At 42.3% G+C, this 288,358-nt stretch overlaps 8 protein-coding genes across 16 annotated transcripts; 5 read left to right on the top strand and 3 right to left on the bottom strand.

Annotated features, from left to right (window-relative positions):
* Window positions 1-16,669: 16,669 nt before the first annotated feature.
* LOC124121681 (BTB/POZ domain-containing protein 6-like) lies at window positions 16,670-23,028 on the top strand. Its single transcript, XM_046484725.2, has 3 exons — window positions 16,670-16,785; window positions 19,761-20,040; window positions 20,698-23,028. The coding sequence occupies exons 2-3, from the start codon at window positions 19,769-19,771 to the stop codon at window positions 21,731-21,733; spliced, it is 1,308 nt and encodes a 435-aa protein (XP_046340681.2). The 5' UTR covers window positions 16,670-16,785; window positions 19,761-19,768; the 3' UTR covers window positions 21,734-23,028.
* Window positions 23,029-27,372: 4,344 nt separating this feature from the next.
* On the bottom strand, window positions 27,373-29,115 carry LOC124121687 (glycoprotein 3-alpha-L-fucosyltransferase A-like). The gene has a single exon (XM_046484738.2). The coding sequence runs from the start codon at window positions 28,933-28,935 to the stop codon at window positions 27,670-27,672; it is 1,266 nt and encodes a 421-aa protein (XP_046340694.2). The 5' UTR covers window positions 28,936-29,115; the 3' UTR covers window positions 27,373-27,669.
* An 11,183-nt stretch (window positions 29,116-40,298) lies between these two features.
* Window positions 40,299-45,208, top strand: LOC124121683 (BTB/POZ domain-containing protein 6-like). 2 transcript variants are annotated; one of them, XM_046484733.2, is made up of 3 exons: window positions 40,299-40,333; window positions 42,558-42,835; window positions 43,593-45,208. In XM_046484733.2, the coding sequence occupies exons 1-3, from the start codon at window positions 40,325-40,327 to the stop codon at window positions 44,647-44,649; spliced, it is 1,344 nt and encodes a 447-aa protein (XP_046340689.2). In that variant the 5' UTR covers window positions 40,299-40,324; the 3' UTR covers window positions 44,650-45,208. The 2 variants fall into 2 exon arrangements, with proteins under 2 accessions (XP_046340689.2, XP_046340688.2); XM_046484732.2 differs by having other exon boundaries at window positions 40,315-40,676.
* A 4,731-nt stretch (window positions 45,209-49,939) lies between these two features.
* LOC124121688 (BTB/POZ domain-containing protein 6-like) lies at window positions 49,940-54,416 on the top strand. The gene is made up of 3 exons (XM_046484739.2): window positions 49,940-50,015; window positions 52,223-52,500; window positions 53,382-54,416. Exons 2-3 carry the CDS (start codon window positions 52,232-52,234, stop codon window positions 54,400-54,402), a joined length of 1,290 nt encoding a protein of 429 aa, XP_046340695.2. The 5' UTR covers window positions 49,940-50,015; window positions 52,223-52,231; the 3' UTR covers window positions 54,403-54,416.
* A 1,079-nt stretch (window positions 54,417-55,495) lies between these two features.
* On the top strand, window positions 55,496-61,641 carry LOC124121684 (BTB/POZ domain-containing protein 6-like). 2 transcript variants are annotated; one of them, XM_048389456.1, is made up of 4 exons: window positions 55,550-55,580; window positions 58,970-59,049; window positions 59,254-59,531; window positions 59,974-61,641. In XM_048389456.1, the coding sequence occupies exons 2-4, from the start codon at window positions 59,011-59,013 to the stop codon at window positions 61,049-61,051; spliced, it is 1,395 nt and encodes a 464-aa protein (XP_048245413.1). In that variant the 5' UTR covers window positions 55,550-55,580; window positions 58,970-59,010; the 3' UTR covers window positions 61,052-61,641. The 2 variants fall into 2 exon arrangements, with proteins under 2 accessions (XP_046340690.2, XP_048245413.1); XM_046484734.2 differs by lacking the exon at window positions 58,970-59,049 and having other exon boundaries at window positions 55,496-55,580.
* Window positions 61,642-63,826: 2,185 nt separating this feature from the next.
* Window positions 63,827-71,291, bottom strand: LOC124121685. 3 transcript variants are annotated; one of them, XM_046484735.2, is made up of 2 exons: window positions 70,787-71,291; window positions 63,827-64,447 (listed from the first exon to the last, which is right to left on the bottom strand). In XM_046484735.2, exons 1-2 carry the CDS (start codon window positions 71,172-71,174, stop codon window positions 64,077-64,079), a joined length of 759 nt encoding a protein of 252 aa, XP_046340691.1. In that variant the 5' UTR covers window positions 71,175-71,291; the 3' UTR covers window positions 63,827-64,076. The 3 variants fall into 3 exon arrangements, with proteins under 3 accessions (XP_046340691.1, XP_048245553.1, XP_048245552.1); XM_048389596.1 differs by lacking the exon at window positions 70,787-71,291 and adding an exon at window positions 66,763-67,723; XM_048389595.1 differs by lacking the exon at window positions 70,787-71,291 and adding an exon at window positions 66,822-67,722.
* Window positions 71,292-77,428: 6,137 nt separating this feature from the next.
* On the top strand, window positions 77,429-160,732 carry LOC124121675 (nucleoporin NUP188-like). The gene is made up of 51 exons (XM_048389041.1): window positions 77,429-77,472; window positions 77,769-77,826; window positions 80,896-80,969; window positions 82,335-82,419; window positions 83,465-83,545; window positions 84,417-84,554; window positions 88,774-88,830; window positions 89,337-89,405; window positions 91,592-91,639; window positions 93,460-93,546; window positions 94,521-94,597; window positions 95,261-95,332; window positions 97,021-97,063; window positions 99,246-99,449; window positions 100,093-100,182; window positions 102,880-102,945; window positions 104,529-104,651; window positions 106,060-106,189; window positions 106,476-106,526; window positions 107,487-107,600; window positions 110,554-110,686; window positions 111,217-111,304; window positions 112,894-112,970; window positions 114,673-114,787; window positions 115,729-115,849; window positions 119,157-119,232; window positions 121,111-121,230; window positions 122,745-122,988; window positions 123,622-123,711; window positions 124,327-124,443; window positions 124,749-124,817; window positions 126,606-126,709; window positions 128,445-128,597; window positions 130,601-130,676; window positions 131,912-132,043; window positions 132,945-133,019; window positions 134,983-135,068; window positions 135,466-135,620; window positions 140,621-140,838; window positions 142,906-143,037; window positions 143,380-143,448; window positions 146,649-146,756; window positions 147,547-147,699; window positions 149,115-149,252; window positions 150,719-150,793; window positions 152,007-152,131; window positions 153,717-153,795; window positions 154,516-154,647; window positions 156,069-156,136; window positions 158,337-158,466; window positions 159,717-160,732. The coding sequence occupies exons 1-51, from the start codon at window positions 77,453-77,455 to the stop codon at window positions 159,921-159,923; spliced, it is 5,352 nt and encodes a 1,783-aa protein (XP_048244998.1). The 5' UTR covers window positions 77,429-77,452; the 3' UTR covers window positions 159,924-160,732.
* A 2,949-nt stretch (window positions 160,733-163,681) lies between these two features.
* LOC124121682 (influenza virus NS1A-binding protein homolog A-like) lies at window positions 163,682-232,980 on the bottom strand. 5 transcript variants are annotated; one of them, XM_046484731.2, is made up of 12 exons: window positions 232,873-232,980; window positions 188,843-189,184; window positions 184,694-184,818; window positions 179,575-179,703; window positions 178,223-178,341; window positions 177,620-177,736; window positions 176,200-176,335; window positions 173,041-173,280; window positions 171,208-171,453; window positions 170,238-170,363; window positions 169,589-169,762; window positions 163,682-168,378 (listed from the first exon to the last, which is right to left on the bottom strand). In XM_046484731.2, exons 2-12 carry the CDS (start codon window positions 189,160-189,162, stop codon window positions 167,936-167,938), a joined length of 2,175 nt encoding a protein of 724 aa, XP_046340687.2. In that variant the 5' UTR covers window positions 189,163-189,184; window positions 232,873-232,980; the 3' UTR covers window positions 163,682-167,935. The 5 variants fall into 5 exon arrangements, with proteins under 5 accessions (XP_046340687.2, XP_046340686.2, XP_046340683.2 ...); XM_046484730.2 differs by having other exon boundaries at window positions 232,770-232,914; XM_046484727.2 differs by lacking the exon at window positions 232,873-232,980 and adding an exon at window positions 217,201-217,257.
* Between the last annotated feature and the right edge of the window lie 55,378 nt (window positions 232,981-288,358).

Here is a 288,358-nt window from a genome sequence, read left to right on the forward strand (position 1 = left end):
ACTAATACTACCACCACTACTACTACTACCACTACTACTACTACTACTACAACTACTACTACGACCACTACTACTACTGCTGCTGTTGCTACTACTACTACTACTACTACTACTACTACTACTGCTGCTGCTAGTACTACTAATACTACCACCACTACTACTGCTACTACTACCACTACTACTACTGACCCGTGAAGATCCGGGGTAGAATAGGTATTCATCAACCCATGCTTGCCGTAAAAGACGACCATGATCGGGTGGTCAGGTTCGCTGACTTTGTTGATGCATGTCATCGTATCACGATTGCAATCTGGTCCAAACTCGATTATTTACAGACTGCCGTTATAAAGCTGGAATATTGCCGAATGCGGCGGAAACAAAAAACAAACTAACTACTACTACTACTACTACTGCTACTGCTGCTGCACGTCCTACTAATACTACCACTACTACTACAACTACTACTACTACTACTACTACTACGACTTCTACTACTACTTCCACCACTACAACTGCTAGGACGGTGGGGTAGCCTAGTGGTTGAAACGTTCGTTTGTCACGCGGAAGGCCCGTGTTCGATTCCCAAAATGATTACAATTTGTGGAGCTCTTTTCTAGTGGCCCCCGCAATGAAGGTGTTGGAATATTGCTAAAAGCGGCGTAAAACCATACACACGCACTACTAGTACTACAAGCACAGATTGTAGCTGCCGCCACTCGCCATTTGTGGCCGATAATTGTAAATATCCTTAAATCGAAATGCTTACCTACAATGGTTGAGAAAGAAATTCACTCGGAGGTAGTTATTACGAATAGAAACCCTTGTCGGGACACGATGACATACATCAACCAAGTCAGCGAGCCTGACCACCCGATCCCGTTAATCGCCTCTTACGACAAGCATGAGTTGCTTTTAGATTTGGGTGAATATTGGATGATGTTGCGTCAGTTGAACACACTTTGCTATTCACATCAGTGTAATAGTTTCTACGTAAGTCCAGCGGTAAATTAAGTTGTGCATCAGGATGAAGGTAGAGTTGTGTCCCTTGGACACGCCAGAAACCTATGAATGTGGGTTCGAATCCCGGTTCGCCCCGATTATGTTTCTAGTTTTGTCAGCACCATACCTGTGCTCGTGGGTTTCACCGAAGTGGTGAGACCTTCATCACTTCGGGCTTTGTTAAAAGCGGCGTTAAACCCAACTCACACACTCACACTGTATACATGGATTAATTAGGGGGTGGTGGTGGTGTTGACTAAAATAAAGGTTAAGGGTTTATCGTCGTTATCAGATATACTTTCAATGTAAACTTCCTGTATCAGAGAAATACTACTGGTTATACGACAACAACATGTTTATGAACGCGCAGACTTTTAAAACTCGGCGGGATACGAAACCGCATCCTCTTCATTTGCATCCACGCTACCACCTGTGCTGCGGAGACTGTGTCGTCAAAAGTGTCTCTTTTCCTAGTCAACATTAATCGAGCTAAGTTGTACATTTTCGTGTTAATATTGTACCAAGGTCTTTGTAAGTCCTGGGGCACGGGTGGCCCAGTCGTCTAAGGCGCCGCGATTCGCTGTGCAGAGTTGCGTCCCTTGGGCACGCCAGAAACCTATGATTGTGGGTTCGAATCCCGGTTCGCCCCGATTATGTTTCTAGGTTTGTCAGCACCATACCCGTGCTCGTGGGTTTCACCGAAGTGGTAAACGTCTTAGACCTGCATCACTTCGGGCTTTCCTCCTACATTAAGCTGACACGCCGCGATATAACTGGAATACTGTTAAAAGCGGCGTTAGACCAAACTCACACACAACTTTGTAAGTCCTGGTGGTATATGCGTTATGCAAGTGTTTGTCAATCTGATTCGCACATCAAATTTTAATATATATTAAACATCTTATCCATATTTGACTTAATGCCTAATGATATGCACTTTATTGAAAAAGGTTTAAATTCTAAACATGTTTCAACGTTTTTAAATTCTGAACATGTTTAGATTATGAGAATGTTATGTCTTGGTGGTGTTTAGGCTGTGAGACGAGCTCATTTCATGTGTTTAGACCTACATGTATTTAGATAGAACACACATGTGTATTCCGTGTAGGATTTAAACACATTACCTATCATGTTTAGATCTAAACATGTCTTGTGTTTACATTTTCAACACATTGTTTACAGTGTATTAAAATCACATCTTTTACCCCGATACGATACCTCTCTACGTGAAGATCTCACCTCCACATAGACAGACAGACATACATATATTTTATTTTCGTCTCACCCCGCTGTACACCATTATTACATTAAAATCACACATTTTAATTGAAATACATAGTCCATCCCTTATAGAATTATGAGAGACTGTAGTAAAAGATAATATACAACCCATATACAGGTACAGTAAACCTCGGTTATAACGAACACGCTTATAACGACCTGACGGATATAACGAACTAACTTTTTAGACCCGACTATTTGCTGTAGTTCTGGTGTAAATATGCTTATAACGAACTACGGTTATAACGAACTAAAAATAGTAGTCCCTTTGAGTTCGTTATAACCGTAGTTTACTGTACTATCATAACATCAGTGATAAAACATATTCTCCTTCGTTGTAAAACATAAAAACAGGTTTTGGCTAGATGTTGTTTTAGATTTTCACTGGACATTTAAAAGCATAGCTGCTCTCACTTTGTTTAATTTTAAATAAACCATTAAAATAACAGGCACGCTGCAAAAAATTAAAACGCAAGTCACCATAAACAGGCTAAGTCAATAAAACATGGACTTCGTCTTCTTTCACGCTGTTATCAGATAAGGGGCATGTCAATTTAGCAAAGGTGCTTCGGAACCTTCGGGGCATTAAAGATTTTATGTAGTTTTCCGTACCATATTTTTTCTTAAATAAACGATATGTTCTAAGTTTACCGGTGTTACTCAATAACCTTTCTGACCAAGAAACCACATGTCGATCAGCCTATATTTTCAATACATCAGTCACAATTGATTTCGGCAAACACACAAGAATATTACATCTTTTTTCTTATTTGATGATTTTAACAGAAAAGCCGCACGTGATAGTTCCAGTTTTTATTTTGGTTTTATTCTGCTCATGCAAATGTATACTTTTTTAATCTTGTGCCATTCATAATAGTAACTCCAATGACCACGGACACTTTTTGCAATATTGAATGGGTCCCAAATGGATCGCCATTTATCGCATCATTAGGTGTGTATTTACCAACACCAAGGAACGATCTACAGGCTTGATTCTGAACCTTATCAATAACAGTGTGCTCATTGGTACCCCAAATAGCAGCTCCATATGTTAAACCTGGCATAACCGGCGACATATATATATAACTTTGTAAAAACACCTACCGTTGCCTTGCTCTTAGCAATTAAGAGACCCAGCGCTCTGCTTGCCGACTGAGCTTCCGCCCTAGCAGTGATACTGTTGTCTAAATGCTGTTGTAATCGAAGGCCAAGATACGTATGTCTATCAACTGTATTTAACACAGTATTGCCACAAGCAAATACTTGACACGATCGGGGTATACCCTGAGTATGGAAGTGTATTACCTCAGATTTATCACCATAGTTTGCATGTCATTATTCGCACACCTGCTGTCAAGACAGTCAAGCAAGATTTGGAGATCTGACTCCGTTTCCGTCAAATGGTGAGGTGAGGTGAGGTGAAATTGGGTTTAACGTCGCGTCCAAGATTATTGCACTTATATAGCGACGTGCATGCACGTGTGTGTGTGGCTGCTTGTACTTGTCCGGACTGATGCCGATTTATAGTGCTAGCACACTGAGATACCATGCCGCAGTTTAACATGAATACCCCACTCAGACACAGTATACTGACTCCGAGCCGACCAGTCCTTGTTTTAGCCCCTTAATGCCGAGCGCCAGACAGGGTAACAACAAGTACCATCTTTTAACGTCTTTTGGTATGATTTTGGGATCGAACGCCGGACCTTCCGCTCTCCGGGCGGACGTTCTACCACTAGACCACGGAGGCGGTCTCCGTCAAATGAATAACATCACTTGAATATCGTAAAACGCACATGTACTCTCCGTACACCTTTACTCCAAACCTTAAAGCCCTAAGAGTAGGGGCTAAGTTGTTTATAGATAGGTTGATTAAGAGAGGCGGCATATGACCCAGAGAATAATTCGCGAACACCCAGTGTCATCATTACTATATAGCCATTTCCTTATACTAAACTCGGAATCGTACAATGGACTTTAATGTACTTATATTTAATTATAAAGTCCTCATTTCATTACCTGACTTCAAAAGCGGGTGGGGCGGTCGGGTAGCCTAGTGGTTAAAGCGTTTGCTCGTCACGCCGAAGACCCGGGTTCGATCCCCGACGTGGGTATATTGTGTGAAACCCATTTCTGGTGTCCCCCGCCGTGATACTGCTGGAATATTGCTTAAAGCGACGTAAAACCATACTCACTCACTCACTCACTCAAAAGCGGGTGGTGGTCTAAATACGCGCATTAACAAAACGTGAGAGATGGTTAAACGTTTACAAAGACAGGGCCTTGGCTTTAGCTATAGATACAAGGGAATATACAATATCAATTTTTCGGCATGGGTGGTTGATTTTTTATGACAATAACTTCAATGTGTGTGAAATTCCAAAGATACATGGAAGTTCGGAAAATATACAATAAAGACAAACAGATAGTGTACTCTTGCCCTGGTGCACAGTGTACTCATAAAACATGTCAACTTGTTTTTGAAATTCAACTTGAATATTTCTCAAAACAAATATTCACAAGCCTTTCTTCGGATCAAATTCAACATTGTTTTAAACTCATAAGTCTGGGCCAAACAATCAATTTTGTTTTACGACTGTGTCTCGTTTCAAGAAAATGTATAACGGTAAATTCTACTCTCTCCACAAGCCCCACGACCGGACTACCCTGGACGTGTTTGTTTCTGATAATCCTGGCAGAAGAGCATCACCTTTCATCTCTATCGTGATGTTACAGAGAGCTCCTGGGAACCCCAAGGTACAGCTAATAAAGTGCAGCGTGCGACATATCACCGCCTAGTGGACTCGGGACACACGGGGGAAATCGTCGACAACGCCAATCTCGTATAACACTCGTGCGATCTCCCTTCTGGTTGGTACGTCATAAAGATAGGCTCTACCAAATGTGTCGGAGCAAGATAAAAAACCTGATTACGTCTCCACAACCTAGATGACTATTACGATAGGGGCATGAAACGACAGTAAAACAATGATAAAACAACAATAAAACCTTAGAACATATACATTAACCAGAAAGTCTGTCATTCTTATTCACGGACAACTTCTTGTGGCGATTGGCAGATTTACACGCATAGAGCAATAATGCACGTTAATGCGATGCGGTGAGACGCGAGGTTCAGCCCTGCTTTGATCTGTAATTCTATCCATTGTGACATCAATCTTTAATTAAAGTGTGATTAATTCCGTAATGACGACATGGGCATGTATTCCACGTGCATATATTATGTCTTAGGATGTTCTAGTACAGAATTTATTGCCTACACTTGCTTTGATCACGGGCGTTTCAAACTGTAGGCATTTTATGAGGCAAAGCGCGAGAAAGGGAGGTAATCTGAGAACGTTATAGGCCTGAATGGCAATCGATTTCTTTTACAATACATGATCAGGAATAATAAATCGTGCATATCGACACATGAAAAAATAATGATCTAATCTCCAAAAATGCCGATGAAGGGTCTACTAAATGTGGAATATTTCATATTATTGTTTTGTAATGACTAACGGATAGTGCTGAGATATTCCAAAGGAAATACATTGTGTTTTTGTTGATATGGTTTATTGTCTTAATACAATTGTGGAACGTTTCATTTAGTTCCTTTTTGTACGGACGAGGCAGGATAACGGTATTTTTGGAAATTTAACATTTTGAAGTTGGGAAAGGCTCTGAAATATTGGTATGAAAGATCAGACGGGTTCAAGTGACTGACAACTTGCCTGTTTTATTTATTACACTTTCTGAAATAATCAAATACGTTTTGAATCTTCAAGAAAAGATCTCACCATGAGCAAGTCCGGTTCCCTAGATTACTCTGATTACCAGATCTTGATCTACATCTCCTAAGTAAGGCAGCTTGGTAAAAAACTTGCTCTTGTTCAAATCAGTCTTTGTGGCACATTGTAGACTTATCTGTCAATTCGGTGTTATTAGTACAAGTACAAAATAAGGTTTAAAATACAAATAAACAAAAATTTATTCATACGAACACACTGATAACTTTCAATGATCTGTAGTTTTCCTATATTTTTAATTATGCTTATTAGACACTTAGAGGTCGTTTAACGGCGTACTCAGCAATAGGTGAGGTGAGGTGAGGTCAAATGGGGTTAAACGTCGCGTCCAAGATAATTGTGCTTATATAGCGACGTGCATGCACGTGTATGTGTGTGTGTGTGGCTGCTTGTACTAGTCCGGACTGATGCCGATTTATAGTGCTAGCTCACTGAGATACCATGCCGCAGTTTAACATGAATACCCCACTCAGACACAGTATACTGACTCCGAGCCGACCAGTCCTTGTTTTAGCCCCTTAATGCCGAGCGCCAGACAGGGTAACAAGTACCATCTTTTAACATCCTTTGGTATGACGCGGCTGGGGATCGACCCCCGGACCTTCCGCTCTCCGGGCTGACGCTCTACCATTAGACCACGGAGGCGGTCGTACTCAGTAATAAGCTATTATGGTGATGATATATACCTTCGGAAGAAAGGTAAACTTCACCTGCTATTTTGGTAATGATATTTGAAACCTTTGCACTAGCTCTATATCAACAGCATACGAGATCGATGAAGTTAAGTCCGAGTTGTTTTCTAATCATCCAACCTCGAAATTTTACCTCGGAGCATTCCGAACGACAGTTACGTCTCTATGGCTGATTCTCTCGCTTGAATGGGATAAACATTTGAAACGGAAAAGACTTTCCATAGCCCGTGGGAAGTACTGCCATACAATCTCCGCAATCTATAAGAAATTCAAGAATTTTCTTTCGTTCATTTTCAAATTTTGAATCGAGAACTTTGTCCAAATATTTTTCAAAGGTTAGTCTGTAATAGAAGTTATTTCAAAACAATTGCCGTAAAGTTCGAGAAAAATGCTTTCTGATTGGCTAATGTCGACTTCCTGTTTGTAATTTCCTTGCTGGGATAATCAGTTGTGCAAGTAGTATTACCTTGCTGTCGAAACCTCTTGCGCATGCGCAAAGCGGGTAATCTCACTTTTTTCTAACATCAGCTATCAAGATGTAGATAATTGGGTGCGATTACTTCTGGCGTAACAGAGGAAGTACTCTCAGAATTTTTAACAATGATAACTGTTGTTTGATAATTCCGGCGAAAAACAAAACACGATGAGCTGCCATTGAACTACCGTTATATTTGCGTCCCGTCTCCCACTTGTGACGTCATACAATGACCTTTTCAGATGGACGTCCAGACTCGAAGTCAGTGACGTCACTTCCGGTTCTGATGGCATAACTTCTGATTATGTCGTCACATCCGGTTACGAGGACGGCACTTCCGACCATGATGTCACTTCCCGTGACTTTCACGCGTGACTCAGTCGTCAACCTATGACCTGCACTACTCCCAGTAGAGGATGTTTAACGAAAAGGTTAACTCGCAATTGACGCCAATAAGTAAAAGTCGGGCTAAATGCCACGTAAACAGCGGTAGCGAGCACTAAGATCTGGTGTTAAAGAGATTATTGCTAAAAAGGACCATCATTGCGCCAACACGACTTCCTGTTACGATTGTAAGTAGTTTGTATAGCCACCATGGGCCTGGATAACCGCCTTAAAACCTCCACCCCATGCTTCCAATGGGACGTATGATGCGTTCCTGGACTAAGTTTTGCCATTCTCTCTACAATGCTTATGACAGTTCCTGTAGAATGGTTAATGGTGGGACCGACTTCTGTATCTTGCGCTCCAAAATATGTCCCGGCGGGTTGAGATCTGGAATCATGGCTGGCCAAGTGATGGTCGTGATGGCGTTCTGCTGGAGGATCTCTATCTTCTGAAACGATGTAGTTTAGCGCTGTTGTCCACGTAGACGTGTCTGGTAGCAAGATGGATGTCATCAAAATGTACCACGATCGGATCCCGGATGTGACGTCTGAACCTGTCACCCGTCAGATCCCCATGCATAGTGATAATATCCAGTTTTCAGACATAGGATAGACAACCTCATATCATGACTGATCCTTCGTCAAATGGGACTGCGGGACGAATGTTCCGGGGGTGTTTCTTTGTCTCCAGACTCGAGCGAGCTCATTTATGACACACAACAAGAACGTACTTTTATTCGACCAATGGATCTTCCTTTCTCCCTGACTTCAGGTTCCAGCCACGCCCCGACAAACAACGAGGCGAGACAAGACAGACGGTCCTTGCGATGACGATCTGACAGCAAAGAAAGCTTGATGACCCTCCTTGGCTGCAAACCTGCTGATTTGAGTCGATTCCTCAATAGCCGTTGCGACAATTGCCTGTGGTGAACCAGTTCTCCTTAAGACAGGTGCATTGGGTAAAGGGTCCTCACCTAACAGAAGGTCGCGATCGTCGCATGCCGACGTTACAGGAGGCCATCTAGACCCTGGCTGCTTCTTTACCTTATTACGTTGCCGATGTTTCTATGCTAATCTGCTTATAACCGCATGGCAGGAAGCGATTTGACGACCATCAGCTTTGTATGACATTCCTGCATTAATCATGCCTCGTATTCGCTATTTTTCGCCATCAGATAATCTCCTACGAGCCATGTCGAACAAGAATTAAGACTACAGTTCAAAATAAGTTGATATTGAGCCTGGATTTAGCGTCGACTGAGTGCAAGTTAAACATGTCGAGAGGGGCTTGTTGCACGTGCTTTACGCTTCAGAATCGCCAGATAACATTTACGTTTTATCTACGGATAACTCTCATTTCCGAAATGATTTTACCAATCACGTTCACGGTCGCGATAGTGATCAACCTTTTCAGTGGGCGCATAGCATTTCCCCAGGTGTATGTATGAGCATATTTAGTCCTATACTCTATTTCGTGTCTTGTACGTAGTTTTACCGAATTGAGTGTTTAGCTTTAAAGAAACCCCGAAGAGCAGAAAGACTTGGACCACAGACGCTGCACACGACCAATCTAATGAAGAAATACATATAGAGAAATTTACAGGTTGGCACGTATAAGGTGCCGACGAAAGTGAGCGTCCACCTCTGCATCCCACCCCCGCAAATCAAGCGACAGCAGTATAAATTGAAGGTTATTCAGGTGATTTAAGCTCAATAAATCGGAACCAAAATGTTTTCTGACAGGAATATGCATGGGTTATGATTTCCATTTCTGGCTTGGTATCATTTAAATATTGCGAAATATAACACAGCTACACGATAATTCTGGGCCATACAATCCAGTGATCGATATTGTGAGCAAAGATCCACGCTGCGGGTACGATGACACGCAATCAACCAAGTCAGCGAGCCTGACCACCGCATCCCTTTTGTTGCCTCTTACGGCCAGCATAGGGGGGGACCTGTTCTCGTGTAAATAGTGACTCTTGTTAATCCGTCAATATTCTTGATAATAGTAGTGTCGACAGTGCAGTATATTCAGCTGATACCTCACACCCAACCTTCCACTTCCTGTTTGTAGTTCTGCACACTCAACCACATCCACTGATAGTCACACAGTATACAGGACAACACTATATATTTTTCCTTTTTATGCCGGGGAGGTGGAGTAGCCTAGTGGTTAAAGTGTCAGCTCGTCACGCGGAAGGTCCGGGTTCGATTCCCAACATGGGTACAGTGTGTGAAGCATATTTCTGGTGCCCCCCCTCCAGCTGTGATATTGCTGTATTCCTAAGAGCGGCGCAAAACCATACTCACTCATGTCGGCTAATGTAATGACTTATCAGTCATCAATCAGTTTTAATTCGGATAGGTAACTGTCAAAAATAATGCTAAATTCAAAAATGCACTTTAATCTGGAAAACAAAAAGTAAAGGCTGAAAGAGAAGTTTACTAATTGCACCCATTTCATTCATGGTATTTAGTGCATCCATTATTGTGGTATGAACTACATGTTTTACAAAGAGAAATACCGTGGCAATACGTTCCTGGTGTAGCAGGTGATTCCCCATTCTACAGGAATCGATAAAGAGTTATGTAACTCAGTGCGTGATGAGGTTGTCGAGGACAACGTTGATGTTTAGGTCGTTGTTGTCGATGTTATCTTCAAAGTACTTAATGGCTGACGGAAGATAGGGTTGTGCAGCGTTCGCGACAGAGCATCGTCACGCTTGGGTAGACTCTGACACGGTTGAATGGTATGATGCACGTTGCACTCTGTCACGTAAACAATCTCCGCTGTGTACTGCGTGACCTCCGACGAAATGATATCAGAGACATATATCACTTATATAATCAAAGATATATATCATAAACATAATCATGTCACATACGAATGTATAGACAAATATATAGACAAACCACAGCCATATGTCATAGATACATATCAAAGACGCATACATCACAGACAAACATATATCATACACAGGTCACAGACATTTGTCATAGACACACACACACACACACACATATATAATAGGTATATTCATTGTCATATCATATCACAGACATATTCGTAGACATAATCCGAGATATATCTTAAATTCGTATCACAGGCATACATCATAGGCATAACTACTGACATATATCAAAGGTATTTACACAGGTATGAATAATGATTGGCTAACCATGAATCGTAAAATAGGCCACGCCCAATATCGGACTACTTTATGATGACTGACTGATAATTGAATGTGCGGGGCTTGCGTTGTATTAGTGCGCTGAAGGATGTCACAACATTCTTGACCAACTCGTGTTATTCCGGGTCCGTACTAGTATAAGCAGCAACACACACACAACACACACAACACACACACGCAACATAACACCTCAACTCATCTGACCTCACATAAACCGAGAGTACAATGGTTAAGCGAACATTGAGTTCGGAGGACTGTGGCATCTACGACTCCGGTTTTTCCCGATGGTGACCGAGTGTCGTTGTGACCACCTGATCCTCACTTCGCCAATTACAACCACAGCACCCAGGGGACCTGTTCCCCGTGACTCACCCCCAGGGCGGCGTGGAACTGTAAACAAGGTAACTTGACACCAGCTCGGCTCAATAACGCAAGTCAACGGAACAACTTCGTGGAATCATTAGGTAATAAATCCATATAAGACAGACGTAAGTGTGAACGGGCGACCCCGCACCCAGACCAGCGTCATTTTGTTTGTGGTTATTTATGATATACGGGGAACTAGGGCGCGCTCCTTGTCATTGGGCCTCTTTAAATAACGTTCGTTATACTGCTTCCTTCACGACTCTCTCTGAGCTTATTATACAGTGACTATACGGCGCCAGATGCCAATTGTAAGGACATAATGCCAAGATTAATGTGAATCTAGTGTCCCCCGAGGTTTCAATATTCAGGTGTTAGGGAAGACGTGTATAGTTAGTGTTTCAGCATTCCCAGGCTTGACGGGGTGCATTTACTGTTAATAAAAGTGTCACTGACGCCGTGGGTTTAAAACTGGGATTGATTCGTTTATTGGTCCCTATAATTTAACTTGAATATGTATATATGCACATTAGTTATTATGCAATAGAAGATCGAAGTATAGATTTGTAAAGTTATTATTGACATTATAGAGTCTCGTCTTATGGGCACAATAGTATTTATAGTGTGTGCGTGAGTGTGTGTGCGTGAGTGTGAGTACGTGCGTGCGTGCGTGTATGTGTTCTTGTCTATATTATCCACAGAAATCTGTAATTTTGATCAGATTTAAAATCAAAATAAAATTAATGTCTAACACCCTCTCAATGTCAAACTATTTATATATAAACATATAAAAACTACAAAATCATTTCCCACCAGCATAATCAGAACGTCAGACTACTGTGCTATATCTTTACTTTGATCGCTAGCATGGAATGAAGTCGCTGTCTTGTTTGATCAAACATTTATTTGATTTAAAAGTACTGCATACGCTCTTCGTTTACAGTTGTATGGACATTAACGCAATATACAGTTGTAGGGACATTAACGCAATATACAGTTGTATGTACATTAACGCAATATACAGTTGTATGGACAATAACGCAATATACAGTTGTAGGGACAATAACGCAATATACAGTTGCAGGGACAATAACGCAATATACAGTTGTATGGATATTAACGCAATATACAGTTGTAGGGACAATAACGCAATATACAGTTGTAGGGACATTAACGCAATATACAGTTGTAGGGACATTAACGCAATATACAGTTGTAGGGACATTAACGCAATATACAGTTGTATGGACATTAACGCTATATACAGTTGTATAGACATTAATGCAATATACAGTTGTAGGGACAATAACGCAATATACAGTTGTAGGGACATTAACGCAATATAAATTTGTAGGGAGATAAACGCAATATACAGTTGTACAGACATTAACGCAATATACAGTTGTATAGACATTAACGCAATATACAGTTGTAGGGACATAACGCAATATACAGTTGTAGAGACATTAACGCAATGTACAGCTGTGTGGACATTAACGCAATATTCAGTTTTATGGACATTAACGCAATATACAGCTGTATGGACATTAACACAATATACAGTTGTATGGACATTAACGCAATATACAGTTGTAGGGACATTAACGCAATATACAGTTGTAGGGACATTAACGCAGTATACAGTTGTATGGACATTAACGAAATATACAGTTGTATGGACATTAATGCAATATACAGTTGTATGGACATTAACGCAATATACAGTTGTATGGACATTAACGCAATATACAGTTGTATGGACATTAACGCAATATACAGTTGTAGAGACATTAACGCAATATACAGTTGTAGAGACATTAACGCAATATACAGCTGTATGAACAATAATGCAATATACAGTTGTAGGCACATTAATGCAATATACAGTTTTAGGGACATTAACGCAATATACAGATGTAGAGACATTAACGCAATATACATTTTTATGGACATTAACGCAATATACAGTTGCATGGACATTAACACAATATAAAGTTGTATAGACATTGACGCAATATACAGTTGTATGGATATTAACACAATATACATTTGTATTGACATTGACGCAATATACAGATGTAGGGACATTAACGCAATATACAGCTGTAGGGGCATAAACGCAATATACAGTTGTATGGACATTAACACAATATACAGTTGTAGGGGCATTAACGCAATATACAGCTGTATGAACATTAATGCAATATACAGTTGTAGGCACATTAATGCAATATACAGTTTATGGACATTAACACAATAGACAGTTGTAGGGACATTAACGCAATATACAGTTGTAGGGGCATTAACGCAGTATACAGTTGCAGGGACAATAACACAATATAAAGTTGTAAGGACATTAACGCAATATACAGTTGTATGGACATTAACGCAATATACAGTTGTAGGGACATTAACGCAATATACAGTTGTAGGGGCATTAACACAATATACAGATGTAGAGACATTAACGCAATATACATTTTTATGGACATTAACGCAATATACAGTTGCATGGACATTAAGACAATATAAATTTGTATAGACATTGACGCAATATACAGTTGTATGGATATTAACACAATATACATTTGTATTGACATTGACGCAATATACAGATGTAGGGACATTAACGCAATATACAGCTGTAGGGGCATAAACGCAATATACAGTTGTATGGACATTAACACAATATACAGTTGTAGGGGCATTAACGCAATATACAGCTGTATGAACATTAATGCAATATACAGTTGTAGGCACATTAATGCAATATACAGTTTATGGACATTAACACAATAGACAGTTGTAGGGACATTAACGCAATATACAGTTGTAGGGGCATTAACGCAGTATACAGTTGCAGGGACAATAACACAATATAAAGTTGTAAGGACATTAACGCAATATACAGTTGTATGGACATTAACGCAATATACAGTTGTAGGGACATTAACGCAATATACAGTTGTAGGGGCATTAACACAATATACAGTTGTATAGACATTAACGCAATATAAAGTTGTATGGACATTAACGCAATATACAGTTTATGGACATAAACGCAATATACAGCTATAGAGACATTAACGCAATATACAGTTGTATGGACATTGACACAATATACAATTGCAGGGACATTAACGCAATATACTGATGTAGGGACAATAACACAATAGACAGTTGTATGGACATTAACGCAATATACAGATGTAGGGACAATAACGCAATATACAGATGTATGGACATTAACGCTATATACAGTTGTATAGACATTAATGCAATATACAGTTGCAGGGACATTAACGCAATATACAGTTGTATGGACATTAGCGCAATATACAGTTGCAGGGACAATAACACAATATAAAGTTGTATGGACATTAACGCAATGTACAGTTTATGGACATAAACGCAATATACAGCTATAGAGACATTAACGCAATATAGAGTTGTAGAGACATTAACGCAATATTCAGTTTTATGGACATTAACGCAATATACAGTTTTATGGACTTTAACGCAATATACAGTTTATGGACATTAACGCAATAGACAATTGTAGGGACATTAACGCAATATACAGTTGTAGGGGCATTAACGCAATATACAGTTGCAGGGACAATAACACAATATAAAGTTGTATGGACATTAACGCAATATACAGTTGTATGGACATTAACGCAATATATAGTTGCAGGGACAATAACACAATATAAAGTTGTATGGACATTAACGCAATGTACAGTTTATGGACATAAACGCAATATACAGCTATAGAGACATTAACGGAATATACAGTTGTAGAGATATTGACACAATATACAGTTTTATGGACATTGACACAATACACAGTTGTGGGAACATTAATTTAAACATGGTTCAGCAAAAACTCTCATATATCTCACATGTATGATCGTTTTCGGAAAGACAATTCTGATCACGATCTCATGTTTTAACGCTACCTGCCTTCACGCATAAATCGCGAGGCACGGGGGACATTTTATGTCAGCTTCCATCGCTTTCCGATACGGGAATGGGTCAATATCGCATGAGGTTGGAAAATAGTACCTTATTATTCGTCATATAAAATAACTGTTTCTCACCCATTGAAGATACCACTGTTTGATAAATATTTATCTGTTTTGCCCACTGTGGTATAACATCACGCGCGGGTCGCTGCCAGGATGTGTACACAACGCTAACCTTGATTCCACAGTTTCTATGAGTTTGTCAAGTTCGTAATGTTTGGAGGCAGCCTTTGATCGAGGGCAGGACGCGCTAACAGATAAACTCTCCAAAATGTGTAGGTGATCACGCTGAAATATGAATGTTATGATAATAATAAAAATAATTCTTATCATGCGCTAACTTCCACGCAACAAAGCATACTCAAAACGCTGACAACACAGATACATATGTTAACAAGGGTTAAATGGCTGAGTTATCAAACCACACTGCCAGAGTAAGGCACCTAACCGCCAGCACAGAAACTCAGCGATCTAACCCACTCAGCCACCGAGGCTTCCACAAGCATGAAAGTCCGACAACTGGTAGTCTAGATCAAGTACTTTGTGTACCCCTCTGACAAGTGTAAAATTATGGTTTACACCTTCCACTTCCTGGTTTATCATCAATACTTTCCTTCACAAAATTTCAAAATGCCAAACAACTATATCACGGCGGCCTGTTGTCAGCAATATTACAGCTATATCACGGCGGCCTGTAGTCAGCAATATTACAGCTATATCACGGCGGCCTGTTGTCAGCAATATTACAGCTATATCACGGCGGCCTGTTGTCAGCAATGTTACAGCTATATCACGGAGGCCTGTTGTCAGCAATATTCAAGCTATATCACGGAGGCCTGTTTTCAGCAATATTACAGCTATGTCACGGAGGCCTGTACTCAGCAATATTACAGCTACATCACGGAGGCCTGATGTCACCATTTTAACAGCTATATCACGGCGGCCTGTTGTCAGCAATATTACAGCTATATCACGGAGGCCTGTTGTCAGCAGTATTACAGCTATATCACGGAGGCCTGTTGTCAGCAATATTACAGCTATATCACGGAGACCTGTAGTCAGCAGTATTACAGCTATATCACGGCGGCCGGTAGTCAGCAATATTACAGCTGAGTTATGGCGGCCTGTAGTCAGCAATATTACAGCTGAAATACGGCGGCCTGTAGTCAGCAATATTACAGCTGAATCACGGCGAGCTGTAGTCAGCAATAGTGAAGCTGAATCACGGCGATCTGTAGTCAGCAACAGTAAAGCTGAATCCCGGCGAGCTGTAGTCAGCAATAGTAAAGCTGAATCAAGGCGAGCTGTAGTCAGCAATAGTAAAGCTGAATCCCGGCGAGCTGTAGTCAGCAATAGTAAAGCTGAATCATGGCGAGCTGTGGTCAGCAATAGTAAAGCTGAATCACGGCGAGCTGTAGTCAGCAATAGTAAAGCTGAATCATGTCAGCCTGCGGCCAGTAGTATTACGCTACATGTACAAGGAAACAAAAACGCGAAAGTCACACCCTTCCTTGGTTGCTATATATCTCCAACACAGCCGGCCACCAGGGATAAGGTAAGGACTCTTACATGTGTGTCTGATGTCCATAATCACCAGTACAATTTACCCAACAGAGGGGCGTCGTAATACTACATGGACGTGCAGTGTATACAATCGGTAATACTGAAATATAATCAGATGTCCGAGTCGAATGTCGCATGGGGGAACAGTATTTCCTCACCAGTACAATGTGGACACACATACATTTCGACGACATATATGTGTCAAACATCGTGATCTCGACGACCGTCGAATATATGTCGAGTTGTCTTAGTTCGAGACAAGGGAGTACGGATATTAGACGGCAGGTTTCTGCCGGGATCATGCTGTTATATCGTCCTTAACGATATATAGATGATCGATTTCGAGGTTATGATGCTTCAGCCTATTTGAGTGAAAGAGCTTGGGTTTAACGCGCTTTAAACAGTGTTTAGTTGTATCACAGCGTGTCAGCTTCACGTGGGAGGAAAACACGAGGTGGTGAGGGTATTAGACGTTTACCAATAAAGTGAAACTCACGCCTAAGGGACGCAACTCTGCAAATCGAATTGGCTTAGACAATTTGGCCACACGTTAAGAAACAAGGCAACACATTTCTGAGTGTGCGAGTGAGTACGGGTTTTCGCCGTTTTTAGCAATATTTCAGAATTTCGCGGCAGGGGACTCCAGAAATGGGCTTCACACATTGTATCCATGTGGGAATCGAACCCGGGCCTTCGGCGTGACGAGCGAAACTACTTAACCACTAGGCTACCCAACCGTCCCACACGGTCCTGAGGCTGGGTGGAGTCACCTCGGGTGTTGATGTTTGGTAGCTTGGTGTATGAGATGAAACGCTTGTGCCGTTAGCATCAATACAATTACACGGAACCAAAAGCATTGTGTGAATGACAGGATATGTTTTCCCCGAAACAGGATGACTTTACTTCCGTAAGTAATTATCTTACCACAAACAGCTGTGCGTGAGTCACGGATAATCTATATATAATACCACTGCATGTATATATTTGTGTCTGGACAGGAAGCCCGATGACTGAGAGCACTGACACATATTCACGACACAAAGTAGCTAGGATTTTATCGAATATCGAATGTCGAAATAAATAAATTGTACCCGAAAATTCTTGAAAGAGATAATTATGCTTCAGATTGTTGTACAAAACGAAATTGCCTGCCACAAAATTGACATTGTTGCAAAGTGTTCACTTTTTAAAAAAAATTCAGGCTCATAGTTTAAAATATAAACATTTTTGGGTTTTTCAGCTGTAGCTGAAAGAAATTCTAGTCTAGATATAAAAAAAAGGCATGAAAATTATCACTCATATTCAAATGACTGAAAGCCAGCCTAGTTTTCTTTCTTACACATAATTGAGTACATGTATGACTAAAATGCGTGGATTTGGTTTTGAACCAACATGGGAAGATCTATCTTTGAGCAAGCCATTGAACCAACATGGGAAGATCTATCTTTGAGCAAGCCATTGAACCAACATGGGAAGATCTATCTTTGAGCAAGCCATTGAACCAACATGGGAAGATCTATCTTTGAGCAAGCCATTGAACCAACATGGGAAGATCTATCTTTAAGAAAGCCATTGAACCAACATGGGAAGATGTATCTTTGAGGAAGCCATTGAACCAACATGGGAAGATCTATCTTTAAGAAAGCCATTGAACCAACATGGGAAGATGTATCTTTGAGGAAGCCATTGAACCAACATGGGAAGATCTATCTTTGAGCAAGCCATTGAACCAACATGGGAAGATCTATCTTTGAGCAAGCCATTGAACCAACATGGGAAGATCTATCTTTGAGCAAGCCATTGAACCAACATGGGAAGATCTATCTTTGAGCAAGCCATTGAACCAACATGGGAAGGTCTTACACTTGACGGTAGGACCCCATCGCAACTCTCGGCTATGGATTGTCTGGTCCAGACTCAAATATTTACGGGCCGCCGTTATACAGCTGGTATATTGCTGAGTGCGGCGTTAAACAACAAACAAACAAACAAATCATGTGTCGCACATATGCACTGCGTTCCATGTGGTACACAGAAACAAGCGTCACTCCATAAACAGCTGCAAATGCCAAAAGAAGTTTGTTGGCGTGTTGAACTAAGGGAAGTAACTCTTTGGTGATTCGTTCTAGGCGGTAGAGCGCTCGCCAGCTGTTTTGAACCATCTGTGGGCGTTGGTGGAGATACGGAGCTGTTACATATTGTCTGTAACTGAAGATTTTACGCCTGTGTAAAGGATTGTCAGTCGTTTATGGCTACACCGTTACGCTCTTCCTTTCTGCTAGTGGATGGACGGGCGGCTGGTGTTGACATGAATGGGTTGTTTTCGGATATCGGGTATCGGGTACCGACAAGCGAGTTGTAGTATTTCTTAACTGAATTGGCGTTAGGTCGGTCCATATCGACTTAACATGGCCAAATCACCTTTACAAACTTGAAATATTGGACACATTATGCAATTTGGTAATTATTACGCTCCATACCGCTCCATACCTTTTTCAGGTGAATAATTGACTTGCCTTTGCATGTGTTTGCTTGCCTTTGCATGTGTTTGTGAAAGTGTCACAGGTGTGGCAGGATATGCTCACCTTTCGCGAATATCTGGTATCATAATTATCTGATAAAATTTAAAAAGAAATGCTCATGATATACAGTAAACTACGGTTATAACGAACACGCTTATAACGAACTGACGGATATAACGAACTTACTTTTGGGTCCCGACTATTTGCTGTTGTTATACTGTATATATGCTTATAACGAACTACGGTTATAACGAACTAAAACTAGTAGTCCCTTTGAGTTCGTTATAACCGTACTTTACTGTAGTCGGAATCGTACAATACATGTGAAGGTACAAGAGGTGATTTTGGAAAGAGTTTGTCATTTTTATGTATTTATTTTTTGTTGTACTTCTATCCGAAAATGTAGCTGTTGTTTACTTGCTCAGTTTACATCGTTTACTTCCAGCTTAGAAAATGTCGAGCGAGGGACGAAAGTCGTTGCTGGTGGACAACTGGCAGTCAGGCAAGACCATCACAGAGTGCAATCTGCGCATGCTCAACACTGGCGATTTTAGTGACGTCACTTTTCGTGTGGGGTCAGACAAACAGGTGGTCGGAGCTCACCGCTACATTCTAGTCAGCCGATGCTGCGTGTTTCATGCCATGTTCTGTGGCCATCTGGCGGCAGAGAAAGGGGAGATAACTATCCCTGATATCGAGCCGAATGTTTTCAGAGAGTTTCTGAGGTAAGAACCTTACTTTAAAGTATGAACTGCTCAAATACATTCTTTTTTACGTCTCCCTAATCCAGTTTGTAAATTAAATATCTTCAAAAAAATTAAGGCTTGAAGACACCCAATAAGCTATTTCTTGAAACTCGAAAATGACATCTAGTTCTAAATCTTACATTGTATTCTATATTTCTATGAAAGTTTGAGGTGAGGTGAGGTGAAATGGGGTTTAACGTCGCGTCCAAGATTATTGCACTTATATAGCGACGTGCATGTACGTGTATGTGTTTGTGTGGCTGCTTGTACTAGTCCGGACTGATGCCGATTTATAGTGCTAGCTCACTGAGATACCATGCCGCAGTTTAACATGAATACCCCACTCAGACACAGTATACTGACTCCGAGCCGACCAGTCCTTGTTTTAGCCCCTTAATGCCGAGCGCCAGACAGGGTAACAACAAGTACCCTCTTTTAACGTCTTTTGGTATGACGCGGTCGGGGATCGAACCCCGGACCTTCCGCTCTCCGGGCGGACGCTCTACCACTAGACCACGGAGGCGGCCCCTATGAAAGTTTGAGGTTTGATGAGGGATAATGTACATAACATGATATTTTTGACTGCAATAGTGAGGTTTCTTCGTGACGAAGCTAATGTGTTCGTCTTTTTTATAGATACCTGTACACAGACGTGGCTCATATCACCAGTAAAACTGTCATTGGATTAATGTACACGTCTCGGAAATATTACTCGGATGAATTGTTCAACCTGTGTCAAACATTCCTGGAGACATCCCTGTCTGAGGACAATGCCTGTGATATCCTGGAGCGGTGTCATGGTAACGGGGAGCTGGACCTGGAACTGAAGGCCCTCAAGATCCTGACAGAAGGAGGGAAGAGAGTCATCAGATCTCCAGGATTTGTGGATATTTGCTCTCATTGCCTGGAGAAGTTCCTAAAGTCAGAAACCCTCAAGTTGAAGGAAGGAGATATCTTCGAGGCAGCTCTGTCATGGACTAAGGCAAGATGCAAGAAGGAAGGTGTGGTTGACACTCCTGAGAACAGACGGAGACTCCTGGGAGAAATGCGGTATGAAATTCGGTTTACCAGCCTGTCCCTGGAGTACCTTCTGAATGTTGTAGGTCCTTCTGGTGTTCTAACAGACACTGAGAGAATTCGTATGGTTGAAAAAAATGTCACCTCAAACACAGACATCTCTCCGTTCAAACTAGAGCAGAGGAAGTCAGTCGAGGAGGATACCAGGTATAGATACGTGCGGAGACTGGTGCACTACGATGACTACATCCAGACAGCGTCTGGGACTCATGCTATCTCCTTCTCTGTCAGTCAGGACATAGATCTACTTGGATGTCAGCTCTATGGCCCGTATGATGATAAAGTGTACACTCTCAGTATCAGGCTGTTTGACCAGAAGAACAAGGTGGTGGCCGAACCATTACAGAAGGCGAAGCGGAAGTTTCAAGGTCGTGGGCAGGTCACGGACATTTTCTTTCCTGCATCCGTGCCCCTGCAGCCAGAGTCTGTCTATACCATCTGCTTAGACATGAATGGGGCTTACAGTTTCTGGGGGTCCGGGGGAAAGACGTCAGTTACTGCTGCTGATGTGACCTTCACCTTCTCAGATTCCAAGAAGAGCACGACGGGAACCTCAAAACATGGAGGCCAACTCCCTGCTCTAATTTTCAAGTAAACTGAAAAAAATGTATCACCATGTTGTCGTCTAATCAATGATTAGTCCCAATTTGTACATAACAGATATGTGTCGTTTCAATTACCAGGGCGGTCGGGTAGGCTGGTAGTTAAAGCGTTCGCTCGTCACGCCGAAACCCCGGGTTCGATTCCCGACATGGGTACAATGTGTGAAGCCCATTTCTGGTGTCCTTCGCCGTGATATTGCTGGAATATTGCTATGGACGAATACCTCTATTCTGTGATCGAGGGTTCGTCCTCATTGTGGTTATTGGCGTGTCAGTATGTCATACCGTAGACAATACAGTAAGGGCACCTAGCATGTAACAAAATCAAAATGCCATATATGTAGGGGTCGATTATTAAAATTTCGCAGTGGGCTGTTGCCTTTGAACAGAAAGTTATTGCTATAATAAGAGAAACAACAAATGAAGTTTTACTTTGAATGAACACCTGATATGGGGTTTTACTTTGAATAAACACCTGATGTAGGGTTTTGCTTTAAAGTAAACCTGTGATATGGAGTTTTACTTTAAAGAAAACTCTGACATGGGGTTTCACTTCAAATAAAACTCTGCAATGGGGTTTCACTTTGAAAAAACCCCACTGATATGGGGGTTCACTTGGAAGAAAACTCTGACATGGGGTTTCACTTTGAAAACCCCCCACTGATATGGGGGTTCACTTGGAAGAAAAACCTGATGGGGGGTTTTACTGTGAATAAAAACCAATTGTGGTGGTGTCTCCTTGGACAAGAGATTTTGTTCGGAATGTCTCTGTCGACCCAGTAGTGAATGGATGCCTGGTAGGGTGGAATAGTATTGTAACTGTTAACCTTTTGGTGCCTCATAAGGCACGTTGGACTGTATACTTCCCAGGGAGCTGAGAATGAAATTCGAGTACACACTGGCCTATTGATCGGGGTAATAATGTGGCGCTTTTCATTGCCCATATTGTCAGAAGGCTCTATTCCAGGCAGCAAACCCCGGTACTCTCCCGATGTCAGTCAACAGCGATATATTCCGTAAGCGAGCTCCGCATATTTGCCATGTTTTTCCTCAATTTTGTCAATCAGATTTGTGTCAAAAGCACTGCAAAAATATATACAAGCTTTTATATGCTTTGGATAAATGATATATCCAAATTTTAGATAGATGATATATCCAAAAATATACAATTTTGTATATATGATATATCCACAATTGTTTTTCTTTGTGTACATTGGTAAAGGGATATAACTGCTATATATTCGTATATAATTATTATGTATGTACAAAATGCAGTGTTTCAAGTTGATCATTGTGTTTCCTTGTCTGTGTTGGTAAAGTGGGATAATTGCTATATATTGTTATATTATTGTTCTGTATTGGCAAAATGCAGTTTTTTTAAGTCGATTAAAATTATAAGCAAGTTTCAAATAAAACTGATATAGTGGCGTGTAACATTACTGAAATGTTTAATTAGTACTTCACGCTGTGCTTCGGTAACAGGCAGCTTGGGTTGTATACTCCCCAGGGAGCTGAGAATGATTGTTGAGTGCACATTTATCCACTGAACGGGGTAATAAATGTCTAAGCGCTTAGAGCATGCTTATGCATGGAGTACAGCGCCATATAAATGGACTAGTCTTATGGACCAGTAAGTACTCTCCTTGCAATGATATTGACAGGTAAGCGATTGAGACGTCTGGTGCTTTTCCTGGCGCGGTGCTTGGTTCACATTATGGTCAAACGCACACAGCGGTTTAGCAGGCGGAAATGATTGCACTGGCGGTGACTTCTATATGATAATTACTCGAAAGTGTTAAAATCGATTTGTGCTGAGCTGTCGGTTTAATTGTCGGTTATTTATTGCATGTAAATAGGCATCATGGTGGAATTTCGCTTATTATCAGCTATATTAAAATCAAGTTGAATTCAGCTTAATATCGTTTGCAAAGTCAACAGACAACGACTGAAAATGTATTGTACAACAGAGGCAAGAAAATTTAAAAAAATTAAAAATACAAATTATTAACAATATGAATACTAATACCTGTGCGATATACAGGTACACGTGCGCGTAATTTAATGATAGAGACCGATTCGTCTTTCATTGCGTAACGTCTGGCTGAATATCTCACATTCTAACGAAATCTCGAAATAATTATTTTATTATCTGAGATGTCGAACTGACCAACGGGAATTATGTTTGAGGCCGATTGAGAAAAACTTGAGTTAATATTGTGACACGAAAGCAACTTTAAAATGCATTGCCACTTGTGGTATGTAAAATGGGAACAGTTCAGAAAAACAACAACAGCCTTCTTATGATAATTCCCTTATTCTCATCTCACAAGAACGTTATATCTACACTCTTCAAAAAAGGAAACGCACTGGGAGACTTTTAGTAAATTTATTGTACCCAATAAAGACGATATATACTATTAAAAAAAAAGAACCCGTATTTGCTGGGAAAATGTTGTATATTCAAACATGAATAACTTGGTGGGAAATGAACTTGAGTAAATGAAATTTTACATCCGTTTAGGAGAGATCAATGTTTATACAATGATGTCCATAACTTGAGGTAAGGCATTCACAATATTTCTCAAACGTGAATGGAGTATCAATATCTGTTGTGCCCACCACGTGCACGAATAACAGTTCTCACACGCCTTGTCATGGACTGGATGAGACGCTGGATAACGGCCTGGGGATGCCTCCGCCACTCCTCCTGCAGAAATGCAGCTAGTGCCTGGAGAGTTTGTGGTTGATGTTGACGCTGACGGAGACGGCGATCAAGTTCATCCCACAGGTGCGCTATTGGGTTAAGATCCGGGGAACGGGACGGCCAGGGGAGCACGTTGACATTGTTAGCAGCGAGAAAGGTCATTGTGACACGTGCCGTGTGGTGCCGGGCGTTGTCTTGCTGGAAAATATCACGTTGGACGTCAATGGCTATCAGGAGGTGTTGTACATGTAGCAGGATGGTGTCTCTGTAGCGTACAGCCGTCAGGTTTCCCTGGAAAGATCGGTACGATCAGTGTAGGATATAGCCGCCCACATCATCACGATCCCTCCATCAAATCTGTCCACTTGACGCACGCAGTTAGGGGTATAACGTTCATGAACACCACTGTAGGCCCGGTTCCTACCATCACGTCTCTGCAACAGGAATCTGGACTCATCGCTAAACCAAATGCGTCGCCAGTTGCGAAGGTTCCAGGCAGTCACGTTGTTACACCAACGGAGACGATGAGCACGATGGTGACGACGTAGCACGTTCCCGACGTAGGGTCTCCTGGCTCTCAATCCATGTTCTCCCTGCCTGGCCTGATATCCTCCTAAGTCCTGGCACCCTGGCTGCAGTGCTCTCACCCGTAGCAGTACGGTCACGAAAATGGAGGACCCGGATGTAGCGATCCTGGCCGGTTGTGGTGACTCTAGGTCTTCCAGTGCGGGGACGGTCATTTGTTGTGCCTGTTTGGTTGTAGCGAGCTGCAAGCCGTAATATTGTGCTTTGGCTAACATTCAGACGTCGGGCAACAGAAGATTGGGACTCTCCAGCCTGCAGTCTTCCAATGGCGATGTTCCTTGTGGCAGCATCAAGACGTGGCATGTTCATTTGGCTTGGAAACACCTTCTGAACGAATGCCTATTTCCGAAAGCAAGCTTGCTTTGGATTGCCAAACACTGCATGCTTTTCCTGCCCAATTTTAACGTGCAAGATGCCACTTGTTGCGTTGGGCGATGCATTTCTTACTCATTCTCAAAAAATCACATCAAAGTCAACATTTTCAAACAAAATCGATTTGTTGCAAACGGAAGTGTGTCAATTGATGCTCTTATCAATATTGATACATACTTTGACGATAATATGAATACAATAGGTATTATTTTCGTTTTGACATATCAGTAACACCTATGCGTTTCTTTTTTTGGATAGTATATTTAATTTAATATCAAAGATACAAATATGAAATTTTGGAACTCGATAGTCTAATGTTATCGTTGTACAGTGGCATTGGAAACTGTTTATTGTCATGTCACATAAGGCCACAAGGTTGTGCTGAACTCAATATCTCGTATCTCCTCGGCACTGACCGGATAAGGGGCGGTCGGGTAGCCTAGTGGTTAAAGCGTTCGCTCGTCACGCCGAAGACCCGGGTTCGATTCCCGACATGGGCACAATGTGTGAAGCCCATTTCTGGTGTCCCCCGTCGTGATATTGCTGGAATATTGCTAAAAGCGGCGTAAAACCATACTCACTCACTCACTGACCGGACAAGTGTACGAATTCTGTCCTGCGCCATTCTGCTTGTAACGCGTTGGCCAGTTGTGGGAGTGTCTGCGGCGTGTTCTGACGTTGACGTACACGTCGATCGAGTTCATCCCAGAAGTGTTCGATTGAGTTGAGATCTGGAGGTCTCGACGGCGAGGGCAAGTCGATGATGTTGGCTTTATGAAGGCAGTCTACCGTGACACGAGCTGTGTGCGGTGAAGCATTGTCCTGTTGAAACAGCTTCCTCCGGCGATCAGTGATTGGAAGAAGGTGAGGTTGAAGAATTTGGTTCATGTAGCGATTTGCTGTAAAATTTCCCTGAACCACAACCAAGTCAGATCTCGTGATGTAGGATATGGCCCCCAACACCATGACACTACCACCACCTAATTTGTCGAATTCACGTACACAATGTGGGGCAAAACGCACATTTCGACGACGATAAACACGTTGTCTTCCCATCTTACCGGTGAAGAAGTATTCGTGATTTATCGCAAAACCACACTCGTCTTCAGGTTCTCTAATTCCAAGGCTGTAAGGTATGGCACCAACGCAAGCGTCGCTGTCGATGGATCTGTTGCAAGCCTCCAGCCTCGCGAAGATGGTTCCTGACGGTCTGGTCCGATATCCTCCTCAAACCAGGAATGCGTCCTGCAGTCTCCGTAGCTGTGGCATTGCGATGACGTTGGTGGAACAGTCGAATGTAGTGATCCTGTGCAGGGGTGGTAACGGTTCTAGGACGGTCTGCAGTGGAATTGAACTGTGTGTATCGGTCCCAAAGGCGGCAAATGGTGCTGTGGTGGACGTTGAAGAGGCGTGCAACAGAAGACTGCGATTCCCCTCTTTGGATACGTCCTATGGCGATGTTCCGATCGCCAGCGCTGAGTGCGATATCATACTCAAACCATGATGCTAGCATTGTATTGTGATTTTGAACATCCGGGTGCGGAAATAACATGTAATACATGTATATGTCCTCTCTGAACACATCACGCTGTGTAATTTATCAAACACGCGCATAGTTGGGTGCAAACCCAATTCAGTTTATTTCTCACAAATTAAACCACCAGCGGCGGTACAGGAGCATATGTCCAATGTCATACAATACAGAATAAGCAACTTAAAGATATGTACAATACATCTTGCTACCTGTTTTTAATCTATAATCGACCCGTGAAGATCCCGGGGTAGAATAGATCTTCAGTAACCCATACTTGTCGTAAAAGGCGACTAACGGGATCGGGTGTTCAGGCTCGCTGACTTGGTTGATGCATGTCATCAATAGCTTGGATCGATGCTCAATGATGTCAATCACTGGATTGTCTGGTCCAGACTCAATTATTTTACAGACCGCCGTCATATAGCTGGAATATTGCTGAGTGCGGCGTTAAACCAAAAAAACAAAACAAAAAAAAACTAATCAATAATCTTTTCGGAAGATAATAGTGGAAAATTCTGGAAATGGCAGAACCCGAGTCAACCTGACGTATTTTACATTTTACATTAAAAATGACAGGGACATGAATTACATCATTAAAAGATAAAATAATCTACACACTGAAATTCAGTGATTACAGCAGGGTAGGCATGTTCCGCCCACACAATTTGCATATACAGTAAATGACACCGTATATGACACCGTACAGCAAGCGTTACTTCTTTTGGCAACGTTATTTATGAAGATAAATCATTTGGTTGAAAACAAATCCCTTTATCAAACCACTTCTCAATATCCGTGTAGAATGTCCTGTACTTGTCAACATGCCACAATCTGTCACATAGTTCACACATAGGCATCGCCTCGTAGTGATAGGTCATATATACAATATGTCCATCTCTAACGATAGGGTGCTCCTCCCAAACGGACTGATACAGGTCTTTCAGGCGTAGAATATTGACATAGTCTCTTTCACTGTCAGCCAGCTCGGCCAACCGCTGTGCAAGGCGCTGAGGTGAAACGAAGTCAGCTGTGTTGATGAAGGTTCCTGAGGGCGCAACGGCAGTGTAGTTACCACCACCCCTGGTCACAAGGATCATATCTGAGTTAAAATAACGGAAAAACTTCTCCGTTATGTAGTCTTTACAAAACGCATTTTCAAAGGCTAGGTAGAATTTATATTTCTTCGAAATATGTTTTAGACATGATTCGTCATCAGACCTGGGGCATTTTATATTACCACAACGACCGTATATATCAACCTGGATATATTTACTCAGTTCCAGAACATATTCCATTCTTCTACTAATGGTTTTGCAGTTGCTAACCATCCATGCAACCGTTCCCTTCTTCGATGACCAGATTTGTGTGTAGTTTCTTGGTGGTTGTTCGCGTTTACGAAATTTTCCATTATTCGTTCGGAAGATTGCGTATGGGGCCCTGATATCGGAGTCTGCTCTGTAGTCCATCGTCCAGTTGAACCTTGAGCTCCAGTGTCCGTTGTACAAATGTATCTCCTTCTTCGACCATCGTGGAGATTCATGATTATGTAATACCCACACTTGGTTTACAAGTTTCTCTGGTGGCGCCTTGTCTAAGAGCTGTGCTGTAAACACGAGGGCTTCACTCTGCTCATAAAAGGCTCTGTTTGTCGTGACTCGACATCGGGATTCTGGACATCCACGCAAGGGATGTAATCTCGATAATACTGGATGATATCTCGTCGGAGAATACCAGAGGATAACCTTCGTGTCAGTTGTCACTAGATCAGTCGCTGGCTCAATAACACCTCTTCTTAAAAGCACTTCAAGGCTTTTGTTCTGTCCTCTTGGAATGACTATGTTTGGCATATGTCGATGTACTTGTTGAAGCGTTCTCACAGCAGTGTGACCCCAGGAGGAGGTCCTTAGTTCTCTTGTTTTTTGGTAATCGTAGGTTTTTGTTTTTTCATTAAATTTGTCGAGGTTGGAAGAATTCAAGTTTGACGAGTCTCCACTAAGCATGAACAGTCTGTTCCAGTGGAGGGTGTCTCCATTATCAGTCAACAGTGTCTTGGTCAAGTATTCATGGAGCGATTTTCTTGCGTCCCTTCGATACAGAAGCTTGGGGGACAAGCTATATAGCAGGCAAAGAGTGGCCAAGACGAATACTACTTTGAAAAGACAAGACCTTTTCAAAAGGTGCCGAAATCTGAAATGAGAAGAACTGGGTAATGGTTTTGTGATCTCATTACAATGCTAGAATGATTATCATTTATTATTTCAGTTAGAACTACTTGTCCTTAAACAAGTATCTGATGAAATTGAATTAAGTAGATGCCTGCCAACAGTGACCAACCATTAAATACTTTGACACACCCTGTTTACTGATACCCATTCCGATGTTGTTGTTGTTGATATTAGTCTCAATGCCCTAATGTCTTTATTTGAGACATAATAAACAAATTTAAGTCAGCGCTTACAGACATACAATTCTTTATCTGAAAAGAGACGCGAAACAACCTATTTTCCAGAGGGCAAACTATATTTATCACTCCACCAACCCACACCATACATTGACAGAAATAGTGTGTAAAGTTTACTAACTTAGTTAGTTGATGTCACTGTCCACTCATACACTAACATGTTAGTGGACTTTACTAATCAGTTAGTACTTTTTTTACTCGGTGGCCTATTGTCACTAATTGAAAAAAAGGTTAAGTCGTAATCAACTTCTTTGATATCTAATCCGTCACGTTACCACCTGTGCTGTGGAGACAAGTGTCGTCACAAGTGTCAATTCTGTTACAGGTCGATTTCCAAATTGAAACAATACGTTAATCCGGAAAGTTGTACGTAAAAGAACTTAGTTTGAAACCAACAAACAACCAACAAGTGGTATACAATTAACAAATGTAAAATTAACTAGATTTACAAATTAACACAAATTACTGCACAGCAATTACAATGGCAGTACACAATAGAGTGGTAGTACAATATTCAATGGTAGTATATAATAGAGTGGTAGTACAATATTCAATGGTAGTACACAATAGAGTGGTAGTACAATATTCAATGGCAGTACACAATAGAGTGGTAGTACAATATTCAATGGTAGTACACAATAGAGTGGTAGTACAATATTCAATGGTAGTACACAATAGAGTGGTAGTACAATATTCAATGGTAGTATATAATAGAGTGGTAGTACAATATTCAATGGTAGTATATAATAGAGTGGTAGTACAATATTCAATGGTAGTATATAATAGAGTGGTAGTACAATATTCAATGGTAGTACACAATAGAGTGGTAGTACAATATTCAATGGTAGTATATAATAGAGTGGTAGTACAATATTCAATGGTAGTATATAATAGAGTGGTAGTACAATATTCAATGGTAGTACACAATAGAGTGGTAGTACAATATTCAATGGCAGTACACAATAGAGTGGTAGTACAATATTCAATGGTAGTACACAATAGAGTGGTAGTACAATATTCAATGGTAGTACACAATAGAGTGGTAGTACAATATTCAATGGTAGTATATAATAGAGTGGTAGTACAATATTCAATGGTAGTATATAATAGAGTGGTAGTACAATATTCAATGGTAGTATATAATAGAGTGGTAGTACAATATTCAATGGTAGTATATAATAGAGTGGTAGTACACAATAGAGTGGTAGTACACAATAGAGTGGTAGTACAATATTCAATGGCAGTATATAACATGATGGCAGGGGTCAGTATCAAACATAAAAACACAGTGGTGATAGCAAACGTCTGTGATAATAATATATTCACCCAACGGCGACTGTGGTCAAACTACCGATAAAGGCCTAGGCAAGGAATCAGGGGTGATGAGTGATCCTAACACGAAAGCTGGTCTTGATGTAATGAAATGTGTGAGAGATAGCATAGGCACGCTCTTGTCCCTTTATATACAGTCTAACTGGCTTCCAGAACACCACACAATATGCCATACCAGTACACCGGAAGTTTACAAACCACACTAATGTCTAAATATGGTAACTTCCTGACGACTGCCCAGATTAAATGGTACCCAAAATACAATGCATTGAACATCTACCGAATCTCCACAGAACGATGTAACAGTTAAAACCACTGTTAAACAACAAAATACACTGCCATATGGCAATTCCTAGTCACCATTGGCTTGTTGTTTTTTACATTTTTATGTTACGATTGTACAAAGTTCATTGTACGTCCTGGTCGTATGTGTGTTATGTAAGTGCCTGTGAATCTGATTTGCACACCTAATTTCAATATATACTGGTGGAAATTAATAAGGGAACACAGTAAAATGATTTGCCATCATGGGTTCCCAGGCTCGTCTACAAACACAAACTGACGGCATAAAGAAACTTTACCATAGTTTAAATTCACTCTAGTTTAAAAACCAGATAAAAAAATAGATGCATGACATAAAATGTATTGAAATATTCAAAATTTCAACGAAATCAACATTCAGAATTGAAGCTATATAGCTTCCAATATTGGCGTGACAGATGCCCAAATTGAGGTTGGGTAGCAAAAACATGCTTTCAACGAAATGGACAAAGGGCACACACATCTGAAATTGCTCAAGTTCAAAGACACTAGCGTGTAAGACCACCCCCTGCTACAAGATACGCAAAAACATTCCGGCATACAGAAAAAGTCAGTCATGTGATGACGTCACGTGGGATACGTCGCCATTCTTCATGGAGGGCCTGGATCAGTTCTTGTCAGTTGGCTGGAGGATGTGGTCGCTCTACGATTCATGACATCCCAGAGGTGTTCTATGAAGGACATATCTAGGGAGCGTGCAGGCCACGGCAACACGTTGACGTTGTTGGCTGCAAGGAAGTTCTGTACGATTCGGGCTGTGTGGGATCTGGCGTTGTCGTGCTGATGTGGATTTTCTCCAGCTCACAAATTCCTCCCCACCCCATAAGGCCACCTCCATATGGTACGACCTCCTGAACTTGCCGCCGTTCCTTCTCCCTTTCGGCGGTAAACACGTTGTCTTCCATCAGGTCTGAACAAACCCGGCTTTCATCACTGATGAGGACCCTCTGCCAGTCACGTCGCTGCCAACGACGTACAGTCCCGGCCCATCTCAATCCGAGACAACGTTATTGTGCTGTCCTCTGTAAGGTCTGGGGCGGTGGGGTAGCCTAGTGGTTAAAGTGTTCGTTTGTCGTGCTGAAGACCCGGGTTCGATTCCCCACATGGGCACAATGTGTGAAGCCCATTTCTGGTGTCCCCCGCCGTGATATTGCTGGAATATTGCTAAAAGCGGCGTAAAACCATACTCACTCACTCACTCACTGCAAGGTCTGCAAGTCCTAATTCCTTGAGCCATGAGTCGCCTGGCCACTGTCTGTCGCCTAAGGCAGTTGCCCTAAGGCAGTTGTGTCTGATGATGTCACAGTCAGGAATCGATTCCGGAGATGCACAGTACGCAAGTACCTGTCATCACAAGTCGTAGGGGGCACGGGTGGCCCAGTCGTCTAAGGCGCCGCGATTCTCTGTTGCGTTCCTTGAACACGCCAGAAACCTATGATTGTGGGTTCGAATCCCGGTTCGCCCCGATTATGTTTCTAGATTTGTCAGCACCATACCCGTGCTCGTGGGTTTCACCGAAGTGGTAAACGTCTGAGACCTGCATCACTTCGAGCTTTCCTCCCACATTAAGCTGACACGTCGCGATATAACTGGAATACTGTTAAAAGCGGCGTTAAACCCAACTCACTCACTCCATCAATCAAGGCATTGCCTAAAAGTCGGGCCGGGCCGGGCCAAGACGGGCCAAAGTGTTATTGGCTAATTACTTCATTATCGGCGATCATACCTACATATTATTGATGCAACATACACACATGACATTAATGAACAATCACCAACCAAAAACGTGAAACATAATTAGGTATTTCGGAGTAAATCGTTTGAAATCCAGAAAGTGGAGCTGTGTGTAAGCGTCGCTGATCTAGGTAACATGTAAAAGAGCAATCGTTAAACGAAATAAGATTTGAAACGTATCAAATACTTCTAACTATCGCGATACCAATTTCCATCTGTCGGCATAGCGTTTATATTTATAGGATAGTACTATATCTATGTAAATACCACTTAATAATGTCACTGTTCATCGTGTATAAAGCAGACACGTTGGTTAAAGTAGACCTCTTCTCCCCATACTCTCAACAGTCTCACAAGTGTTCGGTTGACTTGGCTCGGGCTGTCAAAATCAACTTAAACCTCACAGATGTAACATGAAATGGATTCACACCTATAGATTAGTATTATATCTACCTAAATATCTCTTTATAGTGTCTCAGATCGCGGTTTTTAAAGAAAACTTGGTGCTCAAAGTGAAGCCCTTTCCCCTCTACATTCTCAACATAGTCTCTATCAAAAGTGTTTGGCTTGTGGTGGGTCTGACTTGGCCCGGGCTGTCAAAATACGTTTTTACTTCATTAAATAAACATTCACTCATTGAACATCTCCAACAGTTTTGTCCACGTTGAGATCCACTGAAATGGTTAGTTCACTTGTTACATTTATATAGAACAGAACGATATTTGTCATTAAATATGATTGTGGATACATTTGGCTATATTTTAAAATTCAACAATAGCTTGCGTGTGGTATAAAATCAAATATTGTTTGTAAAAACAATTTGTGTGTGTTAATATATATGTTTTTTAAAGGAAGAGGTGTTTGAATAAATAATTATTTGTGTGTTCACAAACCCCTATCATGTAATTATATTTTCCTGAATAACATGTTGTTTGCATGTAAAATAAATGTCCCTGTTTACCTATGTAGAAAGTCAATGAGCGAAATAAAACTGTGTAACAGACTGTGTATTATAGATCCATAGAAATACGATTGCAAATACGATCAATTCAGAATACAACAGGTGTTAGGTTTGGCTAATTGATCAAATGTATCTCGATGACAAATTGAAATGTATTTCGCAGGTAATAGTCAATAAACATTGTGACAGAAAAACAAGTGAAGGATTGAGTTGAATTTTAGTTTTGCGAAAAAGGTCCGTGGTTTCTGTGGATGAAACTAAGTTTGACAATGTTGCAAATGATCACTTTCTTTGACTTAATTACGGATTCCTCAACCTTTATCGAGGAGAATTGTTTACAGTTAAGTAAAATTCTAATTAAGATTTCTTAAAGCTGTCACGGTGGCAAATTCAAACTTCGATATCATGGTACACAGTTCTATTGTAACGTCAGATTGGGAGTTCGAGATGGCGCTGTGTATTTTTATCTCGAATTTGAAATAAGCGGTTAAATTTATATGTTTTGTTTGTTTGTCTGTTTGTTTAACGCCACACTCAGCAATATGCCAGCTATATAACGGAGGTCATGCAAATAATCAAGTCTGGACCTGACAATCCAGTGATTGACATCACGAGCATCAATCCACACAGTTGGGATAAGATGACATGCATCAAATCAACCAAGTCAGCGAGCCTGACAACCAACCCGATCCCGTTAGTCGCCTCTAACGACAACCATAGTCACTTTTTAATACAAGCATTGGTTGCTGAAGATCTGTTCTAACCCTGATCTTCACAGGTCCAAATCTATATGTATTTTTATGGTTAGGCGGTCGTGATCGGAGAATAGGTTCGAGAGTTCGGTACACACATTCGTGGTCAATATCTCTCATGTTGTGGATGATAGGGATTTTGTCATGTTTTGAAGAAATGTCATCACTGACATGCTTTTGATGGTACACAAAACGTAAGCTTTACCTCGAACATGCTAGTTCCGGTCACAAAATTTATACTTTATCTTTTACTGATTTTTGTATTAATAACATTACAACGTTTCTCAAGGTTACAGACTCCAAGGATTCATTAAAGTGCATTTTAAGCATCTAAAATTGACAACTAACACCCTGATGGCAAAAATCCTAACGATTTTTACTAAAAATAGATACGAAAACTTTTGCTGAACCCGAGATTTGAATGACTGACAAATACGTACTTTCTTGTGTTCTCATACATAAAACAGCAGTGTAAACATGATCTAACATGGCTTAATGTGGAATGTGTCTAGGATTGTAAACTGTCCATATTATTCCAAATTGTATGCATACACGTGTCATGTCTTTATTTGGTTTTGTGTCTCTACCCGCAAACATGTGTGGCAAGATACACCTCCCAGGATAGTGGACGATGTGGACACTGACGAAAATTTCTACAACATGTCCAAACATTCCCAAACAGACAGAATCATATGCTTTCTGAGAGTCAATCCAGCACATCGTTGTTGTCGTTGTCGTTTTTGTCGTCTACGTCATCATTATCCTTCAAGGATAGTGGACGGTATGGACACTGGAATATTTCGAATATTTGGAAATGTGTGCATTTTAATTAATATAAACACTATTTTAAGCGTCAGGAAACGGGATTGTTCTTGTCATGAATGGCGAGTATAACAACTTGGGAAGCTAGCTTGACATTTCGATAGTACGGTCTTCATACTGTCTTTGCCTTGTTTCTCCTGAATCTCAATAGTTTCAAAAGAAACAGATAAATCGGTCATACAATGCTTTCATTGGATTAATCAAAAAGGACCATATCAGGTTTGTTCGCTTGGATACGTCTGACTCTGTATGTGGGCGTATTCCAAAGAATTTGATATGTAATTATCATTTCCCACGACGCCCTCTGCATATTCTGGGTCGTACCATTGATGGTCTCGGAGTCAAAACCATACATTACGGTAACAAGAGGATCGAACCATGCCAAAGATACTGTGTTTGTGTCAAGCTGGACATCAACTTTGACACAAAATCACACATTGACGTTTTCGAGTGGCAAGTGACTGGTTCTGGGTCGATTTGATATGACACTTCGCTTGATAGACACTCATTTCTGTACCGTCCAGCACCATCAACAAAATAAACATTAACATTGATATTCAGTACTGCATCAATGGGTCGTTTAGGAAAATCCATTGAATGACTTGTTTTCAGTCTTGACATGCTTCACAAGAGGATCTTCAGATCAATAAATATGTGCAAAAGTGCACGATTAAATTCAATCATGAAAGGCCTCCTTGTTAATCACACCATAGACGTTAAAATATGGTGATGATCCTCATCATAAACAACTATTATCATCATTATCATTATAATGTTTATGTTCCCGTCACAGTACATCGTATTTAAAGAAAACAAGGTATAGATATAAACAAATTTGATAATACATCCGTGAGTTTAAAGTTGATTTTGACAACCCGGGCCAAGTCGGACCGAACACTTCTAACAGGGATTTTCTTAAGAAAATACAGTAAAAATGCTTCACTTTGAGCCCCTTGTTTTCTTTAAATACGATGTACCGTGACATTATAAAGTGGTATATAGGTAGATTTAATACTAATCTATACGTGTAAACACATTTTAAAATACATCTGTGCGTTTAAAGTAGATTTTGACAGCCCGGGCCAAGTCGTACCCAACACAAGCCAAACACTTCTGATAGAGACTATGTTGAGAGTGTAGAGGGAAAAGGGCTTCACTTTGAGCCCCTTGTTTTCTATAAATACTGCGATCTGTGACATTATAAAGTGGTGTATAGGTACATATAACACTAATCTATAGATGTAAACACATGTGATGATACATCTGTGTGTTTAAAGTAGATTTTGACCGCCCGGGCCAAGGCCGTCCCAACACAAGCGAAACACTTCTGATAGAGACTATGTTGAGAATGTAGAGGGAAAAGGGCTTCACTTTGAGCCCCTTGTTTTCTTTTAATACGATGTACCGTGACATTATAAAATGGTATATAGGTAGATTTAATATTAATCTATAGATGTAAACACATTTGAAGATAGATTTTTGTGTTTATAGAAGATTTTGACAGCCCGGACCAAGTCGGACCTAACACAAGCCAAACACTTCTGATAGAGACTATGTCTAGGATGAAGAGGGAAAAGGGCTTCACTTTGAGCCCCTTGTTTTCTTTAAAGACGATGTACTGATACATTATAAAGTGGTGTATAGGTAGATATAACACAAATCTATAGATGTAAACACATTTGATGAATCATATGTGTGTTTAAAGTAGATTTTGACCGCCCGGGCCAAGTCCGTCCCAACACAAGCCAAACACTTTTTATAGTGACTATGTTGAGAATGTAGAGGGAAAAGGGCTTCACTTTGAGCACCTTGTTTTCTTTAAATACAGCGACTTGAGACACTATAAAGTTGTATATAGGTAGATGTAATGCTAGTCTATAGATTTAAAGACATGTGATGATACATTTGTGTGTTCAAAGTGCATTTTGACAGCCCGGGCCAAGTCGGCCCAAACACAAGCCAAACACTTCTGATAGAGACTATGTTGAGAATGTAGAGGAAAAAGGGCTTCACTTTGAGCCCCTTGTTTTCTTTAAGTACAGCGATCTGAGACACTATAATGTGGTATTTAGGTAGATATAATACTAATCTATAGATGTGAATCCATTTGATGATCCATCTATGAGGTTTAAGTTGATTTTGACAGCCCGGGCCATGTCGGACCGAACACTTCTAACAGGGATTTTCTTAAGAAAATACAGTAAAAATGCTTCACTTTGAGCCCCTTGTTTTCTTTAAATACGATGTACCGTGACATTATAAAGTGGTATATAGGTAGATTTAATACTAATCTATACGTGTAAACACATTTTAAAATACATCTGTGCGTTTAAAGTAGATTTTGACAGCCCGGGCCAAGTCGTACCCAACACAAGCCAAACACTTTTTATAGTGACTATGTTGAGAATGTAGAGGGAAAAGGGCTTCACTTTGAGCACCTTGTTTTCTTTAAATACAGCGACTTGAGACACTATAAAGTTGTATATAGGTAGATGTAATGCTAGTCTATAGATTTAAAGACATGTGATGATACATTTGTGTGTTTAAAGAGCATTTTGACAGCCCGGGCCAAGTCGGACCCAATTCAAGCCAAACACTTTTGATAGAGACTATGTTGAGAATGTAGAGTGTAAAAGGCTTCGCTTTGAGCTCTGTGTTTTCTTTAACTACTGAAATATGAGACAATAAAGTGGTATATAATTAGATATAATACTAATCTTTAGATATAAAGAATGTTAGGAACTTTAGAAGTGCTTGGACAGTTATTAACATGTGTCGTGTCAGTCCTTTGACATTCGCGAATATCCACTTCCAGAAAGCATCCTGTGTTGGTTCAACACGAATTAGTAAAGGTTAATTAGGGATGCCCAACACGTTAATTAATGAAAGAAGAGTAGTCAAAACACTGTCGTTTCCTGCCCAGGACATCACACGCCAAAGTCGGTGAGAAGCATTCTAATCAAAGAATACTCACAGTCAAGACACTGACTTTTCTACGAGACTCACGGTATGTAGTCATAATCATCAGTATATAACATTGTTGAAGGTGCATTTTTATTCAAACTCAATTAAATGAGCAAAACTATACGTTTGTGGACATTTGAGATCTGCCTAGATATGCGCGTTTCGTTTTATTATTCTGCAATCCATTTTTAGTATTACCCACTGGCCCGGCCCGGCCCGACTTTTCTTGGCCCGACTTTTCTTGGCCCGACTTTTAGGCAATCCCCTCAATCAACGGGTGTTTGACAATTGTAAGCTGTCTGTGTTTTGAATATACACATTTGGTGTTTAACACACGACTTAATCAGCCTGGTATCAATTTGCAGTTTTTAACATTGGATAATTGAAGATTTGCCAACATATTTAGGTTATGACTAATTGCCACAGTAAGGTTTCGTAATCAAGCCAACAGCGGAGTACAACCCGTTTCACCATTTAAGTATTCGGTTGTCCTTGAGGGAAATCTGCGTGAGACGAGGAAACAAATACGTTAAACAGAAACAATCTCTTACCTTGCTATGCCCATGTCAAAATGTCAAACATGAGATATCTGCAGCAACACACAGAGCGATAGTGAGTTAAGTTACAGCGATAAATGATTTAACATCTGGTACAACATGTCGCCCGATACAGGAATTGATCATTTGATCATTTCATTTGAACTTGAAACATAGCTTTTCGCAATATTAACAATCATGCACTCCGAGCATCTGAAAGAGTGATCTCGTGTGAGAGATAATGATATATTGCAATATCACTGATACTCCCGCGTGCGAGGTTTTTAAGGGTATGAGTATGAGTATCTCCGCTTGTGTGTGAGACCTCTGTGTTCTAAACAAAAACACAAGATGTCCTGCTATACACAAATTTGATGTATAATTAATTTGATCAGGTACGAAATGTGGTAATGTATGTTTATGAGGCTGTGCAATTTAGGACAAATATATTGTCAGAACAATACACGCACTAATGTGACTGCTGCCAACTTTGACGTACCATGGGCCGAAGGCCGGTGTCTGTGCTGAAACTGTTGTTATAAAGTGATAGTGAGTGAGTGAGTTTGGTTTTACGCCGCTATTAGCAATATTCCAGCAATTTCACGGCGGGGGACACCAGAAATGAGATTCACACATTGTACCCATGTCGGGAATCGAACCCGGATCTTCGGCGTGACGAGCTAACGCTTTAACCACTAGGCTACCCGAACGCCCCTATAAAGTGATAGTTTTGGATCAGCTCGCTTAGCAGAGGTACTACTGAACAAGACCTACCCACACAACAACAGACCTGAGTGAATAAACAGTCTGTTTATTAGATAGCCAGAGTATGATCTGTGACTGTCTGTCGTCCGTATTTATACCCAGAGTTCCAGGAAACACTTTGAGCAATTTTACTCGAAGGTTTCTGGTTTATTTGGGTTATTACATTTTTCATTGGGTAATCAATATTGTTTCTCTTATCTATTCAACACTCTAGAATGTTTTTCCCAAAGTGAGTAAACATTATGATATTTTAAAAAATGAAATGTTTTAGATGTATGTAACAGTTCTTAATATAGACTTGACTCGGAAAGTAAATAGCTCGTAATTGTGTTTCGGAAATTAGCTCCGTTGTACGCATGCTGCAAAAAACTTCATTAGGTATTAACGCGTGCTGTTTTGTACGTTTGAGGTTGTCATTACTGTACGCAAGTAAATTGGGTTTTGAATATTTTTGGGGAAGTATCTTACACAAATACGCAGCTTATCTGTAGCTATGTATGCCTATTCCAGATACTACAGATACTCACATTTTCTGTTAATGTCAACGTTAGTGGCGCTATCTTGACAGAATCATATTATTTAGTTTGACCGAGGCGTTGGTGTTAAAGGCGTTTATTAATGAAATTTAGTATGAAGAATAATAGCAGATGACGTAGGAGTTCTCTCTCTTGTCATGTAGAAACTGAAAAAGCGTACATAAAATACATAACTGGAAAGCGGAAGTGGTTTCAAAACGCGACTATGGCCGAGGTAGGTTCTATACTGTTGGTGTTAGCTAACTGTGTTGAGTGGCAGTGTATTGAGCGTTGGTTACATGCCTGGATCATGTAGATTCACGGGGCACATGTCAAGATATGTGTCTGACCTCGCGACAAAAGAAATGCGTGCCATGTAGGCCCAGATCTGTGTCGAGACTAGAAGGGGAAGGCATGGAAACAAGAATGCTAGCACCCTTGATGATTTTTCTTTGGGAAGCGTGTTATCGCGGATATCCAGTCTGTGACATCAGGTCACAGCAAGAGGAGAATGGTTTCCCTAGAAGCGCACTTTCTTCGTGGACAGTGTTATGAAACTAGCACACTGTCGACTAACGGTATGTCATAAGCTGGCCATGTGTTATTTATTCTAGAAATATATTGTGTAAAGACTGTGGGATGAAGTAAGAAATATTGTGAACTGATACACCGAGAACATGTACGGCTGTAGCAGTTATGTTGTTTAAAGTGGGCACCGGCTCCGTGCAGATTTGTGGAGGCTGACACTGTACAGCACAGCCTCGACGGAGTTGTGTCCCTTTATTAATATGGTTTTCGTCCACCGCACAGTCCCATTCGTCACAACTCGCCCCTTTCCGTGACCTGCAAAAAGACTCGCCCCTCTATCGGTGAATGTTATGTGCGAAAATACGACAAACCAATCAGAATGCGCGTTTGATTTCGAGTTCTTTGTCAAATAATCCCTTAGAAATAATTTTTGATTTTACATATGTCTTGCATCTAAAAATATATCGAAGACACAGTTAAATGTGGTCAATCATACTGTATAATTCCGCATGTCCCGATGTGCTTTAAATTGCATCTGAAATATATATAATATATGGGGAACTATATGTAAACAATTACGCAACGAGTTGTCAATTGTTTTAGATATGTCCGTTTGCGCTAAGACGGAACCCAGTCGCAAAAATGGCCATGAGAGGGGCACTAGTCGCTATTCGGCTTGTCCCGGAATAACACGAGTTGGTCACGAATGAGTCCAACTGGTACCATGTAACGATAAACACATTCGTTCGATCGTTCGACATGCAATGACTCGCGACTTTGTGGCGTTTTGTTTAGATGGTTACTGACAAACAGTTTACTTATGTCTGTCCCGCCGTCATATAGATGGAATATTGCTAAGTGCGGCGTAAAACAAAACAAAATTTATGTGTGTCATGGGAGTGTTGAGTGCTACTGCACCCCCACTTCTCGATCAACCAATCCACGCCCAAATACTGAATGCATGCTAATCTGCAGCTGATGTTTTGTTATCATTCTATGTACCGGCATGCGTGTAAAAAAACAGGTAATTAAGCAGATAAGGTAAGTAAGCTTCTTTGTAGTGAGTGGGGGCACGGGTGGCCCAGTCGTCTAAGGCGCCGCGATTTTCTGTGCAGCTTAATGTGGGAGGAAAGCCCTAAGTGATGCAGGTCTCAGACGTTTACCTCCCCACGAGCACGGGTATTGTGCTGACAAACCTAGAAACATAAACGGGGCCAACCGGGATTCGAACCCACAATAGAGGTTTCTGGCGTGCCCAAGGGACGCAACTCTGCACAGCGAATCAATTGATGATGAAATGTATACCAGTCATATTTCACGTGATTTGATGGGGCGGCCGGGTAGCCTAGTAGTTAAAGCGTTCGCTCGTCACGCCGAGGACCCGGGTTCAATTCCTTACATGGGTACAATGTGTGAAGCCCATTTCTGGTGTCCCCCGCCGTGATATTGCTGGAATATTGCTAAAGCGGCGAAAAACCGAACTCACTTACTCACTCTCGTAATTTGGTAATCTGCATGAGCAGGTACACGGTGGTTGAACCCGGCCGCACCTCCTTATGAAAAATATGTTTTAGCCCAGCCATAACACAAATCTTGAAAGAAATTCTGAACCTGTGGTAAAAGAAAAAAACAAACGCATTCATTGTGACTCAGTAGCCAAATTTTGCCGAACGTTCGTCTGACGCCAGATGCCAAAGCTTCACGTAGAGGAGGCTGGTTGTTTGTTGTTAACGTCGCACTCAGCAATTTTCCAGCTATATGACGGCGGTCTTTAAATAATCGAGTCTGGACCAGACAATCCAGTGATTGACATCATGAGCATCATTCCCCGCAATTGGAATATGATGACATGTATCAAACAAGTCAGCGAGCCTGACCACCTGATCAGATTCAAATATGAAACCATTGTATGATAAATTGCTGTTATCCAGATAAAGACAATGTCAAGTGAGCACGAAGAGTCTGGATATGTGGACAACTGGCAATCAGGGAAGTCTGTCACAGAGTGTAATCTGCGCATGCTCGACACTGAAGACTTCAGTGACGTCACCTTCCGGGTAGGATCAGAGAAACAGGTGGTCCGAGCTCACCGATACGTTCTTGTCAGTCGCAGCTGTGTCTTCCATGCCATGTTCTGTGGCCCCCTGGCGGAGAAAGGGGAGGTAACCATCCCTGATATTGAAGCGGATATCTTTAGGGAGTTCTTGAGGTAAGGTCCTTGTTTGGTTGTATAAACTTCCGAACAATAAGACTGAGTTTTGCTCAATAGTGTCTCGACTGAAAGGATATTAATATTTTATCCACAGCAAACATTATAAAATATTTCTCTTGATGTGAACTTTTTATCTTACATGTATAGTGTAAGACATATAAGGGATATTACTTTGTTTATAACAGAAATAGATGGTTGTGATTATTCTTCTATCTATAAAGGATGGAAATATTCATGAAATTGTCTGCCACAAAAAATACATTGTTGCAAGATTGTTGTAGTAATTAAAAAATATCTAGTTTGACAAATGTTGCTGAAAATATATATAGTCTCCGAACACTACCCCCTTCCTCCAAATGACACGTGAAGATACCGGGGTAGAATAGGTCTTCAGCAACCCATGCTTGCCTTAAAAGGTGACTATGCTTGTCGTAAAAGGCGACTAACGGGATCGGGTGGTCAGGCTCGCTGACTTGGTTGATGCATGTCATCGATCCCAATTGCGTGGATCGATGCTCATGATATTGATCACTGGATTGTCTGGTCCAGACTGGATTATTTACAGACCGCCGTCATATAGCTGGAATATTGCCGAATGCGGCGTTAAGCAACAAACCAACCAACCAACCAACCAACCAAATGGATCGTTGGTCCCTTAAGCTTTGTATTCTCCACCTGAACTTAGCTGTATGAACACATAATTCGTTAGATTCGCCATAGCCATGTCATCATTTCTTTTCACACCTTATTGTAGGTATGTGTACACAGACAAGGCAACCATCAACACTGACACAGTCATGGGACTAATGTACACATCAAGGAAGTACTCTGTAGATGCGTTGTTCGGTCTTTGTGTAACGTTCCTGGAGACGTCCCTCTCAGAGGACAATGTCTGCCAGATCCTGGAGGAGTGTCATGGTTACGGGGAGCTGGAGTTGGAACAGAAGGCACTGAAAATCCTGACTGAAGGAGGGGAAGGAGTAATCCAGTCTCCAGGATTTGTGGGTCTTTGCTCAGACTGTCTCGAGAAGTGCTTAAAATCTGATACTATGAAAGCAAAAGAGGAAGACTTATTTGAAGCAGTGTTTACTTGGATAAAGGCAAGATGCCAGAAGGAAGGTGTGAGTGACACACCAGAGAACAAACGGAGACTCCTGGGAGAGATGAGATATGAGATCCGGTTTACCAGCATGCCCCTGGAGTTCCTGGTGAACGTTGTTGGTCCTTCAGCAGTGCTGACAGATAGTGAGAGAGTTCGTATAATTGACAGAAAAGTAAACTCAGCTGTTGATATATCTCCATTTAACCAATCACAGAGGAGGATATCAGACATCGCAGACAGAGATGTGTCTAAAACTTACAGATATGTAAACAGGTTTCTAAACGTATCCTATTTTCGAAGCTCAACCCCAGGAAGATACTCCATCTCATTTTCATCATCTCAGAGCATTGTACTAGAAGGATGTCAGCTGTATGGTGGACCCTTCGGTAAAGTGCACATGCTGAATATCAGAGTGTATGACTCCAATGACGTGGTGATATCTGAGCCGTTACTGAACACGAGGGTGAAACTTGAAAGCTGCTTTCAGGGGAATGACGTCTTGTTTCACAGGTGGGTTTCCCTCACAGCTGGTGTGACCTACACTCTGTGTGTGGACATGGATGGGGGTCCCACTGCCTGGGGTGAGGTAGGGCAGGACACGGTGACAGTGGATGGAGTACAGTTCTCCTTCAAAGACTCTCCCATGTGTACTATGGGAACATCAACAAAAGGTGGACAAATACCTGGCTTAATATTCAATCTTGCGTGATGAATTGTGTTGATGTCGGACGTCACAAAATCTGATGTCATTACATTTAAGATACAATCTTCAATTGGGTAATATAAGTTTCAAACCGATACAGTCCCTCTAAATCAAGCATCTCCACGGGCATCAAAAACGTGTTCTAAAGTTTCGAACATTAGATCATAAAGACTAAGACTGGCCGATGGTGTGGTGTACCTAGAAAACGCACGCACGCACGCATGCGCCGTTAAACCCCATTTCGACCCCCCTCGCCTCACTACTAACACAGAATCTGATGTCAAATTGATCTTCAGTTTAATTACCAGTACAGTCCTTCAATAACAGGCGTTGCTTTGCGACCAGAGATGAAAAAGGTTTAATAACGAGTATCAATTTCATTCAAGGTTTAATAACGAGTATCAATTTCATTTTCACAATATTAGACTGACACAAACAGCTGTTAATTCATTGTGAGTGAGAGAGCGAACGGTACTGAAAAGCAACACACGCGTGTTAGCATGACATCACCAGGCGAGGTATTCTGCAGTTTAAACTGAAGTAAATAAAAGAAAATCCACACGTATTTGTACACTCGTTTATTGTAGGCCGGTGAACGAACAGTAATGAAACCCCACTCCACATATGTTTCAATATCAGAATACAATATCGTCTTTATCCCCATGAAGATCCGGGTTAAAATAGGCCTTTAGCCGCCCATGTTTACGTTAAAAGCGACTATACTTGTTGTAAGATGCGACTAAAGGGATTGGATGGTCAGGCTCGCTGACTTGGTTGACGCATGTCATCGTATCCCCATTGTGTGGATCGATACTCATGATGTCAAACACCAGACTCGATTATTTCCAGACCTCCGTCATAAAGCTGGTGTTAAAGAACAGACAAACAAATAAAAACAATACCGTCTTAACACATCTGTATTAACACTGTAAGACTCTCACAACATTGCTCATCGGGATTTTAGTCCGTTTATTTATAGACATTACACTGTTTCCACCCTTGACGAACTAGGCTGGAATTTCTGGGCTCGATCGTAGCGCCACCAATGATTATTACGAGTTATGTCCCTTCGTTGTACCTCCTATTGACCAATAGGATTCCAGCTCTTATATCACTTGCGTTTGCTTCAAACAAAATGGCGGCGCCCAGTGAAGACGATCTCGGTCCACTTGCACAGAACAATCTTAGCGCTACAATTATTGTAAATCCTTAAGATCGCGATGTTAGGCACGGCAGTTTACGAACCTGATGTCGATTTCGATATACGATGTTGATTGGACTATGCAAAGACTCGTTAGTGAGTGAGTGAGTGAGTTTGGTTTTACGCCGCTTTTAGCAATATTCCAGCAATATCACGGCGGGGGACACCAGAAATGGGCTTCACACATTGTACCCATGTCGGGATTCGAATGACTCGTCAGTCCGGCCAAAATATAACTCCATTATTGCAGCCTAGTTCGGCAAGGGTGGAAACTGGACTTACATAGTCAGTTAACTCCCTTGACTCGGGAAGATGAACAATGCTCCACAATACAATTCATGATATCCAAAATGAGTGAATTGTGCAGTGCTCGAGTATACATAGTATTCTTAGCCTTCACATACTGGAAGATGATAAAACCTTTGTTTATCATGAGTGAGTGAGTGAGTGAGTGGGTTTAACGCCTTTTTTTAACAGTAATACAGTTATATCGCGGCGTGCCAGTTTTATGTGGGAGGAAAGCCCGAAGTGATACAGGTTTCAGACGTTTACCACTTCGGTGCATTCCACGAGCACCGGTATGGTGCTGACAAACCTAGAAACATAATCGGGGCGAACCGGGATTCGAACCCACAATCAGAGGTTTCTGGCGCGCCCAAGGGACTCAACTCTGCACAGCGAATCGCGGCGCCTTAGACGACTGGGCCACCCGTGCCCCCTTGTTTATCATGAATGTCTTACTCAAGCGGATATTTGTAGATCGTTTTATGGAGATGTTATACAGTTGCTCTCGTAGTCAACATCTTCCACAAGCGGGTGGACAAACTGATAATTTACAGTGTCACATTTGATTGCACATGTCATTGTCTTTAAGATTTGACAATGGGCGGGGGATAACGATGACTTCTTGTTGCTATTTTCTTTGATACCTTAAACCTCCAGTGTCAGTGAGTCAGTAATTACAATGTGTATATGTCACGCAAATAGTCCGGACTCCGTGTGGGTTAGAACAGGCTCCCGATGTCTCATGCTTGTCGTAAAACCCATCTGGCTGACGGCGTGTCATCGTGCCTCTACAGTTGCTCATGCTATCAACCACTGGTGTGACTGACTCAGATTCGAGTATTTAAAGGCCGTCTAAACAGGTCAATGAGCACCTTTCACACAATAGTTTGTTCGATCAGGTCCTGAATGTAAGACGATTCTCTCTGGGAGATTGAAGTCAATCAGTTTCTATATTCTGATCTTATGGAAAAAAGAACTGGCATTGTCCGAGAAAATTTAGAGCTAATTGAGGAGGATTTCGCCAAATTCAAAAAGAGATTAGTAAAGGGTCTACCACTATGTATCCCGATTCATAACGTCAATCCATGGAATGGCACCATTCCTCTTCTCCGGCACCAAAGAAATTCAAGATCAGTGAAGAACGTTATGGCCACTGTATTCTTGGATGCAAAGGGTGTGATCCTTGTTGATTAAAAAAATTCAAAAGACAAAAACCGGTGTCTACTATGGTGATTTGCTTCATCGCCTGAGAGATTCTATCGAAAAAAGCGTCGAGGACGCTGGAATTCTACTTTTTCATGACAATGCCTCTTCTCACACCTCTCGAGTTGCAAAGGCTGCTGTGCGACAATGTTGGTTCGAAGAGCTTCCTCAACCCCCATACTCGCCAGACCTTGCACAAAGTGATTTCCACCTGTTTCCTGAACTGAAAGAACGTCTTCGTGAATGTTTTGTTCAGGGTGGCTTCAGAAAACTTCTTCCTGACTGGAATTGAAAAGCTTCACTGTCGATGTGACAAGTGGTTTGAAAAGCAGGGAGATTATGTTGAAAAATAAAATTGAAAACACTTTCATATTTGTTGGTTTTGTTTGTTAGGCTTAGAACTTTTTTGACCAGCCTCCTATTGAGTTCGGTTTGTACGTCGTCTAAACCAACTTCTTTCATCATCACTGGCTCCGAGAGTCTGAGCGCTGCTACATCGCCATCCATGATAACAATAATTTCAGAATTTGGCAGAGGGCCTATTGTCTTAGTTACCTTATCTCTATAACGATGAACAGGCTATATAATATAACGAATTTACGTATACGGGAGAGGTTAATTTCATATCATGTATGTCGACATGTTGGTTTATTTGAAATTTCAAGCCACGCAGTTACCGAAACGAAACATAAAATCATGTGCGTGAAATGTTGATCCTATTCTTTTCCAGCAATAAGAGATACTTCAAAATCGTCTTCATGTAGTTAATTGATGCATCTGACCGTTTCTGGTCATTAGCTTACATTATTAAACCATTCGTGTGTAATCCGATGTCCTTCTTTTCACAAGGACTAATTTTCTGATTTGCACGGTGTATACAAAAGAAGAACTGTACTCCGGACATCGTAAATAACATCATAATATAAAATATGTTCTGAATATGCTTATTCAAGAACAACGACGACATCCCAAATTATATGTAATGCGGCTGTATTCCACAATCTACATATCACACTTTTGATCGTTTGGATGCTCATATTCACTGTAAATATTTGGATTGTTATATTTCGTATTTTGAATTAACCCAGTCCCCGGTGTTTTTTAATCAGTGCACCGCACATAGCCACATGGGAAACGTTTGGTAGCAAAGTCAAAGCCTGTTCTAACCCAGTAGTGTGTCGGCGAATTTTCATAGAGCCTGTAGTATTTTTCAACCGTTTAATGGAATTCAATGCACAGCCGTAGCGTTGGTCGCTATCATAGATTTTGTGTGCAAGGGCTCAAATCTATTTGCGTCTATACCATATCATATGAGTGAGTGAGTGATTTGGGTTTAACGCCGCTTTTAACAGTATTCCAGTTATATCACGGCGTGTCAGCTTAATGTGGGAGGAAAGCCCGAAGTGATGCAGGTCTCAGACGTTTACCACTTCGGTGAAACCCACGAGCACGGGTATGGTGCTGACAAACCTAGAAACATAATCGTGGCGAACCGGGATTCGAACCCACAATCATAGGTTTCTGGAGTCCCAAGGGACGCAACTCTGCACAGCGAATCGCGGCGCCTTAGACGACTGGGCCACCCGTGCCCCCCCATATCATATGAACTCACACCAATCATTGTTACAAGTAAACCACATTCCACAACAGTTACTGACACTGGACAAAAAAAAACAGTACATAGAAAAAGACCAAGTAACTCAACTCATCATGATCATAATTTCTATTTTTTGAAAGAAAGAAATACAAAAAGAAACTGACCAAAAACGTATAACACGAGACGAGGAATCTCCGTTATTGATTCGTTCTGGTTTTGAGATGTTCTCCACTTCAAATGACATACATCAACATGGTCTTCATTCTACAGGCACCTCCTCCATGGCTACAGCTGGTGATGTTCGCACAGATTTTGGAACATTCGTAAATGTTCCAGCTTGGTTCCCTGGGTATGCTGCGCTGGCGCTACAGTGTAGCGCAAGCGCAGCATGCCCAGGGAACCAGGCTGATATATGTTCATGAAAAATATAACAGGAACTGTCGCATACGTCAAAAATGCTTTGAATGACTTATTAGATAGATCTTCAGCAATCCATGCTTGCCGTAAGAGGCGACGAACAGGATTGGGTAGTCAGGCTCGCTGATTTGGTTGATGCATGCCATCATATTCCAATTGCGTAGTTCGGTGCTCTTGATGTCAATCATTGGATTGTCTGGTCAAGACTCGATTATTTACAGTCCATCATCAAATAGCTGGAATAATGCTGAGTACGCGTTAAACAAGAAAACTGTTTTTAAATAGACCTAACCTATGCAAATGTATAAACTGTATTGCCCAATGCTCAAAATAAATAATATTCTTTCCACAACAGCGTTGTCTTATTTGTGGTTAATATAATTATGCTCCTTCATGCCTTTCAGTAACATCATAATTATGCGTTTGTGAGGCATCACATATGGCGGGGAACTTTGATGCTCTGCATCAATGTTTTCTTGTAACTTATTTACACACTGATATAAGTTTGACACCGGGGAAGAACCCCATGTGACGAATGAGTTCTCTCCCTTGTCATGTAGAAATTGAGAAATGCGCACATAAAATACCAAATTGGAAAGCGGAAGTTTGAAAACGAAACTTGTGTCTTCAGGTGTAAACACCCACATTCGCTAGGCTCGTCACACCAAGGTAGGTTCTAAACTGTCGGTGTAGTATGTGGGAATGTGTTGAGCGTTATATATCCGGATCACATATCCACATCATGTAGATCAACGTGTTTTGGGGAACATTTTCATTTATTCGACATTGACAGATACAGAATCAGTGATTGCACTGCTTTGGGGGGTGGGGTGGGGAGGGGGGAGGGGTGGGGTGGAGGGTAATTGCTGATATCCCGTGTGACATCCACACAGTTAACGTGCAACGATACCTCATACCTCGTGATCATACAAATGTGTTAATGTTCCTCTTTGGGGAGCGTGTTATCGCGGATATCCTGTGTGTGATATCAACTCTGTGACATCACAGCAAGAGGTGAATGGTTTCCCTAGAAGCGCACTGTCTTCGTGGACAGTGTTATGAAACTAGAACACTGCCGACTGACGATATGTCATCAGCTGGTCATGTGTTATTATCCTAGAAATATATGTCGCATATAATGTGTCAATACTATGAGATGAAGAGATACATGTTGAGATAAACATGTACAGTTGTAGCAGTTTTATTGTTTATGTTGGTATACCATCTGTAAGTGAGCTTTATACAGCTTTGTTGAACTTGGCACTATCTAACACAAGCTCGACAGAGTTGCGTCCCTTTAATGATATGGTTGTTCAGGCTGACTGGTATGATGATATTTATGAGTGTCACCATCATCACAACTTGTTGAAATTTGTGTAACGAAGTGTTACCTGTTGCGCTCCCTCCCTGCTTCATAAAATGGGATGTGTTGAAAACATGCTATCTTAATTCATTTAAGAAATATACGACTCTAGGTCGTTGTGTATCGTACAATAAAACACTGCAGGGAGAATAATCCACGATGAGTGCAGCCCCAAGTAGTTTATACTCTCTGCAGTGTTTTATTGTACGATACACAACGACCACAATCACTGGATTGTCTGGTCCAGACTCGATTATTTACAGACCGCCGTCATATAGCTGGAATATTGCTGAGTGCGGCGTTACACAACCAACCAACCAACCAACCAACTACCCATGTCCTTAGAGCGTGTTTGAGTCATGAAGTGACGCCCTGTGTCAGAGGTCAGATCTTCACGCAGAGAGGTATCATGTCAGAGTAAAGGGCGAGTATCTGAGTGAGGTTTTACGCCGTTTTAAGCAATATTCCAGCAATATCACGGCGGGGGACACCAGAAATGGGCTTCACACATTGTGCCAATATGGGGAATCGAACCCGGATCTTCGGCGTGACGAGTGAACGCGTTAAGCACTAGGCTACCCCACCGCCCCCCAGAGTAAGGGATATGACTTTAAAAATGAACTTGTTCATCAAATTACATTTAATTTATAACCTGGCTTTTTCAAAGTGTTATTAAACTCCTCTCAATCAAACGCCGTGATACGACTGGAATACTGTTAAAAGCGGCGTTAAACACAACTCACTCACTCATTCATCTCACTCAACTAGGTATCCGATTCTATCCACAGTGAGGATTGAAACGATCACTTTAACTAGTATATTTTAGAGTGAGTGAGTGAGTTGTGTTTAACGCCACATTTAACAGTATTCCAGTTATATCGCGGCGTGTCAGCTTAATGTGGGAGGAAAGCCCGAAGTGATGCAGGTCTCAGACGTTTACCAAATCGGTGAAACTCACGAGCACGGGTATGGTGCTGACAAACCTAGAAACATAATCGGGGCGAACCGGGATTCGAACCCACAATCATAGGTTTCTAGCGTGCCCAAGGGACGCAATTCTGCACAGCGAATCGCGGCGCCTCAGACCACTGGGCCACCTGTGCCCCCAACTAGAATGTTACGTGTCATGTTACTTTATGTGCAAATAAGTAACAATATAACGTCAAATACTGAATTGAATAAACAATATTTTTTTTAAAAGAGAGAAAAGTTTGAAACCTGCATGCTAATTATCAGAATGATCTGGGCCCCGTTCCACAAAGCGATCTTAGCGCTACGATTGTCGTAAGTCAGTGTTAAAGAACGGGAGTTACGATCGACTTAGAGCTAAGATCACTTTGTGGAACGGGGCCCTGGCAGTTTAAAACGAGGGCGATATACGTCAATCAATCTCTCGATCTCTTTACACGTTTATGTTCAAGTGAAACAATATCTTTCAAAGACGCATGTGAAATAGGTTGTTATATTCAACAATAGATGTTCAACAATTGTATGATATGATTCCGTTTTCTAGATTAAGCCAATGTCGCACGTAAGCCGAGAATCTGGATATGTGGACAACTGGCAGTCAGGGAAGACTGTCACTGAGTGTAATCTGCGCATGCTCGACACTGAAGACGTCAGTGACGTCACCTTCCGGGTGGGGTCAGAGAAACAGGTGGTCCGAGCTCACCGCTACGTTCTTGTCAGTCGCAGCTGTGTCTTCCATGCTATGTTTTGTGGCCCCCTGGCGGAGACAGGGGAGGTAACCATCCCTGACATTGAAGCAGACGTCTTTAATGAGTTCTTGAGGTAAAACCGTTGTTTGGAATGTTTCTAAAACAGTATGTAGATTGAATGGAATAGATCCGACCAACACAAACAAATATGTCTTTTGACTTCAGGTTACTATTCAAAACGGATCATACAATATTAACATACTGAGTGTGAGTGAGTTAGGGTTAACACCGCTTTTAACAGTGTTCCAGTTATATCACGGCGTATCAGTGAGTGAGTGAGAGAGTTGGGTTTAACTCCGCTTTTAACAGTATTCCAGTCATATCACGGCGTATCAGTGAGTGAGTGAGAGAGTTGGGTTTAACGCCGCTTTTAACAGTATTCCAGTTATATCACGACGTATCAGTGAGTGAGTGAGAGAGTTTGGTTTAACTCAGCTTTTAACAGTATTCCAGTCATATCACGGCGTATCAGTGAGTGAGTGAGAGAGTTGGGTTTAACGCCGCTTTAAACAGTATTCCAGTTATATCACGGCGTGTCAGCTTAATGTGGGAGAAAAGCCCGATGTGATGCAGGTCTCAGACGTTTACCACTTCGGTGAAACCCACGAGCACGGGTATGGTGCTAACAAACCTAGAAACATAATCGGGGCGAACCGAGATTCGAACCCACGATCATAGGTTTCTGGCATGTCCAAGGGACGCAACTCTGCACAGCGAATTGCGGCGCCTTAGACAACTGGGCCACCCGTGCTCCCATTAACGTACTGACTATGACTAAGTTCATATTAGCCCTGGATGTGGGATTATAATATAATTCTATAATAAAAGGGTCTATTCAAGAAATCTAGAATTAAAAGACAAACTAAATGCATTGACTTTTCTGAAAGTTAAAAACCTATATCTAGACATATCAGCTCATATCAGAAAACATTTCATGCTTTGTGTTTATTGTAGGTATGTGTACACAGACAAGACAACCATCAACGCTGACACTGTCACCGGGTTAATGTACACATCAAGGAAGTATTCTGTAGATGCATTGTACGATCTGTGTCTAACGTTCCTGGAGACGTCCCTGTCAGAGGACAACGTCTGTCAGATCCTGGAGCAGTGTCATGGTTACGGGGAGATGGACCTGGAACAGAAGGCCCTGAAGATCCTGACAGAAGGAGGGGAGAGAGTCATCAAGTCTCCAGGGTTTATCAATCTGTGTTCTGATTGTCTGAGGATGTTTTTGAAGTCTGACAATAGAAAAGCGAAAGAGGAAGAAGTTTTCGAGGCAACACTGTCTTGGGCTAAAGAATGTTGTAAGATGAACAGTGTCTATGACACGCCTGAGAATATACGACGAGTCCTGGGAGAGATGAGGTATGAGATCCGGTTTACAGCCTTCACCTTGGAGTATCTTGTGAAGGTGGTAGGCCCATCTGGGGTGCTGACAGACAGCGAGAGAGTACGAATTATGGACAAAAAAGTCGACACTGCAGTTAATATATCTCCGTTCAAACAACCACAGGGTAAACAAATCAAGAGGAATTTGCTTAGATATGTCAACAGGTTATGCAAAACAGAGTACAGTCTTATCAAAGCAGGAAGACAGGCCATCACGATTAATCTTAGTAAGAGTATTGATCTGCGTGGATGTCAAGTGTATGGCGGATACGGTGGTGATATGTACAAACTGAGTGCCAGAGTGTTCGGCCTGAACTATGTTCTGATTGCCGAACCCCTGCTGAACACCAGGATGAAACTTTCTGGCCAAGGGCAGCTGAACGATATTCTGTTTCCTGAATCAGTTCTACTGACAGCAGGCAACACCTATAACCTGTGTGTGGACATGGTTGGACCTGACACTTACTACAGTTGCAGTGGAATAAACAGTATCACCGTCGATGGAGTGAGATTTTTGTTCAAAACGTCTTCATACGCCAATAGGGGGCAGATTCCTGGGTTGATATTCCACCTCGAGTCATAGACTGTTTCAGCAGCTGACATTGGACCCAAGATGGATATACAGTAAACTACGGTTATAACAAACTCAAAGGGGCCATTCATTTTTATTCGTTATAACCGTAGTTCGTTAAAAGGTTATATACAGGATATGCACAGCAAATGCCCGAGAGTTGCCCGGGACCAAAAACAGTACGTTATATCCGTCAGTTCGTTATAAGCGTGTTCGTTATTAATGCAGTTTACTGTAGTTGCCTGAGCAATATGCAGTTATGTGGGAGGGTCATGTTTCGGCTTCAATTGCATTTGATTCTGTGGCAAGGAAACCACTGGTTGATAGCAACAGCACTTACGCACACGTATCCTGAGCACAACGCACACGTATCCTGAGCACAACGCACACGTATCCTGAGCACAACGCACACGTATCCTGAGCACGACGCACACGTATCGCACAACAATGCGATCACAAGACCACCATTTAAGTTGGTTTAATTCATGCAGACATGTTTCTCACATACTCAAAGAGCACTTAAATACATACAAAAATACAGGATTGAGATTATGTAAATATTCAAGCAGCTCACATACCACAAGGCAAAGGGCACTTAAACACATACAAAAATACAGGATTGAGATTATGTAAATATTCAAGCAGCTCACATACCACAAGGCAAAGGGCACTTAAACTTCATACAAGAACACAGGATTCAGATTATGTAAATATTCAAGCATCTCACATGCTACAAGGTCAAGAGTATTTTATTCTCAATCCCAAATTTGAAAAATGTGACATTCGGCTTGTTGACATGGATACCACCTTAACTAAATATAGAAAATGTGACATGTGGCTTGTTGACATGGATACCACCTTAACTAAATATAAAATTGCGAAATGTAAACCCCAAAGGCTGGAGCTGCTGGAATATTGCTCGACATGAAGGGAAAGTTGAAGTCATCCCTCTTAAATTTGGATAAAATGTTACTCAATCAAAATTGGCAAATTCTGTAATTTAAGCACCTGGTTTAAAACGTGCAGTCCCATTACGCACTGACAAGCTTGATACGCGAGAGCTCCAGGTGGAGTTATCTCCCTTGCTATGTAGAAACTGAGAAAAGCACACATAAAATATCAAACTTTCAAGCGGAAGTCGTAACGCAACCATTGTAAACATTCACATTCGCTGGTCTCGTCACACGAAGGTAGGTTGTAAATTGTTGGTGTAAGCTAATAGCGTTGTGGGGCAATGTTTTAAGTGCAGATTACATATATTCACAGCATGTGGATCCACAATGCACATGTAACGATATATCCTACCTCACAAAAACAGAAATGTGTACCTTATATTTTGTCGAGAGCGCGAGATGAAGATGTGAATCAATCGAATGCGAGAAAAACCCTTGATGATTTTGTTTGGGGAGTGAGTTATCGCGGATATGTGTGTGATATCAAGTCCCAGCAAGAGGTGGATCTTGTCTGTATCAATGCCCTCTCTTAGTGGACAACGTCTATACAATCGGGCTAGCGCCGGAACCCAGCGAAGTCAAGAAACGAGCACGCTGTAGACTGACAATATGTCATGTGTTATTATTCTAGAAATAGGTGTCGCATGTGTTGTGTCAAGATGGAGAGACACATCCCGTGAACTACAAGACCATGTACAGTAGCAGCAGTTATTGATTGAAGTGAAGCACGTCCTTTTTTATCATATAGATTCTAGCTTTGTTGACCCTGGCAGTAGATGACACAGCCTCGATCAGAGTTGGTCCCTTTAGTGATATTTTTAAAATTTGTATGTGAAGTTTTTTGTCACTCTGAATTTTTATGCTTAGATCTAAATATTAAACAGATGATGCGGTTTACTGGTCTCTTGTATTTCTAGTGATAATGTTGTCGTACACAGTACGGGATGACTGCTGCGATATATATCAGTCAGCAGCATCACATCTTGTTTGAATTCGTGTTCCCTATATATCAGTCCCTGCGAAGTGTTACGAAAACCCAACAATTGCAGGAAACCAAAGTGGAGTGCGCCCCACTCCCTGCTTCATAAAATGTCCATACTCCATATTGCAGTAATACACCTACCCTATCAATGCATATATATACACTCACTATCTGCTCACTATGGAATAAACTTGTAAACTGTACAGCTAACAATTTCGTTTTCCTAAACCCCATTTCTGCATCCACAAGCACTGTATATGTGGTTGCTAATCTAATGTTCCCTTTGGAGGCGGTTGGGGTCTTACTTGCATTTTCCTCATTTCTGGTTGGTTCGTTCGTTTAAAGCCGCACTCAGCACTATTCCAGCTGTATGACGGCGGTCTGTAAATAATGGAGTCTGGACCAGACAGTCCAGTGATTGACATTATGAGCATCGATCCACGCAATTGGGATCGATGACATGCATCAACCAAGTCAGCGAGCCTTACCACCCGATCCCGTTAGTCGCCTCTTGCGACAAGCATAGTCGCCTTTTACGGCAAGCATGGGTTGCTGAAGACGTATTCTACCCCGGATCTTCACGGGTCTCATAATTCTGGAAGACACGATGTACTAACCCTTATCACAAATTGAATTACGTCATAATAGTCATTCATGCGATACCTAATGTGTTTGAATAAGTTAGTGCAGAAATGTTTTCATATTGACCAAATCGCAAGGCCCTGACACAACCTAGTACTTTGACGACATTGCGAAGGTAAAATACAAACGGTAATTCATGCGACCTTAAAGAGTTTATGAGATTAGTGGTTGAGGGTGGACGTAATTGTTGGAGACTCCAGGTTAATATAGTTATATAGTTATGTCTTTGGTTATATATGGATGAACCGTGTTAAGTTTTGTATACTCACAATTTTCGGCGATTATCTTCACAATTTCTCACAATACCGATTGTCATATCTCTGACAATTGTAGGTGCGATCGTTCGGCCATTGCGTTCATCTGCTTTCTACAGCTACATCTGTGAGGAACAACTCACTCTAGACACTTCCCTCTCAAGATTAACGTCGTCCAATATATATACGACGTCATCAATTTGCGAGCGTATGTTCGAATCTCCATACAGGACGTCATGACAACAATGTTTTATCGTGAAATAAACCACGCTTCGGTCCTCATTATTCTTTGCGATTTGTCGCGTACCTATCTTATCTTGTATAATGGGCCGGTGGTTCCTTTGCAGAAATAAACACTTTCTCACTCTGGTACGATACCTCTCTTCATAAACATCACTGAAGCCCTACATAGCATCTAAGTCGCGACAAGTGAACTTCCTAATTCGTCAGACAGTGCCGATGCTTCTAACTTCTTAGTACGAGTGAATAAAGCATTCAGGTCAGCAAATCAGATTTCCGAATCTCAAAAATGAACATATTTCCGAATGGAAATAGTAACAGCCGTTCTTATTACACACTCGGGAGGCTCGGGTGGCCCGGTCGTCTTAGGTGCCGCGATTCGCTTTGCAGAGTTGCGTCCCTTGGACACGCCAGAAACCTTTGGTTGTGGGTTCGAATCCCGGTTTCCCCCCGATTATGTTTCTAGGTTTGTCAGCACCATACCCGTGCTCATGGGTTTCACCGAAGTGGCAAACGTCTGAGACCTGATTCACTACCGGCTTTCCTCCCACAGTAAGCTGACACGCCGCGATATAACTGTAATACTGTTCAAAGCGGCGTTAAACCCAACTCACTATTTATACATATTGTCGTTTCTTGGCTATGACATGTGTGCCAAAAAGAGAGTGAGTGAGTGAGTATGGTTTTACGCCGCTTTTAGCAATATTCCAGCAATATCACGGCGGGGGCCACCAGAAATGGGCTTCACACATTGTACCCATGTCGGGAATCGAACCCGGGTCTTCGGCGTGACGGGCGAACGCTTTACCACTAGGCTACCCCACCGCCCCGCCAAAAAGGGAGTGCTATTGAAGCAAAACGTATATTCTATGTGGGTTTTATGTTCAAATCGAGACGAAAAATGAAACCGAGTTTAGATACCCGACATCATTCTGTTGGTTGAAAAACACCAACATCCTTCAGTGTAACCTATCTCACTTTTGTGCTCAGGTACTTGATTTTATCCCCAGTGAAATTTGAAACGATCTGTCTACTGGGTATAAGAATCTTTTGACAGTTTAAAATGAAGTTGATCAACGTCAATCAAACGCACAATCTCTTTCCACATGAGGTTCAAGTAAATATTAAATGGCTCTCAATATTTCATATTGATTCTGGGGGCACGAGTGGCCCAGTCGTCTAAGGCGCCGCGATTCGCTGTGCAGAGTTGCGTCCCTTGGTCACGCAAGAAACCTATGATTGTGGGTTCGAATCCCGGTTCGCCCCGATTGTGTTTCTAGGTTTGTCAGCACCATACCCTTGCTCGTGGGTTTCACCGAAGTGGTAAACATCTGAGACCTGCATCACTTCGGGCTTTCCTCCCACATTAAGCTGACACGCCACGATATAACTGGAATACTGTTAAAAGCGACGTTAAACCAAACTCACTCACTCACTCACTCATATTTATTCTCGCATACAGCATGTCTAAAATAGGATGATGTATTTTCTTGTTTGTCGCATTGCAGGTGTTCTGCTGTGCCGTGTCAGGCAACAGACACACTTTTTTATGCAGATTGTGCGAGCAGCGGGTGCACCGGATGGGCAGGTCATTCTTACACTTTTTACACGTGGTGTCCTCCCTGATTTTCAGGGATCCATACCCATAATTTTTGCAGCTATTTTGTTATCTGTTTCGTCTGATAATCGAGATAGGCTATTCTCTGGCGTTGAAGTTTTATTATTAAGATGGTGCGTATAATTTGCTACAGCATGTTCAAATATTAAACCATCGTATGTTGCCGTTTTCTAGATTGAGAAAATGTCAAGTGAGAGCCGAAAGTCTGGCTATGTGGACGACTGGCAGGCAGGGAAGTCCGTCACAGAATGTAATCTGCGCATGCTCGACACAGAAGACTTCAGTGACGTCACCTTCCGGGTAGGATCAGAGAAGCAGATGGTCCGAGCTCACCGCTACGTTCTTGTCAGTCGCAGCTGTGTCTTCCATGCTATGTTCTGTGGCCCTCTGGCGGAGACAGAGGAGGTGACAATCCCGGATATTGAACCAGACGTCTTCAGGGAGTTCTTAAGGTAAGGTCCTTGCTTTGTTGTATAATTTGTTTGTTTGTTTGTTGTTTAAGGCCGCACTCAGCAGTATTTCAGCTATATGACGGCGGTCTGTAAATAATCGAGTCTGGAGCAGATAGTCCAGTGATTGACGTCATGAGCATCGAACCGCGTAATTGGGACTTATTCTACCCCAGATCTTCACGGGTCCTTTGTTGTGTAAACTGACGAACATAGAGACAGGCCGACATACTGGAGTGGATAGCTACATTGGATCCACGAATATTATTTCGTTCATATTAGCCCTAGATGATTTTTTTCCGTAACAGGTGAAGTATTCAAGAAATCCTATCCAGTTAATTGAATAACTAAACTGCCTTGTGTTCCTTAGGATGTTATTATCTAGCCCTATCAACCTATTTCATTTGGTTCGTCATATCTATTTCATGCTTTGTGTTTATTGTAGGTATGTGTACACAGACAAGGCAACCATCAAAGCAGATACAGTTGCCGGACTTTTGTACACATCCAGGAAGTATTTTATAGATTCGTTGTACAGTCTTTGTGTAACATTCCTGGAGAAGTCCCTGTCAGAACACAGTGTCTGCCAGATCCTGGAGCAGTGTCATGGTTACGGGGAGCTGGGCTTGGAACAGAAGGCCCTGAAGATCCTGACAGAAGGAGGGGAGAGAGTCATCAAATCTCAAGGATTTGTGGATCTTTGTTCAGACTGTCTCGAAAAGTGCCTAAAATCAGATAGTATGAAAGCAAAAGAGGAGGATATTTTTGACGCAGTGTTTACTTGGACAAAGGCAAGATGCCAGGATGAAGCTGTGGTTGACACACCAGAGAACAGACGGAGACTCCTGGGAGAGATGAGGTATGAGATCCGGTTTACCAGCATGCCCCTGGAGTTCCTGGTGAACGTTGTTGGTCCTTCCGGAGTGCTGACCGATGATGAAAAAGTTCGAATAATGGACAGAAAAATAAACTCAGCTGTTGATATTTCTCCATTTAACCATTCTCAGAGAATATTACACACGTCCCACAGAGATTATGTGTCTAAAACATACAGATATGTAAACAGGTTTCGGTATTATTCAAATTTGATTAGTTCGAATGCAGGTAGACACTCCATCTCGTTTTCATCATCTCAGAGCATTCTCCTAGAAGGGTGTCAGGTATATGGTGGACCCGATGGTGAAGTGTATACACTGAGTATCAGGGTGTATAACTCCAATAACACGGCGATTGCTGAGCCGTTTCTGAACACCAGGATGAAACATGGAGGCAGTTATCAGTTGAATGACGTCATGTTCCCCGAGGGTGTTTCCCTTACAGCAGGGACATCCTATACTCTGTGTGTGGACATGGATGGGAGTCCCACTGCAAGTGGTCGGGAAGGACCAGATACAGTAACAGAAGATGGAGTAGTGTTCACCTTCACACACTCTTCAATGTGTACGACAGGTACATCAACAAAAAGTGGACAAATACCTGGCTTGATATGGAACTTTTATCAAAATGCGGTAAAACGGAAATGAAGATAAATTGCTAACAATAGTGAAAAACATGCACAGTATTATGAAATCAGTGGAACAAGCAAGTAATATATTGTCAGATTACTTTCCAAATATTTCACAGGTGTCAGACAGGGAGGGCATTTATCAGTCCTGTTATTTTAAAGCGACGTTTAACCCTACCTTACATCTATGGGCTGTCGAGGGGTTAAGATTAATATTTCGGCTGTTTATGAATATTTTATTTTGGCTTCAGCTTCGAGTTCATCCTTATGCTGATGACGGTGTTCTTTTCGACGAAACGCCCCAAAGATTGCAAAATACTATTTGAGGAAAATTTTCTTGAAATTGTTGTACGTATAGATGTGCGTGATTGCGTGCGTGCGTGCGTTCATGCCTTTGAGTTGCATTTAGAAGTGATACACATCAGGAAGAGAATTTATGGATGTCACCTTCTTTATTATGAGGAACACAGCGTGTCGGGGTACATACTTTCTCCTTTATCAGGTGAATGAAAGGTGAAGGATTCTGACATCCATTAATTCCCCTCCTTATGTGCAATATTGTCTGTAACACCGTGTATTAACAGTGTAATAAAACACGACAAAGTTGAAGGGGTTTGTAGTCTGTTTATTCCCAGAGATTACTCTGTTTTACGATACGGCTGGTCATCCTCGTCCTGAGTCTTGACGCTGATGAGCGAGTCTACCACCACCTGGACCACTCACCACTCACATCACCACTCAGGCGGAACTATCAACAAGGACTCGAATTTGTCGTCACTGAGTTTTGAATCTCCACCATGTCGTAACTGCGTTTGGGGTTAACTGAGCCCTACTACGGTTACCTATTTTATTGTCGTTCCATGTCGTTATAGGCAAGGTAAGCCATGACTTGGCAACTCGCTTGGTCAGAATCGGGTCATCATAGTCAAGGGGTTATTGGTTTATCGACTCTTAGTCCGAACTGTATCCATCAACATTCATGTGCTGCCCCTTGCGTACAAGGACTGAACAAAACACACGGGTCATACTCACATACTTTTAATAACGCTCCAGTCCATCTTCAAATGCAACTTCTAAACAAAACAGGCTACTCGTCATAGACTGGACACACAGAGTGGTATCGATCTGCCTCAGTCACTACCAGAACCGCGCCACCCTTCTAGTCTATCTTTTTAAAGGGGTTGAATCTGACCTTTCTTTGTCACATGTCACAATACCTCAGTTTGATTATAAAGCGAGTGCCAGATTGAGCATCTCTCTATTGATTTTGTGACTCACTGCGGATTCTACAAATGAGTGAGTGAGTGAGTATGGTTTTACGCCGCTTTTAGCAATATTCCAGCAATATCACGGCGGGGGCCACCAGAAATGGGCTTCACACATTGTACCCATGTCGGGAATCGAACCCGGGTCTTCGGCGTGACGAGCGAACGCTTTAACCACTAGGCTACACGACCGCCCCTCTACAATTTAAAAGTATCTTACCTCGCTGCTTGATTCATTAACTAATCGACGATAACATGGAACCAATCCAATGATAAATATGAAATGTCCAGAATACTCTTGTGAAATGTCTTTTGCTCTATTAATTCCTTTCGAACTAAAAGTTCTCTGTCACGAATTTTGTATACCTAATGCAACTCATCATTGCAGCTATAAACGGTTTAATTTGTTACAATAATGTTTTTGAGACGCGTTTTAACCTTTTAACAAAATCGCCTTGTATTAAATTGCATCTAAGTTTCCTGTTTGTGTATGGTCTCTTTAACTCTGGATGAAACCGTAACTGTTCCTGGCACTGGGATTGTACGGGGACACGGGGGGCCCAGAGTTGCGTCCCTTGGGCACGCCAGAAACCTATGATTATGGGTTCGAATCCCGGTTCGCCCCGATTATGTTTCTAGGTTTGTCAGCGCCGTGCTCGTGGGTTTCACCGAAGTGGTAAACGTCTTAGACCTGCATCACTTCGGGCTTTCCTCCCACATTAAGCTGACACGCCGCGATATAACGGGAATACTGTTAAAAGCGGCGTTAAACCCAACTCACTCACTCACTGAGATTGTACAGAGGACGCTGTCAACACAACGTCAAATCACAGGAACTCGATGATAGCGTGTTTAGCATAATATATTCGTATAGGAAAAAAATCACACACCTCTATATACATACAGAAAAAGGTGTCCGGCAATTACGGCGCTACACGGGCTTGAACAAATCTTGATGGTGGAGATCTGCTGCATGACATCGTAACCTTCCCCGAAACTGTGGTCTGAGGCCGGATGAATCTCGATGGCTCGAGATCTGCCAAACGACATCGTGTTCCCCAGGGTTGTCTCCCTTCCAGCGGGTGCGATCAACACTGTGTGTGTGGACATGTATGGGCCTGACACTGTCTCTGGGGAGGCAGAACACAAGACTACCAGAGTGAATGGAGTAGTGTTCACCTTCAGACACTCTACAATGTCTAGTACAAGAACATCACTCCACTGGGGGAAAATACCTGGCATGATATTCAATCGTTCATGATAATAAACTGCATTAAACTGCATTTTACTGTCATAACGTATTGTCAATTCCTTGTAATTCGGGGATTTACACAGGCGTTAGACAATGCACCAGTTTGCGAGCAGAGATGAATATTAATGTCATATTTAAAATATTAGACTGAGATATCACTGTAGGTTATGTGGAGAGTGAGAGAGCGAATTGTGTTCAAAAGCAGCACACACGTGTGTCATCATGAGATCACATGGCTAGATATTCTGGAGTTTTTACTGGAGTAAATAAAAATAAATCTTGTCATATGTTTATTCAAATTCAATCAAATATAGTGGGCAGATGACCACACTGACAGCCCACTTCAACCCATCCCCACTCACTGTATCTTAGTTGTCAGGGCAACACCAGCGTGTTCTAATGAATGTGCGTCTTATATATTTCAATATTAAAAAATATACATAATATTGTGTCATTAACACGTGTATTGACAGTGTAAGAAAACACGACATGGCCGATGGGGTTTGCAGTCTGTTTATTCCCAGAGATTACTCTGTTTTACGATACGGCTGGTCATCCTCGTCCTGAGTCTTGACGCTGATGAGCGAGTCTATCACCACCTGGGCCATCTTCCTCACACGGGATGCGATGTTCTCACTCAGTGTCGGACCCACATCCGTCACACCACCAGAGTCAGGCGGAACTCTCAACAAGGGCTCGAACTCCTCCTTTAATGAAGGTATCGAATCTTCCTGTCTGTGTGTTGTCTTCAACTCGAGATGAAATAGTTCCTGGCACTGAGATTCAACAGAGGACTTTTCTTGTTCGTTTGACGCTGTCAACACAACTTCCGATAGATGTTCTGGGTGAAAAGTCGATACGGTTTTTAGAACTGCAGCTATGTCTCCGGCTTCTGTATCTAGAAGTACAAAACATAAAGTTATTGACAGATTTGTAATGTGTCGTGTGCACATAGCTCCATTCCAGCCAACGTTGCTAGATTTTACATACTCACCGCCGAAAGAAATGCACACCATAGAACATATAGAGAAGTATGTACGTTAAGAAAAGATGTTTCAAATGTGTACCACTTAATGACCAAACCAACAATCAGTCAAGTGTCTCCACAGTGTCTTTATTCTTATCACGATATGCTGCACGTGATTTCCAACTGTACACGCTAATCCTGCACGAGACAAATGGAGCATCTCGTGTCATGGGTCTATGACGTCACATGTGATGCGTTCATGAGCATCGGTTCACACAACATACCAGTTTGTTCGTTTGTGCACCAAACCAATCTAATATCTCTTTAATAGGAGTAATTCTTCATATATTAACCAAAATATATGGTGTTCGCGTTTCTTTTGTTTTTTAAAAAACAAACAAAATCATTTACTCATTTTTGGTTTATCTATTTCAATGTGTTCAGCCTTGACATCGCGAAAGGTCACGTGGCACCCTTTAATGAAGAAGTGAAAATCAACACGCTCTCATGCTTGCATGTCAGGGACAGCTGCGAACGAAGGGCTAGGTCACCACCGGAATAAGAAAAGACAACCGTGATCTACCCAGCGTTTTACTCTAAAGATAGAGAATGTTATTGTTCACCTTTGGGATATTTTGGGTCACATAATCAGAAATCAGGCACACTTCTACGGAGTTTTCGAATGATTTGTATCGGAAATGTTCACTGTGAGTGATCTGGTCGTGCAGTCGTGAACAAACAACTCCCGAAACAGTGCCACAAAATACACTTCGAAGAGGACACTGATGGCACACCCGGATCATCCCAAGTAAGTCTAGATATCTGTCCAGATAGTTTAAACTGACTTCATTTCACCACGCTTATCCTTTTACGTTAAATCAAATTGGAAGTTGCGAAAGTAGTCGGGTGCGTCACGCTCATTGGGACCCTCGATCTATTGAACGGTACTCGAACATTGTAAATGGATATAGCTCGATTACATAATGTCTGTGGAAGCTCAATGCATAACTTATATAGGATGCAAACCGAACTTGATGCGTGTGACTATCTTGTTTGGTTTAATAAAGTGTTTGTTAATATCCCTCGCTCACACGAGATTGCTTCAGTTCTGCCTTGTAGGGTTTTTTTATGAATGAAAAAAGTAGTCCCGGTGTGACAGAGGTCACGGTTATCCAATCAAAACGAATAAAACAAGGTCAACCCTGTACGACACACGGATTTAGTATCTTACCACTTGTATCTTCACCACGTGGGTAATAAAATGATATATTTCATGTCCGTGCCTGGAACGCGGTTCTCCCGGGGAAATATAAGTCCACCTAAACACTCATGGTTGCCACGATCTGCTCAACGTGAGGTCATACAAGTCACTTACTCGTGCACTGTCGTGATTCCGGGTTAGACTATGTAAACTATGCTTGTCGCAAGAGGTTGAAGTGGGCTGATAGTGTGCTTCTTTAAAGTAATTCGCTCATCTGCCCACAATGAATTAACATTTGATTTTTGATTGAATTTGAATAATCATATGACAATATTTATTTTTATTTACTCCAGTAAAAACTCCAGAATATCTAGCCATGTGATCTCATGATGACACACGTGTGTGTTGCCTTTAAACACCATTCGCTCTCTCACTCACAAAGAATCTACAGTGGCATCTCTTCACCTCTTCTATTATAAAGCTGGAATATTGTGGCGTAAAACAACTTTCGTTTACTCTCTGTATATATCACTGACACGGCAAATGTCATGCCTGTATCAACACATCCATCAACGCCCCAGCAATCAATCAACCAATACAAGAAAGGCAAGAAAGGAGACGCCGATATAAATACATCTTCACTTCTCTCACAATCATCAGTCAATCAGTCAGACAACATGAAATCCAGACAATCGAAGGTCGCAGACACAGATTCATTATATAACCCGAGGGGATTCTGGGTAATAATATACACGCAGGTAGGTCCCCAGCAACCCATGTCTGTCACACGAGGAGACTAAATGGATCAGGCTGACAGCTTCGGTGACTTGGCTGATGCATATCATCGTATTCCATTTATTGGTGCTCATGATATCAATCACTGGATTGTCTGGTCCACACTCGATTATTTACAGTGTTAGATCACACACACATACACACACACACACACGTTCCAGTATTCAGGAGGTGGACTAATAGAATATCTTGTGAAAAATGGTTATAGGATATGTGTGATGACTATATAAAGTAATAAACCTGTACTTACATGACAGTTTGCCGTATCGCCAGCAGATGTTCATAATAAGCAATGTCTTACGAACTCACCTGAGAATTCGACCGTCATTTTGGAACACGCCTCACTGTGTTGGCCGGAAGGTGACGTCACAAGTCCCGTAAACATCGATACATTGACACCCTTTCTACTGGATTCTAGCTTTGCAATATTTGTTTTTTTCATACTGTTGAAGTGTTGAGTACCAAGAGGTGGACGACACGTCTATGATCTCAAGCAAATATATATATTATTAATAGACGAATAAAAATGGCGCACAAGCTTTTTCACCAGCGACGAAATACGGTTGCAACGAGCCAATTTCAACACTCCCGGGAAAATTTGCCCTGTCCTGTGCGAACACTGCGGACGATAACTACACGATAGATAACGATACAAACACGTTGTCCACGGTGTCGGCTTAACGGGACTGTTTAATGAGTGATTTCGGTAATTCGTTGCAAATTAGGTGTGTCGGATTCGGAGTGCGAGATTAACGGATTAACGGGTCTAAATAGCTCTGATTTAATCGGTTCCCATCATTAGTTTTGGATAAAGCCGATTGTCGGATTAACGAGACTTGGCTGCATAGAAATACGTCACTTCCCATCAGGAAGATACCGCCAGGAGATGTCAAAGTTTAAAAGGCTGAATTGCAGCGCGTGACCTATTAGCAAGAGACCAGATTTCACGGTGCACTTAGGAAGATCAGTGTTTTAAAAAAAGTGTAAAGAGATGACTTGTGACGCACGTAAACAAAGTTTGGTCGATGTGCCTTGGTCATGACCTGAGATGTAACCCATAAAACGTGTACGCCGTGAAAAATATTTCTCTTTCAGAATACGCAGCACAACATTAATATCAAAGATGTTCATATGTGATATGCAAAATCAGCATTTATTTCTATGGCGACTTTGTTTGTTGGTTTTTTATTTCTGAGTGCGGCGTTAAACAACAAAGAAAACAAAGAAAGAAATGCTGATTTTGCATATTAAATATGAACATATATGATAGAAATACGATCATCGTAACTCCCGTACACTAACATGATGCTGTATTATAGGACCGATGCATGTCACCGTATCCTAATAGCGTGGATCGATGCTCATGATGTCAATGACTGGATTGTCTGGTCCAGACTCGTATATTTACAGACCGCCTTCATATAGCTGGAATATTGCTGAGTGCGGCGTTAAACAACAAACAACCAAACTATAGGACCGAGATTCTTTTTAGTAGAAGTGAGTGAGTGAGTAACGCCGCTTTTAACAGTATCAAGTTATATCACGGCGTGATGCAGGTCTTTGACGTTTACCACTTCGGTGACACCCACGAGCACGGGTACGGTGCTGACAAATCTAGAAACATAATCAGGGCGAACCGGGATTCGAACCTACAATCATAGGTTTTTGGCGTGCCCAAGGGACGCAACTCTGCACAGTGAATCGCAGCGCCTCAGACGACTTGGCCACCCGTGCCCCCTTTTAGTAGAAGGGGTCATTAAAACACAGATGTGTTAATCGGAAGTTCCGTCTTCATATTTCCTGCTATATTCTGTCACTGTATAGTGGGACGGTTGGGGGTTGTTAAAAAGGTGAGGAAAGCCATTATTGAAAAAAAATCAATCAAAAACATATACATACACACATACACTCATACACACGCACACATACATACATACACACACATAATCGCATGCACGCACTCATGCACACACATACACGCGCGCAAACATACACATAAACGCACGCACAAACACATACACGTACACACAGACACACTCAAACATACATACACACACATAAACGCACGCACAAACACATACACGTACACACAGACACACTTACACACACATAAACGCACGCACAAACACATACACGCGCGCACACAAATACAAACATACACATAAACGCACGCACAAACACATACACGTACACACAGATACACTCACACATACATAAACGCACGCACAAACACATACACACGCGCATACAAATACAAACATACACATAAACGCACGCACAAACACATACACGTACACACAGACACACACACACACGCACCACCCATGCACACCGAAAACTCCCCGCGACATTACATATAGACAGTAAACGACGTTTATAACGAACACTCTTATAACGAACTAACGGATACAACGAACTTGTTTTGTTGTTCCCGGCCATTTGTGGATTTATGCTGTATATGCTTATAACGAACTAAAATTCGTGGTCCCTTTGAGTTCGTTATAACCGTAGTTTAGTGTACGTATAATTATATACACTCCCTGGCTATACATTAGCGCACGGTATTACTGTAACACAATAGTCACAGATTGACTTACACAGTTACTATGCAGTCCACACAGGAACTGCAATCCGATTATACACTCGTCACGACTCGGCTGTTTTCGGAAAATGGGTCATCAGAGTCGTTTTGACTTTTGTATTAACATTCCGGTCGGGTTTTTTAGGTTGACCGAACACGAAGGCCGAGAGATGGGTATGTGTGGAGACTGGTCCAGATAGAACATGTCACTGAGAGGCGCATTGCTGTGCGTATACTACTGTGTACATAGCTATAAAACTTGCATGGAGACATTGCGAGTGTGGGTTTCTAGGTCGGCAATTCGTATTAAAGACATGGGGTGTATATCAGGGATCGCTTCTTCACCAGCGTATATTAGACTATAAATCACCCCCGCACAATTACACTTACACAATTACAAAATAGGGATGGGCAAATAGGCACTAGCCCGATTGTCTAAATAATATTGTTTGGCTGTTTTTGTTTGTTTGTTTGTTGTTTAACGCCGCACTCAACAGTATTCCAGTTAAATGACGGTGGCCTGTAAATAATCGAGTCTGGACCAGACAATCCAGTGAGTGACATCATGACCATCGCAATTGAGATACGATGACACGCATCAACCAAGTCAGCGAGCCTGACCACCCGGATCCGTTAGTCGCCTCTTACGACAAAGCATGGGTTGCTGAAAACCTATTCAACCCGGAATCTTCACGGGACCTAAATATTGTTAATGAGGGCTGGTACAATGTTAGTCTTTTTAGGGATCTACATACGTTATCAATATTCGGTTATACACTATTTCGGGTTATATACAGCCCTGCTAAAGTATTACATGATAGGCATTTGTATAGTAGAATGCATATCTACATGTTCTACCTGGAACTCCTGAACTGGAGAAATACAAATGTATAACACACGAAGCTCTCTCGCTCTTTGGTAAGGAATGCGTTCACTGCATGTCAGATCAAACAGTGAGGAGCGCTATGTAAACCTGCCTTCCATATGCTTCTATCAATACAGGGTCAATAAGACAAGGTATTACCAGCACACGGGGAAAGCGTGACATAAACCTTCAACAATACACATTGCCTAGGAAACATATTGATTACCAACTTACGTTCCATCCACACAGGATCAACAATAACAAATCATACATCTACTCGCTCTCATTGATAAGGGCGAGCGAGTATTGTTTTACGCTGCTTTTAGCAATACCCCAGCAATATCACGGCGGAGGACAAGAAATGAGCTTCACATATTGTGGGGAATCGAACCCGGGCCTTCGGCGTGACGACAAACGCTTTACCCAGTAGGCTACCCAATCGTCCCTTATTCATAAAGTGTGCGTTTACTAAAAATGATCAGATAGTTATTTTATTATGAAAACTTAACAATGTTAATTACTTTACTATTTATATTCCACCCACACAGGACCTGAATCAACAATAACAAATACATTCTATAATTAGCCTATATCGCTGTAATTGCTTTGGTATCAATAGTCACTGCATACTGCAGACTATAGTATAGCATATGATCAGATAGTGTTACTATTATGAAGTCGTAACGATGTTTATTACTTAAGTTACTTCCCCTCCCCACAAGACCAAATTTATCAATAACAGTAAGTAATGCTAAACATGGATATAACATGGTATAACATGGTATAACATGGTATATCATGAACGGGAAATATATGTGTTTGCCTTACCTGCTTCACTCATTGCAATGGCTAATGTCGGCACTTGCATGACCTCAGCCTGTTGTAGAATACTCTGGCACTCTGAGGCAACGTCCACCCCTCCGTCACAGATCACGTCATCGCAGATACTAAACTCCCCTTCGTGAACGTTGTTCAGTCTCGGCTGACCGCTGTCCAGTCTCGAACACACATACCTCTTCAATATAAAACCACACAGCCGATGTCCTGCACGGCAACCTCGATATAACGCCAAACTCGGGGACCCGTCTTCCACCGGGTCGCCTGTCCTATAACGAGGCGATTCAACTTTCACTGATACTTTCAAACCGTGGGGAGATTCGAGTGCCACAGTTTCGTCATACATGGATGATAGCGAGTGTTTCCGTGACAAAAACATAACTTCAGCGTATCCCCTGTAAGGAGTTAGTCACAGCTGCTTACGCCCCGTCTCTTCACACATACGTACCTATACAGGTCAAGTAGGTATAAAACTCGAGTCAACAGCCAAATGGAGGTCATATATCCAGATTCACGACAGCAATTTAAATATGACACTGACCCCTCTTGCGTGGTCTTTCATTGTATCATATGTCAGGAAACAGTCTTTATATATATCTATATATATCTGAAGCGTGCCTTGCATCTTATCTCACAACTTAACGTGAGATAGTAAATAAACATCCATGTCCAGGGCCTGTATAAGACTCTGGTCAGCCCTTACTGGGTGTATTTATCATTTAAGGCTGATCCTACTTAAGCCTACGTTTGGAATATGCACACTGTATAAAATGTTTTTAGATCCTAAACACTAAACTAAGTGGTACCTTGTCCCATTATTTTGACGCTTTTGGGATCTAAATATGTTTAGGATTGTGTTTAGTAGCTAAATAGCTAGTGTCTAAATAGTGGTAAAGACCCGTAACCATCCCCCATCCCCCAATTTAATTTTTCATGATTTTATAGTGTTTAATGAGGATGTAGTGTTAATCCGTTTTAGACTTGATCATTTTTCTGAACATGTTTCGATCGAAAACATATCTTGTGTGTATTTACGTTCTGATACATCATTTCCACAGTGCAGTGACGCTATCCTGGCGATTCAGTGTGTTGACGGTAACCATAACACATCATTCAATGAAGTGGTCAACTATGTATCTGGAAGGTAATTTAAGGTACCGACGTTTACTACAATATCTGAAAAAACTATTGGACCTACTCCGGTCAAAGTTGGTATGAGATTATTAAACAGTCATACATAACTGAATATTACATTTAAAGACAATCGGTGCCTGAATAAAAAATCTGTCTATTTAGCTATCACTATATTTCATCAACAACCAGACCTGTTCGGTGTTAGGTGTTGGGCGTTGGGCGTCTCAACGTGCGTGATTCCCGTGCACCCTTTCGAGTTGAGTTGATTGGTTCAACTGTGTCATATGGCCCTGTGACGCAGGGGTAGCATCATGCAGATGGCTGTTACAAAGAATGCTCGTTCCACCCGTGACGAACAGGTCTGGTTGTTGATGAAATATAGTGATAGCTAAATAGACAGATCTTTTCATTCATGCACCGATTGTCTTTAAATGTAATATCCAGTTATGTATGACTGTTTAATAATCTCATACCAACTTTGACTGGAGTAGGTCCAATAGTTTTTCAGATATTGTAGTAAACGTCGGTACCTTAAATTACCTTCCAGACTATGCACCTGGAAAAAAGTTAAGCATCACCCCTTGTATATGTTCCCATGCACATACCGAACTTCCGTGTATATTTTGGAAAGGTCTACATGTGGTATTGATCTTACTTTACAAAAGTCCAATATAGCACCGGTATCTCCTGTTTGTTTGTTTGTTGTTTACTCAGCAATATTCCGGCTATATGACGGCGGTCTGAAAATAATCGAGTCTGGACCAGACTATCCAGTCATTGACTTCATGAGCATCGATCCATGCAATTGGGATATGATAACATGCATCATTCAAGTCAGCGAGCCTGACCACCCGATCCTGTTAGTCGCCTCTTACGACAAGCATGGGTTACTGAAGACCTATTCTACCCCGGATCTGCCACGGGTTCCGGTACCCCCTGGACAAATGGTACAAGAGCACGTGTTCCTCGAGGTGTTCTCAAGGACGGGACCGCCCCCGTGGTCTAGAGGTAGAGCGTCCGCCCGGAGAGCGGAAGGCCAGGGGTTCGATCCCCGGCCGCGCCATACCAAAAGACGTTAAAAGATCGTACTTGTTGTTACCCTGTCTGGCGCTCGACATCAAGGGGCTTAAACAAGGACTGGTCGGCTCGGAGTCTGTGTCTGAATGGGGTATTCACGTTAAACTGCGGCATGGTATCTCATCAGTCAGTCCTGACAAGTACAAGCAGCCACCACATAGACACACACGTGCATGCAAGTCGCTGGATAAGAGCAATAATCTTGGACACGACGTTAAACCCAATTTCACCTCACCTCAAGGACGGAGTCATATCACGTGATCCAAAGTGAATGAGTGAGTTGGGTTTAACAATATTCCAGTTATATCAGAGCGTGTCAGCTTGATGTGGGAGGAAAGCCCGACGTTATGCAGGTCTTAGACGTTTACCAATTTGGTGAAACCCACGAGAACGGGTTGGGTGGGGACAAATCTGGAAACAATCGAGGCGAACTGGGATTCGAACCCACATCATAGCGTTTCTGGCGTACCCAAGGATGGTCAAATATTTATTGCCGTGGTGCAGTTACAAAACATATCATTAGACAATGGAGTCTGATTTTTGCCCTCTAAAACAGCAGATCGCTTTGTAAATCAAAACATACGTGTTCTGTCATAAAATTTAGAACATGTTACGATCTTCTTTAAAAATGCCTATTTATACAAGCGGAAAAATGTAACTGTGTTTCATATACTGTTACATCAACATATATATATATTCTGAGATTAAATAATGCATCTTTCAATACATATTCATGAAAACATCACATTGACTTTCTGTCGCGATTCACAGTTTGCATGTGCATGTTCATGCACGGCGCACAATTGGGATGTTTGCGTGTTTGTTGGATCATGATACTCACTCATGTGTTCTTTTGAATGCGAGCAGCACACAATGGTCAGGTGCTCATCAAGAAACTCTTGTTTAACCGTCACGTCAACAAGACAGCCACATTCGGCTGGTGCATCTACGGAATCGATACCAAACTGCCACATTAACAGCTCGGACAAAAAGTATTCCTGGGTCGCAAATGGTTGAGGGAGCCCAGCATCTAGCACCGACGTCCAGCGATACGCCCAATTTTGCCTCCACGTCACCGTCAGGCACGCCTAGCTTGATGTACACAGCATCTAATGTTCAAAAGGCAAGACTCACACAGATGAGTCCAGATGAGTCATCTGGCTCGCTCTAATGGTCGTGCAATGTTCTACAGGCGTCAGGAGAACGTTCGAGTGACGCTTGCGTCACTGAAAGGTCGTCAGTTTGGGGTGGAAGTGTACTGTATGGGGTGGCATCTAAACTCAAGGGACACAGCACTCATCATTGTTGATGGCAATTTGAATTGCGTACGCTACCGGAACGACATCGTTCAAGATCATGTTCTACCCTTTGTGCAAATGCAGGAATGTAACGTCACATTGCAGCAGAATAAAGTACGCCCATGTGTTAGAACAGACGTTTGAGGCAGCATAACACTGCTGTACGTACTACCATGGCCGGGACCCGTGAAGATCCGGGAGAGAATAGGTCTTCAGCAACCCATGCTTGCCGTGAATTGCGACTATGCTTGTTGTGAAAGGCGACTAACGGGATCGGGTTGTCAGGCTCGCGGACTTGGTTGATGCATGTCATTGTATCCCGAATGTGTGGATCGATGCTCATGATGTCATTCACTGGATTGTCTGGTCCAGACTCGATTATTTACAGACTGTCATATTGCTGGAATATTGCTGCGGGCGGCGTTAAACAACAAACAACCAAACTATAGGACCGAGATTTAGTAGAAGTGAGTGAGTGAGTGAGTGAGTGAGTAACGCCGCTTTTAACAGTATCAAGTTATATCACGGCGTGTCAGTGATGCAGGTCTTTGACGTTTACCACTTCGGTGACACCCACGAGCACGGGTACGGTGCTGACAAATCTAGAAACATAATCAGGGCGAACCGGGATTCGAACCCACAATCATAGGAAACAACAAGGAAACAAAGAAACAAAAACACAGCTGCATCATGTTATCATTTAGTTTTGGTCCAGGGCACAAAAAGGTGGAACGTGGATATATGCAAGTGGGAATGTCTACGGCCCTAATGAATGGGAAATATAATGGACATGCATTACTGATAGTGTTATTTCGGAGCCTTAAGAATTGTTTATCTTCTTTGGGTTATTTAATTCTGCAAACACGGATACAGCCTTTTGTAAAGGAGGGATGCGTTTAAAAATATCCAAACTATCCTAATTCAGCTGCTTGTCCAGTGTAAAATCAATGTCCAGTTGAAAAGAGGCGGTTACACAAGTGCAACTTCCGCTTGGCATGTGCAGCGCTTATCCCTTGTCAATAGAAGCGAACTCTGGGTAACGCGCACGGGTACATATATAGGACAAATGACACATTTCCTATGTCAAGGGGGTCATTTAAAAATTTCAAAACCATATTCCGACAGAGCTCACTGCCTTCATTTCCGGTTACGAGGTATGTGGGCTGCCATCTTACAGGAAGTTCGTTACAGCAGAGACCATAAAGTAGATCTCTGGTTTTAGTAATGACGGACAACCCATTTTCTGATTGGTTAAAATGAAATTCGCTGATATTGACTGGAAATATTTTGAGGAAAATTCTGATTGTATTTCAAACGAGCCAACGCTCAACTATTATGCTGCCAGACGTCGCGTCCGAAGGTACCAAAAATGGGAATTTAAGTGGGAATTCAAGTATCTCGAATATCATCGCAACGTGACTATAACTATTCATTCTGATTGACATGTGCCAATGGTAAGTTCCATATATTTTAATCGTTTCCCTACATTCAGAAAACAGAAAGGCGTTCTAATGTTGCACGCACGTTTTTAAGCTTGATTACTCTTTAATAGTTCTAAGAACTTTCATCAGGAGTTGAAAACCATCCTGATTTGAAACTGGAGTTAAGCATTCGTGAATCAAATACCCTCTGGCGTTCCATTTCCAAACATCTGACTGCCTGATGCGCACGTAAAAGTGTTACGTCTATCCGTGCTTGACTTCACGGTCAAAAGTGTCCGGACGGTCAAGCTAAAACTTTGTTTGTGTTTTGTTTCTTTTATCATTTTCGCAAATTATTGATACACCGTTTGGACAATCAGCAGCTACAAATACAACACTTTATAGTAAGAAAACCAATACGTATGAAACGAGTTATTTACATTTGGAGAAAAAACAGAGTGATCTAGTCTGACAATGATAACACAATTTGTGACGAAAGTGTGCGTGTGCGTGCGTGCGTGCGTGCGTGCGTGCGTGCGTGCGTGCGTGTAATCTTTGCAAGGTTGCTGTACATACAAGTACCATAAATCCATTTTGTCAATAAACGTTATATATTATGTAAACATCAAAGCAATACATATCCTGCATTTACAAACTTTACAGCATTCTTTAATGACAACAACATCCCCTTCGAATTTGACTTGTCGTTAAAGGCAACTAACGTGGATCTAACGTGGCAACTAACGTGGATCTAACGTGGCAACTAACGTGGATAAATATAATTGCGTGGATCGATGCTCATGATAACAATCACTGGATTGTCTGGTCCAGACTCGATTATTTACAGACTGTCGTCATATAGCTGGAATAATGCTGGGTGCGGCGTAAAACAACAAACCAACCAATTGAATGGGTCCCCAGTAATTAACGACTTAATGGATCGGATGGTTAGTATCGCTCACCTGATGTTGATTGCGTGTCACCGTACCCCGACCACGTGGGACTTATAATAATAATCAACTGTTTGTCTACTCGATTACTTTTACAGGCCACCGCCATATAGGTACAATATTGCTGCGTAACAAATGTTAGAGTTGGGAGTTCTTTTGGGGGTTGAGTCCGACCCGGGATTCGAACCCACAATCCCAGAGAGGGGCGCCTAATCAGCACATAAAGTCAGCGATCTAACCCAATCAGCCACCGAAGCTTCCACTGAAATGAAAGTCCGACAACTGATAGTCTAGATCACGTACTATTGCCAAGTTTGGGCAAACAAGTTGAGGCAAGAAAACAAACCATATAGACTAAAACTATATTCTTATTACCATTTTTGGTAGGATGGATTATTATCGTCATGTTCTTGTGGATGTGTTTTAAAGAAACCATCAATAATTGAACATAGTAAACTATTTAATGAATATATTGCTGAGAGAGTTGACAGCATGCCTATTGTACTGCAACCGAGAGTGAACGGGAGAATAATAACAAGACGAAAAACAATGTCAAGCATTTAGTTTTCAGTATCTTTTGACAAATATATCAGGTCCCAAACAGCAAGATTTTAAACATCTGCATTAAAAGGTACGATTTCACAATCGTATTCGCTTAAGGGACGCGAAAATATCTCTTACGACGAGGTTTAGCAGTCATATTCTCCTTACAGCGTTATTGGGAAGCGCTTTTAAATACTACTTGAGTTTAGCGTTGTTTAGAGCCATTATTGAATAATGGCGGGAGGCGTGGAGAGGTAACGTTGGAAATCATTTGAATATAAATGTTGTTTTTGCGGAAGTATTGATAACGATATTATTACTGATAATACCACGTTTACATTTGAGCGTCAGGGAGTAATAGATTCGATCGTTAAGTGCTTCTGGTGTCACGTTTAGGTAATATCTCAAAAGAAAACAAGTACTTCAGTTTTCGTGCAGTGAGTGTTTTGGAAGACTCCGACGAGAATGTGATGCCTCATCTTGGGTAGTGAATACTACGGAGGATATTTTTACCACTGGATATGTAATGTGACATTTCAATGTTATCTAGTTTCAACAATCGAGCATTATGGCAGTTCATCAGTGGAGCAGGCGTGCAGCGGCCAAAGGTAAGAGGAAATCAGTTTCACTTTCATCTGGAGATCTGTCCCATCATCTAGCACAGACCGTGTGTATATTGTCTCTGATGAGTATGAAACAGACCTCCAGATATTACATGTTTCATTGGGTAATCAATGTCTTTTCACTCATCTATTCATCACTCTTGGGTTTTTCCCAAAATTAGTGAACATTTCAATATTTAAAAAATGAAATAATGTTTTAGATGTATGTAACTGTTCTATATATATATAGGCTTTGTACCAATGCTGAAAAAGCTTCATTGGGTATTTACTTGTGCTGTTTTTATACATTTGAGCTTTTCATTTAATACATACGTTTCTGTTTAAGTTAATTGAAAGTAACGGGGTTTCAAATATATTTTTGGTGGGTATTTTATCATGTTTATGCAAATACCCTGCTTACATAGCTCTGTGATATGTACTGATTCATTCGACATCCATTATATATACTCTGTGGTAGTAAATGAAGTCAGTTGTGAATATTAGTAACAATATCATTTTTGATGGCAATCAATCAGTGTCTGAATGATGTTAATTCTTGTAAATCACGGCAGTGATACAGAGATGTAAATGGACACAGGAATTAGATACAATAGGAGAAAACATGTCAGTGGAACATTTCCATACATGATCTTATATAACTCGCCAGTTTTAATAGAATTGGCTTATAAGTAATGGACATCAAATGAGAGAATTTTACGACAGAAGGATACATACAGTAGTATGGAGGCAAAATCTTGTTTCTAATTTCTGAGAGTTTTGGACATTCTAATAAAAAGTGCATTTCATCACATATCAAATTTTTACACAATGTACATTTTCTTTCCTCTCTCACAATATTATACCATCTTCCTGTGTCAAGATCTTGAAAATCGTATACTATATCTTAAATGGAAACAACACTCCAAGTTTGAAAGTCTTAAAATATGGATTGGGTTTTTCTTCGCTGATCCTTTCAACAAAGTATGTTGTTTTTACATAGACACTTCACGCCCAGATGTAGGTGTATTCCATCTGCTTTAGTAAATCTACATATATAAACTCTTGATCCCCAGCCGTGTCATACAAAAAGATGTTACAAGATGGTACTTGTTGTTACCCTGTCTGGCGCTCGGCATTAAGGGGCTTAAACAAGGACTGGTCGGCTCGGAGTCAGTATACTGTGTCTGAGTGGGGTATTCATGTTAAACTGCGGCATGGTATCTCAGTGAGCTAGCACTATAAATCGGCATCAGGCCGGACTAGTACAAGCAGCCACACACACACATACACGTGCATGCACGTCGCTATATAAGTGCAATAATCTTGGACGCGACGTTAAACCCAATTTCACCTCACCTCACCTCTGATGAATATGATACAGAGCTCCAGATATTACATGGTTCATTGGGTAACCACTTTTCACTCATCTATTCATCACTCTATTTTGTTTTTCTCCAAATTAGTGAACATTTAAGGGGCTAAAACAAGGACTGATCGGGTTGGAGTCAGTATACTGTGTCTGAGTGGGGTGTTCATGTTAAACTTCGGCATGGTATCTCAGTGTGCTAGCACTATAAACATGATAAATCGGCATCAGTCTGGGCTAGTACAAGCAAACACACACACACACATACACTCACATGTGCATGCACGTCGCAATATAAGTGCAATAATCTTGGACACGACGTTAATCCCAATTTCACCTCACCTTACCATAAACACTTGACAAATCCACTGTGCAAGACAACAGTGATTAATCAATCAATGTATTATCGCTTAGTCCTTTAATCGATGTTTTTAGCAACTCAACTCATTCCTTTCTTGCTGGGCTGCCACATGCATATTACATAACATGTAATACATTCACCACAGCAGACCTGGATTTATTACCCAATCTTAGATTGAATAATTACCCCAGACACAAGAAATGCCAAATGCAAACAACTGACTCCCATATATCCAGTGGCAGGGACCGCCTCCGTGGTCTAGTGGTAGAGCGGAAGGTCCGGGGTTCGATCCCCTGCCGCGTCATACTAAAAGATGGTACAAGTTGTTACCCTGTCTGGCGCTCGGCATTAAGGGGCTACAACAAGGACTGGTCGGCTCGGAGTCAGTATACTATGTCTGAGTGGGGTATTCATGTTAAAACTGCGGCATGGTATCTCAGTGAGCTAGCACTATAAATCGGCATCAGTCCGGACTAGTACAAGCAGCCACACAAACACACACACGTACATGCACATCGCTATATAAGTGCAATAATCTTGGACGCGACGTTAAACCCCATTTCACCTCACCCAGTGGCAAAGGTGACTGTTATTGAGTTATTTTAGTGGTACCAGACTCTCATAGGCTGTCGTCACAAAAATGTTGCTGAGAGGCGTTAAACAACAAACAACCTTTCTGAAGCTGATGAAATCTGACCTTTCAGAAATCTCATTAAAATCAGATCTTAGTTATCCCTATCGCAAAACAAAGATCTGAGGACATCCCATTATGGGTCACGTCAGAACGACCTTTCATCTGACCAATCAAAACATCACTTACCAAATCAGGATAGTGATAGTATGAATGTGTTTTCTAATCATGCAACCTCGAAAACGTTAACACAGTGTATTCCGAACGACAGTTTGACCCGTACGACTGATTCCGTCAAAATAATCGTCTATCTCTCGCTTCCGAAGGATAAACATTTGAACGAAGTACAGTACATGGGAAGCACTGCCATACAATAGCAACCATATATTAGACATTCCGGAATGTTCGTTTGTTCAGTTTTTCAAATTTTAATCGAGAACTGTGTCAACATATTTTTCAAGCGTGCTCTGAAATGGAAGTCGCCAGGTTGAAACAAGTAAAGCTCGAGAAAGCTGCTTTATAATTGGGTGATGTCGACTTCTTGTTAGCATGGTTAGTTCGTGTAAGGTCGTTCTGACGTGACCCGTAATGGGGTGTCCTCAGATCTTTGTTTAGCGGCAGCGAGAACTTAGATCTGATTTTAATGAGATTGACCTTTTGGCTTCTTGCCTAGATGTATATTTTGCGTTTACAAGATTTTGCTCTTTTTCATTTTAGGAGCTGATTGCAATAGAATTGAAGAAAAACAAGACAAAGGTTTTAGAAGGCCTTACCTTCTATAGAAAACAAACGTGAGTACAACCAGTGTCTCCACAGAAATGTTTATTTTGTTAGTTACGTTAGTGGAATCGAAGCATTAGTCATATAAACAGCAGTAAACAAATGTCATGTTGTTAACAAAAATACGGGAAAATATGGCAGGGTCCTGGAGTCATTGAGATTTGCAGATATGAGAATCCAGGGACTGCTGGGATAGACATGGCCACTTGTCATCCGAGGCTAGTAACAATCAAGACAGACCAGTTGTTTAGGCCAAAATCGAGTTATTTTTAACATAGCCACTAATCAGTCTTATTAAAATCAGATCTTTGTTCTAGCTACCGCTAAGCAAAGATCTGAGGACATCCCATTATTGGTCACATCAGAACGACCTTTCATCCGACCAATCAGAGCATTACTTACCATATCGGGAAAGTGACAGTTGGAATTTGTTTTATAATCATGAAACCTTGAAAAGGTTAACACGAGTATTCTGAACAACGGTTACAGACTGTATGACAGAATCTGTCATGATCATCGTCTATCTCTCGCCTTCAATAGGATAAACATTTGAACGGAAAAGACTTTCCATTTACCCATATAAAGAACTGCCATACAATATCAGCCATCTGTTTCACATACCAGAATGTACTTTTGTTCAAACTTTGTCAAAATATTTTCCAAAATGTAGTCTGGAATAAGAGTTGCCAGTTTGAGTGTGGAATACTGATGCAATAGTCTGGAATACTGATGCAATAGTCTGGACTACTGATGCAATAGTGTGGACTACTGTTGCAATAGTGTGGACTACTGTTGCAATAGTGTGGACTACTGTTGCAATAGTCTGGACTACTGATGCAATAGTCTGGACTACTGTTGCAATAGTCTGGACTACTGTTGCAATAGTGTGGACTACTGTTGCAATAGTCTGGACTACTGATGCAAAAGTGTGGACTACTGATGCAGTAGTGTGGACTACTGTTGCAATAGTGTGGACTACTGTTGCAATAGTGTGGACTACTGATGCAATAGTCTGGACTACTGTTGCAATAGTGTGGACTACTGTTGCAATAGTGTGGACTACTGTTGCAATAGTCTGGACTACTGATGCAATAGTCTGGACTACTGTTGCAATAGTGTGGACTACTGTTGCAATAGTGTGGACTACTGTTGCAATAGTCTGGACTACTGATGCAATAGTCTGGACTACTGTTGCAATAGTGTGGACTACTGTTGCAATAGTGTGGACTACTGTTGCAATAGTGTGGACTGCTGTTGCAATAGTCTGGACTACTGTTGCAATAGAATCACAAAAGTGAAAATATCCCCAGTAGTCACACTAACACATTAATCTTTCTTGTCCCACTGTGCTGTAACCATGGTAACTGGTGTTGCAGGAGCCCCACAGGAGAACAGCTGAAGAAGGAGAGGAAGGTGTCGGAGGCTCGACTCGAGTTCACACAGAAACTCAGCCGCTTCCTGGTGTGTATCCCACTGTTAGGGCAGACACACAGGGACTCACCTGGGTCTGTGTATTGACCAGCTCAGGCCACTCTCAGTTCCAATGTTGGGGGGTCACAGACATGAACATGATGAACATGGGTCTCTGATAACATGTGGCACAATATCTTACATTAACTATTGTGATGAAATAGAGTGTTAAGTTACCGAAGCAGACTTATTTTTCTCCTCTCTCAAAGACGGAAAGCAACTGATTTTGTTATATCTTAAATGTCCACAAAGTAATCCTTGCATAAATTTGTCACAACTCACCAGTGATGTGAAATATGATGTTTTGTCTCTTGAGTTTTTTTTATATTTGCTGAAAGTTACTTCTCCGATATTTTTCTATAATTGATCGTTATTTAGTTAAAGATTATCGATCTCTAAGATCTATATCGATAGCCAGCGCTATTTTACTGATGTACTTTTGAACATGCATAGAAGCCTTAAAGGACAACAACACTGCAACTTTGAAAGTATTGAAATATGGATGGCTGTTTTTTGTGTGAATTCAAACTTTGCTCATTATTGACTAGTCTCGACTGGTTTGACTTGTGTCCAGTGCTAACTGGCGTCCGGTGATTACCCTGGCTAATTAAAGCGGCAACGTCAAGACATAGAGTTGGAGTATTGTGGCCCTTTAAGCCTATTGTAGATGGTTATTTCAAAGTTTTATGAAAATCAACTATTGATACAGACTGTTCCACACCAATTAAAATCAGATGTTTTACACTGATATGACACTTCTCTGCGTGAGGGGTGGTGGGGTAGCATAGTGGTTAAAGTGTTCGCTCATCACATTGAAGACTCGGGTTCGTTTCCCCACATGGGTACAATGGGTGAAGCCCATTTCTGGTGTCCCCTGCCATGATTTAACTGGAATGTTGCTAAAAGCGGCGTAAAACAATACTCACTCACTTTCTGCGTGAAGCTCTGACAGTACTGGTTTAGGGGTGGAAATCATGCAGATGTTTAATGTTTGAGTCTAGAAGACCTCGACCACTGATGTGTCTGTTGTTTCCAGGGCCTGGATGAGGTTCAGAGCTATGACCTCCTCATTTCCTTCCTTGCCAACGACTTCCGCGGCTCCAAGAAAAACCTGCAGGTGACCACAGCGTAATTCTTGCACTCCCTAATTATGTGGTAGAGTAGTTTAGTCCAATCCAGTCACCTCTGGATTTAACAAAGATGAATGAAAAGTAGACCTCAGTGTTTTCATTAACAACTTGCAAAGCCATGTATGACTCCCAGCGTAGTGCCTGCTGTCACACTATCAAGTGTCTGGGAGCCAGATGAAACAATACAGACACAGAGGAAAACTCGCGAGTGCACAGACACAGACACAGACGCACACACACAGACGCACACACACACACACACAGACGCACACACACACACACACACACACACACTTAGCGCACACACACACATACAGAGAGATGCACACAGCTGCACACTAAACACGCACACAAAACACACAATTAAGCACATGCACTAAGCACACACACATACAGAGAGATGCACACAGCTACACACTAAACACACACAAAACACACTTAGCACACACACATACAGAGAGAAGCACGCAGCTACGCACATACACAAACACACCACACACACAAATAGTGCTAGTTTTATGCTTCTCTCTAAAGGTATAGATAGAACTACGTAGTATTTTGAATGCCTTTACAGAAAATAAAGGAGTTGTTATCCATAAATTGTGTCAACTTTGTCAACCGTCAGCTTCTAAGTAATACATGTGTCAGTTGGCATGCTGGTAGCACTTTGTGTATTAATGCCACAGTGTACATTAATGGTGTGAGGCCACAGCAGTCTTCACATTCATGGGCACAGAGCAGTTGGAACTCTTCACTTTTATCTATTGGTGCGATTGGAAAGATAATCATGTTGCCAAGAGGATGGATAAATATTGATGTCGCAGAATGTAACTTTGTTTCATCCCTGAACTCTTGCAGCAAGTATTTGGTCATGAGCGCCACGCCCAGGCGCTGATCATGAAGATCCGAGACTACTACTTCACGGAGAGGCTGTACCTTCTGAAGTGTCTCCACCAGGTCCTCAACTTCTGGCCCGACACACAACACCCGTACAAGGTGAGTCATGTGTCCACAACACCCGTACAAGGTGTGAGTCATGTGTCAACAACACCCGTACAAGGTGAGTCATGTGTCCACAACACCCATACAAGGTGTGAGTCATGTGTCCACAACACCCGTACAAGGTGTGAGTCATGTGTCCACAACACCCGTACAAGGTGTGAGTCATGTGTCCACAACACCCATACAAGGTGTGAGTCATGTGTCCACAACACCCGTACAAGGTGAGTCATGTGTCCACAACACCCGTACAAGGTGTGAGTCATGTGTCCACAACACCCGTACAAGGTGTGAGTCATGTGTCCACAACACCCGTACAAGGTGTGAGTCATGTGTCCACAACACCCATACAAGGTGTGAGTCATGTGTCCACAACACCCGTACAAGGTGAGTCATGTGTCCACAACACCCGTACAAGGTGTGAGTCATGTGTCCACAACACCCGTACAAGGTGTGAGTCATGTGTCCACAACACCCGTACAAGGTGTGAGTCATGTGTCCACAACACCCATACAAGGTGTGAGTCATGTGTCCCCAACACCCGTACAAGGTGAGTCATGTGTCCACAACACCCGTACAAGGTGTGAGTCATGTGTCCACAACACCCGTACAAGGTGTGAGTCATGTGTCCACAACACCCATACAAGGTGTGAGTCATGTGTCCACAACACCCGTACAAGGTGAGTCATGTGTCCACAACACCCGTACAAGGTGTGAGTCATGTGTCCACAACACCCGTACAAGGTGTGAGTCATGTGTCCACAACACCCGTACAAGGTGTGAGTCATGTGTCCACAACACCCGTACAAGGTGAGTCATGTGTCCACAACACCCATACAAGGTGTGAGTCATGTGTCCACAACACCCGTACAAGGTGTGAGTCATGTGTCAACAACACCCGTACAAGGTGTGAGTCATGTGTCCACAACACCCGTACAAGGTGTGAGTCATGTGTCCACAACACCCGTACAAGGTGTGAGTCATGTGTCCACAACACCCGTACAAGGTGTGAGTCATGTGTCCACAACACCCGTACAAGGTGTGAGTCATGTGTCCACAGCACCTGTCCAAGGTGTCATGTGTCGACACAGCACCTGTACAAGGTGAGTCATGTGTTGAGACAACACCTGTACAAGGTGAGTCATGTGTCGACACGACACCCATACAAGGTGAGTCACCTGTGAGACAACACCTGTACAAGGTGAGTCATGTGTCGACACAACACCCGTACAAGGTGAGTCATGTGTCCACAACACCCGTACAAGGTGTGAGTCATGTGTCCACAACACCCGTACAAGGTGTGAGTCATGTATCCACAACACCCATACAAGGTGTGAGTCATGTGTCCACAACACCCGTACAAGGTGTGAGTCATGTGTCCACAACACCCGTACAAGGTGTGAGTCATGTGTCCACAACACCCGTACAAGGTGTGAGTCATGTGTCCACAACACCCATACAAGGTGTGAGTCATGTGTCCACAACACCCGTACAAGGTGAGTCATGTGTCCACAACACCCGTACAAGGTGTGAGTCATGTGTCCCCAACACCCGTACAAGGTGTGAGTCATGTGTCCACAACACCCGTACAAGGTGTGAGTCATGTGTCCACAACACCCGTACAAGGTGAGTCATGTGTCCACAACACCCATACAAGGTGTGAGTCATGTGTCCACAACACCCGTACAAGGTGTGAGTCATGTTTCCACAACACCCGTACAAGGTGTGAGTCATGTGTCCACAACACCCGTACAAGGTGTGAGTCATGTGTCCACAACACCCGTACAAGGTGTGAGTCATGTGTCCACAACACCCGTACAAGGTGTGAGTCATGTGTCCACAACACCCGTACAAGGTGTGAGTCATGTGTCCACAACACCCGTACAAGGTGTGAGTCATGTGTCCACAACACCCGTACAAGGTGTGAGTCATGTGTCCACAACACCTGTCCAAGGTGTCATGTGTCGACACAGCACCTGTACAAGGTGAGTCATGTGTCGACACGACACCGATACAAGGTGAGTCACCTGTGAGACAACACCTGTACAAGGTGTGAGTCATGTGTTGAGACAACACCTGTACAAGGTGTGAGTCATGTGTCCACAACACCTGTCCAAGGTGTCATGTGTCGACACAACACCCATACAAGGTGCGAGTCATGTGTCGACAACACCTGTACAAAGTACATTGCCTGTAAAAGTTTTGTTTGTGACAAAATGAATTAAGATATTGAGAAATATCATTTATTGGATAAAACCAGCTGATAAACTTGGTGTCACGATTGTCCCGGGAATGTTTTGTTCATTCAACTCTGTGTTTACATCTTGTCTTACTTGCCCTGTGTTTACATCTTGACTTACTTGTCCTGTGTTTACATATTGATTTACGTGCCCTGTGTTTACATCTTGAGTTACTTGCCCTGTGTTTACATCTTGACTTACATTCCCTGTGTTTACATCTTGACTTACATTCCCTGTGTTTACATCTTGTCTTACTTGCCCTGTGTTTACATCTTGAGTTACTTCCTCTGTGTTTATGTCTTGAGTTACTTGCCCTGTGTTTACATCTTGACTTACTTGCCCTGTGTTTACGTCTTGTCTTACTTTTCCTGTGTTTACATCTTGAGTTACTTGCACAACTGTGTACAAGGTGTGCCGGTGTCACGATTGTCCCGGGAATGTTTTGTTCATTCAACTCTGTGTTTACATCTTGTCTTACTTGCCCTGTGTTTACATCTTGACTTACTTGTCCTGTGTTTACATATTGATTTACGTGCCCTGTGTTTACATCTTGAGTTACTTGCCCTGTGTTTACATCTTGACTTACATTCCCTGTGTTTACATCTTGACTTACATTCCCTGTGTTTACATCTTGTCTTACTTTTCCTGTGTTTACATCTTGAGTTACTTCCTCTGTGTTTATGTCTTGAGTTACTTGCCCTGTGTTTACATCTTGACTTACTTGCCCTGTGTTTACATCTTGTCTTACTTTTCCTGTGTTTACATCTTGAGTTACTTGCCCTGTGTTTACATCTTGTCTTACTTGCCCTGTGTTTACATCTTGACATACTTGCCCTGTGTTTACATCTTGACTTACTTGCCCTGTGTTTACATCTTGACTGACTTGCCCTGTGTTTACATCTTGTCTTACTTGCCCTGTGTTTACATCTTGACTTACTTGACCTCTGTTTTCATCTTGACGTACTTGCCCAGTGTTTACTTATTGATTTACTTGCCCTGTGTTTACATATTGATTTACTTGCCCTGTGTTTACATCTTGACTTACTTGACCTGTGTTTACATCTTGAGTTACTTGCCCTGTGTTTACATCTGGACTTACTTGCCCTGTGTTTACATCTTGACTTACATTCCCTGTGTTTACATCTTGTCTTACTTTTCCTGTGTTTACATCTTGAGTTACTTGCCCTGTGTTTACATCTGGACTTACTTACCCTGTGTTTGCATATTGATTTACTTGCCCTGTGTTTACATCTTGTCTTACTTGCCCTGTGTTTACATATTGAGTTACTTGCCCTGTGTTTTCATCTTGACTTACATTCCCTGTGTTTACATCTTGAGTTACTTGCCCTGTGTTTACATCTTGACTTACTTGCCCTGTGTTTACATCTTGAGTTACTTGCCCTGTGTTTACATCTTGACGTACTTGCCCAGTGTTTACATATTGATTTACTTGCCCTGTGTTTACATCTTGTCTTACTTGCCCTGTGTTTACATATTGATTTACGTGCCCTGTGTTTACATCTTGTCTTACTTTCCCTGTTTACATATTGATTCACTTGCCCTGTGTTTACATCTTGACTTACTTTCCCTGTTTACATATTGATTTACTTGCCCTGTGTTTACATCTTGACTTACTTGCCCTGTGTTTACATCTTGACTTACTTGCCCTGTGTTTACATCTTGACGTACTTGCCCAGTGTTTACATATTGATTTACTTGCCCTGTGTTTACATCTTGACTTACTTGCCCTGTGTTTACATCTTGACGTACTTGCCCTGTGTGTACATCTTGACTTACTTGCCCTGTGTGTACATCTTGACTTACTTGCCCTGTGTTTACATCTTGACTTACTTGCCCTGTGTTTACATCTTGACTTACTTGCCCTGTGTTTACATCTTGACTTACTTTCTCTGTGTTTACATCTTGTTTTACTTTCCCTGTTTACATCTTGACATACTTGCCCTGTGTTGCTGCAGGAGGCGTACAGCCAGTTCCTGAATGACCTGCTGGACAACTACCAGCTCACAGAGAAGGTGAGAGTTGTGGCCCTTGGTTGTGCCAGTATCCACTGATCCAAGATTTGGCTCGTAATATTGGGCGAATAACAGGGAGTGTCCCTGTCTTCCATACCTTGTAAACCATAATGCAAATCTTCAACAATATGTATTGTGGTTCAATCTATATTGCGAAAATACTATGTAAGAGTATTTCTTGGGTTATATCAGTAATGAAATACATTAAATCTACCTAGTACAGCAGATGTTGGCTGAATAAGTACATATTGCTATTTGTCACTGTGTTACCTTCCTTGGTTACGTTACAATTAGCATCACAATGGTTACAAATGGCAGACAGGCCAGATGAGATACGAGATCGTTCCCATCAAAAAGTGTCGCAATATATCATGTATATTGCAATTACAAAATTGAAGCACATACACTGTTCTACCTGTTACATATGCACTATACTCTCTTTCTTTATCGGGACTATTCTGAAGTTTGTGTGTAACACGTCTCTCAGGTTTGCCTTTTCATTTCAGCTGTTGTCTCAGTTCTCCGATGTGTGTAAAGCTCAGATGCCGACCTGGGAGACTCACGGACCCCTGATGGTGAGTTGTAGTCATTCTGCTTCAACGGACCACTGATGGTGAGTTGTAGTCATTCTGCTTCAACGGACCACTGATGGTGAGTTGTAGTCATTCTGCTTCAACGGACCACTGATGGTGAGTTGTAGTCATTCTGCTTCAACGGACCCCTGATGGTGAGTTGTAGTCATTCTGCTTCAACAGACCACTGATGGTGAGTTGTAGTCATTCTGCTTCAACGGACCACTGATGGTGAGTTGTAGTCATTCTGCTTCAACTGACCACTGATGGTGAGTTGTAGTCATTCTGCTTCAACGGACCACTGATGGTGAGTTGTAGTCATTCTGCTTCAACTGACCACTGATGGTGAGTTGTAGTCATTCTGCTTCAACTGACCACTGATGGTGAGTTGTAGTCATTCTGCTTCAACTGACCACTGATGGTGAGTTGTAGTCATTCTGCTTGATGGACACGCCTACCAATAAAAAACAGCAGAGAGCATCCAAACTAGGGCTGGGATGAGTCCAAATTTACTACCCGGGTACCTTATCCCCTATTACCCGACCCTACACGAGTACCTGCTATAGGTCACATGAGATAGGTACAAAATGTCCGATTGGGAAACGTTTAACTATACTCCTGTCAAAATGTTTTTGGATACACGTATAAACCGATCCTGTCATGCATACGCTGAAGTTGACTGAAGTTTTATCTTTATGCAAAATATAACGTTAGAAGGAATGTGTGCACAGGCATAAAGAAATGTGAACCTGGGTCACTTATAGTGTTGCCACAGAGTTCTAGATAATTTTTGCCATTAAACAATATAATGACGTGACTAACCATGGGTCCGGGTTGTCCTGTGGGTACCCAGGTCCTGCTGAGTACCCACCCGAGTTACCCGTCCCAGTCCTCATCCAAAATAGGGAGGTGCACACTTTGAATGGAAATAGCCACAAAAATTCCAAACAAGACACAATCGCCATAACGTGTGCCTCATAATGATTATAACCTGCCACATTTTCAATGGAGACAGGGGGCACGAGTGGCCCAGTCGTCTAAGGCGCCGCGATTCGCTATGCAGAGTTGCATCCCTTGGGCACGCCAGAAACCTGTGATTGTGGGTTCGAATCCCGGTTCGACCCAATTATGTTTCTAGGTTTGTCAGCACCATACCAATGCTTGTGGGTTTCACCGAAGTGGTAAACGCCTGAGACCTGCATCACTTCGGGCTTTCCACCTACATTAAGCTGACACGCCGTGATATAACTGGAATACTGTTAAAAGCGGCGTTAATCCCAACTCACTCACTCACTCAATGGAGACCGCAACAAACGGAATGCGTGCACACGAGGTTTGCTGTGGTCAACATGATGTACTGTGTTTGGTGCCAGTGAAAATATGGCAGTTTTTAGTCATTATGATGCACACTTTATGGAATATGGAATAATGTGTCTGTTTCTATTTAAAGTGTCTACAAATTCCATAGTTTGGCTGCTCTCTGCTGGTTTTTATTGGTTGGCATGAAGTAGTGGGTTGTTTATGGCAGGATTTTGTCAAAATTGTGCACTTTGGGTTAAACATGTTAAAGGCACCAAACTTGGCACACTTATACACTGAACCACTCCGATCATTTCTGGATATGGATCCACCTCAGCAGCGCCCCTGGTGATAGACAATCCAAGATGGCCGCCGACATTGCTGAAATCTCTATGATGACAATCTTTACATAATATATCATAAACATATGGTCAATCTTAGTAATTTATTCAGGATTAGTTGATGAATGGAAAAAAATTATGTGATTCATAAAGCCATTTTCATTTTGCATTTCTTTATGTCCACTGTGTCCTGATCATTGCTGATTTGTTACCAACATTCTCTGAATCATGCATCAGCAACCAATACTTACTGTAAGAGGCGACTGCTGGTAGTAAGATGCGACTGACGGGATCGGGTGGTCAGGCTCGCTGACTTGGTTGATGCATGTCATTGTATCCCAATTGTGTGGTCCGATTCTCATGATGTCAATCACTGTATTGTCTGGTCCAGACTCGATTATTTACAGATCGCCATCATTTAGCTGGAATATTCCTGAGTCCGGCGTTAAACAACAAACAAACAAACAAACAAACAAACAAACAAACAAACACTGAATCATGTGCTAAGTCTCTGTTGAATCAAGTGCAAGCTGTTGAATCTTGTTTCAGACGGACCATCAATCTCAGGCATGGGTACACCAGAATCTGAAAGAACAGGTGGGTGACCTTGGGAACAGAAGGTCAGGCAGTCAGACGTGAAACATCAGGACCGCCAGTGTTGCACTGTTTAAGTTGTGCCCAAATTTCACTACTGAAAAACTACAGTGGAAAAGCTTGGAGTTTTAAATTTTTTCATGGCTTATTTTGGTAAATCGCTTCCACTGGCGAGAAGTATTTGTTCAAAAATCCAAAAGGATGGGTGGTGATTTCGGGTTAGAATGATGGTCGTAAGAAGTGATTTCATGGATCAGGTGTGACTTTGTGAGTTAATGGTGTGTCAACGTTACCCTGACGGCCTGGATTGTTACTAAAATCATGATAATATCAATCACTGGATTGTCTTGTCCAGACACGATTGTTCACAGGCGCCATCATGTAACTGGAATACAGCTGAGTTTGGAGTTAAACAACAGATGTGTGCAAAAGGACAAAGTAGTGTAGTCATATTTGCTCTGTCTGCCTATGATGTACAAAACTCAAATTATGTGTCATGTTGCATATTTTTGGAGTTTTTCAAGGCAAATTAATATCTGTGATAAAGTCGGGTGTACTGGTTACCTCCCAGGAATGTTCATTAACATTATTACCATGGTTACAGTGGTCAAAATCTCATTTACTAGTTCTTGGGACCTTCAAAAGATTTTGAGTTATCCAAAGTTTTGTGTTAAGCATAAATTACATCATAAAGCCCAGAATAATTTTGTAGGCGTCATAAGGCTAAAAAAAATAATAGACTTGTCTTCTCAGGCACCACCCGCATCATCATAAAGTCTGCTGCATGTTTCGTTTTTGTTTCTATTTCTCCTCTCTCTCTCTTCCCCCCAAAAATCTTTAAGTATATTTGATGTCTCTAACACACAACCCTGGCAGTTAAATAGAGAATCTCACCCAAGTGTCTTTTGATATCAAATATATCAACACGAGTTAATAAAAGTGGGAAAACTCTGAGGCTTTCCGAGGATTTTTTCCACTTTTATCAACAAGTGTTGATATATTTGATATCAAAAGACACGAGGGTGAGATTTTATTTATCATCCAACATCATTCTTCCAACTTTTTCAGTTTGTAGAAAGTTATAAGCAGTGTCTTAAGTGTAAAAAGCACTACTAACAGCTTCAGTAGCAGAGCCATTAGTGATGTCATTTGATTGTGACGTCATGGTAACCAATGATGTCACAATGGTCTGCAAAGCATTGTGATGCAATTTCATTGCAGCGATATCTACAGTATAGATATCGCTTGATCTCACCCAAGCGATATCTCCTGTGGGAGCCAGTTTTGGATGATAAATACTACAATACTCCAGAACAACATGATTTCCCCGAAATTATTGTAAACAAAATTTGGTTACTTACTAGCTTGAACAAAATAAAAAGCAAAAACACTGCCTGCCCGCGCAATAATTTCAATTCCTTTGCCTGAGCCACCCGTGAAGATTCTAGGGTAGAATAGGTCTTCAGCAACCCATGCTTGTTGTACAAGGCGACTAACGGGATCGGTTGGTCAGGCTCGCTGACTTGGTGGATGCACGTCATCAATCCCAATTGCGTGGATTGATGCTCATGATATTAACCACTGGATTGTCTGGTCCAGACTCGATTATTTACAGACCGCCGTCATATAGCTGGAATATAGCTGAGTGCGGCGTTAAACAACAAACCAACCAACCAACCATTGCCTGAGCGCCAATTCTATTATTTTTTTGAAGCCTAAGCAAGATTGTCCTTACGATAAATGGTGTTGTGAAAGGCATCTGCTGAGATATCTGCTGACAGATTACACCGTGAGGCCAATGATAATTATTATTTGTGTTTCAGTGTGAACTGCTTGAGCTGCTGCTACTTTACTTCAAAGACTTTGAGACGAATGAAAAAGGTTTTGTGGATCTCCTGGAGAAATTCAAGGTTTGCATCATTACATGCTGCATCCGACTTTAGCCACTTGTCCAAGTCTGAGTTTAGTCATATTATTGTCTCTCTAGTAAGCTCAGCTAATAATAATCTGACTTGTGAAGATTCGGGGTAGAATAGATCTTCAGCAACCCATGCTTGCCATAAAAAGCGACTATGCTTGTCGTAAGAGGCGACTAACGGGATCGGGTGGTCAGGCTCGCTGACTTGGTTGATGCTTGTCATCGATTCCAGTTGTGTGGATCAACGGTCATGATGTCAATCACTGGATTGTCTGGTCCAGACTCGATTGTTTACAGAGTGCCGTCATATAGCTGGAATATTGCTGAGTGTCGCGTTAAACAACAAAGAAATAATAATAATAATCTACATAATAACACTTAAGAGTCAAGTTCGGGCTAGTTGTCTCAAACGTTTTTGGCACCAACACACGATTGTTCTTTGTGGGCTTTGTGTGATGGAAGTGGACACAGCTGGTCCAGTCACCCAAGCCACCGCAATGTGCTGTTCAGAGTTGTGTCCCGAAAGCCCATCTGAACCTTATGATCAGGAGTTTGAATCCCAGATTCGCCACGATCTGGATTCATGGTGTTTCAACACCAAGGCCATGCTCGTGGGTTTCACCAAGGTCAATGACCTGCATAACTTTCCACCCGAATTGTACTGATACTAGTCTGCACCATGAGCTACTAGTTTGAAGCCTGTGTCTAGTAAGGTGCTGTTCGGTCTATTAAGCTAATAATAGTCCGCATAATAACTCTAAATTTGTACTGAAAATGATGCAGAGAGCCAAGTTCAGGCAAGTAGTCTCAAATGTTTTTGAGACTGAAAAACTACTCTCACTCACTCACTCACTCACTCACTCACTCACTCACTCACTCACTCACTCACTCATCTCACTAATCTGGGCCAGTTACTCACTCACTCACTCACTCACTCTTGTCTCATTTCTAGTCTGTCTGTTTCAGGGTCATGGGTTCGGGTACCTGCAGAGCTACAAACATGCACTGGGGAAAGCTGATGAGAAAATAGTCAAAAGAATAGGGTAAGATATCTTCCCTTTTTGTATGTGGTCGTTGCAGGCCTCGAGTCACGGTAGTTTGCGCATCTAGTGTCATTTGTTTGTGAATGTTTGAAATTAACGTGATTAAGCGCCAGTATTTTGAGGTCCCTTACTTATGTTAATGTTATGTAACAGTAAATCTAGGTGTTTTAGCCTGTTCGAAAGATTTAAATCGGCCATGTCTGCTACAAAATTCCCAATTTTTTCAAATATATGAATGATTGCTGTTATTATTACATTTCAACTTATTTCAACTTGTTAAAACATTGCAATTTTGAACCAAAAAAATTTTTCTTTCAATTTGACTGCCAACAAAGCCAAGGGCCCAATTGCGTGGATCGATGCTCATGATGTCAATCACTGGGTTGTCTGGTCCACACTCAATTATTTACAGACTGCCGTCATATCACTGGAATATTGCTGAGTGTGGCGTTTGACAACAAACAAACTTAGTTTGGAATCCCAGAAAAATTCCTGAAACCTTCCTAATTTTATGCATATTTATTATATGTTGCTGTTTTATATGACCATCACCTTGTTGCTGATGTCCCCTCGTGTTTAGACATTGGTCATCAAGCGGGCTGTTTAACGTCTCCTAGTGTGCAGTCATCATGTATGGGTAAATGTCTGTCCACTATTGTCCAGATACCTGGAGATGCTCATCCTGCTGGACCTCATGGACTTCACCACCGCCGCCAAGTGTCGGGAGGACAACAAGTGAGTCATCCGTTACCATGGCAACCCAACAGGATTTTAGTGAAAACGATTGTCCTTCTCTTGTGCTCTTCAACTCCCCCCCCCCCATCTGTAAACTGTGTATGATCATAAGAAATGTCCTGCTCAAACCCTTTACAACCCATGGGTAATTATTACACTCTAAGGAGATGGGGAAAGATGTGCGACCTGGTAGACTTAAGAGTTTTTACTACACACTGCTGTTCAGGAGTCAAAATGTGTTTGTGTGAAGCTTTGAATCAGAAAACTGTTGAGGTTTCTTCTCAATCTAGCTATCGCTACACAAGATCAGAGGATATCCCATTTCAGGTCACGCCAGCAAGACCTTTCATTCAAATAATCATTGCGTCATTTACAAGAAAACGTAAGTCTGAATGTGTTTTCTTATCATGCAAAGGTTAACACGGGGCATTTTGTACGACGGTTCCGGGTTGAGCGACTGATTCTAAATGCTGAACAAGTGGCATTTTCTTTTTCTCGCTACAATGGGATACACATTTGAAATGGAAGACTTTCCATAGCTTGTGGAAATTGCTGACATACCATCTTGGTCAAAAGAATTTTCTTCAGTTCAGTTTTCAAAATTTGTCAAAATATTTTTCAGATGTGTGGAATGGAACTCCATATTGAAACTAGTGTCGTAAAGCTCGAGATAGCTGCTTTCTTATTGGCTAATGTTGTCTTCCAGTTAGTCATTTCATTGGTCGGTCAAAGTTCGCGAATGTAATTCTGTCGTGACATGCAATGGGACGTCATGAGATCTTTGTTAAGTGGGAGTGAGATCTGATTTAATGAGATTGGGTATTCAACTCTGTTTGAAATTTCTAGTAAACATTCAGTTGGTTTATCTCAATGCAGTGGTCCCTCCTTATTGCGCTCTTCGATGTAGCGCTAACTCAATACTAGCATGTCAGTGTCAATGTAAGCGTGAAGTCTTCAGTAATACCAGAACTGTGTTCCCACTGTCTCTTGAAACTGACAGTCCTGGGCCCACTTGCACAAAGCGATCTTAACGCTAAGATGATCGTAACTCCCATACTTTAACATAGGCTTACAATAGTCGTAGCGCTAAGATCGCTTTATGCAAGTGGGCCCTGGTGGACTGTCAATTCTAAAAATGACCGACCAATGAAATGACTGACAAGAAATCGGCATTGGCCAATCAGAAGGCAGCTTTCTCGAGCTTTACGACACTTGTTTCAAACTGGCGACTACGCTTCGAAACATATTTTGACGTATTCTCGATTAAAAAATTTAAAACAGATAAGAAGAACATTCAGGAATGGCTTATAGATGGCACAGATTGCAGGGATATAATCATAAAACCTGTAACTGTCGTTCGGAATACCCCGTGTTAAATATATCGTGGTTTCATGATAAGAAAAAACATTCCGACTGTCACTTTCATGATCTGGTAAGTGACGCTCTGATTGGTTGGTGAAAGGTCGTTCTGACGTGACCCCTAATGGGATGTCCTCAGATCTTTGTTTGGCGATAGCGAGAACTAAGATCTGATTTTAATGAGATTGAAATCTGAAATCAGTGATGTTATGTATGATTAGACTGAAGGGTTGGAATGGTGTTAAGAATCAAGCCCATCCCGTCAACACAAACCAAACAGGTCTATATGAAACCACTGATCTCACTTATCAGTTATATTTTTCTTTCAGCTTTGATGAGCACCTTCTCCTCAGTAAGAAAGACACTTTTAACGTGAGTTTCTCCTGTTATTTGATATGCTGCTAGTTTTTAATTTTCATTTCGTGAACATACAGTAATAAAGTAGACAGACACAGGTTCTTCATGTACACTTGTATTCATCATACACCTCCTGCACTCACACGTCTTGTCACTCAACTGCAATCTGAAGCAAACCAAGATGGCTGCCGTAAAGTCATTCCCAAGGCGTAGAGGGCAGTTTCGTATTCAAGGGGAAATTTCGTATCCACATATTATAAACCTATTCATTGGGATCGCTATTAAGTAAGAGACTTCTTTCTATAGGCATTAAAACCTATTGTGAGGTTTTACTTTCCAGTCAGGTTAAATCTCATAAACAGGGACGTTGTAATGTCCCTGGGATTTTATATAATATCCCAGGGATTTTATATAATGTCCTGGGTATTTTATTAATATAACTTCCGTTCAGATTGTAACATGTAATGAAATGTAAAATCAAATGACAAATGTTTTCTTTATATTCCCGAGGATCGAACTCGCAACCTTCATATCTGTAGCCCGGTGAGTGTACCACGAGGCTACAGAGGTGTTGATAAGCCTCACTGGTTTTTAGAATGTCCTTTTCAAGATCCGTACGCCAGCAACAGATATTTTACGCACGTTTCCTAAGGTTCATGGAAAGTATGATCGAAACATAAAAATGTTGATAAATGTTGTTTTAAGTTTCTTTTATCGGTTTATAAGCATGGAAAAACACTTTCCCTCGGATTTGGTAGACAGAGAATGGCTTCGCCCCCTTGGTTTTTCCCTCTCCCCAGGGCATGCTCTTTCTACCAAAACCCCGTGAGCATGTTTTCTCCAATACTTAACATACATAAGGCGAGAAGGTAACAGAATGTTCCGACTTTATACAAAGAAGATCGGCCATGTCTTTGGTTTCTCTCACCGCTGTTAATATTTCTAAAGAGTTTCTAGGGCTTCGGTCTTGCCCCACACTGAAGCACATGTAACACATGTGTCGTCGCCTTGGACTTTGTTCGAAATGTACCTCTGTTCACCAAGCAGTGACTAGGTACCGGTACCCGATAGGATTATATGGCAACGTGGCTGTTAACCTTCTAGCACCTAAAAGGCAGCTTAGCGTGTATACTCCCCTGAGAGATGAGAATGTTTCTTGAGTAATAATAGCGCTTTGAGCATGCCCCTGAGTAATGTGGAAATACGCGCAAATTAAATGACCTATTATTATTATTATTATTATTATTATTATTATTATTATTATTTTATTATTATTAACACAGCTTCAGAGACAGGGAACTCAATCTTTGCACGTTCACAGGTTCTTTGACAAAGTACATTTTCAGTCAATAGATAAATGGTTTGGGAGCAAGGGGTATTGTTACGAATTGATTTCCAAATTAAAACGCAAAGGTTAAATCAGAAATCTGTTCTTACAGAAAATATGTAGTGAAATGAGTAAATTCCAACTCAAGAATAATGAGTTATAAAATGTCCAAGATGTTTCCTGATTTGCATTCTAACAGGGCTTTTGAAGCCAGTGTAAAATCAGCATCAGATTCTAATTATTATAGGAGTGAGTCGTAGCTATCACCAAGAGAACCATAGACACATATAGAGAAGTATATACGTTAAGAAGAGATGTTTCCAAAGTGTACCAATCAATGATAAAATTAACAATCAGTCAAGTGTTACCACAGTGTGTCTTTATTCTTATCAGACTGCCCTGTGGTCTAGTGGTTGAGCATCTGCCCGGAGAGCGGAAGGAACATGGTTCGATCCCCGGCCACGTCATACCAAAAGACGTTAAAAGATGGTACTTGTTGTTACCCTGTCTGGCGCTCGGCATTAATGGGCTTAAACAAGGACTGGTCGGCTCGGAGTCAGTATACTGTGTCTGAGTGGGGTATTCATGTTAAACTGCGGCATGGTATCTCAGTGAGCTAGCACTATAAATCGGCATCAGTCCGGACTAGTACAAGCAGCCACACACGCACAATCTTTGACGCGACGTTAAACCCAATTTCACCTCACCTTCACCTCTTGAATATGAGTAATTCTTCATATATTAACCAATACGTATGATATTCGCGTATCTTTTGTCGTTGAGTATAGTAGCAGCCCATAGATGATGGAGAGGAAAAGCTGAGAAGAACATCAGATAGAGCTAACTGGTACCCTTGTTTTTTGTGTGTAGAAAGTCAACAAGATATTTGAGCATCTGGGTTGCGAGCGGCAGGTGGCGCCACTGTTGTTAGGATGGGCCGTTCTCCGCCAGTTGTATGTTGACGAAGATGAAGGCGCCATGGCAACCAGGAAGTTGGGCAACATGGCGTTGCAGTTGGGTGTGTTTGACTATACACTCGACCTACTGAAAGTGGAGCCGTTCAATGGCAGCATGGTACGTTGTAGTGGTATTGTGTTCTGTTCGAATCGAAATGTCCAAGCAATACAAGATATTTCCATCTAACACAAACAAGTTTGCCCCTATGCTAATTGAATATTTGTCTGGGTGCCATTGTACAAAACAACCTTAGCTCTACGACTGTCGTAAGTCTATGTAAAGGTGTGGGAGTTGCGTTCACCTTAGTGCTAAGATCGCTCTGTACACGGCACGGCACCCTGGACAGTAAGATCGATCTTGTGACTGCTGTCGGCCCTCCCAACATGCTTCTTGCAAGACAGTGACTGACCAATCAGATAGCTAGAGACCCGTGAAGATCCGGTTAGAATATGTCTTCAGCAACCCATTCTTGCCGTAAAGGCAACTGTGCTTGTCGTAAGAGGCGACCAATGGAATCGGGTGGTCAGGTTCCCTGTCTTGGTTGATGCATGTCATTGTATTCCAATTGCGTGGATGGATGCTCATGATGTAAATCACAGGATTGTCTGGTCCAGACATGATTATTTTCAGACCGCCCTCATAGAGCTGGAATATTGCTGAGTGGGGCGTTAAACAACAAATAAACAAACAAACAGAATGCTAGATCCTTCGCATGTAAAGATAAAGTGTAAATGTTTATGTGTTGATGCTGATGTTGCAGATTATCGCCTCCTTCGCGCGTCTCATCGTCTACTCCCTGATGTTTGTCACGCTCAGTTTGTTTGATGAGGAGACACTGGGGAACCCTGAGGTATTGATGTTACTTGCTGTGTAGAGTTACAGCCCTTTGTATCTAGCATGTCTAGGTCACAGTTTCAAATCCCATATTTGCCCTGATTATGTTTGTTGTCTCTCTGCACCATCCATCCCGATGCTCATTGGTTTGCCAAAGTACTACACACCTAGGAGTTGTGTCACTCTTACACCTGTCACAATTCACCCACATGACTGTATCCCAATTGCGTGGATCGATGCTCATGATAATTAAGGGCATGCTACGGAGACAGGGGTACCCTACTTAAGGGCATGCTACGGAGACAGGGGTACCCTACTTAAGGGCATGCTACGGAGACAGGGGTACCCTACTTAAGGGCATGCTACATAGACAGGGGTACCCTACGTAGACAGGGGTACCCTACTTAAGGGCATGCTACGGAGACAGGGGTACCCTACTTAAGGGCATGCTACGGAGACAGGGGTACCCTACTTAAGGGCATGCTACGGAGACATGGGTACCCTACTTAAGGGCATGCTACATAGACAGGGGTACCCTACTTAAGGGCATGCTACGGAGACAGGGTACCCTACTTAAGGGCATGCTACATAGACAGGGGTACCCTACTTAAGGGCATGCTACATAGACAGGGGTACCCTACGTAGACAGGGGTACCCTACTTAAGGGCATGCTACGTAGACAGGGATACCCTACTTAAGGGCATGCTACATAGACATGGGTACCCTACTTAAGGGCATGCTACATAGACAGGGATACCCTACTTAAGGGCATGCTACGGAGACAGGGGTACCCTACTTAAGGGCATGCTACGGAGACAGGGGTACCCTACTTAAGGGCATGCTACGGAGACATGGGTACCCTACTTAAGGGCATGCTACATAGACAGGGGTACCCTACTTAAGGGCATGCTACGGAGACAGGGTACCCTACTTAAGGGCATGCTACATAGACAGGGGTACCCTACTTAAGGGCATGCTACATAGACAGGGGTACCCTACGTAGACAGGGGTACCCTACTTAAGGGCATGCTACGTAGACAGGGATACCCTACTTAAGGGCATGCTACATAGACATGGGTACCCTACTTAAGGGCATGCTACATAGACAGGGATACCCTACTTAAGGGCATGCTACGGAGACATGGGTACGCTACTTAAGGGCTTGCTACGGAGACAGGGGTACCCTACTTAAGGGCTTGCTACGGAGACAGGGGTACCCTACTTAAGGGCATGCTACGGAGACAGGGGTACCCTACTTAAGGGCTTGCTACGGAGACATGGGTACCCTACTTAAGGGCATGCTACATAGACAGGGATACCCTACTTAAGGGCATGCTACGGAGACATGGGTACGCTACTTAAGGGCTTGCTACGGAGACAGGAGTACCGTACGTTGACAGGGGTACCGTACGTAGACAGAGGTACTGTACGTAGACGGGTACGCTAATTAAGGGCATGCTACAGAGACAGGGGTGCCCTAAGTAGACGGGGGTATGGTACTTAGGGGCATGCAACCTCGACAGGGGTACCCTTGGTAGATTGAAGTACGCCATGTAGACGGGGGTACTCTACATAGACGGGTACCCTAAGTAGATGGGGGTACCTTACATAGACAGGGACCCTTGAAGATTCGGGGAAGAATAGGTCTACAGCAACCCATGCTTGCCGTAAGAGGTGACTAGGCTTGTTGTAAGAGGCGACTAAATATAACGGGATCGGGTGGTCAGACTCGCTGACTTGGCTGATGAATGTCATCATATCCCAATTGCGTGGATCGATGCGCATGATGTCAGTCACTGGATTGTCTGGTCCAGACTCGATTATTTACAGACCGCCTTCATATAGCTGGAATATTGCTGAGTGTGGCATTAAACAACAAAGAAACAAAAGAAACAAACATGATTGTCACATGAGCCTACTATGGGAGTGTTGTTTCAAGCTTGTTGCAGAGAAGCCAACCATTATGATTTTGTGTAATAATTACGATTTTAAGTCTAAAATTATGGTCTTACAATTGTACTCCCCTAAATTACATTTTTTATCATTTTCTTCACAAATTATCTAGATACATAAAGTATCGTAGAGAACAAATTGTTAGTGCACCTGTGACATTAAGCATTCTATATCGAGACAGTGCTGACCAATGAGAGCCATGCTTTCAATTTACGGAATTTAAACAAAGTCAAGTCATCATAACGTTCGATCTTTGGGGGTGCAGACAGTGACAGTTTTTCACTTATGTGCAGGCCTTACGAAAATGTCGAAGAGAAAATCTGCTCTTTTTCTCATGAAATAACTCTTTTTTTACCCCCATGCACCTGTGAATATCTGGGTTAGAATAGGTCCTCAGCAACCCATGCTTGCCATAAGATTAAGCTTCTCGAAAGAGGCAACTAACAGGCTCACTGACATGGTTGATGCATGTCATCATATCCCAGTTGCATAGATCTATGCTCATGATGTCAATCACTGCGTTGTCTGATCCAAACTTGATTATTTACAGACCGCCGTCATTAGCTAGAACATTACTGAGTGCAGTGTTAAACAACAAACAAACACTTTTATCCCACTGATCATCCAAAGGTTCAATTAGGATGGGCACTTCCATGGTTGTTGGTCATATTTGCATGCTTCAAACACCGGCTTGCCTGCCCTAGACTAAATTATCAGTTGGCACTATGATGTATCTGTACAACCCACTCCTGTATTTCAGGCGCTGTATGAGGTTGCTGCCTTGGTGCTGAAAGCGGACTTCAACGCGGAATACATGTGGCAGAAGGTTGGCAGGCTGTTACCTCTACTGTCTACCTTGTCATTGCCCTAATGGTGAAAGTTAAAGATTTAAGGGTCCTAAGATTCAAGTAATATTGGAGCAAATCTCAGACGCCAGGACTTAATTTTGAACACTGACTGTTATTCTAGCCACTGTTAGTTTGAGATTTCATGAAGAAATTTACTGGATTAATGTGATGAATGAAGGTCACAGTTAATTTTAGATGCAATGATTAGATTAGACATCTGTCACATCAGCTGTTATGCTGTAAAGTTTGTTCTCTAAGAATGGTCCCTAGCAACCTTTGCTAGTTTCCCTGTGGAGATTCTAGGTTAGAACAGGTCCCCATCAACCTGTGCTGGTCTCCCTGTGGATTCTAGGTCTGAACAGGACCCTAGCAACCTGTGCTGGTCTCCCTGTAGAGATTCTAGGTCTGAACAGGACCCTAGCAACCTGTGCTGGTCTCCCTTTGGGGATTCTGGGTCCCTAGCAACCTGTGCTGGTCTCCCTGTGGATTCTAGGTCTGAACAGGACCCTAGCAACCTGTGCTGGTCTCCCTGTGGAGATTCTGGGCTAGAACAGGACCCTAGCAACCTGTGCTGGTCTCCCTTTGGGGATTCTGGGTCCCTAGCAACCTGTGCTGGTCTCCCTGTGGAGATTCTAGGTCTGAACAGGTCGATAGCAATCTGTGCTGGTCCCCCTGTGGAGATTCTGGGCTATTACAGGACCCTAGAAACCTGTGCTGGTCTCCCTGTGGAGATTCTAGGTCTGAACAGGTCCCTAGCAACCTGTGCTGGTCTCCCTGTGGAGATTCTAGGTTAGAACAGGTCCCTAGCAATCTGTGCTGGTCTCCCTGTGGAGATTCTAGGTCTGAACAGGACCCTAGCAACCTGTGCTTGTCTCCCTGTAGAGATTCTGGGCTAGAACAGGACCCTTGCAACCTGTGCTGGTCTCCCTGTGGAGATTCTGGGTTAGAAAAGGACCCTAGCAACCTGTGCTGGTCTCCCGAAGGGGATTCTGGGTCCCTAGCAACCTGTGCTGGTCTCCCTGTGGGGATTCTGGGCTAGAACAGGACCCTAGCAACCTGTGCTGGTCTCCCTGTGGGGATTCTGGGCTATTACAGGACCCTAGCAGCCTGTGCTGGTCTCCCTGTAGAGATTCTGGGCTAGAACAGGACCCTAGCAACCAGGTGTCCCTGACTGTGATATTGCAAGAATAATGCTAAAAGCAGCGTAAAACCAAACTCACTCACTCATAGGGTTAGGTCTGGTGTTGATGGTACAGCTTGGAGGACATGTTCCCGAGCCTTGGCCCTTGAGTAATGTTATCTCTGAGTCAATCATGCTCGGTGTTATTGTATTTGGGTTGTGGCAGTCATGGGACTCACTCGTAGCGGAGATGTAATACAGAAACAAGGTACTTGGTAGATAGCTCATTTTCAGTTCCAGGTTCCAATCTTTGGAACTCAATTCATGGACGTCTCAAAGGTGCCAAAATAGGTGGATCTTTGCAGTCTTTTCAAAAATTATCTTTACATTAATCCATTATTGTTGTTGTTGTTGTTGTAGTTACATGTTTGTGTGTGGCAGGGTCTGGAGGAGGGCCTTGGGTGTCTGTACAGTTCCGCCATTGCCTGCTTCCCACTTGACTTCCCCAAGCTGATGAAGCTCAACACATCTTTGTCATCAGCAGGCCCAGACAGTGCCAAGAGGGTACGTTGAGTACTGGATACTTGAGGGTTGAGTACTGGATACTTAAGGGTTCAATACTGGATACTTGAGGGTTGAGTACTGGATACTTGAGGGTTGAGTACTGGATACTTGAGGGTTGAGTACTGGAGTGAGTGAGTGAATATTGCTTAACGCCGCATCAGCAATTTTGCAGCTATTCGCGGCGATGAGTACTGGATACTTGAGGGTTCAATACTGGGTACTTGAGGGTTCAATACTGGATACTTGAGGGTTGGGTACTGGATACTTGAGGGTTGAGTACTGGAAACTTGAGGGTTGAGTACTGGATACTTGAGGGTTGAGTACTGGATACTTGAAGGTTGAGTTATGGATACTTGAGGGTTCAATACTGGATACTTGAGGGTTCAATACTGGGTACTTGAGGGTTCAATACTGGGTACTTGAGGGTTCAATACTGGATACTTGAGGGTTCAATACTGGATACTTGAGGGTTCAATACTGGATACTAGAGGGTTGGGTACTGGATACTTGAGGGTTGAGTACTGGATACTTGAGGGTTGAGTACTGGATACTTGAGGGTTCAATGCTGGATACTTGAGGGTTGAGAACTGGATACTTGAGGGTTGAGTACTGGATACTTGAGGGTTGAGAACTGGATACTTGAGGGTTGAGTACTGGATACTTGAGGGTTGAGTACTGGATAATTGAGGGTTGAGTACTGGATACTTGAGGGTTGAGTACTGGATACTTGAGGGTTTAATACTGGGTACTTGAGGGGTCAATACTGGGTACTTGAGGGTTGAGTACTGGATACTTGAGGGTTCAATACTGGATACTAGAGGGTTGAGTACTGGATACTTGAGGGTTGAGTACTGGATACTTGAGGGTTGAGTGCTGGATACTTGAGGGTTCAATACTGGTTACTTGAGGGTTCAATACTGGATACTTGAGGGTTGAGTACTGGATGCTTGAGGGTTCAATACCGGATACTTGGGGGTTCAATACTGGGTACTTGAGGGTTCAATGCTGGATACTTGAGGGTTCAATACTGGATACTTGAGGGTTGAGTACTGGATACTTGAGGGTTGAAAAACTGGATACTTGAGGGTTCAATACTGGGTACTTGAGGGTTCAATACTTGATACTTGAGGGTTGAGTACTGGATACTTGAGGGTTCAATACTGGATACTTGAGGGTTCAATACTGGCTACTTCAATACTTGATACTGAGGGTATGGTAGGTAATAATTACAGTGGAATGTTTGCTGAGGATATTTTTTTCACAGCCAGTATCTTACACTAGAATATTTTCCCATATGAATATTCTTTCCTCTGGAAACTTGAGGGTCAGTACTGGATACTTCAAGGTCAAATAGTTGTGGTGCATGTTGTTGTACAAGTTGAAATATGTGTAGTTGTACGTGTTGCAGGTGAAAATGTCGATGCAGGAGTTGAAGCTGTACACAGAGTACTTCGACACCAACAGCTCTCAGGATATCATACCCACACAACAGAGCTCTCTCTTCAAACTGGCCAGGCCTAAACTCCCCTACATCGCTGGTACGTCCATACCTTGCATGTGCACACACACACGCGCACGCACGCATGTACACACACACACACACACACACACACAACAGAGCACGCACGCACGCAAAAACAGAGCTCTCCCTTCAGACTGGCCAGGCCTAAACTCCCCTACATTGCTAGTACGTCCATACATTCCTTGCACACACACACACTATCTCACTATATAATAAATGGCTAGTCCTTAATTTTGTTGACAAAAAAATGTCTGAGGAGGCCAAATTCCAGCCCAAACATGAACCATGTTGTTATTTTGCAGGGGACCTGGTCATACCGAGAGGCACGCTGGGACAACTCTCCGGCATCAATGGTAAGACAATTTGCTGTCATTAATATGAAAATAATATGAAGATGTTGATGTCACATTTAATGTGATCTGTGGGAGGTGTGTTGCTATGCAGCTGGCTCTGGATTCCTATGTATGTCAGTGCTGTGAGAGTGGAGGGTACACCAGATAGGAGTATCAATGTACGGTGATGAAGCAAGAGTTTGGTGTCATGATCTTCTCTGAATATATTATTGAATATTGTTTACGTCATCAGTAGATGTCTTACTACCCTGGCAAGACCACACTACTTTGATGTCTCTTTGAAACGTGTACAACATGTACGAGTGGAGTAAAATTGCTCGTGATTTCAGTGACTATTTTGTTTGTTCTGACTTCATTTTGTACAGGCAACCCTAAAATATCCAACTTGTCCTGCAGGGCAAGTAGATATTATTTTGTGCTCGTCCTGCAATATTTTCATTTGCCCTGCAATATTTTCACTTGCCCGATTAAATTTTATACCGTTTTTTGCTCTCAGTTAATATTCTCATTTTCTGTAATCAATCTAGAGTTGAGGGTATTTCTGACAGACAGTACAAACAAATTCAGTGACTTCCTCCCTCTAAAAAATAGTTTCGAGACCTGCTACGTAAACACACTTTTGTTTATTTCGTCAACTGACAGTTGCAAAATATGCCTATTTATGATATGAGCGACATGTATTTTGTCCTTATTACAACAAATTGCGAGAAATGAAAACGTATTTTAGGTTCGAAATTATTCTCCTTATATTATTGAAAATTATTAGAGATCAATTGATATGATTGAAATAAATGTACTCCCGGGTAGGACGACTGTTTCTTCTCTTCTTTCTCGCACTGCGCATGCTACAACTCGTCAGTATGAGCGGACCAGTGGATTTATCGAGCCCTGATATCTATTGTTGTAAACTGTGGCTAAACTCACTCACTCATGAACTGAACAGAGGCATGTTTGTTGCAGCTCAGGCAGCGAAGCGGAGCAGCCCCGTCATCCAGTGGGAGCTGGTGTACAACGGCTGGCAGCTCATGATGTGCGAGGTGCAGGAGCTGCTGCACCAGATAGCCCAGGGTGGAGGTGAGTCAGTAACATACACGGAGAATACTACACTCATTCTCGTTAGAAACCATTTTTACAAAACAAGTGGACTTTCTGTGGTACCTGACCAATTGAAAGCGAGATCTGCATGAACCATTTAATGAGCGAAATGCTGCACCAGATAGCCAAGGGTGGAGGTGAGTCAGTAACATACACGGAGAATACTACACTCATTCTCGTTAGATACCATTTTTACGAAATGAGTGGACTGTCTGTGGTACCTGACCGTGGAAAGCGAGCTCTGCATGAACCATTTAATGAGCGAAATGCTGCACCAGATAGCCAAGGGTGGAGGTGAGTCAGTAACATACGTATTGTCACACCAAGTCTTAAGTCAAAGTAGACACAATTTATGGATAGCAACTTCTTTAATAACTGTGAAGGCGATGTTTCGGTATAGATCCTCATACCGTTGTCAAGCAAGACTGAATGATGAACATTGTACAGAATATATATAGTAGGTAGAGGATTAACAGTAACAACAATTGCATACATGTGTTGGATAACCACGAACCAATCCGATTCCATCACTTGCATTTGTTTCAAACAAAATGGCGGCGCCCAGTCAAGACGATCTGATTGATAATCAAGATCTATATTGTGATAAGACGGGTCTTTCATCGCAGGGTGCGTCAAATCACGCGAGCACCTTGATTAAAAACATGAAAAGGTTTGGAAAATATTTGTTGACAACGAGTTGGCGGTGCACATGCTTTGCAAATCCTGCAATCGACCGAAATCTGCATAGCATGGATTTCGATTTCATTGCGAGATTTTGATTTGACAATGCATAGACTCGTTAGTCCAGCCCAAATGTTACTCCATAATACAAGCCTAGTTCGGCAAGGTTGGAAACTGGACTTTTATAGTAAGTTTACTCTCTTGCCTCGGGAAGATGAACTGGCATTACCATCACAACATTAAACACATGTACATGACCTCACAATCAAGAAGGACATATACGTACCATAACTAAGGATGCATGATACATTCTACACTGTGTGAGATCCAAAGATCCTTATGTGACGCTATTTTGCATAGTGGTAGGATTGGGCTCGAGGTTTACTTACTCCCCTTCATAAGAAAGGCAGCAAATTTGATGTTAACAATTATAGGGGTATTACACTAAGAAATGTATTGGGTAAAATATTTACTTTTATTCTTAATAAACGGCTTACTATGTTTTGTGACATTTACGATAAGATACCAGAGTCTCAGGCAGGTTTTAGGGCTGGATACAGCACCATTGATAATATATTTGTGTTGCAAAGTCTAATACAGAAATACTTATCTAAAGCTAATGGCAGATTTTACTGTTTATTTGTTGATTTTAGAAAAGCCTTTGATTGTGTAAATAGAAAATTGTTGTGGTATGTCATGTTAAATAAGGGTATACATGGAAAGTTATTTTATGTCATTAAAGATATGTATTTAAAAGTGAAATCGGCTGTAAAGTTATCAAATAGCACAGCAACTTGCTACTTTGAAACGCTAAGTGGTGTACGCCAAGGCTGCACCCTTAGCCCTATATTGTTCTCTTTGCTTATTGTTGAATTAGAATCAATGTTGCACTCCTCCGGCGAGAGGGGAATATTTGTGAGTCAAGAATCTCTAGACATTTTGTTGTTATTATATGCCGATGATTTGTGCATAATTGATGATACTGTAGTTGGTCTCCAACGAAAACTTAATATCCTTAAATCTTTCTGTACTAAATGGGGTTTAGAAGTTAACCATAGTAAGACTGAAATTTTAGTTTTCAGAAATGGTGGAAAACTTAGGAGTACTGAGAAATGGAGGTTTGGAGATGTTAATGTTAATGTATCTACCTATTATAATTATCTAGGTTTGTTATTTTCAAATCGGCTGTGTTGGACGACTGGTATCAACTCTCTTGTTCAGAAGGCAAATAAGGCTCTGTTCGTCGTTAAGAAATTACAGCATTGTTTGAAGAACATACCCGTACATATACTTTTTAAAATATTTGACATTCAAATTAAGCCTGTATTATTATACACTTCAGAAATATAGGGCTATTAAAAAATAGCAGCAATTGAAAAATTTCAGATTAAATTCTGTAAATTTACTATTGGAAGTCATGTTACAAATGTTGCTGCCCTTGGCGAATGTGGTAGATATGGCTTATTTATTGATTATCACAAGAGATGTATTAAATATTGGTTGAAATTGTTATCTTTACCCAGTTATAGATACCCTAAGCAATCTTATTTAATGCTAAAATCTTTAGATGAAGTTAATCGCACTACATGGGTAACTTGTGTCAAAAGACTATTATTCAGTTATGGATTTGGCCACGTGTGGATTTCGCAGGAAGTTGGTAATGAGACCCTCTTTATTAATGCATTTATTCAAAGGTTAAAAGACTGTAACCAACAGGACTGGTATTGTAAAGTTTGTGAAATACGTAAATTATCAATGTATACATGGTATAAGGAATATAAGTCATTGCTAACAGTTGAAAAGTATCTCTGTGAAATCACCAGCCGTCATTATAGACGTATGTTTTGTTTGATAAGAATTGGCGAGTTGCCATTGATGGTAAATTTAGGTAGAAGATGCAGTATAGAGTACTGTAATAGGCAGTGCAGATATTGTTATTTACAGGAAATTGAAGATGAGTTTCATTTTATGCTTGTCTGCCCATGTTACAGATATTTAAGAAATAAGTATTTACCTATTTATTACTCTTCCAATCCTACCTTATTTAAATATAATACTCTATTATCTTGTAACCGCACTAGTATTGTAACTAATTGTGTTAAGTATATACTGGAAGCACTTGCAATCCGAAATACTGTCACTTAATACCCTCTGTCATCTGCCTCATACTGTATTTTTCAAAGAGTATTTGTACGTGGGCCTATGGCCTTTATACTGAAATAAAGAATTGAATATGTGACCTCTGTTCCAGGAATGGTGTCTCCGCTGCAGATATCCAGGGTGACACAGGTCATGCAGCTCGTGCGCCAGGTCATGACCTCTGACCCTGACTCTGTGGAAGAGTTCAGTGAGATCGTGAGTCTAGGATTCCAAGTCATTCAAAGGTTTGAACCTCACATATTTTCTGTTGAATATTTTACTCGAATATTTAAAAAAAATGCAGATCTACAGATAAGCAGTGTATTTGCATAAAATACCCCCCAAAAAATATTCAAAATTTCAATTAACTTGCGTACAAAAATACATGCATTAAATGAAAAACCCAAATGTATTAAAACAGCATGCGTAAATACCCAATGAAGCTTCTTCAGCATGCATACAAAGGAGCTTATTTCCAAAACACAATTACGAGCTAATTTACTTTCCTAGTCAAGCCTATATATTTAGAACAGTTATATACATCTAAAACATTATTTCATTTTTTTTAAATCTTAAAATGTTCACTCATTTTGGGAAAAACCCAATATAGTGATGAATACATGGGTGAAAAAATATTGTATACCCAATGAAAAATGTAATAACCCAATTAAAATAGAAAATCTAGAGTTAAAATTCAATTGCTCAAAAAGTTATCTGGTGCTCAAAAAACGTGACTAAAAGATTCAGCAGGTCTGACTCCTTGTTTGTGTTTTAGATTCAGTGCTGTGTCCCCTCCTCCCCTGGACCTCCTGGCACACACCCTGGAGTGCATCACGTGCAGTGTGAAACACAACGCCAAGCAGGTGCGTCTGACAGCCCCCACACAGATGGGGGAGATCCCACGTAGACATGGGAACCCCACTTGAGACCTGATGTAGACAGTGGGGCTTTACCAGACAGGCATACTACATAGACAGGGATACCCTACTTAAGGGCATGTTACGGAGACAGGGGTACCCTACTTAAGGGCATGCTACATAGACAGGGGTACCGTACTTAAGGGCATGCTACATAGACAGGGGTACCCTACTTAAGGACATGCTACATAGACAGGGGTACCCTACTTAAGGGCATGCTACATAGACAGGGATACCCTACTTAAGGGCATGCTTCGGAGACAGGGGTACCCTACTTAAGGGCATGCTACGGAGACAGGGGTACCCTACTTAAGGGTATGCTTCGGAGACAGGGGTACCCTACTTAAGGGCATGCTACATAGACAGGGGTACCCTACTTAAGGGCATGCTTCAGAGACAGGGGTACCCTACTTAAGGGCATGCTACATAGACAGGGGTACCCTACTTAAGGGGATGCTACATAGACATGGGTACGCTACTTAAGGGCTTGCTACGGAGACAGGGGTACCATACGTAGACGGGTACCGTACGTAGACAAGGGTACGCTACTTAAGGGCTTGCTACAGAGACAGGGGTACCCTAGGTAGATTGGGGTACGCCATGCAGACTGGGTTCCTTACCTAGACAGGGACCCTTGAAGATCCGGGGAAGAATAGGTCTACAGCAACCCATGCTTGCTGTAAGGGGTGACTAGGCTTGTCGTAAGAGGCGACTAAATATAACGGGATCGGGTGGTCAGGCTTGCTGACTTGGTTGATGCATGTCATCGTATCCCAATTGCGTGGATCGATGTTCATGATGTCAATCACTTGATTATCTGGTCCAGACTTGATTATTTACAGACCGCCATCATATAGCTGGAATATTGCTGAGTGCAGCGTTAAACAACAAATAAACAAACAAACAAATTACGTAGACAAGAAAACCCTACCTAGACAGATAGGGGGGACCCTTGGTAGACAAGTGGATCCTACATAGATGGGGCCACTTCTTAGATGGGTTTCCTTAAGATGCTAGTTTGACAATTTTATTGCTTTATTGTGAAGTTGTCTAGTGGCTACCTCATGTCAATACCTATTGGCAACTACAGTGTTAGGATATTCCTTGGAGGTTGGCAGAGCCTCAAATACCATGCATGCATACCATTCACCCTTCCATAATATGAAGTCTGTTTTCAAATATTTTCGATGTTTTGACTTTGGTTGTGTTGGGGGCACGGGTGGCCCAGTCGTCTAAGGCGCTGCGATTCACTGTGCAGAGTTGCGTCCCTTTGGTACGCCAGAAACCTATGATTGTGGGTTCGAATCCCGGTTCGCCCCGATTATCTTTCTAGGTTTGTCAGCACCATAGACCTGCATCACTTCGGGCTTTCCTCCCACATTAAGCTGACACGCCGTGATATAACTGGAATACTGTTAAAAGTGGCGTTAAACCCAACTCACTCACTCACTCACTCACTCACTCACTCACTCATTTTGTGTTTGTTAGTTTTCCTTTTTCTGAAGCCCTGTGAACCATGTTTTCTGTTTTCTCAGATATGGCACAACATGAAACTTACAGGGTTACTTCCCTTCCTCACAGAGAACGTAGATAACCTTGGCGAGGTGTTGAGGTGAGTCTATGCTGACAGGGTTACCTCCCTTCCTCACAGAGAACGTAGATAACCTAGGCGAGGTGTTGAGGTGAGTCTATGCTGACAGGGTTACCTCCCTTCCTCACAGAGAACGTAGATAACCTAGGCGAGGTGTTGAGCTGAGTCTATGCTGACAGGGTTACCTCCCTTCCTCACAGAGAATGTAGATAACCTTGGCGAGGTGTTGAGTTGAGTCTAAGCTGACAGGATTACCTCCCTTCTTATCAGAGAACGTACATTACGTAGGCGAGGTGTTGAGGTGAGTCTAAGCTGACAGGATTACCTCCCTTCCTCTCAGAGAAGGTAGATAACCTAGGCGAGGTGTTGAGATGTTTTTACTAACAGGGTTACCTCCCTTCCTCACAGAATGTACATTACGTAGGCGAGGTGTTGAGGTGAGTCTAAGCTGACAGGGTTACCTCCCTTCCTCACAGAGAATGTACATAACCTAGGCAATGTGTTGAGATGTTTTTACTGACAGGGTTACCTCCCTTCCTCACAGAGAACTACATAACCAAGGCAATGTGTTGAGATGTTTTTGCTGACAGGGTTACCTCCCTTCCTCACAGGGAACTACATAACCTAGGCAATGTGTTGAGATGTTTTTACTGACAGGGTTACCTCCCTTCCTCACAGGGAACTACATAACCTAGGCAATGTGTTGAGATGTTTTTGCTGACAGGGTTACCTCCCTTCCTCACCGCGAACGTACATAACCTAGGCAATGTGTTGAGATGTTTTTGCTGACAGGGTTACCTCCCTTCCTCACAGGGAACTACATAACCTAGGCAATGTGTTGAGATGTTTTTGCTGACAGGGTTACCTCCCTTCCTCACAGGGAACTACATAACCTAGGCAATGTGTTGAGATGTTTTTGCTGACAGGGTTACCTCCCTTCCTCACAGGGAACTACATAACCTAGGCAATGTGTTGAGATGTTTTTGCTGACAGGATTACCTCCCTTCCTCACAGAGAACGTACATAACCTAGACAATGTGTTGAGATGTTTTTGCTGACAGGGTTACCCCCCTTTCTCACAGTGAATGTATATAACCTAGACAATGTGTTGAGATGTTTTTGCTGACAGGATTACCTCCCTTCCTCACAGAGAACTACATAACCTAGGCAATGTGTTGAGATGTTTTTGCTGACAGGGTTACCTCCCTTCCTCACAGAGAACGTACATAACCTAGGCCATGTGTTGAGATGTTTTTGCTGACAGGGTTACCTCCCTTCCTCACAGAGAACTACATAACCTAGGCAATGTGTTGAGATGTTTTTGCTGACAGGGTTACCTCCCTTCCTCACAGAGAACGTACATAACCTAGGCAATGTGTTGAGATGTTTTTGCTGACAGGGTTACCTCCCTTCCTCACAAAATGTACATAACCTAGACAATGGGTTAAGATGTTTTTGCTGACAGGGTTACCTCCCTTCCTCACAGAGAACGTACATAACCTAGGCAATGTGTTGAGATGTTTTTGCTGACAGGGTTACCTCCCTTCTTCACAAAACGTACATAACACTGGGCAAGGTGTTTATTCTGACAACCATTGAGTGTGCCTGTTACCTAACAAGCTGATGTTATGCGTACGTCCAATTATTTCAGAAGGTGCAGGTGAGCTACAGAGCCTCAGGGCCACATGTCCCATCTGTATGTGTGTGTCTGTGTTTGTTCCAGTGGGCGTGGTCTCAGTTCGGGACTGTATGGGACCATCTTAGCCAGCACAGAAGCCACCCAGGGCAGATACCCCCTGACCCTCGCAGTCCTCGGCTTCCTTACAGAGTTGATTGAGGTAATGGTAACTTTCACACCAGCTGATACTTGGACTGGGCTCATGTCTACCTAGGGGAGGTGGGATAGCCTAGCCGTTTAAGCGTTGGCTTGTCATGCCGACGACCTGCGTTCAATTCTCCACATGGGTAACATTTGGAATCCCATTTCTGGTGTCCCCTGCCGTCATATTGCTGGAATATTACTAAAAGTGGTGTACAACCATACTCACGCACTCCTATCTACTTAAACTAGTAGACAGCCGGCAGATGATGTGTCGTAGGCTGTGATTGGACAACACTGAACAGAGCATTTGTTGGTCCTATATTGGTTGATATTGTCTGTTTGTACCGATTGGCCACATCTGAGGTTGATATTGATTGTTTGTATCTGATTGGCCAGATCTGATGTTGATATTGTCCGAATGTTTCTGATTGGCCACATGTGATGTTGATATTGATTGTTTGTATCTGATTGGCCAGATCTGATGTTGATATTGTCTGAATGTTTCTGATTGGCCACATCTGAAGTTGATATTGAATGTTTGTATCTGATTGGCCAGATCTGATGTTGATATTGTCTGAATGTTTCTGATTGGCCACATCTGATGTTGATATTGAATGTTTGTATCTGATTGGCCACACCTGATGTTGATAGTGAATGTTTGTATCTGATTGGCTAGATCTGATGTTGATATTTTTCTGAATGTTTCTGATTGGCCACATCTGATGTTGATATTGATTGTTTGTATCTGATTGGCCAGATCTGATTTTGATATTGTCTGAATGTTTCTGATTGGCCACATCTGAAGTTGATATTGAATGTTTGTATCTGATTGGCCAGATCTGATGTTGATATTGTCTGAATGTTTCTGATTGGCCACATCTGATGTTGATATTGAATGTTTGTATCTGATTGGCCAGATCTGATGTTGATATTGTCTGAATGTTTCTGATTGGCCAGCCACTGTCGAAGGCGGAGAGAGAGGAGGAGCTTCAGCCAGTGATGATGTACGTCCTGCGAGAAATCTTCCCCGTGTATCATAAATGGAGATACTACGACATCACCAGGAGGGAGACTATAGGTAGGTGATTTGAGGGGTCATAGTCTGGAATAGCACTCCAAGGAACAAACCAGTTGATATACTGGAAATGAGGCCAGGAGTTTTGTTTAAAAAAATACTTTCTTTTAGCATGTTTAGAAATACCTGGAAAGATTTTTTCCTCAGGATTTAGACACAGGATTTACAATGTTCCCTATGTTTAATTAGGCCACAAGTGCTTGCTGGTATTAGTGACAATGTTTACTGTGTGTTTGTTTAGGCCACAAGTGCTTGCAGGTGTTAATGACAATGTTCATTCTGTATGTTTAGTCCACAAGAGCTTGCAGGTGTTAATGACAATATTCATTCTGTGTTTGTTTAGGCCACAAGAGCTTGCAGGTGTTAATGACAGTATTCATTCTGTCTGTTTAGGACACAACTGCTTGCTGGTGTTAATGACAATGTTCCCTCTGTTTGTTTAGGCCACAAGAGCTTGCAGGTGTTAATGACAATATTCATTCTGTCTTAGTTTAGGCCACAAGTGCTTGCAGGTGTTAATGACAGTATTCATTCTGTGTTTGTTTAGGCCACAAGTGCTTGCAGGTGTTAATGACAATGTTCATTCTGTTTGTTTAGGCCACAAGTGCTTGCTGGTGTTAATGACGATGTTCATTCTGTCTGTTTAGGACACAAGAGCTTGCTGGTGTTAATGACAATGTTCATTCTGTGTCTGTTTAGGCAACAAGTGCTTGCTGGTGTTAATGACGATGTTCATTCTGTCTGTTTAGGACACAAGAGCTTGCAGGTGTTAATGACAATGTTCATTCTGTGTTTGTTTAGGCCACAAGTGCTTGCTGGTGTTAATGACAATGTTCATTCTGTCTGTTTAGGCAACAAGTGCTTGCTGGTGTTAATGACAATGTTCATTCTGTCTGTTTAGGCAACAAGTGCTTGCTGGTGTTAATGACAATGTTCATTCTGTCTGTTTAGGCCACAAGAGCTTGCAGGTGTTAATGACAATGTTCATTCTGTCTGTTTAGGCAACAAGTGCTTGCTGGTGTTAATGACAATGTTCATTCTGTCTGTTTAGGCAACAAGTGCTTGCTGGTGTTAATGACGATGTTCATTCTGTCTGTTTAGGACACAAGAGCTTGCTGGTGTTAATGACAATGTTCATTCTGTGTTTGTGTAGGCCACAGGTGCTTGCTGGTGTTAATGACGATGTTCATTCTGTCTGTTTAGGCAACAAGTGCTTGCTGGTGTTAATGACGATGTTCATTCTGTGTTTGTGTAGGCCACAAGTGCTTACAGGTGTTAATGACAATGTTCATTCTGTGTTTGTGTAGGCCACAAGTGCTTGCTGATGTTAATGACAATGTTCATTCTGTGTCTGTTTAGGCCACAAGTGCTTGCTGGTGTTAATGACAATGTTCATTCTGTGTCTGTTTAGGCCACAAGTGCTTGCTGGTGTTAATGACAATGTTCATTCTGTGTCTGTTTAGGCCACAAGTGCTTGCAGGTGTTAATGACGATGTTCATTCTGTGTTTGTGTAGGCCACAGGTGCTTGCTGGTGTTAATGACAATGTTCATTCTGTCTGTTTAGGCCACAAGTGCTTGCTGGTGTTAATGACAATGTTCATTCTGTGTCTGTTTAGGCCACAAGTGCTTGCAGGTGTTAATGACAATGTTCATTCTGTGTTTGTTTAGGCCACAGGTGCTTGCTGGTGTTAATGACAATGTTCATTCTGTCTGTTTAGGCCACAAGTGCTTGCTGGTGTTAATGACAATGTTCATTCTGTGTCTGTTTAGGCCACAAGTGCTTGCAGGTGTTAATGACAATGTTCATTCTGTGTTTGTGTAGGCCACAGGTGCTTGCTGGTGTTAATGACAATGTTCATTCTGTGTTTGTTTAGGCCACAGGTGCTTGCTGGTGTTAATGACGATGTTCATTCTGTGTTTGTTTGGGCCACAGGTGCTTGCCGGTTTTAATGACGATGTTCATTCTGTCTGTTTAGGCCACAGGTGCTTGCAGGTGTTAATGACAATGTTCATTCTGTGTCTGTTTAGGCCACAGGTGCTTGCTGGTGTTAATGACAATGTTCATTCTGTCTGTTTAGGCCACAAGTGCTTGCTGGTGTTAATGACAATGTTCATTCTGTGTCTGTTTAGGCCACAAGTGCTTGCAGGTGTTAATGACAATGTTCATTCTGTGTTTGTGTAGGCCACAGGTGCTTGCTGGTGTTAATGACAATGTTCATTCTGTGTTTGTTTAGGCCACAGGTGCTTGCTGGTGTTAATGACAATGTTCATTCTGTGTTTGTGTAGGCCACAGGTGCTTGCTGGTGTTAATGGCAATGTTCATTCTGTGTTTGTTTAGGCCACAAGTGCTTGCAGGTGTTAATGACGATGTTCATTCTGTGTTTGTTTAGGCCACAAGTGCTTGCCGGTGTTAATGACGATGTTCATTCTGTCTGTTTAGGCCACAGGTGCTTGCAGGTGTTAATGACAATGTTCATTCTGTGTTTGTTTAGGCCACAAGTGCTTGCTGGTGTTAATGACGATGTTCATTCTGTCTGTTTAGGCCACAGGTGCTTGCTGGTGTTAATGACGATGTTCATTCTGTGTTTGTTTAGGCCACAAGTGCTTGCTGGTGTTAATGACGATGTTCATTCTGTGTTTGTTTAGGCCACAAGTGCTTGCTGGTGTTAATGACGATGTTCATTCTGTCTGTTTAGGCCACAGGTGCTTGCTGGTGTTAATGACGATGTTCATTCTGTGTTTGTTTAGGCCACAGGTGCTTGCTGGTGTTAATGACAATGTTCATTCTGTCTGTTTAGGCCACAGGTGCTTGCCGGTGTTAATGACGATGTTCATTCTGTCTGTTTAGGCCACAGGTGCTTGCAGGTGTTAATGACAATGTTCATTCTGTGTTTGTTTAGGCCACAGGTGCTTGCCGGTGTTAATGACGATGTTCCTTCTGTCTGTTTAGGCCACAAGTGCTTGCTGGTGTTAATGACGATGTTCATTCTGTGTTTGTTTAGGCCACAAGTGCTTGCCGGTGTTAATGACAATGTTCATTCTGTGTCTGTTTAGGCCACAGGTGCTTGCAGGTGTTAATGACGATGTTCATTCTGTGTTTGTTTAGGCCACAAGTGCTTGCTGGTGTTAATGACAATATTCCCTCTGTTTGTTTAGGCCACAAGTGCTTGCAGGTTTAATGACAGTATTCATTCTGTGTTTGTTTAGGCCACAGGTGCTTGCTGGTGTTAATGACAATGTTCATTCTGTCTGTTTAGGCCACAAGTGCTTGCTGGTGTTAATGACGATGTTCATTCTGTGTTTGTTTAGGCCACAAGTGCTTGCAGGTGTTCCATAAGATCCTCAACCTGATGACATTGCACAAGAAGAAATCCAAAAGTAAAAGGTCAGCCATGTCAACAATCTTATCCCCATTTGCCAAACTACAGTACACTACGTTCATAACGACCACGCTTATAACGAACTGACCGATGTAACAAACTTATGTTTTAGTCCCGGCCATTTGTTGTATATTTGCTGTAAATCTGCTGATAACAAACTACAGTTATTTCAAACAAAAATAAGTGGTCCCTTTGAGTTTGTTATAACCCTAGTTTGCTGTAATTTCAAAGTTAGCCTAGTGGTTCAAGCGTTTGCTTGTTAAGACCTTGGTTTGATTCCCCACATGGGTACAATGTGTGAAGCCCATTTCTGGTGTCCCCGTCTGTGATATTGCTAGAGCGTTTGCTTGTCACACCTAAGACCTGGGTTCGATTCCCCACATGGGTACAATGTGTGAAACCCATTTCTGGTGTCCCCGTCTCGGATATTGCTGGAGCGTTTGCTTGTCACGCCTAAGACCTGGGTTCGATTCCCCACATGGGTACAATGTGTGAAACCCCTTTCTGGTGTCCCTGTCTCGGATATTGCTGGAGTGTTTGCTTGTCACGCCTAAGACCTGGGTTCGATTCCCCACATGGGTACAATGTGTGAAGCCCATTTCTGGTGTCCCCGTCTCGGATATTGCAGGAGCGTTTGCTTGTCACGCCTAAGACCTGGGTTCGATTCCCCACATGGGTACAATGTGTGAAGCCCATTTCTGGTGTCCCTGTCTCGGATATTGCTGGAGCGTTTGCTTGTCATGCCTAAGACCTGGGTTCGATTCCCCACATGGGTACAATGTGTGAAACCCCTTTCTGGTGTCCGAGTCTCGGATATTGCTGGAATATAGCTAACAGTAGCGTAAAGCCGTACTCACTTACTTCTGTAACTCAAAGATCTGACCGCCTCCGTGGTCTCGTGGATAGAGTGTCTGCCTGGAGAGAGAACATTCAGTAGTTTGATCCCTGGCCGCATCATACCAAATTACGTTGAAAGATGGTACTTGTTTCCCTGCCTGGCACCAGGCATTAAGGGGAAAACAAAGCAAGGCGTCAGTAAACTGGGTCTGTTGAGGGTATCCATAAACAAACATGGTAGCTTCACTAGCTTGTCTCCTCAATGTTAATGTTTTATTGTAAATTGTTGTGTGACAATATCAGAAAACTACATTATCAGTCATTGGGAAAGGGAGGTCACCTTGTTTTCGTATTTTCATTAGTCAGGCTCCATGTTGATGTTGGCCAAACTACTTATTCACCATCAAATCACCAACAGTATTCTAAATCAAACGTTTGAATATATTTTTATTTTCATTTTTCCATTTGTAACTTGAAGCAAATTAAAAATGGTTCTTGTCAATGAAATTAATAAATCATAAATAATAATTTTCCAAAAATGTGGGCCCAGGTAATTTGGGGGAATAGAGTGAGTGAGTGAGTGAGTATGGTTTTACGCCGCTTTTAGCAATATTCCAGCAATATCACGGCGGGTGACACCAGAAATGGGCTTCACACATTGTACCCATGTCGGGAATCGAACCCGGGTCTTCGGCGTGACGAGCGAATGCTTTAACCACTAGACTACCCAACCGCCTCTTGGGGGAATAGAGATGGTTGCATGTGAACCTGATATAGACTTGAGCAGTCTCCATTGTATTATGATGTGTAAATAATATGTCAACAATGTCTTTAAGAAACGTAACAAAATACAATCAAAGAAAAAAAAAAGTTGAAATACTGTGTACATATGCATTCAGAACACATCAGGGACAAGGAAAAACTATATTTAACTGTATTTTTTAAAGTCATATTGAAAACGGGCACTGCTTTAAGTCTAATCGTGAAAAAGTACTGTCCCTTCTCTATTTTTCAGACAATGACTAACTTCCTCCTTATGTTCCTAGGCCTCGACTGCAGGAGGTGTGTGTGTACAGTCTTCTGTTTACTGAGGCTGGACGGGCTCTTCTGGACATCCTCGCCACTGGTGTAGACAGTGTTGAGCAGGCCGTCGCATCTCAGGGGAGGTAAGCTGTGTATACTATATACAGTGTCTAACATGCAGTCAGTTGCCTCTCAGAGCAGGTGAGATATGTTCAGCAGTCATTAAGATGTGCCCCCTGTTTTTCTATCAACAGCTATATGTGCTGTTGAATACTTTGTTTACCCATCAAAGGCTTGACTGTGTGCTGTAGGTATTACCAGTTTGCTGCAATACGCTTTTCAAACATGCATATTGCAATATTTTCTTCTGGTTATATCCCCATCACACCAAACAAGTTCTCAATATGGTCGTGAAAATGTCGTTGAACGGGCTCCAACTGTGTATGATTGGTTCGGTTGGTTTGTTGTTTTACGCCGCACTCAGCAATATTCCAGCTATATGACGGCGGTCTGTAAAAAAATCGAGTCTGGACCAGACAATCCAGTGATAAATATCATGAGCATCGATCCACGCAATTGGCATTGATGACATGCATCAACCAAGTCAGCGAGCCTGACCACCCGATCAGTCGCCTTTTACGACAAGCATAGTCGCCTTTTATGGCAAGCATGGGTTGCTGAAGACCTATTTTACCCCGGATCTTCACGGGTCCAACTGTGTATGAACGTAGTGGGCGTAGTAGCGACTATTGACAGTCTTTTTACGAACTTCATGGACAGGCTCGGACAGGGAGGTGCTCTAGAACTTTAAGTCTGCTCAAAATTTTATCCCGTCTATCCCGTTCTGCAATTAGTCAGATTGACAACGTACTTAAAACGAGAAAGGCGTATTGCAAATGGAATTGCCGTACTTCGAACCTACTAGGGACATGTTACGACGTGGTGCAGTCAGCCATAAATTTCAGTATGTGTGCACACTGACCGCGTCCTTTTGTTGCTCGTTCATGATGTGTACAGCTCGGAGCCCTGAACTTGAATGAAGACTGGCTACGACGCGTTCAACTGGTTAAGAACGGGTTGAGAACGGCTACGGACGTGCTCGAACTGCTTCGAAACGTCGGCATGAGGTGAATGGGCACTTTTACATGATCTGAACTGGATACACACGGACTGCAGACTTGCTAAGAACGAAATAGACGTATATAGGACTGCTTATGAAGGAACTAGCATCATATTTTACGCCAAACTACACGTTCTACTGTGATCACAGCCCGTTCTAGTATTTTTTTTAGAACAGGGTAGAACGAGATAGAACTACTTTGGTGTGATGGTAGCATTAAAATAAATATAACAAGTTTCGTTGTCGTTAACAAATCTTCACAGAAATTCATTTCGCAAATGAGTGAATTTTTTCTCACGCTGTTATCTCCCCTGTATCCATGACTACAAAATGGCTGCAACTGACCAGCTAAGTAATATTTACTTCAGCATGAAGAAAATAGGAATTACTTGTACAATCAGTGTCCATCACTGTCAAACACTTTACACCCAAATAAGATATTTGACTGGAATACGTATACTTGTGTCGCAAAATATTGGAACACAATTATTTTTTCAATACACAGCCCTAACTGTAGGTTCTCACATTGTCTTCCAGCAATGCCGAAGGAGTCGGCATAGACCTCATCCAACTCATCCAACTTTCGTTCTCCGTCCTCAACCGCCTTCTCCTACTGAGGTCGCCTGACCTCCCCGTGTCACCGACTGAGCACGCCCTCTCGTCGCAGCCGGCGGGGCATCAGCATCAGCACATCGTGGCCACCATCGCCCAGTACATCTACCACCGCCACGACCCTCGGCTCCCTACCCTGGCTGCAGTGCTGCTCAAGAGACTGGCGCTGGTGGGTACCGGTAGTTGGTTCACACTGTCGAACTTGCTGGGACTTCCGATCTGCCTGCGTCTGATCCCTGTTTATTATCCCGCTCCATTCGTCCATCCAACTCCAAAGGGGACAAGGTTTTGGGGAAACCACTGTGAATACAAAGTTGCCTTCTTTTTTAAGTATTAATATAAGGACCAAAGGACCAAGGTGAGCTTATGCCATACTGTCGTGTCCGTCGTCCGTTGTCCGTATGTCAACAATTTTTTCAAACTACTTCTTCTGAACCACTAATTGGAAATTAATGAAATTTGACTGGAAGCATCCCGAGGTGGTGGGGATTAAAATTGTACAAATGGTGGGGCTGACCCCCCAGGGGACTGAGGGGCGGGGCCAAATAGGGGTAATTTGGCTATATTGCTGTAAATGACTTCTCTGGAACTAAGAGATAGATATCAACCATATATGGTTGGAAGCATTCTCCGTTGGTGGGGATTCAAAATTGTACTAATGGTGGGGCTGACTCCCCAAGTGGCTGAAATAGTTTTTTTTTGGCTATATTGCTTTAAATGACTTCTTCTCTGGAACTTAGAGATAGATATCATGGGATTTATTAAATTGACTGTTTTCTTGACGTTTATTTGACATTTCCAGGTGTCTCCGATGTCTATCCTGGCCTGCCTTGGCAATGATGCGGAGCCAATCCGAGACATGTTCCTCACCAGACTGCAGGCCCTGTCGGAGGTAGGCAGAACACTGGGTGTTGCCCAACACCACATAGAAACAAGGTATCATTGTCATTGTGCCCTTGGAGATTGGAGGCTGAATATGTCTCAGTGCCCTGTGCTTGTCTCCCTCTGGGAATTCCAGGACAGAATAGGTCCCCAGTATCCTTCTCTCTTCTCTCTATTGGAATTCCAGGGGAGCATAGGTCCCCATTGGCCCAGGTTTTCTCCCTGTGGGGATTCTTGGGCATAACAGGTGCCAGTGTTCTTTTCTTGCCTCCCTATGGGAAAACCAGGGAATAATATGTCACCATTAACCCACCACTGTACCACACCGCACCGCACTGCATCCGCACACACTTTGCTATTTAAGTGCCTGAGTGTTGAAAGCCTTGCCTAATGTGTTATTATTCCTGACAGGCTGTAAAGAACTGGTGGACTGTCCCAGGTTTGCCATGACATAGCAGGAATATTGCTGACTGTAGCGTAACAAATATTCACTCACTGTGATGTTTGAAGATTTAGTTATCCTGATGGTAGAACTCCATGTCCCAGGACAAGTTTCAGTACTCCAGGTGTAGACATGCAGACATGTAGACTGTGTGTACTGACAACAGGTGCTTGTTTCTGGCAGGATCTACGGCTGAAGGTGATGATCCTGGAGCTGCTGTCTGAGTGTGTGGAGACTCAGCCGGGACTCATCGAGGTCTTCCTCAACGTGCAGATGGTGGACTCCTCCGATGGCAAACGGGTAGGGAGGACTGGGTCGGATGGAACGATGGATGGATCGATAGTTGTGTATTTGAGAGATGGATGTGTGTTGGCAAGATACACGAGTGTGTGTTCATGAGAAGGACGTGTGAGATGGATGTGCATGCTGGTGAGATGGATGTGTGTTAGATGGATTAGCTGTCAGTATAGCCAGAATAGAGAGAATGGACTGCTGAAGGATAAGATGTTGCTAATAATGTCAGATGTTCCATCAACTGGAACTCCCAACAACAAACCCCCAACCCATCATGTTTGAGCTGCATGTGTGACTCCTGTATGTTGCAGCATGACCTGAGTTTGGGGAAGAGCTCCTGTCTGCAGACCGTCCTTGGACTCATGGACATCAAGAAACAGGTGAACCAACTTCTCCATGTTACACCGGTGTACTCCTGGGAATCAGAGTTAGAAATTAATAAGATTGCTGCCATCAGGACCCAGAGGCCCTGACTCTTCAGGCATTCATCTAAAAATCTGCGGCTTATTGTGACAAATATATCAACACGTAAATTTACTGCAGGCCATAAGACCCATATAGATTTGAAACTACGGCCCCGACAATAGGTCTACCTGCGACGGGACCACTGGCAGGCATTCAAACACTGATGGGAATCATTCCTATAGTTGTTTTAGGTCCAAGGGAAATATCCTGTACAGTTGCCCATATACAGTCGTGCCCCATGAGGGGATTCCAAACATATTTTATTATAAGTTGTAGCAGTGTCACGCAGGGTAGATGTGGTTTTATGCGTCCCGCGTGTACCTTGAGTTTACATGTGTACTCTGAGTGATACTGCTACAACAAATATATCTTAATGACATGTTTAAATCTGCAAATATAAAAGAATTTAAACAAATTAAACATTGATATAAAACAGCTGTTTGATTGAGCTGATGTTAACTTGTACTGTGTCACGTGACTTTCATTGACTGCGGCGTTTTGCTTCAAAATGGGGTATAAGGGATTTATTCTCCCGCTCAGAAATCTATGTGCTGCCTGTTTCCTTCATGGCGGGATTTTAGGGATTTATTCTTGTGCTCAGAAATGAATTTGCCTCCTAGGCAGAATACATGGTATCGTATCAAGACCACGTGAACCGATCATATTTCAACATTCTGCCATGGTGGTATTTTAAAGTTCTGTGTATCTCATGTTTGTCATAAGAGCTAACCGTAGAGCCTTGGTGGTCAGCCTCTTGTGGTCAGCCTTGGGTGGTCAGGCTCGGGTGGTCAGCCTCTGGTGGTCAGCCTTGGGTGGTCAGGCTCGGGAGGTCAGGCTTGGGAGGTCAGGCTCGGGAGGTCAGGCTTGGGAGGTCAGGCTCGGGTGGTCAGCCTCTGGTGGTCAGCCTTGGGTGGTCAGGCCATGGTGGTCAGGCTCGGGTGATTGTTATCGTGCCCATGAATGGCTGTCAAGACTTGATTTTTTATTGGCGCCAGTAGTGTGGCTGGAATTATTTGTCTAAATATTCCAACTATTATCAGTGGTAATTGTTTTGGATCACATGTTTTGGGTCATTTACGAACATGTGATCATTTTAGGGATTATGAGTAAGTGGACTCTTAGATGTAATATATATGAATTATAAATTCTACATGTGAAGTCAACGTCCAGTCAATCCACAAATGTTGGTTGTTGTCATTCAGAGTGGCATCATTGCCGCACGCTTTTCTCTTATATCCCTGCACCAGAAGTGTTGAAGGGCGGTCAGGTAGCCTAGTGGTTAAAGCGTTCACTTGTCATGCTGAAGACATGGGATCCATTCCCAACATGGGTACAATGTGTTAAGCCCATTTCTGTCCTCTTCTGTAACATTGCTGGAAAATTGCTAAAATCGGCATTAAGCCTCACTCAATCACTCACTCACTCACTCAGAAGTGTTGATTGCACATGCTTAAGAACTGGCAGTCCTATCTGTTTCCAGTTTAGATTTGTAATATGCTTATCAATAACTGACACGTTAACACAACGCAAAGGCATTATATCTCAAAGAGAGATTAAATGCTCTTCAGTCTGTACCCATTTTCAGTTGATCTCATGGGATAGTCCTATGTTGTTTGCTTCGGGAAAGTTTGGATTGGGAGATGAACAGGGTGTTTTTCACATTACTCCTTGGTGTTTGTTATGACTTGTTATTTTGTTCCCAGAGTAGCTACCAGTGTCCCCCAGACTTGCTGTGTGCGTCCGCTGACTTCATCCACTCCTTGTGGCGCGGACTCCGGGAGACGGCCATGGAGGTGCTCCGCACTAAGTAAGTCTGCCCACACTAAGTAGACGGGCCCTGCAAAAACAGACGTGCCCTGCACTAAGTAGACGTGTCCTGCACTAAGTAGACGTGTCCTGCACTAAGTAGACGTGCCCTGCACTAAGTAGACGTGTCCTGCACTAAGTAGATGTGTCCTGCACTCAGTAGACGTGTCCTGGACTAAGTAGACGTATCCTGCACTAAGTAGACGTGCCCTGCTCTAAGTAGACGTGTCCTGGACTAAGGAGACGTGTCCTGCACTAAGCAGGCGGGTCCTGCACTAAGCAGACATGCCCTGCACTAAGTAGACGTGCCCTGCACTAAGTAGACGTGTCCTGCACTAAGTAGACGTGCCCTGCACTAAGTAAACGTGCCCTGCACTAAGTAGACGTGCCCTGCACTAAGCAGACATGTCCTGCACTAAGCAGACGTGCACTAAGTAGACGTGTCCTGCACTAAGCAGACGTGCCCTGCACTAAGCAGACATGTCCTGCACTAAGTAGACTTGCCCTGCACTAAGTAGACGTGTCCTGCACTAAGTAGACATGCCCTGCACTAAGTAGACGTGTCCTGCACTAAGTAGACGTGCCCTGCCATAGGTAGACGTGTCCTGCACTAAGTAGACGTGTCCTGCACTAAGTGCACATGCCCTGCACTAAGTAGACATGCCCTGCACTAAGTAGACATGCCCTGCACTAAGCAGACGTGTCCTGCACTAAGCAGACGTGTCCTGCACTAAGTAGACATGCCCTGCACTAAGCAGACGTGTCCTGCACTAAGCAGACGTGTCCTGCACTAAGTAGACGTGTCCTGCACTAAGTAGACATGCCCTGCACTAAGTAGACATGCCCTGCACTAAGTAGACTTGCCCTGCACTAAGTAGACATGCCCTGCACTAAGTAGACTTGCCCTGCACTAAGTAGACATGCCCTGCACTAAGTAGACATGTCCTGCACTAAGTAGACATGCCCTGCACTAAGTAGACATGCCCTGCACTAAGTAGACATGCCCTGCCATAAGTGGATGTGCCCTGCACTAAGTAGACATGCCCTGCCATACGTAGACGTGTCCTACACTAAGTAGACGTGCCCTGCACTAAGAAGACGTGTCCTGCACTAAGTAAACGTGCCCTGCACTAAGTAGACATGCCCTGCACTAAGTAGACGTGTCCTGCACTAAGTAGACATGCCCTGCACTAAGTAGACGTGCCCTGCACTAAGCCGACGTGCTGTGCCCTGCAAAAAGTAGACGTGCTCTGCACTTAGTAGAAGTGTCTTACCATAAGTAAGTAAGACTGCCCCACACTAAGTAGACATGTCTTACCATAAGTAAGTAAGACTACTGCGTCTTGCCGTAAGTAAGTAAGACTGCCCAACACTAAGTAGACATGTCTTACCATAAGTAAGTAAGACTACTGCGTCTTGCCGTAAGTAAGTAAGCGTGCCCACACTAAGTAGAAGTGTCTTACCGTAAGTAAGTGAGACTGCCCCACACTAAGTAGACGTGTCTTGCCGTAAGTAAGTAAGCGTGCCCACACTAAGTAGACGTGTCTTGCCGTAAGTAAGTAAGCGTGCCCACACTAAGTAGACGTGTCTTGCCGTAAGTAAGTAAGCGTGCCCACACTAAGTAGACGTGTCTTGCCGTAAGTAAGTAAGCGTGCCCACACTAAGTAGACGTGTCTTGCCGTAAGTAAGTAAGCGTGCCCACACTAAGTAAGTCTGCATGCCGCTGTGTGTTTCAGGGACGCCTTCTGGCCGAGCGTGTTTGCTCCACTGACACGGAACCTGCCAGACCCGGCCTCCGACCTGAATGATCAACACTCCCTCAAGTTTGAGATGAAAACTGTGGCATTTGTCTTCAAGATCCTGGCCCAGGAACTCTACATAATCCACAGGTACAGACAGCCAGCCAGCCTTTACAGACTCACCCCGAAACAGTGCTTCTAGAGACAAGCTCACTCCCATGGCCAATGTTTGGCTTCTATCTGTTGAATTATTGCTATCTAGTGATGTTAAATGTTAGCTGACAGAAACTGTTGACTGCTGAGTCTTTGAGTAGGCTGGAAGTAAAGAAGCATTTCATGCAGCGAGGAAGTGTGGATGCACAAACTTGTTATACCCCCGACTTTTAGGTCGGGGGTATATAGTTATACCAAGGTTCCGTCTGTCCGTCCATCTGTCTGTCTGAAACTTTGTCCACGCGATTTCTCTTAAACTATTCAGTGGATTCATCTCAAACGTAGTACATATAATCTGTGTCATATGGAGGGGTGCAGTCAAAAGAAAAAAATTGTTTTTAATAATTTTCCATTTTTTTATTAATTTTTTAAACCCTAGCGTCTGTCCGAAAACTTTGTCCACGCGCTTTCTCTGAAACTATTCAGTGGATTCATCTCAAACATAGTACATGTAATCTGTGTCATATGGAGGGGTGCAGTCAAAAGAAAAAAAATGTTTTTATTGATTTTCCTAGCTATTTAATTTGAAACTACTGACACACAAGGCGGGTCGGGGCTATTAGTGAGCCACGTTCACTTTTTTTTTTCTTGTTTGTATTGAGTGGGGTATTCATGTTAAACTGGCATGGTATCTGAGTGGGCTAGCACTATAAAATCAGCATCAATCCGGACTGGTACAAGCAGCCATACATACACGTACATCGCTATATAAGTGCAATAATCTTGGGATGTGATGTTTAACCCAATTTCACCTCGCCACATTTCTTAAAAACGACATATAGCCTGGTCAAAATCAGAATACAGACATGTACCTTAGCTTTCCACTGAATAGCATTGAAGCAGCTGTACAGTCCAGTCAAAGGGGCATGAAAGGGTTGGTGGGTTCACTTGTAATGTGAAGACTCACATCATACTAGATTGTTAGCAAATGACAACTGTTGTGACGAAATATAATTGATGAGTTTATTTAAACAGCAAAAGTGAATGAAAACTGAGTCGACAGGTTCTCTTCCTGAAGCTCTGTTTGTTGGAAATGGTTTTAAACATCGTTATAAGTCCAGCTGGTCTAGTGCATTGTTGTTGCTTGCTAGGTCAACCTCTGTATTCTTGTTTGTTTGTTTGTTGTTTAACGCTGCACTCAGCAATATTCCAGCTGGATGATGGCAGTCTGCAAATAATCAAGAGTGGACCAGACAGTCCAGTGCTTGACATCATGAGCATCGATCAATGCAACTGGGATACGATGACATGCATCAACCAGTCGAGGCTGACCACCCAATCCCGTTAGTCGCCTCTTACGATAAGCATGTGTATTCTTGTTTTGGCCAGGGTACATTTCTGTAGTACCCAACATGGCAATGACTCCTTCAGTGGCGGCATCAGCAGTCCCCCTTTGGGATTCTGTGTTAACACCGGTCCCCTGCAACCTGTGTTGGTCGTAAGAGGTGGCTTAAGGATGGGGTTGTCTCACTCAGGGCCTTTTTTGATAGTGTGTGTTCCAATGTTGGTTTGGATCGTTGCTCATAACATCAATCACTGGATTGTCTAGTCCAGACTCGATCATTTACAGACTGTTGTCATATAACTGGATTATTGTTGATTGCAACAACAAACTGAACAACCAAACATCAGCACTGGTTTGCCTGAGCCAGACTTGATTTTTGTAATTTGTTTTCTGATTGTGGTGTAAGACATAAAGAAAACTAACAGTAACACCTGACAGCCATTTCCTGACTCTCTCATCTCTGTGTCTGCAGGGATGGTCGGGTAGCCTAGTGGTTGAAGCGTTCGCTCGTCACGCCGAAGACCCGGGTTTGATTCCCGACATGGGTACAATGTGTGAAGCCCATTTCTGGTGTCCCCCGCTATGATATTGCTGGAATATCGCTAAAACCGGCGTAAAATCTTACTCACTCACTCTCTCATCTCTGTGTCTGCAGCTCCAAGCTGGATGACAAGCTGAAGAAGTCGCTGCAGATGATCTCCAAGGACAAACGACTCAACACCTGGACTGAGGTAGGTGGTGGGGTCTGGGTGTAGCGATGCCCAGGACTGCATCCATTGTCAAGTGGGTAGAGGTCTGTCCGGAGAGCGGGCGGTTGGGTAGCCTAGTTGTTAAAGCGTTCGATCATCACGCCGAAGACCCGGGTTCGATTCCCGACATGGGTACAATGTGTGAAGCCCATTTCTGGTGTCCCCCGCCGTGATATTGCTGGAATATTGCTAAAAGCGGCGTAAAACCATATTCACTCACTCACTCACTGTCCGGAGAGCAGAATCTTTTGGAGTGATCCCTGGCTGAATCGTACCAAAAGATGTTAGAAGATGGTACTTGTTGTTAGGACTGGTCGGCTGGGAGTCTGGAGTGTGTGCTCCACTTCTATGTATATCATGCATACTGCCGTGGTATAACTGTCATTACTCACTGCAGCATGGAATCTCCATCCCAACTGTGCCCTGGCTAACTTGGTGTAGCATCACACGTAATGACAAAAGGCATGCTCACACTATTGACCATCTGGTTGGCTGGGAGTGTGGATTGTGTGCACCACTTCTATGTATATCATGCATACTGCCGTGGTATAACTGTCATTACTCACTGCAGCATGGAATCTCCATCCTAACTGTGCCCTGGCTAACTTGGTGTAGCATCACACGTAATGACATAGAGCCATGCTCACATTATTGACCATCTGGTTGGCTGGGAGTGTGGAGTGTGTGCACCACATCTATGTATATCATGCATACTGCCGTGGTATAACCACCATTACTCACTGCAGCATGGAATCTCCATCCCAACTGTGCCCTGGCTAACTTGGTGTAGCATCACACGTAATGACATAGAGGCATGCTCACACTATTGACCATCTGGTCGGCTGGGAGTGTGGAGTGTGGAGTGTGTGCACCACATCTATGTATATCATGCATACTGCCGTGGTATAACTGTCATTACTCACTGTAGCATGGAATCTCCATCCTAACTGTGTCCTGGCGAACTTAGTGTAGCATCACACGTAATGACATAGAGGCATGCTCACACTATTGACCACCGGTTGGTGTGCTCCAGTGCTGAGTATCCCATGTATGCTGCATGTAGGGTTAGAAATTGACTGGTATTTTAACTCGTCTGCAAATATGAATTGCTATATAGCTGCCCTCTAACCTAATGGTATAAGTGACAGTCCAGAAGGAAATGAGTGAGTGAGTTTAGTTTTGTGCCACTTTTAGGATTTTTTACTGTTGTGTTCCAGTTCTTGAGACGCTGTCTGGTGGCAGAGGGGGAGAACGCTGAAGTTGGGAGTGATGAAGAGCTGAAGGAGAATGCAACACTACAGCTCCTGTTGGCCTGGAAGAACTTCCTCGTTACATCATCTAAGTTCAAGGTCAGTAGTAATTAATGTTTAGTGATTGTTTGGTTCAATACTTGTGTCATTTGAGCCTCATTCACAGCTATCTGAGCACTAAGACTTTGAAAGTTCTGAACATGATTGAACTTGATTTACCTGCTCCATTTACCTGCATATTGACTTGAAAAGGTAGTTGCACCAGACTAAACCAGGTTGCACCCAGGTCTCAAAAATCAAGTTGAAACACAGATGGATAAGTTAGTATAAGTAAGTAAAATGTCAGATCTCTGAATGTAATGGATTACACATGAGGTGTCTCACTCAGTAACACCTTGAGTCTGTCCTTGTGTCTCACTCAGTAACACCTTGAGTCTGTCCTTGTGTCTCACTCAGTAACACCTTGAGCCTGTCCTTGTGTCTCACTCAGTAACACCTTGAGTGTCTCCTTATGTCTCACCCAGTAACACCTTGAGTCTGTCCTTGTGTCTCACTCAGTAACACCTTGAGTCTGTCCTTGTGTCTCAGTTACACCTTGAGTCTGTCCTTGAGACTCACTCAGTAACACCTTGAGTGTCTCCTTATGTCTCACCCAGTAACACCTTGAGTCTGTCCTTGTGTCTCAGTTACACCTTGAGTCTGTCCTTGAGACTCACTCAGTAACACCTTGAGTCTGTCCTTGTGTCTCCCTCAGTAACACCTTGAGTCTCTCCTTCTGTCTCAGTAACACCTTGAGTCTCTCCTTCTGTCTCAGTAACACCTTGAGTCTGTCCTTCTGTCTCAGTAACACCTTGAGTTTGTCCTTGTGTCTCACACAGTAACACTTTGAGTCTGTCCTTGTGTCTCAGTAACACCTTGAGTCTGTCCTTGTGTCTCAGTAACACTTTGAGTCTGTCCTTGTGTCTCACACAGTAACACTTTGAGTCTGTCTTGTTTCCAGGTGGATGATCTGACGCTGCCCGAGAAGATGAAGGAGAAGATCATCACAGATCTGCTCTGCGGGATACAGGCCCAGGTGAGATTGTCGTCACTACATCTCAAGGTGGAAACAAATAGAGCTGTAAGACTGTGCCAACAGCTTGTTTTTAGGCATTTGATATTAGTGTTAGTATATGGACTGGCTAAAGCTGATTTTACTTGACCGTAAAGCATATTACTAGACATGGGCTTCAGCCCAGCAGCTAAAGCAGAGATGCCAACCATTACGCTTTTGACGTAATTATTACGCTTTTGAGCCTAAAATTATGCTCTTTAGCCTGTCATCCCCAAATTATGATTTTAGACATTTTTTCCACAAATTATTTACATGTATAAAATATCACAAAGAGCAAATTGTTAATGCACCGGTCACATGAAGCATTCTACAGGGAGCTAATTGCATGTACACCGGTACTTCTTAGGAACTCAAAACACCACATTGTCTTTCTGACAATACAGTTAATATTGTCACATGAAGAATTTTATGAATGTGTGGAACCTTGACTATGTGTTTTGGCATGAATACAGTGTTTCCGACGCAATTCGTTATCGCCTCGCTAAAATAACAGGTTTGGGGGGGGCTTGCTCCCATGGAACAGCTTCAATTAAATTGAACAGCTTGAATTCAATGCTTTCGTAAGTGATTCATAATTTATAACTAAGGTGTTATACAAAATACAGGTCTGTTTGAAATGTTAGGTCACTGCTGAGGTTGCCTCATGCTGTTATGGAACTTCTATTTTCGAGTACTTTTTCGATGTTGATGTGCAAGTTTTTCAATGTTTATTGATTGATATTCAATTTTAAGATTTAGTCATGTATAACCATACAAACACAAGGAGATTAATTTTTCTACTTATTATGAGCTTTATCGCCCCGTTTTTTTAAATATTGTGATTGCTTGTGTGGCTACATTACTAGCGTCAATGCACGTGTACACGTGCTTCATGTACATATAGGCCTAACGAAAATGACGAAGCAAAGACCAGCATCCTGGCATGTTACTCTTAACATTACTCTTTTCATATGGAAGTATTCATTTTTACGCTACTGATTACTCCAAAGCTTCAATTAGGGTTGGCATCCTGCTAAAGTTGCAGACTGAGCTGGTTTAAACCTCCTTTCATACAGACCTATGAGATTGTGGGTTAGAATTTGTGGTTAAAGCGTTAGCTCGTCACGCCAAAGACCCGGGTTCGATTCCCGACATGGGTACAATGTGTGAAGCCCATTTCTGGTGTCCCCCGCCTAGATATTGCTGGAATATTGCTAAAAGCGGCGTAAAACCAAACTCACTCCTACCCCATACATACCCCTAAGCAACCTACGCTTTTCGAAAGAGGTGACTAAATGGATCGTGATCTCTAGCTCGGTGGCTTGGATGATTAAACGTGTTGATTCTGGGTTTGAATAGCTCACCAGCAATCTACGCTTGTCATAAGAGGTGACATGGTTGATTACATGTCATTGGTTCCCAGTTGCATGGATCGAGGATCCTTGATGATCACTGGATTGTCTGGTCCAGACTCGATTATTTACATACCAGCATTATATAGCTGGAATATTGCTGAAAGTTAAGCAACAAACAAACAAACAAACCATTCAATCAGTTATGGTAACAGGCGAGCCAGTTGCAAATGGCAACTCCATTTACTGTGCAGAGTAGCGTCCCTTATTAACAGCAGGATGATGATGTCCGTTGTCTGTCAACATCATCCCTGACTAAATCTCAATCAACAAACACTTGCTATACATACCTTTGGATAACTAGATTGTAGATTCACAGGGGACAAGTTGTGCCATCTTCTGTGAAGCCTTCTTGTTGGATTAAAAACATTGCTTTTTTTCATATTCCAAATGAAGCTGGCATCAGTAAAACACTGGACGAGAAAGGAATTGTCTCTTATAATATGTATAATCAAACTATATGTTGAGATGAAGATAAACAATGCTCCGTTATATTTATTTGATTTCAATTATTTTTGTTATGTTGTTTTCAGTTTAAAGGAAGTCTTACGGCTCTGAACATGAAGCTAGCATCAGTAGCCAGCGCTCTGCTCTTCACACTAGTCAAACACTGGACAAGGTAGGTAACTCTGTCAGGAACATGAAGCTAGCATCATTAGCCATAGCTCTGCTCTTCACACTGGTCAAACACTGGACAAGGTAGGTAACTCTGTCAGGAACATGAAGCTAGCATCAGTAGCCATAGCTCTGCTCTTCACACTGGTCAAACACTGGACAAGGTAGGTAACTCTGTCAGGAACATGAAGCTAGCATCATTAGCCATAGCTCTGCTCTTCACACTGGTCAAACACTGGACAAGGTTCAGGCAGTTAGGTAGCCTCGTGGTTAAAACCATGGCCACGTAAAGTCACTCACTCACTCTTAACAAGGTAGGTAACTCCATCAGCAACTGATTCAGTTTTATTTTTCTTATTCCCATGTGAAGTGAAGAAAATATATGTTTGCCTTGTTTTCAGTTGCATCAGCAAGCCCTCCGCCATGATGGTGACATTGCGGGAGGCTGTCGGGGAGACATGTGCCAACAGCGAGACCCTCATCCCCTCCGTACAGATCGGCCTCCTGGGATGTCTCACCATACTTCTACAGCACAGCAGGCAGGAGAACACTGTCGGTGAGTTCAACATTTAATGTGTTGTAGCTCTGGTTGCATGTGGGAGATCAGGAGGTACATTGGAGCTCTTTAGTGTGTTGTAGCTCTGGTTGCATGTGAGAGATCAAGAGGTACATTGTAGCTCTTTAGTGTGTTGTAGCTCTGGTTGCATGTGGGAGATCAGGAGGTACATTGTAGCTCTTTAGTTTGTTGTAGCTCTGGTTGCATGTGGGAGATCAGGAGGTACATTGTAGCTCTTTATTGTGTTGTAGCTCTGGTTGCATGTGAGAGATCAAGAGGTACATTGTAGCCATTTAGTGTGTTGTAGCTCTGGTTGCATGAGGGAGATCAAGAGGTACATTGTAGCTCTTTAGTGTGTTGTAGCTCTGGTTGCATGTGAGAGATCAAGAGGTACATTGTAGCTCTTTACTGTGTTGTAGCTCTGGTTGCATGTGGGAGATCAGGAGGTACATTGTAGCTCTCTAGTGTGTTGTAGCTCTGGTTGCATGAGGGAGATCAAGAGGTACATTGTAGCTCTTTAGTGTGTTGTAGCTCTGGTTGCATGAGGGAGATCAGGAGGTACATTGTAGCTCTTTATTGTGTTGTAGCTCTGGTTGCATGTGGGAGATCAGGAGGTACATTGTAGCTCTTTAGTGTGTTGTAGCTCTGGTTGCATGAGGGAGATCAAGAGGTACATTGTAGCCATTTAGTGTGTTGTAGCTCTGGTTGCATGTGGGAGATCAGGAGGTACATTGTAGCTCTTTAGTGTGTTGTAGCTCTGGTTGCATGTGGGAGATCAGGAGGTACATTGTAGCTCTTTAGTGTGTTGTAGCTCTGGTTGCATATGGGAGATCAAGAGGTACATTGTAGCTCTTTAGTGTGTTGTAGCTCTGGTTGCATGTGGGAGATCAAGAGGTACATTGTAGCTCTTTAGTGTGTTGTAGCTCTGGTTGCATGTGAGAGATCAAGAGGTACATTGTAGCTCTTTAGTGTGTTGTAGCTCTGGTTGCATGTGGGAGATCAGGAGGTACATTGTAGCTCTTTAGTGTGTTGTAGCTCTGGTTGCATATGGGAGATCAAGAGGTACATTGTAGCTCTTTAGTGTGTTGTAGCTCTGGTTGCATGTGGGAGATCAAGAGGTACATTGTAGCTCTTTAGTGTGTTGTAGCTCTGGTTGCATGAGGGAGATCAAGAGGTACATTGTAGCCATTTAGTGTGTTGTAGCTCTGGTTGCATGAGGGAGATCAAGAGGTACATTGTAGCTCTTTAGTGTGTTGTAGCTCTGGTTGCATGTGGGAGATCAAGAGGTACATTGTAGCTCTTTAGTGTGTTGTAGTTCTTTAGTGTGTTGTAGCTCTGGTTGCATATGGGAGATCAAGAGGTACATTGTAGCTCTTTAGTGTGTTGTAGCTTTGGTTGCATGAGGGAGATCAGGAGGTACATTGTAGCTCTTTAGTGTGTTGTAGCTCTGGTTGCATGTGGGAGATCAAGAGGTACATTGTAGCCATTTAGTGTGTTGTAGCTCTGGTTGCATGTGGGAGATCAGGAGGTACATTGTAGCTCTTTAGTGTGTTGTAGCTCTGGTTGCATGTGGGAGATCAGGAGATACATTGTAGCTCTTTAGTGTGTTGTAGCTCTGGTTGCATGAGGGAGATCAAGAGGTACATTGTAGCTCTTTAGGGTGTTGTAGCTCTGGTTGCATGTGGGAGATCAGGAGGTACATTGTAGCTCTTTAGTGTGTTGTAGCTCTGGTTGCATGTGAGAGATCAGGAGGTACATTGGAGCTCTTTAGTGTGTTGTAGCTCTGGTTGCATGTGGGAGATCAAGAGGTACATTGTAGCTCTTTAGTTTGTTGTAGCTCTGGTTGCATGTGAGAGATCAAGAGGTACAGTGTAGCTCTTTAGTGTGTTGTAGCTCTGGTTGCATGAGGGAGATCAGGAGGTACATTGTAGCCATTTAATGTGTTGTAGCTCTGGTTGCATGTGAGAGATCAAGAGGTACATTGTAGCTCTTTACTGTGTTGTAGCTCTGGTTGCATGTGAGAGATCAAGAGGTACATTGTAGCTCTTTAGTTTGTTGTAGCTCTGGTTGCATGTGGGAGATCAAGAGGTACATTGTAGCTCTTTATTGTGTTGTAGCTCTGGTTGCATGAGGGAGATCAGGAGGTACATTGTAGCTCTTTAGTGTGTTGTAGCTCTGGTTGCATGTGGGAGATCAAGAGGTACATTGTAGCTCTTTAGTGTGTTGTAGCTCTGGTTGCATGAGGGAGATCAGGAGGTACATTGTAGCTCTTTAGTGACTTGTAGCTCTGGTTGCATGTGGGAGATCAAGAGGTACATTGTAGCTCTTTAGTGTGTTGTAGCTCTGGTTGCATGAGGGAGATCAGGAGGTACATTGTAGCTCTTTAGTGTGTTGTAGCTCTGGTTGCATGTGAGAGATCAAGAGGTACATTGTAGCCATTTAATGTGTTGTAGCTCTGGTTGCATGTGGGAGATCAAGAGGTACATTGTAGCTCTTTACTGTGTTGTAGCTCTGGTTGCATGTGAGAGATCAGGAGGTACATTGGAGCTCTTTAGTGTGTTGTAGCTCTGGTTGCATGTGAGAGATCAAGAGGTACATTGTAGCTCTTTACTGTGTTGTAGCTCTGGTTGCATGTGGGAGATCAAGAGGTACATTGTAGCTCTTTAGTGTGTTGTAGCTCTGGTTGCATGTGGGAGATCAAGAGGTACATTGTAGCCATTAAGTGTGTTGTAGCTCTGGTTGCATGAGGGAGATCAAGAGGTACATTGTAGCCATTTAGTGTGTTGTTGCTCTGGTTGCATGTGGGAGATCAAGAGGTACATTGTAGCTCTTTAGTGTGTTGTAGCTCTGGTTGCATGTGGGAGATCAAGAGCTACATTGTAGCCATTTAGTGTGTTGTAGCTCTGGTTGCATGTGGGAGATCAAGAGGTACATTGTAGCTCTTTACTGTGTTGTAGCTCTGGTTGCATGTGAGAGATCAAGAGGTACATTGTAGCTCTTTAGTTTGTTGTAGCTCTGGTTGCATGTGGGAGATCAAGAGGTACATTGTAGCTCTTTAGTGTGTTGTAGCTCTGGTTGCATGAGGGAGATCAGGAGCTACATTGTAGCTCTTTAGTGTGTTGTAGCTCTGGTTGCATGTGGGAGATCAAGAGGTACATTGTAGCTCTTTAGTGTGTTGTAGCTCTGGTTGCATGAGGGAGATCAGGAGGTACATTGTAGCTCTTTAGTGTGTTGTAGCTCTGGTTGCATGTGGGAGATCAAGAGCTACATTGTAGCCATTTAGTGTGTTGTAGCTCTGGTTGCATGAGGGAGATCAAGAGGTACATTGTAGCTCTTTACTGTGTTGTAGCTCTGGTTGCATGTGAGAGATCAAGAGGTACATTGTAGCTCTTTAGTTTGTTGTAGCTCTGGTTGCATGTGGGAGATCAAGAGGTACATTGTAGCTCTTAAGTGTGTTGTAGCTCTGGTTGCATGAGGGAGATCAAGAGGTACATTGTAGCCATTTAGTGTGTTGTAGCTCTGGTTGCATGTGAGAGATCAAGAGGTACATTGTAGCTCTTTAGTTCGTTGTAGCTCTGGTTGCATGTGGGAGATCAAGAGGTACATTGTAGCTCTTTAGGGTGTTGTAGCTCTGGTTGCATGAGGGAGATCAGGAGGTACATTGTAGCTCTTTAGTGTGTTGTAGCTCTGGTTGCATGTGGGAGATCAAGAGGTACATTGTAGCTCTTTAGTGTGTTGTAGCTCTGGTTGCATGTGGGAGATCAAGGGGTACATTGTAGCTCTTTAGTGTGTTGTAGCTCTGGTTGCATGTGAGAGATCAAGAGGTACATTGTAGCCATTTAATGTGTTGTAGCTCTGGTTGCATGAGGGAGATCAAGAGGTACATTGTAGCTCTTTAGTGTGTTGTAGCTCTGGTTGCATGTGAGAGATCAGGAGGTACATTGTAGCTCTTTACTGTGTTGAAGCTCTGGTTGCATGAGGGAGATCAAGAGGTACATTGTAGCTCTTTAGTGTGTTGTAGCTCTGGTTGCATGTGGGAGATCAAGAGGTACATTGTAGCTCTTTAGTGTGTTGTAGCTCTGGTTGCATGAGGGAGATCAAGAGGTACATTGTAGCTCTTTAGTGTGTTGTAGCTCTGGTTGCATGTGGGAGATCAGGAGGTACATTGTAGCTCTTTAGTTTGTTGTAGCTCTGGTTGCATGTGGGAGATCAAGAGGTACATTGTAGCTCTTTAGTGTGTTGTAGCTCTGGTTGCATGTGAGAGATCAAGAGGTACATTGTAGCTCTTTAGTGTGTTGTAGCTCTGGTTGCATGTGGGAGATCAAGAGGTACATTGTAGCTCTTTAGTTTGTTGTAGCTCTGGTTGCATGTGGGAGATCAGGAGGTACATTGTAGCTCTTTAGTGTGTTGTAGCTCTGGTTGCATGTGGGAGATCAGGAGGTACATTGTAGCTCTTTAGTGTGTTGTAGCTCTGGTTGCATGTGGGAGATCAAGAGGTACATTGTAGCTCTTTAGTGTGTTGTAGCTCTGGTTGCATGTGGGAGATCAGGAGGTACATTGTAGCTCTTTAGTGTGTTGTAGCTCTGGATGCATGTGGGAGATCAGGAGGTACATTGTAGCTCTTTAGTGTGTTGTAGCTCTGGTTGCATGAGGGAGATCAGGAGGTACATTGTAGCTCTTTAGTGTGTTGTAGCTCTGGTTGCATGAGGGAGATCAAGAGGTACATTGTAGCTCTTTAGTGTGTTGTAGCTCTGGTTGCATGAGGGAGATCAAGAGGTACATTGTAGCTCTTTAGTGTGTTGTAGCTCTGGTTGCATGAGGGAGATCAAGAGGTACATTGTAGCTCTTTAGTGTGTTGTAGCTCTGGTTGCATGAGGGAGATCAAGAGGTACATTGTAGCTCTTTAGTGTGTTGTAGCTCTGGTTGCATGAGGGAGATCAAGAGGTACATTGCTGGTGCCATGTTGTATGTCTTGCTGACGTGGATGGTACTTTTTGTAGCTCTGGACACTGACAAGTTGACGGACCTGCTGCCCAACGTCTGCTCGGTGCTGATCCAGAGTTCCCGCCAGCTCCCGGGGCCCAGGGGGATGCGGGACCCAGGCAGCACCCAGCCGCCGACCGGGGAGACGAGGGACGTAGGGAGCATGCAGTTGACACAGGGGGAGGCCAGGGATACAGGCAGTAAAGAGGGGGAGACTGTAGATGCTAAACTCAAAGTGAGTGGGTGGATTGAGAACTCTGGAAGTTTGAAATTTTGTAATGAAATGTATTCCTTCAAATAGTGACATGTTCTATGTATTATGTGCATCACAGGTTCAAGTTATGATTAGACCTCCTCCGTGGTAGAGTCTGCACCCAGAGAACGGAAGGTCCGGGGTTCGATCCACATCATAAAAAAAATATGTTACTTGTTGTTACCCTGTCTGGCGCTCGGCATTAAGGGGCTAAAACAAGGACTGGTCGGCTCGGAGTCAGTATACTGTGTCTGAGTGGGGTATTCATGTTAAATTGCGGCATGGTATCACAGTGGACTGGCACTATAAAATCAGTCCAGACTAGTACAAGCAGCCACACACACACACGGGCATGCACATTGCTATATAAGTGCAATAATCTTGCTCGTCAAACCCTGTTTCGCCTCACTTCAAGTTATGATTTGGGGTGTGGCTGTCCCAGGCCTCATGGACAGGGGTTTTCATTCCTAGAGTCGTGCCAATTACGATGATAGGTTGTCAACACCTACCAGTTCTTGTTGGTTAAGATCTAAGATCGGTTTCTCTACAGGTCTTTCCAGACTAGTGGTCTAGTGGAAAAGGTATGTCTACCAGGAGAGCAGAAGGTTTGTGGTTCAATCCCCAGTCGTGTCAAACCAAAAGACATTAAAAGATCGAGTTTTTCCCTGACTGGCCGGGTCAGATTCAGTATGCTGCGTTTGTGAGAGGTATCCATCTTTAATGGATGTTAAACCCCATTTCACCACAGGCTTTCCTCCCACATTAAGCTGATACGCCATGATATAACTATGATGGTATTCAAAGAATAACACGCAACTCACAAACACTGGAAGTGAGCTGCAGTCTACTGGGAGATACGAGCAGCGGTGACCAGGACTAGTGTCTGTCTGAGCTGATTGGCTCTGTATGCCATGAGACCAACAGTCGTGTAGGGTACCTGAACTTTCTGCTTGTAAAATCCTGTCCATCGATACTCGAGCATGTGAAGAATATATTATTACAAGCTCACAAGTTACAAAACTAATGTTCGGTAAAATATTTTGTGTGACATTTAGATATACCTTGTGCCCGACCTCCTACTCTCGCTATGTAACCCAACATGCATTGGGATGTGAGAAGCAAGGGACATCACATAGGTAGCTATGACATCATGATGTCTGTACAGACTATTCATCTGATTTGTTTGGGTTATCACAAGACAATGACTGGCCAATAGGATTGCTCTATTTGTTTACGTGTAATATTTGTCTATAATGCGTGTTTTGTGACTCACAGCTTCAGATTGTCATCTGTGGTCTGCTGGAGGAACTGATCGAGGTGATCGGGGACGACCAGGTGTGGAGTCAGTGTGTAGTTCATTATACATGTGTTGTGTGACTCACAGCTTCAGATTGTCACCTGTAGTCTGCTGGAGGAACTGATCGAGGTGATCGGGGACGACCAGGTGTGGAGTCAGTGTGTGGTTAATTATACATGTGTTGTGTGACTCACAGCTTCAGATTGTCACCTGTAGTCTGCTTGAGGAACTGATCGAGGTGATCGGGGACGACCAGGTGTGGTGTCAGTGTGTGGTTCATTATACATGTGTTGTGTGACTCACAGCTTCAGATTGTCACCTGTAGTCTGCTTGAGGAACTGATCGAGGTGATCGGGGACGACCAGGTGTGGAGTCAGTGTGTGGTTCATTATACATGTGTTGTGTGACTCACAGCTTCAGATTGTCACCTGTAGTCTGCTTGAGGAACTGATCGAGGTGATCGGGGACGACCAGGTGTGGAGTCAGTGTGTAGTTCATTATACATGTGTTGTGTGACTCACAGCTTCAGATTGTCACCTGTAGTCGCTGAAGGAACTGATCGAGGTGGTCGGGGAAGACCAGGTGTGGTGTCAGTGTGTAGTTCATTATACAGTTCATTATACATGTGTTGTGTGACTCACAGCTTCAGATTGTCACCTGTAGTCTGCTGGGGGAACTGATCGAGGTGATCGGGGAAGACCAGGTGTTGAGTCAGTGTGTAGTTCATTATACATGTGTTGTGTGACTCACAGCTTCAGATTGTCACCTGTAGTCTGCTGGAGGAACTGATCGAGGTGATCGGGGACGACCAGGTGTGGATGCCCATCCTGCAGCAGCACTCCATCCTGCAGACTCTGCTCATCTCGGTGGAGTCCTTCATGAAGGTAGGCACTGCAATGTCACACTGTACAAGAAGGCAGTGTTATAACATCTTGATGGCCAATCCAGCAACCATAATAATGATAATTAAAAAATAATTTTTAAATAAACTTTTATCTTTATATGCTGCATATTAATAAATAAATAAATGAATAAATAATAATAACAACAACAACAACGGTAATAATGATAATATTCTTTTCCCTAATTATTCAGGAACAATAATAATCTCTGTATATTTAACTACAAACTGTTAGTATGAAAAGAGAATGGGTACAAAGATTTTGAAATATAAAAACTAATACAACAACTTTGATAACATATCAATGACTGTTTTGTGCCTGCAGGCCAAGCGAGGACTGCCGTATGTGCATGCTGTGTTCCTGCTGCTGCTCAGCGTGGCGCGGTCAGAAAGGGTAGGTGCACCTCCTGGTGTTGCTGTTAGGATTTACCCTAGGTTCACTTAAAGAAATGTGTGTGTACAGTCAAGGTAAACGTGTATACAGTCATGGTAAACGTGTGAACAGACATGGTAAACGTGTATGCAGTCAAGGTAAACGTGTATACAGTCAAGGTAAACGTGTATACAGTCATGGTAAACGTGTATACAGTCAAGGTAAACGTGTGTACAGTCAACGCAAACGTGTATACAGTCATGGTAAACGTGTGTACAGTCAACGTAAACATGTGTACAGTCAAGGTAAACGTGTATACAGTCAAGGTAAACGTGTATACAGTCATGGTTAACGTGTGTACAGTCAACGTAAACGTGTGTACAGTCAACGCAAACGTGTATACAATCATGGTAAATGTGTGAACAGTCAACGTAAACGTGTGTTTAGTCATGGTAAACGTGTGTACAGTCAACGTAAACGACTGTACAGTCAACGTAAACGTGTGTACAGTCAACGTAAACGTGTGTACAGTCAACGTAAACGTGTGTACAGTCATGGTAAACGTGTGCACAGTCAATGTAAACGTGTGTACAGTCATGGTTAACGTGTGTACAGTCATCGCAAACGTGTATACAGTCATGGTAAACGTGTGTACAGTCAAGGTAAACGTGTGTACAGTCAAGGTAAATGTGTGTATAGTCAATGTAAACGTGTGTACTGTCATGGTAAACGTGTGTACAGTCAAGGTAAACGTGTGTACAGTCAATGTAAATGTGTGTACAGTCAACGTTATCGTATATACAGTCATGGTAAACGTGTGTACAGTCATGGTAAACGTGTGTACAGTCAACGTAAACCTGTGTACAGTCAATGTAAATTTGTGTACAGTCAACGTTATCGTATATACAGTCAGGGTAAACGTATATACAGTCAGGGTAAATTTGTTTACAGTCAAGGTAAACGTGTGTACAGTCAAGGTAAACGTGTGTACTGTCAATGTAAATGTGTGTACAGTCAACGTAAACGTGTGTACAGTCAATGTAAACGTGTGTACAGTCAACGTAAACGTGTGTAGTCATGGTTAACGTGTGTACAGTCAAAGTAAACGTGTGTACAGTCAAGGTAAATGTATGTACAGTCAACGTAAACCTGTGTACAGTCAGGGTAAACGTATGTACAGTCAGGGTAAATGTATGTACAGTCAAGGTAAACGTGTGTACAGTCAGGGTAAACGTGTGTACAGTCAGGGTAAACGTATGTACAGTCAAGGTAAATGTGTGTACAGTCAGGGTAAACGTATGTACAGTCAAGGTAAATGTGTGTACAGTCAACGTTAACATATATACAGTCAAGGTAAACGTATGTACAGTCAGGGTAAACGTATGTACAGTCAAGGTAAATGTGTGTACAGTCAGGGTAAACGTATGTACAGTCAAGGTAAATGTGTGTACAGTCAGGGTAAATGTATGTACAGTCAAGGTAAATGTGTTTACAGTCAGGGTAAATGTATGTACAGTCAAGGTAAATGTGTGTACAGTCAGGGTAAACGTATGTACAGTCAAGGTAAATGTGTGTACAGTCAGGGTAAACGTGTGTACAGTCAAGGTAAACGTGTGTACAGTCAAGGTAAACGTGTGTACTGTCAATGTAAATGTGTGTACAGTCAACGTAAACGTGTGTACAGTCAATGTAAACGTGTGTACAGTCAACGTAAACGTGTGTAGTCATGGTTAACGTGTGTACAGTCAAAGTAAACGTGTGTACAGTCAAGGTAAATGTATGTACAGTCAACGTAAACCTGTGTACAGTCAGGGTAAACGTATGTACAGTCAAGGTAAATGTGTGTACAGTCAGGGTAAATGTATGTACAGTCAAGGTAAATGTGTTTACAGTCAGGGTAAATGTATGTACAGTCAAGGTAAATGTGTGTACAGTCAGGGTAAACGTGTGTACAGTCAGGATAAACGTATGTACAGTCAGGGTAAACGTATGTACAGTCAAGGTAAATGTATGTACAGTCAACGTAAACCTGTGTACAGTCAGGGTAAACGTATGTACAGTCAGGGTAAATGTATGTACAGTCAAGGTAAACGTGTGTACAGTCAGGGTAAACGTGTGTACAGTCAGGGTAAACGTATGTACAGTCAAGGTAAATGTGTGTACAGTCAGGGTAAACGTATGTACAGTCAAGGTAAATGTGTGTACAGTCAGGGTAAACGTGTGTACAGTCAAGGTAAACGTATGTACAGTCAGGGTAAACGTATGTACAGTCAAGGTAAATGTGTGTACAGTCAGGGTAAACGTATGTACAGTCAAGGTAAATGTGTGTACAGTCAGGGTAAATGTATGTACAGTCAAGGTAAATGTGTTTACAGTCAGGGTAAATGTATGTACAGTCAAGGTAAATGTGTGTACAGTCAGGGTAAACGTGTGTACAGTCAGGATAAACGTATGTACAGTCAGGGTAAACGTATGTACAGTCAAGGTAAATGTATGTACAGTCAAGGTAAACGTATGTACAGTCAAGGTAAATGTGTGTACAGTCAGGGTAAACGTATGTACAGTCAAGGTAAATGTGTGAACAGTCAGGGTAAACGTATGTACAGTCAAGGTAAATGTGTGTACAGTCAACGTAAACGTGTGTACATTCAAGTTAAATATGTATACAGTCATGGTAAACGTGTGTACAGTCAACGTAAACATGTGTACAGTCAAGGTAAATGTGTGTATAGTCAGGGTAAACGTGTGTACAGTCAAGGTAAACGTGTGTACATTCAAGGTAAACGTGTGTACAGTCAAGGTAGATGTGTGTACAGTCAAGGTAAACGTGTGTACTGTCAATGTAAATGTGTGTACAGTCAACGTTAACATATATACAGTCAATGTAAACGTGTGTACAGTCAACGTAAACGTGTGTACAGTCAAGGTAGATGTGTACAGTCAAAGTAAACGTATATACAGTCTTGGTAAATGTGTACAGTCAACGTAAACGTGTGTACAGTCAAGGTAGATGTGTACAGTCAAGGTAAACGTATATACAGTCTTGGTAAATGTGTACAGTCAACGTAAACGTGTGTACAGTCAAGGTAGATGTGTACAGTCAAGGTAAACATATATACAGTCTTGGTAAATGTGTGCAGTCAACGTAAACGTGTGTACAGTCAAGGTAGATGTGCATGTAATGTAGGTGCAGCGTTGGCTAACTGTGTGTTGTGTTGCAGGGGTCAGCGGCCCTGTCCCTGGCGGACCTGACCCCCCACACCTGTCTGGTGGTCACCAACTGCTACACCAACGAGGACATCTACTCCAGGCCAGCCGTGCCCCTCAAGGTAGGGGCGATATAACCATTGTTTTGTTTGTTTGTTGTTTAACGACGCACTCAGCAATTATTTAGCTCTATGACGGCACTCTGTGAATAATCGAGCCTGGACCAGACAATCCAGTGATTGACATAAGCCTAGATCTACGCAATAAGGATATGATGACATGCATCAACCAAGTCAGCGAGCCTGACCACCCGATCCCATTAGTCACCTTTTACGACAAGCATTGGTTGCGGAAGGCCTATACTAGCCCAGATCTTCACGGAGGATGTATATATATATATATAGTCTGAAACGATGTGATGTTGACCGCCTACGTGGTCTAGTGGAAAGGGTGGCATCCCAGACAAAGCAGGTCAGTAATTCGTTTTCCTGCTGTGTCTCACCAAAAGGCCTTAAATGATGGTAATTGTTACCCTGCATGGCACTCAGCAGTAAAACAAGGACTGGTCAGCTTGGAGTCAGTATACTATGTCTGAATGGGGTCTGAGTGGGGTATTCATGTTAAACTGTGGCCTGGTGTCTCAGTGGGCTAGCTAGCATTATAAGACTGGCACAAGTCCAGACTAGTACCAGCATCCACACACACACATGCATGCACGTCACTATAGAAATGACATAACTTTTTATGTTGCACCCCAGTTCTCTTTGCCTCGCAACGCCTCACTCTCTTTCCAAACATTCTTTTTGATTGCAGTGACCTCCTTAAGTAGTCACACATGTGGTAACTATTATCTTATAACTGTTTGGGAAGATGAGTATGTTTGTTGTTTACGCTGATGTCATCTGTTTTCAGTCTGGCAGTTTCTTCGTGCCCATGGTCCAGTCGTGGCACAACGTGTACTGCCTGTGCATGGAGGTGTACTCCACAGTGCTGGCCGCACTCCGACACTCCTTCCTGGAGGACGCTCTCAGCTTCGCCGGGGCACATCAGGACAGGATAACACAGGTGGGCGGGGCACATAAACATGTAAAAACACAGTGGGTGGGGCACATAAAGATGTCATAACAATGTGGGGGGAGCACACCAAAATGTGATAACACAGTGGGTGGAGCACATAAACATGTGATAACAGGTGGGTGGAGCACATAAACATGTGATAACAGGTGGGTGGAGCAAATAAAGATGTGATAACACAGGTGGGTGGAGCACATAAACTTGGATGACAGGTGGGTGGAGCAAATGAAGATGTGATAACACAGGTGGGTGGAGTACATAAACATGTGATAACAGGTTGGTGAAGCAAATATAGATGTGATAACACAGGTGGGTGGAGCACATTAAGATCTGATAACAGGTGGGTGGAGCAAATATAGATGGGATAACATAGTGGGTGGAGCAAATAAAGATGTCATAACACAGGTGGGTGGAGCACATAAACTTGGTGGGTCACAGTGTATTGATATAACACGGGGGTGGGCCACATTTTATAATTTAACACTGGTAGGTGGGCCACAATTTATAATGTTAAACATGTAGGTGGGCCACAGTTTGTGATATAACACAGGCAGGTGGGTCACATTTTATAATGTAACACAGGTAGGTGGGCCACAGGTTATAATGTAAAACATGAAGATGGGCCACAGTTTGATATAACACAGGTAGGTGGGTCACATTTTATTATGTAACAGGTAGGTGGGCCACAGGTTATAATGTAAAACATGAAGATGGGCCACAGTTTGATATAACACAGGTAGGTGGGTCACATTTTATTATGTAACAGGTAGGTGGGCCACAGTTTATAATGTTAAACATGTAGGTGGGCCACAGTTTATGATATAACACAGGTAGGTGGGCCACAGGTTATGATATAACACAGGTAGGTGGGCCACAGGTTATGATATAACACAGGTAGGTGAGCCACATTTTATAATGTAACACAGGTAGGTGGGCCACAGTTTATAATGTAAAACATGTAGGTGGGCCACAGTTTATGATATAACACAGGTAGATGGTCCATATTTTAAAATATAACACAGGTTGGTAGGAATATTGTGATATTATAACACAGATAGGTGGGCCACATTTTATGACAACAGGTAGGTTGGACACATTTTATAATAAAACAGGTGGGTGGGCCACATTTTTATTATAAGACACAGGTAGGTGGGCCACATTTTATGATAACACACGTGGATGGGCCAGTTTTTAAAATATAATACAGGTAGGTAGGAATATTGTGATAATATGACAAAGGTAGGTGGGCCACATTTTAAGACAACACGTGTAGCTGGGCCAAGTTTTAAAATATAATACAGGGAGGTAGGAATATTGTGATAATATGACAGAGGTGTAAGGGATAATGCAACAGGTAGGGAGTCATGAGGTTGACCAGTATGTAACATCGGCTCCTGTTTACCCAGTCGATGGAGATCGCCCGCATCAGCCTCCTGGACACGGCACTCAGGGAGGCGGAGTCGTCATGTGACTTCATCTGTCAGCTGTCCGCCTTCAGCCGGGAGTGGCGCCTACATCTGCCGGACGTGCTCGACAAGTTCCTGGTTAGTTACCTAGTTGTTAGGGACACAACAGACGCTAGTCATTGAGCCGATTACTATCGTTACTCTCTGGGGTTTTGTAATCGTTGCTGTTGTGGAAGTTAACACTGATTGGTTACCGATCTTGGTTTATACCCTAAAACTGGCTTAATAATAATAATCTTAATAATAATAATTCCATTGTGATGTTATCTGTGACCATGACATCACAATCAAATGATATCTGTTTGTTTGTTTGTTTGTTGTTTAACGCCACAGTCAGCAATATTTCAGCTATATGACGGCAGTCTGTAAATAATCGTGTCTGGACAAGACAATCCAGTGTTTGACATCATGAGCATTGATCCACGTAATTGGGAAATGATGACATGCATCAACCAAGTCAGCGAGCCTGACCACCCGATCCCGTTAGTCGCCTTTTACGACAAGCATGGGTTGCTGAAGACCTGTTCTATCACAGATCTTCACGGGTCAAATGACATCCCTTATCTCTCTATGACTGAAGCTGGTTGGCTGTATACTGTTTACATTTTCACACTGGTTATTACTGTTTACAAAGTGAAAAATGTAGGAAGAATGATTTTGGGTGATCAATAGAATCTCCTCCTCTCCAAGCCTCGGAGGGTTAAACTTTCATTGACCCGTGCTGATATATTTGATTTCTAAAGACACTCAGGGCAGGATTCTCGATTAGGCTGCTGTGATATCACATACCTGGCAAACCATTATGACCTTTGATGTTATGCAAATATTGGACAGCAAGTCACATTTGGTTATGCAGCTATCTTCACCATTGGTAGTTTTGACTTTAACTTGGGGGAAATCTGCAGATAATTTTTGTCATGTAATTAGCTAAGATGAAGATAATTTTTGGGATTTTATTTATGGGTATTATTGATGAAGAGGCAGGCAGCAAATTGAAACAATAATTAGAATGTTATCATAGTTGATTTTGAGATTAATTCCCTACTGAAAGTTCATAAATGACATTGAACAAAACGAATTGACAAAAATATATTTTCAATCAATCACAGAATCTAAAAACAGTTTTAATTTTATATAATTTTTGTGTATGTCCATGTTTAAAACAAAATTATAGTTTTGTCTGAATTGTTTGATAGGCATTACTTAGAAGTTGTCGGATGACAAAGTAGACACAAGTTATGGATAACAACTTCTTAAATAACTGTAAAGGCGACGTTTAGTCTTGCTTGACAACAGTTAAGGGTCTATACCGAAACGTCGCCTTTACAGTTATTAAAGATTTTGTTATTCATAAATTGTGTCTTCTTTGTCATAGTTTTGTCTGCCTTTAAGTGCTTTTCCTAGGACAGATACTAGTGGATGTATTTTGACGTGGATTAAGTTTTTCTCAGAGCACACTTGGGAAAAAGTGACACATATGGACAGTTGATTTTCAGACTTGAGGAAACACAGGATGCTGTATTTTCACACGTGTTGTGTTTCAGACCTCCATGGTGTACATGAACCAGACCTTCATAGCACTACTCATCAGACCTCGATATCTGCTGTACGTCCTCGAGGTCAGTGAGAGTAGTCTCTCTTAGGTTCACACTCGGTGCAGTGGTGACTTAGCGTAACACCACTGCCACAGGCTAATTTGCATATCATGTGACCGAACTTTACTCTTGTTTGTAAACAAACATGCTTATTCTGAAATGAAAACAGATTGGCCTAATGCAAGTATTTTGGGGGGGCTTTACATATTCTTTTTTATAAGTATTTAGATATTCTACTAGAACTGCGAAAGTGAGGTGCGTGACAATATATATTTAAACATCTAAGTGACCATATCGCTACTCTTCGTAGAGCTTCGATGACAGCATGTGGAGCCGCACAGCCAATGTAAACAAAGGATAACTACGCAAATGGAAATAGATTTTCACATTTTAGGATATTTTCTGAAACCATTCTATGACATGTTTATCTAGATGTGTAGACTTGTCAAAAATGAAACAGATGAAAAACACATGCAATATCTTGAATGGACTGTGTAAGATGTGACGAATCATCACATGGCACTGGCCTGTGGCAGAGGTATTATGCTGGCTGCATGGAACCCTGGGTAGGAGTGTGACATTGGTTGATCTCCACCTGCTAGAAAAGGGTCTGTAAGTCCCCAGCAAACTTAGGGTAACAGGTAGCTTGTCACAGTTGTCTCCCTTGGGTAAAGGTCTCCACCTGCTGGTACAAGTTGCATGCCTGAATAATGTGGAGGCCTACATTTGAATAATTTTTAAAGAAATATCTTAAATGAACATTTTTTTATCTCTTGCATTTTATTGTTGGCCTACTGTTGAAAGTGTTGATTCTGTCTGGGAACTTTCAGTACAGAATAAAGAAAAACTTCAAGTCATTTTGGGTATTTTTTTTCAGGGCCCTGTTCCACAAAGCGATCGTAGTACTATGACTGTCGTAAGTCTATGTCAATATATGGGGGTTAAGATCACCTTAGTGCTATGACTGTCATAAGTCTATGTTAAAATATAGGAGTTACGATCACCTTAGTGCTACGATCACTTTGTGGAACGGGCCCTGGGTTTATAACAAATTACAGATGAAAGAACACATACAGTATATACATTTATACATTTATAATTTTTTACATTATATTTCAATTAAAAAACAAGGCCAATATCCATCACAATTTGAATGTATACATCATACCACGTTCTCCAGTGGCTTTAGTAAACCAACATGGCTTCCTCCTAAAGGTTGTAACATCTGACATTGCAGCAACAACGTGGCCAGGACCGAGTTAGCAAGAAGGACTCCTTCCACTCATCCCCCATGCTGCAGCACCAGGCATCCACTGAAGACCTGGAGCAACCCACCACACAGCTGGTCTGTGTCCAACTCAGGTAGGGAATACGGTTCTAGAATAACATGCTGAATGACAGGTAGGGAATACGGTTCTAGAATAACATGCTGAATGACAGGTGGGGAATACGGTTCTAGAATAACATGCTGAATGACAGGTAGGGAATACGGTTCTAGAATAACATGCTGTATGACAGGTAGGGAATACGGTTCTAGAATAACATGCTGAATGACAGGTAGGGAATACGGTTCTAGAATAACATGCTGAATGACAGGTAGGGAATACGGTTCTAGAATAACATGCTGAATGACAGGTAGGGAATACGGTTCTAGAATAACATGCTGAATGACAGGTGGGGGATACGGTTCTAGAATAACATGCTGAATGACAGGTAGGGAATACGGTTCTAGAATAACATGCTGTATGACAGGTAGGGAATACGGTTCTAGAATAACATGCTGAATGACAGGTAGGGAATACGGTTCTAGAATAACATGCTGAATGACAGGTAGGGAATACGGTTCTAGAATAACATGCTGAATGACAGGAAGGGAATACGGTTCTAGAATAACATGCTGTATGACAGGTAGGGAATACGGTTCTAGAATAACATGCTGAATGACAGGTAGGGAATACGGTTCTAGAATAACATGCTGTATGACAGGTGGGGAAAACGGTTCTAGAATAACATGCTGTATGACAGGTAGGGAATACGGTTCTAGAATAACATGCTGAATGACAGGTAGGGAATACGGTTCTAGAATAACATGCTGAATGACAGGTAGGGAATACGGTTCTAGAATAACATGCTGTATGACAGGTAGGGAATACGGTTCTAGAATAACATGCTGTATGACAGGTGGGGAATACGGTTCTAGAATAACATGCTGAATGACAGGTAGGGAATACGGTTCTAGAATAACATGCTGAATGACAGGTAGGGAACACAGTTCTAGAATAACATGCTGAATGACAGGTAGGGAATACGGTTCTAGAATAACATGCCCGAATGACAGGTAGGGAACACGGTTCTAGAATAACATGCTGAATGACAGGTAGGGAACACGGTTCTAGAATAACATGCTGAATGACAGGTAGGGAATACGGTTCTAGAATAACATGCTGTATGACAGGTAGGGAATACGGTTCTAGAATAACATGCTGAATGACAGGTAGGGAATACGGTTCTAGAATAACATGCTGAATGACAGGTAGGGAATACGGTTCTAGAATAACATGCTGAATGACAGGTGGGGAATATGGTTCTAGAATAACATGCTGAATGACAGGTAGGGAATACGGTTCTAGAATAACATGCTGAATGACAGGTAGGGAATACGGTTCTAGAATAACATGCTGAATGACAGGCAGGGAATACGGTTCTAGAATAACATGCTGAATGACAGGTAGGGAATACGGTTCTAGAATAACATGCTGTATGACAGGTAGGGAATACGGTTCTAGAATAACATGCTGAATGACAGGTAGGACTCACTTGTACAGACCAGCGTCATATAACTGGAATAATGCTGCAGGGTTAAACAACAAACAACTGGACACAACTTATCATAGCCTGGTCATGGAACTACACCCAGCTGCATGTTGTTTGGACTTTATGTTTTCAGAATGTTGAGTATTTTGTCTCGGAGTCTGACGGCGCTGAAACATTTCACCCCCGACCTGTGCGAAGTCCTCCTGGACCAGGTAAACACAGCATGTTGCTATTCCTCTATTAATAATCTTGCAATTTCATTTGTTATTCTGTATCACGTGACAAATATGCATTTCAATATAGACCCAGAAATCATGTGACTGACACTGACCTTCTGACTCATCACATGATCAGTATTGACCTGTCACGTGATGAATATTGACTTGTCTGCTAAGAAAAACAAGATGACATCTCGTCCTTGGTGCTGTCCATCTGAATGTCCATACTTCCGTCCATCTGTCGGTCCGTCACATTTCGTTTCTGGAGCAGAACTCAAAAAACATTAGAGATATCTTAACCAAACGTGGCACATAGATAGGTCTAGTGGTGAACTGGTGCCTTTTCATTTTTTTAAAATGTATTTTAATGAGTTTCCATAGCAACAATTTTGACTTAGACTGAAAATGGCGGTAGTGCTCGTTTCTGGAGCAGATCTTGAAAAAACGTACCATATTTCCTCGCCAAACTTGGCTGATAGATAGGTCTAGTGATGAACTGTTGCCTTTCTATGGTTTGGGGTGTTGATTGTTTTTGCAAAAAAAAATATTTTGAGTTTGAAAGATGGAAGTAGTGGAAGAAGTCAGGAAGCGTGATGGGGAAAACAGAACTAAGAAATAATTGAAAAAAAAAGACAAAGAGTAAGCATTTTGTGGCCATGTTACATTGTCAGGTTCTAGTGTGTTAGTATCCCTGAATTGCTTGTCTCACCTCAGAGCATGGACATCAGTGAGTTTGACTGTTTCCTGGGCCTGGGGTTCAGCACTCCGTCAGTAGACCAGGAGACACAGCCCACCTTCGGCACCTTCATCTCCTGTGTGACCACCTGCTACAGGATACTCAGCAAGGTGAGTCTAGTGCCCAGCAGGTTTAATCCCTGGTTGTATCACACAAATCGAGTGCCTAGTCGGTGCAATCCTTGGGCCTCGTTCCACAAAACAGCAGTCGTAGAACTAAGGCCACTGTGTGGAATAGGGCCCTGGTCATGTCATACCAAATGAAGTTAAGATGTGGTACTTGTTGTTACCCTGCCTGGTGCTCGGCATTTAGGGGATAAAAGGACTGGTCAGGTCAGAATAGGTCTTCAGCAGCCCAAGCTTGCCATAGGCAACTAAACACAAAATGGCAACATGTGCTGGAGTTACACACGCGACCAATCATTGTAGAAAAAACAATGCAAGATAAACATATTTTTATTGCATATATAAGGTTTGTGTGCGCACTTGTGATGTGCTTCATTCCACATATGTGTCCTATATGTGGGGTCGCTTTAAACACAGCCATATACGGTATGCTTGTTGTAAGAAGCGACCAACAAGATCGGGTGGTCAGGCTCGCTGTCTTGGTTGATGCATGTCATCGTATCCCAATTGCATTGACCGGTGCTCATGATGCCAATCACTGGACTGTCTGGTCCAGACTCGATTATTTACAGACCACCATCATATAGCTGGAATAGTGCACTAGGGCACATGAAACAGGTGTTGTGACTAGCCTCAGAGACCAGATAGTCATCAGGGCCTTGTGTTGGAGTGGGGTCTGTCTTCAGCACACAGGTGACCGCCTCCGTGGTCTAGTGGTAGAGCGTCCGCCCGGTTCGATCCCCGGCCGCGTCATACCAAAAGACGTTAAAAGATGGTACTTGTTGTTACCCTGTCTGGCGCTCGGCATTAAGGGGCTAAAACAAGGACTGGTCGGCTCGGAGTCAGTATACTGTGTCTGAGTGGGATATTCATGTTAAACTGTGCGGCATGGTATCTCAGTGAGCTAGCACTATAAATCGGCATCTGTCCGGACTAGTTCAAGGAGCCACACAAACACACACACGTACATGCAAGTCGCTATAAAAGTGTAATAATCTTGGACGCGACGTTAAACCCCATTTCACCTCACCTCACCTCAGCGCACAGGCCACAAATCAGGCTGACTATGTTCGACAGCTTGACTTCTGAGAGTTTTGGTCCTGCCCCACACTGAAACACATGGAGCACATGTGGTGTCCTCTTAGGAGAGTAACTTTGCTTGAAATATCTCTCTGTTCACCAAGCAGTTTATGAGTACTTGGTAGAATGAGGTGGTAATGAGATTACTAACCTTCTAGCGCCTAGGAGGCAGCTTGGGCTGTATACTCCCAAGGGAGCTGAGAATGGATATGACGTGCACACTGATTCCTTGACCGGGAATAATAATGTAGCGCCACGAGCTTTCACTTGGAGGCGCATTATACCGGTAATGGATTTGACATTCATAAGACCATTGGTGTTTGCAGCTGGACCCAAGAGGGACGGGGTCGCCACATCGGTCACCAGAAGCAGCCACAAGTCAGCATATACCGAAGTGAGTGCTTCAAACCCTGGTTTGTAGTGTTGTATATTGGCAAAAGATGTGTATTGCAAGATGTTGCGTAAGTGATTGACAGGGAGATCCTATTTACTACATACTGAAGTAGACCCGTGAAGATCCGGGGTAAAATAGGTCTCCAGCAACCCATGCTTGCCGTAATTGGCGACTATGCTTGTCGTAAGAGGCGACTAACGGGATCGGGTGGTCAGGCTTGCTGACTTGGTTGATGCATGTCATCGTTTCCCAATTGCGTGGATCGAAGCTCATGATGTCAATCACTGGATTGTCTAGTCCAGACTCGATTATTTACAGACCGCCGTCATAGAGCTGGAATATTGCTGAGTGCGGCGTTAAACAAACAAACAAAACATACTGAAGAAAATAGTACTCATGGTCAGTCGCTGCCATTTTGTAGTCATGGATACAGGGGAGATAACAATGTGAGAAATAAATCGCTTCCATATTCCCGCATTTTGACAAACAATTTCGAAGGGAACATCATTTGTGAAAGAATTTGTGTTGATTTTGAGTTAAATGTGACAAATAATAACAACACATGTCATATATTTTTTTAATCCAAAATACTAGAACACAGAAAAATATTACAACATGACGCACAAATGTGTGTCCAGTGAGCACAAATCTTGAGATTGGACGCAGAAAAAGAATATACTGCGTCCCTCGGGATACACAGTAACATTCATGGTACCTCCAGCGCATCAAGAGCAGCTATGGGTGTCTGTCAGTTCATCCATCAATCGATTCATGACCACTGTCCACATGATCATTCATTCATTCCAAGCTCTAAAGTAATTGTCAAAATGTACAGTGTACTACAAACATTTCATTACTTTAGAGGACCCCATATTGCTTGTGAAGATTCCGGGGTAGAATAGGTCTTCAGCAACCCATGCTTGCCGTAAAAGGCGACTATGCTTGTCGTAAAAGGCGACTAACGGGATCGGGTGGTCAGGCTCGCTGACTTGGTTGATGCATGTCATCGATCCCAATTGCGTGGATCGATGCTCATGATATCAATCACTGGATTGTCTGGTCCAGACTCGATTATTTACAGACCACTGTCATATAGCTGGAATATTGCTGAGTGCGGCGTAAAACAACAAACCAACCAACCAATTGTAAGGACCCGGGGCGGTGGGGTAGTTTAGTAGTTAAAGCGTTCACTCATCACGCAGAAGGCCCTGGTTTGATTCCCCACATGGGTAGTGTGTGAAGCCCATTTCTAGTGTTCCCCGCCATGATATTGCTGAACCATTGCTAAAAGTGGCATAAAACCATACCCAATTGTAAGGACCCTTAAAATAAATTCTTGGGGGTGCCCTGGACCCCCACTTTTGTAAGTCAAGGTAAAACCTTGATTGCAATACATATCTTTTCTAAAGCGTATTGCACTATACCGGTATTACCGTGCAATCCTACTGGCCATGTGAGCTAATACCGGTGCTGTAAATCTTGAAATTAATGCGTCTCCAAATTAATACGACTGCTGACCCCTCTCAAAATCAATGCCACTCACCCACCCCATCCCCAGTGGAATGATACATATCCTTACCTTAATCCAATCAAACAGCAAATAGTACTGCTTATTAGCACTGAGAAAAACACTTCTGTCAAGCTAGTAATGTTACATAAGCTACTAGTCCAAAATGATCCCTGGACTAGTTACGTATGACCAGTGGTGTCTACCCGTGACGTGCATTACCTGACTAGATTTACATGCCATTGTGATATTGCCAACATAGTTAGAAGATGTAGGTTATTTGCCTAAACTGGATAATTATATGAATTTCTATGTCACAAATAGATGATTGTGACAGTTGGTAGCCATCTTGAACTTTGACAGCCATCTTGGATTTAGGATGGCTGACAAATTTTTTCCCTGTGTACACAATATGTGAAAAATGCTTTTGCTCTTTGCGTCATTCATGTACAATTTAGCATTACTATTGCAGACTGTACCAGTATATATACTGAGAAAAATATGTTAGCTATCCAAAAATCCAAGATGTCTGTCAAAGTTCAAGATGGCTACCAACTGTTAATATCGGTACATGTTGGAATATTGATGTAAAGTTTTATGCTTGTATAATCGTTTGAACAATTCCCATATATTCTTCACCTGATCTGCTGCGCTGTGCTCCGCTGTAATGTGTATTGATGTGGCTGTTGTCAGAAGCCTCGTGCTGTACGTGATGGAGAACTCGCTGTACATCATCATGTCCCAGGCCTGTCACTACCTCCGCACACCCGGACTCTCGTCACGAGAAAAACAGTTCCTCAAGCGAGAACTTGGAGCTGAACTGGTGAGAACTGGCTGTTCATCTTCAGTAATCAGGGGTTATGGCGGGACATGTACAGATTTTTCTTGCTTTTTAGCTTCTTCAATCTAAATAAGATTGGTGTGGTACAGTTGCTTAAAGCACAGCAATTCATTGTGAAGAGTTGCGTGACTTGGGCACACAAGAAACTTATGATCCTGGTTCGGATTCTGGTTAACCCTGATTATGTTTGTAGGTTTGTCAGCACCATACCCCTGCTCGTGGGTTTCACCAAAGTGGTAAACGTCAATCCTGCATCACTTTGGGCTTTCCTCCCACATTAAACTGACACGCTGTGATATAACTGGAATACTGTTCAAAGCAGCGTTAAACCCAACTCACTCACTGTAATGTAAGGGGGCGGTGGTGTAGCCTAGTGGTTAAAGCATTGGCTCATCATGCCGAAGACGAGGGTTCGATTCCCAGCATGGGCACAATGTGTGAACCCCGCTGTGAATTTCTGGAATATTGCTAAAAGCAGCATAAAACCATACTCACGCATTGTAAAGTTGATACTTTTTCACCCCATGGTGGATGTTAGGGCTTAATGACTGGGTGACCAGGTGTATTGCATCATATTGTTACACATATGTGCGAGATCAAATTCCAGGTCCGTGATTGGCTACTCCATGCTGATGACCTGAGTTCAGATTGTGATGGACTACTTTCCTGATTGTAATTCATTGATAAGCTACTCGTGCTTCAGTCAAGTCCTTCTGTGTTGAAACTTTATGGTGTTGATAAGTGATCTCTGATCTTATCTAGTTTGTATTATCATCACACTAGGTATGAGAGGCAAGCAGTCAGCCAGATAACGTCACTCATGACTGTTGTGTTATGTATTAATGCACCACTGTGATCATGAGAATAGACAAAATATGCATCGAATCGATGCTAAAATTGTGATTTTAGAGTGTATAAGAAACAGATTAATTGTTTAAAAACGTAACATTCATTTGCTCGCTTTGAAACATCTCCTCCTAAGATAAATGGTATCTGACAGACACTTGGAATTTTTTAATGTTGTTTAAAGCCGCACTCAGCAATATTCAAGCTATATGATGGCAGCCTGTCTAGACCAGACAATCCAGTGATAGATAATGAGCATCGATTCACACCATGACACACAAGCAGCCAAGTCAGAGCTCTCAATCCGTTTCAGTTGCCTCTTACGAGCAGCAACTGTTTCTTGGGAGTTATTGTATTTTCAGCCTGAGTTGTTTTGTGTGTTTCAGAACTCTTTCCTGTCCAGTATGTTACGGTACATGCGGCGTGGGGGCGGGGGCCCCACGTCCCCGGGGACACTCCAAGCCAGCCCCCAGAGCGGCTCCAGCAGCACCTCCCAGCTCAGTCGCTCCGTGTCCCAGACAGCATTCACAAACACACAGGACCAGGCCTTCTTCAAGCTGGTGCACGACTTCGTCAGCAAAGTTCTCAGATGAGGACCAACTTGTGGACTGTGAACATGGCAACAATGTCAAAATCAATCACGACTTCGTCAGCTAAGTTCTCAGATGGGGGCCAACTTGTGGACCGTGAACATGGCAACAATGTCAAAATCAATCACGACTTCGTCAGCTAAGTTCTCAGATGGGGGCCAACTTGTGAACATGGCAACAACGTTAAAATCAATCTCGACTTCGTCAGCTAAGTTCTCAGATGGGTTCCAACTTGTGAACATGGCAACAACGTTAAAATCAATCTCGACTTTGTCAGCAAAGTTCTCAAGTGGGGGCCAATTTGTGGACAGTGAACACAGCTGGAAGGTTGACATCCTTCTTGCGTAACTTCCATGTGGTACAAGATACAAAAGACAGGTTGGCCGATATGGATTTGCTGACACCTGTACACAAGGAGTCCAGACAACAATAAAGGGCTGACAGAATGACGTCGAAATATGTATTAAGTTTATCAGACAATTTTCTTTCTTGCATTTGCATTTTGGGAAAGAAGCAAAGATGGATTGTGAAAAAAACTGAGCAAAGCCAAGAATAATGTTTTGTTTGACTCAAGCTGGTTTTATTAAGTGTATGATGATAAAACAGTTCAAAATTAGATCTCAAAATCAAAACTTTATGTTGTCCAAGGTTCTGCTAATTTCTTATATTATCTCCTGTGGGCCTTCATGAATCTTTTTCATACCTTGGCTCATTTGGAAGCTATGCAATGAAACATTTTAGACTTCAGCGTGGTGAAATTATGTGATGTGTAAATATATGTACATGTGGACACAATAAAATTGTGACAACTCCCATTGTCTTTCCTTACGTCCAGGAATAACATCCAACTCCAGCCATACATTTACAGATCCCCCAGTGAAGATCCAGGTTAGAATTGGTTGTTAAGAGGCGACTAACGGCATGGGGTCGTCAGGCTCACTGACTTGGTTCATGCATGTCATCAGTTGCGTAGATCGATGATCATGATGTCAATCACTGGCTTACTTACAGAGCGCCGTTAAATGTTGTGGCGTTCAACAAACATTCACTGACCACTCCAACTGGGGGATATTTTCTGTAAACAAAGGAAGGCTAAATACTGTAAATCTTGAAATTAAGGCGAGCGTGAATTAAATGCCAAAAATTAGAGTGTTATTTGCTTGCATTATTAAACATCGCATTTATATCAACAATAAGACATTTTGGATAGCAGAAATACCAACTTAGACATGCTGAAAACAAACAACTATGTATTCCACATAACTGTTTATTGAGCAGCACTTGTCACAAGTATATAAACAATGTCATATCCTGTGAATTGTCACTGCTTGGGTCAAGACAAGATCTACTCACTTATGTCATCACTGATGCCACCCACACAACACGGTGTCTTTGTTCTTTGCGACTGCGTCAAAGGCCGACACGAGCCAGCACGCATGTATTGTTTTAGCAGAAGTTCTCTACTCAGCTCTAATAAGCAGTGCTATTTGGTGTGTGATTGGATTAATGTAAGGTTGGATTAAAGTGAGGATTCTCCTGTAAACCTGACAGAGGACATTTTCTTTAGATATCAATCCACTGATGCTTGAGAGGAGGGGGGTGACGCATTCATATTGAGTCGCATTTTTGGCTAGGGACCAGCAGTCGCATTCTTTTGGAGACGCATAAATTTCACGATTTACAGTAATTATTTTAATAAATGTAGTAGAAATGCACAAGAAAACATTGTTATCACTGTAGCAGTCAGAATTCCTCGCCGCTTTTCATTGATAGAATCTTTCAGGCGATGAAGCAAATCAGCATAGTGGGTATCGGTAATCGTCTTTTGACTTTTTTTAAGTATCACACCCTTTGCATATAATACATAACTTTTTTCACTGATTTTGAATATTTTTTTGGGTGCCGGAGAAGTGGAATGGTACCTTGATTCTAACAACTCCCTACTCGTTCGTTTCCATTTCTGTGTCCAATCTAATATACAAACGACCTCAACAGACCAAATAAACTTACAATGAACTGCTCAAACAACGTACTACATTGACTAGTTTTGACCAACCCTCCTTTGTATTATTTATAGTGAGTGAGTTGTGTTTAATGCCGCTTTTAAAAGTATTCCAGTTATATCATGGCTTAATGTGGCAGGAAAGCCCGAAGTGATGCAGGACTTTGACATTTACCACTTCAGTGAAATCCACGAGCACAGGTATGGTGCTGACAAACCTAGAAACATAATCGGGGCGAACTGGCTGATTTTTGTCGGATTTAATGGTGGAGGTTTTATGCTCTTTCATTCTGGTGTTGATTGGGCGGGATGATTCACCTACGTAAGATTGTCCACAGTTGCAGTCAATTTTGTAAACTACACCTTTAGGCTCTTGGGGTTTGGTTGTGTTCCTGCCGTTGGCTCTTAGCAGGGTGTTGAGGGAGTTGGAGCTGGTGAAGTGGGTGTCGATGTTGGCTTGCTGTTTGAGGAGGCAGCTGATGATGGAGGCTTTTCCTATGAACGGGAGGGCGATGCGGAAGGGCGCTGATTCGGATTTAAGGGTCGCAGGTCTGGGTGTGGGATGGAGTACAGAGGCGATGACATTAAATTAAATCCGACAGCAAATCAGCCATCTCGGACCATATCAGCAACTTTCCCAATCACATCATCAACTGGGACAACGTCCAAATCCTGGCCAAAAACCTCCATGATTTCACTAAAAGAAAACTAACAGAAGCAGTCCACATTCGCCGCCACAAGCCATCAATCAACAGAGATCAAGGCTATTTCATCCCACCCGCCTACTATGAACTCATCAAACAATAATCACTTATCCTGTTTATTGGCTTCATGTCCCTATTGGCTTCCACCTATGTGTTCCCTGTCAATCGTGTTGTGACAGCATCATCCCTTTGTTGTCAACACCTACCAATGTTATCCCACTCATGTATGCAATTGTTGTTACTGTTAATCCTCTACCTACTATATATATTCTGTACTATGTCCCCCATTCAGTCTTGCTTGACAACGGTATAAGGATCTATACCGAAATGTCGCTTTTCACAGTATTAAAGAAGTTGTTATCCATAAAATTGTGTCTATCTTGTCATCCGTTAACTTCTAAGTAATGCCTATCAAACAATATATGACACTGGTCCATAAATAATCAAGTCTGGATAAAAAAATCCAGTGATTGACATCATGAGCATCGTACCACGCAATTGGGATACAATGACATGCATCAACCAAGTCAGTGAGACTGACCACCCGATCCTGTTAGTCGCCTATTAGGACAAAGACTGCGTTGATCCACCCTTTGACATATGTGATTTGAATGTTGTTATCTCTGGCTATGAATCCTTTGCAGTCAGCTCAGATAAGCTCACTATGTCTGACTGGCGTACATAACACAACGTGACCGTTATTATAAACTTATCCACGGCTAGAATAGCTTATTGAAGTGAATCTGAAGATACAGTAAACTTACAGACATGCACTTTCGGTGAGCAAACTTCAAAACAAAATAAATATCCCTTGACACGATTAAACCAGCTTTTGACTCAAATAATTTGATTTTCGGCAATGAGTGGTTATTTCTGTGGAATATAGCGGGGACTGATAAAATATATATTATTAATTGAAACTCTCGATAGTTATGCATACTATCCACAATACTATTGGCATTTTTAAATTATCAATACAGTAAAATTGCGATAGTTCGAAATATCGTTAAACTTCCAATGTCGTTTTGTCCAGGAAAAACAACCAACTCCATCCATACATTTACTGATCACAGACCAGTTGTTTATTGCATGAACGCAACCCAAGCAATATACCAGACTGTGTACCCTGCTGATGGCAAATCAAAGAGCAACTTGCACATCCACAGACTCCACAAAAACATTCAAGGAAATCCCTTGTGCTATGACAATTCCCATTCGGTTGCCATAATAGAACAATTGATCTGTGAATGTACAATTCATTTCTGACTACTCAGATTAGCTGAAAGAATCGTGACCATCTCCACAACAATCTAGCCATCACTTCATCCAGATCTATGTACAACACCATCTTCCACTGTCCAGTGTATCCCGTCTCCTTTCTGTCATGACAAATACAAGGGTACATTTTGGGGTCTGGTTTGAACGACACGGCGCTTAAAATATGTATAAATTCATGTTCATGAATAGCGAGTGTGGTTTTCAGCGTTAGAAATTGGCACTAGTCCTGTAGTCCTTGCCAAACTTCCCAATAGTTAAGGTATCCTAAGGACTAGTAGAAATTTGCCATTTTTAAGGATTTTGATATATGTTATCATTATAAGGACTAGTGGACTAAAAATGTTAGTTTCTACCCCTGGGTTTTAGTAATAATCCAGCAATATCAAGGCAGGGGACATCAGAAATGGGCTGCACACATTGTACCAATGTGGGGAATTAAACCCGGGTCTTCGGCATGACGAGCGAATGCTTTAATCACTAGGCTACCCCACTGACCCTACTGTTCATGATTAAACATGCAGATATTTCCAGTACTCGACTTTTATGTGCCGTCACAAAAAACAAAATGTCTTATGGCATGGTGACTTGACTCTCGTCTTATTTCTCGACAAAACATATTTTCTAGCTAAATAATCTTGATAACAGGCTTCTGACTTGATAAATCTTTGATTTTGAATCAGAAATATGCTGAACGTGTTCAGAAGGGTATTTTCATTGGTTCTTATTGGTTGGCAAAGTTTGTGATAAGAAAGCTGGTGACATCACTTCCGAAGACAAGGTATTGAATCTGTCTACGTAATATATCATAATAGATTCAATATGATACACTGGATAATCGAGAATGATACATATATTTCATGTTTCTTCTCAGCACAATTTGATTTCTTACAAACATGTTATGAAAATCTTGAATATCGATCCTTTTATGTGGAGAAGACAATGTGCTGACATTCGGTGATATTTTTTTTTTTTAAACCAATTTTTCAAACCAAATTGTACGATACATGAGATCACATGTTATAAATAACAATTTCTTCAATATACATAAAATAAAGCTCATCGAATTAGGTACACACAGAGAGTTTTTGTACATAATAACAAACATTATTAATGTAACCAACGGTACAGAACTCGAGAATATAAATGGTCTGGTGCACTATGTTCTTGGGTCAATTAATTACAAGTTTATCTCATATGGATGTCAAAATGGATGTCGTCTTAAGAAAATAAGTAAAAAGTTGTTCCCTTACCAATGACACCGTGTAGCCCAACGCATAGGACAGTCTGAATCCCCAAAGTTGATATGATTTTGTGTCTGGTGATACGGATGTTGAGATGAATGGTATATGGACTAATGGCAATGTTTGGCTCTGAACAAGTTGAGTGAGTTAGGTTTAATGCCTCTTTGAGCGAGTATGGTTTGACGCCGCTTTAAGCAATATTCCAGCAATACCACGGGGGACACCAGAAATGGGCTTCACACATTGTACCCATGTGGGGAATCGAACCCGGATCTTCGGTGTGACGAGCAAACGCGTTAACCACTAGGCTACCCCACGCCCCTCAGAGTAAGGGATATGACTTAAATGAGCTTCTTTGAACAGTATTTCAGTTATATCATGGCATGTCAGCTTGTGGGAGAAAAACCGAAGAGATGCAGTCTCAGACGGGTTTACGAAGTGTTGAAGAAAAGATTCTTTGAACTAGGATGACGATGAATTAAAAACACATCATGGCAACATGTGACAGTTAGTATTACTGTGCTGGGGAGACTGTTGCAGCACTCTTGCCATATCAGGTTCGGGACAGACCCACTGCTTAGACTTACAAAACAATGAGATGATAAATAAACTGCATCTTAAAGGACATTTATTTCACTTTGACTTTCTCTCCACCCAGAAATACAACATTCCCTTTCACACACTGACTGAATAGTGTGTACTTTGTGCGACTGATTCCTTAGCAAAATGATGAGATTGAACACAAAAAAGGCGCGAAAGCATTTCATGAAAACCTCGCATATAAACATCCTTTTACAACAAAAATAGTCATTTGGTTTGTAACATTTTAACTAGTAAATTCATTTGGACACATTTAAAATAGAAAAATATACTTGTTATGAGCGAGATTTACCTTTCTAAAATATTGTGAAAGTTGATGTAACAAATAACTCCATCTCACGGACACAGTGAGTTAAAGCTACTGATCTCCAGGTCACTACAGATCTGACCTTCACCTTGGTGAGAAAGTCTTCAAGTCTAAAGCTTACCAAGTCTAAAGCCAGAAATAAACACTTGTAAACCCTATCAGCAAAATTAAAATAGTCAAATAAGACAGGATTATCAATGACTAGTATCACTACACTGCAGAAATTAGTGCCCGGTTGCCAAAAACTGAGAAATTAAAGCCCTGATCACCTACAACTGAAAAATTAAAGCCATGATGGCCAAAAACTGAGAAATTAAAGCCCTGATCGCCTAAAATTGAGATACACTGGACTTAATTCCTCTGTGCCTAAGGGGAACTTAATTGAAACACTGTTATCAAAACAATTTTATCTCATGCGGCGGTGAGGTTGATTGAATGCTGTTTTGAACACATACAGTTACCATGGTTACATCAACCTTTCAGGAAACAAATCATGAGGAAAGCCAAAAACTGACCATATTGAAGATGCGTAGCAGTTACTGAATTTCACGAGCACGAATATGATGCAACTTAAAGATGTGTACAAATTCTGTGAAATTCACGAGCACGGATATGCCGCAAGTTGAGGATGTTTTCCAGTTTGGTGAAACAAGCAATCGATGCCGACTGACCAAAGATAACATCTGGCCGAATCTGAGATTCGAACCATCAATCCTCAGATCCTGCAGCAACCGGACCACATGGTCACATGTGCCCTCTGACCTCGTGGGAAGAACACGAAAGGGCCATACAAGAATGATCTCCCAGTTCTCTTTGTCAGTAGAATCTGAAGTACCGAATGTATGTTTCCCTGGCAACCGATGACTGAAAGTTCATGAGATGGGTAGTTCATGATGAGTTCACAAAGGATATCTTGTCTTAAACAGACATTTGTTCAGAAAAAAATAAACTTGGATTCACAGCACACATATTTACAAATGAGTTCATTTACACACAAGCTACAGTAACATGAAAACCATATGCCAGAAATTCATAAATGCTTCTTCATTGCTAAATATGAAAATAACCTTAATTTCTTTTGAGCAGTTACCATGCAAAGAAAAGATAAAGTTAAACAACACTGAAGTCTTATAACAGAGCTAAGTTCTCTTTCATTAGAGTTTCAGTTGTAGCCTGCTAATTCTCAGTCTGTGCCAAACGCTTTTAAGTCTACTGACAGGCAAGTGAATAATATTTATTTTTGATACAATCTATAGTTGATTTTATTCTTAAAATATGGACGTCTAACAGGTAAACATACATCTATAATAAATTTCAGTGGACTTTGGACATACAGGGTAAAATCAAAGTAGCCGCTTAACAAGAGGCCATACAGAACGGCTTAATGCACTAAACGGATGAAACCACCAAATTTAGGCAGTTAGGAATATCTTGATTAACCAGGGTTTTTTTAGCAATTATATAGACCTGCTCATCGGCTTGAAGTTTAAATAACATCCAAGTTCTGTCAGTAACTATATGATGAATGTACCGAGTTTGTAAGTTCCAAGTCTGTCACATGGACGTTGCTCTGACAACACACAATGGTCCCAGAACGGGTAGAACAGGTCGAGGAACTATTTGTTAAAAGTCGATAATAGATAATAACTTTTCAACCTAAACCTATCTTATCCCACTTCTTGTATTCTTCAAATAAGTATGTAGGCTTGAACAATGGTTCCACAATAACTGACTTCATCAATGTGTGTCAGAAAGAAAATGGGCATTTAAACAAATATAGTTCATATGACAAAATATACCACAAATGTCAAAGAGATGAAATATCATGTCCACAAAAATATTCATTTTCTCCCAAAATCTATAGCCTGTGGCCTTGCTAACAGCTAATGACCATTGACAGAAGCTGTTGCACGTGGTGGCTGTACAGTGTCTTTTGGTGCACCATTGGCGCCATTAGTGTTGGCACCATTTGTGTTGGTGCCATTAGTGTCCTCAATTGCACAATTTGTGCCATTGGCGCCATTACACAGACTGTTGCCCGAACTGTCACTTGCATTTGACATTGACCTTGACCTTGACTGTGAGAAGGGTTCGAAGATGCTCCACTCATGGTGTTCCACATCAAAGTATTCCATGTTGTCAAGGAAGTGCTTGCCACTGAATCCTCCAACGGCAAACAGCCTGTTGTCGATGATGGCGGCGCCGACGTTGGCTCGGGGTGTGTTGAGGGCAGGGTTGAAGGTCCACTGTTGTTCCTTGGGATCAAACGCCTCCGTTGTCTTGAGCGACTGTGTCCCGTCACTCCCCCCAACAATGTACAGCTTCCCTGGAAACATGGGAGTAGTAAGAATCAACAATCCACAAGAGTGAGTGAGTGAGTTTGATTTTACGCCGCTTATAGCAATATTCCAGCAATATCACGGCGGGGGACACCAGAAATGGGCTTCACACATTGTACCCATGTCGGGAATCGAACCCGGGTCTTCGGCGTGACGAGCGAACGCTTTAACCACTAGGCTACCCGACCGCCCCACAATCCACAAGAGTGAGTGAGTGAGTGAGTGAGTGAGTATGGTTTTACGCCGCTTTTAGCAATATTCCAGCAATATCACGGCGGGGGACACCAGAAATGGGCTTCACACATTGTACCTATGTCGGGATTCGAACCCGGGTCTTCAGCGTGACGAGCGAACGCAATCCACAAGAGAATGGGTTGGGTTTAATATATTGAGGAACAGACAACTAGTGCTCGCGTGCTGGAAATTGACAGATGTGAATCTCTTGGATGATTGTGAATGAGTAGATACATGGTTTGGCACTAGTGTACTAATTTACATGGGAGATCAAGATGTTTTTCTTACATTTACAAAACCATCTCTCAGATCCACAAAGGAATTGACCATTTGGTATTTGCCAGTTGTTTTTTAAAAAATAATTCCCCTTTCTTTCTGATTGGTTTGGTTTGTTGTTTAACGCTGCATTCAGCAATATTCCAGCGGTCTGTAAATAATCGAGTCTGGACCAGAAAATCCAGTGATTGACCTCAGAATACCATGTTGCAAAACATAATCCTCAATGCTAGCTAATTAAATTAGAACACTATGTCATAAATGCAGGGATGAACGTTCTCCCAGGAAATACATCCAGATGATGCTACTGCTTGATGTCTGACGAACATTCTGTAACTCTTTGATTCCACGTAGATCAATATGTACTTTTTATTGTCTTCATCAGTTTACAAAGAGCATGTACTGCAACTGTAGTTGCCAGCGATTGATATCATGAGCATTGATCCACCCAATTGGGATCGATGTCATGCATCAACCAAATCAGCGAGCCTGACCACCCGATCCCGTTAGTCGCCTTTTAGGACAAGCATAGTCACCTTTTACGGCAAGCATGGGTTGCTGAAGACCTATTCTACCCCGGAATCTTTACGGGTCTTTCTGAAAAAAGGTTCTCTAGACATGGAAAATGTCAAGGTCAGTCACTACTAATACCCACTGCTGATTCCTGCACCCCACTGTCCGACTTACCACTAAAGGCCTCGATGCCAGCTCCACGCCGCGCCACGTTGAGGGAGGGGCCGTACTCCCACAAATCTTTGTCCGGGTTATACACCTCCACAGTGTTGAAGACGTTCCATCCATCGGTGCCCCCCACGGCATACAGCCGGTTCTTGAAGGCTCTCACACACGCCTGGAACCGCCCTGGCAATGGAAGGAAGAAATATTTATCGAGAATTTTCACAAGTCAACACTGTGTCCACTTGTTTTCTGGGTAGATCTATAGCCACCATTAACTATTAACAAGATCTGAAGTATCTTTTTGTTGTTGTTGTTTAATGCGGCACTCAGCAATATTCCAGCTGTATGACAGCGGTCTGAAAAATAACCGAGTCTGGACCAGACAATCAAGCAATTGACATCATGAGCATCGATCCACGCAATTGGGATATGATAACTAATATGATAACATGCGTCAACCAAGTCAGCGAGCCCGACCAACCGATCCCGTTAGTCGCCTCTTACGACAAGCATAGCCGCCTTTAGTGGCAAGCATGGGTTGCTGAAGACCTATTCTACCCCAGATCTTCACAGGTCGTGATCGATCTTCTCACCAGGGTCTAGCACTGTAGTGATCTAGTGCATGTAAACAGATCTATCAGTTCTTCTTTGTATTTACCTGAATTGAGTGATGCAATACGTGACCAGGTGTTGGTGGCTGGGTCATACACTTCACAGTTGCGCAGGCTTTTTTGTCCATAGCTACCGCCGACGCAGTAGATCTTTCCCTTCAGCACAGCTACACCTGAAAACAACAGCAGAGCGTGATAACACAGAAAACGTCTCAGTGTTTGGGCTTGTCACCAATTGGAGGTTTGAGAAGGGAGCTAATTCTACTTGGTGAGTGAGTGAGTTGGGTTTAACGCCGCTTTTAACAGTATTCCAGTTATATGGCAGCGTGTCAGCTTAATGTGGGAGGAAAGCCCTAAGTGATGCAGGTCTCAGGCGTTTACCACTTTGGTGAACCCACGAGCACGGGTATGGTGCTGACGAACCTAGAAACATAATCGGGGCGAACCCACAATCATAGGTTTCTGGCGTGCCCAAGGGACGCAACTCTGCACATCGAATCGCGGCGCCTTAGACGACTGGGCCACCCGTGCCCCCTAATTCTGCTTGGCTAATTGGAAGTGCAAGGTGGGCCCACATTGTATACATCATTGTCAACATTAGTGACAAGCTTTGGATCTTAAACAGTAAGATTCTCCAAAATATCATAAATATCTCCACAATAGGGATGAAACGATACAACAAGGTCACGATACGATACTCATATTTACGTCAAATCGTATGGAAACTTCTTGACAATAAATATTTCTGAGCAGGTTCGAAAGGAAAAGCTAGCTGTAGACATGTTTGTAGTGGCTATTTTTAGTATTATAGCTTTTAACAGTATTCCAGTTATATCACGGCTTGTCAGCTTAATGTGAAAGGAAAGCCCGAAGTGATGCAGGTCTCAGACGTTTACTAACCTGATGAAGTGAGTTAGGTTTAACACGGCTTTTAACAGTATTCCAGTTATATCACGGCTTGTCAGCTTAATGTGAGAGAAAAGCCCGAAGTGATGCAGGTCTCAGACGTTTACTAACCTGGCGAAGCTCGAGCCTGATTAACACTAGTCACGGAGCTCCACTTCTCAGTCTCCGGGTCGAAGCACTCGACAGCCGCGAGTTCATTGTGTCCGTCCGACCCACCGATGGCGTACAGTTTGCCGTCAAGATGAGCCGCTGTGAATCTACCCCGCTCCTGTCTCATGGGGGGCAGTTTTCTCCACGTGTTCGTCTCGGGGTCGTACACTTCTGCCGACTTCATCACCTCGCCACGATCGTACCCACCTGCAACAACACACATTGTTTTCTGTAACCACTATCACTAAGTATTGTAAATAGATGTCTTAGGCCAAAAAGGAATACCGTATTCGACGTAATAAGCGCCCAGGGTGCTCTCAAAATTAGAAATAGCTGGCTCTTATTAAAATATTATTTTGGTGAAAAAAAAAACAGAGTTGAAAGATAAATTTCGTGTTCATGTACGACAGATATATTTTTCCAGAATTTAATTGCCCATAATTAAGGTTGCATATAACACACGAGTGCGTATCATACGCGAATAAATAAGTCTTGTGAATATTGATCATCCGGAAGGGGTGCTAATTGGGATTGTTCCCTAGCCAATATATTCGCAAATATCGCCGTGGGCGCTTATTAGAGCAGGGCGTTTATTACGTCGAATACGGTAGTTTTCTTTTCTTTTTCAACCCGTCCAAAAAAAAGGATGGGTACATCAAGGATATTGGGGGGTGGTCTTTTATTCTTTGAAAAACTGTATTTGGCAGTATGTCAGTGGAAGCCTGCTTTCAAATACAGATAATATATCTGTTCCACAAGACAGAAACTTATTTTTGATAACATGTTTGTGTCTTTTCACACATTTCCACAAGTGGCATAAAGTATGGACAATATCAGGAATTTGTAGAAAGAAAACAAGGAAAAAAATGTTTGGGGTCGGTCCAGTGAGTGACATCATGAGCATTGATCTACGCAATTGACATGGATCAACCAAGTCAGTAAGTCTGAGCACCCACCTGTTAGTCGCCTTTGATGGCAAGCATGGGTTTGCTGAAGACCTATTCTACCCCTGGTCTTGTGGCTATTGGAAATATCTACATATAGCATTGATATCATTTTGATAAATGTCTTATACCAGTGATAATTGGGGTACACTGTATCTTTCTCAAGATGGCCAAAAATAGTGAGTAATATCAGGTGTTAATCCTACAATAAATAAAAAAAACTAAAAACTAAATAAATAAATAAATAAATAAATAAATAAATAAATAACACATATTCATATGTACATGAGAGTTAAAAGGACGAGTTGTCCAAAAAAAAAAGTTTTTAATCTTCACTTGAAACTATCAAGCGCTGGAACTGTCCTTGAGGTACCGTATTCGACATTTTAAGCGCCCAGGGCGCTCTCAAAATTAGAAATGGGGGCTCTTATTAGAATATTATTTTGGTGAAAAGCAACAGAGTTGAAAGATCGTAAATTTCGTGGTTTATGTTGACAGCCTGAAATGTTAATATACGAAAGGTATATTTTTTTTCCAGAATTTAATGCCCCATAATTAAGGGTGCACATAACACACGTATTACATTGATCAATCGAAAGGGGTGATAATTGGGATTGTTCACTAGCCAATTGTTTAGCAAATATCGCTGTGGGCGCTTATTAGAGCGGGGCGCTTATTACGTCGAATACGGTAATTGTAAAAGCACTCAATTTCTGTGCAGAAGTTGCTCCAAAACTTTGGCACGAGACGATTTAAGTTTCCATGTGGGAATGACAAGCTGAAGTTTGTCACAGAGTGAGAGTTCCTAGAAGGCAATAGACAGCGAATGTAGGGACACAGCAACACTCACCACAAGCCACAATCTTCCCCTTGACTGCACGGATACCGAAGGCACACCTGGGCGTGGTCATGGTGGCCAGCGTTGCTAGGGGTCCGAGGCGCTCGAAGGAGTTGGTCCTGCTCTTGCTGTGGATGGGGGAGTCGGGCCCCTCGGAGCTGCTGCTGTAGGGGCTGGACTGTGGCATGCGGAAGTGGATGGAGAGAGTGGCCATCTGGCTGCCCAGCATCACCATGCACAGGAACGTGTGCTCTGCAACACCATGGTGACAGCCATATATACTCACCGCCAAAAGAAACATGAACCAAGAGTGAGTGAGTGAGTTGGGTTTAACACCGCTTTTAACATTATTCCAGTTATATCACGGCGTGTCAGCTTAATGTGGGAGGACAGCCCGAAGTGATGCAGGTCTCAGACCAGCACGGGTATGGTGCTGACCAACCTAAAAACATAATTTGGGCGAACCTGGATTCTATCCCACAATCATAGGTTTCTGACGTTCCCAAGGGATGCAACTCTGCAAAGCAAATCGCGGCGCCTTAGACGACTGGGCCATCCGTGCCCCCTGAACCAAGAGACTAGGCATGTCACGATTCACCGATTGTATCAATATATTGGTAGATAATTCTCAAATTTTATTGAGATCGGTATCCATTTGTTTGAGTATTGATTTTTTTGGGGGGGGAATCAAATTGTCATATTTTCTGAATTTGACACATATGAAAACTTGTTAGTGGCCGACACTTGTTTGAATAAACAGAATCAACCTTTTCTAAGTATTATTATTTTACAAAATAATCTACTGATAGTGGTTAGAACCAGGGGTCCGGAAACTGTCATATGCGCCGGACATGTCCGATTGGGAATCTCAAATGTCCGTTTTAAAATATTGCTTACCGGACATTTTAAAAAGTATTGTCCGGACATTCTTAAATTTTGACCGGACATGATCAACAGTTAGGACTGAGCAGTTTCTGTCTGCAGTTGCAACACAATGAAGATTAACTACACTGACAAGCTTTGTTTGTTTTGATTGCTGAAAATACATCGCACCTACATGATAGTCCAATCAGTCAATCACTCTAATAGGCAATAAACTGAGTTGACACTGATTAATCGAGGATTTATTACTGAGAACATCTTGTTAGTTTGAGTGAAAGGTGTTTACAACTGTACATTAATACCTTGCATCATCGATGTACCTCATTATCCTCACAATGTTACGATACGTAACCTCAGACAAGAAGCGAAAGCGTGACGACAGCCAGTCGACCGATGCAGATCAGTCGAGCGGATCTGCCAAACCCTCAAAGTCTGGACGATCATTTTGTAAGTCGTGGCTAACGACTTTCACTTGATTGACATACAATGAGGATTTGCAGATTTTATTGTTTTCAGTAGCTAGTCGTATATTGAATCTTAATTGACCGCCATTTTGCTTTCTCGGACGATCGATATCCAATTTTTTTATCAATCATATTATGAATACGTAAACTTGTAATGTGTGTGAAAAGTCGTACTAAAATACGCTATTTGAATGGGTCGTGGCCTAAATGCAAATGTCCGATTGGGATTTTAAATTTTCCGGAACCCTGGTTAGAACACATAATAGTGAATGTGAAATGTAATTAAAAAGTTTGCTTCTAAATTTATGCAACAAAGGTTGGTATTGCTGTATCGAGATACGTATCGTATCTTGACCTCAAAATCGAGATACGTATCGTATCGTGAGGTACCCGTATCGTGACACCCCTAATAGAGATGCACGTACGGTAAGAAGAGATGTTTCCAATGTGTACCAATTAATGACAAAACTAACAATCAAGTCAAGTGTGTCTTTATTCTTATCATGATATGCTGCACGCGACTTCCAAACTTTACACTAATCCTGCACAAGACAAAAGGTGCATCTATAGTCATGGATCTATGACGTCACATGTGATGCATTTATGAGTGTCGGTTCACACAACAGATCAGTATGTTCTTTTATGCATCAAACTAATCTAATATCTCTTGAAAATGAGTCACTTATTTTAACCAACATAGATGGTATTTGCTATTCCCTTGTCGGTGAGTATATATATATATATATATATATATATATATATATATATATATATATATATATATATATATATACACACACACACACACACACACACACACACACACTACCAAAAAAAGGATAACAATCTTCCGATTCTTTCATGCTACTATAATTAATCTTTCATCCCACTGGGTAGAATGTTCAGTGAGAGTTTGTTGTTTAATTCAATATTCTATGGCATTCTGTTTAGGATCTGACCAGGGCCCACTTGCACAAAGCGATCTTAGCGCTAAGATGATCGTAACTCCCATACTTAAGCATAGGCTTACAATAATGTTAGCGCTAAGATCGCTTTGTGCAAGTGGGCCCTGATGTGAGTACAAATCAGGATTTCTGTGCATTGTATGCAACCTCAAGACGTTTAAGAATTCAGATTTGTTTATGTTACTATGGTTACTCTGTCATGGCTGGTGGGAACTGCAACACAATCTTCCAATTGTGGCTGTTCTTTAACTTGTCTTGAGTAGTATATTCTTAATATTATTTGTGTTTGTTGCTTATCGCCGCACTCAGCAATATTCCAGCCATATGAAAGCGGTCTGTAAATAATCAAGTCTGGACCAGACAATCCAGTGATTGATATCATGAGCATCGTTCTACGCAATTGAGATACGATGGCATGCATCAACCAAGTCAGCGAGCCTGACCCACTGATCTCGTTGGTCGCCTCTTACGACAAGCATAGTTGCTTTTTATGGCAAGCCTTTGGTTGCTGAAGACCAATTCTAACCCGGATCTTCATGGGCATTTAGTATTGGGAGTGTGGAGGCTTTAACAGCAGCTTGAGTGTTGAACAGTATTTAATTTATATAACAGTATTTTAGCTTGAAGTGGGAGGAGAGGCCGAAGTGAAGTTTTAGTCGTTTACCACTTTGGTGAAACCAACAAGCATGGTGCTGACAAACCTAGCAACAAATCTGGGAATCATACCCATGATCATAGCTTCCTGGCACATCTAAGGGACACAACTCTGAACATTGCGGCACCTAAGGCAATCTGGATGAGCAGTGAGGTGTGGATGTATTGTGTGAATGTTGTTTTAGATGATAGCAAGTCTTTCGTACCTTTCGTCATGTGCCCAGCCACAACAGACCACTCGCGGTTGTTTTTCGGCATTTCGGGTTCAATATTGAACTTGTGGAAGGGATGCTGTTGTTTCCCATTGGACGAGGACGGAATCCTGGACTCATCTATACCACTCTGTGGACGAGGAAACAATAACATGAAACAGTGAATGTGACGGTGGACAAAAAACTCTGCACAGCAAATTGCATATTGCATATGTTTAATATGAATGTGAAGCTGAAGTTGAGATGAACATCAATGTGAAGTTATCCTGTTGTCAAAGATGAGTTTAACTTCTAGGTGAGTGAGTGAGTTGGGTTTAACACCGCTTTTAACAGTATTCCAGTTATATCGCGGAGTGTCAGCTTAATGTGGGAGGAAAGCTCGGAAGTGATGCAGGTCTTACATGTTTACCAGTTCGGTGAAACCCACGAGCACGGGTATGGTGCTGACAAACCTAGAAACATAATCGGGGCAAACCAGGATTCGAACCCACGATCATAGGTTTCTGGCATGCCCAAGGGATGCAACTCTGCACAGCGAATCGAGGCGCCTTAGACGACTAGGCCACCCGTGCCCCCAAACATCTAGGTGAAGCTATCCTGTTGTCATAGTTGAGTTTAACATCAATGTGAAGCTACTATGTTGTCTTAGTTGAGTTTAATATCCAGGTGAAGCTATAGTAGAGTTTAATATCCAGGTGAAGCTATAGTAGAGTTTAATATCCAGGTGAAGCTATCCTGTTGTCATAGTTGAGTTTAATATCTAGGTGAAGCTATCCTGTTGTCATAGTTGAGTTTAATATCTAGCTGAAGCTATCCTGTTGTCATAGTTGAGTTTAATATCTAGGTGAAGCTATCCTGTTGTCATAGTTGAGTTTAATATCGTGTACATTAATTGTCTTCAGGTCTGTGTGAAATGAGCAGTCTCAAACAGGATACAAGGCAGGGATTCTGGCTGATATTGCATCAATGTAGAATAGTTCATATCATTAAAGCATCTGTACATTGTAATCCTATTCCCTAGAAAACCCAACAAACTGTATTGTATGTTTAAGCACCAGTGAGCAACTAGAAGATGGATATTAGGTGCTATACAATTTTTTTTTTGTTTTGATTGTTTGTTCCAGCTATATGACAGCGGTCTGTAAATAATCAAGTCTGGACCAGACAATCCAGTGATTGACATCATGAGCATCAATATCAATGCAATTGGGATACGATGACATGCATCAGCCAAGTCAACAGGCCTGACCACCCGATCCCGTTAGTCGCCTCTTAAGACAAGCATGGGTTGCTGAAGACCTATTCTACCCCGGATCTTCACGGGTCATACAATTTATGTATTATTATCATTATTGATATATAACATATAATGTAACCATGGCAACAACAGCAGAAGTTCAAAGTTCACACCAACCTGTTTTCGCATGAGTTTCTTGTAGTCCTGTACCGTCATATCCTGACGGAGGTTGTCATCGTCAATGTCCTTGCAGTCCCTGAGGACGTTGTCGGCACACAGGTACAGGAGGTTCACCTGCAAACAGAATACTAAACCATGACAAACCAACCTCAAACGGCATAGCCAAGGCGTGATATGAAAGAATGAAGATGAAATATACTCACGAACCCAAAGCTGTCGCCATGGCAACCTGGCGCTTACTTCACCTGCTACATATAGAGGAAACTCTGTGATGCCCATAATCATCCTACGTACTCCGAAAACCAGAAACACTTCAAACGGGCCCTTTTTCCGTCATTGTGCAGTTGCTTTTACTAAAACTGTAAACCTTTCGTGAAATGATTCATATTTTTTTTAAATGTGTTCGAGTTAACGTCAATGTTTCAAGACATGACCATTATCCCAAAGAAAACTGAATGCCCACCCTGTGAAAGGTTCCTGGTTTTACAAACAGACAATGTTCCTACGTACACAACCTGATTAGTAAAGCCATAGAAATGAACAATCAATGGCAAATATGACACATAAAAACATTTTTGTAAAAATTGAAAATATACATACCTTTTCTATCAAGCGATCAAACTTTGGTTTGACCTCATCCACACTGGCCTTGACCCAGTCAAGAGAAAGGTCAAACAACTGCTTCTCATTACAGTATGTGAAGAAGGATTCATCTGTACCTGAAACAGGATGAAATCCATCAGGAATTGAGTTCATTCTTCGACTCAATATTTTTTGATGGGTTTTTCCTTTGTTTTCTGGATTCCAAATAATCACAGAAGTTTATCTAGGATTCCAAACTCGGTACCCTTGCAGGCAAAATGAGGGGGGGGGGGGGAGATTATTTTTTTTTTAAAATTTGGAATTTTTTAGGAGTTATTATTTTATTTATTTTAGAGGTATTTTGAATGTTTTCTGTATTCCAAAAGTTCACAGAAGTTTATCTAGGATTCCAAACTCGGTACCCTTGCAGGCAAAATGAGGGGGGGGGGGGGGGGGGGGGGGGGGGGATTTTATTTTTTTTCAAATTTGGGATTTTTTTTAAGGAGTTATTATTTTATTTATTTCAGAGGTATTTTTATTTAGTATTTTATTCTCACATTCAATGTAGAAATGTTAAATTAAGTATAAAAGCCTCCTCTTCATTGATACTGTTATCAGTTTGTTTGTTGTTTATCGCCGCATTCAGCAATATTCCAGCTTTATGATGGTGGTCTGTAAATAATCGAGTCTGGACCAGACAATCCAGTGATTGTCATCATGAGCATCAATCTACTCAATAGGGATACGATGACAAGCATCAAACAAGTCAGTGAGCCTGACCACCCAATCCCGTTGGTCGATTCTTACGGCAAGCATGGTCGCCTTTTACTCCTGTTACTTGTGTCCCATTGACCAAGCTATTACATTAGTAATACCATATTCAACGTAATAAGCGTCCAGGCCGCTCTCAAAAATAGAAATAGGGGGCTCTTATTAGAATATTATTTTGGTGGAAAAAACAAAGTTGAAAGATAAATTTCGTGGTTATTGCTGACAGCCTGAACTGTTTATATACGACATATATTTTTCTTGAATTTAATTGCCCATAATTAAGGGTGTATATAACACACGCGTGCGTATTATACACGAATATATAAGTCTTGTGTACACTGATCAATCAGAAGGGGTGCTAATTGGGATTGTTCACTTGCCAATATATTAGCAAATATCGCCGTGGGCGCTTATTAGAGCGGGGCACTTATTACGTCGAATACGGTAACTATATTTACTGACGTGCTCCAGAATTGGGGCAAATGGCCTCTGAGTAGGTCCAATTATATCCCAGATCATTAATTCTACCAACACCCTTGGAAAAACTTGCTCGATAACCCTTCCTGTATATACAGGATTCTTTACAGGCCTACACCCACCAATAATCTCCAGCTGTATCCGAGGCAACCCGAAGAACCGTTTGTTGCTAGTGACAGCGCCAATGTTGTCCTGGATGTACTCGTTGATCCTGCCGCGGAAATGTTCGTCTTCGGCATACATACGTACGTCTGGAATGAAAGATGATTATGGGTGAGACACACATGGAAAGATTTAAATCTACAGTTTTTCATACATCACACGAAATGATCACATGTATACACTGACTTAAGGCACAAACTAAACGTTCATTAGAATTGTTCAAGAGCTACTCTACATCACACATTAATTGCCCATAAGGAACCAGAGCTCACCACTGAAAACATCAAAAATAAACAATAATTTACATTCTAAATTCTTAAAACAGTCATTAAAAGTGAAATTACATTGTTGATTTGTATGATTTGCCAAACAATATTCTTCTGAATGTATTATAATAAAAACATTTTACCAAGTTACTGGTATTTAAATTTTGGAATGATGGATGAACAAGAGCATATCAGCCTGGGTTGTGTTACAAGTAACATGTAACACACATATATATATAAAGGTTGTTTCTTAGTCAAACACCATCACCGATATAACAAGAAGTTATCACCGATACGACCGAAGTCATCACTGATTCAGTAGTGCCGGACCAATCTTAGTAAATTAATCAAACATGTCTTCGACCGTTATTTCTATATTTCTCATATCTATAAGCTACATGAACAGTTTTATTAATACGAATAAGTTTTCAAGAACATAAGCTTGTGGCTTGTATAATAAAATTTACCAAAATAATACTGATGAACATGGCTAATTTTCAACTATCTAGTGTTACAAATGAACATACAGTGTAGTATATATGTGACGTGGCACAATGTGAAACTACAACCTGGAGTGATATAGGTTATACAGCACAGGGGGAATACTAGGAGTCTAGTGACAGAATCACAATAAGTATATGAGTGAGTATGATTTTACGCCGCTTTTAGCAATATTCCAGCAATATCATTTGTGGGGGGACATCAGAAATGGGCTTCACACATTGTATCCATGTCGAGAATCGAACCCGGGTCTTTGGGGTGATGAGCCAACGCTTTAACCACTAGGCTTTCCGACCTCACAATAAGTATATGAAGGGTTTTTTACACTGCTTGTTGCCATATTCAAGCTTATCAGGGCAGGGGACACCAGAAATAGCCTCCACATACTGTACCTAAGCATTTGAAATGACGTGCGAATACCATTAGGCTCTCCACTGCTACAGGGAGTGAGTGAGTATGGTTTTACGCCGCTGTCAGCAATATTCCAGCAATACGACGGGGGACACCAGAAAGGGGCTTCACACATTGTACCCATGTGAGGAATCGAACCCGGGTCTTCGTGGTGACGAGTGAATGCCGCAACCTTTAACCTTGAGATGCAAGTCGGCACAGCGAATTGGAACATTGATGAACAATGAGTCCTACTGTCTAAGTTCTCAGGGAAATGGGAGGACTACGAACAATAACATATACACGACACATGTGAGTGGGGTGGGTGCTGTGCCAGACATAAACCCATGAAACAATCGGCACGTTCCGACAACTCTGGTCTGCTCAGGGACAACCAGCTGTGAATCTGTGCCAGGTCAATAGATGCTGAAGAACAGGAATTTTGCTGGAGCCAAATGTCATTTGGACACTTTCACGACTTTAGCAAATTCTGATTAGTGCATGAGAGTGTTTGGCTTTACGCCACTTTAGCAATATTCAAGCAATATCGCTGCGATGGTCACCAGAAATGGGCTTCACTCATTGTACCCATGTGGGGAATCGAACCCAGGTCTTCGGCGTGACGAGCGAACACTTTAACCACCAGGCTACCCCACCACCCCTCAAATTTGGATAAGATATTTTTCTATATCATTACTAAAATTGAAGGATATTGTCAGTCCTAGAAAATGAACTTATCTGAAACCCTAGACGATTTTAATTGCCATTATAGTTCATATTCAAGCATACTTTGATAACTGCATATTGACATACGTATTAGGGCACTGATCTCAAAGCTAATGTAAATATCCAAGGGTTGCTACGAAATACATTGTCATGAGGTGGTATATATCTCAACAGCAAAGTCATGGTGTGATAAACAATACAATACAAAGCATTGTCATGTTAAGATAAGAAGAGATTGGTTCTTGTCTCATGGGATGACCGAAGTCCTAAATATATGTAGTGATGTTAATGTCGACTTAATACTGGCAAGGATTACCTAGACCTACTCAGAGGCCAGCATTTATCCCAACGTAGGCAGCAAATGGTACATATTCCCAAATTATGTTAATATAGAACAGAGCTGGAGATAAGCTGCGTATTTGCGTAAAATAGCCCCCCAAAATTCCCCCTCAAAACCCAATTACTTTCAATTAACTTCCGTACAGAAACTTATGCATTAAATAAAAAACTCAATTGTTTGAAAACAGCACACAGAATTACCCAATGAAGCTTTTTCAGGATGGTACAACAGTGCTAATTTCCAAAACCAATTACGAGCTAATTTACTTTCCGAGTCAAAACTATATTTAGAACCGTAATATACATCTAAAACATTATTTCATCTTTTCTAAAATCTCAAAATGCTAACTCATTTTGGGGAAAACCCAATAGATTGATGAATAGATGAGTTAAAAAATATTGGTTACCCAATGAAAAATGTAATAACCCAATTAAAATAGAAACCTTCGAGTAAAAACTCAATTGCTCAAAAAGTTATCTGGAGCTCTGTATAAAAATTAAAAACGAAACGTGAAGCAGACTTTATGATGATGTGGGCGATGCTGAGAACCAAGACTACCTCCTTTTTTTTTTAGCCTAAAACATCGCTGTGAGTGAATACACGACCTCATGGCAACAGATCCACAACGTACTAGACTTAAATCATAACAACCCTGTTCTCGTCCTCTAAGAACTGTTTCATCAACAAATGACTTACCTTGTATCTAATGTGATTACCTTAACAGATACACACTGGATACTGATATCACACAAATCTCAACTTAGACAGTATATATGGGTGTCTCTAAACAACGCCATGTTTCATCATCATGTGGGTCCAACAGCCATGGGCTTCAAATTGTTGCCAATATTAAAAAAATATATTTTTTATCCCAAACAAGTTTCGAACAGGCTTATATGGAATATAAGATGAGAACTCTTTGGTTCAGTCTGTAAACAGATTATATTAATATTATTAAAAAAGAATTTTTAAAAATATAAATAATTAGGTTTGATGTGGTAATGCATCACTGTTAAAAGTTGTTGTCAACATGCGGTGTCATATGCTACCGTAGTGGTCCCAAATGATGGATCTGAAACACGGCCTTGTTATCGGTACATCGTAGTGTCCGTCCATCTTCATCCAAGTGCCTCATTACACAGTCCGAGACCAAGATGGCCGACAACAACGGGATTCTAGGTCCCTCTATAACATGGCAGGGCATATACAGGCGTCCTTATCAGGCTATAGAGAGGGGCATCAGGTCTATTTCGCCACAGAAATTCATTCCACTCAAAATATTACCTTAATTCTCAACACTAGTAAAAATTATATGTAGAAGTCTTTAGATACAAATAAATCAATTCTTCAAACAAAATGAGATAAAAGACTTATTGATGGAGTCTACCTTATTATTTGATCAATTTCAAATAAAATTTTAAACAAAAACTTAGCAGAGCTTCAAACTGACGTGAAAACTTCTGAGTCCGAGGACCCATAAGGCCTTAATAAATTAATTATAAGATTTTCATGTAAAATATGTAAAAAATGTGAGGCAGGTGATATTTTACTTTTAGGGTGTACAAACTTTAAGCGAAGACTTTACCGGGGAATTAGGCCTGGTTTCACTGAAATAATATCGATACGTAACAACAAAACAAACTTTGAGAGGTGTTAACATGGAGAACAGACAATAATTGACTTTTATTTATTTTCCCATCACTGAAATATCACCAGAAATGAAATACTGGAACAATATTATTTTCGAAACAATTTTGTAATTTCCATAACTATTCCAGAAAAGGAAACCCAAAATGAAGTACGACTCTTCAGGATTCTAAGACTTGTGTGAACCGAGTCTTCTTTTGTAAATTACTTGTCCAAGTTGAACAGGAAATGTCGGAGGATGTGATTCAAATGAACATTAATGTTTTGTTAGTAAAGTCACATGCTGGTCTCCAATATGACAGAGGTCTGTAAATAAACAAGTTTGGACCAGACAATCCACTGATGGATATCATGAGCATCGATCCACGCAATTGGGATACAGTGACATGCATCAACCAAGTCAGAGAGCCTGACCACCCGATCCCGTTATTTGCCTTTTACGACAAGCATGGTCGCCTCTTACAACAAGCATGGGTTGCTGAAGACCAATTCTAACCCGGATCTTCATGGGTAAAGTAAAGAATGAAGGGCAGACACATCCAAATTGTCTTCATCTGTAGGGGATATCAAATATCGTGATGACAGGAACGAAAATCTAATAATAACCTATCAAGGCCTTATGATGAATAATGGGTCGGGTTGTAAATTACAGGTCTGATGGACTGATGGGATCTGGGTATGTCATGTGTTGTTTTTTTCAAAGGGTCAAAAGTCCTGAATCCCTGGCAATCTGAAGCACTGCTCTGCTGTAAAACCATGTGGTATTCAATATTTTCAAAAAATACAAAAAATTCTCATGATACTAATAAAATAATGATAAAACAATCAAATCCATACACAATTAAACTTGCAAAATTACCTTACATTAATGATAGCCTCTACCTTATAAAAACAAAAGTCTTAGATCCTGACCAAGCATTATTGAATAATGGTATTATTTAAAATATCTTCATAATACATCAAGCATTTTAATGCTGAAAGTTGATAATAAAAGATTTATCATAAGATAAAAAAAGAAAGAAAAAACAGAGAGGAACTGATTTCTGAGCTAGACTTGCGTGGGGAAACTTAAAAAGGGTTTCTTACCATTTATTCTGAGGTCAGCCTTGGACTGTGAATGTCTAAGCTACTACGTACAACACGATAAATCGTGAAGAAGTAGCAACAACATCGGACTGTGGGACAAAGACGAGCTAGTATCAAGGATACCTAGACAGTTGACAGGGGTCAAGGTCGATGACAGGTAGTCGGCACAGGCATCCACGGCGCTCACGATTTTCAAGCGTCGAGCCATCGCGTAGACCTCTCGAACATCCTCCGCTGGAACTGTCAATCTACAATAGGAATGACGTATTAAGAATATTCAGCAAGGTAGATGATTTAAACAAAATATTTAAGTTAAAAAAAGTTGCCTCACTTTGATTGGAATTTTCTGCAGAGTTTTACATATAAGGCCAGGAGTTTTATATTTTTCGGATTACGGACCCGCCGACTCTAATTTTTTAGATATGTAAAAAAATACTAATCACTAATCACATTTCCATTCCCTCCCCCACCCCCGCCGATAGCCACGTAGTCAGTTTTTTTGTTGTTGTTATCTTCACCTTTTAATAAAAAACATATGAATTTACCGGTGTAAACTAGTATAGAGATACATAAATGATCGTTGTTGATCTCGAAACTGAACATGAATAGCCTCCCTTGACATTTGTCTGTGTTGTAAGTGGTAGAATTTTTATTGTACCAAGGGGCTTTATCGTCACAAATGGTGTTTTTTTTTAGCACAGAATATGTTCATAAAGTAAGCCAGAGGCATTCTGCATTTTAAAAAAATGCCTCTGGCCTCTTTTTTTTCAGCCCAAAGTCCAGGGTTGGAGGAGGGGAGAAAAATCCCCTCCTCCAACCCTGGACTTTGGGCTGAAAAATCCGTAATCCTAAAAATAAAAAAAGCCTGGCCTAAAAGTTAAAGTCATGAAATATTGTTCGTTTACTTTCTTATAGTTTTGGTGACAAAATGAAGCCACCTGCTGAATTGGCCCACGACTTAATAATCCAGTTTCAAACACAACAGATTGGTTGTCAAACAAAGCTGGGATTAAAATCAATGTTGGAAAACTCAACTTACCTTTAATTATTAAACACAAGAAACTTACATGGAAATATACACTCGTTTACTGTCGCAACTGTCATAACTGTTCATTATGGGCATGTAGTACCCAAGCAAGGGTAACTCCCCTATATGACAGAATAAATGCCATAACAGTTCTGGAATAATTTCACTGGCCATTTCGCGATGCCAGAATGTCCGTCCGTATGCTTGGGGGATTGATGCTCAATCAACACACTGCTTCTTAACAGTTTGTTTGTTTATTGTTTAATGTCACACTGAGCAATATTCCAGCTATATGACAGTGGTAAATAATCAAGTCTGAACTAGACAATCCAGTGATTATACACGACCAGCAATCTATGCAATTGTGATTCGATGACATGCATCAACCAAGTCAACGAGTCTGACCACCCGATCTTGTGAGTCGTTTCTTACGACAGACATTGTCGCCTCTAACGACAAACATGGGTTGCTAAAGACCCCGGATCTTCATGGGTTGAGTATTAACAGCAGCTTTATGTAAGTGCTCCGTAAGTGATAGCAAAAAACAAAAGTTTTAGATTCTGACCTAATGCTTGGACATGAGTGAGTGAGTGAGTGAGTGAGTGAGTGAGTGAGTGAGTGAGTGAGTGAGTGAGTGAGTGAGTGAGTGAGTGAGTGAGTGAGTGAGTGAGTGAGTGAGTATGTTTTTATGCCGCTTTTAGCAATATTCCAGCAATATCACAGCGGGGACACCAGAAATGGGCTTCACACATTGTACCCATATCGGGAATCGCACCCGGGTCTTCGGTGTGATGAGCGATCGCTTTAAGCACTAGGCTACCCAACCTCTGATGCTCAGCCAAGTGCGTCCAAAGCACAGCGGGAGTCCTCATACAGCCAGCATTGTTTACGTACTTGCTATATTCATATATGCATATAGTTGTCACCCAGTGCTGATCACAATAAACAGTCTGTTGCATTTCTGTGCGTTGTTGGCATCATAAACTGAATCGTACACTAGCATGCATGGTCTGATAGTCAATGTCTATTGATTGGTTTCAGGTGAGAATTTTAAAAATTAAATGGGCATGTGATTAGTGAACACAAATTCTAAACAGGTTTCACGAATAACTGCAAGTTCGTGATAAATTTTTCTAAATCTTCTTAAAATGTTGGAATGGAGGCATGATATTTCTTAATGCTTTATAGTGTTCAAGGCATCAGTGTAAGTAACTGTTGATGGATCAAACAGAATCGTGTCATGTAATGTAATGACAGAAGGGAGCCATTTTCCTCGCTGTAGTGAATTGGGACAATAGAATGATCCTTCTCAAGTTCTCACTGTTATCACAAATAGTGAGTGAATATGGTTTTACACTGCTGTTAGCAATATTCCAGCAATATCTCGGCGGGGGACACCTGAAATGGGCTTCACACATTGTACCCATGTGGTGAATCGAACCCGGGTCTTCGGCGTGATGAGCGAACGCTTTAACCACTAGGCTACCCGACCGCCCCTTATCACAAATACCCTGGACCTATTTACAAACATATTTTTTTGTTGAAGGGGGATCGAATTTTGTTTTACGCCGCTTTTAGCAATATTCCAGCAATATCACAGCAATATCACAGCAGGGGCCACGAGGCAGGGGCTTCACACATTGTACCCATGTCGGGAATCGAACCCGGGGTCTTCAGCCTGAGAAGCAAACACTATAACCCCTGTTGTGGTGGAGAAGGCAGGTAGTTGCAAAAGCTGTCTCCCTTAACGGCCATGACAAACTGGTAAGAGGTTTGAATCCCCAATTCCCGCAATCTTGTTCAGTCAGTTCACACATGCATGGGTTTAAAACAAAGAGGTAGCTGTTACTACTCAGGCATTAAGCTGACATGCTGTGATGTAATTTAACGACTAACATTGTGAGCAACATCAATGTTGTCGACACCCTATCAACCATGTCACTGAGTCTGACCACCCGATCTATCTAGTGATCAAGTCTGGCCACCCGATTCATTTAGTCACTGAGTCTGACCACCGGATCCATTTGGTCACCGAGTTTGACCACCGGATCCATTTGGTCACTGAGTCTGACCACCCGATCTATCTAGTGATCAAGTCTGGCCACCCGATTCATTTAGTCACCGAGTCTGACCACCGGATCCATTTAGTCACCGAGTCTGACCACCCGATCTATCTAGTGATCAAGTCTGACCACCCGATCTATCTAGCGATCAAGTCTGACCACCCGATCTATCTAGTGATCAAGTCTGACCACCCGATCTATCTAGTGATCAAGTCTTGCCACCCGATCTATCTCGTGATCAAGTCTGACCACCCGATCTATCTAGTTATCAAGTCTGACCACCCGATCTATCTAGTGATCAAGTCTGACCACCCGATCTATCTAGTGATCAAGTCTTGCCACCCGATCTATCTAGTGATCAAGTCTGACCACCCGATCTATCTAGTGATCAAGTCTGACCACCCGATCCATTTAGTCACCGAATCTGACCCCCCCCCAAAAAAAATTATTCAAAACCCAATTACTTTCAATTAACTTGCATACAGAAAGCATGCAATAAATGAAAAACTCAATTGTTTTAAAACAGCACGCAGAAATACCCAATGAAGCTTTTTCAGCATGCGTACAAAAGAGCTAATTTCCAAAACACAATTACGAGCTAATTACGAGTCAAGTCTATATTTAGAACCACTATATACAGTAAAGTATGTTTATAACGAACACGCTTATAACGAACTGACGGATATAACGAACTGATTTTTATGTCCCGACTATTTGCTATAGTTATGCTGTATATATGCTTATAACGAACTACGGTTATAACAAACTAAAGTTAATGGTCCCTTTGAGTTCGTTATAACCGTAGTTTACTGTACATCTAAAATATCATTTCAATTTTTTTTTTAAATCTCAAAATGCTAACTCATTTTGGGAACAAAACAATAGAGTGATGAATTGATGAGTAAAAAAATATTGTTTACACAATGATGTAATGAGCAAATTCAAATCAAAGAAACCTTCGAGTAAAAACTCAATTGCTCAAAAAGGTAACTGGAGCTCAGGGCCCCGTTCCACAAAGCGATCTTAGCGCTAAGGTGATTGTAACTCCCATTCTTTAACACTGACTTACGACAGTCGTAGCGCTAAGATTGCTTTGTGGAAAGGGACCCTGGTAACACTTCAATACCACATTCCACACATATATCCAACACAACACCTCCATCTCCAACGTCAGCAACTTGCCTTCCTGTGTACATATAGTCTAACAAGTGGCTGAATCCGCTGAATTTCACATCTTTCAGCTTCACCATGCTGCTCGTCTGGATGGAGTCGTCTCCCTTGGAAAACAGATCGAACAAGGTGGCGCTGCTGGCAGCAAGGACTGCCCGGTGGGCAAAAATCTCATGGTTATCAACAACCAGTTTGACATCACAGAACTTCTGGCTTTTCCGCAGTGATCGGATGGACGTCAACACATCGTCGTTGTGAGTGGAGTTGGCGAAGACCATCCCTTCCAAGTCCTCCTCTTCTTCTTCTGGGTAACCGTTACTCATGGCCGACATTTTCACGTCGCCAGTCTCAGTTCTGAAACAGAGAAATTACAATTGAATACAACACCACTAATTCCTGAGTGCAAAGATCAAATATGGCAAAGAGAAACTGACAACGGCGCTCAAGATCGTCTGATAAGGGTTAGGGGCCATCCTAGACTCTCCAGGATAGTATATCTCCATACTGTATGAAAAATACCAAAGTTTTGTTTAAGAATTGGTGTCGCCATTTCCATCTCTCATGTCACCAACTTGGTCACAGAATGGCTGGATCAACAGGGTGTCTAAACCGTGTTCCCACTAGCTTTTCTAAACTGCCAGTCCCAGTGGACTGGCATCTTTAAAATACCCCCCACCCCCAACCACCAATTTTTTTCAGTCCCAACTTTGAACACAAAAAGACCCAGTTATGAAATTACCTGGTTTTAATTCTTTCAACATTTTGTTCAATGCACTGTATGTTGATGACTGACATATTCCATGACGTCATCCCTGCAGTAACTTAGATCTACACACGATTCACACAACGTTCAATCACAATTTTTCACCGGAATATTTCACTTTGGTTTGAGACGAGGTGGCTACAAATGGATACTTCACCTCGAAGAAACGCGAAATGTTATTTCTTTGCACTAAAAATAGACTACAGGACTTTTTAGTCCTCAGGGACTAGTAGTCCTATGAATTACCAGTCCAAGCCTAATTTTATCGATAAAAAACTGGTAATTACCGGTAAACGGGAACACTGCTGAATTAACAAGGAATGGGTTTTTTCGTTCCATATTTGAAACAATATAATTTGCCTTGATGTTCTGCATGCCAATCCGTATGAACAAACTCATGAAACATATCATTACACTGAAATGACACGGAAAGTATGGGTTTATGTGAATAACTGTGAAATATTAAGATTACGTTAACAGCTGGTGTAAGCCAGTCGGCTACATGATCCTGACTATTTCTTCACATGATATTTGTGCTCAAATATTAGTCAATATCGGTCTATATGCTTATGTATAATGTAGCAACTTGATGAAAATGCACATCTAACACCTGCTACATTAGTAATGTGATGTGAGGTGAGGCGAGGTGAAATGGGGTTTAACGTCAAGATTATTGTGCTTAAATAGCGACGGGCATGCACATGCATGCAAGAATGCTTGTTTTTTCTTGTTTTGACTAATTCCGACTTGTGCTAGCCAAATGATATGCCATGCCGCAGTTTAACATAGATTCCCCACTCAGACACAGTATACTGACTCCCAGCTAACCATTCTATTTTTTAGCCCATCGAGATCCCATGCCGCAGTTTAACATGGATACCCCCCACACACAACGTATACTAACTCCTAGCCAACCAATCTTTGTTTCAGATCCTTGGTCCCGGACATGTGCAGAACATGGATATATCGAACTACTAGGGACCAGAGAAATCAGTTCGTTACATACGTTCTTCGTTATATACGGTTTTGCTTGGAAACGTCCACCATCTTGGCTTAAACAAAAAACAATACACATCCACATTTATACACGTTTCCTCCCACATCTACAGGTGATCGAGTTAAAAAGTACCCAATGATACAAATTCAAAAACATTTGATGCAATAGTCGAAATAAATTATATCTGAAATTATTACTTTATCTAGATACTAAATTCCAATATCATGTTATTTTAGTTACACCTTTCATATATATATATATATACTTAAAATAATCAGAACCATAAGCGTAGCACTTTGGTACAGGTGATTGCCATTACCGGATATTTTTACATAACAATTTGAACAGTCACCGTAGGGACTTCCCGCGCTACATGTACATTGTATTTTGATTGCGTACAGCCAATTGTCAGTGACACTTGAAACTAAGTGAAATTTCTCAGTTCGCTATACCATACACGTCACGAATTAGTGGTATTTGGGCTTGTCAAGGATCAGATATCAGTTCACTATATACGTTAGTATGCTGTAGAGAGTTTGTTATGTATGTAAATTTTAAATGATAATATATAGGAGATAAATCAGGGATTTTTTAACGGTTCATTGTATCCGTTTGTTCGCTCTGTAACACACAGGACAATGGAGGATAGTACATAAGTCTTGTACCATAACCCCCAGTCATCATCCAGCATAATGTTGCCTATGTCTCATAGCAACAGGGCTACCAGCCCAACAAGTTGGGAGGCCATGATTATAGGACACTTTTTTATGGATAGCAACTTTTTTTATTCTTTGTATGATGCTTCAGAGCTACTTCCTGCTCCTTTATCCAGGGAATGCTTGGTAAGTGCATAGAGTACTGATCATACATAAATCATGATGTCTACACAATACAAGGTGGGATGAAAGAACAAAGCTAACAACATAATTAAGAAGCCAATGACATAGGATGAGTGAGTGAGTGAGTGAGTGAGTGAGTGAGTGAGTGAGTGAGTGAGTTGGGTTTAACGCAGCTTTTAACAGTATTCCAGTTATATCACGGCGTGTCAGCTTAATGTGGGAGGAAAGCCCGAAGTGATGCAGGTCTAAGACGTTTACCACTTCCGTGAAACCCACAAGCACGGGTATGGTGCTGACAAACCTAGAAACATAATCGGGGCGAACCGGGATTCGAACCCACAATCATAGGTTTCTGGCGTGTCCAAGGGACGCAACTCTGCACAGCGAATCGCGGCGCCTTAGACGACTGGGCCACCCGTGGCCCCTGACGAGTCAAGAAGGCTACACTGGCATTTGTTATACAGGGTAGTTCGTACTTCAAAGGGACGCTTTCCCTGTATTTAAAGTGTGTGGAATGTACGATAGTCTTACCATTTCGTTTTTCAATATTTGCATTACAGAGGGAATTCTCAAGATAGCAGACAATGGTTATTATATTACTCGACAAGAGACCTGCACCGGTGGTCAATGAAGGTCATAGCGAAATATCACTCAAATGACAATAGCTGTTTAGCTTTCGCGAGCAGGAAGTATTTTATTCTTATCATGAGCTTATGAAAAACCCCACCAACACAACCTATGCGCTCGGCACAGCGAATCGCGGCGCCTTAGACGACTGGGCCACCCGTGCCCCCGACATAGGATGAATGTATAAAGATGACAACATAATGACGAAGCCGTTGGGATATGTTTAAGATAGCAGTAGTTTTAAAGAAATATGGCACACAAATGTTGGAATACACAAAAAAATCCAAGTTCAAAACATGAAAACAATCATATTTTTTACAGAAAACCAACACATCAAAATCAAACTTTGCACTGTACCTTTCCATTACTATTAGTATAGAAAGTGTTCCTTAAATTTGAAAAGAATCCATGCAGTAGCTTTCAAGTTATAGGTCACAAATGTTGAAGTAAAGCAATTCTAAATAAAGAATGAAAGAAAAATAGTTGTATGTTTTGCAGAAAATCCAAATATTGAAATCAAACTTCGCACTGCACCTCTACTATTGGTATAGAAAGTGTTTCCCAAGTTTGAAAAGAAATAATAATAATAATCCATTTGTAGGGCGATTTTTCCACGCTTATGCTTTATTTTGTTTTATTTGTTTGTTGTTTAAAGCCGCACTCAGCAATATTCCAGTTATATGACGGCAGTCTGTAAATAATCGAGTCTGGACCAGACAATCCATTGATTGACAACATGAGCATCGATCCACACAATTGGGATCGATGACATGCATCAACCAAGTCAGCGAGCCTGACCACCCGATCCCTTTAGTCGCCTCTTCCGACAAGCATGGGTTGCTGAAGACCTATTCTACCCGGATCTTCACGGGCCGATGTCATCCTCATAGTGCACCATTATTATCCTTATGAATGCATTAGTCACAATACCTTGATAATAGGCCTCGATGCAGCTATACATGCACCATCGCAAGCTGCTGCAAAGTGCAACCTAACATTAACATGATTAAGTCGACATGACCCAAGTGTATGCACGGTTAGAAACTAACAGTTTTTGTCCACTAGTCTTTATGATGATAACATATAGCAAAACCCTAAAAATGGGCCAATTTCTACTAGTCCTTAGGATACCTTTACTATTGGGCAGTTTGGTAAGGACTACAGGACTAGTGCCAATTTCTAACGTTGGTATGTCAAACAATTTGCGTCTAACCATGCTAACCCTTAATTGTCCACACATCATCAATCTCTATCACACTCAATACCTCGAAGTCTTATTAACAATACTACATCTCAGCGTTATGTGTAATTTGTCAAGCTTTCTTGGGCTTGATGTCATCAAACTGTGGGTACTTCAGATTATGTCCTGCGCCCTGTTCCACAAAGCGACCTTAGTGCTTAGTTGGTCGTAACTCCCATACTTTACCATAGGCTTACGATCAACGTAGCACTAAGGTCGCTTTGTGGAACAGGGCCCTGCACTTTCGCTTCATCTGGCCCTGAAGTTGACGTCACATCTAAATTATCCTACCAATGAGTCATTATGTAGTATATGACGGTTGCCATTGCCACATAAATACTGTAACAGAAGTACGAACTGTTTTAAAAATCAGGACAGTTATCAGATCATCAGAGATATGAGATTTATTTATTTAGCCTTGATCATGCATCTAGGCAGGCCTCAAAGTTTAATTTTTTACCAAGCATTCACTGCTTGATGGTGTTATAGTTTGATACCCCTTTGAGTGAGTTTTGTTTTACGCCACGCAACATTCCAGCGATGTCACAGCGGGCGACACGAGAAATGGGCTTCACACATTGTACCCATGTGGGGAATCGAACCTGGATCTTCGGCGTGACGAGCGAACGCTTTAACCACTATACCACTTTGAACAGTATCTCACATTCAGGCCTCAAAGTTTAATTTTTTACCAAGTAGCCATATGGCTACAAGTATTTTTTATCCATGTAGCCAGCGGTAAAATCAAGAAGTCAAGTCAATATTGTAGGCAGCCAAAAGCTTTTGAAATTATCTTTATCAAATAACTATTTTAATATATATACAAGTCATAGCACTAGTCTTGGAATTGTATATTAGTGGAAACTGTACTTGATTTTTGTTATTTGTGACTTAAACCATGATGCTGTTTATGTTACTAGATTATTTAGGTATGTCCTTGCTTATCCATCTGAAATAAAATACTTATTCCATTAATATTTATGTATTTCTGTTCATTGTCGACAATAGGAAGAATTATACGTAAGTACAATTATAAGCAGACATGTTTTCCACAATCAGCTATTATTTATTTTTGTGTCTTCAAACGTGAAACAATATAATTTAGTTGCCACAAGATATTTTTCAAGGTAGACATTTGGCAGTAACCACTAAATTTTAGACAGAAGACAAATTTAAACTTAGGTCGAATTAGCAAGTGTTTTAGTCGCAACTGTGAGGCCTGCTACGCTTGCAACTAGGATGCCATGTCAACATGCACCTGGTGAAAGTTGAATGCAGTCAAGCCCTGCATTACCATCCCATCCTACCGGGTACCCATTCATTGCTGGGACAACAGATAATATATGTAATAAGTACGTAGCAAAGCAGGATGTTTTATAGGATTTTCACTTCTTAGTTCTACTAATTCTGGGTCTTGAACAGTAAGCAATGTCCGGTTATCAAGCTGAAAGCCCCATATTACACTTCTCATTGGAGGAGTTGTGTTGGGCTCTTGTTGCATCTGCTCCCCGGTGATGAAGACAAACACTGCTCGTACACATACATAAATCATAAACCATCAAATCGCTGCCCCAATTATCACCATTCCCAGAATACACCAATGAGGCTGTGTTGCTCACGGGCGATCATGTATTGATCTCGGATGACAGTATAGCTCTGATAATTAGGCAAGCCAATACCCGCACTACATCGCTTGTGTAGACATTCAGCAGCAGGACCATATCCATCATTACGTCGACAATTCCGATCTCATTACAACACAAGATTTTGAGATACGTTGGTGATTAACAATTACCATTTCCTGCAACGAACCCCTCGTAGGACGAGAATTTGGGACTCGATAAGGTTGCGAGTTGCCACTGCTCCAGCAATAAACAGAATAGACCCTGAACCTCAAAGAGACTCTGGGTCAACGAACTGTGCGAAATTAATAGAGGCCGGGCGTCTAATGGGGGAAATACAGTACGTTATGGGAATGTGTTCGCTTTGTTAAATTGGTTTTTTTCGGTTTGGGAAAATTTAATCATAGAAAATGTTCCTGCATTGATTTTATGAACAAGTCTGAGAAAGGATTTGGAACGGTATCAAGTGATTATCAGCTGACCATCTAATGCATTTTGCTGAGTAATCATTTTGTGGTGCACATGGATGTGCTTTTAGCATAGGTCTAAGGAAATATAGAACAAATTCATTTTATTACTTTCCACTGAGGATCAAAAGGCCTCAAAAATCATTTTACGTAACACCCAAAGAACTCGGGTTCATACAGTAATATCACCATCTACATCTGTTGTAGGTCTTCCTTTAATGCTACCATCAGCTTCAAGTACACACCAAAATAAGTTGAGCAGGCCTCCGGCTTGTGGTATATAACCTAACGAGGGACACATAAAACCCCATGTACCGCGAGTGATCCTGCTACAACAAATTATCTTACTGCCATGTTCTTATATGATAATGCAATAAAAATAAATCAAATTTTATAGAAAACACCTGTCCGATTGAGCAGAGGTTAGCTTGTACTGTGTCATGTGACTTTCATTGATTTGGAAAATGTGTGCAGACTTTCGCTTGCAAGCTGGCTATAAAGGATTTGTTCTGACTCTCAGAAAGCCACGTGGAGCCTGACTTGCTCATGGCGGGGTATAAGGGATTTATTCACCTATTTTATCAAGGTCACATGAACCATTCAGATCCTGTCATTCTGACATGGAGGTATGATAAAATACATTGTGAAACACACAGAAACAAGAACTCTCAAAGTTTTCATCTGGACATACATCTTCCTTCAAACAAATCGGTGGGCAGTTTGCGGCATCTTATAAATCGGCTAATTATACTCAAATAGACTGAAATGATGACAGGAGAGTATGGGGGACCTTTGAGGATATTTGCAACAGTATTCTAATTAAGGTACCCCTTTATAAATCCGGGCAATCAAACTACATTCCCTGCTGGTCACCCTGTCCTTAATGGAAAGATTATACCTCTTAGTCCTCATAATTTTTAGTATTTGGTTAAAAAATAACTGGCGTAAATATCAAGGTAGGCGGTCGGGAAAACAAATTAAAATAATTTTAAACTTTCAGATTAGTACTGCTACTAATGAATCAAAAATTGTAGGTCACCATCACAGAATTACCATTGCTGAGCGATGTAGAAAGATATTTGATTGGATCTTTTTAGAATAAAGATTTTTGAACTTATTATTCACCATTTCTTATGAACAATTATTAAATGAGGGTTTTTTCATTTCACCAAATTGTAAAACAGTCAAGTCTGGACCAGACAATCCAGTGATTGACCTCAGAATACCATGTTGCAAAACATAATCCTCAATGCTAGCTAAAAAACTATCTCATTCCTTAAATTAGAACACCATGTCATAAATGCAGGGATGAACGTTCTCCCAGGAAATACATCCAGATGATGCTACTGCTTGATGTCTGACGAACATTCTGTAACTCTTTGATTCCACGCAGATCAATATGTACTTTTTATTGTCTTCATCAGTTTACAAAGAGCATGTACTGCAACTGTAGTTGCCAGAATCTGACTAAATATACCATCAAAAACCTGAACAATCCACAGACACGACCTGGTGTACAAAATATCTATATAAAAATGTCATCCCTGAATTCGGGAGTGAGTCATGGTGTTTAGGACAGAAAAGACACTGTCACATAATCTCTGTCAACAGGTCTGACGCTCAGTGTCACTCCAGAGGGGCACAGAGTCTTCTGGGTAATTAGCACCCAAGGCGTTTTACCAACTCTCATGGCAAGGGGTGGTATTTGAGATACATGGCGGACACGCATTCTTCTCAACAAACACATTCTACATCAAGAACTTGCATTATTAATAAGGTCAGACGTTTTTTAAAGCTTAGTTTAAGAATATGCCGACTCCAACAGGTCCCAAACATGTGAACATTTATATATTCCACTGACCGGTGATACGTAAAGTGTTTCAAAAAAAATATAGACTGTAGCTTCAATATTTATAAATTATTCAAATATATATTTGAAATTGGAATTTGATTGATACTTTTTTCTGACCTACCAATCTGCATTTTCGGGGCAAAATTTGTTAAAAATAAATAAATAATTTTTTTTTTAAAGTCTGGTCTAACCAGGTTAACACACCATTCTATAAATATCAGATGTTATGACAAATGCCAGCCTTCAGTTAGATAAATAGGCTCTGTCCAACACAATGGCAATCTCGTCCACAGGGATTCCTTCACATACATACACATCTCTGCAGCAAGATAATTGGGTTGCTTGTCACTTGAGAGAGAGAGACAGAGAGAGAGAGTTGGGTTTAACGCCGCCACTTTTAACAGTATTCCAGTTAATGTGGGAGGAAAGCCTGAAGTGATGCAGGTCTCAAGACGTTTACCACTTCGGTGAAACCCACGAGCACGGGTATGGTGCTGACAAAGCTAGAAACATATTCGGGGAGAACCGGGATTCGAACCCACAATCATAGGTTTCTGGCGTGTCCAAGGGACGCAACTCTGCAAAGCGAATTGTGGCGCCCTAGACGAATGGGCCACCCGTGGCCCCTTTGGAGGTAACAACTGTGTCGTACTTGTGCTTACGAGTCACTTCAACAATGCATCAGTTTGAGTCACAGAAAAAAGCAGCAATATTTTAACCTGCCCACAATGAGCTTTTACTTGTTTGTTAACACCACATTCAGAAATATTACAGCTACAAGGCATTGGCCTGTAAATAATCAAGTATGGACCAGATAATCCAGTGATTGATATTGTGAGCTACGATCTAAGCCGGGTGCGATGACACACAATCACCCATGTTCCCGAGTTTGAACACCCAATCCATTCACTCACCTCTCATGACCAGCATAGGTTCTGGGGACCTATTCTACCCCGGAATACCATGAGGCACCCAGAATAAGCAGACAATATTAGAGATATATATATCAGCAGGCTATGTCCCTACCCTACATGTTATCAGCACCTGGATGCGATGGTCACCATCGCTTCATTTCAGAAACAAAATGACCACCTTCATCTCTCCTACCATTCATAACCTTAGCACAGAATTCCTGATAATGCAGATGCGACGTTAAATTTTAACTCACTCACTCTTGCTTGAAATAAACAACCAATCAAAATGCTTCTTCTGAATTGAGTATTAATTTCAAAATCTGAAGTTTTTAGTCTCAGTATTAACTCAGGGGGAGTGAAGTCCATATGCTTTGTTTGTTCATTTGTTGTTTAACGTCATATTAAGCAATATTCCAGCTGTGATGGCAGCGGTCTGTAAATAATCGTGTCTGAACCAGACAAAGTCCATATGCTACACAACTTTCAGGGAGATGACATGCTGCAGTTTACCACGAATACCCCTCACACACAGTACACTGACTGAGCTGACCAGTCCTTGTTTTATCCCCTTAATGCCAAGCACCAGGCAGGGAAACAACAAGTGCCATCTTTTAACATCTTTTGGTATGAGGGGGTCGAACTCCCGATCTTTAGATCTCCAGGCGGACAGTCTAGCACTAGACCACGGAGGCTGACACAATCATGAAAAAGCTATAATCTAATTGAAGATATATTTATAGCTTCATTTGAACTGGACACGAAACAATCTATAGTGGCGTATAGGTTCAGGGTATTTATCAAAATGGAATGGAGAAATAATCCCCTGGTTTAACGAGGATGTGTCAAGTTACTGGGACAATTCACCAACAGTGCGATCTCATACGTATCACGATACTGCACATCATCAGTGTGCCAGGTATTTGACCATCCTGACTATGAAAAAGATGGCTTACGCACCACAGATAAGAGCACATGCAAGTATCGTGATACATATCGGATCGTGAGTAAGGTATCGTGATTTATCATTTAACTTAAGCATTTATCCATGACATAAGCTTATGACATAAAAACATGTATGTCATACCCCAATGACATAAGTATGCAAATTAGATATACAAATTAGATAACCGGAAGAGCGAGCGGTTTGATTTGAAACTATATTTTATAAGTGAAGTTACACCAGAGATATAATCAGATTACACAGAATCGTTGTTGTTACCGTTATTAAAGTTTCAATTATTCTGCAAAAGTCTGTTCAAGTATATTGTTTAAAATAATCCGAGGAACTTTTTTTCTCAGCGAATTGTTTATTTTGGTTTACATGGCTATGGAAAACATGTATCACTACGCACGATCTATACGTAAGATTTCGACAAGTTGCTGATGTTAATGTTTAATGCAATTATTCCTTAATTTGGAAGCAAAAATGTGAAAATGATAAATAGAATTCATCACTCGTGTTTTTAAATATGGGAAATATCAACCTCGTCCCCTTAATCGGTATTTGCCTCGCCAAAGGCTCGGCAAATACCGATTAACTAAGACTCGGTTGATATTTCCCATATTAAAAAACACTCGTGATGAATCCTCTATATATGTATCAGATTGCACAGTTGTTGTATGCTCCCAGCCCTACAAACTGATGCACCACATACATAGCACCATACGTCATGTGTATTGTATAGGCCCACTAGGCAAACAATCCACTAAAATTCATTACTATTGCATATGTGTCAGCCATAAATATTTCATATATTCAAGACCTTTTTCTGTGGCTTTATGCCTTTGTTCACTATGGCACGAACACAAACTGTTTTTAAAGTCTTTGATAGGCATTTAGAAGTTGGAAGAACAATAATACATGACACTTTTTTATGGATAGCAACTTCTTTTTATTCTTTGTACGACATTTCAGATCTACTTGCTTCTTTGTCAGGTGAATACTGAGCAAGTGCACAGAGTACGATATATAAATCATGATGTTTACAGCACAAGGTGGGAAGAATGGTTTTGTACCTTTTAACCAAAAAGGATATTGTCCAGTATTTGTACAGTCCAATCACCTTTAGGTGAACATATCTTTATCAATTCCATTCCGCTGAACTTAAAAGAAATGTGAAAAAAATTATATGAAAAAACACTTTTTTGTTTTCATGACTGCAAAATGCACTGACCACAAAAATATCTGGCAAAATACTGGCAACACTCAGTAAGAGCTCTTGAATATAACACGCTATTTTAGATTAAGCATGGTCGCTTGCAGCAGACTTAACTCGGGATGATGAGTGAGTGAGTGCAGGAAGGTATTGAGTAAGAGGAGCGGACAGGTGAGCGAGTGAGTGACTGAAATAGAATGAGAGAAATAAAGCGAAAGTGAAAGAAAGAAAAAGTGAGTGCATGATTGGTCAAGGAGGAAAAATCAATTCACATTTGAAATGAAAAAAAAAATTCATCAAAGACGATCATTGAACCCTATCCAAAACTTGTGATCCTGAACGGGTTTCTGTCGGCAACATCCTGCACAGACCAGTGCCAAATGGCGATATTGATTGTTTTTCCCGTGAAACACATCTGTGTCAACATACACTTATACAGCCATCAACAAACATGATCAAGAAATTGACACACAAATAGAAGAGGTGTTAATGTATAGACAGTATTCAAGTTGTCAGGATCTGATATCTTTATGAAGAAGTTATTCATACGACGAAGCTATATTACAAACATCATGTTAATGTATGTATTTTTGGCAAAACTCCAGTATACAACCTTAGCCTCTAAACTCAATCAGAAAATAGTTGAGAACTTGTAAGGTAGTTTATAATCCCATTTTTAGATATGATAAAGAAATCTCCAAAAGATAAGTTTGGGCTGGTAGACTTATGTTTCTTACATTATTTTTTACACAGAATATACCTTTGTTGGTTTCTTTGTTTATTTGTTGTTTAATGCTGCACTCAGCAATATTCCAGCTATAAGATGGCAGTCTGTAAATAATCAAGTCTGGACAAGTTAATCCAGTGATTGTCATCATGAGCATTGATCCACGCAATTGGGATACGATGACATGCATCAACCAAGTCAGCGAGCCTGACCACCCGATCCTGTTAGTCGCCTCTTACGACAAGCATAGTCGCCTTTTACAGCAATTCCACCCCGGATCTTCACGGGTCTATACCTTTGTCATATTGTATTACATACAGAAGTTTGTGACTGTCTGATAATTCCTTACCTGCTGAACCAGTACAAAAGGCTGTACAGATGACTTAACAGAACTTAGAATACACCAGTTGCTCGTTCAGTTGTCTTACCATTAGGCTGTCAAAGTGATAATAAGGTGACAATTTTAGATTTTATATTAGGTATTATTAATGTTAAATGCTTTGAACATTATTTCAGTAATAAAATAGCTTGTTGGTTTAAAATCCCAAAATTGAAACTAATCAGACATTTCTAGCCAGCAAGGAGCATAATCAGGTTCTAGATCCTGGCACAACGAAGGGAAGCAACTCTGCACATCAGCACAAATAGCACCTCAACCAGCCATTCAATTTCAGCACATATTTGTTTGTTTGATATCACAACCTCAGCAACATTTTAAAGGTGGGTCACATAACACTCATAACAATAAGAATAACAATAAAAATAATGACCATTATTATTAATCAAAATATTGACAGCGACTGAAAACAAATCAGATAATATCGAAACTATTTTAAGGAACAAAGCTCTTAAACGTTTAGTGACATCCATTAGCTAACACATTTGAATTGAAGCACTTAACCAGTGTCTTAGAGTTTTATCACCTACCTGACCAAACCTTCTTTCCCAATGTCAATACGATTAGTGGTCGCACAACCAGTCCACACCAGTTAAATACTACTGCCAGTGGCTTCTACTGGGCTAAAAATAGCTATGCTCTCATAGCAATTACGAGGACAGGTGCAGTGCTTCATTAAGTCTGTCGGCTTCCCCTGGCTCAGCTTATGTAGGATGACTGTCAAAGATCTGGTGTAATCTCCCTGATGGTATGTCTGGCGTACATGGGATGTTATGAAACATCATGGCAGGAGTGTTCCATTTGCAATACTAATACATCACTAATGCAATATGGCTGTAGGTAAAGCCTTACGTATCCACAGGAATGGCATGCATGACAATTCTGAAATTCATTTTGAATATGTTGCTTTAGGCCAGTAGGTTGAGAACCCGATTGTAGCACTATCAACATGCAATCAAATCTAGAGCTTCAGACTTTGTCAACTACTTCAAGGAAAGTGATGTATTGCCTGGGACAATGAAAGGCTTCGTTCCAAAACGAAAATTTCCACATCAATCAATTATTACATAGGGCTGTCAGCCACAAGTTTTTGTTCGTTGGTTAACACCATACTCAGTCATAGTCCTCTTGTCCTAGGGCAGCCTGTACAATATTTTAGCGGGACCAGACAAACCAGTGATTGATATGATGAGCAACGATTCAAGGTACATTGCAATTAGGGCTGGCTATCGATATCGTTCTTAGTGATCGATAATCATTAACTAAATATCGATCAATTATCGATGAATATCGGAGAACTAACTTTAAGCAAATACGCTAAAAGCTCAAGAAGAGACAAAACAACATATTTCATGTCACTGTTGAGTGGTGACACAATTATGCACAACTTTGTGGACATTTCAGATATAACAAATCAGTTGCTTTCCGTCTTTGGCAATGGACATAAAAAGTCTGCATTGGTAAATAAAAATTTACTCAATAGATTATAAAAAAAGATATTATCGATGACACAATTTTCATATCGATAATCGTTAAAATTTCTTCACATCAACGATAGTTCTGATTACCAATCTTTTTAGCTAGCCTTAATTGCAATTAATGAAGTCAGACTGAACACGACCAGACATTTTGCTAGTACAGCAACCATAGGTTGGAAATCTAATAAATAATTTATTATGGCTTAAAACCCATTTTCACCTGATTGCATGAAATTGATTTGTGAAACATATGGTTGTCAATGACTCACATACCTCACAAAATTCTAGTAACATGCGATGACACTTGATTATGGTACCTTATGAATAATGACAGGCTTGAATGATGACTAACTCAAATGTGAACAGATGCAGTCATAATTGTATCCATTTAAAACAGGGTCTTGTTTTTATAGGCAAAGTGCTGTTTTGTCACGAATGCAGTCCCAGGTTTAGGAATATTGAGAAGATTGCCATCTGCTGCTGAAGCAATATTGTACAGGATTTCACAAAAATGAAATGCAATATTTCACCATTACGCTTCCACGAACAGCAGCTGCCAGCTCTATTCAAAGTAAGCAAGTGTTGTTTTATGACACCCCAAATATTAGCTCAGCTACATGCTCCCTGGCACAGTTCGTCCAAGTTTACCTTTTTCCATCTTCCCGAGTAAACTGACTATAAAAGTCCAGTTTCCACCCTTGCGGAACTAGGCTGGTATTATGGAGTTACATTTTGGCAGGACTTACGAGTCTATGCATAGTCAAATCAAAATCGCACACCGAAATTGAAATCCGGTTCATAAACTGCTGTGCAGATTTCGGTCAATTGCAAGATTTGCAAAGCATGTGCATCGCCAACTCGTTGTCAGCAGATATTTTCCAAATCTTTTCATGTTTTTAATCAAGGTGCTCACGTGATTTGATGCATTTCGCGATGTAAGACCCCTTTTATCACAATATAGATCTTGATCATTGATCAAATTGTCCTGACTGGGCGCCACCATTTTTTGGGAAGCAAACGCAAGTGATACGAGAGGTGGAATCTGATTGGTCCATAGGAGAGGCTTAGAAGGGACATAACTGGTAATAGCCACTGGTGGCGCTACGATCGAGCCCAGTAATTCCAGCCTATTCCGGCAAGGGTGGAAACTGGACTTTTAAAGTCAGTTAACACACTTGCCTCGGGAAGATGACCTTTTTCAGCACAAGACAAATTCTGCAGTAAAATTATCACACGTCTGTGGTACAATTACTATCATTGACCTGTGAAGATCCGGGGTAGAATTGGGCTTCAGGAACCCATGCTTGCCCTAAAAGCCGACTATGCTTGTCATAAGAGGCGACTAACGGGATCAGGTGGTCAGGCTCTCTGATTTGGTTGATGCATGTCATTGTGCCCAAATTGCGTGGATCGATGCTCATGATATTAATCACTGGATTGTCTGGTCCAGACTTGATTATTTACAGACTGCTGACATATAGCTGGAATATTGCCAGGTGTGGCATTAAACAACAAACAAAACACAAAAAACAAAACACAAAACACAAAACATATACATGGAGCCTGACACACCAATACCATGTTCTCTTTGCTCAGCACGAACCAAGGTTTGGACAACAAGCACGCAAACAAACCATCTTCGCCTGACTCACAGGAATCGAACATCCCATGGAGAAAAAAAGATCATGTCATCACAGTAGTTTGCTAAAAGCAGTGTACTATCACACTCAATCAATGTAAACAATTGTTTTGTTTGTTGTTGTCTGATACATGACTGCTAAAATAAACATTCTTGGCCAGACGAGTCCCACAGTTGCTCATGGACAATCGTCAATATAGTCTCATGTCAACTCTATTTGTTGTGAAAATTAACAAGTTTATTTATTACCGTTTGTAGTGAGTGAGTGAGTGAGTTCGATTTAACGCCGCTTTTAACATTATTCCAGTTATATCGCGGCATGTCAGCTTAATGTGGGAGAAAGCTCGAAGTGATGCAGGTCTCAGACGTTTACCACTTTGGTGAAACCCACGAGCACGGGTATGGTACTGACAAACCTAGAAACATAATCGGGGCGAACCGGGATTCGAACCCACAATCATAGGTTTCTGGCGTGCCCAAGGGACGCAACTCCGAATCGCGGCGCCTTAGACGACTAGGCCACCCGTGCCCCCATTACCGTTTGTATTCACAGTTCTTGACTATCCATCTACTCAAAGTCATTAAGCTATTTTCAGTCAGAAGTGTTGATCGATGCTCATGATGTTAATCACTGGAATTCATTTTTAGCAGACTGTCATCATATGGCTGGAATATTGCTTAAAATGTCATTAAACAACAAACAAAACAAAGCCATATCTAAACTGGGCTCTGTCTATTCACACATACCTACCTTCATGTCAATCGATCAATTATCATATATTATACAGTAGCATTGAATAATTTAATTAGGCCATGATGAGAAAAAAAGTGATTGGTGATCGATAAACATTATAAACGTTAGGTTCAATCAGAGCTATTACCAGGATTAGAAATAAAGAAAAACTTGTTTTTGTCCTTGAAATAGATCGACTATATTTATCATAAATCATACCAAAAAACACATGCTCAACCTTGCACTAATAACAAAATCAATACCACCTCACATAAATCACTTCTTTAATCTCTCATGCCATATTCAGTGGACAAGAACGACCATCGCAGTGAAGCTCCTTCAAAGAGCGCCTCTCGTCCCATAATGTTCAGAACACACTGAAACCCTTCCCCTCAAAGGAAATCCTGCCGTTTAAAATCAAGGCTTATTTGAATGCCCTTCATCTTTGAGACGACCTACTGTGAAAACTGTTGAGGTAGCTTTAATTACACTGGGGATGCATTAGAAGGCTAATCATCAACTAGACTGGGTCAGAGGTCAAGCTGGTGCTGTATCGACTGGCTGTTGTCCGTATGCCACAGATGTTGCATGCTGGGTATGATTATAGTCGTAATGCTAGGTGTTATGATTATGATCAGACGATGTGTCATGAGGTCGGTAATCCTACTTGGCATGAGACAAATGTGACAGTCTGATCACGTGTTTTGTACATGCCTACATACCTCGTTGGTTAACATGCTGTCTGTGCTGTCATCAAAAGGATTTAAAACTTCAAGTTCATTAAACAAACCTTAAATACACGGACATGTTTCCATAAAACAATCATCAAATTCTGTCATAACATACATCAACTAGGACGCTGGTCCCAAATATGACCACACTACACCAAAATATCAAATGCTTCCCAAAGTCAAAATAATGACAATTTCAGTCCAATAATGACAATATCAGTCCAAACAATGACAATAGCAACGTCAGTCCAGATAGTGACATTGACAATGTCAGTTCAAATAATGACAATGGCAATGTCAGTTCAAACAATGACAATCTCAGTTCTGACAATGACAATGTCAGTTCAAAATAATGACAATGGCAATGTCAGTTCAAACAATGACAATGTCGGTTCAAACAATGACAATGTCAGTTCAAACAATGACAATGGCAATGTCAGTTCAAACAATGACAATGGCAATGTCAGTTCAAACAATGACAATGTCGGTTCAAACAATGACAATGGCAGTTCAAACAATGAAAATGGCAATGTCAGTTCAAACAATGACAATGTCGGTTCAAATAATGACAATGTCGGTTCAAACAATGACAATGGCAGTTCAAACAATGACAATGACAATGGCAGTTCAAACAATGACAATGTCAGTTCAAACAATGACAATGACAATGGCAGTTCAAACAATGACAATGTCAGTTCAAACAATGACAATGTCAGTTCAAACAATGACAATGTCAGTTCAAACAATGACAATGTCGGTTCAAACAATGACAATGTCAGTTCAAACAATGACAATGATAATGACAATCCAAATATGACAAAATCAGGACACAATGCCAGTAGAAACACTTCGGTTCTCCAAAACCAAAACAACCAGATCCACTGAAAACATTATGGCCACCTTGGTCCAGACATACTACATATCAAGTGTTTACCACCGGGAACAACTAGGAGTGGTGAATACCAGGCCAACTTATTGAAAACGCTGTGCTGGTGTATCCAAGAAAAGACCCGTGGCAAGCTTCAACATGCTGTTCCCCATCAGGACAATGCTCCAATTGACACTGGCAATTATGTAGCCATGGCCGCTGTAAAGGACTGTGGATACAAGCTTCTGTTTGTGTGTTTGTTTGTTTGTTTAATGTCGCACTCAGCAATATTCCAGCTATGTGACGGCGGTTTGTAAAGAATCAAGTCTGGACCAGAAAATCCAGTGATTGACATTATGAGCATCAATTTACAAAATTGGGATACAATGAAATGCATCAGTCAAGTCAGCGAGTCTGACCACCCAATCCTGTTAGTCGCCTCTTACTACAAGCAAAGTCGCCTTTTAAGCATAGTGTAACCTATTCTGCCACCGATCTTCACAGGTTGTACCCCATCCACCTTCTTCACCAGGTATGGCCATATTTGATACCCCTCAAATATACAATGGATCACCCGACCCAGTTTTCAAATCAGTCTGTGCCTGTTGCCAAGTACATTATATAATCAAACAATCTAACATACAATCAAGAAAATTATTACAACAATCAACTACAGAATAAATAAAATAGGGTATACAAAATTACTAACACCAATAAACAGTTATGAACGAGTTCAAATACACTTTGCTGGGTGTGCAAGACGATATCGGAGTATTCGTAGCGGGGTGCCAACACTGAACAATGCATGGCATGAAGTTATTCACTGTAAATGAAGCAGGTTGGATGGCGGAGTGCCAAGTCGGGTATTGATCACAGCGGTGTTGCCGATAACGACACCAATTCATTACTAAAATCATGATAATGATATCCCCACACAGGCCAGTTACTGGGACTTGTCAACACTGATTAAGTATCATGATCACAATTATGATATCCCCGCACGGACCAATCAGTTGGACTTGACAACACTGACTAGTCATGATATCTCGAGACGCCTTCACTGGTTCCTGTCCCAACACAACATACTGTATTTGTGGAGGCCAATCACACCAGGGTTGACTTAACTGCTGGCCTGTTGGCCCGTGGCCAGCTAAGATTACAAAGGCTGAGGTGAGGTGAAATTGGGTTTTACCGTTGCGTCCAAGATTATTGCACTTATATAGCGACGTGCATGCACTTGTGTGTGTGCGGCTGCTTGTACTAGACCGGACTGATGCCGATTTATAGTGCTAGCCCACTGAGATACCATGCCGCAGTTTAACATGAATACCCCACTCAGACACAGTATACTGACTCCGACCTGACCAGTCCTTGTTTTAACCCCTTAATGCCGAGCGCAAGACAGGGTAACAACAAATACCATCTTTTAACGTCTTTTGGTATGACGCGGCCGCGGATGAAACCCCGGACCTCCCCTCTCCGGGCGGACGCTCTACCACTCGACCACGGAGGTGGTCTAGATTACAAAGGGCTTGCTGAAACGTAACGTAGACGGCCTGTCTTGCTGGTCAAAATTTCACCCCTTCACCACATGTTTAGTTTTTTAATGGAACACTGCTTGTGAATCATGTAATTTCGATTAGAAGATATTTAGGGGGGATGAGGTCATGTGAATGGTCAACTAAAAGAGATATTATGTCGATCATCTCGGTAAAATGACAACCAGCCGCCATTTTGTAATGTCTACAACAACATCTTTATTTGCTCATAAACTGCCTGAGGCAAATGGAAGCCAAGATTTAATCTCAGGGTGAAAGAACAGACGTCTCAGGGGTGAGGAGTTCCAAGTTTTTCAGAGCCCCACTAGGTGTCGACGAGACCTCAGGTTCGGCCACTTCTTGGCCTCCACCAATTAGTAGGCCAGTTAGTTTGGAGAAGGGCCAGTAACTCTTAAAAGGAGCAAGCCCTGCTGGCTACATACAAATTTGTTGATAAATCTACCCCTGCACACCAAACGTTATAGTAACAAGATCAAGCCCAGAAAAGCTTCCTGCTTTTCCTTTCATTTTTAAAAACATGACATCAAAGACTCCATCATTAAATAAATGGTATTTTTGAAGCATTTAATATATTACAACCTGGAGTTGACAGCATAACATAAACCTGTCGACCTTGCATATCAAGCCATGTGACATTCAGACAGGTAAACACAAACTGATCTACGATGTTCATCCTCCCTGAGAAACATTTTCATTGGTCCTACAGACCATTGTGTGACCTGTAATCCTCTTCGTATATTACCCAGAGGGCACGACTAAAGGTGAGAATATTTGAAGTATTTCTCCCTGGGCATTACGTCTTTGCTTCATTATGATTGGTTGGTTTGTCCCATTTGTGTCACTGTTTGCGAAGAGGAACAACAAACATGGCATCTTGTGAACACATTGTCCAAATAATTTAAGCTTCTTTTCCCACTTGAAATCATTAAACCCACATTTTTCTACATTTTCTCAGAAAGTCAATAACACAGATTATGTCCCCTGTACACTCAACTTTTAGAAATAATTGTTCCTGGAAAAAACAACCCAGAAATTTCTGCATGTGAAATTTCATGACCAAAAATGGTTAAAAATGACCATTTAAGAGTTTCAGCTCCTTAGGCCTTGTAGTTTCAGAGATGTTGAAAATATAGAAGTCACCGACTGACAAAATGCCACAACATCAAAAAATGTGTTGTAATATAAAATCTAAAAATTTGAATTGCCTAGCTCCTCCTTAGAAAAGATTTTTTGCCCGAAAATGTACCATATATGACAATAGATAACCCAATTTTGAGGACCAGGAAAACCACAGCCTAGACAATTGTAGGTCTGTGTAAAGGTTACACTTTCATCCGACACTTTTTCTGTTGGTGAAAAACTACCTCATATCACTTCAGGTCAACGAACAACGCGATAACAAACTTTGTAAACGAAAATATGAAATTTGCGATTAAACATCACTGGACATGATGATCTTATTCCATCTGTGACTAAATTCCCAGGCCCTCCGCTCACAGTTGGTTGGTTGGTCTGTTGTTTAACGCCGCACTCAGCAATATTAAAGCTATATGACGGCGGTCTGTAAATAATTGAGTCTGGACCAGACAATCCAGTGATTAATATCATGAGCATCGATCCACGCAATTGGGATCAATGACATGCATCAACCAAGTCAGCGAGCCTGACCACCGATCCCGTTAGTCGCCTTTTACGACAAGCATAGTCACCTTTTACGGCACCTAGACCGATTCTACCCCAGAATCTTCACGGGTCCCTCCGCTCACAGAATATTTTAATTGGTCGTGCCATGTTGTTTCCATGCTCTGCATGAGGCTGTATACAAGAGCATGAGTGTCATGGTACTACCAATTAAACATAGGTCTGCTCCGTTTTCATACAATGACCTTTAAACTGACAAGTGTAACTCAGACCCACCGTTGAACATCCTGTTGATTAATGGTATTCTGTTAAATGTCAAACACGCAAGATGTGTATCCCGCGAAACAATGAAAGCCACGTATCACATGTCGCAAGGTGACTTCCCACCTCTACACTACATCAACTATCTGGCAATAATAAAGACAGCTATTGTGAACTTAAGATGCCATTTCTGAGAGGTTATCGTGGCGGAATGCCCAGACAGTGTTCCCTTTGAGCACATGTTGAGAATGCTTAACACTCCTGACATGAGCTACACTTTATAACTTCTTCTTGATCTTTCTCATCCAGTGTAATATACACATTCCCCCATCATACCCTGGGCCCTGTGAAAATATTTATAACATCATGCCTTATCTCATCCTCACTAATACAGGGCAATATACACATTCCCCAATCATACCCTGGACCCTGTGAGAATGTTTATAACTTCATGCCTTATCTCATCCTCACTAATACAGGGCAATATACACATTCCCCCATCATACCCTGGACCCTGTGAGAATGTTTATAACTTCATGCCTTATCTCATCCTCACTAATACAGGGCAAAATACACATTCCCCCATCATACCCTGGACCCTGTGAGGATGTTTATAACTTCATGCCTTATCTCATCCTCACTAATACAGGGCAAAATACACTTCCCCCCATCATACCCTGGACCCTGTGAGAATGTTTATAACTTCATGCCTTATCTCATCCTCACTAATACAGGGTAATATATACATTCCCCCGTCATACCCTGGACCCTGTGAGAATGTTTATAACTTCATGCCTTATCTGATCCTCACTAATACAGGGCAATACACACATTCCCCAATCATACCCTGGACCCTGTGAGAATGTTTATAACTTTATGCCTTGTCTCATCCTCACTAATACAGGGTAATATACACATTCTCCAAACATACCCTGGACCCTGTGAGAATGTTGAACACTCCTGACACGCGATACATCTTATAACTTCCTGCCTTGTCTCATCCTCATTAATACAGGGTAATATACACATTCCCCCATCATACCCTGGACCCAGTGAGAATGTTTAACACTGCTGACACAAGATACATCTTATAACATCCTGCCTTGTCTCATCCTCATTAATACAGGGCACTATATACATTCCTCCATTATGCCCTGGACCCTGTGGGGATGATGGGCAGAATAAGTCTAGTCAGGGTCTGTGCCCAAAATATGACCAGGGACTTGCAGTAATTCAGACATTCCAACAGGAGTGAGTGAGTGAGTGAGTGAGTGAGTGAGTGAGTGAGTTGGTTTTAACACCACTTTGAACAGTATTCCAGTTACTTCACAGCATGTCAGTTTATTGTGGGAGGAAAGCCTGAAGTGATGCGGGTCTTACACACTGAGCACTTCGGTAAAACCCTCAAAAGAAGCAACACTAGACAATGAACTGTGACACCTTACACAACTAGGTAATCTGTCTCCCCTGTTCATAAATGAAATCTTCACAAACAATTTGACTTTTAAACATTAATAAATGTCCATCCATATCTTGCTGTGACCGAGAGACACAAATGATGGTCCAATTGATCTGTAGATCTTGTGTAGTTTTAGGAGATGGAAAATATTGTTCCTGATACTGGTACTCATACAAATTGTGAATGGGTACAAAATAATTGACATTCCTTGGGGGGTGGACTCAAGCTTAAATTTGGAAAAAACAAAAACAAAATAATAGATTGTTGCAATTCTTGGGTACCTTAGACCCTCAACAATTTGCCTGAGAGTCCACTGAACATGAAAATAGACTAACCTAGGAAAATTCTCGCTTAACTTAAATAGTCACCCACCTTGCTGGACACATGCTTGCTGGTGAAGTGCCTAGAGTGGAGTGTCGTACAAATGAAGGTCTGTGAGGTTAACAGATTGTGATCACCATGATACCATGCTCAAAGTTCACATGACCTTGACCCTTGCACGTGATTCTTATCGCTTGATCTTTTAGCTTTATATAACATACCTGCCCTGCTTATCATGCCTGGCATTCGAGTGTTCAACTTTGGACTACATTAGGCCATCCTTGATCCTTGTTTACAACACATACAAAATGTTACGTAACATACACTGTACCGTGACTGACACTACATTCACTGCTCGATGGTGTTATAGTATAGTTTGATACCACTTTGCTCCATATGAGTAGTGTTTTGCGCCGCTTTTAGCAATATTCCAGCAATATCACAGTGGGGGACACCAGAAATGGGCTTCACACATTGTACCCATGTGTGGAATCGAAACATATTTTGACAAATTAAAAATTTGAAACCTGAACAAAAGAACGTCTAGAATGGCTGATATATGGTCTAGATTGTATAGATTCAGTCATTAAGCCCGTAACTATCGTTCGGAATAACCTGTTTTAATGTTTTCAAGGCTGCATGATTAGAAATCACATTCCGACTGTCACTTTCATGATCTGGTAAGCGATGCTCTGATTGGTCGGATGAAAGGTCATTCTGACGTGACCCCTAATGGGATATCCTCAGATCTTTGTTTAGCGGTAGCGAGAACTAAGATCTGATTTTAATGAGATTGAAGAAAAACATTGAGACCCAGCGATGCAATGTCCCATCGCAAACTGTCAACCATATCGGACAACCATTCCATACTACTCACCTTCTGATAAGGATAATCAGATATACACTTGACATTTACGAGAAAGATCAATTTTGTGTATCATGGACACCTAAATATATACCCATCAAAATGAAAGAGTGGGTATGTCTTTTACGCCGCTGTTACTGTTAGCAATATTCCAGCAATATTACAGCGAGGGACTCCAGAAATGGGCTTCACACATTCTACCCATGTGGGTAATCAAACCCTGATCTTCGGCGTGATGAGCAAACGCTATACCACTAGGCTACCCCCACTCTCCCGCACATCAAATGATGAGTAGCAAAAGCAACTCGGTTGGTAGGGATCTTATTTAAACTGGGCATTACATGGAGGTCATTAATACGTGGCACCTTTATTTATAATAGAATATGGAAATATAAATATATAAGTTTATATACAAGTTTAACTCTCCAACATCAGGCTGAAGTCAAACGTTTATTGACCTGAGTCGCTTTACTTATTCAATATTAAAACTATAATTATGAATAGCACATATGGATCTATATTATTTCAAACGATGTCAGCAATCAGATTTTAACAATCATCTAAAATTCATGTGATTACAACCATATCTTGTCAAGATCATCCTCATGATAGCATTGTAAACATTTATCAGACAATGGCCGTCGGAACGAGGGGGCGGTCGTCTCGTCACCCTTTGACCATGTCAACGACCTTTGCGAGTCACGTGACTAAATATGCTCGGTCAAGTAAACAAACACAATTGTGGCGATTATGGTGGCCGTACTGTCGATACGTTATTGAAAATGTCGGACACGATGTGAGTATGAGGCGAATATCCATTCGCCCATGTGTTATTTTGTAGTCTCGTGCAACAAAGGCCGTCCACGAGAAGCGAGTTGAATCATACGATACGAAGCACTCTTATTCCCGCCACGAGTGATGAAATCGATCACTTCCGTGATTTTAATACTTCATTATGACCCTTTCAAATGAAGACAAAGCCATACAGAATAAAACAATTGGCGTAATTTAAGCATCAGAGAGCACACATCAGCTGCCATACCGCGTGTGGATGTGAGAATGTACGAGCGGCAAGTTTTTACCAACCCCTCGCACGTGGAAAGGCTGGCAAAGTGACGGGTGCAAAGACTATACGCGCTTTTCCTCGCAAATTCAGCCATTTGAAAAGGTTGTCATCAAATTAAAAGATGTGACATTCAACGATTCAAAACGAATGAACTAACCTTATTTGATTAATTTCCATCGTGTGTCACAAAAGAGCGATCATTACGTCTTCTACGGCGAGCGTTTTTCTCACACAGTTCTCCAAATACATGCGAAAGGTGACGTCATGCTACAAAGCTTGACTGGTATTGGCTGGCTGGCTGGCTGGAGCACATGCCTAGACTGTCACGTAGTCCCTACATGTTGATAATATTGAACTGATAATCCTTTGATATGTTATCGTTTCAATACGTCGTTATTTGATCAGTTTAGACCGTGTCATTTCATGATAGGAACTGACTGAGCGAACATTTCGACTGTCTAGATTTAGTCCAACGCCGCTCTCAGTGACAACATATTGGCTAATGTTATGTCGTTTCTGGACGAAGCAATATTAAATACAGTTTAGGTTGTGTTTCATGTCAGACGCTTTCCGCTTGCGTGAGGCAGTTTAGAATCACTTGACATGACAATACGTTTAAAAGAAAATGGTAATAATTACAAAACTAAAGCATTATTATTTCGCTACATGGGGATTGAATTCGCAGGTGAGTCGTCACTTTTCGGCTATATGTGATATATATATGACAATACGTTTAAAAGAAAATGGTAATAATTACAAAACTAAAGCATTATTATTTCGCTACATGGGGATTGAATTCGCAGGTGAGTCGTCACTTTTCGGCTATATGTGATATATATATATATATATATATATATAATGTGCATGCTTATTTCCATACCTTATAAGAATAAAGAAATATAAAGTTAGATGATAAATCATTAAAGTAACACATTATATCATGTAGCACAGTTGGCGTACTGACGTCACACAATACAAGTTATATAAGATAATTAAATGTCAAAGTGTGGCCTATCCGTCCATCGTAACGTTGTTCGTCATTTGCAGTTAAATCTCAGCTTCATTATTGACAGATAACTATAAATGTCAATCAGGTAAAGTCAGTTTATTCATGTCCATTTGCTTATATTGTACAATCAGAATGTAGTACGTACTCCTGTTAATCATCATTTTCATGTATAAAATTGTATGTTTGTACTGATATGAAAAAAAAGATACGGCCGGGTTGGCAGTCGACCTCCCGTCACGCCCTTAGTCGACGCCTACCGCTCTGAGTGTAATAAAGGGGGCGGTCGGGTAGCCTAGTGGTTAAAGCGTTCGCTCGTCACGGCGAAGACCCGAGTTCGATTCCCCACATGGGTACAATGTGTGAAGCCCATTCCTGGTGTCCCCCGCCGTGATATTGCTGGAATATTGCTTAAAGCGGCGTAAAACCATACTCACTCACTCAGTGTAATAAAGACACGATTTTCAGAAAGACTTGCATCTTATATGCGATTCCCTATCACCAGTTAAGAGGTGATTGTTACTCACTTCATACTTATGTAAAACGATCCCCTAGCGTCAATTAGGTGGTGACTGTATATAAGTAACAAACAAACAAACAAACAAGACTAACAATTAAACGCCAACGAAACACCCGGAAGTAACAATTGTCGTCCCTTATTTGTGTCCTTTGGAACTAGTGCAGTGACATTCGTCGGAGTGGTTTATTCTCCCTGGCGGTCCCTGCAGTGTTTTATTGTACGATAAACAACGACCACGAGTCGTTTATTTCTTATATGACATATCAACATTATGTTGGTTGGTTGGTGTGTTGTTATACGCCAAATGTGAAATTTGCGATTAAACATCACTAGACATGTTGATTGTATTCCATCTGTGACTAAATTCCCAGGTCCTCCGCTCACAGTTGGTTGGTTTGGGTTTGTTGTTTTACGCCGCACTCAGCAATATTCCAGCTATATGACGGCGGTCTGTAAATAATCAAGTCTGGACCAGATCATCCAGTAATTGATATCATGAGCATCGATCCACGCAATTGGGATCGATGACATGCTTCAACCATGTCTGCGAGCCTGACCACCCGATCCCGTTAGTCGCCTCTTACGACAAGTATAGTCGCCTCCAACATATGTCTTATTAAGGATGTTAATAAAATGTACAAGCTTTTGAAAAAATCCCCTATTTAATAATGATGACTCCCTGAATAGAATCCGACTTCGGCAATGTCGGACAAGTTTTATTAACAGGTGGGATAAGTTTGGTATTTCCCGCATATTCTCACAATCCTCACGTCGATTATCTGTTAATACCGATAGTCATATTTCTACCAATTTTTGATGACATCGTTCGCGCACTTTGTTTTCGTTGCCCAGCTGCATCTATGGGGAACAACTCACAAGACACTTCCCTCTAAAAAATAACGTCGTCCATTGTATACGACGTCATCAAGTTGCGAGCGTATGTTCGAATCTCCAAAAATGAGAGAAAATATCATGAAATAAACCACGCTTCGCTCTTAAATGTTCTTTGCTATTTATCGCATAGCATTCTTATATTTAGAAATAAAATTGTTATTCAAATTGATACCCTTGAAGCCCGTGAAGATTCCGGGGTAGAACAGGTCTTCAGCAACCCATGCTTGCCGTATATGGCGACTATGCTTGTCGTAAGAGGCGACCAACGAGATCGGGTGGTCAGGCTCGCTGACTTGGTTGATGCATGACATCGATCCCAATTGCGTGGATCGATGCTCATGAAATTAAACACTGGATTGTCTGGTCCAGACTCGATTATTTACAGACCGCCGTCATAAAGCTGGAATATTGCTGAGTGCGGCGTTAAACAACATACAAACAAACAAATGATACCGTCGATGTACACATGCATGTTTAAATCGTTTTATACACTATTGGTTGATTTTGTTCCAAATTCTTAAAGTAATCTGTATACATTTTGACCACGTTTATCACCCGATGTTGTTTATAACTATTCACAATAAGCACAATAAATGTCGAAATTAAAATTTAAGAAATAAAAAAAAATAATTGACGTAATCATATCGTTATCAGATGGAAGAGGAAAAAACAGAAATGATCACATCATCCTAAATACGTATACAGAAATGCATTCTTTCAACACTCACAGTCTGTTTCCGTTCACAACATGAAGCATGTTCCACGCATGCCTGGCGACTTCTTCAGATACGTGACTATATACGTGTCTACATTCACGCCCATTTTATTTATACCCGATTGGGGCGTTTGTTATGCGTATACAATGCTGGTTGCAGGGCTGGTTTATATCACGTACCCTACCTGTGTACAAATCACTCATGATCTGTTTTGCCCCTTTCAGAAAGGTGTTGACGTCCGTGTTATATTGATTTCTGTTTACATATAAAGATGTCGTGTGACAGGCTCGATTTGTGTGACAGGTTTGTATTTTATAAATATTAATGTTAGTTTTTGGTAAGTAATTAAATAAATAAAAATTCAAACTTATGTTGCCACATGTAATGTGGCCGTGATATGATATTTTAAATACCCGCAGAGGAAGGATCTTTTATTTAAAGATAATCATCGAGTCACATTGATGGACTAGGAGATCTACAATAACACGTGGCCTAAACACGCCACACCCCTTACTGTGTATGCGTCAGTTTTACATGTTGATTAAACGTATCTCACACAACAAATATTTAATTGAATAAATGCTATGTATTGCTCTAAGTTTTTGTAACACAAAACGTACCCCCATCCGTTTGCGAAGTGACTGATCGATGACTACCGTTAATTTGGGAACCGTTTGTTTGTTTGTTTTGTTTGTTGTTTAACGCCACACTCAGCAATAGTCCAGCTATGACGGCGGTCTGTAAGTAACCGAGTCTGGACCAGATAATCCAGTGAGTTACATCATGAGCAACGATCCACGCACTTGGGATACGAGCAAGCCTGTTCCCGTTACAACTTACCACAAGCGTAGTTGCCTCTTACGAGAAGCATGGGTTGCTGAAGACCTATTCTATACACCGGTTCTTCATGCGGTCACTACCACTAATGAGAGACATTGCTGCAAGGTCCATTTTCTGTCTAGGTCTAGACGTTGTAATTGGTGTGAAAATGTCATTGCCTTTGTGTAATTATTGTAATCAGTCACTGTTAAAAACATGCATATTACATTTTGAGCTAGCAGACAACGTAGTTAAAAAATTGACACTCAGCAATATTACAGCCATATGAAGGTGGCCTGGGAATAATCGTGTCTGGACGGACAGAGGAAGGTCGGTAGTTCGATCCCCGAGCCGCGTCATACTACAATACGTCATAATGGTACTTTTTGTTACCCTGGAACATTGCTGGAATATTGCTAAAAGCGGCGTAAAATCATACTCACTCACTCTCCCAGGAAGCGCTGCCTAGTCAAACCCACCAAGAACATTTAGGGAGAATGTGAAGACTCCCCAACATTGCAGCCTTCTGCATTACCCAGATTGTCAGAAGGGCTGTATTCCTGGTAGCACATCCGGGTACTCTCCCAATGTCAGGCACCAAACCTAAGGCACCGAGAACAATGGGGAGTCGGACAACCATGGATATTATGAAGAAGTTGATTTGAAAATGTTGAGTGATTGAGTGAGTAAGTTGGGTTTAAGGCCGCTTTTAACAGTATTCCAGTTATATCACGGCATGTCAGCTTAATGTGGGAGGAAAGCCCGAAGTGATGCAGGTCTCAGACGTTTACCACTTTGGTGAAACCCAAGAGCACGGGTCTGGTGCTGACAAACCTAGAAACATAATCGGGGCGAACCGGGATTAGAACCAACGATCATAGGTTTCTGGCGTGCCTAAGAATCACGACGCTATAGACGACTGGATCACCCGTGCTCTCCGACAATCTTGAACACCCGGTAGTATTGAACTCACTTGCACAGAAAGTTGAATATTACCCATGCAGTAAGTTAGGGTCACGTGTGAGTGAGTGAGTATGGTTTTACACCGCTTTTAGCAATATTCCAGCAATATCACGGCGATAGTCTTCGGCGTGACGAGCGAACGCTTTAACCACTAGGCTACCCGACCGCCCCCGGGTCACGTGCGATAATTTTCCGATACTTGCACGTGTGTTTTAGCGAGTATCGATAACGAGGTGAGTTGAAGTGATCGTTCTACAATGACACTGAAGGATGATCGATTCTGATTGTTTAATTTTACTAAATTTGAAGAGGTTGGTGAGCGATAGAAACTTGTAATCGCATCACTGAACCGAAAACGTCCGTTTGTAGAAAAGCGTTCTGTCATGGTTACGGAAGCCTTTTAGGGCCATTTGTTAGTTTTTTTCATGCAATTTCAAGATACTATGATGAAATTTCAAGATACTATATGTTGAAATTTCAAGATACTATATGATGAAATTTCAAGATACTATATGTTGAAATTTCAAGATACTATGTTGAAATAGAGAATCTCACCCGAGTGTCTTTTGATATCAAATATAACAACACGAGTTGATAAAAGTTGAGTGTTGATATATTTGATATCAAACGACGCAAGGGTGAGATTCTATTTAAAATGCAACATCATTCTTCCAACTTTTTTCAGTTTGTAAACAGTACTGCTAACAGCTTCAGAAGCAGAGCCACCAGTGATTAGTCATTTGACTGTGACGTCATGGTATCGAATGACGTCACACTGGTCTGCAAAGCATTGTGATGCAATTTCATTGCAGCGATATCTACAATGTAACCATATCTCCTGTGGGAGCCAGTTTTGGATGATAAAATATAAAAAAACAAGTGGCCCTAAGATTTCCGTACATGGTAGCGTGAAGATAAACCTATTCTGTATAATACATTTAAAACAGAATAAGTTTATTTCCAAAATGGTTCAATGTTGAGAACAATACACTATAAAGTTCCCCATTGTTCATGACGATAACAGACCCGTGAAGATTCCGGGGTAGAATAGGTCTTTAGCAACCCATACTTGCCGTAAAAGGCGACTAACGGGATCGGCAGGTCAGGCTCGCTGACTTGGTTGATGCATGTCATCGATCCCAATTGCGTGGATCGATGCTCATGATATTAATCACTGGATTGTCTGGTCCAGACTCGAATATTTACAGACCGCCATCATATAGCTGGAATATTGCTGAGTCCGGCGTTAAACAACAAACCAACCAACCATGACGATAACGTTACGTCATCTGAACAATAGACTGATTTCGGTGAAATTTCACACATTTCTCTTCATTTTCTTTTGTAAAATGGCATGAGTAATATTCAGAATACTCTAACCCGGAATTACGGGTGGCCGATTCTTCATCAATGAATGCTGTAAGTCACTTGCCAAAGTCTCCGCTTACATGGTGTATTTACGAGTGAGTATGGTTTTACGCCGCTTTTAGCAACATTCCAGCAATATCACGGCGGGGGACACCAGAAATTGGCTTCACACATTGTACCCATGTGGGGAATCGAACCCGGGTCTTCGGCTTGACAAGCGAACGCTTTAACCACTAGGCTACCTCACGTGTATTAACGATCAACTTAAAAGTTGTTATTTCTCGTATAATCAAGCAAACGAGAAAAGCATAAATAAATATGTATTATAAAAGTTACATTAAGCGAACTCATAAAAAGTCAAATATAGACAGATTATTGAACGTATTATTCCGCGTATTTAAAAATGCTAGTACCATATTTACTGGCGTCTAAATCGAAGACACTTCGCGCTTGTTTTATTTTAGGTGACGTTGCCATAGCAACGGATATAACACAAAATTAGTCGTCAAGTGGGAGATGTACAAGTTATATTTGATTAGCTTCTGCAGGTCTTTTTATATGTGTCTGACATACGTGAATCTGGCCCAGACATTCTCACGTAGATTGTTGGTTGAAGCTCTGGTTTTTATTTTGGTTCATAATTACAGGAAGAACATAGAGACGCTACTCATCAACTGGGTCTTTCATGATTACTTTACGCCATTTTGAACCCGTTACATTATTAACATTAACTCGATTTAATTAGGAAGAGGCAACGTGTCAATTTAAACCATTTAAAACCCGTTTCACTATTAACATGAACTCGACTAAATAAGGAAGAGGAAATTTGTCATTTCATATACCTATCAAGTAGCGCTCTACTTATCGAATGGCACATATATTGTTATTTGAGTGAGTGAGTGAGTGAGTATGGTTTTACGCCTTTTTAGCAGTATTCCAGCGATATCACGGCGGGGGACACCAGAAATGGGCTTCACACATTGTACCCATGTGGGGAATCGAACCCGGGTCTTCGGCTTGACGAGCGAACGCTTTAACCACTAGGCTATCCGACCGCCCCTGTTACATAAGTGAGCCTGTATATAAATGCATGCTCGGCAAAGATGTTTTATATTTACTCTGTATTTATATGTACATGTTTACGTTGCTGACATGAAGTTTTGCCTCTGATGCCACTGAGAACGGCATGAATAGAAATATTGCCGTAAAAGGCGACTATGCTTGTCGTAAGAGGCGACTAACGGGATCAGGTGGTCAGGCTCGCTGACTTGGTTGATGCATGCCATCGTATCCCAATTGCGTGGATCGATGCTCATGATGTCAATCACTGGATTGTCTGGTCCAGACTCGATTATTTACAAATCACCGTCATATAGCTGGAATATTGCTGAGTGCGGTGGTAAACTACAAACAAACAAACTGAATGTTAATAAAAGTTCAGTTCAGACATTTTGAAAACTCGGCTCAATTGGACCAGATCCTTAAACAGATATGTCTATAAGGTGGAAACCTCTCGTGCCAGTCTAAAACACTTTAGCAAGTTGTTTTTTTCTTTTTCAAGTTCAAGTTAATGAAAATGAAGACGTTCTCCGGGCTACTTTCTAGTATACGTTAAAAGACAATTTAACTAGAAAAATCGCTATTTCGCTACATGGGGATTGAATTCGCAGGTGAGTCGTCACTTTTCGGCTATATGTGATATATATATATATATATATATATATATATATATATATATATATATATATATATATAATGTGCATGCTTATTTCCATACCTTATAAGAATAAAGAAATATAAAGTTAGATGATAAATCATTAAAGTAACACATTATATCATGTAGCACAGTTGGCGTACTGACGTCACACAATACAAGTTATATAAGATAATTAAATGTCAAAGTGTGGCCTCTCCGTCCATCGTAACGTTGTTCGTCATTTGCAGTTAAATCTCAGCTTCATTATTGACAGATAACTATAAATGTCAATCAGGTAAAGTCAGTTTATTCATGTCCATTTTCAAATGAAATTGTATAATATTCTTTGCTTATATTGTACAATTAGAATGTAGTACGTACTTCTGTTAATCATCATTTTCATGTATAAAATTGTATGTTTGTACTGATATGAAAAAAAAGATACGGCCGGGTTGGCAGTCGACCTCCCGTCACGCCCTTAGTCGACGCCTACCGCTCTGAGTGTAATAAAGGGGGCGGTCGGGTAGCCTAGTGGTTAAAGCGTTCGCTCGTCACGGCGAAGACCCGAGTTCGATTCCCCACATGGGTACAATGTGTGAAGCCCATTTCTGGTGTCCCCCGCCGTGATATTGCTGGAATATTGCTAAAAGCGGCGTAAAACCATACTCACTCACTCAGTGTAATAAAGACACGATTTTCAGAAAGACTTGTATCTTATATGCGATTCCCTATCGCCAGTTAAGAGGTGATTGTTACTCAATTCATACTTATGTAAAACGATCCCCTAGCGTCAATTAGGTGGTGACTGTATATAAGTAACAAACAAACAAACAAACAAACAAAACTAACAATTAAACGCCAACGAAACACCCGGAAGTAACAATTGTCGTCCCTTATTTGTGTCCTTTGGAACTAGTGCAGTGACATTCGTCGGAGTGGTTTATTCTCCCTGCAGTGTTTTATTGTACGATAAACAACGACCACGAGTCGTTTATTTCTTATATGGCATATCAACATTATGTTGGTTGGTTGGTGTGTTGTTTTACGCCAAATGTGAAATTTGCGATTAAACATCACTAGATTGTTGATTGTATTCCATCTGTGACTAAATTCCCAGGTCCTCCGCTCACAGTTGGTTGGTTTTGGTTTGTTGTTTTACGCCGCACTCAGCAATATTCCAGCTATATGACGGCGGTCTGTAAATAATCAAGTCTGGACCAGACCATCCAGTAATTGATATCATGAGCATCGATCCACGCAATTGGGATCGATGACATGCTTCAACCATGTCTGCGAGCCTGACCACCCGATCCCGTTAGTCGCCTCTTATGACAAGTATAGTCGCCTCCAACATATGTCTTATTAAGGATGTTAATAAAATGTACAAGCTTTTGAAAAAATCCCCTATTTAATAATGATGACTCCCTGAATAGAATCCGACTTCGGCAATGTCGGACAAGTTTTATTAACAGGTGGGATAAGTTTGGTATTTCCCGCATATTCTCACAATCCTCACGTCGATTATCTGTTAATTTTCTCCCAATACCGATAGTCATATTTCTACCAATTTTTGATGACATCGTTCGCGCACTTTGTTTTCGTTGCCCAGCTGCATCTATGGGGAACAACTCACAAGACACTTCCCTCTAAAAAATAACGTCGTCCATTGTATACGACGTCATCAAGTTGCGAGCGTATGTTCGAATCTCCAAAAATGAGAGAAAATATCATGAAATAAACCACGCTTCGCTCTTAAATGTTCTTTGCTATTTATCGCATAGCATTCTTATATTTAGAAATAAAATTGTTATTCAAATTGATACCCTTGAAGCCCGTGAAGATTCCGGGGTAGAACAGGTCTTCAGCAACCCATGCTTGCCGTACATGGCGACTATGCTTGTCGTAAGAGGCGACCAACGAGATCGGGTGGTCAGGCTCGCTGACTTGGTTGATGCATGACATCGATCCCAATTGCGTGGATCGATGCTCATGAAATTAAACACTGGATTGTCTGGTCCAGACTCGATTATTTACAGACCGCCGTCATAAAGCTGGAATATTGCTGAGTGCGGCGTTAAACAACATACAAACAAACAAATGATACCGTCGATGTACACATGCATGTTTAAATCGTTTTATACACTATTGGTTGATTTTGTTCCAAATTCTTAAAGTAATCTGTATACATTTTGACCACGTTTATCACCCGATGTTGTTTATAACTATTCACAATAAGCACAATAAATGTCGAAATTAAAATTTAAGAAATAAAAAAAAATAATTGACGTAATCATATCGTTATCAGATGGAAGAGGAAAAAACAGAAATGATCACATCATCCTAAATACGTATACAGAAATGCATTCTTTCAACACTCACAGTCTGTTTCCGTTCACAACATGAAGCATGTTCCACGCATGTCTGGCGACTTCTTCAGATACGTGACTATATACGTGTCTACATTCACGCCCATTTTATTTATACCCGATTGGGGCGTTTGTTATGCGTATACAATGCTGGTTGCAGGGCTGGTTTATATCACGTACCCTACCTGTGTACAAATCACTCATGGTCTGTTTTGCCCCTTTCAGAAAGGTGTTGACGTCCGTGTTATATTGATTTCTGTTTACATAAAGATGTCGTGTGACAGGCTCGATTTGTGTGACAGGTTTGTATTTTATAAATATTAATGTTAGTTTTTGGTAAGTAATTAAATAAAAAAAAATTCAAACTTATGTTGCCACATGTAATGTGGCCGTGATATGATATTTTAAATACCCGCAGAGGAAGGATCTTTTATTTAAAGATAATCATCGAGTCACATTGATGGACTAGGAGATCTACAATAACACGTGGCCTAAACACGCCACACCCCTTACTGTGTATGCGTCAGTTTTACATGTTGATTAAACGTATCTCACACAACAAATATTTAATTGAATAAATGCTATGTATTGCTCTAAGTTTTTGTAACACAAAACGTACCCCCATCCGTTTGCGAAGTGACTGATCGATGACTACCGTTAATTTGGGTACCGTTTGTTTGTTTGTTTTGTTTGTTGTTTAACGCCACACTCAGCAATAGTCCAGCTATGACGGCGGTCTGTAAGTAACCGAGTCTGGACCAGATAATCCAGTGAGTTACATCATGAGCATCGATCCACGCACTTGGGATACGAGCAAGCCTGTTCCCGTTACAACTTACCACAAGCGTAGTCGCCTCTTACGAGAAGCATGGGTTGCTGAAGACCTATTCTATACACCGGTTCTTCATGCGGTCACTACCACTAATGAGAGACATTGCTGCAAGGTCCATTTTCTGTCTAGGTCTAGACGTTGTAATTGGTGTGAAAATGTCATTGCCTTTGTGTAATTATTGTAATCAGTCACTGTTAAAAACATGCATATTACATTTTGAGCTAGCAGACAACGTGGTTAAAAAATTGACACTCAGCAATATTACAGCCATATGAAGGTGGCCTGGGAATAATCGTGTCTGGACGGAGAGAGGAAGGTCGGTAGTTCGATCCCCGAGCCGCGTCATACTACAATACGTCATAATGGTACTTTTTGTTACCCTGCCTGGCGCTCGACATTAAGACAATAAAGCAGGGACTGGTCAGCTCGGAGTCAGTATACTGTGTCTGAGAAGGGTATCCATGTTAAACTTGGGCATTGTATTTCAGTGGGCTAGCACTATAAAATCGACATCAGTCCGCACCAGTACAACAAGAAGTCACACATATGCATGCATGTCGCTAAGAGAGTGAAATAATCTTGAACGCGACGTTAAACAACATTGCCCCTCACCAAGGTCTAGACCTTGCACTTAGATATTGTCTCTGTTCGACTGATTGAGACAGTAATTCGTCTAATTGATACATTGTCTCTGTGTAATTTGACTAATGGACACATTGTACTGATTTTCATCATTTTATTGTTTGCAGGCAAACAACGTGAGCTTTGCGAGACTGAAATCAATATTGCTAGAACTGCTAAATCGCAGAGGCTAGTCCCTTCGACAGTCAATGGATGAGATGGTAATATGAATGCAAACCCCATTCCCACCCGCTTGCCCCCCCCCCCCCCCCCCCCCCCCTCCCACACACACACACACACACACACGCAGCCCAGACAGCGGGGCGGTCGGGTAGCCTAGTGGTTAAAGCGTCCGCTCGTCACGCCGAAGAACCGGGTTCGATTCCCGACATGGGTACAATGTGTGAAGCCCATTTCTGGTGTCCCCCGCCGTGATATTGCTGGAATATTGCTAAAAGCGGCGTAAAATCATACTCACTCACTCTCCCAGGAAGCGCTGCCTAGTCAAACCCACCAAGAACATTTAGGGAGAATGTGAAGACTCCCCAACATTGCAGCCTTCTGCATTACCCAGATTGTCAGAAGGGCTGTATTCCTGGTAGCACATCCGGGTACTCTCCCAATGTCAGGCACCAAACCTAAGGCACCGAGAACAATGGGGAGTCGGACAACCATGGATATTATGAAGAAGTTGATTTGAAAATGTTGAGTGATTGAGTGAGTAAGTTGGGTGTAAGGCCGCTTTTAACAGTATTCCAGTTATATCACGGCATGTCAGCTTAATGTGGGAGGAAAGCCCGAAGTGATGCAGGTCTCAGACGTTTACCACTTTGGTGAAACCCAAGAGCATGGGTCTGGTGCTGACAAACCTAGAAACATAATCGGGGCGAACCGGGATTAGAACCAACGATCATAGGTTTCTGGCGTGCCTAAAAATCACGACGCTATAGACGACTGGATCACCCGTGCTCTCCGACAATCTTGAACACCCGGTAGTATTGAACTCACTTGCACAGAAAGTTGAATATTACCCATGCAGTAAGTTAGGGTCACGTGTGAGTGAGTGAGTGAGTATGGTTTTACACCGCTTTTAGCAATATTCCAGCAATATCACGGCGATAGTCTTCGGCGTGACGAGCGAACGCTTTAACCACTAGGCTACCCGACCGCCCCCGGGTCACGTGTGATAATTTTCCGGTACTTGCACGTGTGTTTTAGCGAGTATCGATACCGAGGTGAGTTGAAGTGATCGTTCTACAATGACACTGAAGGATGATCGATTCTGATTGGTTAGTTTTAATGATATCAAACGACGCAAGGGTGAGATTCTATTTAAAATGCAACATCATTCTTCCAACTTTTTTCAGTTTGTAAACAGTACTGCTAACAGCTTCGGGTTAGAATAGGTCTTTAGCAACCCATGCTTGCCGTAAAAGGTGACTATGGTTGCCGTAAAAGGCGACTAACGGGATCGGGTGGTCAGGCTCGCTGACTTGGTTGATGCATGTCATCGATCCCAATTGCGTGGATCGATGCTCATGATATTAATCACTGGATTGTCTGGTCCAGACTCGATTATTTACAGACCGCCATCATATAGCTGGAATATTGCTGAGTCCGGCGTTAAACAACAACAAACCAACCAACCAACCATGACGATAACGTTACGTCATCTGAACAATAGACAGATTTCGGTGAAATTTCACACATTTCTCTTCATTTTCTTTTGTAAAATGGCATGAGTAATATTCAGAATACTCTAACCCGGAATTACGGGTGGCCGGTTCTTCATCAATGAATGCTGTAAGTCACTTGCCAAAGTCTCCGCTTACATGGTGTATTTACGAGTGAGTATGGTTTTACGCCGCTTTTAGCAATATTCCAGCAATATCACGGCGGGGGACACCAGAAATGGGCTTCACACATTATACCCATGTGGGGAATCGAAGCCGGGTCTTCGGCTTGACAAGCGAACGCTTTAGCCACTAGGCTACCTCACGTGTATTAACGATCAACTTAAGAGTTGTTATTTCTCGTATAATCAAGCAAACGAGAAAAGCATAAATAAATATGTATGATATATGTTACATTAAGCGAACTCATAAAAAGAACTCAAAATATAGACATATTATTGAACGTATTATTCCGCGAATTTAAAAATGCTAGTACCATATTTACTGGCGTCTAAATCGAAGACACTTCGCGCTTGTTTTATTTTAGGTGACGTTGCCATAGCAACGGATATAACACAAAATTAGTCGTCAAGTGGGAGATGTACAAGTTATATTTGATTAGCTTCTGCAGGTCTTTTTATATGTGTCTGACATACGTGAATCTGGCCCAGACATTCTCACGTTGATTGTTGGTTGAAGCTCTGGTTTTTATTTTGGTTCATAATTACAGGAAGAACATAGAGACGCTACTCATCAACTGGGTCTTTCATGATTACTTTACGCCATTTTGAACCCGTTACATTATTAACATTAACTCGATTTAATTAGGAAGAGGCAACGTGTCAATTTAAACCATTTAAAACCCGTTTCACTATTAACATGAACTCGACTAAATAAGGAAGAGGAAATTTGTCTTTTCATATACCTATCAAGTAGCGCTCTACTTATCGAATGGCACATATATTGTTATCTGAGTGAGTGAGTGAGTGAGTATGGTTTTACGCCTTTTTAGCAGTATTCCAGCGATATCACGGCGGGGGACACCAGAAATGGGCTTCACACATTATACCCATGTGGGGAATCGAAGCCGGGTCTTCGGCTTGACAAGCGAACGCTTTAGCCACTAGGCTACCTCACGTGTATTAACGATCAACTTAAGAGTTGTTATTTCTCGTATAATCAAGCAAACGAGAAAAGCATAAATAAATATGTATGATAAATGTTACATTAAGCGAACTCATAAAAAGAACTCAAAATATAGACATATTATTGAACGTATTATTCCGCGAATTTAAAAATGCTAGTACCATATTTACTGGCGTCTAAATCGAAGACACTTCGCGCTTGTTTTATTTTAGGTGACGTTGCCATAGCAACGGATATAACACAAAATTAGTCGTCAAGTGGGAGATGTACAAGTTATATTTGATTAGCTTCTGCAGGTCTTTTTATATGTGTCTGACATACGTGAATCTGGCCCAGACATTCTCACGTAGATTGTTGGTTGAAGCTCTGGTTTTTATTTTGGTTCATAATTACAGGAAGAACATAGAGACGCTACTCATCAACTGGGTCTTTCATGATTACTTTACGCCATTTTGAACCCGTTACATTATTAACATTAACTCGATTTAATTAGGAAGAGGCAACGCGTCAATTTAAACCATTTAAAACCCGTTTCACTATTAACATGAACTCGACTAAATAAGGAAGAGGAAATTTGTCATTTCATATACCTATCAAGTAGCGCTCTACTTATCGAATGGCACATATATTGTTATCTGAGTGAGTGAGTGAGTATGGTTTTACGCCTTTTTAGCAGTATTCCAGCGATATCACGGCGGGGGACACCAGAAATGGGCTTCACATATTGTACCCATGTGGGGAATCGAACCCGGGTCTTCGGCTTGACGAGCGAACGCTTTAACCACTAGGCTACCCGACCGCCCCTGTTACATAAGTGAGCCTGTATATAAATGCATGCTCGGCAAAGATGTTTTATATTTACTCTGTATTTATATGTACATGTTTACGTTGCTGACATGAAGTTTTGCCTCTGATGCCACTGAGAACGGCATGAATAGAAATATTGCCGTAAAAGGCGACTATGCTTGTCGTAAGAGGCGACTAACGAGATCAGGTGGCCAGGCTCGCTGACTTGGTTGATGCATGCCATCGTATCCCAATTGCGTGGATCGATGCTCATGATGTCAATCACTGGATTGTCTGGTCCAGACTCGATTATTAACAAACCACCGTCATATAGCTGGAATATTGCCGAGTGCGGTGTTAAACTACAAACAAACAAACAAACTGAATGTTAATAAAAGTTCAGTTCAGACATTTTGAAAACTCGGCTCAATTGGACCAGATCCTAAAACAGATATATCTATAAGGTGAAAACCTCCCGTGCCAGTCTAAAACACTTTAGCAAGTTTAGGTTGCTTTTTCAAATTCAAGTTAATGAAAATGAAGACGTTCTCCGGGCTACTTTCTAGTATACGTTAAAAGACAATTTAACAAGAAAAATCTTCAAATATTTTCATGCGGGAGACTGACTGGTTATTTACCGGGGAGTCTACATGTTAGATTATGTCGTCCCCCTGCTCGGATGAGTGACAGCTGCACGAGCTGATGCAAAACGGTGTTTGGTGCCAACATGGTATTAGTGCGCATGCGTGACTTTCAAGGTCAACCGTTCCTCACTTTTCTCAATGGGAGACGCCAGTCGATAAATGTACATATATTCTTCTCTAGACCAATCACACTATATACAGACACTACCTTATATCTAATACTATAAATAATTCTTGTTAGCATCGCCTTGTTGTAACGTTTGAGCACAGAACTATGTAACTAATTTAATATTCTATATGTAACAAGTTTACTGGTTTGTCGTTTAAGACCACACTTAGCAATATTACAGCTATATGACGGTGGTCTGTAACTAATCGAGTCTGGACCAGAAAATCCAGTGATGGACACCATGAGCATCGATTTACGCAATCGGGATACGATGATATGCATCAACCAAGTCAGCGAGCCTGACCACCCGATCCCTTGAGTCGCCTTTTACGACAAGCCTAGTCACCTTTTACGGCAAGCATGGGTTGCTGAACACTACCCCGAGTCTTCACGGGTTCATGAAATTATTAATGCCAACAGTGCTAAGGTGTCTCGTTGCTGAAAATCAAGTCATAAATATTCAAAACGGGTAAAAATCATCATTTGCTTTTAAACGATTTGTCCATCACAATTGGTAGATATTATATATGAGCATCGATCCACGTAATTAGGATACTATGACATGCATCAACCAAGTCGGCGAGCCTGACCTCCCGATACTGTTAGTCGCCTTATACGACAAGCATGGGTTGGTGAAGACCAAATCTAGCCTGAATCTTCACTTTTTGTTTGTTTGTTTGTTTGTTTGTTGTTAAACGCCGCACTCAGCAATATTCCAGCTGTATGACGACTGTCTGTAAATAATCGGGTGAGTGAGTAATTACATCAACTGTGATATACATGTACAGCAATATTACAAACTATCCGGACACGTTCGAATATCGCACCGCCTCCGTGGTCTAGTGGTAGAGCGTCCGCCCGGAGAGCGGAAGGTCCGGGGTTCGATCCCAGGCCGCGTCATACCAAAAGACGTTAAAAGATGGTACGTGTTGTTACCCTGTCTGACGCATTAAGGGGCTAAAACAAGGACTGGTCGGCTCGGAGTCAGTATACTGTGTCTGAGTGGGGTATCCATGTTAAACTGCGGCATGGTATCTCAGTGTGCTAACACTATAAATCGGCATCAGTCCGGACTAGTACAAGCAGCCACACACACACACGTGCATGCACGTCGCTATATAAGTGCAATAATCTTGGACGCGACGTTAAACTCCATTTCACCTCACCCGTTCGAATATCTTAAACACGCTTATTAATGATATTATTATGTATGTTTGATAAAATGTGTTTTTAAATATATTTTTGCATTGATGACTCACTTAATATCAACTTAATCTCGTCTCTATGTTGCTGAAATAATGCTGATGCGACGTTAAATTTTAACTCACTTACTCCCATTCTAATTAAGGGTCAAATTGATAACGCTCTTCGGGCATAGTCCATGCAGCGCTAGTATCTGTTGTTCTGCTGGTCAGATAGTTAGGCAAACAAATTTAAGACGTCAACACCTTCATGTGTATTTGCGGCGATGTCCATCACCCACACTTATCGAGTACCACGTGACCAGTGAAGATCCGGGGTGGGTCTTCAGCAACTCATACTTGTCATAACAGGCGACTATTATTGTCGTAAGAGGCGTCTAACGGGATCGGGTGGTCAGACTCGCTGACTTGGTTGATGCATGTCATCGTATCCCGATTGCGTAAATCGATGCTCATGGTGTCCATCACTGGATTTTCTGGTCCAGACTCGATTATTTACAGACCGCCGCCATATAACTGGAATATTGCTGAGTGCGGCGTTAAACAACAACCAACCAACCAACCCAAATGCGAAAATAGATGTTCATAGTCACCTTTTAAGGCAAACATGGGTTGCTGAAGACCTACTCTACCCCGTATTTTCACGGGTCTTACGCATTTGGGATACAATGACATGCATCAACCAAGTCAGCGAGCCTGACCACCCGATCCTGTTAGTCGCCTCTTACGACAAGCATGGGTTGCTGAAGACCTATTCTACCCCGTATCTTCACGGGTCTTACGCATTTGGGATACAATGACATGCATCAACCAAGTCAGCGAGCCTGACCACCCGATCCTGTTAGTCGACTCTTACGACAAGCATGGGTTGCTGAAGACCTATTCTACCCCGTATCTTCACGGGTCTTACGCATTTGGGATACAATGACATGCATCAACCAAGTCAGCGAGCCTGACCACCCGATCCTGTTAGTCGACTCTTACGACAAGCATGGGTTGCTGAACAAGTCTGACCCGGATTTTCAGGGATCGGATGGTCAGACTCGCAATATCGAAGTATCCGTATTGCGTGGATGGATGCTCATGATGTCAATCACTGAATTGTCTGGCCCAGACTCGTTTATTTTCCGACCACCGTCATTAACTGTAGTGTTGCTGAATGCGGCGTTAAACAGCAAACAAACATCACCATTGAATACATAGCTATCTACACTTATGGCTACCCGCTTCTTAGACATAAATCCGTTCGTGACATGCAGCTATGACACTATGTATCATATCTAAGTACATACATACCCTGCGACGCGATCAAGGAAGTCCGGTTCCACTTGAGGGTAGCCTGTTATCACAAAGTCAACACTACCCAGAGCTACGCATACACGGGATAGGCAGTACCTACCTCCTTCTGAACGTTCGGCGTCGCCCGGGAGACTATGTGGCTATGTGATACCTCAGAGCTGTGGGTTGATTGTGTGGAGTCTTTAGTCTACCACGGAAAGTTCACAATGTGCTTCCCGGGTATACCGCCTGTAAGAAATGACTTGTTCAATATTGCTAACGCCGGTCTCATAGCTCCAGACCCCATGCTGCAAGAAAAAGTTGCACTTTTATTGACGGAGGAGGCATTTGAGGCCGCTGAAAGCCTAAAGCATTACGGATACCACCTTAATGTTATGACACGTGCGGCAGTGAATATTAGCATGGCACGTGTATCAGTGCTTCAAAACATTAACTAACTTGACACGTGCAGCAGTGAATGTTAGCATGACACTTGTATCAGTGTTTCTATAACACTAACTAACTTGACACGCGCGGCAGTGAATGTTAGCATGACACGTGTATCAGTGCTTCTAACACTAATTAACTTGACACGCGCGGCAGTGAATGTTAGCATGACACGTGTATCAGTGCTTCTATAACACTCACTAACTTGACAAATGCGGCAGTGAAAATTAGCATGACACGTGTATCAGTGCTTCTAACACTAACTTGACACTTGCGGCAGTGAATATTAGCACGACACGTGTATCAGTGCTTCTAACACTAACTAACTTGACACGTGCGGCAGTGAATATTAGAATGACACGTGTATCAGTGCTTCTAACACTAACTTGACACTTGCGGCAGTGAATATTAGCATGACATGTGTATCAGTGCTTCTATAACACTAACTAACTTGACACGTGCGGCAGTGAATATTAGAATGACACGTGTATCAGTGCTTCTAACACTAACTAATTTGACACGTGCGGCAGTGAATATTAGCATGACATGTGTATCAGTGCTTCTAACACGAACTGACTTGACACGTGCGGCAGTGAATATTAGCGTGACACGTGTATCAGTGCTTCTATAACACTCACTAACTTGACACGTGCGGCAGTGAATGTTAGCATGACACGTGTATCAGTGCTTCTAACACTAACTAACTTGACACGTGCGGTTGTGAATATAAGCATGGCACGTACGGCAGTGCTTCTCACATTAACTGATATGACACGTGCGGCAGTGCTTCTCACATTAAGTGACACGAGACGTGTGGCAGTGCTTCTAAAATTAACCATCATGGCACGTGCGGCAGTGCTTCTAACATTAACTGACATAACACGTGCGGCAGTGCTTCTAACATTAACTGACATGAGACGTGCGGCAGTGCTTCTAACATTAACTGACATAACACGTGCGGCAGTGCTTCTAACATTAACTGACATGAGACGTGCGGCAGTGCTTCTAACATTAACTGACATAACACGTGCGGCAGTGCTTCTAACATTAACTGACATGAGACGTGCGGCAGTGCTTCTAACATTAACTGACATGAGACGTGTGACAGTGCTTCTAACATTAACTGCCATGAGACGTGCGGCAGTGCTTCTAACATTAACTGACATGAGACGTGTGACAGTGCTTCTAACATTAACTGACATAACACGTGCGGCAGTGCTTCTAACATTAACTGACATGAGACGTGTGACAGTGCTTCTAACATTAACTGCCATGAGACGTGCGGCAGTGCTTCTAACATTAACTGACATGAGACGTGTGACAGTGCTTCTAACATTAACTGACATAACACGTGCGGCAGTGCTTCTAACATTAACTGACATGAGACGTGTGACAGTGCTTCTAACATTAACTGACATGAGACGTGTGACAGTGCTTCTAACATTAACTGACATGAGACGTGCGGCAGTGCTTCTAACATTAACTGACATGAGACGTGCGGCAGTGCTTCTAACATTAACTGACATGAGACGTGTGACAGTGCTTCTAACATTAACTGACATAACGAGTGCGGCAGTGCTTCTAACATTAACTGACATGAGACGTGTGACAGTGCTTCTAACATTAACTGACATAACACGTGCGGCAGTGCTTCTAACATTAACTGACATGAGACGTGTGACAGTGCTTCTAACATTAACTGCCATGAGACGTGCGGCAGTGCTTCTAACATTAACTGACATGAGACGTGTGACAGTGCTTCTAACATTAACTGACATAACACGTGCGGCAGTGCTTCTAACATTAACTGACATGAGACGTGTGACAGTGCTTCTAACATTAACTGACATGAGACGTGTGACAGTGCTTCTAACATTAACTGACATGAGACGTGCGGCAGTGCTTCTAACATTAACTGACATAACGAGTGCGGCAGTGCTTCTAACATTAACTGACATGAGACGTGTGACAGTGCTTCTAACATTAACTGACATGAGACGTGCGGCAGTGCTTCTAAAATTAACAAACATGACACGTGCGACAGTCCTTCTAACATTAACCAACGTGACACGTGCGGCAGTGCTTCTAACATTAACTGACATGAGACGTGTGACAGTGCTTCTAACATTAACTGACATGAGACGTGCGGCAGTGCTTCTAAAATTAACAAACATGACACGTGCGACAGTCCTTCTAACATTAACCAACGTGACACGTGCGGCAGTCCTAACATTAAATGACATGACGCATGAAACAATGCTGGCGACATTCTCACCTGTATCAGTGACATTAATATGACACGTCTGGTAGTGACACACACATGGTACCTGCATCAGTGAAACAGACATTCCACGTGAAACATAACAACGACACGACACGTGTAGCCATGACAACATGAAACGTGTAGCAATGACAACATGACACGTGCACAAATGACGACATGGTACGAGTAGCAATGACACGTGTAGCTATGACAACATGATACGTGTAACCATGACAACATAGCACATGTGGCCATGACAACATGACACGTGCACAAATGACGACATGGCACGAGTAGCAATGACACGTGTAGCTATGACAACATGATACGTGTAACCATGACAACATAACACATGTGGCCATGACGACATGTCACGTGCACAAATGACGACATGGCACATGTAGCAATGACACGTGTAGCTGTGACAACATGATACGTGTAGCCATGACAACATAGCACATGTGGCCATGACAACATGACAAGTGCACAAATGACAACATGGCACGAGTAGCAATGACACGTGTAGCTATGACAACATGATACGTGTAACCATGACAACATAGCACATGTGGCCATGACAACATGACACGTGCACAAATGACGACATGGCACGAGTAGCAATGACAAGTGTAGCTGTGACAACATGATACGTGTAGCCATGACAACATAGCACATGTGGCCATGACAACATGTCACGTGCACAAATGACGACATGGCACGAGTAGCAATGACACGTGTAGCTGTGACAACATGATACGTGTAGCCATGACAACATAGCACATGTGGCCATGACAACATGACACGTGCACAAATGACAACATGGCACGAGTAGCAATGACACGTGTAGCTGTGACAACATGATACGTGTAGCCATGACAACATAGCACATGTGGCCATGACAACATGACAAGTGCACAAATGACAACATGGCACGAGTAGCAATGACACGTGTAGCTATGACAACATGATACGTGTAACCATGACAACATAGCACATGTGGCCATGACAACATGACACGTGCACAAATGACGACATGGCACGAGTAGCAATGACAAGTGTAGCTGTGACAACATGATACGTGTAGCCATGACAACATAGCACATGTGGCCATGACAACATGTCACGTGCACAAATGACGACATGGCACATGTAGCAATGACACGTGTAGCTGTGACAACATGATACGTGTAGCCATGACAACATAGCACATGTGGCCATGACAACATGACACGTGCACAAATGACAACATGGCACGAGTAGCAATGACACGTGTAGCTATGACAACATGATACGTGTAACCATGACAACATAACACATGTGGCCATGACAACATGTCACGTGCACAAATGACGACATGGCACGTGTAGCAATGACAAGTGTAGCTATGACAACATGATACGTGTAACCATGTGGTAGTGTGGGTTGTGATAGGGGTAGTGACGTTAGTGGCAGTTTTTTTTCTTGTTTTGTTTTTTAACGCCGCACTCGGCAATATTCCAGCTATATGAAGCCTGTAAATAATCGAGTCTTGACCAGACAATCCAGTGATTGTCATCATGAGCATCGATCCACGCAATTGGGATCGATGACATGCATCAACCAAGACAGCGAATCTGACCACCCGATCCCGTTAGTCGCCTTGTACGACAAGCATAGTCGCCTTTTACGGCAAACGTGGGTTGATGATATCCTACCCCGGATCTTCACGGGTCGTATGGGCAGTAGTTTTGTTGCCGTGGATCACCCCAGAATAGACAAGATGATCAGATAGTGAGATATCAAGCTGTCATGTTGGCGTCGTGTGTGATGTGGAATATCACAAGGACAGACATATGAAATATCATTGTTTCATACTGAACTGTCAGCAGCTGGTGATGCACGATCTTGCCCGTCAATAATGCCAGGGGATATATACAAGTAAACAGCCCTATCACTTCCCTATCTCTTACCATCAGTAAGTGTAGGTAGATGAATTACCCTAACCACATACCTCGCATGGCTTGGCACGTACCCCGGGGTGAGAGTCAGAAACCATTATCTATCCTCATCATAACTCATACCTCCATTTATATTCGCCCTTAATCTGGATATGGATCATGTTTGAGTCGACGCGTAACGAATTATCCGCCATAGTCTGGGAAGTGAACTTGCGCACAGAGGAACGACAATGGACCTTGCGAATCACTTGTACCCGACCGCCCCCATGGGCGTACTCTCGTCACGCCGAAGGCCCGGGTTCGACTCCACACATGGGTACAATGTGGAACCCAATTTCTGATGTCCCCCGCCGAGAAATTGCTGGAATAATGCTAAAAGCGGCGTAAAAAACATAATCACTCACTCACTCACTCACTCACTCACTCACTCACAACCTCATAGCCGGCTAGCCTGGTAGCGTGTATAACTTCATAGCCTGATATCCTATTTAACTTCATAGCCTGGTAGCGTATATAACTTCATAGCCGGATAGCCTGTGTAACTTCATAGCCTGGTAGTCTGTATAACCTCATTGCCTGATAGCCTGTATAACTTCATAGCCTGATAGCCTGATAGCCTGTATAACTTCATAGCCTGATAGCCTGCTAGCCTGTATAACTTCATAGCCTGCTAGCCTGTGTAACTTCATAGCCTGATAGCCTGTGTAACTTCATAGCCTGATAGCCTGTATAACGTCATAGCCTGATAGCCTGATAGCCTGTGTAACTTCATAGCCTGATAGCCTGTATAACGTCATAGCCTGATAGCCTGTATAACGTCATAGCCTGATAGCCTGATTAACTTCATAGCCCAAAAGCCTGTATAACGTCATAGCCTGATAGCCTGATAGTCCCTGCAACTTCATAGCCTGATATCCTGTATGACTTCATAGCCTGATAGCCTGTATAACTTCATAGCCTGATCGCCTGTGTAACTTCATAGCCTGATAGCCTGTATAACGTCATAGCCTGATAGCCTGTGTAACTTCATAGCCTGATAGCCTGTATAACTTCATAGCCTGATAGCCTGTGTAACTTCATAGCCTGATAGCCTGTGTAACTTCATAGCCTGATAGCCTGATAGCCTGTATAACTTCATAGCCTGCTAGCCTGCTAGCCTGTATAACTTCATAGCCTGCTAGCCTGCTAGCCTGTATAACTTCATAGCCTGCTAGCCTGCTAGCCTGTATAACTTCATAGCCTGCTAGCCTGATAGCCTGTATAACTTCATAGCCAGGTAGCGTGTATAACTTCATGGCCTGATATACTGTTTAACTTCATAGCCTGATAGACTGTATAACCTCATACCATGGTAGTCTGTATAAATTCATAGCCTGATAGCCTGCGTAACTTCATAGCCTGATAGCCTGATAGCCTGTATACCTTCATAGCCTGATAGCCTGTATAACTTCATAGCCTGATAGCCTGTGTAACTTCCATGTCATCGATCTCAATTGCGTGGATCGATGCTCATGATGTTATTCACTGGATTGTCTGGTCCAGGCACGATTATTTACAGAGCGCCGTCGTATAGCTGGAATATTGCTGAGTGCGGCGTTAAACAACAAACCAACCAACCAACAAAATTATAGCCTGATAGCCTGTATAACTTCATAGCCTGATAGCCTGTGTCACATCATAGCCTGATAGCCTGTATAACGTCATAGTCCGATAGCCTGATAGCCTGTGTAACTTCATAGCCTGATAGCCTGTATAACGTCAAAGCCTGATAGCCTGTATAACTTCATAGCCTGCTAACCTGCTAGCCTATGTAAGTTCATAGCCTGATAGCCTGTATAACTTCATAGCCTGATAGCCTGTGTAACGTCATAGCCTGATAGCCTGTATAACTTCATAGCCTGATAGCCTGTATAACTTCATAGCCTGATAGCCTGTATAACTTCATAGCCTGATCGCCTGTGTAACTTCATAGCCTGATAGCCTGTATAACTTCATAGCCTGATAGCCTGTGTAACTTCATAACCTGATAGCCTGTATAACGTCATAGCCTGATAGCCTGTATAACGTCATATCCTGATAGCCTGATAGCCTGTATAACTTCATAGCCTGATAGCCTGTATAACGTCATAGCCTGATAGCCTGTATAACGTCATAGCCTGATAGCCTGTATAACGTCATAGCCTGATAGCCTGTTTAACTTCATAGCCTGATATCCTGTTTAACTTCATAGCCTGGTAGCGTGTATAACTTCATAGCCTGATAGCCTGTATAACTTCATAGCCTGATAGCCTGTGTAACTTCATAGCCTGATAGCCTGTATTATATCATGGTCCGATAGACGATAGCCGATAGCCTGCTAGCCCGATAGCCCGATAGCCTGATAGCTTGATAGCCTGTATAACCTGATGGCCTGATAGCCCAAAAGCCTGTATAACCTCATAGCCTGATTAACCTGATCCTCTCGCCTGAGCGGAATATTGTCAAGCCTGTTATAATGTTTCCTGTTGACAAAGTGTGTAGAGTGTAAGTTTTATGGTGCAGTTATATCCTAACTACACCGATTACCTCCTCTTGCTCACATGCCGGAACAGATCACATGCCCTATCATCTGATGCACGGGGACAGTTTATCGCTTACTTGAGCAATACCTGTTTATTTCCTGCCTCCTCACACTCGTCACGCTATAATCCCATCACCCAGTGCACCACACACGCTGACTAGGGCGCAAGGTAGACGGTGCTTGTACGCAGTTTCTCTTGCACGCACGCGCACACAGGCGTTCAAGGGAAAACGTATAGTGCCATATATTCACAGCGTGCGTGCGTGCTCGCGCGCGTGCATGCAGAATACAAGTCATAGTTCATCTCTTTAACTTGGATATAGAACTCCATAATTGTATTGTTGATGATTTTCCATCTATCTTCAAGTTAATTTAATTCCAACTTTGTCACCCAGTTCTCGTTATAGCAAGGGTTTATTTGTTTTCTGGCTTCGTTTCTTATCACATTCTTGATGTACATTTTATGACCAGTGTGTGTACCCCGATGCATGTTCGCCTGCGACCGCCTCCGTGGTCTAGTGGTAGAGCGTCCGCCCGGAGAGCGGAAGGTCCGGGGTTCGATCCCCGACCGCGTCATACCAAAAGACGTAAAAAGATGGTACTTGTTGTTACCCTGTCTGGCGCTCGGCATTAAGGGGCTAAAACAAGGACTGGTCGGCTCGGAGTCAGTATACTGTGTCTGAGTGGGGTATTCATGTTAAACTGCGGCATGGTATCTCAGTGAGCTAGCACTATAAATCGGCATCAGTCCGGACTAGTACAAGCAGCCACACAAACACACACACGTACATGCACGTCGCTATACATGCACGTCGCTATTATAAGTGCAATAATCTTGGACGCGACGTTAAACCCCATTTCACCTCACCGTTAGCCTGCGTGGCGATAAAAAGCCTAAATCCGTACCGCTAAAAAAATAATTGATAATTAATTCCAATTCCAATTCCATCCAGGAGATTTAAAACGGGGCTATACAGCTTAAATTCGTAACTTCAGTTCGTGGTGTGTTTGGGTGTGTTGTTTGTGTATGTGGTTTGTGTGTGTGCGCGCGCGCGGGCGTGTGAATGTGTGTGTATGCATGTATTTGTTTGTGTCTGTTTATAAACGAGTCAGGATCAGACAATCCAGTGATCGATATTGTGAGCAACGACCCACGCCGTCGGGGTATGACGACACTCAATCAACCAAGTCACCGAGCCCGACCACAGGATCCAGCATAGGTAGCCGGGGACCAATTCTAACCCGGACTCCTGACCGAGATATCTGAACGGGACAGGGGCATGTTTGTACCTATGCCGTATTACGTCTATAGGATCTGCAGTTGTTTATCTTTTGGGAAGGGCAACGATTTCATGGAAGATGAAAGGATGAAGATGTTGCACAATCGCTACATACAGATGGGGATTACCGGGGTGAGGCTGGTAAGGAAGAACTATTATAGCATAACGGATAAACGAAAGACGCAATTTACAACCTATTTCTGGCTATGACTTAGGCAGGCGATCCCCCGTGATGAGGTAAAAGGGTGTTATCGCGCATAAGCCATTTATCGATTGTGTTAGGTCATGGAGGGTCGCTATATTCTGTGCATGAATGTATTTCTAGATTATTTATCTGTCTGGAGATATGGCATTCAGATATCGAATCACTTGCAATCATTGTGTCTACTGTGGATAATAACTCGCAATTTAATGGTATGTGATAGCTCGTAATTTTCTTATACGTAATATATCGTAATAATTCTTAATAGGCACTTTTTCCTATAGTTCATCGTTCGACGACCCAATCGCTGGCTAATGATCTTCACCAAGGCTGACTTGTTTTGTTTGTTTGTTTGTTGTTTAGCGTCACACTCAATATTCCAGCAAAATGACGGCGGTCTGTACATAATCGAGTCGGGACCAGACAATCAACTGACTGACATTATGAGCATCCATCTACGTAATTGGGATTGATGACGTGCATCAACCAAGTCAGCGAGCCTGACCACCCGATCCCGTTAGCCGCCTCTTACGACAAACATAGTCGCCTCTTACGACAAGCTTGGGTTGCTGAAGACCTTTTGTAACCCGGACCTTCACGTGTGTGACTGACTTGTAACCCAGGTGCAATATGTGTGACCAGAGCACCCAGTGTATGTCGATGACGTCGACGCGACAATGAACAAAGCTAAAAAACTAAATCGTCATCTATTAGGATCGGTCATCGTTTGCTACATGGGAGGCACCGATGACCAGTACAAGAGTTCCGTCCCTTAGTATCCGATGCTCATTGTTTCGATTCCGAAATTTACTCTGATTAGAATTCTTGGTTTGTCAGCACCACCACCGTCTCATGGGTTTCATGGGTTACTTCCATTTGTCATGTCAGAATCAAATGGTTGTGGGTTCGAATCTCATGTTCGCCCTTGGTTTACCAGCACCATTCCCATCTAAAGTGTTTCACTGAAGTGGCAAGCGTCTACAGCTCCCACATGTAACCGACACGCCGTCATGTTATTGAGATTAAAGAGTTGTTAAAAGCGGCGTTAAACCTAACTCACTCACACACGACCCGTGAAGATTCCGGGGTAGAATAGGTCTTCAGCAACCCATGCTTGCCGTAAAAGGCGACTAACGGGATCGGGTGGTCAGGCTCGCTGACTTGGTTGATGCATGTCATCGATCCCAATTGCGTGGATCGATGATCATGATATCAATCACTGGATTGTCTGGTCCAGACTCGATAACTTACAGACCGCCGTCATATAGCTGGAATATTGCTGAGTGCGGCGTTAAACAACAAACCAACAACAACAACACTCACACACATGCTGACCCCGAGTTTACGACACTGTAACCGCAAATATGGCACGGATTAGATCGCGCGAACGGATAACCGAGGTTACAACACTGTAACCGCAAACATAGCACCCATTGGATCGCGCGAACGGATAACCGAGGTTACAACACTGTAATCGCAAACATAGCACCCATTGGATCGCGCGAATGGTTCCTTTCGTACCACGAGTATCCATCGTCTCTTTCATACTGAAGTGACTCTATTGGGGGTTATGACAGTGTATGAAGGAACGCGATAACGCAGTGAGGGCACTAGCCCTCGGTGGGCTGACGTCACGTCTAGGAGTGTTACTTGTAGATAGTGTCTTTAAACGTTGTACTGTCTATGCTACGGAATATTTCTTAGGTATGAATGCGATAAACAGACGGAGCTGGGAATGAGTTCCGGCAGACACACTCGTACGCAACCGTCTTAGGCTCTTTGGCCCTTGTCACTCATGTACTTTTCAAGTGTCGGACACGTTTAGCACTGAAACATGATTGTTACGTTTGTGGCGAGACTCTATCAACGCCAGTCTACGTCAAGTTAAAAAAAATCACGACACAATTAAAGAAGATGAATTTGGACCACTCGCAGTATAACTCGACTGTTATGGCCCGTAGTATAACTTGACGATCATGGTATAACTAGACTGGTATGGACTGTATGTGGTATAACTCGACCGTCATGGTCTGCCTGTGGTATAACTCGACTGTCATGGCCTACCTTTGGTATAACTAGACTGGTATGGTCTGTATGTGGTATAACGTGACCATCATGGTCTGCATGAAGTATTACTCGACTGTCATGACCTGCTTGTGGTATAACTCGACTGGTATGGTCTACCTGGGAAATAAGTCGACTGGTGTGGTCTGCCTGTGGTATAACTAGACTGGTATGGTCTGCCTGTGGTATAACTCGACTATTATGAACTGCCTGAAGTATAACTGCTTGTGGTATAACTTGACTATCATGGTGTGCTTGAAGTATAACTCGGCTGTTATGGCCTCTCTGTGGTATAACTCGACCGTCATGGTCTGCCTGTGGTATAACTCGACTGTTATGGCCTGCCTGTGGTATAACGTGACTATCATGGCCTGCCTGTTGTATAACTCGACTGTTATGGCCTGCCTGTGGTATAACTAGACTGGTATGGTCTGCCTGTGGTATAACTCGACTTGTATGGTCTACCTGTGGTATAAGTCGACTGGTGTGGTCCGCCTGTGGTAAAACTCGACTGGTATGGTCTACCTGTGGTATAACTCGACTGGTATCTGTCTGTATGTGGTATTACTCGACTGTTATGAACTGCCTGAAGTATAACTGCTTGTGGTATAACTTGACTATCATGGTGTGCCTGAAGTATAACTCGGCTGTTATGGCCTGACTGTGGTAAAACTCGACCGTCATGGTCTGCCTGTGGTATAACTCAACTGGTATTGGGCTGTCTCTGGAATTACTTGACTATCATGGTCTGCCTTTGGTATAACTAGACTGGTATGAACTGCCTGAAGTATAACTGCCTGTGGTATAACTTGACTATCATGGTGTGCCTGAAGTATAACTCGACTGTTATGGCCTGCCTGCGGTATAACTTGACTATCATGGTGTACCTGAAGTATAATTCGGCTTTTATGGCCTGCCTGTGGTATAACTTGACTATCATGGTCTGTCTGTGGTATAACTCGACCGTCATGGCCTGCCTGTGGTATAACTCGACTGTAATGGCCTGCCTGTGGTAAAACTCGACTGTCATGGTCTGCCTGTGGTATAACTAGACTGTTATTGCCTGCCTGTGGTATAACTAGACTGGTATGGTCTGCCTGTGGTATAACTCGGCTGTTATGGTCTACCTGTGGTATAAGTCGACTGGTGTGGTCTGCCTGTGGTATAACTCGACTGGTGTGGTCTACCTGTGGTATAACTCGACTGTTATGAACTGCCAACTGGTGGACAGTATCCCACCTTGATGTTCAGTTTCTCTCCTGTCGCTTTAATAGTGTTACTACATAAATTTCTTCTCGCCTGGTTGTTTAGTGACGTCATTCCGCTTGATGGAGTGCCTATGCATACATAACCACTATATATGCTCATCTTTATGCAGAGAGGAAGTTTATAATGTAACTCCATATGGTTTATGTTAGTGTCGGTATTATATATTCACCTAGCCGTTTTACGAGTCATTTGCATACATATTGTGATGTTGCATATACATTGTACATGTTAGCGTTGTCTGACGCGTACCTGTTTAACACTACTCAACTTGTCATTTACATACTAGTATGTACTTGAGGATTTTGTAAATCAAGGAAAGGTAAACAGTTCCCTATTAAAAGTGGAAAGGCATATATATTGTATAGGTTCGTTACAAACTATGCTTCCTATACAATCTCATTAAAATCAGATCTCAGTTTTCGCTACCGCTAAACAAAGATCTGAGGACATCCATTACGGGTCACTTCAGAACGACCCTACGTGAACTTTGACCGACCAATGAAATGACTGACAAGAAATTGACGGTAGCCAACCAGAAAGCACTTTTCTCAAGCTTGTCGACACTAGCTTCAAACTGGCGACTACGCTTCGAAATATATCTTGACGAATTCTCGATTAAATTTTTTAAAACTGATACAAAGAACATTCTGGAATGGCTTATGGAAGGCCTAGATTGTATGTATAAAACCATAAAACCCGTAACTGTCGTTCGGAATACCTCGTGTTAAATATATCGTGGTTGCATGATTAGAACACACATTTCGACTGTCACTTTCATGATCTGGTAAGCGACGCTCTGATTGGTTGGATGAAAGGTCGTTCTTACCGTGATGGGATGTCTTCAGACCTTTGTTTAGCGATAGTGAGAACTAAGATCTGATTTTAATAGCGTAGGACCACCTACTTAATGTTGAAAAGTTCTTGGTGAAGTAAGTTCGTGTGTAGGTCTTGGTGAAGCACGTTTGTGTATAGGACCACCTACTTCCTGCTTAACAGTTCTTGGTGAAGCACGTTTGTGTGTAGGACCACCTACTTCCTGTTTTACAGTTCTTGGTGAAGCACGTTTGTGCGTAGGACCAACTACTTAATTTTTAACAGTTCTTGGTGAAGCACGTTTGTGTGTAGGACCACCTACTTCCTGTTGAACAGTTCTAGGTGAAGCTGATTTGTGTGTAGGACCACCTAGTTCCTGTTTAACAGTTCTTGGTGAAGCACGTTTGTGCGTAGGACCGCCTACTTCCTTTTTAACAGTTCTTGGTGAAGCACGTTCGTGTGTAGGACCACCTACTTCCCGTTAAACTGTTTTTCGTGAAGCACGTTTGTGCGTAGGACCACCTACTTCCTGTTGAACAGTTTTTCGTGAAGCACGTGCGTGTGTAGGACCACCTACTGTCTGTTGCAAAGTTCTTGGTGAAGCTGATTTGTGTGTAGGACCACCTAGTTCCTGTTTAACAGTTCTTGGTGAAGCACGTTTGTGCGTAGGACCGCCTACTTCCTTTTTAACAGTTCTTGGTGATGCACGTTCGTGTGTAGGACCACCTACTTCCCGTTAAACTGTTTTTCGTGAAGCACGTTTGTGCGTAGGACCACCTACTTCCTGTTGAACAGTTTTTCGTGAAGCACGTGCGTGTGTAGGACCACCTACTTCCTGTTGCAAAGTTCTTGGTGAAGCTGATTTGTGTGTAGGACCACCTAGTTCCTGTTTAACAGTTCTTGGTGAAGCACGTTTGTGCGTAGGACCGCCTACTTCCTGCTTAACAGTTCTTGGTGATGCACGTTCGTGTGTAGGACCACCTACTTCCCGTTGAACAGTTTTTCGTGAAGCACGGGCGTGTGTAGGACCACCTACTTTCCTGTTGAACAGTTCTTGGTGAAGCTGATTTGTGTGTAGGACCACCTAGTTCCTGTTTAACAGTTCTTGGTGAAGCACGTTCGTGTGTAGGACCACCTACTTCCTGTTAAACTGTTTTTCGTGAAGCCCGTTTGTGCGTAGGACCACCTACTTCCTGTTTAACAGTTCTTTGTGAAGCACCTTTGTGTGTAGGACCACATACTTCCTGTTGAACAGTTTTTCGTGAAGCACATTTGTGTGTAGGACCACCTACTTCCTGTTTAACAGTTCTTGGCGAAGCTCGTTTTTGTATGGCATCACCTACTTAATGTTGAACAGTTCCTGGTGAAGCACCTTTGTGCGTAGGACCACCTACTTCCTATTAATATTGGAACAAAGATGGCGTTTAACACTTTTGCGAAACCCACGACCACAGACACGGGACAGCAAACCAATGATACTTTATTCAGGGTTAAAACCATATAAGCGGATCCTGGTACGAGCAAGGGAACAAATACACTGCTGTCACAAAAAACATATACATCGCCCGTTACTGCAAATGTCCATCCGTGCTGTACTATTAAGATATATCTATTATGCAATAGAATATGCATTCTACACAATCTGCAAGAATTACCAATTCAAGGAAATCTTGTGTCGCATGATGATTGAATCCGATTAAATCGGTGCAATAGATACAACGTATAAGTGCAACTGTGAATACAAACGGTAATGGGGGCACGGGTGGCCCAGTCGTCTAAGGCGCCGCGATTCGCTGTGCAGAGTTGCGTCCCTTGGGCACGCCAGAAACCTATGATTGTGGGTTCGAATCCCGGTTCGCCCCAATTATGTTTGTAGGTTTGTCAGCACCATACCCGTGCTCGTGGGTTTCACCGAAGGGGTAAACGTCTGAGACCTGCATCACTTCGGGCTTTCCTCCCACATTAAGCTGACACGCCGCGATATAACTGGAATATTGTTAAAAGCGGCGTTAAACCAAACTCACTCACTCACTCAGTATAACCTGGCTGATTGAGTGTCCGGGTACCCGAGAGGCATGACTACCAACCACTCTTTACCTAGCCTAAACTCGATAATTTAAAGTAATATTCTTCTCTGAACAATATATATAATTTTGACAGAAACGCCAATTAAAATGAAAAGGAGTCCCAGTGAGATGAGATACCTGAAGAAAATCCAGGCTTGCTTCATTTAGGGATTTTGCATTACAGATAGTTACGGAAGCCTTTTAGGGCCATTTGTTTTTTTAATTTTTTTTCGATACTTTCTTGAAATTTCAAGATATTAAGTTGAAATTTCAAGATACAGAAGTTGAAATTTCAAGATATTAAGTTGAAATTTCAAGATATTAAGTTGAAATTTCAAGATAATAAGTTGAAATGTCAAGATACTAAGTTGAAAATTCAAGAAACTAAGTTGAAATATCAAGAAACTAAGTTGAAATTTCAAGATACAGACATTGCAATTTTAAGATATTAAGTGAAAATTCAAGATACTAAGTTGAAATTTCAAGTTGTAAGTTGATATTTCAAGATTATTCACTTCAAACGTATTTTTACATCTTAGGATGTTAACTTATTTTCTTGAAATTTCAACTTCTGTATCTTGAAATTTCAACTTAGTATCTTGAAATTTCAAGATAGTATCGGAAAAAACAAAAAAAACAAATGGCCCTAAAAGGCTTCCGTAGATAGTAGCTCGGCGGAAGGGAATGTAATAGTTCATGGACTGTGAGACAGACTATCGATAATTTACTGCCGCCGTGATAAGCTTTAAAAAATTAAGATCAGGGCGTAAATTATTACAATATTAACTCCCTCAAGGCAGTAAGAGGTATCCATTTTGGAAAAGAAACCATACTCATTTGAACAACCTTGAGAAATATTATGTAATGCATTATTACACGTGCATTGTTGGTCCGAGTTCACGACGCCATGCTGTTTGAAACACATGACACTGACCCATTGACCCCATGATCCAATGACCGTAGCTGAAGTACAGTGCCGAGGTTATCTGTCAACGTGTCCTGTTGACACGCGCTGGGTGTGATCCGGCTGTTTTGACGTTTGCGTCATCATGCAATCATATTAAAGCATGATTTTGGAACAGGTCGACACGAACTCGACCTGGCGAGTACCTAGCAGTCGATCTGGTACCTCTGCCAAAGGCCATGCAACAAATTACATATGTTTTTCATCTTTTTAAGGTTTTATATATCTGTACATTGCAATACATATATGTAATTAAATGGTTAACTTTCATTGAGAAAATATCATAAACGTGAAAAACTATTTCCATGTGCTTATTTATCCTTTGTTTACTTTGCCTGTACGGTTCCACGTGCCCAACGTTTGTCTGTTTGTTTGTTGTTTAACGCTGCACTCTGCAATTTTCCTGCCAGATGACGACGGTTTAAACCGTATCGAAACTCGACCAGACAATCCAGTGATTGACATCATGAGTATAGATCTACGCAGCTGGGATACGATGACATGCATCATCTAAGACAGCGAGCCTGACCACCCGATCCCGTTAGTCTCCCCTAACAACAAGCATAGTCGCCCCTAACGACAAGTACTGATTGCTGAAAGCAATTCAAAACATCCAATTCTAACCCGGATCTTCACGAAGTCCTGTGGATAGCTGTCGTTGCGGTCATTCGGATATGTATACATATGTCATACTCCTGCTCAGATTTTAGAAATAGCATGTTAATTACGAGCAAAGGTCCGGTCACGTGATATGCTAATTAGCTTGTGTAATGGTGGACTTTGCCAAACGTGTCCCTTTATATCATATGGAGATAAATAAAGATAAATACTTATTTATAATGGTAGAAAGATTGAGGGTATTATCTTTCGGATGTAGAGGTTATTGTGCTGGTGTGTTTGGTGATGGTAAACATTTGTTTAGCGAGGTAAATAATACTGTTATCTCCTAGTACAGCATGTTTACCACCCCAAAGACACAAGCGTGATAACAACGTTCACATATACGTCATTCTTCAAATCTATCGGCGAAAAATAACTGTACTCATCTGTCACAAACAGTACATAAACATAGCTAGTTTTCCTTGAATGCGCGCATTAATATATATTACGTCAGAAGGTCAGTGATTTGTCAGTCGGACAGTGACAACAGTGAATATAGTTCCAAATGAAACCTGGTTTTAACCTGGTTTTAACTACATACAGGCAAATAATTACTTACACATATTGTTTCTACTTGCCTGTCGCGGCACTCTATTGGTCTACTCGGCAGAGTAATTGCCCTTTATCAATCTAAACTAGTCTAGGAGACGTCACGTTTTTTTAGAGTCTGTGTGTCCTGTCATGACGTTACGTAGAGCAGAGTCGGACGTACACACAGCGACAGAAGGAAACAAGGTAACAAATCAGGGAATTTCGGCCAAACTGAAACGACCACAAGTGGCAGAGGTCTACAAGCACAGACATGGGCAATGATTCCGCTAGTCTAGCGTCTTTGCTGAATTGTTTCGCAATTCATATCTCCAAAGTTCCCTAAAGTTGTAAAATGTCTCAGCTACGCCCCAGTTAAACACCGATTTTCAATATCTTAGACTATTGAATACGCAATGCCATTTAGAAAGTGGTCAAATGTAACAAAACACTTTCTACATTATCCAGCAGCCTAAACTTAAAACATTAGATTAGACTACATGTCCTTCACAATTAAACAAAATAAACAAACAATCACGGCCATTTGCAACCAAGGCACAGGTCCCATATGCTCAAATAGGAGGTCTATGTCGAGAGAGATTTGCACTTATTATTCGACAACCCACGCCCTTGTTCCTTCACAAAGAGTATCGGCTCTTTACCATTCCACCTGCCAGAGCCGTTCACACCAACCAATTACTTAGCTATTCTCATCCTTGTCTTTACCTACACATTAATGCGCATCACCACACAGAAAAAAACAAATCTGTAAAAACCCAATTAAGACCTACTCTTAACCGATTTTCCAAAATAGAAAACCTAATACAATCTGAATTAGTTTTTTGAGTCTTGTCATTGACTGTTAGCAAGTGCGTGTGTGTATTCCTAGTTCCAACAGGTTCAAGTGATTGTTTGTAGGGTTAATCAATACATAGCACTGTTTATATCTATGTTTGATGATCATCAGACAAGTGCATGTAGATAGCGTCAAAAACATGACACGCATACGGGTCAGCCGGTCTGTTGTTTACTAATACATAAAGCTGTTGTTCCCAGTGGTGTGTAATCCTATGTTAAGGTCATACAAAATTCAGCTTAATCCAAGGAGCGGACTCCCCCCTGCTGAGGGGGATCGCAACGTATATTCACCCGACAAAGCGGCGAGTGTGTACGTGCAGGCGTGACCTATACCAAACCTTGGTTCGTGCTAAGCAAAGAGAGAATGGTATTGCTGTGTCATGCCCCATGTATGCATTATTTTGTTGTTTGTTTGTTGTTTAACGCCGCACTCATCACTATTCCAGCTTTATGACGGCGGTCTGTAAATAATCGAGTCTGGACCAGACAATCCAATCATTGACATCATGAGCATCGAGCCACGTAATTAACACCGCTTTTTACAGTATTCCAGCTAAATCATGGCGTGTCAGCTTAATGTGGGAGGAAAGCCCGAAGTGGTGCAGGTCTCAGACGTTTATCACTTCAGTGAAACCCACGGGTATGGTGCTGACAAACCAAGAAACATAATCGGGGCGAACCGGGATTCGAACCCACTATCATAGGTTCTGGCGTGCCCAAGGGACGCAACTCTGCACAGCGAATCGCGGCGCGGGGGCACGGACGGTTTGGCCAATCGTATGAGGCGCGGGAATACGCCGTGCAGAGTTGCGTCCCTTAGGCGTGCCAGAAACCTATGATCGTGGGTTCGAATTCCGGTTCGCCCTCGTTTTTTGTAGCTATGTGAGAATCATATCCGTGTGTGTCTCATCAACGATAGAGGTTTAAGATCTGCATCACTCAGGGTTCTCTTCCCACATCAGAGGCGGGATCGGCCAACATATCAGAATCAGTCAGGTTGTTGTTTTAATGAGGATTGTGTTTGTCATACTGCCGTCATATTGCGGATAAATTGCTGACATGTCGATGTCATATTCATGACAAATTGCTGTCATACTGTTGCTGCTACCGTCATACTGCTGACGTATTGCCGTCATGGTGCTTAAGAGTTACTATCATGTCACTGAAGTATCGCCGTCATACTGCCGAAGTTTTGCCGTCATACTGCTGAAGTGTTGCCGCCATACTGCTGAAGTGTCGCCGCCGTCATACTGCCGAAGTTTTGCCGTCATACTGCTGAAGTAATGCCGTCATACTGCTGAAGTTTCGTCGTCACACTGCTGAAGTGTTGCCGTCATACTGCTCAAGTGTCGCCGTCATACTGCTGAAGTGTTGCCGACATACTGCTGAAGTGTTGCCGTCATACTGCTGAAGTGTCGCCGTCATACTGCTGAAGTGTTGCCTTCATACTGCTGAACTGTTGCCTTCATACTGCTGAAGTGTCGTTCTCATACTGCTGAAGTGTTGTCGTCATACTGCCGAAGTATTGCCTTCATACTGCTGAAGTGTCGTTCTCATACTGCTGAAGTGTCGCCGTCAATTGCTGAAGTGTTGCTGTCATACTGCTGAACTGTTGCCTTCATACTGCTGGAGTGTTGCCGTCATGCTGCCGAAGTTTCGTCGTCATACTGCTGAAATGTTGCCGTCATACTGCTGAATTGTTGCCATCATACTGCTGAAGTGTCGCTGTCAACTGCTGAAGTGTTGCCGTCACACTGCTGAAGTGTCGCCGTCATACTGCTGAAGTTTCGTCGTCATACTGCCGAAGTGTTGCCGTCATACTGCCGAAGTTTCGTCGTCAAACTGCTGAAATTTCGTCGTCATACTGCCGAAGTGTTGCCCTCATACTGCCGAAGTGTTGCCGTCATACTGCCGAAGTGTTGCCGTCATACTGCCGAAGTGACGCCGTCATACTGCTGAAGTTTCGTCGTCATACTGCTGACGTGTTGCCGTCACACAGCCGAAGTGTTGCCGCCATACTGCCGAAGTGTTGCCTTCATACTGCCGAAGTGTTGCCGTTATACTGCTGAAGTGTTGCCGTCATACTGCTGAACTGTTGCCGTCATACTGCTGAAGTGTTGCCGTCATACTGCTGAAGTGTCGCCGTCATACTGCTGAAGTTTCGTCGTCACACTGCTGAAGTGTTGCCGTCATACTGCTTAAGTGTCGTCGTCATACTGCTGAAGTGTTGCCGACATACTGCTGAAGTGTTGCCGTCATACTGCTGAAGTGTTGCCGTCATACTGCTGACGTGTTGCCGTCATACTGCTGAACTGTTTCCTTCATACTGCTGAAGTGTCGTTCTCATAGTGCTGAAGTGTTGTCGTCATACTGCTGAATTGTTGCCTTCATACTGCTGAAGTGTCTTTTTCATACTGCTGAAGTGTTGCCGTCTTACTGCTGACGTGTTGCCGTCATACTGCCGAAGTGTTGCCTTCATACTGCCGAAGTGGTGCCGTCATACTGCTGAAGTTTCGTGGTCATACTGCTGAAGTGTTGCCGTCTTACTGCTGACGTGTTGCCGTCATACTGCCGAAGTGTTGCCTTCATACTGCCGAAGTGGTGCCGTCATACTGCTGAAGTTTCGTGGTCATACTGCCGAAGTGTTGCCGTCATACTGCTGACGTGTTGCCGTCATACTCCCAAAGTGTTGCCTTCATACTGCTGAATTGTTGCCGTCATACTGCCGAAGTGTTGCCTTCATACTGCTGACGTGTTGCCGTCATACTCCCAAAGTGTTGCCTTCATACTGCTCAAGTGTTGCCGTCATACTGCCGAAGTGTTGCCGTCATACTGTCGAAGTGTTGCCCTCATACTGTTGAATTGTTGCCGTCATACTGCCGAAGTGTTGCCGTCATACTGCCGAAGTGTTGCCTTCATAGTGCCGAAGTGTTGACTTCATACTGCCGAAGTGTTAACGTCATACTGCCGAAGTGTTGCCGTCATACTGCCGAAGTGTTGCCGTCATACTGCCGAAGTGTTGCTTTCATACTGCTGACGTGTTTCCGTCATACTTCCGAAGTGTTGCCGTCTTACTGCTGACGTGTTGCCGTCTTAGTGCCGAAGTGTTGCCGTCATACTGCCGAAGTGTTGCCTTCATACTGCTGAAGTGTCGTTCCCATACTGCTGACGTGTTGCAGTCATACTGCTGAATTGTTGCCATCATACTGCTGAAATTTTGCCGTCATACTGCTTAAGTGTCGCCGTCATACTGCTGAAGTTTCGTCGTCACACTGCTGAAGTGTTGCCGTCATACTGCTTAAGTGTCGTCGTCATACTGCTGAAGTGTTGCCGACATACTGCTGAAGTGTTGCTGTCATACTGCTGAAGTGTTGCCGTCATACTGCTGAACTGTTTCCTTCATACTGCTGAACTGTTTCCTTCATACTGCTGAAGTGTCGTTCTCAAAGTGCTGAAGTTTTGTCGTCATACTGCTGAAGTGTTGCCGTCATACTGCTTAAGTGTCGTCGTCATACTGCTGAAGTGTTGCCGACATACTGCTGAAGTGTTGCCGTCATACTGCTCAAGTGTTGCCGTCATACTGTCGAAGTGTTGCCCTCATACTGCCGAAGTGTTGCCGTCATACTGCCGAAGTGTTGCCGTCATACTGCCGAAGTGTTGCCTTCATAGTGCCGAAGTGTTGACTTCATACTGCCGAAGTGTTAACGTCATACTGCCGAAGTGTTGCCGTCATACTGCCGAAGTGTTGCCTTCATACTGCCGAAGTGTTGCCTTCATACTGCTGACGTGTTGCCGTCATACTGCCGAAGTGTTGCCGTCATACTGCCGAAGTGTTGCTTTCATACTGCTGACATGTTTCCGTCATACTTCCGAAGTGTTGCCGTCTTACTGCTGACGTGTTGCCGTCTTAGTGCCGAAGTGTTGCCGTCATACTGCCGAAGTGTTGCCTTCATACTGCCGAAGTGTCGTTCCCATACTGCTGACGTGTTGCAGTCATACTGCTGAATTGTTGCCATCATACTGCTGAAATTTTGCCGTCATACTGCTTAAGTGTCGCCGTCATACTGCTGAAGTTTCGTCGTCACACTGCTGAAGTGTTGCCGTCATACTGCTTAAGTGTCGTCGTCATACTGCTGAAGTGTTGCCGACATACTGCTGAAGTGTTGCCGTCATACTGCTGAAGTGTTGCCGTCATACTGCTGAAGTGTTGCCGTCATACTGCTGAACTGTTTCCTTCATACTGCTGAACTGTTTCCTTCATACTGCTGAAGTGTCGTTCTCATAGTGCTGAAGTTTTGTCGTCATACTGCTGAAGTGTTGCCGTCATACTGCTTAAGTGTCGTCGTCATACTGCTGAAGTGTTGCCGACATACTGCTGAAGTGTTGCCGTCATACTGCTGAAGTGTTGCCGTCATACTGCTGACCTGTTGCTGACATATTGCTGAAGTGTTGCCGTCATACTGCTGACCTGTTGCTGACACAATATCGACTTCAAGATAAACCCATAGGACCAGATACAAAGCATCTTACACGATAAGTATTACACAAAAACATGTTGCCTAAGAATAAGAAAGGGCTATTTTCCAAGGTGTTTATTATATAGTGATTGAAAGTACTGTCTTCTTGCCAAATGGGGGATCCCCCAGCAACGAGCACGGAATGCATGCGACACGTGCCGTGAAGTAGAGAAGATTTAACGCACATCCGGCGTCAATAATGAGAACAAATGATGCGGGAGTACCACAAGATGTGGGAACATTCAGGATTCATACTGCTGAAGTGTTGCCGTCATACTGATGACGTGTTGCTGTAATTGCTGAATTGTTGCCGTCATACTGCTGAAGTATCGCCGTCACACTGCTGAAGTGTTGCCGTCATAGTGCTGAAGTATTGCCGTCATACTGCTGACGTGTTGCTGTAAGTGCTGCTGAAGTGTTGCTGTCATACGGCTGAAGTGTTGTCGTCATACTGCTGAAGTGTTGCCGTCATACTGCTGAAGTGTTGCCGTCATACTGCTGCAGTGTTGCTGTAAGTGCTGCTGAAGTGTTGCTGTCATACTGCTGAAGTGGTGCCGTCATACTGCTGAAATGTTGCCGTCATACTGCTGAAGTGTTGCTGTAAGTGCTGCTGACGTGTTGCAGTCATACTGCTGAAGTGGTGCCGTCATACTGCTGAAGTGTTGCCGTCATACTGCTGAAGTGTTGCTGTAAGTGCTGCTGACGTGTTGCTGTCATACTGCCGAAGTGTCGCCGTCATACACAAGATTTGGGAACATTCAGGATGCTGAAAAAGGACATTGGTAGGATTCGAATTACTGACCCACTTAATTTAACAACTGATGTCGCCGCATCTGATCCAAATTACAAACACTGTTGCTAAGTGATCAGATGCAAGCTCAGGGGGACATAACACTCGGGGAAACTAGTCGCGCGCATACATACAGTCGGCATTAACATGTGCTTGCTGTATCCAGAGTCATGCCAACTGGAGGGTTGATATAACACTACACACGTGGTAAGACGTGAAGTAAATTAAGCCAACATTATTTGCTTGTCAGTACCTGAGATGGTAGACGTCATGATATAATGCTATCACACGGGTATGAATTAATGTTCAGAATACGGCAAACGAACTGTACTTTTCAAGGGAATTAAGGACTGAATTAACGCCCGCTTTGAAGAAGGTTTAATTTTTTACGGTATTGCTTTCGAATGTTTTTATGAGCATGGACATGAAGGTGAAATGATTCAGATCTTCGATATTGTTTAGGTTACACTGTATTTTGGATCAATATAAATCCTAGGGCATCCAACTCGAACACGAGCAATATCGGCAGCACATGTATCCAAGGTCGAATCTGGTAAATATCTAATGGCGTCCCACAGTGTACAGCAATGTACATTTGGTTGTTCAGTGCCCATGGATCGACCATACAAGCTCTGCTGGCTAAGTCTCCTGAAACGGCTTCAGCCATCAAACCCGAATTACGTGACGTCATCCATGGAATCTGAGCGTTTGATTGTTGCCGGGGATAGGTTACCTGGAATGGAGGGGCACTTAGACCATGGGAAAGGGGGGGGGGGGGGCAGGACTTAGACCATTACGTGTGTGGAGCAGGTGTAGAACAGACAAGCATTAATTTAAGTTGCACTCTGGAAGCCAACTGCATTGATTTGGCAGAGTTAACTGAGGCAATCGTTAACACGTCTCGTTGTGTAGATTCCGCCATCAACACCCTTTTACACTAGCTAACACCCGCAGAACAATTGGAAGTCAGATGAGCTGGAACACGTTTAGCACACATTATGTAGGCTAGGGTAATATAGTGGCGTATCGTGGGGTATAACAATCCCCCCTCCCCCTTCCGAATCTGATCCGACACAGACGCACGCACGCACGCACGCACGTACGTACGTACGCACGCACGCACGCACGTACGTACGCACGCACGCACGCACCTCTTTTAGAAAAGAAAACTCAAATATGAACTCACTTAACATGACTATTGAAATTCAAATTAAGTAGTATCTACGGTGGGCTCTTAAGCAACATGATTCATGACCTTTTGGTCTTCCTGTCACTATCTATTCCAAACCCTATTGAAATGCGTACAAAGGTTAAATCACACCATATCCGTTACAATATACCCGCTTTCACGCTGCGTACTATCGGGAACGTCCATCTAGATTTAAAATGATGCCCAGTTAACCGTGATTCGAAAACCCGGTAATTTGTGGATCCGGATTATTCTTCTGAGAACGTTGGGCACCAATAACACACTTCTCAAAGTAGTGTCACTTGTCAGGTGATACAACATTTTTTTGAATTTCGTTTGTAAATGCATTAAGGAACCATGAGACACCACACAGCGCAATATAATGTCCCACTGAACCACCCTTGTGCCCTGCAAACAACAAACAAACAAATAAACCGTTGTGCCCGACACCGCACCGCACCGCACCGCACCGCACCGCACCGCATCACACCGCACCGCACCGCCCCGCCCCGCCCCGCCCCGCCCCGCCCCGCCCCGCCCCGCACAGCCCCGCATCGCACCGCACCGCAACGCAACGCAACGCATCGCGTCCACACCACACTACACCAAACTATACCACGTTGCACGACTCGACCCGACCCAAAACACAACATGCAACACAGCACTCACTCAACACTTTCACTCATGTTTTCAGTTTTAAAAATGTTCTTACATTCACCATGAATCAATGGACTTTACTACGATGCTCTTACTCCTAGCTGCACATAAGTAATCCATGTTTAAATGTCAAGTCTCTTATCTTATCCATTATGTAAAACGAACATTTTAGGAGGCTATTAGACAGAGTAAGGAGCCTTTGTACCGAGTGATCCGATGTAGTGTTACACGTTAGCTCAGTCTCGCATCTTACATCACACGGAAGTATTTACTATCGTAAGTGATATATTATCAGGGATCAGCCTGTATATTGCGTGTAGGGAGCAAGTCTAGGTTACACACAACCAAATGTTTTCCCATAGACTTCTATAGTAACGTTATAGCTTTTTAAAAAATAACTAGGCATTCAACAGCCATAACATTTACATATGTGCACAGTCTGGCCTTAAAGCTGCAATAAAAACACAAATTTTGGCTAGGTTACCCAGCTCCTTTTCCGAGTACAGGAAGCTGAACACACCAACCCCAGTTCCGCACCAAATATCACCTGCTTGAAAATATCTGTGCTCACATAAAGCACAAGTCATCTTGTTCAAAAAGTCAGCACCAAATATTGAAAAATATGGGCAGTTTTAATTACTGGATGGATGTGCATTTAAAAGACATAAAAATCTTACACAATATCATCCAATCACAGCCTGCATATGTCTCTTGATCTGTACTGAAGGCTCCCTACGAAAACCGCACTGTCACAACCAGTTCTGATTTAGTGTAGTAGAACCTCTATCTTCCATCGAGCAAGATAGGGACGGTGAGGTTGATCGGCTCATACTCATGTTAAAAAGCCTAATTTAAACAGTCGGTGGAGTCAGACTGTTTATGAGGTTTCTACTCTTTGGGATAAAAGAAATAAATTAGCTGTAGTTAGTGCGCTTTGTTTCGCACCTGGTGACGTGATTTTGTTCGAAATATGACAAAAAGTGCCATGAGATCCTTGAAAAAACGAAAAGGACAGTGGTTGAGATAATTGTATATTTCCTAAGGCTATCTGTATTTTTTGTGTGTTTCTCATTTCCCGTCGAGCTGAGTCCAGCTCAAATCTATTTTTTTCATATTACCCACCTGAAAATATAGTCTCCTGCCTTGGAACAGGAATTAACGGATTTCCTATTCCATAAAAAATATCTGCGCTGTGTTTTATCGCAAGATTATTCAAAGGAAGGAACCTTCCTATTTTACTGTCACCAAAGCTCACAACACCGACACAGCAGCTGTTGCACTTCGAATACTATTCCGACTTCCGAACGCTTTTGTCCTCAAAGAACAATATTTCTTATCCTCCCTCGACGGCGAATGTCTTTTTTCGTATTTCAATATTTATTTCACAGCTGTTCCATTACCGCGTCAGCCAAGTGGTCAACCGTCCAACTACTCGCCATTGCCTGTGTCAGTCAGTCTCACCTGATTGATGGCATGTCCAACTTGTTGCCACTGCGATCTTTACTTTCATTACACTACTTCTCACAAGTACTTGACATCTTTAACTACATTACACTATTGCTCACAAGTACTTGCTATCTTTAACTATATTACATTACTGCCCACAAGTACTTGGCATCTTTAACTATATTACACTACTGCTCACAAGTACTTGATATATTTAACTATATTACACTACTGCCCACAAGTACTTGACATCTTTAACTATATTACACTACTGCTCACAAGTACTTGATATATTTAACTATATTACACTACTGCCCACAAGTACTTGGCATCTTTAACTATATTACACTACTGCTCACAAGTACTTGATATATTTAACTATATTACACTACTGCCCACAAGTACTTGATATTTTTAACTACATTACACTACTGCTCACAAGTACTTGGCATCTTTAACTAAATTATATTACACTACTGCCAACAAGTACTTGATATCTTTAATTACATTATACTACTGCTCCCAAGTACTTGACATCTTTAACTATATTACACTTACTATATTACAAGTACTGGATATCTTTAACTACATTACACTACTTCTCAAAAGTGCTTTATATCAGTAGTGTATACGTCTCATCTTTAACTATACAGTACATGATTTTACACACGACTGTTCACAAGTACTAACCTATTTTGGAAAATATGGTAAACGAATCAATATTATTCCGCACAGGTATCGTATTATATCCGCAAACATACTGCGTTGATTCCATCAACGATTTCCACTAGTTCCGCAATCATTCCGCAAAGGTTCCGCAATCATTCCGCAAAGGTTCCGCAATCATTCCGCAAAGGTTTTGCGGTACGTTTTCGGAACTGCGATAAAGAGGTATGTTTTTGTGAGCATTAGTGTTTGCATGTGTCAGAAAAACACAGCGAAATAACAGTTGGTCATATATAATTATATGGGTGCAGGTTATAGGATTTCGTCGAGAACACAAATGAGATACTTCTTGTTAAGGAATGACAGTTGGTCATATATAATGATATGGGTGCAGGTTATAGGATTTCGTCGAGAACACACATAAGATACTTCTTGTTAAGGAATAACAGTTGGTCATATATAATGATATGGGTGCAGGTTATACCATTTCGTCGAGAACACACATGAGACACTTCTTGTTAAGGAATGACAGTTCTGTCCGGTTCAGAAAGAATTATACAAAACATGTGTTACAATTAAGCAAAATTCCAATCCAAATTTCAGTTTGGCCTCAGCGCTCATATCAAAACGAAATTTCATGATACACATGTGACAACTACAAAACCGCGTCATATTGCAAGTATAAACCCCTATCAAATCTTCGTGAGAGCGAACCGTGAAGATCCGGGATAGAATAGGCCTTCAGTTACCCATGCTTGCCGTAAAAGGCGACTATGCTAGTCGTAAGAGGCGACTAACAGGATCGGGTGGTCAGGCTCACTGACTTGGTTGATGCATGTCATCGTATCCCAATTGAGTGGATCGATGCTCATGACGTCAATCACTGGATTATCTGGTCCGATTAGTTAGAGACCGTCGTCATATAGATGGAATATTGCTGAGGGCGCCAATAAACAACAAACAAACAAAAATTCGTGAGGGCGATTAAACTTTCGGTCCGATGGTCTCAAGCGGGCAAGCGCATCAGTGGGTTTGGCTTTACGCGTGTTTTGGCCACAAAAGGAGCGTGGGGAATCGAACCCGGGTCATGGCGGTAATGAGAACATCCTTCGAACCCGGGTCATGGAGGTTACGAGAACATGCTTCGAACCCGGGTCATGGCGGTTACGAGAACATGCTTCGAACCCGGGTCATGGAGGTAACGAGAACATGCTTCGAACCCGGGTCATAGAGGTAACGAGAACATGCTTCGAACCCGGGTCATGGCGGTTACGAGAACATGCTTCGAACCCGGGTCGTGGAGGTAACGAGAACATGCTCCGAACCCGGGTCATGGCGGTTACGAGAACATGCTTCGAACCCGGGTCATGGCGGTTACGAGAACATGCTCCGAACCCGGGTCATAGAGGTTACGAGAACATGCTCCGAACCCGGGTCATGGAGGTTACGAGAACATGCTTTTCCTACTTGCTTTGTCACATTTAGGTGCTGCAAATTTCTGTTCAGAGTTTCATCCCTTAGATACACCAGGATCCGCTAGTGGTGGATTCGAACGTCAGATTTTCCCCAATCGTGAAACATATTCATAGCGGCGTTAAACACACCACCCACCCACATACTCACTCATACACCCAACCACTCACCCACCCACCAAATCAGCCAAACACCCGTTCACTCAATCACCCAACCACCCGTTTCAGTTAAAAGTTAAAAGGTTACATTAAGTGAGTAAGTATTGTTTACGCCTCTTGAAGCAATATTCCATCAATATCACAGCGGAGGACATCAGAAATGGGCTTCACACATTGTACGTATGTGGGGAATAGAACCCGGACCTTTGATTTGACGAACGAGCGCTTTAACCAATAGGCTACCCCAACGGCCCCCTTACCTTAAGCATGGGGTAACTGATCGATCCGTTTTAATAATGATTATGACTTTTATGCCGTTGCAGACCTTGTACTCATGTTTGAAAAAGAACATCCCCCGGCTCAGACAAAAAGCACAGGGTATTGGGGACAGTTTACTCCGAACTAGATATATAGTCCCAGAAATAGATGTATATCCATAAAAAAATCCAAATGGAGCCCAGAACAATCCTTAATTTCCTAGAGCTGAGGCAATCTAGACTCGCCAAAAACTACAACAACTACATATATCCACACCATACAGGTGCATGCTCAAAGCGCTGTAATTATCCCGGTCCCTGGATCAGTGTGCATTCAAGAATCATTCTCGGCTCCCTAGGGAGTATACAACCCAAGCTGCCTGTTAGGCGCTAGAAGGTTAACAACCACATTGCCATCAGAATCCTACCGGGTACCCATTCACTGCTGGGTGAAAGTGTGGGGCAGGACCGAAACACTAGAATCTCTCAGGAGCCAAGCTGCCGAAACGCGGTCACCCATCCAAGGACTCACCGTGGTCGACTTTGCTTAACTTGATTTGTAACCTGTGCGCTGTGCACAGGACCACGTACCGCCAAATCATTACCAAATAAACATGTTCCTTATGTCAGAAAAGGGTGGAAAGCAAAGACACAAGGGCCGTGACCTTCCACCCATTCTTGGCAACAAGAACAGGTTTGTCTGGCGAAATAAGAATGTAATTAAGCATCCAAATGCCCTAAAAACCAAAAAAACAACAAAAAAAAACCCAGATTCCATTCACCGTGCTATCGAAGGGCTGTGACCATCGTAACTCCTATACTTTAACATAGACTTACGACAGTCGTAGCGCTAAGGAGATCGTAACAGAGACTTGCGACAGCCGTAGCGCTGAGGTGATCGTAACTCCCATACTTCAACACAGTCTTACGATAGTCTCAGCTCTATGGAGATCGTAACTCCCATACTTTAACATAGACCTACGACATTCTAAGTATTAAGGTGATCGTAACTCCCATACTTTAACATATGCTTACGACAGTGGTAGCGCTAAGGTGATCGTAACAGAGACTTGCGACATTCGTAGCGCTGATGTGATCGTAACTCCCATACTTTAACATAGACTTACGACAGTCGTAGCGCTAAGGTGATCGTAACAGAGACTTACGACAGTCGTAGCACTAAGATGATCGTAACAGAGACTTGCGACAGTGGTAGCGCTAAGGTGATCGTAACAGAGACTTGCGGCAGTCGTAGCGCTGGGGTGATCGTAACTCCCATACTTCAACATAGTCTTACGATAGTCTCAGCTCTAAGGAGATCGCAACTCCCATACTTTAACATAGACTTACGACATTCGTAGCGCTAAGGTGATCGTAACTCCCATACTTTAACATAGTCTTACGATAGTCTCAGCTCTAAGGAGATCGTAACTCCCATACTTTAACATAGACATACGACATTCGTAGGCTTAGGTGATCGTAAAAGAGACTTGCGGCAGTCGTAGCGCTGGGGTGATCGTAACTCCCATACTTTAACATAGACTTACGATAGTCTCAGCTCTAAGGAGATCGCAACTCCCATACTTTAACATAGACTTACGACATTCGTAGCGCTAAGGTGATCGTAACTCCCATACTTTAACATAGTCTTACGATAGTCTCAGCTCTAAGGAGATCGTAACTCCCATACTTTAACATAGACATACGACATTCGTAGGCTTAGGTGATCGTAAAAGAGACTTGCGACAGTACAAGCGCTTAGGTGATCGTAACTCCCATACTTTAACATAGACTTACGACATTCGTAGCGCTAAGGTGATCGTAAAAGAGAATTGCAACAGTAGTAGCGCTAAGGTGATCGTAACTCCCATACTTTAACATAGACATACGGCATTCGTAGCGCTAAGGTGATCGTAAAAGAGACTTGCAACAGTAGTAGCGCTAAGGGGGTGGTTACTCCCATACTTTAACATAGACTTACGACATTCGTAGCGCTAAGATGATCGTAAAAGAGACTTGCAACAGTAGTAGCGCTAAGGTGATCGTAAGTCCCATTCTTTAACATAGACTTACGACATTCGTAGCGCTAAGATGATCGTAAAGGAGACTTGCAACAGTAGTAGCGCTAAGGTGATCGTAACTCCCATACTTTAACATAGACTTACGACATTCGTAGCGCTAAGATGATCGTAAAAGAGACTTGCAACAGTAGTAGCGCTAAGGTGATCGTAACTCCCATACTTTAACATAGACTTACGACATTCGTAGCGCTAAGATGATCGTAAAAGAGAATTGCAACAGTAGTAGCGCTAAGGTGATCGTAACTCCCATACTTTAACATAGACTTACGACATTCGTAGCGCTAAGATGATCGTAAAAGAGACTTGCAACAGTAGTAGCGCTAAGGTGATCGTAACTCCCATACTTTAACATAGACTTACGACATTCGTAGCGCTAAGATGATCGTAAAAGAGACTTGCAACAGTAGTAGCGCTAAGGTGATCGTAACTCCCATACTTTAACATAGACTTACGACATTCGTAGCGCTAAGATGATCGTAAAGGAGACTTGCAACAGTAGTAGCGCTAAGGTGATCGTAACTCCCATACTTTAACATAGACTTACGACATTCGTAGCGCTAAGATGATCGTAAAAGAGACTTGCAACAGTAGTAGCGCTAAGGTGATCGTAACTCCCATACTTTAACATAGACTTACGACATTCGTAGCGCTAAGATGATCGTAAAAGAGACTTGCAACAGTAGTAGCGCTAAGGTGATCGTAACTCCCATACTTTGACATAGACTTACGACATTCGTAGCGCTAAGATGATCGTAAAAGAGACTTGCAACAGTAGTAGCGCTAAGGTGATCGTAACTCCCATACTTTAACATAGACTTACGACATTCGTAGCGCTAAGATGATCGTAAAAGAGACTTGCAACAGTAGTAGCGCTAAGGTGATCGTAAATCCCATACTTTAACATAGACTTACGACATTCGTAGCGCTAAGATGATCGTAAAAGAGACTTGCAACAGTAGTAGCGCTAAGGTGATCGTAACATAGACGTGCGACAGTCGTAGCGCTACGGTCGCTTTGTGGAACCGGGCCCAGGTCTATTTCCAAAAGGTAACATGTCGAGTCAATATTTATCTGTGCACGCTTAGCATGTCGCTCCGGGCTAATTAGCCCATGTCTATTTGTGAACAACACATGCCTCCAGCTTTCAAGTCACGGCATTGTAACGGCAACAACTCCACCTACATCACATAGCTGTAGTGTATGTATCTACCGTGAACATCTGTCCCTGTTTACACATGTACATGGAGATAAACAAGTAAGCAGGTCCATTACACAAAGGGCATGGTCAGTGCAAGCTGGACAGGTCAAGGTTGCTGGTTTAGCGCGTGATAAATGGTCGACTTCGTTTATATAGGTAGGGGTATTATTCACCACTGGGTGATGTGTACGAAGCATTAGCCTGATGATACGATTGGATAAAGCTACAGGTGTAAGCAAGCTAGGACAGATGACTATTGCTACAAGCGTTAACCTGACCTTGACCTTAGTCACTGGACCTCTGGCCACGAGGCGAAGAAGGTTAAAGAGCATGCACAGATCACCTTGTCTTGAATCATAGGTCACCACATACGATCCTTGTCTAATGCTGATAAATTGACAGTCCACTTACTGTTATAGATGTCAGACTCTTAATTGCTCCTCAATACGATTCAAGTCTTAAATTGATAACATATTTTTTTAGAAATATTTGAAATGCATTAAAAATAGACATCGAGCGGCCAGTTCACACGTGGCTTGAGTGTATGCTTTGTGCGAAAAAACACGTTGTGACGTATGTTGGTCAAGTGGTATTTTTTAGTTATGGTTATCTTTAATTATTAATGTTTTTAATTGAGCTTTCAATGCGCCACGTCGCCTCCACACATAATTTTGTTGTTGTTATTGACTACTCGGAGTATGCAAATCCAAGGGTTCAAATGTCAAGTGGTGAACGTTTTCAGGTTTGTTCAGCGTTTTTGGTGTGCCTCCATTGCGATAGTATGGGCTTTGAAAAGTATTTGAGTTCTATAACAGCGTTGTCAGCTTTATGTGGGAAGAAAGCGCGAAATGATATATGAGTTAGAAATGTACCCCTCGCACTTGCATAGCGCTGACACGCGTAGAAACATAACCAGGTAGAAACTGGGATCACAGGTTGCTGGCACGTCTAAGGGACGCAACTCTGCATGGCTATTTGCGGCGCCTTAGACGACTGGGAACCCTGTACCCTCAATTGTGAGATAAATAGCTTCCCTTCCAACACGTGGGGCAGTAGGTAGCCAAGTGGGTAAAGTGTTGACTCGTCACGTTGAAGGCCTGGGTTCGATTCCCCAGATGGGTACTTGTGAATCCCATTTCTGGTGACCCGCCGCCATACTGCAGGAATATTGATACATTCGGTGTAAAAGCCTACTCACTCACTTCACTCCGGGCGTTATATAACGACGTGCATGCACGTGTGTGTGTGTGGCTGCTTGTACTAGTCCGGACTGATGACGATTTATAGTGCTAGCCCACGGAGATACCATGCCGCAGTTTAACATGAATATCCCAGTCAGACACAGTATACTGACTCCGAGCCAGACAGGGTAACAACAAGTACCATCTTTTAACGTCTCCAGGTATGACACAGTAATATTAATGCAGACTTACACAGTATGATATCAAAGACTCGGCGTTGGCAATGTCCTTGGTTCAGTAGGCTGCTGAGCCAGCTCTGTGAGGTGAGGTGAGTATACTGACTCCGAGCCAGACAGGGTAACAACAAGTACCATCTTTTAACGTCTCTAGGTATGACGCGGCCGGGGATCGAACGCCGGACCTTCCGCTCTCCGGGCGGACGCCTTACCACTAGACAACGGAGGCGGTAGGGCTAGCTCTGACCTGATACATAGTCGTCTATATATACTAAACGAATAAAAACACAATTTCCAAACTTTGAATGAAAAAGAATGATAATATAATGGAGTGTATTATCGATGAGAAAAACCAGTCCGGCACCATTATACTATAAATATGAAATAAGGTCACTCAGAATAACTATTTTTAAGGTCCATACGACCGCCTCCGTTGTCTGGTGGCAGAATAGTTCGCCGCGAAAGATCCGGGGTTCTTGTTGTTACCCTGTCTGTCGTTTGGCATTAAGGGGCTAAAACATGGACTGGTCAGCTCAGAGTCAGTATACTGTGTATGGCATGGTATCTCAGTGGGCTGACTATAAATCGGCATTAGTCCGGACTTGTACAAGCAAGTACAATAATCATGGACGCGACTTTAAACCCCATTTCACCTCAAGGTCTATTTATCGATGCAATGACTTGTTTCTCAATAAACTATGGACAAACGATCCTCATATGATTGATAGGTGTTCCCAACGTGTCACGGGGATTCTCTAGACAGACATGGCTGTGGGTCATTTGGCACTATATGACAGATAGGGCGGTTCACGCGAACATTGTCTCCATACGCGGGTTCTAAAGCTTCTTCTCTTCAGTTAATATCTTACTAACTCGACCTTTTGATACTCTTTCGGTGGGACTTGTTTGAAAGGGGGCACGGGTCGTCTAAGGCGCCGCAATTCGCTGTGCAGAGTTGCGTCCCTTTGGCACGCCAGAAACCTATGATTGTGGGTTCGAATCCCGGTTCGCCCCGACTATGTTTCTAGGTTTGTCAGCACCATACCCATGCTCGTGGGTTTCACCGAAGTGGTAAACGTCTGAGACCTGCATCACTTCGGGCTTTCCTCCCACATTAAGCTGACACGCCGTGATATGACTGTAATACTGTTAAAAGCGGCGTTAAACACCACTCACTCACTCACTCACCCACTTACCCACCCACTTGTCTGAAAACAAATAATCTTTTCTCGAAATTGCTGGGCAAAAATTGTCTATTCTCAGGTTTTACACACAAAATAATCACCCACTGGACGTGTTGGATGTTTTTAGAAATAATGTAAACAAAACAAGCATAAATTAGAAAGGGGTAGACCTAATAGACCACAGTGACACGTTTGTGAGTGTCTTTGCATATTTATCTCAAGTTTAAGTTTAAAAAAATGTCACGTCGCTTTTCTGCGTGCAGGTGTTACCAACAGACACAGCGCCATCTGGTGTTGATTGTGGGGTGTATCAATGGGACGCTACCTGTAGTTTAAAACACAATGAATAGGCAAGGCATGAATTTAAGATGTGTTGACATCATCGGTGCATTGTGGCCGCTAAATAATTCCGCATTGATAAGACAGAACAATGAAGTTCTTATAGTTATTCAGAATAAATTACTTTCATAAGGAAGAGAATATATGGATGTCAACTTCTTTATTATGAGGAACACAACGTTTCGGAGAATATGCTTACTCCTTCATCGGGTGAATGAATGCCATGAGGCAGAGAGCATATATATGTACATGTAAGGACAACAAAATTAATAAGATAACAAACGGTGGAAACTAACAAAGGGTAGAAACTAACGAGGGAAGCCAACAGATGATTGGTGCTGATAGGTGATTAGCAATAGACAATGGAAGCCAACACTTTACAGTAATTAGCGTTGATGGTATGGAAGCCAGTACTTAAGTATCATAGATAAGTAATAGGTAATGGGCACTGGGCAAACGGCAGGGCGGGGGTAAGCACCGATAGGTGAAAGAATGGACAGAGCAAAGGGCAATTTGAAGCCAGCTAGGTGATTAGCACCAACAAAGATCAAAGATCAAAGATCAAAGATCAGAGCAATAAGTCCCAAGGCACTGGGCAGATAGGTTCCCTGGTCACGGTTCATGGCTGGCTGGTGTCTCCTGATGTCTTGTAGTTCACTTTGTCGCCAGTTGTTGTTGTTGGTAGACAGGACTTTGGTGGGTTCCAGTGAGATGTTATGGTTTTGGTTCTTCATGGGTGTTCGGAAATAGGGATTTCTGGTCGAGTTTGCTAACAGAGGTCCGATGTTCATTGAGTCCGGTGTTGAGGGGTCTTGGGGTTTCTCCAATGTACTGGTGGCCACAGTTGCAGGGGATCTGGTATATACATCCTCGGGGGTTGGGACTTGCGCTGCTTGTGCCTCTGCTAGAGACATGCTAGAGTGAGTGAGAATGCTTTTAGCAGTATCCCAGCAATATTACGGCGTGGGGAACCAGAAATAGGCTACATGCTGCACCCATGTGATGGACAGAACCCGGGACTTCGGCGTGAAAAGCGAACGCTTTAACCACGGGCCTACCTCACCGCTCCTGTCATGGTAGGATATGGCACGGAAGATGTACGACCATGAGACGGTGTTCCAGCAGTTAATCACTGGGACGGTGTTCCATCAGTTAATCACTGAGACGGTGTTCCATCAGTTAATCACTGAGACGGTTTTCCATCAGTTAATCACTGAGACGGTGTTCCATTGGCGTATGTATATATGTTTTAGGTTCTAACATGAATTTGGAAAATACTCGATACTGTTGGATCAGAGGTTTCAGATCGCAAGGCATCTGTGTGCTATAATTGTTGATGATGTGATTCAAGTGACGCGTGAAGTTTGGTTGCATAACACAAACGGTGTATTACATCAGATGAAGAGAGATACACATCTATAGCGATATTCATATTCTGGCACGCCAGAAACCTATGATTGTGGGTTCGAATCCCGATTCGCCCCGATTATGTTTCTAGGTTTGTCAGCACCATACCCGTGCTCGTGGGTTTCACCGAAGTGGTAAATGTCTGAGGCCTGCATCACTTCGGGCTTTCCTCCCACATTAAGCTGACACGCCGTGATATAACTGGAATACTGTTACGTTAAACCCAACTCACTCACTCACTCAATGCGAACACGTGAAAGGGGATGTTTTGCAGTGTGTCGGGTAGGGTTGAAAATCTAATAATTACTTGATGGCCTTACGGGAAATGATGAGCTTTGTGAAGTGTGTTATGTGAAGTGTGTTATGTGAAGTGTGTAATGTGAAGTGTGTTTATGTGAAGTGTGTTATATGTAGTGTGTTTATGTGAAGTGAAATGTGTAGTGTGTTTATGTGAAGTGTTATGTGTAGTGTGTTTATGTGAAGTGTGTTATGTTGAAGTGTTTTTACGTGAAGTGTGTTATGTGTAGTGTGTTTATGTGAAGTGTTATGTGATGTGTGTTTATGTGAAGTGTGTTTATGTGAAGTGTGTTATGTTGAAGTGTGGTTATGTGAAGTGTGTTATGCGGTTGTGATGGAGTGTGGGTGTATGGGGGAGGGGGGCAGGGTGTGGTTGTTATGGGTTGTGGGTGTATGGGGGAGGGGGCAGGGTGTGGTTGTGAGGGTGTGGGTGTATGGGGGAGGGGGCAGGGTGTGGTTGTGATGGAGTGTGGGTGTATGGGGGAGGGGGCAGGGTGTGGTTGTGAGGGTGTGGGTGTATGGGGGATGGGACAGGGTGTGGTTGTTATGGGGTGTGGGTGTATGGGGGATGGGACAGGGTGTGGTTGTTATGGGGTGTGGGTGTATGGGGGAGGGGGCAGGGTGTGGTTGTGATGGGGTGTGGGTGTATGGGGGATGGGACAGGGTGTGGTTGTTATGGGGTGTGGGTGTATGGGGGAGGGGGCAGGGTGTGGTTGTTATGGGATGTGGGTGTATGGGGGAGGGGGCAGGGTGTGGTTGTGAGGGTGTGGGTGTATGGGGGATGGGACAGGGTGTGGTTGTTATGGGGTGTGGGTGTATGGGGGATGGGACAGGGTGTGGTTGTTATGGGGTGTGGGTGTATGGGGGAGGGGGGCAGGGTGTGGTTGTGATGGGGTGTGGGTGTATGGGGGTGGGACAGGGTGTGGTTGTTATGGGGTGTGGGTGTATGGGGGATGGGACAGGGTGTGGTTGTTATGGGGTGTGGGTGTATGGGGGAGGGGGGCAGGGTGTCGTTGCGATGGGGTGTGGGTGTATGGGGGAGGGGGGCAGGGTGTGGTTGTTATGGGTTGTGGGTGTATGGGGGATGGGACAGGGTGTGGTTGTTATGGGGTGTGGGTGTATGGGGGAGGGGGCAGGGTGTGGTTGTGATGGGGTGTGGGTGTATGGGGGATGGGACAGGGTGTGGTTGTTATGGGGTGTGGGTGTATGGGGGAGGGGGCAGGGTGTGGTTGTTATGGGGTGTGGGTGTATGGGGGAGGGGGCAGGGTGTGGTTGTGAGGGTGTGGGTGTATGGGGGAGGGGGACAGGGTGTGGTTGTTATGGGGTGTGGGTGTATGGGGGATGGGACAGGGTGTGGTTGTTATGGGGTGTGGGTGTATGGGGGAGGGGGGCAGGGTGTGGTTGTGATGGGGTGTGGGTGTATGGGGGATGGGACAGGGTGTGGTTGTTATGGGGTGTGGGTGTATGGGGGATGGGACAGGGTGTGGTTGTTATGGGGTGTGGGTGTATGGGGGAGGGGGCAGGGTGTGGTTGTGATGGGGTGTGGGTGTATGGGGGATGGGACAGGGTGTGGTTGTTATGGGGTGTGGGTGTATGGGGGAGGGGGACAGGGTGTGGTTGCGATGGGGTGTGGGTGTATGGGGGAGGGGGGCAGGGTGTGGTTGTGATGGAGTGTGGGTGTATGGGGGAGGCGGTGTAGGATGTGGTTGTGACGGGGTGCGCGCACCTCCCTTTTTCAGACTCCTTACTTGTCTTTTCAATTTGTTTCAGACCCTTTGTCAGTTTTTTATATGTGACATTGTAAGTTAGTGTGCACACCCGCTTTAATTAGTCCTGGATCCGCCTCTGGTGAAGCAGGTAAATATACCTCACCGTCGCAGTACACGAAGACAATAAGTCCTGTCTTCGTGACAAGGTCTCAAGTCGCTATCGGACATCTGTCCAAAAACTGACATCACGTGACCATCGCTACAGAACAACATCGCGTGACGTTATGCGTGAAATCACGTGATTTGATACAAACAAGGTATGAATGGCACAGGTACTGCCGCCGAGACAAGGTCAGGATCAAGGTCAGGGTCAAAACTGATTTATTCAGTCGATTGTGTTAGGTAATTGACTAGATGGTATCGGAGATCATCCTATGTTTATGTTTATCCGTAGAGTCTGTCTACTGGTTGTATTTGATTAAACTGAAAAATCAATAACTGCAGGTTTGGTGTTTACCTTTTTGGAACGTCGATCACAGTGGAGCGGCATTCTCTTTGATGAGTGAGTGAGTGAATGCTTGAGTAAGTGAGTGCGTGGGCGGATGGGTGAGTGCGAGTGTGTGAGTGCGTGTGTGAGTGCGTGTGTGTGTGCGTGCGTGCGTGCGTGCGTGCGTGCGTGTGTGTGTGTGTGTGTGTGAGAGAGAGTAAGTGTGTGAGTGAGTGGCTGGGTGATTGGGTGGCTGGGTGAGTAAGTGAGGGAGTGGTGGGCGGGGCGGAAAGTTACTGGGATCCCAGGGAAGACAAGCAGCAGAGATACTGGGGATATACTCTGCCACGGAGTGACGAACACTGGGGTCCCAGGAAAAACAAGGCAGGGATACAGGGGATATACTCTGCCTGCATCGGGGATATAAAAGAGGGAAGAATATCTGTTTCTTTTGCGTGTTTCCTTGATATTTGCAATGCATGGTCGTTATCCACAGGAATTCGTTCATTCTAAACAATAGTATAGACTTACATTAGGCAAAGGCAGATCGAGAAGAGCATAAACAGTGTTGTTTATACAGATCCAACCACACAAACAGTTTAGATGTTGGCACACACCGTGTCTGAGCGCTATTACCTCCAGGACAGGCGCCGGGAAATCACCACACGGTCTTGGAGTGATTATAGAGGAAATGCACCACGTGCGACCAGATAACGCACGTGACCTTCACCGTAGTTCGCTCAGCAGGTAGAGAGGAAATTGATCGACACGTGGGAAATGCCAGATCTTCATAGTATACCTTTGTTTTTGGCGATAACTCCAGTCCCTGAGATCTGACCATGTAGACAGCAGGGCGATACGGCTAAAACTGGCTTGTTTATTGGGAAATGGCATCCAGGATATGTTGATGATGCCTCAAGGTCGTTGAAGTCGGGAAGATGCAGTTGGACACGTTGTTACCGTCGTCGTCATAATAACTACGCAACGTTTATTGTTCATCCAGGTTTTCGCTTACGAATGGATACCTTTGCGAAATGGACATTGCGGTTATTTCGTGGTGCGGCGCGGCCGGGGATCGAACCCCACCGTCAGACGCTCTATCCGCTAGATCTCGGTGATAGCTGCGCCCGCTACAGGTCAAGCTTTCTTGAAGGTCAAGGAACTGGTCACTCTGTTGGACTGAGTGAATACATGATGTTTAACGCGCAGTCAGTAATTGATAACGTGAATGCCCACTCAGACACAGTGTGCCACCATAAACGTAAAACCCAAAAGTCAATTCTTAAATACTTTTAATAGACCATACACCCTCAAGACTTACGATTCAAGTACCCTCGATCATAGAATAGACCGATCTCCATTTTATTATAATACAATGTAAATAATGTCACAAATAACCTTAAACAAACAAACATACGATCCGGTGCGTGCAAGTGCATCACTACAATGGTGTAGGTACTTTGGTGCCCGTGAAAGGCAACGTCAATTTTAAGAAATATGTTTTTTGAAGACATCATGTGTCCAGTGGTGATTAAGGTGTTTCCACGGAGTCCTTGGATATTTCATGACGACAATACGACGTCCCACACATCAACATTCCAAATACAGTGAAAACAGACACATAACACTAGAATGTATTTTTACTCATTACAAAACATGATTTTTAACACTAGCATACAGTTTTACACAAATGGTGCCAAAACAGCTAAAAATGAAAAATAATAATTGTCTATTACTGAAAATACTAGTCATTTTTATCGCTCACAACGATGCACTGGTGGTCTGTTCAATGAGAGTCGCGTGAAAAGAAGGACATAACTATCCGAGAGGTTTCAATGCATGGTAAAGTAACTCTATTATATCAACGCCAGACAGTAACCAGTCTCCATTATCCGCCGAAACAGACTCCATTGGGCGTAAAAGGGTAAAGACTGGTGAAAGGTATGTGAATGTATCACTGAAATCAGTGATAACACCAGGTGTTCGCAACAAGGGTAAGCATGTACTTCCCTGCACAACACTAAGATCGCCCACGTTGGGCAATTATAAGCACGTCTGTCAGAAATAGATAATTATTGTAACATTTGGCGGCCATCTTGAAATTCGGAAACCAACTTGGATTTTCAGACTGCTAACGTTTTTCTCTTAATACACGCATCAAAGGAATATCAATGTAAAAGTTCATGCGTGTATCATCATTTGAACAAATCCCCGCTATTGTGCACTATCAAACTAATTGTCACGTTCTCGGTACCACGAGAGAAAACAGTGTGTAGGACATGAAGCGGGAGTAAACACACAAACAATCTCATTAAAATCAGATCTCAGTTCTGCTGCCGCTAAACAAAGATCTGAGGACATCCCATTACGGGTCACGTCAGACCGACCTTTCGCGAACTTTGACCGACCGCTGAAACGACTTACATGAAGTCGACATCAGCCAATTAGAAAGCAGCTTTCTCAAGCTTCACCGCACTCGTTTCAGCCTGGCGACTTGCATTTCAGACTATGCTTGAAAAATATGTTGACACAGTTCTCGATTAAAATTTGAAAACTGAACAAACGAACATTCCGGAATGTCTAATATATGGTTGCGATTGTATGGCAGTGCTTCCTTCCCACGTACTGAGTGAGTGAGTTGGTGTTTTCTGAACGTTATATACCAGTCATATCACGGCGTGGCAGCTTGAGGTGGGAGGAGAGCCAGATTCGATGCATGCCTTAAACGTTTCAAACGTTAGTGAAACCATAGAAATGTCAAAGTATAAAACAGTTAAATTGTATTAAATAAAATGACACAAATAACTAAATACACCACGAGCGTGGTGACGTTATAGCGTACCAGGGATAATAACCAGGGCGCCGTTGTACAAAACAACCCCAGCGCTAGACCTTCGCAAGTCTATGTTAAGGTATGGCAGTTACGATCACCTCAGCACAACGACTGTCGCAAGTCTTTGTTAAGGTATGGGAGTTACGATCACCTCAGCGCAAGACTGTCGCAAGTCTATGTTAAGGTATGGGAGTAACGATCACCTCAGCGCAAGACTGTCGCAAGTCTATGGTAAGGTATGGGAGTAACGATCACCTCAGCGCAAGACTGTCGCAAGTCTGTGTTAAGGTTTGGCAGTTACCTTAGCGCCACGACTGTCGCAAGTTTCTTTTACGATCATCTTAGCGCTACGGCTGTCGGACGTCTATGTTAAGGTATGGGAGTAACGATCACCTCAGCGCAAGACTGTCGCAAGTCTATGTTAAGGTATGGGAGTAAAGATTATCTCAGCGCTAGACTGTCGCAAGTCTATGTTAAGGTATGGGAGTAACGATCACCTCAGCGCAAGACTGTCGCAAGTCTATGTTAAGGTATGGAAGTAACGATCATCTCAGCGCTAGACTGTCGCAAGTCTATGTTAAGGTATGGCAGTTACCTTAGCGCTACGACTGTCGCAAGATTCTTTTAGGATCACCTTAGCGCTACGACTGTCGTAAGTCTATGTTAAAGTATGGGAGTTACTGTCGCAAGTTTATGTTAAGGTATGGGAGTAACGATAACCTCAGCGCTAGACTGTCGCAAGTCATATTAAGGTATGGGAGTTACGATAATCTAAGCACTACGACTGTCGGACGTCTATGTTTAGGTATGGGAGTTACGATCACCTCAGCGCTGGACTGTCGCAAGTCTACGTTAAAGTATCGGAGTTACGATCACCTAAGCACTACGACTGTCGCAAGTCTGTGTTAAGGTAAGGGACTTTCGTCAAGATCGCTTTGTACAACGACACCCAGTAACAAAAAAAGAGAAAAAAGAAAGAAATGCGGGGGTAATCAAATACTTCTCTCTTGGAATGCGTATTAAAAAGAAGAAATAGAAAACAAAAGAAAAATTAATCTGCATGTTTAATTAAATAACTAAATACAGAAACTGCTATCAATGAATGATTACAAATTAACCGGAGAGGATCTACGTACATGTAGCCTACGGTAGAAACCCTACACTCCTGACGTGCAAGCCGACACAACGCCACGCAAACACACCTTCCTTCCTCTCATCAATGAAGGCATACCTGACAGGTGAAACCAGGGAGGGGGGAGAGGGAGGGGCGGGATCCAAGGGCACCTGCGAGCTGACCGAATTCCCCACCCAGCTGGAAGGAAAGACGGGTTCACGTGCCAGCGTTCGCGTTAATCATCAGCAAAGCGAGTTTCATTGATGCCGTGACCGAAAATATTTATCCCCTCCAGCCACCTTGGTAGTCTGCTGATGCAATTCTTGACGTCTTCGAAATGAGAAACTCCGATCACATTTGTTTTCACGATGGGGGCTTGCTTTACTGTTTGAGATAAATATCTTAACGTTGGCATCATATTGGTTAACTACCATTAATAGAATAATCCTGTGGGTCCTGTCAGTATGGTTTTACACCGCTTATCGTGGCGGGGGAGACCGGAAATGGGCTTCACACATTGTACCCATGAGGGGAATCGAACCCGGGTCTTCAGCGTGACGAGCGAACGCTTTAACCACTAGGCTACCCGACCGCCCTGTTAGTCCAGAAACACCACAGGACAACAGTGTGATCTTGAATATTTAAATATTCTTAAAGGGACATTACAGCGTACATAGTGTTCGTTAATACGCAAGTCTGTTAAAACCAACGACTGAGTGACTCAGTTGGGTTTAACGCCGCAAGGAACATATTCCAGTTATATCACGACGTGCCAGCTTAAGAGGGAGAAAAACCCGAAGTGATACAGGTCTTAGACGTTTTCCCACTTTGGTGAAACCCACGAGCACTGGTATGATGCCGATAAGACTAGAAATAGATTTGGGGCGAACCAGGATTCGAACCCATGACCATATGTTTCTGGTGTGCCCAATGGACGCTACTCTGCAGAGCGAATAGCGTCAATACCAACGAGTGCCCGCGATACACACTGTATTAGGGACTGTCCCTTTGCTATTTGAGGGGTTGGCGTTGGGGCTGTTTTGCATTAAATATAATTTCTATCTCAACATACGAGAAATAAATAAGAAGCATTGACCGAAAAGCTATCCTGTGCCTCAAACATAAATCTATCAATCGTTCGACATGAACTCAAACGAACGAAGGGATTGTTCCATTTTATTTTATCAAGGCATGAATATCAGCGCTTGGTCGGACCTCACAGACCTACCAATTCGCGCAGACCAATCCCCGCTTCCACTACAACCAGGGCGGTGGGGTAGCCTAGTGGTTTAAGCGTTGGCTCGTCACGCCGAAGACCCGGGTTGGATTCTCCCCATCGGTACAGTGTGTGAAGCCCATTTCTGGTCTCCCCCGCCGTGATATTGCTGGAATACTGCTAGAAGCGGTGTAGAACAATACCCACTTACTCTACTACCGGCATGGCGGAAATCTGCGAAAGCACGCTTGGAGAATGACTTCAAAAAGTTCCAGTGAAGAGGATTAAATGTCGTGCACTGATGTTGCTATTGATGCTGGCAACGAGGATGGTTGTTCTCCTGCCGACATTGACATTACTCAAGGAAATGTCATACTCAGGTAACGCCAAATGTAAACAGCCTAATAAAGATGAACGGGGTTGAGTTTGGATGACCTTGACCCATGACGTAGGTCGTCGGTTCAACGCCCTATCTGCTTTGAGAATGGCATTTTCCACTTGTTTGCGCCTTCATGCGCAAATGAACCATCTCGTGTAATGGTTCATGGAAAAGACGGAATCTATATCTTTATTTCTCACAAATTCACTTTGAACTAATCATGTTTAAAATGAGACGTGTTGTGATAAACAACACCAACACCAACAACAACGGCGTTACGTGTTTTCAGGTCTACCGTCACATGTACATGTTTGTTTGTTGTTTAACGCCGCACTCAGCAATATTCCAGCTATATGACCGCGGTCTGTAAATAATCGAGCCTGGACCAGACAATCCAGTGATTGATATCATGAGCATCGATCCACGCAATTGGGATCGATGACATGCATCAACCAAATCAGCGAGCCTGACCACCCGATCCCGTTAGTCGCCTTTTACGGCAAGCATGGGTTGCTGAAGTTCTATCCTACACATGTACTCGTCCCCAAGGTTGCACGAGTGGGTTCCGGATATATAGGTCCCCAGCCACCTATGCTTCTTGAAAAAGGAGACTAAATGGATCGGGTGGTTATGATCGGTCACTGAATTGTGTGGTCCAGACACACTTGTTTTCAGACTGTCATCATCTTTCTGAAATATTGCTGAAGCTCGTGGTTGCGGCGACGTGCCAAATGAGGTATGACGTATGGTCTCAAGACTTGATCAATGTACCGAGCTGCTGTGACACCATTGTCTCTCCCTGGACCGATGTTCTGGAAGACCACGGGGCCGACCCTCTGTGCAAGACCAATTCCTCCCCACACCATGATGCTCGGACAACCCCACGAGTCTCTCTCAACTACACAAGCATCCGAATAACGTTCCCCGCGGCGTTGCCACATTCTCCCCTCTGCAATCTGCTGTTGAGATACAGTAACGGCTCTCGTCTGAGAAGAGGATTCTTCTCCACTGCTGGTGGCGCCAATGCTGGTGCTGTGTTGTCCACTGAAGACGGTCCCGGCGTTGACGTGGTGTCAGAATGGGTCCTCGGTGTGGCCTGTGACAGTGGAGCAGTAACAAAGCGATCTTGAAGATGCTGTCGCACAATCTGTAGATCCTGACGTCGGGTGGTGATCCTTGGTCTTCCACTACGTGGTCGGTCATCTGTATTGTTGGTGGTCTGGCATCGTTGCTGGAGCCTGTATATGGTCCTTATGTGGACTTGAAATGCATTGGCTACTTGCCGGGCTGTTTGTCCAGCTTGAGATCGTCCAAGGGCTTGGTGTCGCTGATTTCATGTCAATATTGGCATGTGGTAGCAATTCAATAACGAATGAATGTTATCCGATCTGGGTGGATTTTTATAGGGCAAGAAATGGGAGAACGCATGTGCATTTCAATTTGCATGGAACTCACGTGCATCGGGTTACCATGGCTGTTGCCGTGATGCGTTTTGGGCGATCGGTTTTATTGTTATCTGCTTTGTTTTTTTAATCATCAAATTTCATTTTTCCGGACAGGGTACTGTTAAATTTTAGAAACTTTGACAAAAATTACCCAGATATTTAAATGACAACTTTGTATGCAATGTTACTTGGTGACGTTTCTTTTGCGGTTCAGTATAGTATCACGATAACAGTCCTGATGCCGTTACATCTACATTCACAATGCCATCATCTATCGTCTATGTCTCGTCCACATCTACCGTCAGTGTCGTCACATCTACCGTCACAGTGTCATCACATCTACCGTCACAGTGTCGTCACATCTACCGTCACAGTGTCATCACATCTACCGTCACAGTGTGAACACATCTACCGTCACAGTGTCGTCACATCTACCGTCACAGTGTCGTCACATCTACCGTCACAGTGTCATCACATCCACCGCCACAGTGTCGTCACATCTACCGCCACAGTGTCATCACATCTACCGCCACAGTGTCGTCACAGTGTCGTCACATCTACCGTCGCAGTGTCATCACATCTACCGTCACAGTGTCATCACATCTACCGTCACAGTGTCATCACATCTACCGTCACAGTGTTGTCACATCTACCGTCACAGTGTCGTCACATCTACCGTCGCAGTGTCGTCACATCTACCGTCACATTGTCGTCACATCTACCGTCACAGTGTCGTCACATCTACCGTCACAGTGTCGTCACATCTACCGTCACAGTGTCATCACATCTACCGTCACAGTGTCATCACATCTACCCTCACATATTAAAATTCCCGTGGCATTTTCGAGCTAGAACTGGTGCCCCAAGAAATCAATGCTAGTAAAAGGCAACTAAATGGATGGGTAAGCTTGGTGACTTGGTTCATTGCGTGTTACAGTACCCCTACGGCGTGGGACGTTGCTCATGATATCAATCACTGGTTTATCTAGTCCAGACTCGAATATTTATTTATTTATTTTTTTTTCTTTTTCTTTTATTGTTTTTAGAAAGACACACCTGTTACATAAGTGGGCTTCCGCCCAGGGTAGCAGAAAGCCCATGACATAAAGCACAACTTATCAGTACATCTTACTTTGTTTTGTTTTTTATACAGACTCGAATATTTACATGCCGTCATATAGTTGAAATGATACAAGCAATCATATCATAATTTATTAAAGTTACATCTCGCATCCCATCCTACCACAATGATATACAGTCCCTTACAACAACAGCTCATTGGTCTCAGGTAAGGGACCGCCTCCGTGGTCCAGTGGTAGAGCGTCCGCCCGCCAGGGTTCGATCCCGGGCCGCGTCATACAAAAAGACGTTAAAAGATTGTACTTGTTGTTACCCTGTCTGGCGCTCGGCATTAAGGGGTATTCATGTTAAACTGCGGCATGGTATCTCAGTGAGCTAGCACTATAAATCGGCATCAGTCCGGACTAGTACAAGCTACCGTCACAGTGTCATCTCAGGTGAGGTGAGGTGAAATGGGGTTTAACGTCGCGTCCAAGATTATTGCACTTATATAGCGACGTGCATGCACGTGTATGTGTGTGTGTGGCTGCTTGTACTAGTCCGGACTGATGCCGATTTATAGTGCTAGCTCACTGAGATACAATGCCGCAGTTAACATGAATACCCCACTCAGACACAGTATACTGACTCCGAGCCGACCAGTCCTTGTTTTAGCCCCTTAATGTCGAGCGCCAGACAGGGTAACAACAAGTACCATCTTTTAACGTCTTTTGGTATGACGCAGCCGGGGATCGAACCCCGGACCTTCCGATCTCCGGGCGGACGCTCTACCACAAGACCACGGAGGCGGCACTCATTGTTCTCAGCCATCACTGAAATGTATATGACTAATAAAAGAGGCATGCATATATCATCTCTGCATTCATTAGGTTTACGCAACAACTCATCACTGATATCAACCTCGTATCCATGGTAACATCATTGAGTATTTATGTGTATAATTATATCACATGTGCTTGCATCTTCATCTTGCATCTGTCAGTCACTCCACGGGTATATGCACAAGCGCAACATGAAAGAAGAGGTGCGAGGTTGTTGAACTTCTAATGTGGAAAGCGCTCCTTTCACTAAGTACTTGGATAACATTTCCTGTGCGTGTATCATTTATACCACGTGACTATCAGTCTCTATTTGAATGCGCACGTCGCCGATAAAAAGTGCACGGAATGTTCCGAGAGTAGCGTTACATACCCACGTGCCTCGCATCCGGGACACCGAGATATGAATGTACAATGATCTCGCTAAAACACATATTCGCCCACACTCCGACCTTGAACCTGTCTTATCCTTGACCTTGAAAACAGAAAAGGGAGCCTAGATGACAGTAGGATATCCTATTATAAAGTATATATACTGCGTGGTGGTATGCAACTTTGTTGATATACTGTAGATGGTCTGTTAATATACTGATATACTGTAAGATGGTCTGTTGATATACAGATATACTGTAAGATGGTCTGTTAATATACCGATATACTGTAAGATGGTCTTTTGATACACTGTAAGATGGTCTGTTAATATACAGATATACTGTAAGATGGTCTTTTAATATACTGATATGCTGTAAGATGGTCTGTTGATATACTGTAAGATGGTCTGTTGATATACTGTAAGTTTGTCTGTTGATATACAGATATACTGTAAGATGGTCTGTTGATACACTGGTATACTGTAAGATGGTCTGTTGATGGTATATGGTCTGTTAATATACTGACATACAGTAAGATGGTCTTTTAATATACTGATATACTGTAAGATGGTCTGTTAATATACTGACATACTGTAAGATGGTCTTTTAATATACTGATATACTGTAAGATGGTCTGTTAATACACAGATATACTGTAAGATGGTCTGTTGATATACTGTAAGATGGTCTGTTAATACACTGATATACTGTAAGATGGTCTTTTGATATACTGTAAAATGGTCTTTTGATATACTGGTATACTATAAGATGGTCTTTTAATATACAGATATGCTGTAATATGGTCTTTTAATATACAGATCTGCCGTAAGATGGTCTATTGATATACAGATATACTGTAAGATAGTCTGTTAATACACAGATATACTGTAAGATGGTATGTTGATATACAGATATACTGTAAGATGGTCTGTTGATACACTGATATACTGTAAGATGGTCTGTTAATACACAGATATACTATAATATGGTCTGTTGATATACAGATATACTGTAAGATGGTCTGTTGATACACTGATATACCTTAAGATGGTCTGTTGATATACTGATATACTGTAAGATGGTCTGTTAATACACTGATCTACTGTAAGATGGTCTGTTGATATACTGATATACTGTAAGATAGTCTGTTAATTCACTGATATACTATAATATGGTCTGTTGATATACTGATATACTGTAAGATGGTCTGTTAATATACTTATATAATGTCAGATGGTTTGTTAATACACTGATATACTGTAAGATGGTCTGTTGATATACTGTAAGATGGTCTGTTAATACACTGATATACTGTAAGTTGGTCTGTTGATATACAGATATACTGTAAGATGGCCTGTTGATACACTGATATACTATAATATGGTCTGTTGATATGCATATATACCTTAAGATGGTCTTTGAATATACTGATATGCTGTAAGATGGTCTGTTAATATACTGATATACAGTAAGATGGTCTTTTGATATACTGATATGCTGTAAGATGGTCTTTTGATATACTGTAAGATGGTCTGTTGATATACAGATATACTGTAAGATGGTCTGTTAATATACAGATACACTGTATGATGGTCTGTTGCTATACAGATATACTGCAGGGTGGTCTGTTAATACACTGATATACTGCAGGGTGGTCTGTTAGTATGCTGATATTCTGCAGACAGGTTTATTAGATTACTGATATACTTTTAGATGGTCTGTTAACATACTATCCTTTACTGTGGTCTGTAAATATTCCGATATACTGCGGGATGATTTGTTTATATAATAATATACTGTAGGGTGCATGCGTAGAGACATGTCTCAATACCTGCATATTTATATAGGTAAACTAAACTAGGTACACATGCATACCCACTAGACTGAGTGCATGCATGCATGCATGCATACGTAACTAAGTATATATTTGGGCTGGGAGTTTTAAAACGCTGTATTGTTTGTGAACATACGAAAAATAAATAAGAGGCAGTGACCGAAAACAATCCAGTGCCTAAAAAACAAATGTAGCAACTGCAACAGTATTGCAATAGGCTAGACTAACATCTACTCTCTGAAATGAACATATCGTACAGAAAAAAACAACAGTTGTCTTATCTTAATAAAAATATAATAAAAGGGAGCCCAGTGACTCTCTTCATTTTCAGATACTGCAGTAATCTAGACTTGCCAACTATTATAGACTTGCATGGGCTGTATTTGATATATATTTGTATCAAGGTCTGTAAGACAGACTATGCAATAGGCCTAAACACGAATTATTTGATAGGTATGGAAGCGTATTAATGCCCCAGTCTAAAAGACAGAAGTATCATCTTTGTAGATGATATTTACATCTACGTAGATGATACTTATGTCTACGAATTGTCGATTGTCGATATTTCAAATTGTTATAGATAATCACCATACATCGATAGTTAAGCTGGTATCGATGTCAACTATCGACATTTCAAATTGTTATAGATAATCACCATACATCGATAGTTAAGCTGGTATCGATGTCAACTATCGACATTTCAAATTGTTATAGATAATCACCATACATCGATAGTTAAGCTGGTATCGATGTCAACTGTCGAAATTTCAAAGTGTTATAGATAATCACCATACATCGATAGTTAAGCTGGTATCGATGTCAACTGTCGAAATTTTAAATTGTTAGAGACAATCACATTGGTCCAATCGACTGATCCAAAACCTTGTCTTAAATCAACATACATCAGCTTCAACACCTTGACATGTCACAATGTTCAGGCCAGACACCTTGACGCCAAGCCACCGGTGTGTTGTGCGGGTCGGTAATGAGCATTTTACGGACGCTTCAAACAATCCTCACTTTTTTATTGAGCTGAAAATCCCCTAACAGTGTCCGTCAACAACGGTCACAATTACATGATGACAATTAAATATAATAAAATATTTGAAATATTTTCATTCGGACATGAAATATTAATAAATTGGTGTCTTTAGTTCGGTCAATGATGATTATTCGATAATAACCAACTTTCGTCGTGTGATTGTGTGTTTAATGGAAAGGATTTGTGAAAAGCCAGGTTCCAAAATGATGGTTGACGTACTATTATCAACGTGCCACAGTCGTATACAGAGGTCTGTAGGTGTTTTTTTGTTGGTTTGTTTGTTGCTTAACGGCGCACTCCAGCGTTATATATAACATCCCAGCTCCATGACAGCGGTCTGTAAATACCGGTAATCGAGTTTGGACCAGACAATCCAATGATTGACATCATGAGTATCAATCCACGTAATGTGGATACGATGACATGCATCAACCGAGCCTCACCACCCAATCCCGTTAGCCGCTACTTACGACAGACAGAGTCGCCTTTTACGACAGGCATGGGTTACTGAAGACCTATTCTACCCCGGATCTTCACGAGTCGGTCTGTAGGTAATTGGTTAACAAAGAGTATTGGAAGTTCAACCGACCTTGGGCTTGGAACGCTATCCTCTGGTATACCCTAAAGTCAAGAGGACACACGTAGCTTAGTAAGTTGGGAACGGTTGTCACAAACAATAAAGGCGTAATCTATCATATGGTTGATGTAGTGGGGCGTGGTCTGTCATATGGGTGATGTAGTTGGGGCGTGGTCTGTCATATGTGTCATGTAGTGGAGGCGTGGTCTGTCATATGGTCATATGGGTCCTGTAGTGGGTCGCAGTCTGTCATTCGGGTCATGTAGTGGGGCGTGGTCTGTCATATGGGTTATGTAATTGGGAGTGGTCTGTCATATGGGTCATGTAGTTGGGGCGCGGTCTATCATATGGGTCATGTAGTTGTGGCGTGGGCTCTCATATGGGTCATGTAGTTGGGGCGTGGTTTGTCATATGGGTCATGTAATTGAGAGTGGTCTTTCATATGGGTCATGTAGTGGGGGCCGTGGTCTGTCATATGGGTTATGTAGAGGGGCATAGTCTGCCATGTGGGTCATGAAGTTGGGGCGTGGTCTGTCATATGGTTCCAGGTGTCGGGGGTGGTCTGTCATATAAATCATGTAGTGGGGCGTCGTCTATCATGTGGGTCATGAAGTTGGCCTGTGGTCTATAATGTGGGTCCTTTAGTTGGGGCGCGGTCTGTCATATGGATCATGAAGTTGGGGCGTGGTCTGTCATATGGGTCATATAGTGGGCGTGGTCGGTCATACGGTCATGAAGTTGGCCTGTGGTCTATCATGTGGGTCATGAAGTTGGGGCGTGGTCTGTCATATGGGTCATGTAGTTGGCCTGTGGTCTTTAATGTGGGTCCTTTAGTTGGGGCGCGGTCTGTCATATGGATCATGAATTTGGGGCTTGGTCTGTCATATGGGTCATGTAGCATGGGCGTGGTCTGTCATATGGGTCATGTAGTTGGGGCGTGGTCTGTCATATGGATCATGAAGTTGGGGCGTGGTCTGTCATATGGGTCATGTAGTTGGGTCGTGGTCTGTCATATGGTTCCAGGTGTCGGGGGTGGTCTGTCATATAGGTCAAGTAGTTGGGGCGTGGTCTGTCATATAGGTCAAGTAGTTGGGGCGTGGTCTGTCATATAGGTCAAGTAGTTGGGGCGTGGTCTGTCATATGGGTCATGGAGTTGGGGCATGGTCTGTCATATGGATCATTAAGTTGGGGCGTGGTCTGTCATATGGGTCATGTAGTTGGGGCGTGGTCTGTCATATGGGTCATGAAGTTTGGTCGCGGTCTGTCATATGGGTCATGTAGTTGGGGCGTGGTCTGTCATATGGGTCATGTAGTTGGGGCGTGGTCTGGCGTATGGTTTCAGGTGTCGGGCGTGGTCTGTCATATGGGTCATGTAGTTGGGCGTGGTCTGTCATATGGTTCGAGGTGTCGGGGGTGGTCTGTCATATAAGTCATGTAGTTGGGGCGTGGTCTGTCATATGGATCATGAAGTTGGGGCGTGGTCTGTCATATGGGTCATGTAGTTGGGGCGTGGTCTGGCACATGGGTCATGGAGTTGGGCTTGGCCTGTAATATGTGTTATGTAGTTGGGGTGTGATCTGTCATATGGGTCATGTAGTTGGGGCGTGGTCTGTCATATAGGTCATGAAGTTGGGTCGCGGTCTGTCATATGGCTCATGGAGTTGGGCGTGGTCTGTCATATGGGTCATGTAGTTGGGGCGTGGTCTGTCATATGGGTCATGTAGTTGGGGCGTGGTCTGTCATATGGGTCATGTAGTTGGGGCGTGGTCTGTCATATAGGTCATGAAGTTGGGTCGCGGTCTGTCATATGGCTCATGGAGTTGGGCGTGGTCTGTCATATGGGTCATGTAGTTGGGGCGTGGTCTGTCATATGGGTCATGGAGTTGGGCGTGGCCTGTAATATGGGTTATGTAGTTGGGGATGTGGTCTGTCATATGGTTGATATAGTTGGGGCATGGTCTGTCATATAAGTCATGTAGTTTGGGCACGCTCTGTCATATGGGTCATGTAGTGGGGTCATGGTCTGTAATATGGGTTATGTAGCTGGGGTGTGATCTGTGTTTTGGTCATGTAGTTGGCCCGTGGTCTATCATGTTGGTCAAGTAGTTGGGGCGTGGTCTGTTATGTGGGTCATTTAGTGGGCCTCAGTCTGTTATATGGGTCATGTGGCGGGGCGTGGTCTGTCATATGGGTCATTTAGTGGGCCTCAGTCTGTTATATGGGTCATCTAGTGGGGCGTGGTCGGTAATATGGGTCATGTATTTGGGGCGTGGTCACGATCAACTAGGATGTAAGTATATTTCACGTCCGAAACTAAATATTGTTTTCATTAAGGATCTTTGTCGGATCACTGTTAACGAATAAACCGAACTGAAAATGGTATATCGCAAACATACCTCTTAACGTCTTGTTTGTAAGAGTATGGAAAAGTAAACCCTTTTGAAACGCGCGCCCGCACACACACAAACACACACACACACGCGCGCGTGCCCGCACGCACACACACACGCACGCACACACCCACACCCACGCACACTGCGAACTTCCTATGATGTATCTGCTCGCACTTTTAAAGCCTTTAACCTTTCGTGACCTTTCATATTTCTCGCTAGGGATGCGTTCATTAGCTACAAATGTGGGAAGGGACTGCGACGGCAGGTTCACATTCCACGTTGTGCAAGAAACATCTCCGTACATGTGATCTTGCAAGCAAACAAGTTAGATGCCGGATGGTTTTCCTTCCCGTTCCCGTGAACGCCAGTTCCGTTGATGGTATATCCTTTGAACAGGCCTGTCTGTAAAGTTGTGCAGCCCTGGTCAAGGATAGATAGCACCATCAGCCAGTTAATAGTCAACAAGGGCGTTGTTCATATGTTTGTTAACTGTACAACAAGCATGTGTTTTTGAATTTATGAAATAGTGATGATACTAGGTGTTCGAGAAATTGTCAACGTATCCTGCCTCATAGGTGCATGGCACCCATCACAAACACATGCAAAGGCAAGTCAAGTGTTCACCTGAACAAACATGGGAACATATGGAACCAGTCAAAAAGAAGAACTGTATCAGACACTGGATGTTTTTTCAGCTTCAGCTGCAAAACAAGATATTTTTTTAATTAGAACTATGAATGACAGCCTGATTTAAATAAAAAAATGAAAAACACCTTGCGACAAAGCATTTTCTTGTGGGAGGCAATTTTCTTTTCCAGATGTCTGCAGCATAACTGTTTTTTTCCAAACATTTTCAGAGACATATTTTTTAGGATTTGGATGCTGGTTTCGGAAAAAACAAATATGAAATAAGAAAGCCCTGTGCTAATAGCTCTAGGAACTAGCTCTTACAAACATCCCAGAAACAGAGGGGATTAGTTCAGTATATACATGATGTGTGCGTGCGTGCGTGCGTGCGTGCGTGCGTGAGCGCTCTCTCTTGCTTGCACTAGTTAAGACTAATCTCGGTTTTATGGCACTTGCCCACTGAAATACATCTTCCCAAGGCAAGGTGTGGAAACTTGACATTTACAGTCAGAAAATGCCAGTTTAAGATGAATACCCCATGGACAGACTTTACCGACTCCAAGCCGACCAGTCACTGTTTTATCGAGGTAATGTTAAACCCCAGTACCATGTATCAACGTCTTTTGGTATGACGCAACCAGAGAATCGAGCCCCCGACCTTCCGCACGCCACTAGACCACGAGGAGGTGAGGTGA

This window comes from Haliotis rufescens, unplaced genomic scaffold, assembly GCF_023055435.1.
Source record: "Haliotis rufescens isolate VD_foot unplaced genomic scaffold, xgHalRufe1.0.p SCAF_8, whole genome shotgun sequence".
NCBI lineage: Eukaryota > Metazoa > Mollusca > Gastropoda > Lepetellida > Haliotidae > Haliotis > Haliotis rufescens.

Excerpts from the sequence above, each read along its gene's own strand:
- LOC124121681 (XM_046484725.2), top strand. The coding sequence starts at position 19,769 with ATGTCGAGCGAGGGACGAAAGTCGTTGCTGGTGGACAACTGGCAGTCA. Across the intron at positions 20,041-20,697 it reads GTTTTCAGAGAGTTTCTGAG|ATACCTGTACACAGACGTGG; the intron begins GTAAGAACCTTA and ends TCTTTTTTATAG.
- LOC124121687 (XM_046484738.2), bottom strand. The coding sequence starts at position 28,935 with ATGCTTAGTGGAGACTCGTCAAACTTGAATTCTTCCAACCTCGACAAA.
- LOC124121683 (XM_046484732.2), top strand. The coding sequence starts at position 40,650 with ATGAAACTAGCACACTGTCGACTAACG. Across the intron at positions 40,677-42,557 it reads TAGCACACTGTCGACTAACG|ATAAAGACAATGTCAAGTGA; the intron begins GTATGTCATAAG and ends GCTGTTATCCAG. Across the intron at positions 42,836-43,592 it reads ATCTTTAGGGAGTTCTTGAG|GTATGTGTACACAGACAAGG; the intron begins GTAAGGTCCTTG and ends ACCTTATTGTAG.
- LOC124121688 (XM_046484739.2), top strand. The coding sequence starts at position 52,232 with ATGTCGCACGTAAGCCGAGAATCTGGATATGTGGACAACTGGCAGTCA. Across the intron at positions 52,501-53,381 it reads GTCTTTAATGAGTTCTTGAG|GTATGTGTACACAGACAAGA; the intron begins GTAAAACCGTTG and ends TGTTTATTGTAG.
- LOC124121684 (XM_048389456.1), top strand. The coding sequence starts at position 59,011 with ATGCAGATTGTGCGAGCAGCGGGTGCACCGGATGGGCAG. Across the intron at positions 59,050-59,253 it reads CGGGTGCACCGGATGGGCAG|ATTGAGAAAATGTCAAGTGA; the intron begins GTCATTCTTACA and ends GCCGTTTTCTAG. Across the intron at positions 59,532-59,973 it reads GTCTTCAGGGAGTTCTTAAG|GTATGTGTACACAGACAAGG; the intron begins GTAAGGTCCTTG and ends TGTTTATTGTAG.
- LOC124121685 (XM_046484735.2), bottom strand. The coding sequence starts at position 71,174 with ATGTTTTTGTCACGGAAACACTCGCTATCATCCATGTATGACGAAACT. Across the intron at positions 64,448-70,786 it reads CATTGCAATGAGTGAAGCAG|ATACAGAAGCCGGAGACATA; the intron begins GTAAGGCAAACA and ends TTGTACTTCTAG.
- LOC124121675 (XM_048389041.1), top strand. The coding sequence starts at position 77,453 with ATGGCGGGAGGCGTGGAGAG. Across the intron at positions 106,527-107,486 it reads ACAACTCTCCGGCATCAATG|CTCAGGCAGCGAAGCGGAGC; the intron begins GTAAGACAATTT and ends TGTTTGTTGCAG. Across the intron at positions 114,788-115,728 it reads TCCTTACAGAGTTGATTGAG|CCACTGTCGAAGGCGGAGAG; the intron begins GTAATGGTAACT and ends CTGATTGGCCAG.
- LOC124121682 (XM_046484727.2), bottom strand. The coding sequence starts at position 217,229 with ATGCTTCATGTTGTGAACGGAAACAGACT. Across the intron at positions 178,342-179,574 it reads GATACAGCTGGAGATTATTG|GTACAGATGAATCCTTCTTC; the intron begins GTGGGTGTAGGC and ends ATCCTGTTTCAG. Across the intron at positions 171,454-173,040 it reads GGGGAAGATTGTGGCTTGTG|GTGGGTACGATCGTGGCGAG; the intron begins GTGAGTGTTGCT and ends GTGTTGTTGCAG.